The following is a 288,358-nucleotide window of genomic DNA, read 5'->3' as shown; positions in this document are numbered from 1 at the left end:
TGGGAAAGTTACATCAAACAACAAGTGAAGGTAAAGAGAAATCATAGAATCTGGGTCTGGTCCTAGACACAGAACAGGAATGTGACCTCTGTTATATTTGTGTAATCTTTAATTACACCACAAATTATGCTAAGGAAATAAATATTTACCTGCAGTCGTGCACCTATTTAATTCAAGTGCAGGATGTTTTGGAATGCATTAGTTAATGCTGTAGGCCACTGTGAAGATGTAAAATGTCTCTGCTAAATAGTAGTAGTAGTAGTAGCAGTAGTAGTAGTAGTAGTAGTATTAAAGTTGAGTTGAATAATAAAGATGCTGCAGGACAATTAAAAGTAAACAATTTCTTCTAGTTGTTTGGGAGAATAAGCACAGAATGATTAATGCCTCCTATAACGAATTAGCAAACCGTTAACTGCTGTAGGGAGATAAGTATTTATTTCTTGGCAAAAAAACCCTTTTATAGATAGACCCGTCCATTAGATACTTCCAATTGAACAACTTTTTTTTTACAGACTCTTTACTGCCTGTTACTGATGCTAACAATTTCTATGAAAAGAATTGTCAATCCTAAGCACCTGAAAGTAGGGCCACTATAAAGGAAGGTATTTGTCTATAAAGCCTGGTAAGGCCTTGAACAGAAAGATCAGGAGATATTTGCAACTACACTTCCAATGTAAGAAAGTGCACTTGGATCAATTTATACCACCACTTGTCTATCTTTACAGTCAGTTCTGCCTTGTCACCCTGGCTTCTTGGGAAGTAATACAGGACTTGGTGACGATCCCGTGTATGATCCAATGTATCACAAATGAAAAGCTTCCATAGGCACCAGATGTATATACAGCGTGGGGATGGGGTGGGAGAGGTGAACACAAGACACAAGGAAAGTTTAGTCTGTGTAGCCAGTACTTCATACCAGCAATGACACATTCTTCAGAGGAAGGTGCAAAGGACTGTACAGTGGGTGTTTAAAACAGAGTGGCTGAAGAGACAGGCCTCTAGTTTGGATTTTTAGATGCTCCTTGGCGCATAACTCCACTGAGTGCAGCAAGTGATGAGAAGTTAACAGCACAATTAACAAATGCTTTTGATCACCCAAGTATAAAAAGAGCCAAAAAACCTTAGAGTGCCTTATTTAGAGTAAAACATGGATGGACTGTTACACACTATTTTATCTATAATAGAAATCCTGTTTAGGAACACGTGCTTTTGTGTATATGACCATTTGCTAAGAGAAAGCATATAGCATATAGAGTAAGAATTTTCCTTAGGTTTCTCTGATATGTAGATGCCTGCTTAGTGGCAACATACACTGTTTGTAAGGTGGCCAAATCCCCAGGTGATTCAAATTTGAAGGATGCAACTGAGCTGACTGATGTGTGTAAGAGTGCATCTGAGATCAAATAGTTCATCCTGATGAGCTTTGCCAAGTATTCCTTTCAGGGAAGGCAGGGAGGAACCCGCATTATTCTCTGGGAGTGCACAGCAAGCTCTCCAAAATTGAATTAAACCTCTGAAAGCCATCTTTAGCCTGTTATAACTAAGTGGCTGAACCTTGTGTGAGGTTACATACAGAAAGAAGTTATTTTGCATTAGCAAAGGAGATCAGATTTTCATATTTTACTCTTTGTTGTGACCTCGGCTATGCATAAAATCACAGCAGGTGAGAACTCATTGGAGATGGTTCCTTAGGGAGAAATGAAAGGATGTGTGTGATAAAACTCTTGATTCTGCCATTATGTTGGAGAAGACCCTCACAGCCTGCACTCCATTCCTGCACATTGTGGCTGTGGGCCAAAGCTCTTTTAACCCCTTCCTTTGCTTAGGTCCCTTTTAAAACCAAATTGCTCAAGATATTTTCAGAGCAGATTTGAGCCTTAATGTTGGTTCAGGGTCCTTGATAAAATGAGGTCTTGTTATTTGCTACTGAACTGGCTTGATGAAATAAATAACAGGACTTTATCCTAGAATAGGGTATAGTCTGGAAACTCTGCTCAGGACTTGTCTACATTAGTGTGCTAGCATTTCAGTCCCAGGAGGTGGATCTGCAGTCCTTCATGGAGCTGGTGACCTGAAGAAGTCAGGATAAAGCAGAGCAGCCCCAAAGAACAAAGACAGATAGAGTGGCATTGAATTATTAGTACATATATTCTTCAGAGTGGGAATCCTTAAAATCAGAGAGTTTGGGGAAAGCCGCAAAAAGCAGGCCTCAGAGACAGCAGAACTGTGGTTAGAGCTAAGCAGTAGCCATAAGATTTGTCAGCAGAAAAATTATATAAGTAGAAAATTAAGGACAAATAGAACAATAGTCTGTGTATTAATGCCTGTCTGGAATAACTCCCTAAGCTACAGAAAAGTTTATCTCGCAAGATATTAGGAAGTTCTAAGCTTAATAATGGAGTTTTGTGTATTGTGTTTTAAGGTTTGTAAGTAAGTATTGTATTTAAAATAACGAAGTATTATTTTAATGAAAAGTATGTGTGTTTATAGTGGTTGGATAAATTTATTGTTAATATGTTTTTGTTTTGTGTGATTGGTTAAAAATTTTTAAAGTGAATTGTAACATTAAGTTCTTTGTCTGCTGCTGAGGATGTGAGCTGCTGGCATCTTCTCATTGTCATAACCATGTAATGGAACGATGCTGGAAAGTAAAACAGCTCAAGGTGTGCTCCACAGCAGTCCTATCCTGTTTGTGATTTATACACAGACCGCCAACCAGCAATACCTCAGCATCAGCATTCACTAAGGCTCTTATTACCAAACTTCTCTCAGAGAATTTTGCCCCTCTGCCAGACCCAGCCGTTCCCTGCATAACTCAGGCCTGCTAAGAGGACCCTGGCAGCCAGTTCAGGCACCAGGTTTGTGGCGGGACTCCATTCCACACTGAACCACTGACAATTGCTTATTTTCATATATCTTCATGTCAGAAGTACTCTGCATCTGATCTTGTACCAGCAATTAAGCCAAACTTGTCACTGACAGCAGAAATCATTTTGCTTCAGCATGAATACGTGTAGTATTTCTATGTAAGAGTATTCCTTAAATGCATTCTTACTTGGCTCCATACAATTAAACCTGGTTAATAAAAACTGACTGCCCCAAACCTTATACTTCCTTAGCGTTCTGTTGTCTTTAGGCGGTGGGGGGCTTGGCTGACATCCAGTATCTCACATTTTGGATGGACTTTTATAAAACACACTATATAAACTGAAGCTGACTGAGCTGCAAAAGGAAAAAAAAGAAGGGAAAATAAAGGCGTCACAAACAAATCACTTTCTTTTCCCCAAAGAAATAAATTCACACTAGGAATTATTCCAGCAAAACTAAATCAGTTTGAATTCATACCTTTGTTTATGCCGCTGTAAATTTTCCATGTAGACAACCCCATATAGGGAAGTTACATTTTACATTATAATGAGGTTGAAATGTGCTAATCCCTTTGGACTGAAGCAATTATCACCTGACTGCTAGGTGTTAAATGCTGCATTACAAGGGGATTATTCTCTCTTTTGTTCTGACTGAGGCCTGGTCTACCCACAAATTCACACTGGTTAAACTGATTCAGGAGGGAGTTTGCATTTTGCTGCATCTGAATCAGTTATGTATTACATTAATAAAACTGGACTCAATGACAATTCCCTTGATATGCTGTAATTCAATGTGGTAAAATGATTATTTCTCTGCTACCTGGCCATTTACCATTATTCTCTGGGGTCTGTTATTTCATTTTATTCACAGCACCTTTCATTTCATAGTTGGACATTTTCTCTTCCACAGCCTAATTTGGAACCATGCATTGTAACACAACTAAATAGTATAAATAAGGCGAGTTTGGGAATTTTCAGTCCCTGAAATGACATACAGCAAGTGTTGGTGCCACAAAAAGTAGGTCAACAATTGGCTTTTTTTCCCCTTTATCACTCAGTGCAATCAAATAGTGCCAGGGGACAGATGGCTGTCAAAGGTGCAGTCTTCTGAGCAAGCCACAAATATCTAGGTCCCCTGTCAATCTTCACAGCAGAAATGAAAGGTTGTTGCCTTGAGTGTCCTGGGTGAGTTCCAGTTATATTATTACAGTTTACACGTCTCAGGTTCCTTATAACTTACTTGTACGAAGCACTGATCACAAACTTTCTGTGCAGACATGCATCCAGTTTAGAGGCATCCCTCTACCACTTCAGAGCAGATTGTTATTCAGTGCTGGTGAGTGAGCTGTACCTGTGCACACACAGCACACCAACACACATCACTCCTCCCCTGCAGTCCCACTGAGCACAGAAGAGCAGAGGAACACCCACTCCAGTGTGTGCTTCAGATCTTGTGTCCTGAGCTGGCCCTTTGCTGTTCACTTCAAAGCTGAAAGACGTGTCTTGGCATGAGCCTTTGCTCCCCATTGTGCTGGGTATGTTCATAATGCTGCTGGGCACAGCCCAGACCCACGGCTCTGCAGTGCATCTCCTCCTACCTTTCTCTGCACACTTCCTCAGGGCTGCATGGCAGGCGTTCCGTCTGCAGCCAGGCAATTCATGACTATATACAGTTGCATTGGACTTGCCCAACATTTTGGGAACATAATCTTATTTGGATGAAAGACACCATATACCATCAATGTTCCCATCATTTGTTAGTTGTAATGTATCCAAAGACTCCTTGAAGGCCAATTATACTATGCTTATTGTTCCAAGGACTTGGGAAAATTTATGTGAAGTATCTCAAATAAAAATAGAATTTTTGTGGCTGTGCAAATGCTCTTCATGAGTCTAAGTCCTGCAGACACTGTCAAGAAGAAAGTTAATACCAGAAATTGTGGTAAAGCAATCTTGAAACCCACTCTTTTTCTTACTGGTAAGCTTAGAGTCATGCTTAGTGCAATCAGTGTGAGACCAGCATTTTAAAAACAATGTCTGACTCCAAATAAGTTGGAAATAATAATAATAATAAGTCAGTGTTGACCTGATGGATTCCTACTGGTTTCCTGGTGTTTACAACCCAGGGATACTACAAGTGCTGTTTTTTCCTGTTGGATAACCAAAATAGCAAGATTCACCAAGACATTCTGATAGTGCTGTTTTATGTGGTGACACAAATCAAAGCCCAGCCCAATTTAGGCAGCAATTAAGATGCATTTGCAGTTATTTTGTACCACAGGAGTACAGGGAGCTTCTGGCACTGGCTTGTCTATCATCCTGAGCCATGGCACTACAAAATCAGGCATATGTGATCCCCAAAGAAGCCCCAGTATGTCACAATAAGTGTTTATCCCTGGTGGGTGTCTGTGAGCCTGTGGCAGCAAGATGGCCTTGGCCACTGGCAGAGTCCCCTGCTGCTGCTTCAGTGGAGAAGGTGGGAAGGAATGAACAAAAGAAGTTGACAGCACTGAAAAGAGAATGGTTGCTCAGTTGTCTTTGTAAACTCCCCCCTCCAATTCTTGTGATGAAAGTCCTTCAGTCTCTCCTTTGGAGGACACTCGTTTTCCCTATTCTGCCCCTAGGAAGAAGCCTGAGCCACCTCTGGCACAGGGAGAAAAGCAAAGGGAAACAGCATATCTGAAGTAGCTGAAGTCAGTGAAGGCTTGTGGCAACATAAAACCAAAATCCAGCAATCCATCTGGATATTTCCTTCACCTGCACATTTTACTACTGCTATTATTTAATTAGAAGCTGACTCTCTGCAGGTTTCTCACTTACAAAATAAGAACTATTACTATTATGACTATAGGAACTATTACTATTTCTATTTTTTCTACAAATGCTTCATTACTTGAGTTTCATCTGGTCTAAATCTAGTAGGAAACCAAAACTGGAAGTGTCAGCACTGCTGAAAGATTTTTTCATCTGCTGATTAATGAGGGCAAAGAAACCCTGATGATGTCCCAGTCTTTCATCTCACAATAAATCCCAGAGTCCTATACATCATGTGTGGATTCCCTGAACTGCTGCCCACTTGTGCCACTTTAATGAGGAATGCATGGTCATCTTTGGCGACCAAGCACTTACCAAAATAACTACAACAGATAGGGAAGAAGTAAGAGGATGGAGTGGAAAAGTCATTGAACCAGCTGTGATGGAGGCAGGAGGGAGCAGCATCTCTAAGTGATTCATACCCCACTGGTTCAGGTCCCCCCTGGTTTCCCTTCTGGCTGCTCTGCCTGCGCCACCACCCTGGGAAGCCAGGCTGCTGCTGGTGCTCCTGCCAGCTGGAGAAAGTAAGAGTGTATGAGGCAGTGACTATTGTTGGGGCAGGACTTTTAACAATGGCAGTCATTGTTCTCATCTTGCCTATTTCTCCAGTGGCAGAAGGAGTAATAAGACTGGTTTTGTAGATCCCTACTTGTCTGGGAAACCTTTGGCCAGACTTTGCTCCCTCCCTATGTTCCCTGCTTCCCTCATACCTGAAAGCTGCTCCTCCACTGACTGGTGAACATTTCCAGAGCCATTTGTGCTGACTGTGGGCTAGAATAAGAGCTTTTTCCTCTGGTTAAGAGCAGGCCAGATCATTAGCATACTCCTTAGCTAGCAGTCCTTTTAGCTGGCTGGAATTCCTGGTCAAAGATTGATAGATTCATGGCAGTTTGTACGTGTCATCCTTTTCAAGATGGTTTTGTATGTCTGGGATGTGGCAGTCATACTCTGATTTCCAGGGAAAGTCTTTTAACTTCAGTCCTTGTAAACTTCATGCAGACCTGTGAGCCTCTGACGCTACTCAGAGACAGATCATCATGTCTGAAATTGGGACTGAACAGCTGACAGCACCCCAAAGGAAGGAATAGCCATTCATGGAAATGTGGCTCTAAGTGTGCAGTGTGTGTTATTCCAGGCATGTGAGAGCATTGCTGCAGAAATCCTTGAATTCACAGGTTCTGTCTCTGCAATGGAGCCTCAGAAACTAAGGAGTAGGAGTAGGAGCTATCATCACTTCACACTGAAAGGTATTTGAACTTCCTGAGTTCATTTATTGCTCAGGGAAACCTTGTCCTTGCCCTTGCCCTTTTTCCTTCAAAACTTGTAACTATTAAGTGTTCTGTGACTGTGAACTTTCATGTTCCCAGGGTCATACACTCCCTGTGCTGTTGCAACATTATTGAAAGAAGCAGTTTTCCTTGCTCATATCACCTCTCTTGCACTTAGGTCTGGGTGAGGTGGCTCATAGTTGGACAGCAAATAAATGATAGAGCACTGAAAGGAGATCACATTTAACTACTGAGGTAGAAAATGATCTGTTTTCAGACTGACAATCCTTTTTCCCCCTCAATATTGACTGTTACAGAACAAGGCATGCTGTGGGAGATACCATAATTGCAATTCATATAAATGTCTCATCATAGTGATTAAATTTCCTTCAGTCAGACAGCAAAGAAGGAAGAGATCCTTGGCTGCAGGTGCCCCAAATGTAAGTTGAATGAACCCATTAAATTTCAAAGGCCCATCACATCACCTGGATAGTAGGCCCGAATTCAGATTTTTTTTCTCATTATTATTCATCCTGAAGTATTACCCAGATGCCTACATCTAGAGCCCTTTTGCATAAGACAGCTGCCGGTCGGAAGAATATAGGTGTTCTCTAAGGATCCCATTTCTCAGGGATATCAACTCTTCTACAGCTCTCACAGGAGCCACTGACTTCCCAATTTCTGCCAGAGGAACCAGGAGCTCTGTTGTGGCAATCAGTCCTTATCATAGGCTCTGGTTGAATAGTGCCTGTTCTGCACCACTGGACAGCCAGTGGCTCTGCTCTAGATTAAAAGCAGAAAAGCCCAGAGAATGAATGGGAAAATAAAAAGTGTTATGGCATTGTTATAACCTCCTCTGGAACTCACTGGGTTCAGCTGTGCTCTCCTTCAGACGTGCCTGTAGATTTGCTTTTGTGCCTGTCTCCCAAGAGGTCTTTCTTTCCTGGTAAGCTCTGAGAAAGCAACTCCTGGAGGGGGCCAGTACAGCTTCTGTGATCCTGATCTACCTTGCCTGCCAGAAAACACGGTGTTGGGAAGAAGGATACCCATACCAGGACTCTTGTTCTTTAGGTCATAAAACTTTGGTTGGGGAACATGTGTCACATGTCACTTGATTCTGGGTAAATTCAACTATCAGATGAAATTTAAGGGAAGAATATTTGCAACAATACAATAGAACACAAACAGATAAAGTAATAAGGATCCTGTTGTTTAAGTAACACTTAAGGCTAAAAATCCTTTGTGGATCTCAGCCATTTTTCATTTTTATTTTTTCTTATGTTAGGTGCCAGCATCTCCTTTTACTGACATAAGGTGGAGTTTCTTTGTCAGAGAGAGCTGTCACCATCACTGTCTCCCCTGTCACTCCCTATTCACCCAAGGGAGGGAAGGGTAGAGGGCAAAAGCTAAAACTGTTTTGCTATCCCACCCCAAGCTCAGATACCCCAGTTTTCACACGGCTTACTTATGAAACTGAGTTCTAAACATCTGTGATTAGTTTCTGGACTCTACATGGCATCATATAAAATGAGTTACCTGACCCCTGTCTTCCCTCTTTCTCAAGATACTCTCATTAATATTTTTGATCTACACCTTAATTAACAAAATCCTAGCTCTGTAATACTTGTCTTTGTCACTGTCTTCTGCAGACAAACAAACCACTGTGCCTGTGTAATTCTTCTCACTAGACTTATAGCCACTGGTTTTTTGGTGACTATCTTATTAAAAAAAATGCAGATCATGTTGAGCAACACCAAACACTACTCTACATTTTTCAGAGACACTTTTGATAGATGCTATCACATGAAAAGCCATCTCAACTTATGCCACACGCTGGAAAAAAGCAGCCAACTCATTGTCTGCAAATGGATTTTTAAACAAGATGTTACATCTGACATTGCATAAATGCAAGAACTGATTAGTATGTGAATAAGAGTTACCAACAAAATGGCAGAAATTAAAATATATTCATACTTTTGAAAGAGTGAGATGTGTAGGCACTGCACTCCTCCATTCTGTGCTCTGACACCTTCTCTCTTTCTCTTGAATAATCTAATAATAGCTGAAATTTCCACTCCAAAAAGCCCTCTGCATTAATCATTCGGTCTGTCAAGATCTCAGCTCAATTATTGTCAGTCTGCATCTCTGCAACTAGGAAATTACATTAAAAGTTACTTCAAAGTGATGTCAGAGTGCAGGAGTTGAATGGGGAAGGGGAAGCTGGGCTTCAGTCTGTATCAGCAAAGCATCCTCTCCAGGACACTGCTGAGCTGGGATGCAGAACTCTTTCCAAGGGGAAAAAAATTAATGCAATCAATTTGCTTCACGTTTTGCCTTGTCTCAAAAATTATTGAGTCATTAATCTTAGCAATGTCATGGTGTTGTCATTCACTGAATTCAATTAACCAGGAGCTCACCATTAGAAATCAGTGTATTCTTCACATGAAGTAATGGCCTTCTTGACCATAATGAGTGGAGCTCCCTGTGTTGAATTAGGGGAAATTTAAAGGAAAGGAGCTAATGAAGATGAATAGGATAAACTGCTTCAGAATACTGCATCTTGTACACACCTAATCCTGACAGTACTGGGACAAATTCTTCTTGTATAAGCAGAGGCATTAAATGGAAATTCAAGTTCGTAAGCTTTCTTTCAGGCCCCCTAGCTCTTGTGCTCTTCCATTCTCTAATTCCTTTTCTGGACCAAGAGTTCAGGGGCTTTCATGCTCCAGGGTATCCTGCTGCCTTCCTCAGAAAGCTGTGCTGTGACATGACTTTGTGCCCTTGTGTCACAACCACCACTGCTGAAACAGCACAGTGTTGCAATGCAGACAAGTGTTCACCAAAGGAGCTGAGCGTTGATGCTCTGAAGGAAAACTAGAAAGCCTGAGGAGAAATTGGAAAAAACAACATATGTCAAGAGGTTAATTGAGCTGAAGCTAATTTACACTGCATGAGCAAGCAGGAGTTTCTGTGATGCCAGACAAGAGTCAGATTAACATGGGAATATCAATAAAACTGCAGTACATTAGATCAATAGATTATCAGGGGGGAAAAAATTCTGATCATGTCTAAGGGAACTGCCAGAACAAAAAGAAGGAATAGGAAACTTGGTTTTGTCCAGCAGGCTGAAATTATGTCACTGGGAATACTACAAAAAGTGGCATGAAGACTCTGATGAAGGAAAAGCACTGCTGCTGACCATTAGGGAATGCTTGGGGGCAATCTTTGTGTTACCTCTAGTTCACACAAGAGCAGGTGCCAGGAATCCCAGGCTACCACTGACGGATCCTGGGCCACCTTGTGGCATGGGCTGCAGGTTATTAGTGATAACAAATGTTAGTTTGACTCCCTAAGGACGTACAGGTAGAAGATAACAGGGTTGTATGTGAGGTAATTAGTCTTGCCTGTCAGCAGAACTAATCAGCTACAGCAATGGTGATAACATAATGACAATAGGGCTTCTGGCTTTGGTGCTGGCAGGGATGGGTGTCTGCGATCTCCCTGCCATTCTGCAGCATTCGTGTTATCTCATGCACCAAACTCAGCCTTAAATCCACCCTTAGGCTTGGATGTGCTCTATGTGTCCTGCCTACCACGTGAGGCACTTTCTCAGTGTCAGTGTCTCAGCTGTTTCTAAAGTTACCAATAGGAACCAGGATCACCACATGTATTGACTGCACTTCTGTAGGGTCGTGGGTTTGTGTAGTCACTGGTAGGCTGTGTAGATGCCCATGCTGAAAGAGGGTTCTGACACTGAAGACTTTCCTTCAAAAGAAGCAGAAGTGGAGGAAGAGACAGAGTGAAGAGATTCACACAGCATACCACCAGCATGTATACATGGGACCCAGTCAATTACTGCAAAGCCATTCAACTCAAGCTGTGATGTTAATGCACCTAAACTACAGCATGTAGAGTGTGTTAAATCCTCAGGTGAGTAGACTCTTCCAGATGTGTGGTATGTTTTCAGTGCAGCATTCTATTTAGAGAATGACTATATTCCCAGAGGAGGACATCTGCATAGGAGCTGAATGCAGAAGTTTGAGTGCTTATTCACTTCTGCTTATTAACTTTGTGCCATTAACTGACTTGTTTTCACTCTCCTGAATGAACCTGTGAAGGACCAAAGGTTGTATCAGAGCACCTCTAATCTTCACAAATATGACCCACCTGCCTTTGATGTTATGGTGATGCCTTGAGTTTTTAGCTTTTATATTTTTTAGATCCTGTACTACATTAGTGTATAACTCTGAAGTCCATATAGAGTATCAGTAAGCTCTCTTCACATTTTGGTCAGACAAAACAATCCTTCCAGGCCTGAGAACCAAGGTCACCCTCACAGCCTCAGGCCCCAAAAAGTATAAACAAAAGTGAACTGGGGAGGAGCAAACTGGGGGAAATACAACTTCATTACCTGAAACTGTAATTGGACAATTAACCCCTGATATGCAAACAGATCAAACCTATACCTGTCTGAGAAACTCATGACCATCGTCCATCTTGGGTGTAGCCTCTGCCAGGCTTTTGCACTGCCCAAGGTGTATCTATTCAAGACCCTTAATGAATATCCACTTAATTCTCTAACTCTGTCTAGCCTCTGTTCTAGGTAGCCATCCCAAGGCATCAATGGTCCAAAGAGATGAGGGCAAGTTATTTCTCACACTTGTGAGCAAGAGTTATGACTTCAGAGTTGCAGAGGCAGTGGTGATGTTGTCACTGAAGCTGCTCTGGTCATGTGTTGGAAGAGGAATACCAAGACTTGTGGAGCTTTGCTGTATCCCTGATCAGGTATAGTCACTGGAGGGGTACTCAGAAATCAAAACATCCATCTTCATCTCAGGTCATTTCCTGTCCTCACAGGCCAGACACAGCTTCTTTCAGAGCCAGTCCAGGGATTAGGTTCTGGTCTAGCCTGGTGCAGTAACTCAGTTCATGCTTTTCATATTCTCAGTGTTTCAACAGGTTTTTAATGACTTTGGGCACTGATTATTGTTCACACAGTAAACAGCTGAAGTGGGTTAACACCTTACAATTCCCCATCATTTGATTAATGGCCCTTTTTAAGAGATAATTCCTTCATCAGAAGAGAATAACTCACAATAGAAGATAATAATTCACAATGCAAAATGTAGGGACATTAAAATAGGTGATGGCAATTGATGACAATCTGGTGAGGATAAAAATGATCTTTATTCACGTAGTTGTGTCATAATTTTGAGTAGATTTTTCAAGTATTTGGGCATACTATGCCTGTGTATTTGTGGTTTTATCACTTACACAGTTTTTCTGCATTCTGCTTTTGTTCTGTCATTGATAAAAGGACTCTAACTAGAACAACTAGAAGAAAAAAGCAACAAATGGCCATACCTTAAAAATGAACATTTTTAGTTTACATATTTGCACCTTCCCTTGCACTTCTGATAGGTTCTCAGTTTGCAGCACATTTTTGCTATTTTGTAAAATTTTTGACAGTGTTTGCTATTATTGAAGTAGCCTTTGAGTTCTCACAGTGTACAGCAGGAAACAGCTTTTATCTGTGTGTGTGTAACCATTTTAGTTTGTCAGCTAGTGTCATTTGACTATTAAGGTGCTTAATTTGACTATTAAGGCGTCAACACAGTGAGGAGCTGCCTCCTCACTGTCCACCCTGGGCTCCCTGTGGTCTTTCAGATGAGGAAACCATTGGTCTGTTCAGCAGAAGGTGTCATCCCAGCCCAGTGTGCCACAACCAGGCTCATCCCACACTGCCCTTGTCACAGGAGGTGGCTGGTGTGATGGTGTGATGCCTGCTGCCACCATCTCCCTGCAGGATCCCGTGTGAGGTGAGGAGAAGGGAGATGGAGTGGGCAAGCTGGCGTGGGGAGGAGGTGGAAGGGAAAGCGGGCAGCAAGCGGGGGGGGCAGGCAAGGAGAACTGGAACATGGCAGGAAAGGGGAGGCATGGTCTTGAAGATGAGGTGGGGGCACTGGGAAGGACAGAGATTTGTCAGGAGCTGGGGAGAGGGGAGATTGGGACTGTAGAAAGGGAGCAGCCAGGGCAAAGGTACCAGCACAGGAGAAGCCCAGGGAGAAGAAGTTGGTATGAATGGGATGGGATGGGATGGGATGGGATGGGATGGGATGGGATGGGATGGGATGGGATGGGATGGGATGGGATGGGATGGGGGGTGGGATGGGATGGGAGGGAAAGTGGATTTGGTAGATGTGGCAAGACTGAGGAAGAGAAAGAAGCCTCATCTGCTGCAGAAATCAGAAGCTGCAGGGTGAACTAGGTGTTAAACCAGAAACGAAAAGCTTATCACAAGGTTAAAGCAACTGATCATTGTTCTAAAAGATCAATTTCTGTCCTTACAATCATCAAAGAGATCCTGTGCCATGTTTGACATGTTACTTCAACCAAACCCAGTATTAGTGAATCACTGATCCTGTGTTTCTTTTCCTATTTTTCTGCCTGACTTGAGATGCTATAGCTCTCTCAGCTGCAGAGGATGACAATGGACAATGCTAGTGGGTGTGTTTCATGCTCTGAGTTGTCAAATATGCCCAGATCATCACACCCTCATTGCTTCCAGGAGGTGCTGAAATCAGTGCTGCCTTTTGACCTTATCCTTTCTATGCCTCAGCTGGGAAACAGGATCAGGCAACTTCCAGCCCTGGTAGCACGGCTGTGGTGCAGAGTCACGCATCAATCCAGGTGTGAATGAGCCTGCAGGGAGGCCAGTGGCCCGTGGGTCACAGCACAGGGCAGGCTGGAAGCAGTGTCAGAGGAGGCTGCATTGTCTCGGCCACAGAGCAAAGGAAGAGGGATGTTACAGGGCTCTCCAGGAAGGCTGTAATGGGAAAAGCAGCTTGGGATTGTTGGACTAACATTCAAGAAGGGTTCAAAGACTGAAGTGCTTATCTGGCAGGCAGTCAGACCAGAAACACACAGCTCTCTGAGAAGGTTCTGTACCTTGAGCAGAAGAGTAGATTTCATTTGCAGAAGGCTGCACTGGAAACAGAAGCTATTGAATATCTGCCCATCAAGGGAGCACAGTTCACTATGTACAGCCACTGCAATGGGCTCTAAGATAAGAGATGTGGGCAAGGTGATCTCAGACATGATGCATTCCCAATTACCTACATTTTGAGCATATAATTTGATAACTTTAATATCACTTTTCAGTGCTGCTTTTCCTGTAATGACTAGCATCTGGGAAACTTTTAGCACCCGACTTAGACAAAAGCAGAATATATTCAGCCTGACTCTGCAGGACTCTTGAAAATACAAAGACTTCAAACAAACAATGCCTGTATTGAACTCAGTCATTTATCACCTTTGGGATGCAATGAGATTAGAAGTAGCACTATTGCTGAATTCCATGTTAAATGATCTAATCTCCTAAATAAATTCTTCTTATTGATGACACTGCAACAGACTTTAAGGTGGAAAAAGTGCTGATGGAAAATGAAATCTAAAGCTGACATCTTGGGGACAAAGCAAAAACCAATCTGAAGCACTGTCTTACAGAAAAGCAGACATTTCTCTGCAGATCCTTTTCTCCTGTGACCTTTGGCATCTGGTATTAGAGATGAAATTTCTTCAGAAAGTTGCAACTGTCTTACAGTAGAAAGAAAGGGACGGGTAGGTGGGAAACTGCTGCTATGTTACTAAGGTAACACTGTAAATCAGGATAATTTCAGAGAAAAAAAGAAAGTGATTAGGTCAAAAGAATTTGGGATCTTTGTTTCTGTGTCACAGGATGGCCAGCTAACTTGTCTTTGTGGCATCTGTATGCATGGTTCCTACTAAGTGCAGAAAAAGGAAAAGAGAAGACTAGCCAATGAGGCAGCACTATGACTGTCTTTCAACATTTTTATTGTAGGCAACAAAGACTGAAAATCCACCATAAAAAAAAAAAGTCAAGTTAGAGAAAAATTGCCCTTTGTGCTCAGGCCACATGAGCACAAAATTGCCCTTTAGCTCAGGCTAAAGTGATGATATTACAATCAGAAAGTAAGCAAAAAAAAAGTCTGGAAGTGAGGTAAAGAAGCCAGTCATCTTACCCTGGTATATGGACAGAGAGAGAAAAACAGTCTGCCACTCTACATCCTGCAATAGGGGTGCCACACCTCTATCAAATAACTTCCCAGGAGCCAGGGGGGAACACTGCAAGGGATGTATAAAACACCCCCAGACTTGTAGGTGAGTGTGGTTATTGCTGATGGCCTCTCTGGAACATTTAGCTGCTGCAGTTGGGCATTTGCCACCATGTTCCGTTCCTCCCATTCTATGGGCTTCACTTTCAGCCAGTCATAAAAGGAGAACAATCCAGCATCACTAGTTATTTTTTTGGCACCATTGTCCTGGGTTCAGCTGAGATAGTTTTCCTCCAGTAGCTGGTACATTGCTGCATTTTGTATTCAGTATGGGAATAAGGTTGACAACACATGGATGATTTAGCGGTAGCTCTGCAGTGCTTACCCGAGTTAAGGACTTTTCAGATTCCCATGCTATGCCAGCCAGCAGGTGTGCGAGGAGCTGGGAGGAAGCACAGCCAGGACAGCTGACCCAAACTGACCAAAGGGATATTCCATGGCCAAAGGGAGCATCATGCTCAGTAAATAAACTGTGTGGGAGTTGGCCAGGAGGAGCTTATCACTGCTTTGGGGTCAGGCTGGGCATCAGTCTGTGGGTAGTGAGCAATTGTATTGGACATCACTTGCCTCTCTTGGGTTTCATTCCTCTCTTTGTTGTCTACCTCTAAATTGCTATTATTATTATGGATCTAATTTAATTTCATTTTATTTCCTTTGATTTCAATTATTAAACTCTTCTTATCTCATTGATCCTTTTCTTCCTGGTTCTTCCCCCCCATCCCACCAGGGTGGGGGTAGGGCAGTGAGCAGACAGCTGCAGGGTACTTAGTTGCCAGCTGGGGTCAAATCGCATAACCATTTATATCTATAGTTTGTGAATAACAGGGAACACCAGGGATGCCACCACGTAAAACAAAGCAGTCAAAACACTCTGCTCATCCTTCCAGCTTTGGAAAAAAGCTAAATATCATGGCATTTAGTGAAGAGGCAACACAGGCACAATAATTAAGTACCTCTTTTTTAAGTAAGTCATTGAAAATAATCAGTTCACAAGTGAAATAGGTGGGACCAAACACATTAGGCACACAAAGCTAGTAACACTAATTAAGCTTCTGTTCTTAGGAGGAAGAATGTTACTAACAGATGACAAGAAATTTTTTCCAAACAATAGCAAATTGGTAGAAGACCTTTAAGTGGAGTAATGCAACACATGAGTGATCCCATCTCTTCCTTATTTCCTGGCAGACTGAATTAAGTTTAATAGATACAAAAGGCTGCAAGCAGATACATGATCTTCCTCTACGGTTATGTAAGCAGATTTTGACTTTACAGTAACCTGTGCACTTTGGCAGGGAGTAAGCAAAACTCAGCTCTGATTCCAGTTCCAAAAAAAAAAAAAGTGGAAAAAATGCAAATTTGATGTGGAATTATTGAATGGTTTGGGTTAGAAGACTTAAAGGTGTCTAGTTCCAAACTCCCTGCAATGGGCAGGGACACCTTCCACTAGACCGGGTTGCTCAGAGACCTATCCAGCCTGGTCTTGGATATTTCCAGGGATGGGGCAGCCTGTTCCTGTGCCTCACCAGCCTCACAGTAGAGGATTTCTTCCTAATATCCAATTTAAACCTACTCCCTTTCAGTTTAAAGCCATTCCTCTTGTCCTGTCACTACATGCCCTTGTAAAAAGTCCCTCTCTGTCCTTCTTGTAAGCCCAGTTGAGGTACTGTGAGGCCACAGTGAGGTCATTCCAGACACTTCTCTTCTTCAGGTCGAACAACTCCAAACTCAAAATTGGAGAGGTGTTCCAGCCCTCTGATCCTCTTCCTGGCACTCCTCTGAGTGACTCCAACAGATCAATATCCTTTTCGTTGGGGGAATCAGAGCTGGACACAGTATTCCAAGTGGGGTCCCACAAGAGCAGAGTAGAGAGGGAAAATCACCTTCTCTGATCTGCTGATCATGCTGCTTTTGATGCAGCTCAGCTTTCTGGGCCACAAGTGTGATTTTGTTGGGTTACATTGAGCTTCTCATCTATCAACATCCCCAAGTTGTTCTCACGAGGTCTGCTCTCTACCCATTCTCCATCCAGCCTATATTTGTGCTTGGGATTGCCCTGGCCCAGGTAGAGAACCTTGTACTTGGCCTTGTTAAACTCTTACGAGGTTTTCACAGGTCCACATCTCAAGCCTGTCATGGTGCCTCTGGATGGATCCCTTCCCTCCACCATGTTGACCCCACCACACAGCCTGGTGTCATCAACAAACTCCTGATGGAGCACTCTATCCCATCTGCTCCATGATCTTGCCAGGCACAGAGGTGAGACTGACCTGCCTGTAGTTCCCTGAGTCTTCCTTTTATCCCTTTTTAAATGGGTTATATCTCTCCTTTTCCAGGGGAAATGTTTTCCTTATTAGCCCCCTTTGAAACACAGGAGCCTGGGGCTCTGTGCTCTACCAAACTAGATGGCTCCAAAGAAGATGGCTCCAGATTCTACCAAAGATGGCTCCAGCTCCCTGGCTCCAGCTGAACTCCCAGTTTTCTAAAGGCTGCAGATCTGGCTGGGAGTTTTGCAGCCCACGTATTTCTTCCAAACCGTCATTGAAGCTCCAAATAAAAACAAAAGCAGCAGCTTTAGAGCTCTTCCCCTGCCTTTGTATTAGTACGTGCAAAGTACAAATGCTGGAAATCAAAGAAATTAATTTAGTTTTTCAAAAGTCAGTGGAAATCTGCTGGTGGCCCGTGTGAGGTCTCATGTCCAGAAGTTTCACCATCTCCAAAGCTGGGGCACAGGGGATTATTTTCTTTTTGAGGGGAATATTTTAGTGAGGCTGAGTCAGCATGTGACCTGCTCTAGAAAAAAAAATGAGAAGGAAAAATGGAATGATACTCCTGTATTAGTTGCTAACACCTTTGGTTCCCCTGTTAAAGATGTATGACTGCTCAGACTGGCACTTGCACATAAACAGTACCTGCAAGGTTCATCCAGGAGCAGAAGTTGGCCTTCTGGAGATCAGGCCATCATCAGTGTCCCAGTCTCCCACCACCTTTCAATAAACTGCCAGAAAAGTTCTGTGTGTCCTGAGGGTAAATTTTCCCTCTGCAGATTCTTCAGGAAAACTTCTCCTGTTCATGCTGTCATTCAAAGGCATCAAGCTAGAAAGACCTAGGCTTCCTCCATAAATTATCAGCACAATTTAAATTTCTTTCTTAGGGAAACAAAACCAAGAGTCTGTTTCAATCTTAAGTGCTCCTGACTCTCATATCTGTATTCAGTGCACTGGCTCTGAACTTGTAAACAGCTATTCCACAGAGTCATATCAGAGAGAGATTTGAATGTTTCCATTTTTTTTCCCCTCAGCTAACTTCTAATAAAATGTCCTAAAGTTACGGGCCATAGAACTTCTGATTAATGTGTACAGAATAGGTTGACCTAGTGCCATAAAGAAACCAAAATCAATTACTGAGCAACTAAATTAACACTTTAGCTCTTAGATAAATATGTAAATGCAGTTCTTGATTAAAACGGCAACTTCAGCATCTTTCCCCAGCGGCCATTACAATCCCCAGCACCTGCAATGCCGCTGTGCCTCGCTTCTGTAGTGACCATCTGTGACCTGGCTGGGGCAAGATTCACAGCAGAAAAGTCACAACTGACAAATAAACAAAAGCTTTCTCCCTCCTTAACAGCCTTGGAGAGGAGAAGGAAAGCTGGTGACAGGCTTGGTGCTGTCATGAGTGAGCATAATGTAAATACCTTGACAGGCAAAATCTGAGATTTTGACAGATGTAATACAGCTGCAAAGCCAGTAATAACTGAGTGTTAAACCCCTGTGGAGAGGGCACAGCCCATCTCTGCTGGCATTCTCCTTATCCTCTCTCCCCCACCCTTCCTTTGTAAGATCTTCTTTGTGGTTTTTAGCTTTTTCTTCCACCTCCTTTCCCCTTTCTTCCTTGTGTACTTTCCCCCCATCCCCCTCTCCCTCTTGGGAGCTGGCAGTTTGGGCCCTGTAATTCTTCACGGTTCATTGGGTCTGCTTTGCAAGGCTTCATTCCTCCACATCAAACAAAGATTGCGAGGAGGAGAGCAGAGGCTATAGAAAGGAGGTTACATCAGGCACGTTGTAGACAGCACCGAAATGGGTTTGTAACATTGCCAGATGGATGGACAGCCCCTGCACAGCAGGGACTCTTGAAAGCAGATTCAAGTCATACATACCAGAGGGTGGGGAGGGGGACAGAGGAGTGGGATGTCAAATTTCCATATATTTCCATGAGCTTGCTGTCATTTCTGCCTAGCATGTCACTAGCAGCATGTTACAAGGCTTTCCTGCAATAGTCCTGCCTATTAAGAGAGTATCCTGACCTAGTTGCTTCATTTCCCCCCGCCCAAAAATCAAACACATGCTGTAGAAAGATTGTAGATGCTGCCTGGAGCTGGTGAGAAGCGCTCCCTGTCATGGTTTGCTTGCTTGTGCTTGTTGCAGTTGCTGTTGTAAGCCATGCAAAACAATTAAACAACTACAAACAGGGGTATCCCCATCACTCTTTGAGCTTATCGAGGGCTTAATTCAACACCATCCAGATACAAAGGAATATGTTATAAACAGGCAGCTGCTTCTCACAATGGTAAGTTATGCAGGTGCTCAAGTCCAGATTGCTCCAGTGCCTGTGGCCACAGCCCTGGCTGGATACCCACAGGGCCAAACACTGTTGAGAGGTCCATGAGGAAGAGCATGGACCAGGAAGATCCTATTGTAAGCACATCTGAGCAAGTGGCATAATTACAAATAGCAAATAAGAGCATTCAGCATTGGTTATAAAAGGGGCTTTCAGAAATGGCCACTCCTTGGTACTTCTCTTCTGTCTGAGTTCCAGGGAAGAAGCAGCCTCACAGATACCTCCTCCCAAATTTGGTCTGCCTTGGACATGGTGGGCAACACAAGCCCAGCCCTCCATCCCACCACCCCCACACCACCACCATCAGCTTTGCCCTATTGGAAACCAAAGGGATACCTCTGCCCAGGGAGCCTTGAGGATGGGGGTTTCAAAGTGGGGTTTACTCTAAGCATGCATTTTTCAGTGTTTTAAAGTGTGCAGTAGTGACTGAGTCCCAAATGGACAGATGGACTACTTTGCAGTCTGCACTGAAGGCTGAGCAATGCCCTGCCTGCCCCAGCAGCTGAGGCTTGTAAGGGACAATCAGAAATCTCCTCTCCCTTCTGCTGATTCCATGATACCGACCCCCATGGAGGAGACTACTCTCCTCTGCCCTGAGAAGCCAATGTCAGCAGCACTTCCTCACACCATGGCAACTCACAACTCCTTCACTGGCCTTTCAGGATGATGGTTAGGGAACAAGTTTTTCTAATTCACATTCACCAGAATTTTTCTAATTCACAAATCCCCAGATTTGTGTCCTAAATCATATCTGCCAACCTCAGACTCTACCAGTTCTTATGTCAACTGAGCCTTCCTGAGTTGCAGCGCCAAGAGGTGGGAGATGGTTTAGCTGGTTAGTTGAAGTGCTCCCAGTTCTCAGAAAAGCTCAGACAGATTCTCAGCCACTAAATGCTGCTCTTAACTGGAGAGATACATTGGGAGAATTCATTTTCTCAATGTTTGTGCCCAAGAAGGGCAAGATATTTTTTGAGGAATTCCTGTCCTAGAAAGTTTGACCACTTTTGTAGTGCCCAAAAATAGTATGTCTATCTGGTATTCACTTTAAAATATAGTTCAATGTACTTAATTTATCTGCTTACAAAATTGTGCTGGTTTTCGCTGGGATAGAGTTAATTTTCTTCCCAGTGGCAAGTCTGGGCTGTTTTGGATTTGTGCTGAACAAAGGCTTGATATTACTGTGATATTTTTGTTATTGCTGAGCAGGGCTTGCACAGAGCCAAGGCCTTTTCTGCTTTTTGTATGGCCACATTGGTGAGGAAGTTTGGGGTGCATGGGAGTCTGGGAGGGGACACAGCCAAGGGCAGGTGACCCAAAATGACCAAAGGGATGGTCCAGACCATATGACATCGTGCACAGTATATAAAGTGGGGGAAGAATGAAAAAGGGGTGGACATTTGGAGTGATGGTGTTTGTCTCCCCAAGTAACCATTGCATATGATGAGGCCCAGCTCTCCTGGAGATGGCTGTACACCTCCCTGCTTATGGGAAGCAGTAAATTAATTCCTTGTTTTGCTTTTCTTATGTGCATGGCTTTTGCTTTTCCTATTCAGCTGTCCTTATCTCAACCCATGAGTATTTTAGCTTTTACCCTTTCTGTTCTCTCCCTTATCTCACAGGTGAAGGAGTGAGCGAGAGGCTGTGTGGGGCTTGATGGCTGGCTGGGATTAAGCCACAGCAGAAAGCTAACCTACTTTTGAGATAACATTTCCTGTATTTTGTCTTATGACAGTGACAACTATGAGTGCATGTGTGGGTTTGAGTTTAGCCAAAGTCAGCCAGTTCTTTTAGTGGGAAAAAAATAATCTCGTTCCTTCTTATTCCACTGTCCACCTCCCTGCTCCTACTGCCACTTCCTGCCCCAGCAGCTGAAGGCCATACACTTTTCACAGAATTCACAGAATCCTCAAAAATTTACAAGATGGGCCTGAAGACAACAGGTCCTGTGGCTTGAGAGGGGTCAGCTGTGTCTCTGCCCATTTTTCTGCCCCACAGACTCCCAGGTGCTCTGGCACGTAGCAAGCTGGTTAGCTGCTCCTGCACCACTTCAAGGAGCTTAAAATAGGACCTTCCCTCAGAAGCAAAGGCAGGGCTGAGAATGAGCAACAGCATCAGAATGAGCCTGGTTTTGCTTTTACACAAACTGGCTTTCCATTGCTTTTCTAAAGGCATTTCTTGTCTCTGTGGCACTCTTTAAAACAAGGAGTATCGGGCCCCTCAGTGACTTCAGATGCTGCTGAAACATTTGTCACCGAATGTTAAAGCTGTTGTTTAATCACTTTACTCACAGCCAGATTCCTCTTTTTGCTTACAGAAATTTCTGCAGTCTGGTATGTGTTTTCAGGCAAGATCAAGCTGTTTTCCAGCAAAAAGGTCTTTTCAAATCTGCAGTCATGTCTTACTTGAACTCCAGCTGGGCTCCTTTCTGAGTGCAACTTGTCATGGTCTGCAACGCGTCTCTTTCTGTAGCTTTTGTCTTACTGTTCTCATTTGAAGCTGACTCTGAACTCCTCCCATTCTGTACCCACATCACCTCCTGGTAGGAAGTGCTGGGAAATGGGGGCCACCAGCACCATGGCATGCTTGGTTTGTTGTAAGAGAGCAGAGAACACGTCAGGGCGCCCTGTTACATTACACTGGGTTGTGTTATGCTCTGCTGTGCTGTGTTGTGTTACGTTGTGTTACAAGCAGAACGCTGCAGCCATCTGTGCGGAGCAGCAGCCAGAAATTGTATGATACATGCACGATAGACAGCTGCTTTGCCCAAATATCTGGTGAATACTTGACAGTCTGCTATGACTAGTTACTGTCTAACCACGGTTTCCTACCTTCATTCGCTGGTTAAATGCCAGTAAAAAATCAAGTTAACATTTCTGGGAATTACAGTTTTTGAGACTTTTTTATTTCACAGCTCCACATCGTCTGATTTTGCAAGCTAAATTACCAGTCCAGCATCTCTCTTAACCTACTGTCATGCATGGGACATGCCTAATCTTTTTTTTCTGGGCTGTATGTAAGTTTGATTTTTGTTGGGGCTTTTGTTTGGTTTTTTTCCCCCTTGTCACTTAAAACAAGAAAATTAAATGAAAAAACCTGCCTAGTAAATGTTAAGAATCTCTCAGTGATTGTTTCAATAATCTTTTTTCTTCTTCCTATCTTCTAAATAATTTTTAAAAACCCCTTCCCTTTATCCCAGTGGGTACCAAGTATAGAAGTAAATTTTCATTGATGCTTACAATAAATGCTTTCTAGAAGATGTAATTTCTTTCTGACTAGGAAATGCCAGTTCTTCCCAGGATGTCTTTAGAGTGCTCAGAGTAAGAAAAAGCAGACAGGGAAGCCCAGGTACATTCTAAAATTTGATGCAGCATTGCCAACAGACAATCTAGTGTTTGGGGGCTGTGCACAACCCATTTTCATTGCCTGCAGACATAGTTTGCAGAAAACTGTTTGGCCATTTATCCATTATTGCCCTTTTGGCCTGTATTCACAAAGGAAATAAAACAGAAAAAAATCTGCATACAAACAAGTTACTGATGCAATATCAGGATGTGTAAGATGACTGCTAACAGTAGGTAATTTCAGAGCTCACTGATAGAAAAATCTGTTAATTTACATATGGTTACTACCCAGCAGTAGTGGTAAATGTGGATGGATAGAAAATGTATGAAAGAAAAAAAAACCAAAAAAAAACCCCAAACCAAACGAAAAAAACCCAACCAACCAACCAACCAACCAAACAAAAAAAAAAAAATAACAAAACAAAATAACCTGCAAAGTTTACATTAAGTTTGACCCTGTCAGCCAACCAAAGAGACCCATCAGAGTAAGTCACAGTCAGGTCAGGCAGCAGAAGGGGCTGCCCAGCACCCAGCCACTGCTGTCTGCCACTGCCTGCCCTCGTCTCTTCAGCCAGGAGTAACCATGCAGGGAAAAACATTTCTTTCCATCCAGTAGCAGATCCACACCTCATAGGAGATCCTTTTCCCCCACAAATTTCAGTTAATCCTGCTTGGAAAAAAATCACGGAGTCTACCAATTTATTTGGATTAGTTATGTGTACAGACAAACCAGTCATGGGAGAGGGAATGATAGATGGATCATAGATGGGTTCCAGGGCCCTGGATTTGGAAGATCTCAGCTCCTGCTGAAATCACTGAGATTTAGGTATCTATTTCTTCTTGGAGGTGATGAATCGAAGCATGTCCCGCATCTCCCACAGTTAAAAGAATTCCAAAACAGGAGCAGGACTGTAAAGCTTAATTTCTAAAAGCAGCAGTGTACCCTGTCAAAAGACTCGTGTTGTATTTCATTTGGTGGCTGCTCCAGAAATACTCTCAGCAGCTGTTGCAGCATCTTGGTTGGGATTCCTCTCACCTAACTTTAGTCTTCCCAAGTGAGGCCTCCAATCTGAATTTGATCCCTTGGCCTCCCCCACAGCCAGGCAGCTCCTCCAGATGGTGACTCAGAACTCAAAAAATTTGGTGAGGGGAATTTCTGTGGCTTTGTAGTTCAATTTGTTTCAAACAACTGGTTTATAAAACCCTGCTCTGAGAAAACACCCTTTACCCCATTAAATATCACTGCATTTTGTTACATGGAGCATGACACACACAGCAACCTTAATATAAAATAAAACAATTGTGTTTACTCTTTTTGATTTAAACTGCTAAGGAGCAGTGAACCAGCAGGGAGCTGGCTGGGGATGGCCCCTAAGAGCAGGCTGCTGAGCTCCTAGGGATTCCCAGGGACCCAAGAACAGAAAATAGCTAATGTTGTGTCCTCATTTCTGTCTCCCAGAATTAGGAGGAGCAGGCCAGAATGCTTTTATTTCAACAGCATTATTATTTTTAAATTGAGGGTAAAAAACCTGTAGTATCACACTAGCTGGAGATGGAGTCTTTGGCATTACAGTGAAAAGGCCTTTCCTGGGCACAGGGGAGAAAAGGAGGAGGGAAGCAATTGCTCTCTGGAGCCCATGGCACTCTCCCAGCACTGCAGAAGCCCATCTGGGGCAGCCCATGAGGGCCAAGACGGCTCCAGGGAAAAACTAAAGAAATGCAGCCACTTCCTCCAGGAGCACTGGTGAAGTCCTCCACGCCACAGCTTTGTCACATTAGCAAGCTCTGCTTAAAAGCAGCTTATCCCTCCAGGTAAAATATAGACCTCCCAAAACATTGAGCTCCTTCGACTCTGAGTAAAAAATCATGTCTAAAACATGCAAAATTGAATTCTTTATTGTGCAGAGACATTGGAGAAAAAAATATTAAGACAAGCACCAAGACTTTTAGTAGTGTGGTAGGCTGAGCTATTAACCTGGGCTGCTGCTATTGTAAATGTGTATGAGGATGGGATATTTCTGCTCATTCAGGCCACCTGAAGGAGGTAATTCAATTTACCAGTGTGGTAGTCAAAGCTGTAATTAATCCTCTGCCTTGCAACTGTGGTGAATGCTCCTCAGCTGTCTCTAGTGATAAGGTGCTTCTGCACGGGGCTGAGGAATAAGGTCAGTCCTGCTGAGAAGTGAGGAGGGTCTTGACTGACTTTTGGTGCCTGCTGTAGATGCTGAGAGGTGCAAGTGCAGCTTTCTCGATTCAGCTTCATAGATCTCTGCAAAAAAATTACTGGTAAGAGTTTATTTCTACCTGCTAAACCCTTGTGCAGCAGCTTGGCTACAACTGCAGAACAGAGCATGGTAAAAGCTGGCTGCTGAAAGTGGTTTTGTCCTTTCTAATTGTATCTGAGCATTTCTTTAGCTGTCTGATTGGTAAAGTCCTTTGAAAAGTGGTGTTTTCAGAAAAGGCAGTTGTATTTTTGCATGTTGAAACTCTGGTGCTCTGATAGTTAAGTTTGCAGTAAAGTTAAATTTGAGAGTAGTCTTTTCTAGCCAGACTTTTCTTGACTGGTGAGGTCTGGGCACCTATCCCTTTTGCTTGGAGGGACTGGTCCTAGCTGTGCTGAAATAAGTCTGCTGGAAGAGCTGTTCTTGCTCTGGCCTGAGGTGACTCCTCATTTCCCCTCTGAAAAGGGAATTGCTCCTTTTGAACTGTTTTTTAATTTCAGCTTTTTGATCTCTTTCATGTGCAAACGCTGTGTCCTCCTGGGACATGGTATTTCCCTTTCCTCAAACCCCAGCTCCTACAACCTCTCCAGATGGTGCTGCCTCCAGAAACCAGCTTTTTCTCTGTGGGGGAAGAGGGATCTCAATCTGTTTCTCAATGAAAATGCCCCCTCATTCTTGGAGGTCTGCCCGTGTAAATGGTGTGAGCCCCTGTGTATTGGCCCAGGGCTACGCAGCAGAGGGGCATTTCCAAAAAGACTTTAAACTGGGGAAGGAGAGGCAGAGAGCTGCTGAGGTGTGACCACTATCACAGCTGTGCTGTGCAGATCTCAGCTTTGTGCTGTGGCTTCTACTCTGTTGGCAATTGAATTGAAATCAAAACATAACTCTATTGCTCTGATGCTCTGGCTGCTAAATAGCAGCATTGTGAATAAATCAGTGTTATTTCACAGAATCGCTTTAATGTGGCAGAATTGCAGCAATCAAGGTTTAAAGTTAGATTTAAGAGTATCTGGTAAAGAATCTGATTGGCATTGAAAGGAAAAGTGCTTTTGTTCACCCTTTCTGCAAGAGGGGGTAAGCACCATCCAGAGGAATTAGCAGTGCTTCATGGCCAGGGTAACTCCTCATTCCTGCTCTGCCCCTGATTTTCACCCTGTAGCCTTTATCTAGACTATTTTACTTCATGCCATTTTTTCCCTAGTTTTAAGAGCACTTATTTCTTTGGTTCTCTAGTTCTGTGTGAGTCTGCTCATTTCACTGTATAAAGAGCTACATGGGCAGTAAAGCACCTTGCCCTGCTCAATGCCAAACTAGCCATGTGGGAGGAAAGGAAGTGGAATTGCTCCATAGCCAAAACTGCAGGGGGCTAGTTGGAAGGATACAGAGGGATTTAAACAGTCCCTCAAGGTAACCATGTCTTGTCTTTTACAGTGATAAATGATGCCCCATTCAGTACTGCTGCTATTGATGTCTGCTCTGTGTTGATCTTGGGTACATCTCATCCTATCTGTGTTTGCTACTGTTCCCATAAGGCATCTCCACCATCTGCTGCAGCCTTTAACCAGCCCATGCTCTACGAGCCTTGAACAAAATAATTACCCTACCCAGACCCTGCCCCCCTTTGCCAGAGAGGGGGTAAGGAGAGAATGAGATTGGTCTCTCTTAAAAAATAAAAACCCCCCAAGAGGTTGCTGTTGCTGGTTGGCTTGTGAGGGAAATGTGTACTCCAGGTGTGTCAGGTTGGGGTGGGCAGGGAGGGATGCTGACTCTCCTGGCTTATAGAAGTGCTAAAGTGAGCATTTGGTGATGAAGCCTGATCCTCAAGCAGCTGCACAGCAAAATTTTTGGCTTCAAACTACTCCAGCAATGCAAATGGTGACCAGGAAGGTTGATCGGGGGCTACCTGGATTTGGTTATCTTCCAGGTATTCTGTTTAAAACATTAGTTTTTCAGGCAGGTTGAGTGTCTATGATATTAAGGTTATTGAAGTTGCCAGGTTTTGGAACCTCTGGAAACTTTCACCATGAGGCCCTGGATCCAGGATTTTTTTTCTCCTCTCCCTTTGTTAAACCCATAATTTTTTTCTTTCCATGGTTTAAAATGGGTACAGAGACTTTCCATGTAGGAGCAACAGGCAGAGTGAAAGAAGTCAAGGCTCAGTCATGGTATTTTGGGCATTCATATTTTAATGAACTCTAGTAATGGTCCTGTGAACAAATAACAAAAATACAATTTGTTTTTCAACCTCTGTAAAGATGGTAAGAAAAAAACCAACCTCAACTTGCCCATTTGAAAATATTTTTTCTCTGCTAGGCATATGCTAATTAGGATTTTGCAGATTCTATCAAGAGTTATTCTAGTTTCATGCAGAACTGCCTTTAACTTCTCTAAAGTCACATTAGTATTGCCAGTCAAAAATGAGGTCTGTGGCTAGATATGTCCTCTCAAAAATCATAAAATGTAACATTTTTATTGTTTTAAGGTAGAGTTAATAGGTATCTGTGACAACTTGATTTATACATTCATTAGCAGACATGAATGACCTAATGTTTGGTTTAATTTTTGGCGTTTCTTAGTTGCATCTATGGAAGTTGTATAAAAGAACCTTTCTGTGTCAGCATGTGCAAATTTATTTTGGTTTTTGTAATGGAAAGGATAGTCTGTAGTTTGAGATCTGGCTGTGGTATTTTGGCACTAATCTGCTTCAATCTAGATCAGGTAAAATGAATTTCTTGTTTCTGATCCTTGGGACAAGTCTGTTGCCACTTATAACTGCCAGTGTAAAAGGCCTTTATGCTTCACAGCCTGGTTAAAGACACTGAGAACAGGGGTTTGGGGTCTTTTTTCCATCCTTGAACTAAGGAATTAAATCTGTTATTGGGATCTGGATACCCATTACACTAAGATATTTCTTTCTCTGTCTAAAGTTAACCTGTTTGTACTGGAACGCTGCATGCTTTGAAATATGCACTGTTATCTTCAGTGCTATTCCCAAGGAAAAAAAGAAAGTGTAAGGCAAAAGTGGCAATTACTGGAGTACTATACTGGACCACGTACAGAATTTCTTGCAGCAGATATTCCTGACATTCCCCTCATGTGAGTAAAGAAGGGGAGTGGAGAGAGCACACAGGGAAGTAAAGTTCTGCCTTATCAGACTTCCTGTACAACTTCAAAGCAGTATGACAAATAGTTTCCAGAGATCTTCTAGGTCAGCAGTTTTGGGAGTCTTTCTGAAATACCTTGCCTATAATAGCTGTATAACTTGGGTGTCTGCCTTTGCTGGTTCAAAAGCTCCTGCCTATCAGTACAAGCATTTCCCTATGCAAAGCTGCCAAACTGGTTTTATCCTGCCTGTGGAGTTCACCTATCCCAGCTTACAAGGCCAGGCATGAGCTGGAAGAACCCCTGAATTTGTATGGTGTGAAACTCCCTCTCAAGTTTCATAAGCAAGATGAATACATTTGACTGAAATATGGTGGGAATAACAGGCTGGGGCACTTTTCTTACCTGACTCTGATAAGTTTTTTCCTTGGAAGTTGCAATGTATTTTGCATATGTCTGGTGATCTCTCATGCTTTGCTCGTAAACAGTGTCCTGGATAACAATCTGGAGTTGTCTGTCAACACCATTGAAAGCTCTTTGGGTTTTGTTTTGGCAGTTTCCATGGCTCTGGGTTACTTGCAAGAAGTACTCTGTGAACTTCCCTATCCCAACTCCATAGCAGAGGTCAGGCTCCAGGCAGGTTGCCATCCTGCAAAGAATTTCACGTCATCCAAAACTCCTGAAAATATCATTAGTGAGGCATCAGCAGCCTGGAGACCCAGGCAATTATTAGGGGTGCAAAACAAGATTAAAGCCTCTCTGACCTGGGGAGATCGAGAGTTTGAGCTTGATCTCCAAGCAAGGTGTGACACTTGGGATTGTCCTGTGCAGGACAAGGGGTTGAACTCAGCGATCTTTGTGGGTCTCTTCTAACTCTGCATATTCTGTAGGTGCTTGGTAAAAAACACAGGTGGTTTCTTAATTGATGGGGTTTTTTGTTACTTTGTTTTGCTTTCCTTTCCTTGTGTAAGAAGACTAACAAAGCATGATTTCCTCACTAGGGGTACAGAAGGAAGGTTTCTTTTAATAGGATAGGAAGTATATTTCCTGCACAGCTCTAATGACAATATTCTGTAAGTTCTGACACTAGTTCAGGTCAGGAGTCTCTGGGAAGATAGGAAACTTCCAGGAAAAAAATATTCCCCTAAAAACATCTGTTTCCAGTATTTTCTGGCTTTTGTTCAAGCACAGAATTAGTCAAAGATGGTCCCACATTTACATCCACCCTCTCCTTTTGCATGATCCAAGGGGAGGCAGAAGGTGCACAGGAAGGGAAGGCTTTGTCGTTCATATTTGTGGTTAGTCAGGCTTGAAAGGCAGCTCAGCCTTGATCCAAGCTGAACTTTGTTTTGGCTGATGGCACTTATTCTGTCAACACCAATTCCCCCATCCAAGCTCATCAAAGCCATTTGTAGGAGCCTGCACCTAGGTGCTCTTGTCAGTGGGGAAGGGAAATGCCATCCTTAGCTCAAACCTAAGAATTTTGCTCTCTCTGCTGGGTGAGAGCAGTGAGTGCCAGCAGGGCAGAAAGCTTCATGGAAGGGCAGTGAGTAACAGGGAGCAGCAGGGCTGACTTGGCACTTGGAGCATATCCCCGCTGGTGTCCCAGCCTCTCCTGTAGCTTCTCAACGTGGTGCTTGCTGCTCCTGCGCTTCCTGGGGCAGCTGGAGCAGCACAGGCTGGGGCAGGGAGTCATCTGGCTCCTGCTGAGTTGCTGCAGTCAGGAAGGGAACAGTCCTGGAGAAGTCTGTGCATACAGGCTGGCTCCAGCAGGCACTGGGATTCAATGAACCTGCAATCAGACCCTGTGCCTCAGTGCTTAGTTACTCCATAGAAAGCCCTGTTGCTTACAGCATTACTCCAAGGAAATGTTGAGTTTGGCTTTTCCCCTCCCTTGGAGTTTAGCTTTTTTAGCTACCCCACACACAGCAATTCCTAGTGCCTAGCAAAGTTGGCAGAATACAAAAGTGCATGGCAAAGTTGGTACAGAATACAACATTTGTAATTTGTTTGTTGTGGCCTTTGCTGAACCAAGCTGAAGCCTTAGATAACAGGTAAAGGTCATTAAAACTGGGCCAATTCATATCTGTACTACCAATTCATATCTGTACTACCAGTGAAATTCAAAATGCTGTCTGCTGCCTCCTTGTACAAATTGTCAGATGCACACACCTTGTAAATGGTAGTACTACTGGTGATTTACCTTTTAGTCTTGATTCTTGGTGTTGTGTGTTTATTCTTGCTCACCGTGAGCTGCTCTGCAGTCATAAGAGCACAAACATCTGCAGAGGATCACCTCTTGGCCTGCTAGTTCTGTCAAAGGAGCATGAAGCCTCTCTCCTCCTTACCTCTCAGAGTTTTCTACCTTCTACTGTGAAATACTGGGTCAGAATGAAACCCCAAGTTGTGTTAGGTTGTGCTGGAAAAACAGCCAGGAAGGGCAAGTGTGTGGAGGAAGCATTTCGAGAGCAGAGAGGTTTTTAACTGTGGGAACTGAGATGCTTCACGTGCTAAAGGGGCAGTACAATTCTCTATATATAATAGAGGGATTCCATGTCTATAATAGAGGAAAACCCATGAGAGCTATCCCAGACCCTTTGCTTAATGTTTGGGATTTCCTGTCCAGGATTGTTCATTTATTTCAGGCTTAAGTAAATGAAAAAAACATAAGTTCTGCTGGGATCCTGTAACCACAGCCTTGAGCAAATTGTGGTGCTCCACAGCAGCAATTCATATTGGTGAAAACTGAACCTTGGACAAAAGCAGAGGGAAGAGCATGTCCTGCCTCACAGCCAGGGGTGGCATGCTGAGAATGGGACCACAAAAAAGGGATTCTAGCAGTGGGTTATCAAGGTGAGCTAGTTAATTGCCCAGAGCATCAGTGGGTTTGGTGTGAGGTGAGGTTTTGGAGGCAACTCTTCCTGCCCATGGGTTTGGCCTCGTAGCCCTGGTCTCCAGAGGGCTGCTGCATGCCACCACAGCCTTTTGGCAAGTGAGCACTCCAGTTTTGGTTTTTTGCTCCTTTTCCCCCACCCTTCACTAGTTACTTTCCTGCCTTCAAGGCTCCTCAGCCACTTCCCAGTGAGGATGGCACATCAATCCACAGAACAGTGTCCCCCATCCTGGAAAGAGAAATCTCCTCTCTCTGGCACACAGTGCTGGATGAGTTAATTCCCAGCTGAAGTATGTTTGCAGGGTGTGCTTGGGTGTTCCTTTGAGCTGGTGGCAAAGGAAACTGAACAGGAGGTGCTAACAAAGGAGGAAGGGCCTGTCTGCAGCAGGAAGCTTTGAGAAGTAGGAATTTAAGGGATGAAAAGTTGTTGACTTGCTGTAGCTCACGTCAATCTCTGGCAGTTCTGTGTTTATAGACCTTGCATCCTCTTCCTGTTTACATCACGTTCTTCTGAGCTTTGCACCTTGCATGAGAAAGGGTGTCAACTTCTGAAGATGCTTTCTGAAATAGATGCTTTAAGCTATGAATTCTTTTAAGAAAAAAAAAATTCCTTACATAGTACTACTCTTGGTGGGTTTCTGGTGAGCAATTTCAAAACAATTGTTCCTCCATAACTTACAGCCGCTGCTCAGTGGCACTAAAAATGTGTAGAACAGTGAAATTGTTTAAATGCTACCTTGGGTTTGGAATGGTAGGGAAAAGTATAAATGTTCAAAATAACAGCATTCCAAAGTAGGGACTTGCCCATCCAATCTCCTTTGGAAGATGTAAAGTTATGGCCTGTGAAAGGACGTGGGTCCTTTGAAGTTCTGTACCTAGCTTTCCTTGTAGGAAGGGCCAAGTTCAATTTCTCATCTGGACAGTGTATGAAATTTACCAAAAAGGTCTTGTCTCAGCTTTGAGATTGAAGATCCATCTTGTACACAGTTGTGAAAGACTTTGAAGGCCTGCAGTGATAGGTGCTGTGACAACTGGCAGAAAGAACACCATGAACTTGTGAGGAAAGGCAGCAGATGCTGAGCACACGGTCTGCGTGCAGCAAGGGGGCTGCAGCACACCAAGGGAAATTAATTTGTTGCAGATGTTCTGTGACTGAGCCAAAATGAAGGAGGGCCAAGAGGGCCATATTGCCTCTGACCTGCATGCTACAAATGCTCATTTTTCCCCCCTCACCAGCTGCATTTATGGCGTCTGTTTGGGACAGATGAGAGCTCTCACTTGAAACCTACTACTGTTCTGTATGGTAAAGAATTGGGTATCCCCTGCATCCTTTCTGTTCTCCCTTCTCTATCTGCTCCTGATGTCTGTAAGAGTAAGACAGAGTGTGCAGTGTTAGAGAGCTGAATATAGCAGCTGAATAAGGGAGAAACTTGCTGGAGTCCTTAAAGCTGTATAGCAAGCGTGTACTTTGCTAATCTTAGATGGGCTTTTATGTCAGCATTTCAAAAATAGCTCTGAAAGATTCCTTTTCACCATAGCTACAATAAAAGAGAAAATACAGAAGACTGCTCTTGAGCTGACTTTTGAGAGGCAACAAAAGTCTGTAATTGAAGTTCTTCTCCAGGCACTTCAAGGAAGTGCAACAATACCTGGCAAATCAAACTGAAAGGACTCAAAGTCAGATTAAAAGGTTGAAGGCACTTAGGCACTTCCAGGATTTTGCCATCACTAATACATTGAGCATCTTCTATGAAATAGTTCTTTAAAATGAAGCTGTTTCCAGTGTAACACTGATGGTCAAAAGCACAACCTTGCAATACTCTTGATTCTGCTTGTTCCCAGGACTTCTGGGGCTTGGCTCTTCCTGGGACTGCCAAGCTTTTTTCTGCTTTGCAGTCATTTTGTTCAATCCTTCATGGCTGACCTCCTGAGCCTCAATCCAAGCTGTTGCTAAATGGAACAAACTCAAATTATGCATGTAAGCACCTGACCTGAAGGATCCTCATCCTCGCAGGTCATAGCACCTGCAGCTTCCTTAGAAACCAGTGAGAAGTCTGAGCATTCCTCTCCTTGGAAAACCACTAGAGCCTCTTCAGCTCCTTTAAGGCAACAAAAGGAGATAATATAGGAGAAACATGGCTTTTGTATTCCTATTGGGATAGAATCTCAAATGCTAGTGAGATGCAGCTCTTCAGAGAACTCTAATCACAGGGTTTTGCTGTTTTTTTTGGGAGGGGAGCAGTGTTTTTTCTCTTCTGTTTTATCTGTGGAGTCTCACAAATAAAAGATAAAGTCTTTGCTTCAGTGCCCTGGTTATGCCATTACATTTGGCAGCCAGGGGTGCAGACAGTAAGGAGCTGCCATGGAGGACAAGGGCATTCCTGTTTATTCACTTGAAATGCTATTATGTGAGTAACTTCTGATCTGTGGGTTTCTGCTGCCCATGCACAATTTGGGAGGTGGTAGCAGCCCAGAGTGGCAGTGTATGCTCTGGCCTTCTGGCTCTGTAAATGCTGCCTGCTTCACTGGGCTGTCAGGCACAAATGTTAAGCTCATTACCATGGGAAACCACACCCTTTTATCTTAAACTGAGCTATGTGGTGGTCCTAACCTAGCTACCCAGAGAGAGAAAACACTTTTCAGATGCTAGAAGACAGCAAATGGAGGCGAGCCTTGAATTTGGAAAGGAGCAACTCTTCAGAGACCATGAGCATTTTCTGTTCATTTTGCTCTAAGTGGCCAGAGGAGAGACAACTAATGAGCCTTTACTCAGCTGTGGTCCTTGCTGATAATGCAGCATCAGCTGTTTGGGACCTGGCTGTTCAGTGAAGTCAGGCAGGCTGCTTGGTTTGTGTCCCAAATGCTTGCGTTCTCATCAGGAAGAAAAATCAGAACTGATACTAATTGGCATGGCAGAGGCCACCTGCATGTGAGGGGAGGGTGAGCAGGCCCTGAGCACATGGGCTGGGAGAGGATGGCCCTGAGCAGGGAATGCTGTCTCTGTTGCTGACTGGGCTGAGAGCAGAAGACAAGTCAGACTGGCACTGATTTTGCTGTAATGGCCATTGAGGCTTGTTCTGAGATATGGTTAATCACGTGAGAGGTGAAACTCTGACTCTAGACTCCAGATGTTAGCAGAGAATGGGAAGGGATAAGCTCTAACCAGCTGGGAGCATATAATAGAATCATGAAATGCCCTGAATTGGAAGGGATCCACAAATACAACTCTTGGCCCTGAACAGGACAACCATGACATGGTTGTTGAAGTTAAGACCTTTCTGCCTGCAGAAAATGTTATCTGTTCAGAAAAAGTATTGTTCTTCTCCAGCATGCCTAGAGCCCTGTTCTGAGCTGAGGCTTTAGGGCTACTGGCATCTGTGCAGCAGGGCTGTTGCTCTGGGTCAGATGCCAGCACAGCTCTCACCTCTGAGCTGGGAGCCTGTGCTAAAGGAACACACTGCATCTGATACCCTGGCAGATAATAAGGCCAGCTGTTACTGGCTCCCTACTTGTTTTCCAGGTGAAATGCACTGAAAGTGAGGTCTCCATTGCCTGGAGAGAAAGGTGGGAATGATACCTGCATTTACATCTGTTGGAGTATGGGAAGAGCTTTAAAGCTGAGCAGTTTGCCCATAACGAGTGAATGGCAGGGCATTTCTTCTGCACGGCCAACTGTGCCTCTTCTCTTAAAATACACCTGGGAAAATAAGTGAATCGTTTCTCATCAGGCTACAAGAATTTTGAAACTCCTCTCCAGGGTTCCTTCTGCACTCTTCTGTGTGCATCTTAATTTCCTGTAACAGTCCTGATCCACTTCCCATAGGTACCCATGGGAGCCTTGTTATCGATCTCAACTGGAAAAAGAATTGTTTCTCTCCCTCATTACAGCTGCTATTAACTGGCATAGCTCTTGTCTGTCTCCATCACAGGGGCTATTAACATAATAGGTCAGAGAAGGTGAGCTCTGCCTCTGCCCCTCAGAGGTGTCCCAGCAGTGTGGGGATGGAGCATGTTGTCTGTGTGAGAGGGAGCTGCTCTAGCTGCCCATCCACTGTGGAGGGCTCAGACCTGGGGCTGTCAGAAAGGGCATTCACACCCCCACATGACATCTGGGAGAGTGATACGAGTGACAGGCTGCCCTGATGGCTGCTTTTTAATTGCCTGTTCCTGGAGCAGCCTCTGGGCTGAGCTGGCACTCGATAGCTTGTTACCTGCCTGGCCTCCATTGGCTTCCTGCAGAGCCGCTGGGTGAGAGAGATGCTCAACTGGCCTTGGAGCTTGCCTTCCTCCTCTGCACTCCCAGAGTAACTTAGGCACCAGAGCTGGGGTGAGCTGCCAATTTAATCAGTGCTCTTCTCTCACAGTAGCATCACAGAGCACTGTGATCTTCCTCTACAGCCCTGGGAATACCCAAATACAGGGCCAGGCCTCAAGTGGAGGAACTGGAAGCAGATTTGGTGGAGAAAATACAAGGATAGTGGAACCCCATGAGTGTTCTAGGGGCAGGTCACAGGTCCAACAAGAAAGCTTCTGGGTTAGCTGAGGCACCCAAAACCCCTACCTAAAACCCTGCCTAAATTAGCTACCTGAACTAGTTGCATGGGAGGTCAGAAGCAGGTGTAGAATAGGCTTGTCCTGGTCTTGGGCTGGCCACTGGAATGTGTCTCAGATCATGATGCCTTCTGGGGAAATCCCTTCCTTCTTGAAAAGCAGCCCCTTTCTTCCCTGCCTGCAGCAGAGCAGGGTGGTGCCCATTCCTCTGTGTGTGTGCTCCCACGCCTGCAGTGCCTTGGGCCAGCCCCTGCACCAGGCATTTGAGGCAGGAGGGCAGGGCAAAGAGTTGGTCCTTCTGCCCTGCACAGCTGGCATGGCCAGCTCCAAACACCTGTGTTACCGCAGCAATCCCAATGTCCAGGTCTTGCCAGGTATGTCCACACATGGCACTCAGCCTGAGACCAGCACAGTGTCTGTGCTAAGTCTGCTCTCTGCAGTTAAAATCTGACTGATGTCACAGATCTCGTTGCCTGATGTCTGTCCTGAATGTTTTCTTCTGCCCATACAGACTAAAAGGGATATGGAGGAAGAGATAAGAAAAATAAGCTTCTGCGGTAGTCTTCAATCCTGGGAGATCAAAGCATCAAACTTCAGTCTGGAAAAAGGAAGGCTTGGTGATGTGCTTTTGGGGAGGAAAGAAAATCAGAAAATGAGATTAGACAAGTACTCATAGTTCTGCACACAGCCAGTATGCAGAGCTTGCTAAGAGCCATAGAGATCTGTAATTACATTTGTATGGATTATACTAATCCATGAATTTGTAGCCCATGGGACCTGGCCATCCTGGGCTAGAGAAATACAGAATTATCAGGTAGTGCTTCATGATGTGCTACTACATGTCTTGTGGCTTTCTTTCTTAACCCCAGGTGGACCTTTCTAGTCAGGAGCTGCTGCCCTTCTACAGTCTGTGCTCTGGTTGATAGTGATAATTTGTCTTTTAGGGAGTGGAGCTTCAATTGTACATTTAGGAGGCAGGAAAACTTTACCACTCTTTGAACTTGCTTTAAGGCACAGCATAATCAGAGATTTATTTAAATATAGTCCAGGAAATTATGTGTTCTTATTTTCTTACTGTGGTGTTAGTCATGCAAATGCAAGAAATCTTAACAAAAATCACTGATAATGCTTTACGTTGTTCACCTTTGGGATTAAACTCAGTCCAGCTTCATCTGTTTGACTTCTAACATTCCTGATTCTCAGTCTTAGCACTGTGATTTCAGGGTCTCAGTCCCCACAGGAGATGGCTCAGCTCAGGCTGCTCACTGGCAGTTCACTGCTTGAATCCCAACTATCCCTCTTGACTTTGGTAATTTCTCGGATATCTCTGACAGTAACAATTTATTTCAGAATTTTTTTAACTTGCTAATGTCTCTGCTGGGACAGAGGGAACACTTTAATAGGCTCACAGAAGAGTAATATTCTCTAAAGAAGCTGTTGAGGAGTGTGACTACTTACATATCCACCTGCAATAAGAGGTTGTGGCTAAGTTGTAACACCTTACACATTATTAAATGGACTAAAAGATAAATTTGAAAATCATCAACATCAAAGGATCATGGCACGGGTTAAAGTAACTGACCCTTTCACTAAGATGTTGAGCACCCTTCATGCCTCCTGAAACTGAGGATGCTGCATGGGTTTATGAAGTGACCGTCTAACATATCTGGTACTGAACATTTCAGGCTTAATGGAGAATAGCAATGGGACAGCTTCAGCTGATAACACCAGCTCAATGTTTCACTGGACTCTGTTTTGTGTTACTGAGTTGGCATTACTAATGTTGTCAGCAGCCCGCTAGCGAAGGTCATGCTTCTGTGGGTTCTGCAACCATTATTTGTTGGACCTTGGATCTAGTCAAAGTGTTTTCTTTAAAGACGTACAAAACCAGGCAAGGCAGATGAGTTGTGTTAGGGAGTAACCCTGAAGAATCTTTCTGAACAATCCTGTGTTTCTTGGAATTCACACTGGGGGGAAAACCACATAAAATGCATCTTCCATTTACTGGGGGCAGGGAAATAGCAATATAGCAATGGAGGGGCAGCAGGGCTCACAAGTGCCATTTGGGAAGATTTAGAACAGCAGGAAATGAATTTCTGAACTTCAGTGTGCTTGTGAACTGCTAACCTGATGTGGCTGCTTCCTGGCATATAAAGCGCTATAAAAGTGCTGCAGCATGTGATGCTGCCATCTGCTATGAGATGGTGGCATCTTCATCGTGGCCTATAACAACAGGCCAGACTTGCAGTAGAATTCATGCATTTCTCTGGGAAACATGGATGATTTCAGTGCCCCTCTCAGTACCCTGCCCAGACTTACTTCAGGCCAAAATCCAGGAGCTGAGCCAGAGCATGGCCAGCCTTTGTCCCAGACACTAGTGGCTGTAAAGTGCCATTAATTTTGGTGGCACTGGAATTCAGTACCTATAGCAAGAGGTGTAGGAGGAGGAAAGAGAGAGATGTACCTAGACTGGTTCACCTGTCGGACACCCAGCAGAGGGGTGCAGACAGACAGCTCTGACCTTCTCAACCACAGCTGGACCTAGTGCAGAGCGTGGGACTGATGGGTGTTAGAGAGGGATATCTGTCTTAGGCTTGCTCCAAGAAAGTCAGTGTTCCTTGTCCTGACAAAGTTTAGAAATAAAAATAGATGGAATATTCTCTTTGTCTCAAATAGTGCATCTGCTCAGGGCTGAAGATAGTGTTTGTTCCTCAGTATTACTCACCTGCTGCTCATGAGAGAGTCAAGAGAGTTACAAAAACTTCATTAGAAGTCTCCAAGCTGGAAATAGAGAGGAGGGAAATATGGCCTTGAGGGTGAGGAATGGAGGGGGAAGGTGAGGAGAAATATCATGTTGTGTAGAGCATTTGAGATTTAAAACTCAGTCACATTTGCAGAGTAAGCTGATACGTGTGGTTCAAAATGGCATGTGAAATGCTGCCTTGCCAGCACTCCTGGGGATGTGCATCCTGTTCCCTGGTTCAGTGGGGCTCAATAGAGCTGTTATTCCTTCTCTGCAGACTATTTGGCACCACCTGCTGTGACATGGCTGTGGTCAAAACAGGCTCCTAGAATCACAGAGCTACTTAAAAACTGGCTAAGCATCATCTGACACAGATATGGATGTGACAGATCTCTCATACAAAACACGTCTGATGTGTTGAAGTAGGACTTGGCTCAACAAGGTATTAGAGATTCACTGGTGGAGCGAGTTCTGAGGCAGGTGTGGACTTTTCCCTAGTCCTACTGTGTCCCTCTGCATCTGCTGATGCAGAGCATCCTGTCACTTTGTGCACAGCCAGACTTTGGCATCGTGGAGAGTGCAGTGCAGCGAGGCCGCCCAGCCACACTCAGAAGATCCCCTGGCACAGAGTGAGAACTACAGCATTTATGTTAAGTAAGAAAATGTAGACCTACTTTTACCAGCTAATTACTGTGTCAGAATCAGTTAATTAGCCCGTGTCATGATGAAAACAGAGTCTTTTATATGCAGATAGGAATTAGTAGTATCGAAGGGCTGCAAGGTAGGGAAGGAGGAAATGGCCCTGTGGATTGGATATTGTGCCCTACAAGGAGGGAATTGCAGTCTGTCAACCAGTCCTGATTACCTTGCCCTTATCTGGACAATCTCTTCCCGGACTGCTGCATGAAGTGTGGTATATCTGCCAATGAACTGAGGTTTACTAATCACTGCGTTCCCTTCTCTTGGTTTTGGTGGGTCATTGGTGAGACAGTCCCTCCCTCCCCCTCTCAGTGCCAAGTTCATGAGACACAGTGTTGGGAATGAAAAACTCCTTACTCCTGCCCCTGAGTGGGTGGCATGGCGGGTTTCTCTGCTGCCTTGGACTGGGCTGCCTCATTTTGTCAACTAGTAGAGAGGATAAGAAGGCAGTGAAAAAGGGGCCTCCAATGTGGGGTGCAGAATAGAAATGTGCAGTAGGAGGTGGAGGAAACTCTTTGAGCAGAATGTCCCTGTGCAGAGCAGGCAAATGGTGGGAAGCCATTGTTTTTTGGATTATCTCCATGCTTGGACGCAGGTTTTTACCTTGGTCAATGAACCTGCGAGGTTTCATCTGGGAGGGAAATGTTCACAACTTTGTTTTAGATTAAATATTCAATTAAAAAAACCCAAAAAAACTAAGATAGAATTATTTTAGTGAATCCAATTATGTCATTGCTGCTGCCTTGAAATGCTGAAGTCCCTGAGCAGAAGGAGCCAGGCTTTTACTTTACTGCTGTAATGCCTACCTTCTGGTGCAGAGTTTCTGCGTCAAATGTCATCATTCCTGTTGTTTCATGAGCACCAAAGAGATGAACTTAGAGGACCATCATATACCAGCTTCAAAGGATAAAGGCACATGAGGAGCCTAAGCAGAGCTCAGGTGCTGTAGGGATGAGGATGCAGACACTGGAACTCCAACTTCTTGTTGCCTTAAGTCAAGCTTCCCTTAAGAAGCTCAGCTGTTACTCCAAAAGTAAATTGTAAATTGTTACTTAGACTTAAACCTTATATTTGGGTCAGTGCCACTCATAAAGATGCAATTCAGAAGTGAAATGCACTTACTGGTTGCTGTTACAAGAAACCTGTGTCAGTGTCTGTCGAATCTCAGGTTTCTCTAGCATTTTAATAGTTGGAGCCGTGTCAGTGGTATGCCTCTTGTCTGCATTTTTCTCCTGGTATCACTTTGTGGCTCTCCTTGGAGAACTCCACATGATCCTGCACACTTTAATGCTCCCTCAAGCAAAACCTCTTAAAGGATTACTTTGACTTGTGATTAGACGTGGCAGGGAACACTTGGCAGATCTGATACTCAACAAAGAAGTGCAGTTTGCTTTCTGGGATTTCCCCCCCTCCCCTTATCACAGAATGGTTGTGGTTGAAAGGGACCTCTGGAGATATTCTAGTCATCTCCCTCCCCCCAATTCCTCAGATTCAGCTTTTGCTTATGTTTCAAAGTTGTCAGATTGCAAATGATGCCTGGAAGGGGAGGTGGGGCTTGGTTCAAGACCCATTGTTTAGCCTTTAGAGATGGAGGGAATTCTTATTTTTAAGTGCAGGAGAAGCTCTCCTTTTGACAGCTGTTCATGTAAGTTTTTATACATTGTTCTTTGCTAGAGAAGGTCTTACCCCTGCAAGGGGAAACCTGAAGAAGGAGGCAAGGTGTTCAGAAGGCATCAGAAGGTGGAAAGAGCAGCTGAAAATCAGTATCAGGCCCTTAGGGGAGTAGTTGAGGCTGGGGGAAGGGGATGCTTGCTGTATGCATCCGTGTTAGGGGCTCCTATGGAAACTCATTCCCTCCCAGATGCAGAACAACACTGTTCTTCCATGTGGGGCATAGTAAAAGTTGCCAAGTCCTACTTTTACCCCCCCCAAATTGCACAGGAGAAGTTGTTTCACCTCTTGGTGACTCTTGATATAACTTCTTGGCCACTGGCTGGGAGTTGCTGGGGCAATTTATTCAATCTGGGAGAGAATTAAGCAGCACTCAGTGGTCCAAGGCATATTTACAAGGGCGTATGGCTGAAATGCTGTCACCAAGTCACAAGGGAAGGCTTATCTTCTAGCGGGTGCTGACTTTTGCTGTCTGTGTAGTCACACAGATTCTGCCATTTCCCATGTCAAATGCTTCCTGGAGGATGTCTCACAACTTTGATTTCCTCTACATCAATCCAGGGTTATGCAAAGCCCTGCCTAACTGCAGAGCCTTTAATGATGCCTTTTTAATTACCCCCAGCCTCACTGAAGCACTGTAGGTGTTTTCAAAACCAGCCTGGTATCCAAAGTCAGAAACATACACGAAAGAAAGGTCTGAACATCCTGTGCCTGATGCACGGTGCATCCTTGCCTAGAGGATCCCCACAGACTGATCAAGAGACCTCACTCTTGACCGGTGACTGGTGAGTTCACAGAAATTAGACAGGCACGTGGATTTCATCCTAGGATTAGTGAAGCAAGAATCACCAGAAAGTTCACCTGGCACAGCCTTGACAGCATACAATGTTTTTATTTTAAAGGCATTGGTAAAATTTACTGGAGACTCAGACATTCTCAAAATCACTGATGTGCTTAAAAGCCCTAAGGGACCAGGACCTCTGCCCTTTCATCTACCTTCAGCACTGGGCAGCACTTCTAATTGCTAATTTGGGGATAGTTTGGAGTCACCTATAAGGCATGAGAGGTTCATCCCTCCTCTTTCTCTAAAGCCTTTAATGATCGCTAACTGAGCTGCACAGTAATCACCCAGGACTGATGTGTTAACTCCAGCTGAGGCTGGTGCAGTGCTGAAAGCCCGTGCTCACACAGCCCAGATTTGATAGGGTCAGATGGAGACCCAGGCTATCCTTGACTTTTGAATTTGCTTTTGTTGTATCTCCAGGCAGATGAGTTTGCTCTCCCCCTGCAAAGATGGGAAGGAAGGTGTGTGAATGTACTGCTGGAGCTGATAATCCCCTGTGAGATCCTGGGCTCTCTAGTTCAGGCATGTGTGGTGCTGACAGGGTCCTGTAGCTCTTCCTGAGATTCTGTGATGAGATTAACTCCTCTGGGGGAGCTGCTGGGGCAGGCCCCTGCCTGCCCAAAATGTACCTTCTGCCTCCTACCAGTGGAACTAAACTTTCTTGCCTGTCTAGTGGTGTTCTGCCAGTGCTTTTTGCAGTGATAGGGAGAAGATTTAGTAGACACTTTAGGTGTGGGGGTTAGAGACAAATGGCTCTGCTCTCTGCCTGGCTGGTCTCAGCCTCTCAAGAAGCAGATGTGTGCGAGGCTTGGATGAAAACAGCTCTCTTTGACCCAAGCCCTGGGGATCCTCACTCCCGGGTGAGCATGCCTGCCTCCCCTGAGCACCAGGCTTTTGGCAGGCTTTGACCCAAAGGAGTGAGGGAAAAGCATCTGGGCTCTGTTTATCCTCTGGGATGGAGGATGTGTGCGAGGAGGGGGCTGTGCCCGTGCACATGTGCTGAGTGCAGGGGTGAGCACTGCCACCACCACCCGTGTCCCAGAGCTGGTGTGCCAGCCCCTGGCAGAGGCAGGATGCTGTGCAGGGAGATCAAAGAGGAAAGCTGAAATGAAAAGATGACTACCAGCAGTGGGGAAAAAGCCTTGAATTCCAGCATGAAGTTTGCTCCTTTCTTTCCAATCAGTGCACCACTAAGGGCATGCATAAACCATATGTTAAAGGTGTTAGAGGGCTGAATGTGGAGCACATGTGTTTGCCTCAGCCTTTACCTCGGGGTGGACTGACTGGAGAAAAGCACTCTGGGAGATCCTGGCCATAAGACATCAGACATTTTGGTAAGTTTGGTCAATTTAGACTGTCTGTGCACAGGAATTGGAATATTTTCTTCTAATGATTCAACCCCTAGAGCTAAATTACATCTCCCATAACCCAGTGACCATTAACAGTTTGAGGTAAAACTTGAAGCTTACTAATATGTCCTGCAAAAGACAAGCAGGCTCTGTTACCAATTTATGGGGGAAGTTAATAAATAAATCCCTGAATGATTGTTTTGCTGACCTCAATATATCTTGTGGGAAGAACTTCCTAAAGCCCGAGAACTGAGGCTGCAGAACAGGAGACATTAACCAGGTGATTTACTTCTCCTTCAGAACACAACACTGCTCATTGGGTTTTTGTTTGTTTTATTTCCCCTCTTTTCCCCACTATAGTAAACCCAATCAATATTACATTTCTAATTCAGGATAATAAAAAACCCCACACATAGAAGGAAATAAGGCTGGTGATGCTTTATTGTTCCCATGTCATAACCAGGGAGTGTTACTGTGCTGGAAGAGCTGCTCTGCGCTGCTGCCTTCAGTTCATGAGACTAGAGAGGAGTTCCAAGGGGCAGTTGGGTGTTTGGCACAGCTATAGCTTGTATTCATTCAAGGAATTTGGGGTACTTGATGAGAAGACAGAGAAGAAACATTTCCCATCAGGATTAATGGAGACAGACTGGTTTCACTTGCTACAGTTCATTATAGAAAATTAGCGATGACAAATCACGTATGGCTGTGAGAGGCGGGGTGCTCTTTTCACCTTTTCCTTCTCATTTAACAAAAGCAAGCAGCACTACATTGATCAGCACAAACAGCCAAGACAAGCAGTGCCTGATGGCTTGGTGTTGGTTGAGTTTCTTTGGTTTTCCTCTGTTGCAGAGGACGATGAGCAATGTTGCAGGTGGCTGTGCTGCCTCTCAGGCTGGATCGCTGTCCAGGTGCTCTGGCACTGCCTCTGCTCCTGGGCCACCATGTCTGGTGGCCTGTCCTCCCTGGTACTGCACCATGGCATGTGTACCTAGCTCCTGAGCCCATTTAACCTGCCTGCACGTGGGAGGGAAGAAATTTGGCTCATAAGCCTCGGCTTCTCCCTAGCCAGGCTGTGAAGCATTTTGTAATAGCTTCAGTCTTTGCTTCCTGGGGAAGATTTACAGGAAGGCCTTCCCTAGCATTTGGTTTCACTTGCCCTTTTGAGCTAAGGTCAAGATCAGAGAATGGGTAAATAGGCTTTCCCAACTTGCTGACATCCAGTTGTTCTGTCCTCCAACTCTGCTCTGAGCTAAGCACCATTTTATGAAAGCATTTCTTTTTCTGTGCCTCTATTTAATTTTTTTAAGCTAGTAAGGAAAATGCAGATATTTAAGGTAAAGCGCTGTGACTATTCTTCAGTTCTAGAGGTACCATACAGGCTGTATGAAACTGAATTGTGGTGTTTTCTGTGTCAAGTGCATTACATCTGGGATGCAGAAGGGCTTTATTCAGTTTCTGGGGGAAAAAAATCAGTGGATAATTACTCTCCCTGCTAAACATCTTTTTTTGTTTCCTTTTTTGTTTTGTGATTTCTGCTAGATGAAACAACCAGTAGGCAAATCTTTCTCCATGTAAAAACTAAAGGACATGAGTGGGTCACATTTTGGGCTTTAGTTGGCAAGCTATCTGTGCTGAATTTTGCTGGCCTTATAACTTACATTATTTTGTCCTAATCTCCAAAGAGGTTCTTGTACCTCTTTTTCTGAAATCTCACTTGCTTTTACCTTGTGGGGGCACAGCAGAGTTGTCAGTGCTTGTCTGTACTGTGTACAGATGCAATGCCGTGTTCTTGCTCTTCGGAGCTGCCCATCTAAGTGAGGAAAATAGCTGGGTCAACCAGTCAGCTGCTGCTCCAGGAGCTCATGTGATTGAAATTAAAGGAGTACACTGTGATACAGGCCTGAAGTTCTACCTGTAGAACTGTGCCTGGCTCCCTGCTGCTGCTCCTGAGCATTGCCCTGCAACTGCTACTACAGGGAAATATGAGAGCGAGCACAAATCTCTAGGTTTTGGCATTGAGCTGATAGACAAAATCTTAAGCCTACTTTGACAAGAAAACAGAGAGGTCTTTTCTTTGGAGTTTCAAAGTCTCAGTGTCAGAGAAGTAATAAATTCAAGGTAATTTTCTTCTTGTAAATTGGATGGTCACTGTGAAAAGGTCTCTTTTGCATTTCTCCAGTGAGATCTATCATGTGTCTCCTATCTGTGCCTGACTAGTTAAATATTCTCTCTTTCTTGACACTTTGTATTCCTGTATGGTTGGATTTATTTTAAACAATTTATTCAACTTTGCAGGCGATTACAAGAACAAATAGTCTAGTGTTGCATTGGCATCATGTATCTTTGACAATACCCCAACAACCCCTTCCCAAAGACACTGCTCTTCCAGATAAGGAAACAGGGAAAGTGTGACTGAATACCATGCATGTGCAGAATTCAAACATTTCCTTACTCACTCAATCCCAGATGTTCTTTTCCCAGGCTTCATATCCAAGTCTTCATTAGAAATTTGAGATAAATGCTTTACAGTGGCTGCTGGCTTGGCTGCTTTTCAGATTCAGGCAGAATCTCCTTTATTCACAGGCCCTTTCTTCTTATTATTTTTAATGCTTCTCCAGAAACTTGTATTATCATCTTTAGCAGTGCAGAAAAATATTCAATATTTTAGAGCTTCTTTGTAGCATGGTAATCTCTGAGACTAAAAAAAAAATCTCTTGGTCCCAGCCTCATTTTTAATAGGATAGTAAACTAAGAGGATACATGAGGATTATTCTAATCTCACCCTGGAGCTCTCTCCAGCACTACTGCCTATCTGGGACCCATTATTGAACTGCCTTCTCCAATGCTCTAGAAAACAGGCACTTATCTTGATTTAACAAGTGATGATAGCAAAAGCCTGAGCTGTCATGCTTTAGAAATAATGGATTAGCTAATTGATTGTGAAAAGCAATATTAGGCTGGAGCTGAACACCCTTTGGAGTGCTCTCTTCTCCTTGCTTTAGTCTTTCGTCCCTTGAGAGCATGAGAGTCCCTTGAGAGTTTGTACACTGATGGCGGGTCCCTTGAGAGTTTGTACACTGATGGCGGGTATATTCAACACAATCAACTACTCCTCCCACAAAGCACATGAAAGGAACTGCTAAAGGTGAGCTACTTTTCCTCACATTGCAGCTCTCCTGGCACAGTCCACTGTGTATGCTCTGGAAGAGCAAGAGAGCTGGTGAAGGGTCTGGAACACAAATTTGATGAGGAGCAGCTGAGGGAGCTGGGGCTGTTCAGCCTGGAGGAAAGGAGGCTCAGGAGGGACCATATCACGCTCTACAACTGCCTGGAGGCTGTAGCCAGGTGGGGTTGGCCTCTTCTCCCAGGTAACAAGTAACAGGATCAAGAGGGAATGCCCTCAATATGTACTCTAAGTGCCAGGGGAGGTTACTGTTAGATATCAAGAAAATATTCTTCACTGAAAGGGCTGTCAAGCATTGGATCAGGCTGCTCAAGGAGGGGGTGGTGTCACCAGTGCTGGAGGTATTTAAAAGATGTGTTGATGTGGCACTTCTGGATGCATTTTAGTGGTGCACTCGCTTGGCAGTGTGTTGGGTGAATGGTTGGGCTCAGACTTAAGGTCTTAATCTAAATTATTTTCTTACTCTGTTGCTGTGGCAGAAGAAAACACACAAAGCCTTATTTGCCTATGTAGTCTTTAAACCTTTTGGGTCTGGGCTTTAAACCTCTTGGGTCTAGGGACAGCACATGATCTGGGCAGGAAAGGAACTTCTTTCTGGAGATTTTCATTGTTTGCAGGTGGTGGGAGACCAGTCTGCCCAGAAGAAAGAATTCTAGCAACAGTGTATGAAAGTGGTCCTTAGGACACCATACACACTCTCCTACCTCTCATTGTGGCAATGCATGTGTCTAAGAGCATAACTTTGGCCTCAGATATTGCTGTAGCCAAGGCACAGTCATGCTGCTCTTCCTTCAGCCTTTATCCATGGGTGAGGAACTGAGGCAGGGCAGGCAGGACTCAGTTGCACACCATGACTGAGTCAAGCTGGGACCCAAATGCAGGTTTTACCTGTCTGTATAGCTCACTGTGTGATACTTATTTCTCCCTCTCATACTGAAAAGAACTACATGTTGCTGTCAGGTTTTAGTCTTGAATATGTCTTTAGACTGTTTTCAAAAGACATAACAGGCTAGCCCAAGCAGACGAATTACTGCTGTCAGCAGCACAATTATAGTCACACACATGGTTTCTTTCTCCTTTTCTTTCCTCCACTCCCTGTGATGTAACTTCTAAAATGCTGTACACTGCACAGAATGCAAAGAGACATTGGGTTAGTTAAAAACATACTTCTCTTTATTTGAAAGTTTTCTATTCACAGATAAAAGGCAGCTGATACATGGCATAGTATACCTTTTTTTTAAAGTATGCTTATTATCACATGTGTCTCAGAAAAGGGATGGTTACTGGCTCTAACTTCCCACAACAAACAACGAAGTTAATGGAACAATAAATTAAAGGAGTAGTAGTAGTCTGTGTTACATATAAAATAGATGTTAACAGATACAAACATAACATCAACGATGACTGATTCAGTTTCCCTTCTCCTTAGAAATGCAGTGTCTTATTAGAGTGGTTGTGTAAATTGAGTTTTTATTAAGATGAGTAGTGCTCTGAAGCTTTGAAACACAAAAGCCATACAATTTTTTTAATTGAATGGGAATGTTTTCAAGAAACCTTGCTTGAGGATGCTGTACTTCTGCCCCTGTGATGGTCAGGTCCTATTCCTGTTGTTGAGCCCTTGCTGCTGCAAGGAGACAGACCTGATGCTTCAGCTGTAGCTGATCCTGGCTCTAAGGCACTTCTAGGGCCTAACAACTTTACGTTGCAGGCATTAAATATTCAAAGGACAAAACCGTGCAGGGTGGGAGAGTGGGGTGTCATGAAACCTTAGTATAGTGTACTGGCCATCATCTCTGGGACTGTTGTCATAGTTCCATATAAATGCTCCTTGCTGGAAATGCAGTACCTGGGCCCACTGTGGTATTGAACCCCAGGCAGCTTCTATGGGTGTTAAAGAAACAGTTTTAAGAGCTGTATCTTGTCAGAGTGCTCTCTTTCCTCTTTACTTGAACTCATGTGGGTTTCCATGAGTGCTTTCTGGCAGGCAGATTTTGCTCTGGAGCTGCTCCTACGCGTTGGCTGAATGTCAGGGTGCCACCTGCACTTGTCTCCTGCCCTGAGCTGGAGGCAAACACCTTGTTCATCTGTTCAGGGGAGCTTTAGAAAGTGCCAGAGCTGTGGTGGGGAGGTAGGTATTGAACAGGGATGTGGAGAGATAAACTTGTCAAGCAGAATAGCAAGAGCTCTCCATTAGGGAACAGAGTAGCAGAGTCCAGGCAAGCTGGAGCTCCAAGAGTCTTTACCACAACATAAAAGGATGCTGGCCCATATATTACTCAGTGAGAAAAGTCAACCATGTTCTGAATTACGGGGCTGTAATGCAACCCTGAGGATCTGATGACTATAGAAACCACCTGAGCTCTCTGCCCTGCTTTGACAACCATATGCTCCTGGAGGCAATTATAATCCTGTTGTATGTCTCAGCTGCCTGGCACTTTTTTTCCCTCCCTCCTTCTGTACTTAACACTGAGGTAGAAGTTTCAACTAGCATTAAAACACACCAAAAATGAACAGGATCTTAGTGGGAAAGTAGTCCAGTGACCTTCAAAATTTGCAAAAACACAATGTTGCTATAAAATGTAACCGAAGTAGAAGAGTAATTCTAAAAATGACAGAAAAACAGTATCAAAAAAGTACTGTATCAGTTGCAAGACATTTTCTATTGTATTTTTAAAAATTAAGGTTTTTTTAAAAAATTCTCCCTCTGCAACAGAATTTTTATGGTATCAGAGATATACTGGTATCAAAGTAGAAGTACACATGAATTTTTGGAAGACATTAACTCTTTTGAACAATTATCCAGTTGGCTTCAGTTCAGTATTGTTTTTATTCCCTATAAAAATACATGTTTAACTATACATGTGTATATATTGACATACATGTCTTGCAAAAAAAATCTGCATTCCTTCTGAAGCTTACACGGAAGATCAAAGTAATGGTAGTAATCTTTACAACAAGATTTAAATGACTTCTTGTTCATACAATATTTAAATATAAGCAACACAAATCACCAACATACGATTTTTTTTTTTGCTTTACAACCCCTGTAATACTAAAGAAATTTTACATTAATACCTAAATAAATTGAGTTAAACTACTCCTATAGGGGCTGCTGTTAGTTACCTCCACTGTACTTAATACCACAGAGCAAATGAGATCCAAATTTCAGTTGAAAGAACACGGTTAGCTTGAATTTCACCCTATTGATTTAATTATTGGCAGGAATGCAAAAATACATTCAGTGTAAGAAAGCTGTTAAAGCCAAAGAGGGAAAAAAAAGTTCTTATTATTCTTAGAGCTATTTTCCAAGAAATACTAGATGTTCCAGCTTTAATGTTGCATTTTAAATCAGGGGAAAAAATCCATGAGTAGAGGAAGACAGTGTTTATGAGCCTTCAAGGAGAACACTTCACTGACATTAAAGGCAACTTTGCAGACTCACTTGAAATGTATCAATTTGTAATCTACACATTTACAGGAGCTGCTCTGCTCTGAAAGCTGTTTCCCAATCTGTGCCAAAACATATGAGGCTGCGTAGCGTACTTCTGATGATAGACCTCCAGGCTCTGTTTCTCCATAATTGATTTAGTTATTAGTTATGCAGGGGAGAGAAGAGATCCCTGAGGCTTAGTAAAACAGTATTCAGTTACTAAAAGCAGCCCTTTGTGAATTAATGTCATCCTACCAGCTCTTTCTGCTCATTATTCCTTCAAGTCTTGTTTTCCTGGACACCAGCTGTCACAGAGGAAGTCTCCAGCCTTTTCTTCTCCTGCCTCCTTGGCTGACTGAAGTTGCACCAGCACGGTCTGGAGTGTCTCCTTCACCACCTGGATCTCCCTCTGCAGAGACTGTGCAAGCTTTATTAAGGAATATTCTATAGGTGATTGGCAGTCCCTTTTCTCTTTCCAAGTTATTAAGTACATTCTTGTTCTGCTGTTCACAACAGATGGCCATAGCTATCTAATTGTAGCTTCAACTTCTTCCAAATTGTTTGGATTAAATATTAATACATTTCTCACACTTGCTAGCAAAAGAAAAATGCAGGCAAACTCAAGTTCTCAAGTAGCATTATTTAGCAGTTTAAAAAAGGGAGGGGATGGGGGATACAGCTTGGATACTGCTCTCATGGGAAAAAAGGAAGGAAGAAGACAAAAAATGTTGTGTGCCATGGAGGCAGCAGCACTAGGTGTGAGTTCCCTGATGGATAGAGGGTGGAATTTTATGCCAGAGACACAGCCCAGGTGAAGGCAACAGGAGTAGTCTGAAACAAATGCCAGGTGACCACAGCTTGTGTGGCATTAGTGAGCTCAACAACGTGTGCTATGCAAGGTGGGGTGGGAATCTAGGTAAGGAACAAAATTAGCTTACAGCAGAGAAAGTGTTTCTGCTACACTTACCTCCAGAAAGCTTTCATGTTAGCTGAATTATCATTATAATTATAGTGCAGAACACACAAACATAAATCTATACAAGACTCCACAGGGAATGCTTTGAACAATTTGAAAAGCAAAGAGGGCAGTAATGAGGTTGTACTGTTGTGCATTAAAGGGAAGAAGGCCACCTGAAAAGTATCCAATAATTAGTATAAAATGCTTCATTTGGTTAAGAAAGAGTTTTCCACATTTCATTGCAGGGTCCCTGCAATGAATTCAGGAAGAAACTGATGGTGAACAGCTCAGCCTCTGAAAGAGACCTTCCACTTCCCTCTTTCCCAGCTCCACAGTGATGAGAGGGAGGGTGTCACGTGGTGGCAACAAGGGGTGCAGACGAAGGCAGGACGTTCACAGAGACAGTAGCAACTACTGACATGTGCACAAGCCACTTAAAGTGGCTAGGCTTCCCTGGCAGTACAGCTTTTTGTACTATGACTGGGAACAAGTTTGTACTACCAATATACTGGGCTTTCTGCTGATAATCTTAAATCAGCAACACTATCTATTGTTGGAAGAAGTCCAAGTTCAATGAGACAACCAATTTTATCCTCTATTCTATAGCTTACTTTGTGTGGAGAAGAAAGCAAGCAGAGGCAAGTCAGAGCCTGCTGAAATGGTAAACCAATGATCAAGTCTATGACAAACCCTAGGGCCCATCCTATCCCACTGAGGCCTACTGGACAGGTATGGATGAAGGGAAAAGGCACTAAAAGACACAAACTGGTTCATTTCTAGCAGTATGTTATCAAATTATGCCAGAATCTCACTTCAAGGGAAGTGAAACAGGATGACACTGAAACAACTCAGTTTCAAAAGTACAACACACAGAAATAATAATGCACAAGGACAGTTTGTCCTTTGCAGAGCTCATACATTAGGAAATGTTGTTTTACTTGACCACAATGTTAATGCAATGTCAAGAAAAAACGAAGGGCTCAGGTTATGTGACTGTAACAACTAAGCTGCTACTTTTGAAAAATTGTGACTGGACCATGGTAAAGCTATACTAACCACACCTCTTTCAGGCAACCATTACTATGTCTTGAAAAGTCTTGGCTGCTTTTGATTCTGTTATCAATTCCCCAAAACTTCATCATTGTGTATTTACATGCATTTGCTATGATATTTTGCTCTTAATATGTTCATGCATATTTCTAATTTCTGGACAGCTCTGTTAATCTAAAGGGCTTCTGTCTCTGATTATGAGTAGTAGTAGTACACACAAAGCGTCTCCTATCCCAGGATCACAAAGCACTGTACAAGGACAAATTAATTATGCTTTGCATCTTCTCTGAAGTAAGACATATTATCATCCTCTTCTAAGTCCTGGATTCTCCACCCCTCTGCAACTTAATCATAAGGCTCAGCTGAAAACCTAACTGTTAAACTGTTAATTCTGATGTATAGTCTCTGACTACATGCTGTTACTTGTAATATCCCAGGCAACTACGAAATTCTTTTCAGGTAGAGAGAAAAAGCAAAACTGAAATGTTTCAGTGACAGTGGATGAGAAATCTTAAAAGGATGGAAGAAAATGAGGAAGACAGGAAAAAACCTGTCAACCAACAAAAAGATGGAGCAACAAAAAGAGATGACTGCATAGTCTAAGTACAGCAAGTACCAATAACCTCATAAATAACACCATAATCATGTGTAGACAAGTAACTGTCAAATGGGCCTTTATGGCTAAGACAAATATATGGTATATAGATGAGCATGGCATCTCTATCCACACACAGGTTATATCTGGAGAAAAAGCTCCACCAATTTTAAAACTGCAAATGAACAGTTTTGCATGGCTCCACATGCATATGTGTCCTTCATGCTCAAATTTTCTATCCAGTGCTGCAAATATTAAGCCAGTATCCAAGGCAGGAGTGAAAACAAGTTCCAACTAGGAATATTTTCTGGTTCTGCTATCTTCCTCTAAAAACTGAAAAAAACTCCACAATGTCAAATAAGCAGTAAATTAAAGTACTTGGGAACAAGTACAACCCATATTCAATAATGCTGCAGATCTAACATTGTCTTGCTTTAAGCTTTTCACCTATTTAACTTTGTCTCTTTGAAAAACTTGAGCATCATCTCAGAGCCCATAATTTGCAAGCAGATAAAAAGCAGATCAAATTACTGTAGAGACTTATTTAAGTTTTGAAAAAAATGGGATCATTTTGCTCAAATGCAGCTTCTGATCTCTCAGCCCAGATGTTCAGGGAAAAGAGACAAAAAGTAGATGTTATGGATCAGTTGCCTTCCTATAGGAAAGGTTAGAAACTGAGAGTACATATTATAAGATAAAAGACATTGGAAGGACAATGAAGGACTACAACTCCTCTGAGATAAAGGCCAATGGGACATTGGAAAGTAACTGCATTTTTTGGACATCTGAAGAAGAAATTAGTTCTTGAAGAACAGAAATAATCAAAACGAGGTTTTTGGTCGTTCTTGTTTCTAACCTGGTTAACTATTCTGCTTGTTTCCGAAAGCCAAACTCTACAGTGCCTGCAGACAGAAGCTCAGCTCAATGTGCCACCACCTAACTGCAAGTGTCACTTCTAACCCCAGGCACCAGCACCCTTGGAGAGGCTAAGCCAGACGGAAAACAGCTCTGTAGAAAAGGACCTTGAGGTCATGGTGGACAGGAGACTGTACACCAGCAACACGTCATGAGGCAAAGGTGCCTCCCAGGCTGGATTAACAAAAACACAGCCAGCAGGCAGAGGGAGATGATCCTTCCACCCTAATCAGCACTGCTAAGGTCCCATCTGGATGTTGTGAGTTCCACAATAAGAGACAAGGACTTACTGGAATGACTCCAGCATGGGACCAGTTTAATGGACTTGAGTATCCATCACATAAGGAGATGCTGAGAGAGCTGGGACTCTTCAACCTGAAGAAAAGAAGGCTTACAGGATACTACCACTGTGTATAGCTGAAAGGCAGGAATGAAGAAGAGGGAGCCAGACTCTTCTGACTTTTTTTGTCCACTGACAGAACAAGAAGCAACAGGGGAAAATTCCAAAATAGGAAATTGAATCTGAATACGTGAAGATTTTTTTTTTTGCTTGAAGGTGGTCAAACACTGGACTGTGTTGCACAATCAGGTTGTGGAGTGTTAATCCTTGGGGATATTCAAAATGTGACTGGACAACATCCTGGACAACCTCCTCTAGGTGACCCTGCTTGAGCAAGGAGCTGGACCAGGTGATGTCAAAAGGTCATTTCCAGCTAAACCATTCTTTGATTGTGTGTGCTACATACCAAAGGACCAGTGAAGAGCCAAGACAACTCAGTAAGTCTTTTGAATGACCTGGGTTTTGGCCTTTTTGAAGAGCATTCTTGGGAGCAAGGGAAAGACACTAAGCAAGTCCCTGCTGTTTCTGTACAGTGTCACAGCAAGAGAGTAAAATGACCTTTGGAAATCCATCAATTCTCCTTACAAAATTCAGGGGTATTTGCAGTAGTGCAACCAATTAGAATTTTCTCAATTACCCCCTTGATTACTGTCACCCTCCTTGACATCCATGAATGTTATTTCTATAAACTAAGATAATACCCCTCCATGCAAAACCCAAAATACTCCCCCAAAAACTGCAACAGAATGATTGCTACATATTGAAAAATGGAGCCCTTTAGTGGTCTGAATATCAGCTACTTTCAAATTGCTTGCTCCAACAGAAAATGGAAGGCGAAGAAATTGCAGGACCTGGGTGGAAATACACAGGCCTACCTCTATGAGAGCATAAAGTATACAAGTGGAACAAGTGTTCTCCGTGTGACACACAGTGGGAAGAGCTCACCCTCCTGTCATCTAAAATAAAATCAAAGAGTGTGCCATTGCCACCTCTAACTCTTGGAGGATCCCAAAATCTCTTACAGGTTCACCCAGAGTGAGATTCCTCACTGAGCTACAGACAAGGCTAAAGTTTACATGATTCTGTTGAAAATCTGCTCTGGTATAAAGTAAGACTGGTGTGGGAGCCTGCTGCAGGATAAAGATGAAAGATTAGCAAAATGACCTGAGAAGTTTAATCAATGTTTAGGCACAAAATTCTGCTTTCAGAATAACTGATTAAAATATCCATTTTAGGGCAAGGAAAGAACATTGTTTTTGTAATAATACTACAGCTAGGTTTTCTTCTAATAAAGCATTTCCACCAAGAGGAACTATTACATGCATTCAAATTGTCTATCAAAATGTAACTACTTATTAAGAACAAAAAATGACTGTGAAATTGCAATATAGGCTCCATTTAATTTTAGTGGGATTTCCAGGACTTTACTGTTAGGAAAGTAACACCTCTCATCAGCTCAGCAGACACCATAATGAGTCACCTCTCATCCTTTGGTTTTTCCAATTAATGATGTGGACTGTTTTCATACACTCATTAATGATCAACCATAACTGAATATTTTGCAGGTTTATTTGGTTATACTACATAGAATTTAGCAAATATGTCATAGTGCTACAGAGAACTTTAACATCCAGTCCTATGCCCCTGTTATTTGATGCTTTTTATACAGAATGGCAGTTTAGTGATTTTATGAAAGATTTCAACAATAAATTAGAATTGCAAGTGGGTCTGTGCCTATACTCAGGGCCAAGAAATATCACTGGATTTCTCCTTTGTTCAGGTCATGCTGGCACTTATGATGAGCAGCATGGTTGATTTAAGTGTGCTATGCCATCAAAACAGAGAATGAAAAACAATGACATCTGGGTTTTTTCTTCCAATACAAACTTAATTATTAATCAAAGCTATGACACACACACTAAACACTGGAAAATGGCTCAAGAGCATTAGGAATTTATTTTTCTCAGTGGAGTCCTTGGAAGTCTTTTAATAATCACACCACAGGACTGATTTACATCTGTGCAGCTCCCAGTTAGATTTTTGACCTAATACATTCTGTAACATTTATGTGTAAGGCAGTTTTTTGGGAGATCTATGGAGATGGTGAAAATAACCTGTGAATGGACTTGGAAAAAGTTATTCTGCTTTCATTACTATTTCAGGTCTTTAAGCTCCTGCTCTCAAAGTTCTCCAGATTTTAATGAAAACTGCATGATTGTCCAGTATATGTGATAGGAAATTGCTTTATCTAAAATCAAATAGATTACCATGCAAACAACAGATTCATCTATTAAATAAATTCCTCTACTGAGGCTAATTGTTGTCTCTTAGCTTAGTGCTAGTTCCTGCAATACAGGCAAGTTACCAATGAGTGAAAACTAATTTTATAGGCACTGAGCAGTCTTTATATAAAAAAACCCCAGTCTACAGGTCTGTAGCATTATGGTAGCTATTTTTCTCATTCCTTTTTAAAGTACAGCACAGTGATTATATGTACCAGATGGTAACATTTTATGCACATTGACCTGGACTACTCTGAAATAGCAACTTAATGTTAATGAGGGGTAGCTGAATTGCTGAACTACTTCTTTGTAATCTCTGTGTCTTAAACATAATTTCTTATTTTGTGACTGATGGTCTTGCTAGGACCAGGATATCACACACTGTGCATTTCTGTATTTAGATAACATCAGCTGAATTTCACTGATAGAGGAAGTCAGACCTCTATCAGAAAAATGTGCCTTAAAATGAGACTAATCCACAACTCTCCTGAAATTTACAATTACTAATTTTATTTTTAACTAACTCTTGCAGTGTCAACAGCTGTGAAGAAATAGGCACACTCCATAGAACATAAGAAACACTACTATTTCACATATATGTAGTGTACTATCTTCTGGAGCCAAAAATGCAGTTTTCTAGCTTATTTCACATTACCTAGTAAAGTTTAACTATGATCAGATGTGACTGTTCAGTTTGAATATTAACTTAAGTCCCCTACAAAGCACCTATAACTCCAATCCTCAGGGTTCTGTAAGGGCCACTGAGAAAGCTCATTTGAGAGTAAATACATACAAGGGAGAAAGGAATTGGATGCTCTGCACACACACACAAGCCACACCCATACAGCTCTGAGAAGAGTGCACTGGGGAAACAAAACTGCAACCGAGCATGCACACTGCAAGTATAATGAAAAGAATGTTGAATAATCTTTCTGTATATTGTGTGTATATGGAAATGCTTAGAAAAGAAACATTTATAGTGACAAATTACTGACTGGATTTCTCTCCTCCAACCCAAATCCCCTTCCCCCAGCACCATTCCTCCTTCTCTCTGCCCCTTGCACTCTACCCTTCTGCCTTTAAAGAAACCAAGTTTCTAGAATAGGAATTCTGCAACAACTTGTAATAGATGCCCAATTACTTAAAACACAGAGATATTTCCACACACTATTTATTCTCCTTTCTCTAAACTATCCTCTGTAGGACTGTCCACCTTCTCTTAGCAGGAACTGAATCCTTTCTAGCATCATCATCACCCCTACTCACATTCAGATGTCTCCAAGGGCTCGTCTGCTAATCTCTGCACTTTGAACATATCTCTCTTTCTTCTGCCACCTCTTCTCTGCTAAAACCTAACCAGCCACCTCTTCTCTGCTAAAACCTAACCAGCTCAGTACTCTCATCTTCCTCAGCTTCACTCGTTCTTACTTTCTTTGCCCTTTCTTAGAAGAACAAAATCCCTTTTATGAAAGTTTTTCCTATGAAAGTTATAAATGAAACAAAACTTCATGTTCTTAAATTTTGAAAAAATGGCCAAGGAATTTCTCATAAAGGTTAAGCAATCTTCAGAAAAACAGACCGATAAAGCACAGAAAGAGATAAGTGGGCATAAGACAATATCTCATCTGGTTACTTGCACTGGATTGTTAGAGGCAGATTATAATGTGTAGGATGCCACATGATGCATCTGTTGCCCATTTTTTTAAAAAAGAAAAAACCCCAAACTACAAGTGACAATATACACAGTCTGAGTCAATAATGTAGCATCTAATTCAGCTAAATCATGTTGGGAAATGCAGGTGCATGGACACTCATATCCATGCAGCTTTTGGTGTGCTATGCATTTAATTATATGAGCATTACCAACAAAAGGATTTTAACAGTAAAATAAAGGCTTTTCAGTACCCAATCCTAATTTACAAAGAACTAACTTCTGTTTAAATCATTTTTTTAAAAAATATGCATTATAGGAAAACTTACTACACAAAAATGCCCATTTCAGCAAGACAATAATTCCTCACATTCTTAATGCATCTAACCTACACTTAGAACTAGCACTCCATGCCAATCTGACAGGCAAGTACGTCATGTGCATACTTACAGAGATTGATACATATCCATAGCTGGAGCGAAAAGGATATGAATAACTCCTTCATCAACTCTGCAGGCGGAACTTTGCAATTGATCTTCCAGATGCACCAATTTCTCACTTATTGCTTCACATTTTTCTCCCAACTCTGCAGAAAATATGAAGAACTCCTACAGAAAGTTGAAAAATAAAAGAAAGCACGTTTGCTGCTGACTGCACTTTTCTACTTCAAATTTGCATCAAATTAAAGGGAAAATAAAATACTAGTAAGGGAATATGATACTTTGCAGAGAAAAGACATTGCCTGAAAGCAAATTCCCATTAGAGGGACGGAAAACTGTTTCTATACAATAAATTGGTGATTAATCTGAAATGGAATGAGCCTGTGGTCTCAGTCTTCTTCCCAGCAGAAAAAAAAGCCACAACCTCACTTTCAGCAGATGATTAGGGGTGTGAAGACAACTACTCTGAACTTTTTCCCCCATTGTCTCATCACAGCAGGGGAGGGAAGTCTCATGCTTACCACTCATTGAGGTACCCAAACTTCAAGTTGTTCGTGTAAATATGATTTACACTTTTAGGTCATGTAAATATTTCAAGCAGCAACATTTTGGTAACTCTTATACACATAAAATGTACTTATATTTTTGAAGAAAAATCTGGCTAGAGTACTTGGGGACTTTGCTCAAGCAGTAAAAGAAAATGCAAAAGAAAAGAAAAATCAAAGTCTTTGAGATTACAAGATGAAACTGTACTTTTTTTACTGAGTTATCATTAAACAAGACTAAATTTTCAAAAATAACATTTCTCTACTTAGAACTTACAGATGGCAAATACTTTTTCTATTTTAAACTGAGTATTTTAAACCGATTTCAAAGTCCTTCTCATAAGTTTTTCAGATACATTGCACAAGGGTAATTGCTATTTTTTATATTTTGCATTAAGTAGTATTTTGAGAAATGACCCAAATAAGCAGAAAATATGAGAAGAGAGGAAAAAAATCAATCCATTTGCACAGCTCTGAGACAAGCCTTTCCTCTCCCTCCCATGGCACCATAGTGCTGTCTACAGTAATGACAGGGGTTATTTGTAAAAAAATATTATGGTGCCAAGATGAACTTCTGCTAGAACCATGTTAAAAAAATGAGTAATTCATCAGCTGGAATCCAGAACGCTGGATTGTTGCTAGACCTAGTCTGTGCACTCATTAATAAAGCCAGCTTCTAATGTGGCCATATACTATCTGCAGAAAATTTTTCTCTTCAAAGAAAAAAGTACTTGGGGTTCTTTGCACTTACCAGTTGCTATAAGACACCAGTGGTTGTTTAAGAGAAATGAAACCTTCAGTCAAAGGCCTTCCAAAGAAATCACACTAATACATTTTGGAATGCTGCCCACTGTGAAACAATTTGAGTTTTGGTGAACACATTTACCAGATCTCAGTTGTGCGCTATCCTTTCACTTTGCATCTCACAGTACATTGCATACATGGGGTTGAATGCCAGAAGAGCTCTTCTTGCTGGCACATTCTCTGTTGTGGCACTGAGCTTTACCCTTCTGCTTTCCTTGGGCCTTTCCCAGACATGGCTATGCAGTAGATCCCAGTGGGACCAGCCACAGCTCAGGCCCTGGACAGGAAGGCTGATTAAGAGGTTATGTTACAAGCTCCTGCAGCTCAGACACAGAGGAGCACAGAGTCCCTGGCTCTGTGCACAGGACTGGAGCTGCCACTTCCAGGCATTACCAAACCTGAGAACCTACAGCAGCACCCCACAGAATGTATGGATGTGAAAAAAAAACCATTGTTTTTAAACCGAGAGCATGGGAGGGGAAAATAAACACTCTCCTTACAGCAACTAGGAATGTCTTTTTCTGAAGACCAGTGACGGAAGATGAGGAAAAAGTCTTCCATCCAGCTACTAAATTATTATTCAGCATACCAGCAGGACTCCATGTGCGGTTACAGAGTGGGATAACCCAGGCCCTTTGTATCAGTAGAAAGCTCTTAGGGAATCATTCTGGGACACGCATGCAAGAACAGATGACTGTTGTCCAAGAGAACCTAGGGTTCAGGCTAAACAAATCAGTAAACTGGAAAAAACCAAACAGGTACTCTGAAAGCACATCTAAAATTATGACCACGTAGAGAAAGCTCTGTATATGAAAAAATGCAGGGTATTCCTCCTGAATGATCACATTTTGGGTACAAAAGGCATGGCCTAAAAATGTAACAAAATCCCATTTACTTTGGAAATTAAGGTAAAAGAACAATAAATATTAGGCAAATGTGAGCAATTGTAACAACAATATGGGAAGGCAGTCAAATCTGAGAGTGTAAAAGTCAAATCAAACTTGTTTAGGTCTTTAAACACTTGAAACCAATTTAATCGTAACTAAATGGCCATGGCTGCACTTCAGAGCAACCAAAATAGCTCTGTAAGATTGAAGTTATATTTAATTAGTTTTTAAATCCTAATAATGCAGCTTAATTTCTATTGATTACAGCCATAATTGTGTATGAATTAACTATTTCTGTACCTACATAACCCAGCTGCCTTTTTAGTTGAAATGAGAAGTTCCTCCAACACCTTAGACAAGCATCACCTCCCAGGAATTTACTTGCAGGTGTCATGTGAAAAATGCAAGGGAACCATTATCTAAATTATGATTTTCCAGAATTTAAATAAATAAATAAATAAATGTAAGAACAGAAATGGAAGAAACATACAGTGCTTTCAAAAATACACAACAATTATTCTAAGTATTCAACCAATTCCATAGCTTCTGCCTCCAGGCCCTCATTTTAAAAAGGTTTGATAGCCCAGAGAAGTAGATAGAAAAGATTTCTCTTAGTGCCTTTCATGCCTGGTGACATCACTGGTAGCATTTTTATTTGACATTTGTCTATGTAGGCAGGAAAACCCCTGTCAGTGATACACAAACTATTCAGAACAGCTCCTGGCTGGAAAGTGGCACTTTACACTGATCAACAATATCTCTGAGAGGAAAGTGGACTCTGCCTCAAGCTCAACTTATTCATAAGTACAACTCATCCAAGCTTGTAGGTTATGTCAATGCTACAAGATGCTGTAAGTCTGAAGAGTTTGGTTATTTTTGCTCTAACGGCACTTTTAGGAAGCAGCTGGGAGAGATTGCAGGAGTCAGGAGAGAGCTGAGAGGCAATATTGTTTTATGGATTTTTCTCTGAACAGGGAACATAGCTGGATTGGATTTTTTTTTTCCCTCTAAACCCTTAAGCAGGTGAAAACAGCACAAATATGGGTGTAATTTACTTTTTAAGGTGCAATTCTTCTGGCTTCTCAAACAAAGTAGAAATTCTCATTCTTTCCCAAAGATACGAAAGTCTGATGCAAGAAATGGTAAAAAGAGACAACGTTCCAGCTGATGCACTGCTGTAACATTAGCATATTGCACCAAGAACAGAGGGAATGGTTTCCACTTTCATCCTCTGTGTTTTGTTTTACCCTTTTACAAGACATTACAGCCACCTATGAGCAACAGCTCCTTGACAGCATTACTTGAGGAAAATGTTTGATCAGCTTTTCCAGTGCAAACATCTCCCATGCTCTTCCATCTAGTTTAGCAATTTATATAGAATTTATTTATTTATATAGAAGAATTGGCATTGTAGTAGCTAGATCAATTTAATTCTATTTGGGATTAGAGTCTCTATTAGAGTCTTTGGTGGTTGTGCTGAGAAGGAGGATTCCCAGATATATCCTTAAAATTCATTCTTCCTACAGAGGTACTTTTGTAAAAGGGCATTGTCTTACTTCCAAGCAGCAGTATCATAATCTAAATAAAATAGAAGCTTTAGAACACCTTCTGCAGAGTCAAAGCCAGATATCTTTCACCTGCACTAAACATCCTCAGCCATATATTACTTAAAATAACTCCAAGTAACGTAAATAACAACTACAAAAAGTTGTCCTTGCAGGCAGATACTTCCCATTAGGGCACAAGGTTTAGAATGGTGATCTACAGTTGACAGAAGTGCTGCATGTTTTCCCTTGACCCTTGCAGAAGTTAATGGCAATTGTCAGCACTTGAAACTCCAGAATGTTAGACCACGACATATCTTAAATAATTACTAGAAACAAAATGCAACCATTCATATTTGTCCTGCTTGAGCAGATCCTTCAGCCACATGCAGGCTAAGTGCACATGCCCTGAGATAAACCAGCTGCAGGGCCATGAGGCGATCACAGTGCAGGGGAGGAACAAACAAAAGAATTTGTTCCTCCTCTGCATGCCAGTTTTAATGACCCATATGCATTGTCCTGGGCAGTTGTTGTAGATGAGGAAGGCCACTGAGAACAATGCACGTTACTCATGACCAGCACCAGCATGGCAAGGCTGTCCAGAAAGCAGCCAGGGACCACCAGAGCTTGCTCTGTGACTTGCAGTGTGACCAAGCCTGCTGTGACTGTGCTCAGCTGGTGTCTGCATGCATGGCTCTTAGCAGCTGACAGGGATCTGGTGGTTCTGGTTGCAGGGTACAGACTGCTCCAGAGCTGAAGTACCCTTGCAGTGAGCAGGTTTTCCTCCTGCTACAAACCAAGATGCTTACATTCCATTTTACCCTTACATAGCACACAACAATAACTAATAGCTTTCCTATGTATCATTATGTTTTATGTGGTTGAAGACTTTGACTTTCAACCAGACTAGGATTTCTAAACCTTTTATTTCTATTCCTTTCTTTCTTTTCTTCACCATGTTCCTGTCTTCTATAGAGGGAGGTGTCCAGACTAGAGCCATAGTCCTCTGGAGGCTTTGGCATTCTCAGCTAAGCACAGTAATTATTTCTGTCTTACAACTGACATTCCCAGTAATAAGGCTGCAAGTGACATTTGCCCTTGCTTCCAACACAATGAAGATAATGCATCCCACTATATTTGCAGTCCACTATAAACCTAGATTCTTTTTCTGCAGTATTGTCAATTTAGCTGCTATTTACCATCTGTATACATAAATCCGACTCTTTTTCTCCCTCAAATGTAATTTGCACCTGTCTTTCAATATATCCCTTCTTATTGATTTCAGACTATTCTTTCAATCTATCAAGACCATTTGGAACTCTAATCCTAATTGAAATTATGTTGACTGGCACATAAACTCCTGGCCTACCTCCTTTTTAAAGGCAAACACAAAGTCTGCCTTTACTGATCCCTTGGGACTTCAAGCTTCCTCTAGGAGTTTTCAAAGGAGCTTGTTAATTGTTTGGAAATTGTTTTTCTTGGCTCCTATGTGCTCAGGAGAAATTGCATCAGTCTAGTCTCACTTGAGTACATCTCATTTGCCTTTGGATCTTTTACTCTTGCTACCTTGTAGTGAATACTAGGAGCACTACATAATTGGACATAGCTTATAATCTTTAGAAAGACCAAAAGCACAGAGAATAAGGAAGAAAAAAATTTTCTGATTCCATTTATTTTCTCATTCACCTTGCCTATTAGAAAGGTGCTTCACCTTTCACCTTCCATGCTTTCTTTCACCTTTCCCTTGCCTCTAACTTATCCCTGAACTCCCTTGCCATTTCGGATGTCTTCTGTTTAATGTAGCTTAGTGTGCTCAGGGGTCTTGCTGCTTCACACTTACACTGAGCAGTATGCTTCTAGACTCATTCTTACAAACACTTTTGTCCTTTCCTTATCAGAACTTTTGAGCCACTGAAAAACTGCTGATATAGTCTGTGACGGTGCACTTTTCTGCACCAAAACAAGATGGTGCTGCACTATAAACCTGGTGTCTTCTGGACAGTACCAAAGAATATCTGCTGATTCCTCCTCCTACAGAGGAATCTTTGTCCCACAGAAACTCCCCTGTTGCTTCCCTGATTTTGTTTAGATGAGCTTTTCTTTCATGAAGGCAGCTATCTAACTTCTCTCAGAATCAGGATCAAGGTTGTTTCCCAATTACTTTTGCTCTTCTCACCTTCCACTTAGAGACTGCTCCCTTGTTCCATCAGTGTGGTTTTATATATATATATATATATATATATTTAGGAGACTTCAGCACTATGACACACATATGACATACTTTGTCATATGCAACATTTTAGGCATAAAGCCTTCCAGCCAGCTGTGACCTACCTCTTTCCCACCATAGCATGCTTTTCCCACACTCCCTTTGCTTGCACTGATCCCTAACCCTTCTCCACATGGGAGTGTTAAATGACTCATCAGAATTACAGTGGGACGTTGGCAATTCTTCCCTTTGTGTATGTCCCATTACAGCTACAGAGGAGTGTCCCTGGAAAAGCATTTCTGCAGGAATAGAGTTTTTCACTGCCTTCCAGCACCCTGCTGGGGTCTGACAGCAGTCTTCCTATTCTCATCCCTACTAGACTGAAGATATTCCCTATTTGCAGACTTTCTAAAATGAGGGCACACACTGCACTGGCTCATTTAATTACACTGGGACAATTCCAGCTCCTGCTGCGGGAGGATGAGGCTATTTACTGACTTACCAATAAAAATTCACAGTGGGTCAGGACTTGGAAAAAGAAACAGAAGTACCAAACTGTTTTCCTGTGTCCACACCCTGCTGTTCAAGGAGTCAGTAGAGCTGGGTTTCATTTATAGGTGGCTCCTAGTGTCGTTCATTCCCATCTCTGCTCCCAAGTCACTAAGATGCCAGAATGACTAACTGGGTGCTCTCCTGCAAGGAGTGAGGAGACTGACCAGAGTGAATTAGGGGACCAGAGCTCCAAAGGCACATTTAGGTAAAACCTTGACATGGTACAGGCTGCTGACACTTCCACAGAGCTTTGTGGAGAGCTCTCTACAAGTCACCATCAGTCCAGCTGTGGCAGTGTGGTAGAGCCTGGCTTTCTACCATATTTCCTTTCCTTTTATTTCTATTGCTGCTTTATATTCTCTTTATGCACTTTTGTCCCCCTCTGCCAAAACCTTGAAAGTCTCTCTGCTTCTGAGGACTCTAAGACCTAAAGCTCTTGGTGCACATTTCTACAGTGGCAGCCCTGTATACCTGTGACCTCTGATGCCCTCAGTATTTTGCCCTGATGGCAGTAGGGATTTGTGCTGTCTTTATCCCACGGGCTTACCTGTCCCTATTTCATGTCATGCATGGACACAAGCAGCTAGACAGTTTATCTACAATTCACAGCAAAGTTCACTGATCAGAAAGGCCATTTGCATTTTCTGCAAGGTTCACCTTCATTCTCAAGGCTTCCTGTTTTTATTTATGCTGAACTCACACACAGCCAAGCAATCTATCCTAGGTGTGCCCTCATGTCACAGTCTCCTTGAACACAAAGTCAACAATCTGAGTTTGGTGTTGCAGTTAGATTATCTCTCCTGGATCATTCCAGCTGCTCCACAGTCTTTGGATTCACTGGTGGGAACCTAAAGAAATGCCTCATCTGAACAGTTTTCCTAAATTTAATATTTATTTTTTTAATATTTGCCTGGTTTGGAGCACTTGTCAGTTGTACTTGACAGGAGGTATGTATGCTGTTGTGGAAGGTGAACTGGGGGTTACTTGTCCATGTAATTTATTTGCTGGGTGGACACAATGCTTGGATACTAAATTTCCTTATACTATGTAAGTTGCAACCCAAGGCACACTGATATACAAATGGACCAGACTGGAACAGTACAGCTCTTAGACCCAGGGTAACCCTCCTTACACATGTATTACCTAAACTCTTAGTTTGTAGGTAGACAGATTTTTGTATGTTGGCAGGTTTTTCTCATAGGCCATGCATCTCATGTTCCTCAATTATCCTAGTTTTCTTAAATACATGCACTAAGTTCTCAGATCTTGTTATTTGTGAAAATGGTGTAAAATTACAAATATCCAGTATTTTTGTTAGATGAAATTCCTATTACTGTGTATTCTGCTGCAGTATGCTTGTATACTTCAAAAATAAACACAAAGGTATTTTTAGTGGCACACAAGAAAACAGGCTAAGCATCATGATTTTGTTCCATTCCTAAGCATCATGACAGCGCTACAGTGGGGCTGGCTAAATATTTACTGGTTCTTATTTTCCCCAGCATGTTCATCCTGTTGTTGGTATGTGTTGAAAATATGAGCAGAGGTTTTAACTATAAACTTCCTGAAATACTCAGCAATTATACCATTATCTTCAACAGAAAAAAAAAGAAAAAAAGGAATGGGCCCACTCTAGTTGTGACTGTGTTGCTTTTCCAAGTGCTCACACAAGTGCAATTTCTAAGCAAAGGTAACACCATAAAAACAAGTGTCATTTATTCTAATTGAGACGAAGAGAATTCTGTACAATAACACCACTTTATACTGCCTAGGAAACACTTACCTCAGCTAAATGACCCTCTGTTCCAAATGAAATGTCTTCCATAACCTGTTAGAGATAAATTATTAAGTATATAGTAGATACATGCTATATAAACAGTATGATTGTAATGGAACTTATAAAAACCATATAGCACAATAAAAAGTTATGTAAGCTGAAAAATTGCATCAATTTTCTTCACATGCATGAAAGACTTAAATTGCATTTATAATGGAGCAGTGGCAGCCACCCAATATTTAAAACTATATTTGAATACATTTTATTAAGGCCTGCTTTGGCTTCTCACTTAAAACCCACAAGGAATACTGTCTCTAAAACTGAAGGACTAACTATAGATTGAAACAAACTTTTCTATCAAGCTCTTGCAGATCTGTACACCATTCAAGAGTCTAAAGGCTTTTTTTTTTTTTTTTTGGTACAAACCCTGCAAATTATCTTGGGAAGGAGAATGAGAGGCCCAATCAAGGTTTCCTACTTGAAACAAATGCTATAGTCAGTTCTTCCTTCAAAATTTCCTTCATATGTGAAGTCTATACGAAATTAGTCAATGTTTCATTGACTGGCTGAGGAGCAAAGAAATTTGATGTTAGCATCATTGAGAAATCATTAATACTAATCACACATAACAGTGTTGTTGATAATAAACTGAGATAGGGATACTGCACTGGTATCCACACACACACATATATATATATATATAGATACACATAATAAAAGTGCAAAATCATTAATCTGCCACAAAATCACAATTGTTACTGGATACTATTTTCAGTAATCAATCTGAAAAAATGGTTTAAATTTCTCTTGCCTGTAATATTAATTTTCTGATGGTATTTTTACTGCAAAATTACACATAAGCATTAAGCTTCCTGAGGTGCTACAATCCCTTCCTAAAGAGCCAGCATTTTTACCAGCAGAACCCCACCCCAGTCTCAGATGCAGCTGAGGGACACTGTGATGCACAGCTCCACACGTGGCTGTGCAGTGAGTATCTGACCATTGTGTACAAGGCAGCTGCCTCCTGCCACTGACGTCCTTTTTTAGCTGGGATCAATACAAGAAACATACAAACGCTGACTTTCACTAATGCTTCATGCTGACATTTAAAAATAAGATTAAAATTTAAATTTCTAAATTATTCTCTAAGCTCCACAAATACAGCATTTAATTAAAGCTCAGATGAATGCAGAGTTTATTTAGCTTTCAAAAGGCTTTGTCCTTTACACATTACAAATTTGCCTCCTGGACCACAGGCCATCCCAATGCACTGTAATCAGTTACAGTCTGCTCACAAAGGCTTTCTTGGTGCTTGCTATCACTAAATTCTGAAAAATGTTGTATCACATTCTGTGATAACTTCTTTTTAATGGCAGACACTCCATTAAATATTATTTTTTGTGATGGTCCATTTGGTATCACTTAGACATCAGTAGCTTTTCAAAATTTAATCTCATGAAGGCTTTACAATTATAGAACATTTTCCAAACACCAGAGTGATCTTCAACCAACCCCAGAACATCACCCCAGATGGCTAAACTGAAGTATGCAGAGAAGAGGAAAAAGACAGCTGACCTTATCCTTATCCCTGTTCTCTACTTTCTTTGTGATGAAAAAGTGAGAAATCAACTACAAACAATTCTGATGGGACAACTACAAAAAAATGCTGACTTACAGAAGGAAAAACTACTGAATTTTGGATTTTACCTTGTAACTTTAATCACCTCAATTTTCTTGAAATCTAGTAGGTGTTTCTTTCCTTCATAGTGATTAAGAGGGAGCACTGCACAGCATGCCAGAGAGCAGAAGAAGAAAAAAGGATAGGTCAGGAACTCAAGCCTGCAGGTGCACACATAGCCATGTTCATCAGGTTACTTGCTGTTAGGGAGGTTCCAGCACACACAAAAATCTCAGTTTATTAGTGATCACTGGTGGTTTTGCTGTTTTTAAAAGCTTTTTATGAAAGTGTTTGCTTACACATATATTATCAAGAAGCAAAAAAATTAAGCAAGATATTACAAGGAGTGGAAGAAGCAGGCATTAATATCTGAAGAGAAATGAAATGGTGTTGTATATTTTAGAAATCACCCAGATTGCATCTAACCATGATTTATGTTATGATCACTGCAAATTCCACCTCACTCAGTTTAAAAGCATGAAACATGTGGGATGAAAACTAAAACCCACCTTAAATTCTTCAGAGGCTTAGAAGAAAATCAAGCCAAACAGCCACAAAAAGTCAAACTACAACTGAAATGATGGGGCACCTTAATTTCACCAACACAGCTACCAGTTGGAAAGTACACACTTAAATGAGAATTCAAGAATCTACATCAAATACATTCCACATGACTGAGGGTAGCAATATTGTCTGCAACTTTGCTCCAGTCTTTTTCTAATGCTAGCCTAATGAGCCTGATGAGTTACCTTCAACTGAGAGAAGCACATCTTATTTAAGTAACTCAGAGTGGTTCACAGGATGATTTTTGCTGGCCTCATTTTATTTAGCTTTTACCGAAACATCATTAATGATGTTTCAACAAGCTGAGCTGCCAATGCATCTGATTTTCATCCCTAGTTAACAGTCAGGGTTATAAAGGAAGCCTGACTTACTGAATTATTTTGGGATGCCAGTCTACCACATAAAAACTGTAGAAAAAAAATCAGCACTGTCTTAAAACACACAGTTATGAAAACTATAAAATAACTGTTGACAGTTAATAAACCTGTGCTCACATGACAGTAAAATAACAAACTTCCAAAGAATTTATACCTTACATATTTTACACCAGAACATGTCATATTTTATGATTTAGTGAGGCTATTTAATTTAAAATGATAAATGGCCCCTCTGAAAAGCAGTATCTGAGGATCTACAAGAAGAGTTCTTTCATCTGTTTTGCTTTTATTATTATTGTTATGTTTCTTACTTAGTTTTTCTTGCTTTCAAAGTAAACCTACAGAGTAAGATACAGTAATATGCAAGAAAACTATTTATAGTACACATCAACAAAACCAATATTCACCTGGCACTAGTGCTTAGTTCTATATGACACAAGAAATAACTGGAGAACTTAATTTATAGAATTCCACTGTAAAGTAAATAAATCACCTGGGCTTGTAATGTACTTTCCAAGACATATATGCACATATGTTATTATCAACCTTTCCTATATTGTCTTGAAGTAATTAATTCAGTAACCTCTAAATACAAGGAACACCACTCTTTCCTTCTGCTTCAGTGGCCAAGGGTGCTCTCTAGGAATTCCCTGAGGCGGAACAGAGGTTGTGCCACAGTTGAACAGAAGAGTCATTCCAGAAAAATGGCAACCACTGCAAGCTACCCCTCTAACAGGGGCACCACAGCTTTGTTAAATAATGTGAAACCACATATTTTGACAAATACACGTTTTTCTATTAGGTATCCTCACTTGCTGATAAATGGCTATGAAAAGGTCCCCTGCTAATGGCAAGGAATAAGTTTTTCTATGGAAGTCATAAAAATGGCTGAATTGAGAGACTACACACCACATCACTATTTTTTTGCCACAAATATTGAATTATTTTAAAATAAAAAGTCACTACCATATAACAGAGCATATAAATGCTTCGGAAGTGGTTTGTTTTTCAAGTCCATTTACAAATCAAGACAAATTTTTTCCTTGCACTTCAACATATTCAAAACCAGAAGTTAGCATGATTTGTGTCAGGTTTTTTAATTTGCTTTTATATTCCGTCTTGTGATGAACTACTAAGAGATGTCAGGGAATAATTTGTTATGGCTCTTCTCTAAAAGTTTAGATACTGCCTGTCACTGCAAATACAGTTTCCTCTTCCATTCAAGATGTGGGGAATCATCTCTCAAGTCCCACAGATCTCTCCACAACCAGAAGTCATCTCACTTCAGCTGCCCAGCTGCCATTCTTGGATAGCAAGGTTGATTTCAGGGAAACAATCTGGGCTTGCAGGGGTGAAAGAGGTGATAATCTATAACACAAATATCAGGAGTGCTACAGAAACAGTCACAAAATCCCAAACACTCCAGAGCCTCTAAGCACTTTTGAAAGAGGAGCACAGCTTTCCATAACCAACGGAACTCCTCATATTATTTCAGTAGACTCATAAAAAATATGGTAAGGCAGTGATGGGGTGGAATCAAAGCCAAGCTGACTATTTCTAATAAAAATGTTCTCTCTGTGAAGCCAGTCTGTAAACCATTTGCTCTGAGAAAAGACTGCAAGAACTACTGAAGCCCAATATAAAACCAGAATTTTACTAACAAGAGGAGATTTTACGGTCAGGTATGGGTCTGCTTCTCACTAAAACTCAGCCAGTATAAATGCAAAATTAGGCATCAGATTTCAGAGCAATGCACAGTTCAATGGCTCTTAACATCATATGCAATTAAGCATAATTCAATTTTTTTCAACTTAATTCCATGATAATAAAACTAACAACTGCTGTTGGAGGGGCTTTTTGTCTCAGTGGTGCTGTTGGGTGATGAAGCTTTTTTTAACAGCTTGTTGACATAGGCAGTACAGTTAAAAGACTATTAGATAATGGTTCATTTTTCAAGCAGGGATAGCGTTCCAGATCAAAACATGAAAACATAAAAGAAATTTGTCAAACCTTCTAAGCTTCATTATTTTTTCATCCTTTTAATAATCATTGGATGCTGTAAGCCTATTAGCATCTATTAGCTCAGAAGCCTTTGACCATTTCACTAAGGGAGGAAAAGTAACTCTCTCTCAATGTCAGCTACCAATGACCCAGGCTAACAAGTCAGCAGGACCAACTCAGAATGAAACTCATTGGTGAGATGAGGAACAACTGATAATTTCTCCTAAATACTTAATAGCTTTTCCTTTAAATCCTGATGTACATTCTGTATTTATTGCCTGAATAATTTCTGCATTTTAAAAAGATTGATGTTAAAAGGGAAAGGCTTGAGGGACTTCTGAGAAGCTAATAAGCTATTTTATTTATGTTCCAGATTGAAAGCCAGATGTTAAGTTCATACTTAACCTGCCCTGCTGACCCATCACAAAGATTCACCTCCTCCCCTCAACAGGAAAACCAGCAGTATCCCTTGAAATGCAGCTGCAGAGTATTTCAGATACCTCTTTCAGCTCCCTGTGTTTGGGGCAGGAAACAGCACCCCACTCTGTGCCCTTTAGAAAGTGACCTTCTTTTCTTTTTTCAGAATCAGGTGGGGCATCAGCAGTCATCTCCATCTCATCCATTTGGTTCTCTTCTTCCTCAAAACCACAGCAACTGGTTTCTTTCAGCTGAAACCCTCGGATCAACAGCTGACAGGCCTCCAAGTCAGCTTCCCACACTCTTTGGAGCAGCTGGCTCCCGCAGCTGAAATAAAAGCCAAAAGAAAATAAAACTGCAGCTCAGGGAGAATAGTTGCTATTTCAAGTAACACTTGCAGTAATTGCTTATTATAGACAGAAAAGTAAAAACAACCAAAAAACCCAACAGCACCTCAAATACTCCCACAGAGATAACATTGCTGTATCAAACTGAAAAGCAGCAAAATTATTGCCCTATTATGAAGTGGATGATAGAAAAACCTCCTTGGGTTAAGATGTTGCTTCCAACTGTACAGCAAACACTGGCTACATGAGACTTCCTTCTGTTCTTCAGACACAAGTTCAGGGGCCTTGCCATCATAGCCAGTGCCTCCTTCACAATATCAGACACACAGGCCTGTCATCCTGCACCTATGTGGCTTTCCTGAATTTGATGTAAAAGATCATGTGTGAACAATCACACTACTTACTGCATGAAATCAGGTCTAATTTTTGGAAAATAAGTACACTACATTTCTTATTAGACTAAAATGTGCTTACTTCAGCACTGGTGAATCAGATTTGACTAAACCATAACAGTTTCCCTTGTTTCAGTCATGCTTTTGAGTGTTGTATTATCTCTTACTAATGTGCTTTGGTTTCCTTCTGCTTTGTTACACCACCAAAACAAAACCAGAATTCAAAATACAAAACCTCTATAAACTTTTCATCCATTAGTCATCTCTCAAACATGTACATTACAAATAATGCTCCTGAGATCCAACCAAAAGTTATTCCCACCTGAAATAAATGGGAATTCTGAGTGTAGATAGATTTTGAGAACTGAATACTAACATCACACTGTTTGTAAGCGATGTGGCCACATCTCCATTTTATACATGTTGTCTCAAAGGAACCAAATGAGTAGGTTGCTTGCTAAAATATAGTGGATCAGTGGCAGAGCCTGGGATGGGACTGAGAAGTGACTATTCCCACGGCAATACACACTTCCAGACAGATTTCACTGCAAACAACTGCAATATTTTTTTCACTCTTCTTTTTCAAATTATATAATTTACTATACAAATACTATATTGTGAGAAATTTTAAGTGACTTAAAAGAAGAAAAGTAACTATTTGATTTTAACTTTTCTGACTAAATTAGGTACCAACTTATCTTTTATCCCAAACAAAGGAAAAGAAGCTGCACTTCTCACAATGAGTTCATTAAACTAACACAAGTATGTTTTTAACTCCACAAATTCTACAAGATGCCAAGCTGTAAAAATCACACAGCAATATACTGAGACTGAAAGCAAAATCAGGCTTCAGAAGCTGAGCTATTTGATTTGCTTAAGAGTCAATATATGTGTTTATTGAAGGCATAATGCAGCAAGGGGTCCACAAATTGGTCTCCCCCAAGGAGTTCAAAGTATCACTAATTAGAAAGGGAAAAATGGATTACACATCTGTGTTCCATCCAGGTAGCATTTCACTTACCAAGCCAGAAAAATAAAATAACCCCTGCTGTTTCCCTACTTGTCAATCACATTATCATAGTTACACAGTCAAAACATTTTCCTGCAGACATACATAAGCCCATTTACTTGCTTTTTGAAAATGTTTGTTTGCATCTATATATAGCTTATTATTAAAGGCTAAAAAAAACCAAAAACACTCTAGAGAGCTAAATCATAATTTCTAAAGGATAACTTGTTTTGGCTATTTAATTTAATGAAGAGCTTTATTGACAAAATTAGGGCAGAGATGGTGATGTATGCAGGATTTCGCAGTGGGGAGGATGAGCAGCATGTATAACAGTACAGCTCAATGGTGCCTGGGCTGCTGTTATTTGGCCCTGACTCAGCACATTGGTCAATGTGGTTTTGTCTGTGTCTAAGTTTTAAATGCATTTTAGTAATCAGCAGTTACTGAATCTACTGCTAACAGATGGTTTTTATTTGAAGGCCATCATTGTTTTATCGTGGTATTTGTAAAACTCTGATACAACTTGAACTAAGATGCTAAGACATTATGCTGAATTTTTCAACCAAAATCAGTGAATGCACGTATGTTTGGATACTCTGAACAGATCTAAGCCAAACATATCAAGGCTCCACCTTTTAGTCTGTATTTTGGAATTCAGTGCCTTGAAGCATTTTTCAAACACACTTTTGGAATGAAAATTACTTTAAAGCTGCAAATAGCTAACACAGAGACACATTTCAAATGATTATTACCAATTATGTTGTCCCCAGCATGCAAAAATCTTTAGCTTTTACATCAGGTGTTAAAAATTAAACTAAACTGAATTTCAGAGTTTGGTTTATTAATTTTCAATCCACACTAAAAGTGCATTTGCAGTCTCCATGAAGCCTCCATGGGTGGCTGTACAGAACACTGTGAGATTTTTCAGGTATGAAACGTTCCAAAATGATGGATCGAGTCTGGATGAGATTTTACATTATTCCTATACTTATAAATATTTCATGATGCATCAACACCTCTAGGTGTCATATGCCTGCCTGTATATTACTATCAAAGTGGCATATGTGGCAAGTTCAATGAAGGTGTCTGGAACAATCTGCTGGAATCCACAACAAATCACAATCCATCAACCATTTACATAGACCCAGTGACACAAAGCATACCTTAATCACCTGCTGATTCTGAGCTGCCAAGAGCCAGAGGGCCAGGCTTTGTACAAACACCAAACACATTAGAATGATGGCCTTTTCCTCAAAGCAACTTTTCTCTTTCAAACAATCAGCAACAGCTAGGATACAGATGAGGATGTTCAAAGAAACACAGTGGACTGGACATGGCATGTTAGTTACAGTACTACAGTTTAATTAGTTACACAAGTAACTAATTAATTTAAGTGGTGCCAAGAACACTGAGGCATCATAGTAAATTAGCAGTTTAAGGATTTGTGGGAGGGCAATGAAACATGCCATTAGATACCCAAGATCTCCATCCCTTGGAGGAGAAAACAGGTAAGGTAAGAGATGCCAGTATAAGAATACAACAGGCAAGTGATTGACACCAATGTGGTTTAACATCTACAGAGAAAGTCTGTCTTCTCATATTAAAAAAAAAGACAAATACTGAGTAGAGAGTTAAAGACTCTGAGTAGCCCTGACACTGGAAGCTAGTAGTTAGTCTTGATGAGACAGAAAAGAAGGAGGAATGAAGGAATGAAGGAAAACAAAGTGAAATGGAAAAAAATACAGAAGTGTTCATTTTGAATGAATGAGAGTAGGACAAGACTGCTTTTGTCAAGTCATGGCCAAGGAAATTGATGGTGAAGTAAGTGAGATGCAAGACTCCACATGAGTAATTTTTCAGCTGCATGGATAGCTGGGACAGGTTTTACCTCAAGGATACTGTGCAGAAACAATCTACAAGAGCAGGCCTAGCTGACTTGAAGAATGGCTGAGACATCCACAGCAACACAAAAGGACGCAGCAGACAGAATTCTGCATTAGGTCAAGTTGATGATGATGAAAGAGCTGTCAGAGAAACAGGGCTGTTTATGGGCAGGAGGAAATGGATGTGGAATACAGAGGCTTATCCTTGAGTTCTCTTCATAAAGTGGCAATTGACACTGTAATTGTAGTTGCCTTTACTAAGGCTCAAGCAGTTTTATAGGAAACATGATCAGGGTAAAAGGGTAAAAGGAAACTAGAGATATCTCCCCTCTACTTGTGATATTGAGTGAAATTCATGTCAAGAGACATAACCAGCAAGGGTTCTTTCTCTTTTGAGCTCCAAAGAACATTGCTCTTCTGTCTTTTGACAAGATTCTGGGAGGTATCTATGGGGGCTCTCTATGGCTCTCAGCACAACATTATTCTAAAGCTATTTATAGTACTAACTGGAACTACAAGAACATGACTTTTCTTTATTGAGGGCTCTGCATACATAAAAAAGGCACATTCAGTTCCTGAACATTGTAGTCTAAATGAAAACATGCCTGTGTAAAAATAGTAAAAAGATTTTATATTAAACTCTATTAAAAAAAAACCTAAAACAACCAAACCACAAAACCAAACCAAAACAAAGTTCTGCAAAACCCCTCAAAAGCATATTGGAATCAACACAGGAAGATGTCACCGCTTATATGCTTCCTGAAAACTATCTATAGCTTTCAGGAATGCCCCTTGGTGAGTGAATTGTTACTAGTGGTTTATAACACCCTGAGGTCAACACCATGATGTTCCTTATTTGAAGGGAAATACCTGCAAGAACCCTCACAGTGAAAGCCAAGAGAATGAGACTGAAGCTAAAAAGTTACACAGTAAGACAACTATTGAGAAATGGCATAATCAAAATGAATGTAACTTAGGAGGGAAGGTCAACTATCACTAAGAACAGATATTCTAGATGACTTCCTTTTAATAGGTGAGCCACATTAGGGTACATTTTCAGGAAACCGTGTACTTACCTTCTCCCAGTACCTGACACATATTTTCATTCTGCATTCACTGACCCTAAAAGCAGTTTTCTTTGACCCAAAAAAAAAAAAAAAAAAAAGCAAACAAAATGCAACAAAAATAGTCTGGCAGAAACAGGGATTTTCATTATGACAATTAAAATTATTGGAAACTTTTGAGGCTTGCATAAAATGACACTGTGCATCAAAAGACTTTGTTCAATATCCCCATTCTTTATTGAACTATTGTACAAACTAGGGAAAGTTTTTCTATATTTTGGTCACTTGCTTCTATTTATATTTTGCACCACAGGCGAGGAATGAGCTCTTCTCACTCAACATTTAGCTATGACTTTTTTCCCTTTTCTGAAGGCAATAGCTGTGCAGTGAACAAAGGAGGCAAGCAAAAGGAAGTATCTTTTAATGATACTTTGAGGATAAAAAGCAATGTTATTGTTTCACTCTTAGCAGAGCCTCACCTTTTTATTTGATTCATCATATTAATTCACAGTCATGCATTAATACCACTTCTTATATTTAAGAATATCACTTAGATATTCTTAAGAATATCTAAGATTTAAGAATCTACTCCAGCTTTACTTCTCTTTTTCATGAAAAAAAAATTTTAAAAGAAGTTTCCAGCCTGATCAGTTCTTGTTCTTTAACCTTGGTTGTTGTATTTTAAGACACCGACAGCCAACCTGTGGAACAAACCAAGGACTACAATGTGCCAATCAGTGACTCACATGAGGCTCCAGGGGGAAGGAGGCACATAATCCTGTTTTCCCCACCTGACTGGTGTGCAGCAGCAGACTGATAAGGGAGAAACTACAAAGAAAATGTGGACTAAAACTTTTGTTTCCCCTTGGCCTGCACACCAGAAAGTCACCTTCCCTAGACATCTGAAATCAAAACTCTTTTATCCTCATCTTCTTGCAAGTCTCCCTAATCCTATAAATACCTTCAACATAACCTCAATTTCACAATTCAATTCCTTGCATTGCGTCTCTTCCCCATTCTCCTCAGGAGCCAAAAATCTCATGAAATAACTTCATATGGTTCCAATCATGTGGTTGTGTCCCAGTGTGGGAGACATCATTTCTACTCCCTTATTTTAAAGCTCATTGATAACACTTGTTTGCTGCTCAGAACTATTGCCACATTTTTACATGTGAAAACAAGACTCACTCCCAGAAGGAGACTCCACATATTCCCTTGTCAGATAACAGCCTTCTCTACCTTGGAGACTAGCTAAAACTCCCAGGCAAAGTTTGAAGCTGGTAGTACTTTTCCCTGGCACAAACAACAGCAACTTGCTTCTCCAACCTTGCCCTCTCCTTTATAAAAAATAAAATAATATCTATGACCCACCAATTAGCTCTCCCTCTTTAAATGTGATGTTTCACCCACTAGAGAATATTCTGGACCAGAACCACAGAAGCCCAAGAAAGCAATCCTCACAATCTCCATCTAACTTTCAGACTTTTACATCTTCAACACCTTAAAAACTTGCTCTGGGCTGACATTTCTAGTATCTACACTTTATAGCCACAGTCAGGTTCTGTGCACATCAGTCCTATTCAAAAGATATTCAGTGCACCCAGACAGGACTTGACAGTGCAGCACAGAGGTGTGGACATCACTTTCATGCAGCTCAAGAATGGGTGTTGGCAGTGGCTCTCCTTTCTACAGCATCCCAGGAGCTAGGCAAATATGCAGGAAGGGACAGATTTGAGGGAAAAGGTGAGCAGAGCCTCCAAACAGCCCTTAATGGGGTGGCTATGGCACCCACATCTCCTCAAGACAGAGCAAATCTGCAAGTGCAGTAGACAGAGTACCTGGAGCCAGATATCCTGTGTATTTGTTGAGTGATCTAACCTCTACAGTTAGATCACTATGGAACACTCAACACAGTCTTAAATTGTGTTCAGATTAGGAGCTCTCACTTGGCTTGGTGAGCGAAAAGAAGAGCAACAGTTCAATTCCCTCCTTGTTCACAAATTTCAGATGAGTCCTGGTGGAGAACCCCAAATTCGGACACCTTCTCATCTGAGATATTTAACACTGGAGACGCCCCATGGCGAGTACAAAAAACACTCAGAGAATGGAACTGAAATGTAACACTGTGTTGGAAGGAAAAATGCCATGCTGAAAGACAACCACTCAAACACTGCATAGCCTTCGTCAGACAGCTGCTGCCTGTTGCATGTTCCTTGCTTCTTTCACATCTCTGCTTGCCCATATCTGAACTTCCACTCCGGGAACACTGCATTTCTGCGGGTCTGGGAGCAGGGACAACAGGCCTTTTACTCCTTTCACTTAAAAAACTTAACCCTGTTCTTCACTGTCTCTACTTTCTCCCTCTCTTTGTCCTATTACCTAGAAGGTAACGCTGCCACTCTATTACTTGGGGGAGCTCCAGGTAGTGTCTTTAGACAAAGATATTTTGTTTATATTCATAACGAGGCTATACCACCAATTCTATAAATTGCATAATTAAGGAAAAAGGATAAATATACTACTATAATGGGTTCTAAGATTTCTAAGGAATTTTCTCAGATCTCACAAAAGCTATAAACTTGAACTGCCTTCATATTGCTTTAAAAATTCCTTTCCATGCAGACTTTTTCATAGAAAGAAGGTAATAGCAACAAATAAGAATAACATTCATGTAAAAATACATGGCCCCCCACAATAATCTCAGTAAACAAAAAAATAAAAGAATAAATAAATATCTGCCACTGTTTTCTGCCAATTGTGTTTTAAAAAATTAGGCTTATCAACTACACTCATTATCTATAATTTTTTCCACTCAGTAAAATTACCACATCGAGAATACTGAAAGATTAACACTGAAATCTAAAACCAGTCTGCTAAGAACTGACATATTTTCTAAAAAAACCCTATCCTGATACAGCAACTTCAGGACAGAACTACCACCTTGTATTTTATGTGAAATGTATGTACTATGCGTCTGGTTTTTCCTTCCCAAAAGGCCTGTTAAAAACAATACATCTAGTGCTTAAAACCATCAATAGACATTTGATTAGTGTTATTAAAAAACAAGATACCACACAATATCAAACAATACTTCCATCATTTTGTCTTCAATTCTCCAGCCATTTATTTTACCTGGTACAGAACTTTAATCACGGGCTGTCATCTTTTTACCAATATTCAATGTCACTGTGTTATACTTAAATTATCTCCACTGGAAACACAAAATGATAGACTGCTGCAGCTGATGGTTTTCACTTTGATTCTTAACACAGGGTGGATGCAGGAATGGGACGAACATGCTGAATGCAGGAAATTCAGTAATTTACAAGGGAAGAAGGAAGGTATCTTGTTGAGAGCATTTATAATTCAATTGTGTCCCTATATTTACTTTGCAGTTTATTTTTACTATATTACCCAATCTATAATGTAAAAAATTTACTACCTGCTTTCAGGGCTATTTATTTCTCTTTAAGAAAAGAAATGGTTCTCTGCCTTTACCTCCACTGAAACATCTATTACAAATAATCTATTCTAAGACTATAAAACTTAACTTTGATAGATGAGGAGAAAGCTACCAGGGAATTCTTCTTATTCAGCAGTTGACATGAAGTCAGCTTCTCAACCCTAGTTTATCATTCACCTTATTCATAATCTGGTAAAACACCCTTGAGTTTGGTAGTAACTCTGATAATTCCCTCTATATCCTGCTTGCCTTTGGCTCTGGCAATAACAGTAAAGCCCCACAATGTCATTCATTTTGGCTGGATAGGAATTGCTGGAATGAGATTTTTTTTCTGCACTATTTAATATTTGATCCCAAAACAGATTTAAAGGAGAGGTGTGAATTAGGCCCCAGTTCTGAAATACATGCATCTCAGTACCTATGTATCCATCTAAGCTCTGTTCAGCTCAGCTCCTACAAAGGCCTCAATACTTTCTTGAGCTTGAACCTCACAAAGCATCTGACTTCTAGTGACCTCCTCTAAAACGGAAGTCATTCGAGTCACAACCAGTTCTAATCCTAGAGAATACATTTGTTTCTAAAGTATGCCATGGGAAGAAAGCACAGCATTTGCATTGAGGCCACATTCTCAGCTGCCACAAATCCACACTGCTGCAATAGCAGCAATGGCTATTTATACTAAGAGAAGAATCTGTTCTTATTTCAAAGCAATTAGAATAATGAGCCTCATCTCTTATTGCTTATTACATTCTCTGACCACAGAGAAAGAATTCACAATTCTCCTATCAGTTTTATTCACCTCTGTTCTCTGATATAAAACAGTTTAAAATATAATTCTCTCTCTGAAAGCATGAGAGATTTAGACTTTCATTGTCAAGGGAATTTGGGGATGTGAATCATCCTGTGTACCACTGACCAAATAGGAATTAAGCATACATAATGATCAGAAAACAGGGCAAAGAAATAACCTTTTAGAAGAGGTACAACTGGGAGAGGTGATATATTGTCATCATGTAGGAATGTACCTCGAAATTCAGCTTGTGTCACCAGGAAGACACACCTGGAAAAAAGAGAGTGTTGGCCAAATCCCGATGTCAATAGCCATGTGCTTACGGAGTTCCTCTGAAACATCCAAGGGCACCATATGACCTGCTGCACTTGCAGAGTCATACAGGTTCAAGAGCCAAATCCTGTTCTGGATCAAAAAGAGCAAGAGAGAACGGGCAAGGTCTGCAGATCCTCCCTGGCTGGACCCTGCTGGGTACAAAAGCCCTGCACTGCTGCTGACAGAATACTCAATTGCTGGGCTGTGTGTTGTCTCCCCAGACTAGCACAGTACACTCCCAGTAGCAAGTGCATTGACTAATGAAAACTTCCAAATGCTAGTAGGAAAGACTGTCCCAGCTGCATGCAAAATAGAGTTATCCTGCATCTTCATATTCCTGCTATGCAGATGGCAATGCTTTATTTTCTACTGGTTTAATTACCATTGTTTCTATATAACTGGCCAGCCAGGGCTTTGTGTTAAGTATCATCCAAAGACAGAGCAGGAGGATTTAGCAGTGCTGCTGGACAGCAGGCAGGTGGTGTCAGGCATCCGTCCTCATCTTCCTTGACTGCTCTACACCCATAACTACTGTTGATGACAATCCTACTCAGGACAGATGACAAAGCCTCTGTCATTGCACAAACTGGTTTCAAATCTTGTCTTCAGGGATGCATTGGAAAACAGTAGCAGTAGGAAAAGACATATCCACCTCGCAACACTTTTCTTGCCAAGTTCAGAAGGGAGCAGCTGTTTTTCACTACATGTATTCACTTACATGCAGCCACCAAGAGCACCTGGTAAGAGAGCAAAAGCTCAATGCCACGGACCCAGAAGTGACAAAAAGCTTTGCTATCCCTCCCTCCCCTCACAGTCATATCGTCACAGCTAAGATGGGTTGAGGTTTGCATGAAATCAGCTCACAGAGAAGTCAGCAGCAGGGCAGAGCTGGGCAAGGCCCAGGTGATGCTGAAGGGCAAAGAGAAGCACTTTGAAGACTTTACAGTTATTTTTCTCAGTAAGACTGGGAAAAATCCCATAAAATTACTGGAAACAGTCCTCTGTGTAAAGGGATATTTTTTATCAATGTCTCAAACTCAGTCCCTAGTTTTCAAATTGCCTCTCACCTAACACTACTATATCCTGCTGCATGTTTTCGTTATATATGAAGGGAATGATGAAACCACTGTCCTTTAGGTTGACAGAGTGCCCAAATTTAACTCCTCAACAGCCACAGCACACTGCAAATACATCCTCATATTGTTGATCTTGGACCTTATTTTCAAACTCCCTCTGAAAATTCTAGGATGAGGTCAGTGGCTGAACAATCTTTGTGAAGCACAGTGGAGCTGTTATAAAAAATATTATGTCATAGCCAAAGCATTTTTGCATAGGAAATGGAAAAATATTAAAAACAAACCATGAAAGCTCATTGTATCAATCTTCTCTTCATTAATGCAAACATACATTAGGATCAGTATCTTCAAGAGAAATTGTATAGGCTTCCAGGTCAAAAAGCCAAGAACCTACTCTTGGGGAAGAGGAAGGACCTATGACTGCTGTCAGTCATGGTAGACATTCACCACTCACACAATGGGATCCTCTCCACATTGAAAAGTATCACTAATTAACAAACAAAAAAAATTATTAATATGAATTTTAAACTCTTCATAAAATTCACATAATTCAAGCAAGAAGAGCACAGGAGATTAGGGAAAAAGATATGAAAAAATTTACTTTTGCTCCAAAACAGGGAAATCTCAGCACACCAAAGCAGCAAAATGATATAGAAATACTTACTCTTAATGAAGCAGGAGTTTGCAACAGCGAGGACTACTATGTGTGCTGGTTTTAGCTGAGGTAGTTTTCTTCACAGTGGCTGGTATGGGGCTGTGTTTTGGGTTTGTGCTGAACACAGGGCTGATGATACAGAGATGTTTTTGTTATTGCTGAGCAAGGCTTACACAGAGCCAAGCCCTTTTCTGCTTTTGGTACTGCCACACTGGCAAAGAAGTTAGGGGTGCAGCAAAGGTGGGAGAAGACACAGCTGGGGCAAATGACCCAGGCTGACAAAAGGAATATTCCAGACCACATAACATCATGCTGTATATGTAAGTGGGGGAAGAAGGAGGCAGTGGGGCATGTTTGGATTGGTGGCATTTCCCTTCCCAAGTAACTGCTCTGTATGATGGGGCCCTGCTCTGCTGGGAGTGGCTGAACACCTGCCTGCCCATGGAAAATGGTGAATTAATTCCTTGTTTTGCTTTACTTGTGGGTGCAGCCTTCACTTTCCCCATTAAACTGTCTTTATCTCAGCCTATGAGTTTTCTCACTTCTACCTTTCCTGTTCTCTCCCTGATCCCACTGCTGGGGGAGTGAGCGAGGGGCCGGGCAGGGCTTGGCTGCTGCCTGGGGTTAAACTAAGAGACTGTGACACTAATGAATTTCAGCAAAGTGGTGAACTGCAGCTCTGCAGGCACCACTGACCAGCACCAGAACAATGCAGCATAAGAAAAAGGCATACAGAATAAAACAAAATCCTAACAAAATACACAATCGCAAATCAGCTCAAGAGGCTGTGAACTGTCATCATATTTCCTTTTCAAGCAAGGGCAATACTTTGTGTTTTCAGAAGGGGAGATGCCTTGCCCTCTGACAATTTTTGCTATGCTAAGAATAAAATGAATGGAAGACAAAGAGCCTAGAGGAAAGAAGGGCAAGATTTTCCATGAATAAGCAGCAAAATCCCCCGTCACCTTGTCTTTGACAATGCTGCACACTAACTACTGATGTTAATTCAGTAACTTGGATAAAGCCCTGGATGAAACCTGAATTAATATGGACAGGGAGTCAGTAAAGGCTGTTCAACCATGTGCTTTGCTTTTTCTAAAGCTCTGAGGTGCTAGAAACTGGCCTCAAATCTGACCTTTTATTTTTTTTTTCCTAAAAGGATCTAGTTTCAATGCTGAGAATAGCTAAAAAGAACAGAGCTTTCTGCTACTCCTTATCAAACAGTATGGTCATGTGCCACAGTTCCCCCGCCTCTCAATTAAAAATCAGTATTTGTGACCCAGCATCGCTGAACAGGCAAAATACAAAAAAAAAAAAAAAACAATAACAATTTCTGAGTTCTTAATTCTTGTGCCCTTCTTCACTTCTTATCATCTCATATAGAAGCAAGTCTTTAAAAAATGTTATATGAAACACATATACATCGGTGCAATGATAATTGTCTGCTAGGACTTAAAGTGAAAAGGTAAGTTTTGTGTTATGTCCTCTTCCCCCAGAGTACTCTGGGGTCCAAAAGCCTACCTAGCTCATCCATCCCTTTCTGCAAAAATCTCCCTGCACACCTTAAACCAGTAGATGGTTCCTTAGGATATAAAACAACATTCTCCTCCCCTTGAAGCAAAAAAATGAATTTTATCACTGCAAATTCAGAAGATTCCTGCTACTGACACAAAAGGCATGGTGGGTTCCATCAATGCAATTACCTCCTCTCTTGCAGTTGCCATAGACAGAAATGGTAGTGGAGATGTTTCTCACTTTGGCTTTTGCTTTGTTTGTTTGGTTTTTTTTAAGTATCTTTTCTTACTTGGTGCAGGAAGCAGATTGCATTCTTTGCCTTCCATTCATACTGCTTCTGCAATGTGCATTTCATCTGTAGATGGGTATTAGTTCTGCCAGAGCTGAGAGACAAATTCAAGGCTGGGAACAGAGTTCCATCCTGGCACAGACATGAGCTTATCAAAGGATCCCCACTAGCACATGGCACCAGATAACACTGATGATAAAACACACACTATGCTGCAGAAACATGATTAGAAACTCTTATCTGCTGCACTTCTATAGCGACGATTTCCTTTTCCATACCCTGGGGGCGTTAGTTACACTTACCACAAGCAGAAATGAAAGGCATAGTGAAGATTCCCCCCTTTCCTCCAGACCCAGTTAATCTAGGCTAATCCACTTCTGTGAAGCAGTACCATCAAATTTCTTCTGACATTATTTAAATTTACTAAGAGCTTCCAAGATGCTATACTTTGTCAGGAAACTGCAAACATTTTCAAACATATTGCAAGTGATTGTGAAGAGAATAAGGATATTTGGTGAGAACCTGCACTGAGGTCATGTACAGTAAGACAGATTGAAAAGTAATTGAATGTGTTTTAAAGTTGAAAACAGGGTTTCTGTGAAGAAAGTGCTTTATTATATTCTTACTATCCAACTTTCCCCTGCTCCATGAAACACAAAAGAGATACGCAAAAATAGGTGTCCTAAGGGAAAAAGTTGGAAATAAAACAAAGGTAAGAATAAAATGCACAAAGTGGAAATGAGACAAGTCCAAGGAAGGAAGAGAGAGAAGCCACAATAAAGGGAAGAGCAGGGGGAGAATCAGAAAGTCCCCTTTCTAAGATTGCTAACATCAAGACAGAGCAATTAAAGAACAGCCAAAAAGAAAGAGCCCAATGCTTAAAGCAGAGGGGAAAATAAAACAAGAAAGAATACTTAAATTTTTCTTCTTTGTTAATTGGATTCACCACTGTGAAACATTCCTAAACTATTAAAAAAACAGGATATATCTCTCAAATAAGACTGAGTCAATATAGGAACCAAAAAATCACCTGTAAATTATTAACTAACACACTCAGAAATTTGCTTTTCAATATTCACACTTCCTTTTATTTGTGAGTGTTTTGGGCAAGTAAACTTCCCTCACTACAACAGTACCAAGAAATCAGTGAGATCTTGCCAAATTTCCCCTCCCCTACAGAAACACCTTTAAAATGTTATTTTTATTCACAAATTCCTATGTTCCTGTTACCAGTTACATGGCTGAAAGTCATAATCCTTCAATTTGTAATATCATAACATTTCTCCAGCAAAGTAAGTAGTATGATGTTTCCAGACTGGAAAAAAGTATCAGGAAAACATGAGCCTTTAAGAAACAATAGCCCTGTTTTCATGACAGCCTCTATTATGTAGACAGAAAAATAAGGTAACTGAAACAAAGCAGCTGTATTGTTCACAACAAGGAGAAGGGATTGTCCAAAGTAAAGTGTTTGATTGTTCCCATGAGGGTTTGGTGACTCTGCAAAGTGTTCTTCACATTACTGAAACATGAGAAATTATTTGGTAGTGGTTGAAGGCTTTTTGTGTACCCACCAGTACGATAAAAGTACACAGTATGGTCGAGAGAAAACTGTTTTACTCTAAAGAACAGCCAACCACAATTAGGCAGAATACCTTCAAACGTCACTGGAGAGTGCAAAGATTTCTTCCAAATGTATGGATCTGGCAAGTTATGTACATATTCACTTCATGCAGCATCAATTTCTAAACATGTTCCAAATTTTCAGTACTTAAGTAAATCACACTGAGCCTAGTCCTGCAGTCCTTTGTTGCAACAGACGGCAACACAATTGATTCCACTGCCATCCAAGGGCATTTTTTCATGAAGAAAAGGACCTCTCATAAACAACAGCCTGAAGTCATAAGCAAACAACACAGCTGGGAAAATTACTCCTATATAATCAATGTTAAATTAAACCACGAATTATTCCATACATACAGGAACAACAGAGAAAGAGAGTTACAAATCTGCAAGGATACACAGTCCTTTTGATGTGAGACTACTTTTAAGACCATCAGCAGTGTGAAACACTGTCCTTTTAGTGTGCTGTGCTACTGAGAGCATTCATACCCAGCTCTGCTCCCAAAACCATTTCTGGAACTTAGTATTTTATAGAGGACACCTGAAGCATGTGGTACGTAAGCTAACAGTGAATAATAAGGAAAGACAGTAACTTCTGAGACTGTTCATTTTCATGTAAACTGGAAGGTGATGTGGCGGCATTTAATCCTGACCTGTCCTCTTATGGTATGGAACCCTCAGAACGTCTTATGTCTTGCCTGAAGGGGCAGGATCTCAGTGAAGATGACATCCTCAAATGCATTAAAAGCACTGCCTGTATGAGAAACCTTGTTTCTGATAGAGAATACGTGCATGCACTAGCAGTCTGAGCAACCAGGCTGCAGCCACATTTGTTCTGAACTAGGCAAGTGACATTTGATTGAAACTCCTAAAAGAAAAACCACATATGAGATCAGGTAAAACAGACCTTGGGCTCAACTTCTGCTGCTTCAATAAATGCAAGGTGCCTTTATCACACCAACTATCTTAACACCTCAGTGAATGAGGAGCCATGCAGATAAGCACAAGTTACATCAGACTCCACATCTTCCTTACTGTGTATCCATGAGTAAAAAAAAGGCACCATTAATATGAAAACAAACATTATTGAACAGAAAATGAACCCAAGACAAACAGCAAAAGAGAGTTAGTTAAAGAAGAAAGGTTTTGCATACATTTGCAAAGTTACCTGGTGCTGTATCATTCAACAATGGTGCGTGCAGTCACTGCAATATTGCGTCTTGTTATATTTATGCATTTCCCCTTTCTTGCAGGATAGCACAGAAAATAGCTCAATAAAACACCTTTGTGTAATTGTCACCAGTTATTCTTGAACAATATTACTTCCCAAAAATAATTCTACGATTTCTATCTGGGAATTAGGAAAAGCCCCTTAAAAGCCCTGTGATGAATGGAAGTCACAGCATAATCTTTTGAGGTCTGGAGAACAGTACAATCACATTAAATTCCCTCAGCTCAAGAAATGTCATCTTTACATCAGCTGGTACAAAAAAATTGTTTCCAGCCTGAGGCAGCTATGATAAGGGATTTAGAATTCATCACCATGTGGGCCAAGACATATAAAGGAATGCATCACCACATATAAAGTGTCTGCTTCTCAGAATTTTGGAGCTAATGTTCTCACAGCTGTATATGACTTAGACCAGCTGGGAAGAAGAAAGGAACTAAATTAGTCACTAGAAGGATCTAGTATTTTGTCTAACCTGCATTTTAACACTCCACCAACAGAACTGTTGGTAAGCAAAATAAGATCAGATCATTATCCAGCAAGGGATAGGGCTGTGAAGTCTCTTAGAAGCATGGGGGCAGGCAGGAAGTCCTGGGGGCAGGCAGGCAGGCAAAGATGACATTTCAGTCCTATCTGTGCACTGCTAAGATACTAGCAGCAGCTGGAACAGCCCCAGCACAACTGAGGGGGGTCATGGGTTACACAAAATTACCACAGACCATCTGGCACTCCCAAGCATGCCTGTGCTGCTCCACAGGCAAGAGAGAAAACCTTTTGGAAAGACTTATTCAGTAGCCTTAGCACAGCAGTTTCCCTATAGCAGACATCAGTTTCTGTAACATGACACACAGGCACTAACAGCTCAAGCTGAAATCTTTAATGGCATTTTGACTAGGATCAGTTTGTGACCCTCACCCATTTACATGACTAAAGCTCACTTATGGCAGAACTTGGTAGTTTTTGAAAGAGTTGGATGTCCACTTTATTTACGGTAATGATATAAAGTGCTAGCAAAGCCTTCACTTGGTGTAGAAATAAGTGAAATGAAAGAAAAACCCACTTTCTGTGGCAGAACAAGGGTCCCATGAGAAGATGCTCATCTGAATTTCAATGAGCTAGAGCAATTATTGTAAACTTCTCCTGTACAATCCCTCCTAAATGGATCAAGTGATGAGCTGAAGTTACCAACACAAAACTTCTTGTGCTTCAGATATTCACACAGAGGTCTCTGCTGAACTCACTTTTATTATCCTAACTTTCACCACTTTTGCACACCTCCTTTTTACTAACAGAAGGTAAGCAATGGTATTTACACTCTCAAGAGAGCAGCCAATGATTTAATGTATAAACCTGAAGAATGGCTTGATGTATGCTGGTGACTAGGAAAGAGACAGCCAGCAGCATTATTAAACACGTTATTTGTTCATTCTTTTATTGGAGGATACTGTCTTCAACTACTGTCAGTCCACTGTCAGAATATAGCCTATATTTTAAATCAGGAAAAAACAACGTCAAGTAATCTGTATACTTAGTGGGTGTTTTGCCTTCCTTGGAGTGAAACTACCAGCTACTGAACATATTTCCATTTTTTGACAATGCATGTTTTCCCATTTTTTCTTTAGATACAAGGCTATCAAAAGAGCAGCATTCCTAATGAAACATACTCTATCAAGCTACCTGACAATGGATGCATCCTTTAGGTTGCAGTGAAAAGTATTGCATTTGTTTTAAAAACCAACCAACCAATAAACAAAAAACCCAAAACCCCCACCTCCCCAACAAGTATTCCAGCAAATAAGCTAGGCTACCCCCCCCATTAAAAAAAAAGTTCAAGAGGAATATATTCCAAACTTTTCTTAAGAAAATAAAAGAGAAAAGGGAAGGGGGGGGAGGGAAATTAACTAACAAAATTGATTTTTTGAAACTTGAATCTTCATTAAAGCTGTTTTGTTAAGAGATTTCTGCATTAACTTCCTTTCCCTTCTGTTACAAAGTGGTCAAAAATGACATTTCTAAGAGTTCTGCTTTACTTTGAAGCTGTATCCTAAATTGAAATGTTCTCAATCTAGGCTATTTCTATTCGAAACACTACCTGGCAAAATTATAGGTTTCATCTGGAGAAAAGCTTTAGAGGCTTATTTGAATTCCCAGATTTGATCCTCTTTTGGTTTCAAGGATCTCCCCAAAAGTGCATCCACGAGCCAGATGCAAATTCTATCTCTGTCTTAAATGTAATCTTAAAACTTACTATTTAAACTTTCCTTAGAGACTCTTTCTTTCGGTTCTTATGATATATAGAAATGAGTAATCTGAGCATTTATATGAAGACCAAAAAAGAGAAACTCTCTCAAGTTACTGCTCTAAGCAGGGGCAGGGTTTGGGGAAGCCTCTTGGGCTCTTCCTTGCTTTTCTATTTTATTGCTCAAGCTGTAAAGCAGGTATAGCTAGGTACTTAAAGAAACTAAAAAGAACCCATAAAAAACCAAATATCTATAAGCACCTAAAATTAAAATAGCATAAAAATAAAAAATTTTTGAAGACATAGTGTCTTGGAAACCTCTTTCTCATAAAAACATGAAAGATTTTCTCCTTCCATCAGTATTCAAATTCTTAGCTCTTAATTACTTGAACTATTTTTAGACTAATACCATTTGCACATCTTGGAAAACAAGTTCAGGACTGAATCTTCACCATCTGGGCCTGCAAATTCTACCTGATAAACCTCTGGAAGGAGAAACAAACACAGCATCTCTAAGTATTTAACACTTAAAGAGAAATTTACAGCCTTTTGGGAGCCTGATATGTCAATTAAATCCATACACTCTAGAAGCATCAAAACATGTTGCTATACTTTATTTTTTAATAAAGAGTATGGTTCTCAAAAATATAGTACACAAAGTCCTTAAGGCTTGTCTTAAACTCATGGACTGAAGTATATAGAGTAAAAGTGTTATTAAGAGAGGGTTAAGCAGCACACAGAAACAAAGCTTGATCTTCAGGTCTGTTTCCATAATTTTTTTATTCAGATTGATATATCTTTTAAATTTACGATTTGAGTAAAATAAATATTTCTATATTCAAAAGTATGAGTGAGCAAAATATATAAAACCTTATCTTTATCAAAAGAACAAAAAATAGCAAGGGCAACAATTTATTAATTATACCCGCTTAGTAATGGAAATGGAAGTGGTGCTTATTTGGTGGATTGCATTTTATTGAGACACAAACTCCAATTACAACCCAGGAAAGCCTTTTTCAATACAAATATACTCATTCAGGGCAAAGTTCACTCACTAGAAGATTCCATTACAACAGCACTGTAATATTTGCTAACCATATTTGAAGGAGGATCTTAAAGACAGAGGGGTCACCTAGAACCCTCTTCACACAGCAAGAGAAGAAAATAGAAACATTAGTGTTTGTTTTGAAAAAACAGGCATAAAAATATGTAAATTCTGCATTCGGATTCAGTTCTTAAAATATCTCTATTGTTCTCTCAGTTTGTATTTGCTCTCTCCAATACCCCAAACGGGCATTTTCTCAAAACTGTTATATGGACTGTCATTATTTGCTAAAGATGTCCAGAACTCTGCTAAGGGATTCTTTTGGCCCTGCTCAGTGTTGGTTTTTGCATAGGAGCAGAAGGATGATTTTTCACCCAGCTGTCATACTTGAGGCTGGACCACTGCTGCTCCACAGCAGCCCTTTGCACTGGAGAACACAGTGATTCTTTCTTTTACCTGCACCCATTATCAGGCTGCTGAATGCAGCCATGAACAGAGCTCTTAACACAAACGGTATTTCCTACTTTGAACTATTTTTGGTATTATTCTAATGCAAGTTCCTAACACTTTTATGCATATCAATGCTGCATGTACAAGCATTTTTAAGATTTCAAAGGTTTTCATGATACCACCCTTACCTATGTAGTTTATCCTCCAGAATCTCCATGTACTTCTCGGCATTTTCTTTTACACTGGTCACTGTAAAATAAAGGCCAAAGTTAGGTAATGATTTAACTTTAGAGTTCTATGGGGGTTTTCTTTTTTTAAACCAACTCATCTCTTACCCACATATTTTACACATGTCAGTTAGGAATAAGAATTTCATTAATCTTTTTCACATTCAAATTGCAGTGTGGGTGTCTTCTCCCTTTTTTCTTGAAAGTCTATTGTATCTATATTATAATAATAGATCAATAACAAATGCATTAACCTCTTGGCTGGGCCAGAAAAATGTTGAGACTAACAAACACACAGTATATAGAAGCTTCCTCTTGACAAAATAAAAAAACTAACAAAGGCAACAATGACAGCTAAAAAAAATCATCCCTACAAAAAAAGAAATATTACCCATGCAGTACCCATTACTCCTCTTTACCTTTAGGAGAAGTAAGCCAGCCTAACAAATGCATCAGTCCATGCACAATAGTCCTTTAAATTGTTATCAATCTTGTATCAAACTTTTCTGATAAAACCAAAACACTACAGAATGAAAAGAAATACCACTCAAGATTGATATGAAATTTAGGTTAGGGTATTTTGTGGTTTGTTGTCTGAGGGATAGTCGTGTGTGTGTTTGTTTGTTTTTAAAGCTCAGATCTAGACATTGTCTTAGCCCCTACAACTTGTTCACCCAGAAGACATTCCACAAGACTACTTACCATAACACACAACAACAAAGCTGTTCTTTTGAATGACCATTGGTACTCCATCAATGGTAGAAAGTAAACCTCTTCCAGGAAAATGGAGCCTTTTAGACAATAAACATTCCCACAATATGACAACTTTTCTTCCCTCCTCCCTATAAGCTGCTCGCAAAGTCTCCTAGGACTGTAAATCACTTGGTCTCTTTTAAAGTTTTAATTCATTGTACATCAAATATATATTTTACATGAAGAGGCATCCTACAGAGCATCACTGTTTTTATGTGGAAAACATGCTGCATGGGTCAGGTACCCTGTGAGTTTACCCACTCATCTCTCCCACCTTCCTTACAACACGATGGCTCCAAGCACAGCTTGCACACAAGTGCTTTCTGCGTTCTGTGTTTTTTGGGTTTTTTTCCCCTCAGAAAGTCGAATCACCCACTAAAGCCTGACCTGAAAGCTCAGCATTAGCCAAATCAGCTGTGCTAAAGTTTACACACGGAGGAGTTCACTGAGGTAATCCCATTAGCAGCAAGCATCAGGGTCAGTGTAACACTGACTGTCTGCAGAAGGTGGTGCGCACCAGGTCACACAGCAGTCACACATCACTGAAGCTGTCTGCAATGCAATGGCAGGTATAGAACACATGCTGCAAGGCTGATTTACTTGTTCGTTGTTTGGTTTGTTTCATTTTGCTTGATATATGAGTTTATTAGATTAGGAAACAAGCAAACTAACCAAACAACAAAAAAATCTGAAACAATCAAAAACTCCAAACCCACCACAGCCCCAGTAATCTGGAAGCAGGATTCTGCAATATTGTATTGTACATAGACAACTACATTAGTTTATACATTCACAGGCCCAATTATTCATTAAAAAAGTGCTGATGGATGTTATGCAAAAGGGTTTATAAGGATTTCTGCAGTGGCACAGGAGACTAAATAACTTCGCCTAGCATGTAGCGGTTCTGTAACAACTACAGGGCTTAGTAAAAACTCACAGTTTCCTTACTATGCTTTTATTCCTACACTTCCTGTAGAACTGTGGAGAGCCTGCAAGCTGGTAAGTCTTTCTTTAATGACACACTACAGCTTTATAAAAACGGCCAGCACGTCTTGCAAACTCCCTATCCATCAATCCCCAAATGTGCTGACCTGAAGCCCAGTGCACACTTTGATAGCAAATAGCTTCAAGGTGTTCGGGTGCTGTACTTCCCCTTCTCTTGCCATTGTCACAGTGTCCTTCAACGTGAGCTGTTACAACTCAGGGGCTTATTCTTTTGGATAATAAAGTCAGCAGATATTATTAATTTTTGGAGAGGGATGAGAAAAGGTGGAGAATCTGTTTCACACGCACTTTGTTTCTAACCGATATAGTGACTTACGTTACATGAAAGATAAACCTTGCTTTCAATTTCTCCTGCTGTGCTTGTCACTTTTTAATTGGGCTTGATCTGATAGAGTAATTCGCACTTTCACAGTTCAGTCCTGCCCCTACATGCAATTTTACAATGCCCTTGAAGCACACAGCTTAATATATCAGCATTATTCAATGACAAAAAGTAATGGGCAAGAATACACCACTAGTCAAAAGTAGGTCAGCAAAAAGCTAACACTCATTTGGAAATCACCTCACATCACTAAACCCTACTCTCTCCTGTCAAACGTTTTAACTACATTAAAAGAAATGCAAACTTCGCTGCTGAAAGAGAAAGCTCCCCAGACTAGCTTTGTCTCCTTGCCTTCTTCTCTGTGTAATTGGAAAAGCTGTGACCTGGAGATTTTGCTGGAAGGAAAACATATCTTAAAAATCTGATTAAGGTTACTTCCCTTGCAACAAACTGTAGACAGCACGTCAACAAACACTTTCAGCCTTTTAGATCATCCATTGAAATAGAAGACAAGCAAAAGATTAGCAGATTTTTTGTTCTAATTTAATGAATCTATTCACCACCACTTCAAAGCAAAAAAAATGCAAACAGGAAACTGTATGTGCTTTCAATCTGGCCAAGAAGGTACTAGATGACAGAGAAAGAAAAGAAATAATAATTTATGAGATTCTTCTCTGCATGCCAAATGGTTTATTTTTACATTTCAGTGAATGGGGTTGCCTTTTTCCATCAGTTCTCCGGGGATTTACATGCTTAGCTTATATTGGCCTTGAGGGGAGTTATTAAAATAAAGAAGTATAAATTCTCTATTAAAATAAAGAAGCATAAATACTCACAGAAGATCAGAACACCAGGTTATTTGCTAAGACTAAAAATAAACTTCTCTTGTGAAGTCTTAATTGAAGAAAAGTGAGTCAGCATTTCTTTCCCTTATTTTATCTTAAATTTTTCTTCCTTCTTACAGCAGCAAAGTCCAGTCTTGGAATCAGTTCTGGTCAGACAGGTCTGAGAAGCAGCAGTGAGCTCCTGTGGTGGCCTTTTAATTGCTACAGAATGTAAATCTGCCATTTTAGAAGCTGCATAGATACCATTCAATAATTAACCTACATAGCATTCCTTTAAAATATCATTAGATGTCATTTCTCATCTGAAAGCAGCCCCAGTGGGGTAATGCTATTTCTGTTACTTACAGAGATTATTCAAGTCCGCACATGAAAGCGTAACATTACTTTTATTCTTCGGTCTCTTATTCTTTGGGCCTCAAAAATTGAACTTAAAAAGACCTATGGACATGAGATATGCTTTGGATTCTATGATAAATATTTTCTAAAACTTTATAAAACCCAAGTATTTGACTGGAGATACCTCAAACCCAGTGTTCATATGGATGCTCCAGATGTAAATGGTTGGCAACTCAGAAGAATAAATCTTTAAAATTGAATAAGGGTCTTAAAAAATAGTAGTCAATATCACAGTAGTATTCACAGATCAGTAGTTCTTTACCAGACAAGTCATTCACCGAGTCCAAGAGATACAAAGTCTGAAGTAAAGTTTTTGCCTTCCATCCTAGAAAGTATTATTTCTTTTTTTTTCTTCTTTTTCTTGTTCTTTTTTATGGATAGACAGTGTGGATGAATAATGACACATAGTTTTACACAAAATTAAAGGTTGGAAGAGATGCAATAGCTCCTACACCAACACCCAGCATAAAAAGAACTGCCAGACATTACCTGCCTGCATGACAAGCCTGATACCTACAAAATTAGCCTTTCTGATCCACAAGTATAATGTTCCTTCTCAAATATTATATTATGTAGAGTAAACTCCCACTGGCTTCAATGACATTTTTGCCTGACTTAAGGATCTAGGAATAAAAATTTAAAAAACTGCATAGACATGTATTGATCTGAGGACAGAATTAGGTGTGAACAAGGCTGACGTTGCTTCTCCCATCACTATACTTTTTTTAATGTAAAAATTGTTATTTATACTAAGATAAAATGAAGCAGAAAATTATTCTATGCAAATCTGCCTGATCTTTTCTGTCATGAAAGATGTACTACATTAATGTGTGAAGTTGGGGTCTGAAAAACTGGAGAACGGCTTTGATATATTAAAGGTTCACTTGAAAAGAGTGACACTTGAGATGATATCTTAGCTGCCCAACTACATGTCACGATGATTTATCAAGCCCCAGTAACAAGATTTTGGATTACAGAATGGTAAGGAATTTTGCATCCTGCAGACAGACAGGGGAAAACCCCAAAGAACAAGCTCTGTGAAGAACAATGGCCACTCTCCTATGCATTGTTCTCAAGGAACCAAAGTAGAAAGAACAGAAAAGGTCAGGATTAAAGGCACAAAAATAAATGTCTTATTTAAGAAGTGTAAATACTTTTAAAAGGCAAATGAAATTCTATGCTGGTTCCCTGTCATCCAGTAATGAAGTAAATACCAAGATACGTAGTTATTATCTGTCTTTTCCAGTAATTGTGGTTTGTTCTAAGAAATGTACTAACCCTCTGAATAACATTGCCACACAGCACAAAATAACTGAGGGAACTACTACCACCAGGCATGAGGTGGCAAAAATTTGGGAGGTCAAATGGACTGGCTATTCTGCAATTAAAAACACTCCATAAAGGTGAACTGGAAACACAAACATCTGTACTGAACATCTAAGAAATGAAAGCCAGACATTTAAAGACACAACCCAATCTTACTTGACAGAGTTGAAAATATTCTCTGCCTAATTGGAGATGATTCCATAGCTCAATCACAAGGTTTTTCCCTCCTCTGTAAGCAGCTGGCCTGGAGGAATAGGATACTGTCCTGCCACAGAAATGGAAAGCTGTGCTTTGCAGCGGCACAGCACTGGCAGGCAGCTCAGGAGTAGCAGCTCTGATGGGTCTGAGATCTGTGAATGCAGCAGGGCTGTACCCTGCAGGGCTGCTAGACTGCCTCAGTCCCTCTGGATTGAGAAGAGTCTGCAACAACAGCTGGGTGATTCAGTAATGTTGATCTTATCATAAACCCATCCCAGAGGAGAAGAGGGGGCTTTCAGGGATCCACTGTCAAATGACACTCCACTGCTTTCAGAGCTCTCAGAGGGATGGAGTATGTAGTATCTTGTCCATGCGAAGATTTTCATCAAGATCACTTTCCTCTCCAGCACTAGACAGTCAACTCTTCAGATACCATAGGGCAGCACTTGTCTTATATAGAAGCAAACAACTAAAGGTTCAATCTGGAGCACCACTGTCTTAAAACACTCTGCTCACTCTCACATTTAAAATCTTGTAGGATATTTCCACTTTATACTCTCTAACTCTGGAAAAATATGGGAAGCAATAAAAATCTATGAAAAGTAATAGAGAAATACAAAATTGGCAGAACACAGGTCAGCATAGCAATTTGGCCCTGATACTGCACTGAAACAGGAAAAGACTGAAACAGTGCGAACAACTTGCCTTCCTCAGGAAGTTCCCCTTGGAGCTGTGGATACAGAATGTCTACTGTTCCATTTCTCCCTAGCACCTTGGTACATCCTGAACAGGAGGAAGCCTAGTCTAACCTCCAGACATGCGGGGAATGGGTGGCACTGCAAGCCCAGGAGAAACAGCTTCCTCTCTTTAGGAGATCACATGAAGTCCAAGTCTGGCCAAGTTTTTCCAGGTCATTTGGAAAGATGGCAGTATTTTACACATTGTAGAAGCAGGCAAAGAAAATGCTCCTTCTGCTTGTGTCAAAGTTCTCAGCATATTTACAGATGGCTTAATTTGTAGACCGTGGTGCAACAATGATTTTGAGCATGCAATAAGACAAATGGCACCTTGCCTTTGATGCAAAAAATTACAACTAAACATAGATAGCATACAGAAGATACTGATTTTAACAGAGAAGCCACATTCTGCTCTCAATTTAGATGTCAGAGCAGATATAAGTTATGGAAAATCTCAGAATGAACAGAAGTTTGACAAAGAAGTAAAAAACAGAAAATAGATCTTACAAAGAGAAATGACAGGAGGTGCCAGCAGCGCTGCCTATAACAACTGACAATTCTGTCTTTGAGCAAGGCATAAAAGGTTTGCAGAGGCGACAAAGGAGCAGGGGAAAACCGCCCTGCATAAAAAGGTACATTTGAGAAACAGACATTCCCAGAATCTGCCTCCTGAACCTTCTTTGTTGCATGCAGTACTTTTCATCCAAAGAGACAGGTGACCCTTCAAGTTCTGTGATGATTAAATTGCCTACATTCAAGAGAATTACCATATTTTCACATGGTTTCTGAGTTTCGAGTTTCTTTCAAATTTCTGAAAAATCTGTCAAACCTGACACAGGGATTCCTTCCATGCTACATGTGGGAGACAGCAGGCAGAAGGAGGCAAATTACTTTTAGTAAATAATTTACCTTTAAAAAAAAACAGTTGAAATTTTACACATTGTTTTATTACACAGTATCAAGCAAGCATACTGGTTCTAAACTGAAGGGGCAGTAGGCCCAGCAGTCACCAGAGCTCATAATAACATGAAAGAAGATTGGCCTTGATATTTTAGGAGACTATATAAAGAGTAGGGAGAGTCACAAAGCACATAGCACCAGACCACCCACCTGTGCAACCCCAGGTCTGGAAGCAGCCTCCTGGCCTTCCAACTTCTGCCCTGCATGTACGAGCTCTGTAGTAACCACAGGCTAGGTGCAGATCTCCTATTACATGTTTGGTTACTTTTCCACAAATTATTCACAAGCTACAAATGATTGGAGTGCACTAAATGGAATTTTAAATTGGCTGCAGAAAACCAGAGAGAAAACCATTCCTACATTCTCACTTCAGGGAAATCTGTGCTCAAACAAACCTTTCTCTCTGCTTCACACTGCTGACATAAATAAGCCAACTTGCCCCAGAAAGGTTTTCTTCATTGCAGACAGTTAACTTTATTTTTTTATTTTATTTAAAATTAGATAGGACATGGATTCATGCACAGTTCCTAGCTCCAGAGTGACTGTGTAGTACCACTTCTGGAAGAATGCTGGAGATCTTCACCGATAACATCCTCAGGGGATGAAGGCTCCTGAACTCTCTTATGGGAAAGTGAAGGTTGAGTTTTCCTCTCCCATTCCATCACATGGATAGGACCATCCTGTTTTCCTTGCTTCTGTGCAGCTGCCAGAATCATTGTTTACACTTTGTTAGACAACTTACTAACTACTTTAGTATTGAAAGTGTCATCTCTTTTCCAAAACCCATGAGAAAAGTTTCCTTTCACTTTCTAGTCTTATCTCTCTTGCATTCTTTACTAAGCAACTGGGGAGGAATGAAGGGGAAGGCAGAGGTATCAGAGAGCAATCTGCTTACATTTTCTCCTACCTGGTTCTCCTCTCTGCCTGTTTACCACCTATTACTTCAATCCTCTGCTGACCATCTGTTCAACCTCCCTGCTCCAACAACAAAAAAAAATTCCTTTTTTTCTTTCTCCTCACAAAGCAAAGCCTGAACATCAAGGAGAGCCATGTGTCCAGCTTGTCCTCTGTAGATTGTCAGCAGTCACAAGACATCATCTGGAAATCATTACTCACCCGAGCAAGGCAACCAGACTCAACATGTGCAAAGGCACCAGAAGAGTTCAAACTCGTTACTTGAATTGCCACAAGTTTTTCCTGGAAGTAAGATTTATTTTAACACTGTTAGATAAGATAAAAAGACCCAGAATGAGCCCTTTATACAGCTATCCAAGACAAACAACAGAGAACAATTAAGGCTTTATGCACAGGCTAAGCTCCATGACAATTACTGACAACACCTAATGCCTATGTTATGAAAGGCAGGAACAGGTCAAACATTTTTGTCTGACAGACAAACTATAAAAAAAGTGAAATCACAATCCAATTTTTGACTTAAGAGGATACTTTACAGCTAATATGGATGATCCATAGGCCACAGGACATGTCACAGCCATACAATGACATCAAGGCTTCTAAAAGACACAGGAGCTGGTTTCAGGTGGCTGTTCTGCTGAACTTCCACCTATGCAGTCTTACACCTAGTGATTTAGTACCTAAATTGCAACTAAAAATTAAATTACTCACCCTCTTTGGCTTTTTAATTTAGTCACAAAGGAAAGATGACCAAAGATTTTTCTCAATCACTCTAACCCCTCCAGAAATTTTTTCTAAAAGGACTGTGCAAAATTTCACGCTACTTTTCCTATCTCAACATGCTCGCTAGTCAGGCCATACAAATTAGCAAGAACCCAGGCACCTACAGAGAGACAGCCCTAAGTCAGAGGATAAAATATGTTTTTACCTAAACAAATACAATTAATTATTGCAGAAATTGTGTTCCAAACTTCTTTCTCGAACAAAACCACAGAACATTGCAACACAGGAAAAAAACTTAGAAAAATGGAATTTGCCTCCACATGCTGCTGTAGAATCTGGTTACTAAAAGAGATTAAAGAGAGAGCAGCATACAAACATAAGAGCTCTGAAAAGCAACAAAAAAAGTGAAAAAAAAGTGGCAAAAAAAGTGAAAAGCCAATGCTCTTACTGACAAAGGAAAATCACAAACACCTTCACAGTAGAACAAATTCCTACTAAGACATCAGTCCTTCAGATAATTTTAAAGAAAGCAAAGTGGAGCTTAAAGGTATACACTGAAGGTTAGAAGTAATAAAACTTGCAACGGTGATGACAAAAAATATTCAGAATTCCAAGCTATTTTTTAACAACCTTGAAATGACATCAAATAAAGCAGGGACTTCCTGCACCAAGGCTTACAAACGATACCTGCAAATAGCTCTAGCTTACATTTTTTGTGCTGCTGTTCTCTCCAAGGATCTAGAACAGGTCTTGAAACTTCAGAGAAGCAGCAATTTCTTTTTTAAAAATTAGCTGACAATGAGACCATGATACAGAGAACCAGTGTCCCACATAAACAGAAGTTTTCAGAAACTCAATGTAAACTATTTGACCACTGTTGGCTGTACCAGTCACCCTTTCTGCAATGCAATTACAGGTCTTCCAAACAAGAAAAAATGTGAAGCTGCTCAGCAGAGAGGTTGAGCAGAGCCTGTTCTGCAGCCATTTCAGGGACAAGAGAGCTTTAATATATCACTTTCCTTAATCCCTAATAATCTTTGCCCAAGCTGCTTCCTCCTGACATTATGCAATCTGTACATAACCGCATATGAGTTTCATTTAGTGCACAAGAAATGTTTGGCCGTGCCTGACATATCAATGTAAACATGATGCTTTTGACCATGAACATTCAGTGATGCCTTAAAAGCCTCTCTGCTCCTTACACACAAAGCTAGGGCAGAGATTTACACAATGTAAGTGGGAGAATTAACTGCAGCTGAGCAAAACAGATGTACCTACAAGAATGTATGTGCGCTAAGTGCTTCTGTTAATCCTGAGCGCCCAAAAGGGCAGAGTCACAGACACAAGGGCACACTGTTGAGTGGACAGATGTTTTTTTGAACTGCTTTCAAGACAGGATCATTAATTTAATTGGCTGACTTCAAAATGTTGTTTACACTGTAAATTCTTTGCTAGTTTTCTTAAAACTTCCTAGTGCAAAACTCTACTGCAGCAGAGCTCTTGAAAACAACAGGTTTAATATCTCTAACCTAACGTGGTCACAACGAAGACATAAGATTTCACATAAGGTGATAAAGTGTACTTTATGAATTAGTTGTACACAAATGACATTCCAGTGGAAGACAAACACCAGCATATTTCAGATTACCACATAATCTTCACTGATCTAACCTCTCTTTCTTATCCTTTTTTTCCTCAATACCCTCTTTGGTCACCAGAGCCAGGCATAAATCTACATCTTCCCCTTATCTAGATAAACTATAAAATATTTGAGGTCCCTGTAGCCTTTTGGTTTTGTTTTTTAAGAGAGAATTCATATTTAGTTTAGAAAGATGATGAAAAAAGCAACCTTATTGTATTCAAAATCTCCTTCTAGATTGAAGCAGACAGTTTCAGGATCAATAGAAAATATTTTGTTTGAATTAAACCCTAAGACCTCTGTTTCTGTAATGTCCATAAAGGAAAGAAATTAAAGGTCCTGCCCTTCATATTGAGTCTCAGCATTGCTATATTGTAAGTAGGATGAGAGAACTCATTCTTCAAAGCAGCAGAATGCCCTAATGCAGTGGCCTTTTTAAAAAATTCCCTGGTAATAGCAATTTCTGTAGAAACTGAAACTCTTTCTTGGCTTTTGACTATGATTTTCTTTCTCATACATTTTATTTGCCATTTGACCCAAGCTGTCTCCCTCCCTGACTCCTAAGCCGATGCTGTTTGTGTAATTTTCTCCTCCATTCTTTTGGTTTCTACTCTGCCTTTCAAATTCCTCTTTTTCAAATTTTGTCAGCTTTGCTCTTTCACTTAAGCTGTAAATCATTCAATACCACAGGGAATTTTACTTCTGGTTTTGCTCTCTGTACCAAACTTGCAGTGTTTAAGCCATTTCTAGAAAAGAAAACTTTTAAGTACGAGCTAGTAAGGATTCTGGAGACAGAAGTTTGCGGACACTTTAATGGTCATTCTGGTGATGCTGAAACAACTTCCCAATAGCTGATGTAGACTCTTCTATAATAGCTAAATTGAACTTTTTTTGTTCAATGTTCTTTTGGTATGATTTCACATGCTTAGATGATTTAATCTTCATGACCTAAATTATTTTTCAAGTGTCACCTTGAAAAGGAAAATTTTAATTTCCTAAGTTTTGAAGACATGGGGCAGAAATCCAATTCTGGCAAAAATCAAGGTCCATATCTTCAGAATATCCCAAGACCTGCAGCAAGAACAGCATTATGAGGCTATTCCAAAATGTCCAACATTAGGATTAGAATTATGCCTCCTCTCTTAACCTTCTCACTAAGGTGCAAGTGCAGCAGTAACTTCTTCTGGACACTCTCACGACAAACTAATCAGCTCTACAGAAAACACCCATCCATTCTTCATCACTCCTTCATGGAAAAGGTGGACAGGTAGATGGATTGTCCACTGGCTGGACCACAACAAACCTGGGCTGCATCACCTAAGGAATGAAATTTTCTATGAGTCTCACAGCCTGAAAATAGAGAAGATGACTCAGGTTTCCTGCTCAGGTATCCAGTCTAATTATTGGACAGTTAACAGCTTAAGAGAGACAGTCTGCCCAGAAACCACTGGAGAAAAGAGAAGTGGAGGGAGTCAAATAGGGAAAAAAAGTCATGATGTAGAGCAGGTTGAAAGGTGCTGCTGAAGAACTGAGCCCAAGGGAAACTCCACTGGTCTGCAGCAGATGAGCAGATTACAGACAACTTTCTAGGGCACTCTGTTCAAGTGTGAGTAGAGCCAAGTGGTACAGTTCACCACACTGGAGAATAATTTTTCAATTGAGCTGCTGCCTCTTTGCCTGGCTGACTGACTAATATGTCAGTTGAACAATTAGAGTGGGCTTTCCGTCATCTTCCCTCAAAATTCAATTTTAAACGTTGGGACAAATTGCCCACCATCTAACAGAAATGGACTTGTACCAGCCTGGATGTTTAGGCAAAATTGAGGAACATTCAACATTTTCCCACCTTTAAGGTCCCCCACAGATTTTACTGCTAACACCAGGTCAAGTTGTAGAAATGAGAAATGCCCACACAGCAAATGCTTCCACAGTGTTGGATTGCAAGAGGCTTTTTCAAAGCGCTGTTTGTGCATTTTAGCCGTGAAACTTCCAGGGATATCAGCAGGAGTCACACAGCTAAATCCCTGAGCAACACTTTTGGAAGATGACTTATATTTAAAGCAGGATTAGAAGAAAATACTTCTTAAGCCATTTTCCATGTAACATTATCAGTCTAAAATTTGGAGAAATACAGAATCATTTGGGGAAAATACATTATTCACTGGGTATCAATTTTTCCATCCAATTAGGCTGGGAAGCTACGCTGAGTATTTAACACACACTCTTGCTTCCCCCTTCCTTTCCACAGAGTGTATATATTAAACACAAGTTAAGACTTCTGGGTTTTCAACTTTGTTGATTTTACATTCCTTCTGGGATTTAAAGTACGACTTTGTTTAATTATTTTTCCTCTACTCATCCACACTATTGAATGACAGTAATAATGAACTCAGAATCATTGTACAAATCCCAGTAGGAACCATTCACAGTTTGCTAATAGGACATTATATTTGCATTACCAAGTTCAGTTCAAAGCACGTTGTGTAAATTAGCTCTGAGGGTTACTACCATGAATCTAAAACCAGAACATCAGGTCAATTAGCACAGCTCCAAAGTACAGTATTTTGGGTGAAAACAGAAGGGGTATGATTAAAATTCTAGGAAATCCTCTTTTCAGCTAAGTGCTTCTGAAAAGATGTCTGGTTTCACTTCTGGGAGAAACCAGAAGACCTCAGCTCACAGCAGTGTAGCCTGATGCCAGCGACCCTGATGCCTGATAAGCACTATTGACCTGTTCTAAAGAGGGGACAAAATTAACTCCCAGGAGGTGTGGAAATCCTCAGAATCCCACAGAGAAACTTCCTTTCCCATCCAAATTAAAAGAATAGGTGAGTATGAGGAAGATGTGTGAATTTAACTTAGAATATATTGCTTACATAAAAATGCAACTAATGCACAAAAGATACTCAGTTTCCTCCAGAAAAACAAACCCAGCATGTACCAACCCACAACCAGAGACTAAAAAAATCACAGCTTAATAATGAAAAGAGGCCCACAACAAATTAAGGCAAGGCATCCTCAGCAACAACTTGTAGGACTGTTTACTTTTAGGGCAGACAAACATACATGTATGCACACACAGACAAATATGGAAGCAGTTAATGAACTTAATGAACTTCAGAGCCCACACAGCATCTTTGGACAAACTACTGGAACAGGAGAATGCAGACACAACAGGAAAAGAGGTATCCCAATGAAGCTCTACCTGATGAGCTAGATTAAGTCAGAAGGTGCCACCTAAAAAACGAATGGAAGGGTTAATGGATATTATTCTGGTCAAGTCTGTTAATTGGTCTAGATCCTACAGTCAGTTCAGGTCAGTCTCATCAAGCCATCAAGTCAACACAGTATATACCTCTGCCTGGTTATACCTCTGCCTGGCCAAAGATGATCTTAAGATTCATTCCTTGGAACATTTTGTGGTTAAGCTTCTAAAATTTTAGTGCAACTGCCTTGAAAGGCTGCTTATTCTGTAAATGCTAAAAAAAACCCCACATCATTATTCTCTGCAGAAAGACATTTGAAATAACTGTTAGCCAACTTCAAAATTATTTTACCTTCAAACAAATAATGGGATTTCAGATTACACAACAGAAGTCATTCAATGGACAGGCTTTATAGTCAACTGTATAAAAATGGTCATTCCTCACAGAAGAAGATGGCTAGAGCTGAGACACAGAGGGGTATCTCATCATTAATATTTATAATTCTTCAATTCACTAGGTGCAGCCTAATGGATCTATAGGGGCTGAACCAAGCAAAACTCCTCACAAGGCCTGAAGAAATTGCTGGGTTATGTACAGGACCAGTTAGAAAGGTATGAAAGAAGAGATATCGGGAAACAAATCTGGATGTTTTGAGTTGAGTACCTCCACAAAATACTTTTGTGTCCATGTGCATGACCAGCTAAATAGCTATAACTTCCTGGTGGAAGTGGTGAGAATGAAAGGATTTGCTTAAGTGAGAAAACAGGACACAAATACATAACAGATTCCACCCTAGCTGCAATGCAAACTGATGTGTGAAACAGAAAATGGGCTTTTAGTGACTTATAAATAGCTGGCAAGGACTGAATACTCAGCTGGCTGAAAAATGCTTTATACGGAAGACAGTAACACATGAAAGATCAGAAAGCATACGTAAATTGAAATAAAATGAATATGTTGTCAGAATACAAACAAATGAAAGTCGTATTTTGGAGAGTAAGCACTATAAGATGCTTACTACTGCATGACAACTCAGCAACAAAGAGAGATGAGCTAGAGTGCTCAGAAAAGTAAAAGATATTTAGTATAATAAGTGCTTCTGAAAAAGGTAGAATACCTCAAATCAATTGACTGCTTATTGTATACCTACTCAGTAGCACAGGAAAGCTTAGATTAGCCTTAGGAGCCTTAGATTACAAGCACAAATGAATTTGCAGAGGCAATGAAGCAATGTGTTACTGCAAGATTCAATAGAATCTGCTATGAAAAAAATTCTCTCTTTTAAAGGACTATTCAGCTGAATTTGAATTCTCCAAATTTTTTTAAATCAGCTTATGAGTTGTTTTCTTTCCTGATTTCAATTACAACTGTTCTTTTCAGTTTGCTGTTCTTTTCTATTGGATTCTTCATGGTTAATGTTTCTTCCACCACTTTTTATAACCATTAAAGAGGCAGATAAACTCTCAAATATTTTGTCCTGAAGAAGAAAAAAAAAGCACAATATTTTTCTGTCATCCTGCCTTTCTATATCCACACTGAAATATCAATTACAACTTTTCTTTTAACATACACAGATCCACAAATGTACCTGAATTTGTGTCAGACTTCTAGGTGCATCCACAAAGGGTCAGGGCAAACAAGAGTGGGGGAAAAAAGCTTATCTCTGCTTCCTCTGTGTTTAACATGATTTTTAGTCCATCATCTCCCTAATGAGTGGTGCAACTCTTATTCTCAATTGTGAATTATTCCCATTTTCAGCACTTTTAAAACTAAATTATCTAAGAGAAAAGATGTCCAAAGGGGAATCATACCCTAAGAAAATGCATTTGAATAGCAGCAATTAAATACTCACTTTCTAAAAAGTTGTGAGGCACAATTGCTTAATAATGATTCATTTCAAATGAACCCAGAGAAACGCAGATTTTTAATAACTTCATTCTCCTCGGTCTTCCCCAGAAGATATTTAAACAGGGCACACGACTGCAATCAGCAGCAGGAAGCCACTCTTGCTTCACTAAAGCAAAATGGAGCATGTCAGCATAGGAAAATACAGCTGCCTACTTTGATTTCTGGCATTGCATCTTTGGTCAAAATATTTTTTTGTGAGAAGTTCTGTGACATTTGGATAGCTACAATTCTTTGAAAAGCACTAACATATTTATGTTTTCATAATTATTTTTTATCAAAATTTTGAGCACTTGTTCTCCCACCAAATCAGATGATCTAGAAGAGGTATTGGCCAGCTGAACTGGTCAAACTGACAACTAGGGGCCAAGTATGGTCATTTCACAAAACTCTGATTCACAACTCCTGCCGTATGAGGTTGTCACCTCTTCCTGCTGGGTTTCTTCACAATTTACTAAAACCCATTCTCTGTGCTTTAAGGAGCTCTCCTCAACTTTTTCTGTCATGCCTTTCTTGAAAAACAGGAATCTCTGGTTCATGGAGGTTCTGGACCAGAGGCACACTGGAGGCCAGCAGAGAGGGAACAGTGCCACCTCCTGCCCCACTGCCCTGAGCTCATGGCCATGCCAGCCCTCTGCTGCAGCCAGCCAGGCATGCAATGGCTCACCAGGTTCAGATGGCACAACAGACCTGCCGAGCTTGCACAGTGCAAGGAGGCGTGGGGAGACACACAAAATGAAGGGGAATGAAAAGAAACCCTCGTGTCACTGCTTCTGTCACCCTGCCATAAAAATCACCATGTAGTCTAGTAAGAATCACCCTTGATTAACCTTTTATCTTCCACCCTCATTAGTTAGGGAATTAGCAATAAAAGCACTAAATCACACTGGATTTCCTCTATTTGATGTGCACGGTCTTAAGACTTCATCAGTTCTGAGAGGTGTTAGTGTAATCTGCTTTCTACTCGCTATGGGCAAGGCCACACAGATAAACCACATCCCACTTGTAACAAAAATAAAAGTAATTAACATGCTTTATCAATTATTTAAAGAATATTTATTCTTTTGCTCTAAACTGCCCAAGAAATGGACTCTGCAGCTTCACTATTTACCTATAGTACTTCTTGTATTTACAGTGATTTCTAGGAAAACAATGCTACTCTCAAGTACATTTTTGTGATGGATTTTAATTTTCCTTGATGGCAATTTCATTCTTAGAAATGACACAATACTGTAAATGTTCTTTAGACAGAGAAAAAATATACAGGCACCCCAATAAGCTATAAATCCTTTCCACAAGCTTCTGCTGTCTTTTTAAGACTTAAATTATCTTTGTTGCTGTGGATTGGGTAATCATAGCATTCCAGATGTGGATGAAGGAACCAGATGGACAATGGAGAAAATAAAATCCTTCACTGTCCAAAAAAGTCTATTTCAGGAAAAAACTTACAAAAAGCACAGAGGCAACAATGTACTCGGGGTATCCTGATGGGAATTCAAGCTGGCAACCACAACTATTTCAGATCAAGCAGCTCCAGACCAAAGTGACAGCTTGTATGGCTGAACTGTATTTAAGGGCAAATCTCAGCCTCTTGTAAGTGTACTTTGTTCACTGCAATGGCTGAAATGAAATGAAGATTCTCATTTTTTCCTAAAATACTGAGCAGATTAAATGTCCTCTGGCCTTGCCAGGATAGTTAATAGAAGACCCCTTTGGGATCTTTTTGGCAAAGAGAGAGCAGCTCTCAGGCTACTTGGGCTTCTGCCCAAGATTGGACGTTCTGTACCCAGCAGCCTGCAGATGACAGCTGCATGCACCCTCCTCCATGAGGAATTCAGAGTGGGTCCCTTGGGGTCACTACTGGGGCTGGCACTGTTCAGCATCTCTGTCAGCAATGCTGATGGTGGGATGGAGTGCTCCCTCACCAAGTTCACTGAAGACACCAAGCCTTGTGGCACAATCAATGCACTGGAGGGCTGGGATGGCATCCAGAGGGACCTGGACAGGCTGGAGAGGTGGGCCCATGCAAACCTATTTAGTTCAACCAAGCACAGTGCAAGGTCCCACACGTGGGTTGGGGCAATCCCAGGCACACCTACAGGCTGGGCAGGGAAGGCACTGAGAACAGCCCTTCCAGTAAAGATTTTGGGGTCATGGTTGATGAACAACTCAACATGAGCTGGCAATGTGCGCTCACAGCTCAGAAAACCAAGGAAATCCTGGTCTGCATCCAAAGGAACGTGGCCAGCAGGTCAAGGAAGGTGATCCCACCACTGTACTCTGCACTTGTGAAACCCCCACCTGAAGTCCTCCATCCAGCACCGGTGCCCCCAACATAAGACAAAATGTAACTGCTGGAGCAAGTCCAGAGGAGGCCGCAACATTGCTAAGAGGAAGGGAGCACCTCCCCTATGAACACAGGCTGAAGGAGTTTTGTCTCTTCAGCCTGCAGAAGAAAAGGTTGTACAGAGACCTCATTGCAACCTTCCAGTATCCAAAGGGGGATACAGGAAAGCCAAAGAGGGACTCTTTGTCAGGAATGCAGTGATAGAACAAGGGGGAATGGGTACAAACTGAAAGAGGGTAGGTGTAGATTAGATATTAGGAAGAAATTCTTTACTGTGAGGGTGGTGAGACACTGCAACAGGTTGCCCAGAGAGGCTGTGGACGCCTCAACCCTGGCAGTGTTCAAGGTCAGGTTGGACAAGGCCTTAAGCAGCCTGGTCTAGTGGGAGGTGGGACTTTAAAGTCCCTTCCAACCCTTAACATTCTGAAGTTCTATAAACCACTCATCATCCTGCCTTTAAATGAGTACCATTTGCTGTTAGATCTCCAAAACTAAGCGATGCTCCTCACAGAGAGAGGAACTGTTTCACCACTTCGGTTACATGAACAGAGACTCAGAAAGACATGGGTACTGTACCAACATCAGCTGAGAGTACAGAGCTCAGAGACAGGACCGAAATCCAAGTGTCCAACTGCTCAGTTTATTGCTCCAAACTGCACACTGCTTCAACAGATCCATTAAATAAGACTATTAAATACAACCAAAGGTAAGACTATTTTTAAAAGCACTGTCGAGGTGAAAGCAAGTCCCATCCTCAGCTGGGAAAGAGGATACACTGCATGTTTCACCCCAGGTGATGGGCTGGATCACTGTGTTACCTGAAGGACCAGAAAGCTTCCTAAGTTCACTGGGGATATCCCTGCTATCAGAAATAGCCAGCGTTCAGGGAGATGGCTTTCCAGCCTCCAGCACTGGGACGCACCACCCCTCACACCAAAGGACAGCTGGGACATGCCAACAGTTTGTGGAGGCTGAGGCACCCCAGGTGACAGATTTTATGACTTACTGTGATTGACAGTGCCTAGCAAGGGAGCCCTCAAACTCTCCTCAAAGGGAGACTGTAACTTGCAAAAGTCAAAGCAAAAAGTTAATCAGCTGGTACATACCACAGAAACAAACTCTAACTCCTTTCATCCTCTCAGCGAGGCTCTGCTTTTGACCTGCTTTTTTCCTCTTTTTTTTTTCCTACTTCCATTTACCTTTCTTCAAAAAGATTATCAACAAAGGTATTTCATCTATCTGCAGGCACAGCTTCAGTATCTGCACCAACTGTCTCTGTTGCTATAGAGCCAGTGTCAGCATGCAGCTTAACACCAAAACCACAGGCAGAACATTTGCAGCTCAGGTGGGCTGGTGGGGAAGGCAGCCTTTGGGAAAGTGGACACGTTAAGGTGCGTCATAAGCACAAAAAGTGCTGCAGGGAGAGGGGTTAGAGGGTACCACAGTGCTTCATTCTGAATCCAATAGGTTCAAAGGATGGGAAGAGACTGGGGAAGACAATAAAACAGTAATGGGAAGATCCCATGCCACAAAACAATTTCCCTCTGTTCGGCATGGACATTTAGGGCTCTGCATCTTTGAAAGACTGGCTGGTAAAAGTGATGTCAGCAAAATCCTGTTTTAGCTGCATTACTTAATATGCTTCCAGCTCAGCACTACCATCCCCTCACACACTGAAATGGCCAACACACACAAAGATCGACCTCAGTGTGAACAGCTGTCTCTAGTGCTGCATCAGCACAAACCATCACAGGCAAGTTACTTGCCATGGGGCATAACAGGGAACACCCAGTCCAAGCACAAGTCAAATTGTATTTCAATTCAAATATTATGACTATCTTTCTTCCTCTTGTTATCATTTTTTCACATTTCCCTTTATAATTTTGATGAAAATTCATCTGCCTACAAGCCAAATACTTTCAGCGTTTCCAGTAAAAACACAAAAAAATATTAAGAGATCCCTCAAAAAGCCCCTTGGAAAACTTACCTCTGTTCTGAGCAGCTTCAGCTAAATTGAAATATTTATAAATGAAACAGAAGAATGAAAAGAAAACCAGAGCATCCTCAAGAATCAACACAACACAAAATACAAGGAGCAGGAAGGTTACACAAGGTTAGCAAGAAGCTAACCCACATTAGCAGAAACATCTTCACAACTGACACCTTCAAATTACCAAAATCCCCCAAAAACTCACAAACCAAGCTTCATATTCGAGCATTTCTGTGTCATCTAAGTGGGATATTCCTCATAAGAGACAGAAAGTGCCCTCCTGCCAGAGAAAACATGTAAACAATTGGAGAAATTTTTAAAAAATCATTTATCCCATTACTCAAAATTAACTTCATTTTTAGTAAGTTCAGTTGTTAATTGTCTCATTGACAGCTTTGTATCCTTTTTCCTGGTCATGTCCTGAGATCAGCACCTGTCAGTAGTTCTGGCTCTTGGGGAACAAAACTACAACTCTGAGACCTTCCTTTAATTGCTCTTTCTGCAAAATTAAACTTTTTATCTAATAATAATGGATTTTGAGTTCAACTTCCCACAGCATTCAGTGATGTTACTAAAGCTCTGCATCAAAACAGCCCCAAATCAGCATATTGCATAAAAAAATAATGGTAATTGAATACAGCATCATTTTAAACGGTGGTCAGGAACAAGGAGCAAAACTCTGAATTTAGAAAGAAAAAAAAAATTCATTCCAGGACTTATAAGGATTCTCTTCTCTTTTCCATGAAGACTGTATCAGATTTGACCAAGAATGACAGAACAAATTATTGATGGGGTGAGGCATTGCAGATTGAATCAAACAGTTCAAATAGACAGTGCTCACAGTACTACCACTGGAAAAAAGGAAGTGAAAATCTCTTTGCCTCAATCACAGCTCCTTTGTCCACCTGCAAAAAACTCCCAGACAGAGTCTGGAAGCCTACTGCTTCAAGTCCTGATGAGCATTCACAGTTCACAGTAGGAAACTGGCACAAGAAGATGTAACAAGGATAGAGCAAGGGGTCATAGGACTGAGCTCCTCTAATGACAGCCTGTGTGGAAGGGGAAGTCAAACACAAAATGTGGTTGTTCTGGGGCTCACCTGGGATACACAGAATTGCCTCAAATGAGATAGCAAAGCTGTGGCAAGAAGATTTTGTGTAACATCCTTCATGCTACTCTAATACAAGTAGTCACAGATGGATTTATGTTTATAATAACTTCAGAAAACAGCAAGTCTTCATTTTCTTTACTGAGTAACTCATTTCTGATGATACTTAAAGATGTATGAGTCTCAGTAGCTTATTTTGAAAAAACTGTACTATTTTATTAATAGTCTCTTTACTTCTTACAGATTAGTTTTAAATTAAACAATAAAACACAAAACAGGAAGATAAAATTGTGCTAGTGTGGTTCAAATATAAATTATTTTTTTCATTTAAATGTTTTAGAAGTATCCAGAAAATGCACAAAGCAAAGAAAAAATTTCAGGTCAAGTGAGGATAACTTTATTCGACTTGCTAATAAACAAGCCTTTGCACATTTGCCTCAGAATGTATTTTATCTTGTTAACACAAACAGCTTTGATATGAGAATTAAGAACAAAAATCATTACTTGCTAATCTCTTGATTGTTTTCAACTGAGATAAACTAAAAACTGTGACGGGCATTTTCAAACACTACTATTTCTCATAGAAAATGTGTCAATTTCAAATCTCAAAATGTTCCTAAAGTTGCACTGAAGCAAGGAATATTTGATAAAGCTTGTTAGAGATCACATTTTGAAGAAAAAAAATTGTTTTGGAGTACAGTTGCACGCAGAAATAATGTCACAATAATGACTCAAAAGCAAGGCTACTTCAAAGAAGCCAAATTATTCTTCAAGAAAATAAGAAGTTTATCAATCAGATTTTCTCTTCCTAATCAAGTCATTTGCTGTTCTCGATGCCATTAACAGATCAATTTAGTTCAGCAGCAGAGCTAAGTAAGTCTGAATTAAATATTTTTGTGAGTTCAAATCAACTTGAATGCTTGTTCTACTCCAGACTTGGAACATGGCAAAGAGCTTAAAAAAGAGAAACTTCATTAGTGCCAAGAAAGCATGTCAAGGGCTTCAGGTTTTATGGAAATGACACCACCCTCTGCTATAGTCCAAGAGCTATAGGAGTGGTAAAAATGTGATGCTAACCACATGTGTAATGTTGACCTGTTGCAACCTCAAGGCTTCTGGCTGGAGATGGGGGTCAGGAAATGAGAATTTCTTTGTAACAGACTGCCCACGACAACAAGACAGTGTGAAGCCCAGGTTCCATGTCTCATTGAGACAAACCAATTCATCAGCCTGCAGCTGGAGACCCTGGTGAGCTGGTTGCTGTTGCTGACCTCAGACACACAAATTGCCCTGAGTACCATCAGCAGCAGCTGTGCTCAATCCTTCATCAGTGGGGGCCACCATGGCACATTCATACCCCGGGCACAGGAAAAAGAAAAGGAGAGGTCTGACTTGTGTACCTCTGGAAGGCAAAGAACATGAATGAAATGTCATGATACCTGCTAACCTGGTAAGGAACCACTTGACTTTGCACAAACTTTTGTAACATGGTTTGCCCCTGCACTCTTGAACCATATCCACCATCCAAAGAGCTGAATCTCTCTGGATTTTTTCCTCCATTGTCTTTTTCCAGAACTTGACTGTACTGTCAGAGCAACTCACATCCAACAACATCAGACAGGGTCAGACCATAAAAATGCAGACAAGTGGTGCAACATCAGGAGGCAGAGAGCAGCTGAAATTTCTCTAGGGAGCACTTTCTGGAGAAATATGTGATCAGTGAAACCATAGAAAACAAAAGCAGAAAGGATCCTGGCAGAATGAGAACCAATCTGGCTCTGAGAAGAGGCCAAGCAGCACGAACTGACCACCTGATGGAGCAGAAAGAAACCCGAAGAGAGGAATAGCAAGAGCTTTATTTTTTGCAGTCACAGTGGTGACTGTGGCCAGCACAGTGCCTCAAATCACAAGCACAGCATTATGTACCACTCTCCTCCTATCACACCATGTAGACACGAGATGGGGTTCATTTTAATGCTGCCCTTTGATACCAATAAGAAAATTCAACACTTCTACAAAGTGAAAAACAGTTCCTGACAGAATAAATGGTTGAATAAACCAAGACAGGCAGCATATAGATAAAGTAATTTTATTGTAGAACATTGTCTGACTGGAAAACTGTGCAACTGGAATTTTTAATTATAAATTCAATGTCAATACAGAAAAAAATAAAAATGTGAATTTCCAGTTCACTGTTTTAGAGCCCTCACAATCCTCTCATTTTAGTCATCATAGAAAGTGCAAGCTCTTTCTTGCTGTGTTACAGGAAATCAATGAATGGAGTTTTGAACCCTTTACTGTATACTGTGAGAACCTAAGTAGAAAGTAAAACTAAACAGAAAAAAAGTCAAATAAGCAACCACACCAATGATAGCCTGCAACAACTCTGGGCTAAGCAAAGATCTTCTTCCTGCAATGGAAACTGAATAATCTTTTTCCTTTATTAGTAGTCTTCTTATTAAAAAAGAATTGTCTTCGTCTATTAGTGAGTAAGGATGCTGGGGAAGCCTTTACCTACTTTTTTACCTACATTCTATATTTCTCAGATATTCACTTCTGAATCCTAATATTGGCTGAAGAAGACCCAATTAGTAAAAAATTCAAATTTATTTCTTTGTAATTACACAGGCTATAAAATCCATTGCTTTCAGGCACACTTTTTACATATGCACAAGTGAAGTGTCATCACTGAATTTCTTTACAGTTTTTTTTTTTTCTTAGTTACAGTTGTGGTATTGCTGGATAAGCTAGAAAAGCTGAATTCTTCACTAAATAGTGCAACAATTCTCATTTCTTCTGGAAAAAAGGCTCTATAGTTTTAGTGCAGCTATAACAATTATTATGCAAATCCCTCAACTCTGCATGGTTACCCAGCCCTAGAACTCATTACAGATTCATTAGAAGCACAGTTGCTCCATCTTCTCTTTAGATACTTTGAAATTTAATCATTACCATGAACTGAAGGATAATGCTCCAATATGAACATTATATTCATCACAAAGCATTTGTACTGGTGCACATGATTCTTTCATGCTTTATTTGTTATTAATCACAGTTTAGATTATAGTCACTGTTGTGGGCAGTTTTTAAAATGACAAAAAAAAACTTATTTAAAAAAAACCAGCCTGCATCATCTTCAAACCAATTCCCACTCTCCTCCCAGATTTTACCAAAAATATTAAGAGAGACAAGCAGAAGTTAACTATTCTTCACAGAGACTGGAGTGTCAGACTATTTTTTAGTGGGACATGGAAAAGTTTAGAAGAGAGTAAGGCAACTGAGACAAAGGACAAGAGGTCAGGGAACTTGAAATAGAAGCAGCTGTAGCAGTTGCTTCTCTGAGGGCCAGAGATGTTCTAGGGAGGGAAGCAACCAGGATGCAGGACTGACAGGATGAAATGCAATACTAGAATACCACGCCTTGATTTAGAGGCAAGATGTACCAGTCTGAAAAAAAAAGAAGTAACTCCAAGATATTTAAGCACCAAAGTAAGCTGCAAAGACATCTAAAATTACAAAAAGTTATTACTTGGCTGCTTTCATGCTGTTTACACCTGGAGAAGTTCCAGGTTTCATTATTTTTTAGGTTATTACTGACTATTAGATTATTTCACACAGCAATAATTAAAAGGTAAATAAGGAATGGGAAATACAAACAAATGTTCACAGTAAAATTGGTGACTTGAGAGAGTCTAAAAATGGAGAGGACTCTAGCTAGGCAGAATTTGCAGTGATGAACAAAAAATACGAACAACAGATTACTGCTGTGGACATGAAGTCTGCTGAACTAATAATAAATATAATCAAATGCATATAAAGTCTTCACATTGTAGCTGCAAAACAAAACAAAGCAAAAAACCAAACCAAAACAAACAACAACAACAAAAAAAAGGCAGCATGTTACTATTCTTCTCTTCATTGTTACCCAAACAGATAAACACAATGTGGACTCCACCTACTACACATTTGAAATCTTCATAACATCTCCATCTGTTATTGCCCCTTTTGTTGTTCCAGATAAATGAAGATGATATCACAAAAGGTACCAAAAACCACTGTCCCAAGAAACTGAGGAAGAATAAAGCAACCAATGCATGTTCACTGCAGAACACTGATAGCAACCCAAGCTTGGGGTTTATATAATGAACTTCTGCTAAATTTCACAGCAAGGCTGGTTTTCAGGTAACACAAATATGCTAAAGCCTGGGGAGAAAAGGAAGAGGGAGGAAAGAAGGAAAAATTATTCAGTGCTTCTTGGGAGAAAGAAGTGGTCTGTACTTGCTCACTGCAGGATAACTCAAAACACTTTTGCACTAAGCTGTGCAATGAGGGGGGTGAATGCAAAAAAAAAAAAACAACTTTACCACTTCAAGAGGGAGAGAATTAAGGCTGAAAACAAGTTATTCAAGAAGAATGACAATTTATAGATACACACAAATAGACAGTACTCTTTTTTTCTTTAGCAGAAAAAATGTGGGCAGTCTGCAAAAAATTGCTTGATACATGATCAATACATTCATATCCATACATGCTGCAGCAAGAAGCATCTCAAAAGTAGTTCCCTCAGCAGCTCAGTGAAGCATGTTTTTGTATTAACAATTCCATTCTAATCTTCTCCTCCTCTAATTTCGCCTAAGAGATTCAATAAAGAGACTTCATTGGAAATATACCATCCAGAACAACGACTAAAAAGGGTACAGTAAAAACAAACTAAAATTGCAGTGCAGAGGCTGATCTGACCATTAAATGTACAGCACAAGAAGATAATTGACACATCCATTTTGAAGCGATAGCAAAGCAGTCACCAGCATATTAGAAGCCACTTGATTGCCTGCCTACTATAAAAATTAAAGATCTATCAGATGTGAAACAAACATTTCATTGAGCTTTCCCTGACATTCTCTTCAGAAGTGATTGATCTGAACAGAGTTTCCTAAGCCATATACTGAGTAGCTGAAACAAGTGGCACAAGCCTTCAAGTTATAGTTAGGGGGTAAAATCACGGTGAGGAAAAAAAAATCATGTGTGAATTCCTCTTCTGTAAACACTGAAGTCTAATGTTAGATGTTAAAAGGAAGCTTGATCTGTTTAGAAACAGACTCCTGCAGATCACAACAGCAATGTTATAAGATGTTATTTTGCAAGTCCTGAATTTAAATTCCTTACAGAATTAACTACAATTGGTTATTTCCTTTCTAAAGTCGCCATTCTTCACTTATAATGGTATTGATACTTACACCACACCACTCTTCAAAGACTGGAATTCACCAAGGGAATAAGTGGTAGGGACCTGTAAACTTCAATAGAATCTTAAGATTCAGTTTGCCACAGATCTCATTTAAGTCCTCAAAAATACAACAATTGAACACTTTGCCTCTTCTGGAACACTACAAAATCATTATGTGACAATTAGAATGGTAAAATAATAAGGAAAAAAGGGTAAAAAAAACAATTAGATGCTGATTTCTAATACAATGCTAACAAACTTTCCAACTTGGAAAGTTTCTGAAGTATTAGTTCCCATTATCCAGAAAAGTGATGCTGTAATTATTCTGTATAATTTGTTTGTTGTCTCAACCACTCAATATGCCTCTGAGTTTACGAATCTTCAAGTTCCACCAGCTGCAAAAACCTCATAAGTTTAGTATCCCTGCTTTGGCAAGAACACAATCCTCAACATCTGTCTCAGGTATCAGTGTAGTTAAAATATTCCATTGCTCATTAGGGAGGAAGATGAGATCACCAGGAAATACTATTCTCTATCCTCTTGGTTAGAGACAAAGACAACTGACAGTAAACCTAACCTCTCTTTCTTTCCCTGGCAGTCTGGATATTCTCCAACAAAGCAAAATTTGTCAGTTTCTATTCCTCCAGGTGATAAAAGAAATTAAATACTGCCTACACTTTGTCCTGTGTTCAGGAGAGGGCAACAGTCTATGAACTCAAATGGAAAGAAGCACTTCCCTGAAAGTCTGAGCAAAACACCTAAGCTCTGTAGAAACTCAAGGCTGAGGACTCCTCTCTCTCCTTAGCCTTTCTGCTGGCTAGCTCTAAGCAGGGGCTGCAGATCCCACCCAAGGCACTAATTCCCACTAAGCTCTATACAGGACACCCATACACATGACAGACACTGTGCTGTACCATGCACAGCAAGGTTTAGCACCTCGGAGCCAGACACCTGCCTTGCAGCACCCAGTTCTTTCAGCTCAAGACCTCAATAACTTACTAAGCACCAGTAGGAAAAGCCACATTAGGTTGTCTGTGAGAGGCATTAAGAAAGCATTTGCCTGGCATACATGAAGGGCAAAGTCAGACTAAATAATGGAACAGTCTCTCCTGGCCTCAACCCTGTGTAAAAGGAGCTTTATCTCAGAGGGGCTGGGAGACTAATTAATTTGTGCTTTTAAAAGCCCTTCAGAAACTTGGAGGAATAATGCTGGTCTGCTTGCAAAGTATTCATTCTTGTTCGGTTAATTTAATTTAGATTCCTTTTCCCTTAGCATGTATCAGCGCATCCCCCAGTAAAATACACTGAATAAAGTCCACAAGGTGCTTTGCAGTGCAAGGCTGATGTTTGCATCTGTGGCCTCAACTTGTTGCTTTTGTATTCTGTATGTGTAAGGCTGACTGAAAATTAAGGAATAAATTAAAATATATGACTCTAATGAGGCATGTGAGTTTGCCCTTTGTTCCTCTCTATTGCCCTCAGCATGCCAGAAGGTTGGGAACAATACATGCCTACTCATTGGTGATCACCTACAGGAAGAAGGAGAACTAGGTACATCTGGGAGGGTTAATTCCCTTTTATATTATCAGGATATCAGGCTTGCTCTAAATTACGGTAAAAATAAAACAATGGGAGCATCACACCATGTCTCCTGCACAAAACCAGGGTCTGCCTCCAACTAGCTACTTGAGGGAGAGCAATAAACACTGAAGAAGGCCATCCTGGACACTGGGATACTAACCCAGACACCGGGAACAAATTTCCCAGAGCAATGCTAACAAGAACTATAGCTTGCCAGTTCAGGGAACATGCAACACTGATTTGCTGAAGTGAACAGAACAAGAAAAATTTATCCTGAAATAACTGCAAGCCTTGCACAGGAATGCAAGAGCCAAAGATACAAAAGTGGGGAGCACGCAAAGTTGTCATTTTGTTCTCTGGAACAGAATTGTATTTTAAACACAGCCTGAGCTTAAATGGCTCTTAATCCACATTTCTACTTTTGAGCTCATCCTCAAAAGATGTGGTTCTCTTTGTACAGCAATCATCAAAACAGGTTCATTCACAAACAAATGATGCTGTATGTCAGAATATACACTATATATTCTACGAGTACAACAAAAAATGCTATTTTAACAGTTATAACCTACCAGAGTTGTACCTTTGTATTACCTTCATACTTGTTTTATTAAAAAATAGTAAGCTGTGTTTCTATATTGAGAAACCTTAGCTTACACCAAGTTCAGCTTGAATGACAGTGGGATCTTCTTAAAATGCACACAAAGAACACCAAAAAATAGTATCAAATTCACTAACTAAATTATTTTTTCATGACTTGTGTACATATTAAGGAACTTAAGTTTATCCAAATTTGTATTTTAAATTGATCAAGAGGAAACATTGCCTCAAAGGAAGTGGACACAATTAGTTCTAGGTCCCAAATCACACTAAGATTATAACCGTGACAGATGTATTTGTTGAAACACAGTTTTTATTTGCAGATTGGAAGAGGAGAAACAGGTATTCCTCTCAGTATTTTAACTCAGTTTTTCAGTACACAATAAACCAGTCACTAAACTGAATCAGAAACTGAAACAGAAAAGGACCTCACAGCTCCTGCAGCAGTGACAAGAATGACACTGTGATGTCAAAACCTCAGTTTCAAACTGGGATCCCAGTTGCTCGGAGTACAAGCAACAGGGATCCCTTCAGACCAGTGGCTGCAATTTCCTGTTAAAATTTTAACTGCACATAGCTCCATTTTGTACACAAGCAACTGGAGATGAAAAATGTATATAACACATCACAAGCAAGCTTAGCTCTTTGCTGTTTCATAATAGTATCAAAGCCAGTTTCAGAGCATTTGGTTCTAAACCCATGCCAGTGTATTTGCTGGGTCTGTACCTGGACACTGGGATCTGCAGACGGATGTTGCGCTGTGCTGCGTGGGGCACTGGCCCTGAGCACACCACCAGGACAGGCTTCACTTCCCTGGCTTCTTCTCCCTGCCCCCATCATTCTTTGGTCTTGTATCTTCTGCTACACTGAGGATATGAATCACAGCTGAAATTCCCTCAATGCACCTCAAAATAATGAGGGTTTACTGCAGGAGCACTCTTCCTTTATCATTCACATCCTGATTCTGGCCTCCTACCCTTCCCAGTGTGAGGATTTATTTTTGAATCACAGGCAAATAAAGCACATCTACAGAATACTACAGCTTCTAGCTGTTCCTCAGGGACACCTACACTGCCAATATATTCAATTTGGTGTTAATAAACCATAATGAGTCAGCAGAAATCACTCCTATCCCAACCATACTCCCCTGAGGGTGCCAGCAGATGTTCAAAGGAGAGATCAGCAGCAGGGCACCGCCAATTGCCTCCGTGTTATTTTAACCTCACTTGTCTGTTCTGCTTTTAATTGCCTACGTTATTAAGAGGGGATAAAAGAAACAAATCTTTTTGATGAATATAGTTCACTCCTGCAGAGATGAAAATCTAGAAATTCCCATTCACACTCACATGGAAATAGAATATAATATTGCTTTATCATGTGGAATGATACAAAGCCATTGTCATCTGAATCAATCGGTCTCCTGTTTGCTACATGACATAGTGCAATAAAGCCCAAGTGGTTTTGTCCATGTTTGCAGATGCACATGGTTTAGTGCTGGCCTTACCAGTGCTAAGCTAGTGGCTGAATCCTAAAGTTTTTTCTAACCTAAACAGTTCTGTGACTTCCTGCAGAAAAGAGCTGCAAGTCCCCCACGGCAGAGCTCTTGCAGAAGCACGTACAGATTATTACATTCGGCTCCGGACACCTCATTACCAGAAAGATAACACATTAGACAGAGTTATTAGAGAAGCAACAAAAATGATAATTGAAGATTGAAGAGCGTTATTACATCAAGACATTAAAAGTTAACTGCATAAAGGTTGACTAGGGAACAGCTTTCTGGGGGACACAGTTACAACCTGTAAATATTTGAAGGAAGGATATGAAGGATATGTACGGCAATAAGGAAAATGAATTACTGAGGATGGAAAAAACAGATACAATTATGAATAAAAAGATGAAATTAAGAAACATCTGACTCTCAAGAAAAAAAGGAAGGGTAATAGAAGGCAGGCTTTGAGAAGCCTATTGCTTGGATGACTTAATAGGTCTTTTATATCTCTACCTCCTGTAACTCCATGATAATAAGGATGGAGCAAAAGAAAGGACTCAAAGTATGAAATCCAATTAATTCTTTGCCAGTAGGCAAACCATCTTTATCAGATATGTTGGCTTAGCAATAAGCTTAAGCTTGGCATGATAGATCCTACCTGTCAGTTATTCAGATGTAGCTTTTTGTAAAGTCTTCAGGGAAGACAAGAGTATTTTTATACTTTCATTAAAACACAGACTACATCCATCAAAGGAGGAAGTTATATTAAAAAGATCTGTGGCATTTTCAGACTAATCTGTGCATCTGACCGGTGCCATATTTAGCATTATCTAATCTGTTTGTGTATCGTACAGACTGCAAACCCTTTGGGGCAGAAATCCCATCCTCCTCTTCCTTTTTATCACACAGCGTCGAGTGTGTTGACAGCACTCAACAAATAATAGCCACTTTCAAGGGAGGGAAGAAGTCAGAGCTAACACACAGTGTGTAGTATTATTTTCAAGGGATGAACCATTACACTAGTAGCAGGAGTCTTCGTGTACATTCCAGCAGTATAACTCCTACTTCGCTCAGGAAAAACAACTTTACAAACACAGAAAATGCCTCAGAACACTCAGGAAAAAAAAAAGATCATTTGAACAAGTACAGAAAATGGCAGGAAGAACTGACAAAGAAGACACAAATTGTTGAGAAGTGGAAGAAAATAAATACTGAGACTAAAATTTAGTCTAAAGTTTAGACTAAAATGAGGAGCATTTTAAAGACATACACAATTTGTATGCATGATACCTTCTTTAAAAGGATAGTCAGGCATCACTTCTCAAATAACAATTCATCACTAGGGGTATATTTCAAAGAACCCATATCTACTTCTCTGTTTCCATGCAAATGTTTCATCCACAGCTCATACTATTTATTGACACTATTTTGGCTCATACAAAACTCTTGTAGAAGCCCATGTGAGGAGCCAACAAGTCTGCGCACCATTTTAGAATCTGCCAAAGTTAATTTTTGAAAGAGCATACAGGGACATACATGGTTACATAATGACACACTGCCCTTTAAGGTGTTCTGAATTAAAACATAACAAGCCACAGATTATTTATAAGATCAGTGGGAGAAAGTTACTGCTGGCAGCCTGCGTGGCACACCTGGACACTCCTCTGACAAACTCCTCCTTTTAATATCTGATATTTCACACACATACTAAGATATTACAGACTCGTGGTAATAAACTCAGACTTGGAATCATGTACCCCTAAGGACTTTACCTCCACGACCTTGAATGTTTGCTTTTATGCAGAGATGCTGCCTGTGTTGCTCTTAGATGAACTTTCTTCTAAGAAGTAATGCCAGCACTGAATGAAATACTGATATCCAAGGATGAGACAGGTTTTACAGAGATGCTTTGTTTTACAAATGCTCTCAGTTAAGCATATGAAGCATCTGTTGTGTACTGCTCCTCGTACACCAAATGGATATTCAGGAAAGTAATGTACATTAAGTAGTACAGTGAGGGAGATGAACACTCCCACCTCATTTGCTACAGCCTTCAAATGCTGTGTGCATTTACAGAGTTGCTAGTTTAGAAACAGTTGCAATGTAGCTTCTCTTCCCAAGGATAAATTAGCTAGAGGATTTTAAAATACATGTTCAGAAAACTAATTTCTCTGGCTCAGTTTTCCAATCTTTAATAATCAAATCAAATTACTCCCAGGTTCAGATAAATAACTTAGGAGAAATGCTTTTTCTGTTCATAGAAATTTATTTTTCTGGACAAATTTTCATGTAGTATAAGAAGTACACTTTCTAAAAAAAATTATTGCAAGACTTGACTGAGATACAAAAATGCTATTTTACTCACATTTTGTTAAACAATTAATGATCCAATATTTTTTAAAAACTGTCCAGAAAGATATAGTTTTTATACCATTAAACAGCCTAAATTCCAGTCAGTCAGTAGGACTTGAATACTTACTCCACTGGAAAAGCTAAGTGAAGAGAGATACTCAAGACACACAGCTGCACCCCAAGTTAGGTTGCTTCCAGCTTCACCCCCTCAGCTGTCAAGTAGCACTTGCAGGCAGATATGTTTTTTGCAACTCCTAAAACTTAGGGGCAAAACCAAACACAATGACAGATTTTCTAAGAGTAGTGAGAAAAAAAGCTCTGAATAAAGGAGACGTTTTATCACCTCAAGTGAGTTTGTATTTGTCCACATGATTTCCACCATACTACAGCAACAAGTAAGGGCATAGCTCAACAAATCTCAAGCAAATCCAAAGTTTGGATTACATTGGAAAGCCTATCCTTTTAAAGTCTCATAATTTTTTTCTTTCTTTCTTGCACGTGGGTGTATTCGGTGATGATTCCACGATGATGTAAGCTTCCCAGTAGCCACACATGGTAACACAAATTTGGTTTCACACTCCTACCCTTGTCCAGTCTCAGTGTAAGCTGGAGACACTGAGGCAAGGTAGGGTAGGCCTTTTGGACACGCTGGATTAATTGTGTGCCTGCATGCACAAATGAGCACACCTACAGCAGCTTTTTATGGAAAAACGCTTAAATAAATTTCTTCCCACCCAAGGAACTTTTCTAGATGGAAGGCAAAAATGTGTCTGAGCATGCATAAACCAGATAAACTGTACTGAGCAAAACAGAGCCGTACTCAAAACTCAACAGGAAAAATGCTTTTTATATGAGAGGTTCTTTAATGAAGGACTTAACTCGTGACATGTCACACAAACCCAAAGGAAGATAAACTGCTGACTGCAAGGCCTTGGGATCTAGAGCACACAGGGTCTAGATCCTGCCCTTCATTTTAAAATTCTCTTACACAATAACTAAAAGTTGGGTGATGATGACCTGACTTTGGTGAATTATTCTCATTCTTTCCTTAGTTGTCACTTTAATTGCTCATAAAAGGGTTTCAGAAACCTGCGTTAATTAGAATTGCCCATTTTTAATCTTATACCAGGTATTCTCTAAACAAAAGCAAGAGAGAAGTCCAGAGAGCAATGTAATCCAGCTGCAAGTCCAAGAGCAGGTTTTTCCATCTTCCATGCAATAGAACTAGTAAAGTGAACTCACAAAAACACTAAGAAAAAAAGTCAAAAGAACACTTCAGTATCATTCATTATGAAAAAAAATGGCTCAACACTAGCACTAAAAGGAAAATGGGTACATACCTCAATATAACAAATCATATTCTGAAAGAATAATTGACCTATAACATTTGTATTGATTTTTACAGATAATAATATCTCCCCCTAAAACGTATTTCACATTGTCTTCACTCCATTGATCAGAGGCGTTATATAAATGTTTCGATCAATCTGATAACACTTTCATCTACACATGCATATCCTGAAACTTTGCTGAGCTCCAAAACATGCAGGTAGTGCATGCTAGGTAAAAAAAAAATCTGGATTTTTTTAATAGGCTGTTTCCTTCTATATACGGACTACCTTGCTAAGATCACACTACACTGGATTTACCAGCAACCATCAGTTGTTTACATTTTCTACAAGAAAGTAACTGCATCAAAAAGGAAGGTTTTATCCAAGACATTTTATGTGTTTGGCAAATTACGGATATTCTCAGGTTCCCTGTTGATACAGATCCAGATTTTTTGTTCATCCTAGCACACTCCCACTGAGTTCTAGTTCAAACTGGTGAATAATACATTAACTCTTACTAACACAGTAAGTCTGACACTGTATCAGCATGGCATGTTGATATCAGATACAGGTGAGCAATAACATTAATGAAAACTGAAACTGCATTTATAATACAGTTGCTGAAATCAAAAACTTGTATTAAGGTAAGTAGTCAAGAGACAGACACTTTGAGGGGCTATTAAAATCATTAACAACATACATCACCTTAATGGATTATAAAAATGTTATACATAACATTAAAATGTTATACAGGACTATAAATTTAGTCAGCATACATACATTACAGCATGCTCCCAACTTCATTTCACTATTCCAACAAACCTAAATCCTGGCTTTCATGTAACAAGCCTAAGGGATGATCCAAGTGCCATGCTTATAATGCAGAGCTAACTCTCACGCGCAATTCCCACCAATGTATAAAATACCTCTGCAGGTTAAGCTGTAGCAAAGGAGAGCAACCACCATTCATTTTATCTAGACTACCAATACCTCAGAAATCTGACATAAGCAAATCCATCCTGAATATGGGAATCAAGACACAGAAGGGCCTGCTTTTCATCAGTGATTACCTGAAGCATTTGGCTGTCATTCTGAAACTAAGCTCAGTCTTTATGAACCAAATAAAGGCTCCTAGCTCCAATCTCACAAGCAACAAAGAAAAATGGTACTTCCACCTCTGTCAGTAAAAATTCTCACAACAGAAGACTAATTCTGTGCACACAGTGGCTACACTGAAACAAATCTACAGCAGTGTCAATGCACCCACTTTTATTCCCACTGTACTGACATTTGAGGAAATGTGTTCTCTATTAAAAAGCATTTTATGCAGCTCAATCACTCATTACTCTGCAGGCATTTCGAGATTTGGCTTCATTACACATTGCAGCACCACCAGCAGTGATCAAGGACAATAATTCTGTGTCAAAGCACCATTCTGATGTTTTGAACTTAAGTCAGACAACACCCAGACTTGTCTGGTCACTATCTCAAGAAACACTAGTCCTCTCAAAGTGTCCGTTTACAAGTGAGAAGGTGAATTCGCCCATCCCAGGACATCTGGTGCTAGCACAAGGAGCGCTAGAGGCCCAGTGTGACCTCTCTACTTCTCTACCACTTCATTCTGAAGAAACCAATATCCAATACCACTCTGAATCAAGCCACACATGGACTTGCACATGGATACCCAGTTTCCCAGACCACTGCATTTATTACCTGTTTTGCATCCTTTGCTTGAAGAAGTTTTAGCCAGAAGTCTCAGCAAAATGTGTCCTCTAACTCTGTGTGCTTTTGCTCAGTGATGCTCTAACAAGTTCAAAGACTTAGCAGAATGTCTTACAGAAGTCTTCTCACCAATGGTACTTACTGAATAGTCTGCCTGTTTGCAACACTTCCCCACCCCATTATATAAGTTGGCCTTTTTTGGCATGAATTCTTAGCCTGTAAATGCAACTCAAACTAAATTTTGTGTTTGTGAAGCTTCCTCTTCCTCCTTCATGTGCAACAGCTCCAGCTCTTCCATACTGCACTACTGCTTGAAAAAATTACCATCAGTAAAGGTGTCAATATAATATCCTAATTTAAATGGTTATTTTTCCCCTTGTTAAATCCTCAAGTGTTTTGAATACCGCACCAGGGTATAATAGAATGTGAATAAGTAATGAAAGATAAAGATGTGGATTTAAATAAAATATCCCCTATTACCATCCTTAATTCTTATCTATTGTTAAGACGACAGCCATCTGGAACATTACAGTAAGGTGTGCATTCAAGAAGCGCCCAGACAGAACAAAGTGCAATTCAAACCCCTCAATAACAGCCCTACATCAAGTTCTAAGAGGACACCTGGCTACCAAGAAATGCCGCAACCGCGCCGCTTTATCTGATTCCGAGCGTGCCTTTTGCCGCAGGACGCGAGGCCGGTGACGCGAAGGCAGCTGCGGGATGGCTGGGGCGGGCTGCAGCTGCGGGGGTGCCCGGGAAGAGGGGCTCGCTCCGTCCCTCTGTCGGTCTGACCCTCTGTCCTAGCGGCGGGCGCGCCTCTCCCGCGGCAATGCCGCCCCCTCGCGCCGCCGGCCCGGCAGAGGCGCCCCCGGCTCCCAAAGGCCGCCGCCGCTTTAATTGCTGATTAATTACAGCCTCTCACCAAGGTCAAAAGGAACGTTCCGAGGCAGTATAAATGCTACCATGTGGAAAATACATCATATTAAAAAAGCTTTTTTTTTTTTCCAGTAAAATCTGATATTTGCTGCCCTAATATGTGCAGAGCTTGCCTCTCACAGTGCAAACCCCGCAGTAAGGCACCTCTCTTGGGTATGAAAATAGTGACACAACCCACACACTAAACAAAACTTAGCAAACATGAGGGTTTTCTCCACATTAAATCATTCTAGAATATACTTTCTCTTGAAACGAATTCTTTCCCAAACAAGACTGGCCAATAATACAATACCTGTAATTATCCTGAAGTGATATTTGTAAAAACATCAAACTTTTAAATTTATCCAATTCAGAAATAATGGAAACAACAGTGCAGAGTGGCTGTTGAGTGCAAGCAATAAATCATACAAATTGCATAATTATAACTTCCATGACTCCAGAGACAGTTTGCACTAGGAAAGGCAATGCATGGTAAAGCAGGATGAGTTTTATAACCCCTGAAAGGAGAATGCTCCAGTCTGCTAGTCAGGACACACACGCAACAGCACACTGTCTCAACAGCACACCTGACTACTGGGGACCCATAACCCCCCCTTCAGTGGGTCAGAGGTGCTGGAGAGGTGGCTTCAAGTCCTACACACAGAAGAAAATCCATCCTGATATTGCACACTGTCATAGTGATGGGCCACTGATGTCCTATTTGTTTTTTAAGGGGAGAGGCAGGGGAAGAGGAAATTCAATTAACCTGATTCCAGAGGTTTGCAAGGGGAGGAGACAAGATTCGCTTTTGGCTGCAGGAAATATTTCATACATTACCAAATCAAAGCTGCTTTCAATCTTCAACACCTTTTCTTCAAATACGTCCTTGGGTTTTGTGCCTCCTTCCTGCCACCACTTAAATTCTTCCATTGAAGTTTTTGGGGTTTTTTTCACCCTCTCTCCCAATTCTCTAGTTCATCAGATGAAATAAAAATAAATTATTTGCAGTATCCAAATCATAGCTGCTCCCTCAGGACAAGGGAGGTATCCAAATCATAGCTGCTCCCTCAGGACAAGGGAGGAAGAGCCCCTTTCCTTTTTTCTTCATTGCAGCTGATTTACTACCAGTCACAAGTGGGCTGAGCCAGTGCCATACCCTGCCAGGCAAGGTGTTCTCCACTAATGACAGTACAAAGTGGCAAAGAATGACCTGGCATAAGGCTTCTCATAGTCCTTAGTTAAGCTGTTTGAGCTGATGGTACAAGACCCCAGTGAATGTTTCAACAGTTTAACTTAATCTTACTTTCTCACTCTAGCAAATTGCTCCCATTTTCCAACCGATTTACAGCCTACATTCCTACGCTGCTGTTAGAACTGTTTACAGTAAATCAGATTTGCTGGTGATTGTTGAAGCAATAACTCTCAACAAAGAGGGCAGCAGGAACATATTTCAGTCTAATAAAATAAAAGATGGCAGATTAAGTTCTGTTTTTAAAGAATGTCTTATCAAAACTTACAGAGAGATTGTCATTTCACAGAGGCAAGAGTATGGTTGCCAAAGCTGGGAAGAGTTAAAGATCCTGCTGTCACTCACACGTAGTGTGCCAAAATAACAAAAATAACGTGTGAAGAAAGCAATCACCTACAGCAGGAATGGGGAACAAAAGCTAAATGAGTTTTTCCTGTGCTAGTGACCTTTGACTGCAAGACAGTCAGGTAACTTTTCTTACCTAACCTCTGATTACAGAGTTACTCTTGGGCAGCAACTCTTCTATTACTATGCCTCTTACCTATTTTATAGCTTTGAAGGTGCACAGTACTCAGTCTGAAACTATTCACTGAAGTATAGCCTTTGTACTGACAGAGAATTCTTCATCAAACAATCATTTCAGGTAGGCTATTTCCCGAAATCCATCTTCTGTCTTTTTAAACTTCATAGCTTATGTAATTTCTACACACATCTTAGGTATACAAGTTTATCACCAGTGCTACTGTTCAGCAGCAAAACACCATGGAAGAAACAAAGACAGACAGAGATAATAATTCCAGTGCCAAGTCATCTTGGGCTCTCTGCTGCTAATACAGGAAAAATACTTCTCTGTGGGATCATCATACTCTGCCTTGAGAGCTTAGTACCTCATCATAGCTCAACGTGGACCTTTTTCCTAACAGGGAACTGAAAGAACAGATGGGAACCTGGAAAACACTGCTGAAGGAAACACACACTTACAATGTGTGATGGCACAACAAAGCCAGGATTACCCCACCACAAACCCTTTAAGCACCACACTGAACAGGCAAAATAGGCAGGGTAAGAAAATTATTGGGTCTGTGATAAGAAAACTGTCCCACAGTGCAGGTCCACCAGAGAGTGCACAGAGTGTGTTTTCCAGCCTTGTTAATACTAATGAGAGCAGAGCACCTCATAGCAAGGGGGAGCAGGATTTTGATTGAAGGCACTTCTCAGAGCATCTGCACGTTCTGGGACAGGAAAAGGACCTGGCACTGTAGAGCACCACACAGAGATGGGTCTCCTGCTTGAGGATTTCAGATACATTGCCTCTGGGACTGTGAAGTGAAACATCCTCTGTTTACAGTGCTCAAATACAAAATAAAGCCTAAAGCAATTTCTTGGGACAGTGAAAAGGTATATACACAAAGAAGAAAGAAGCATAAATGGCTGCCCATTTGGGTTATTCTCTTAATAAATATGTAGGCTGGAAAAAAAAACCTACTTGTCAGCAAGTATGGGCAATTTTAAGAGCAACCATGGAACTACCAAGTCACAAATCATGCAAGTGGAAAGGAAAATCTGTAACTCAGGTGTGCTATACATGGGTTGAAACAAGGAAGAGGGTCAATATTTTTTAAAATGAAGTAACATTAAGCATCAAATTTGGAAAGCTCAGTTAAATTGGGGAAAAACAAAGGTAATAAAAATAACTTAGAGAACAGAAAATTGATTTAACATTGAAGTGGGCCCATGCGAGTTACTTCAAGAACCTTTTGCATTAGAGAAACTATCAGAAATAAGAGAACAGCATATTAAACTAAATTAAATTACTTTACACATAAACAGATACAAATAAAAATACAAAAAAGTGAACATAAAAGAAGTGAAATGAGGGGGGAAAATGAAATGTTGTCAACAAATTAATGCTCAGAATTTAGAGGTTACTTTTTTTTTTTTTTACTGCAGAGATGCCTGCCATTTATCAGAGATGTACAAGTATTAAAATACAAGCTCTGTAGAATGCCTAATGGTAGAAAGAGAATATAAAATAAACATAGAGATAAACATAGAGAAGAACAAAGGTGATGGACTCTGGGCATTCAGAACTTTTAAAACAACTCCCAAAACCCCAGAGAATTCTAGAAGATAGAGGTTTTCTTACTTCTTTATATTTCTTTGAAAGGTGCGAGAGGATGCCTGGAACACTACAGAGGGATGCTACAGAAGCAGAACTAAACTAATAAATGTATACTCTGATGGTTCTGAGCTACAGTTCAGCATTTTAGCCCCGTGACAAAGTATTCTAACATAGGAAAAGATCCTGCTGCCCTGGTCCTTTATCCTGCAAAATTGTGAATATGTCTTCCACGTAGACCAGTGAATACTGGTTTTCAAGGTCAGGCAGACAGCTTGCAAAATACCCCGTGCTTTTAGAGTTCTGTGTTTTCCTGTGGTCTCCATTTCCCCAATCAATCCATTCTTATGCCACATAAGTAACCTCAGCAGGGGTCACCAGGAGAGGCAAAATGCAAGCAGCATAAGAATAAGGAAACACCTACATCCTGGGCCTCGGAGGAATGGAGTCAGAGAAGGCTTCTGTATGGCATCTTAAGAATAAATAAATCAGGTAGGGAGTGTGGTCTTGGTGAACTGTACACTGTCCTGGAAAAGGTGTGAAATTGTGCTCCATATGATTAGGAGCTCAGACAAGCAGGACTTCACTGAATTACTGAATTGTAAGAAAACAATTTCACATAGCGTAAGATGGAGACAAAAATAAACCATGCAGAGATTGAAAAGTATTGTGAGCTAGTAAATTAAAAATTATAGAAAAAAAGTGGGAAGGAAGAGAAGCAGGCACTACTGCACAACCCATTTTAACACTAACAGAAAATGTTGCCATTTTGCATTGGTGAATAAAAAATTGGTGAATGCAATTTTGAATTTTTAGGTGAATAAAAAATTTGCCATTTTTTATTCATCTAAAAAAATACCAAAACAGGACTAGCTTCTCTAGTTATCATTCTATTTATAAAACAACAGATCCAGAACACAAGTCTAAAAGGGGTTATTGCTTTTGATGATCCTGCTCATCTGCAAAACACAAAAAGATCTCTCTGAACTGATTCCAGCTGCAGCTACATATCACAAACCCCAGTTATTGGTCATTTCCAATAAAATCTTTGCTGAACTCTGACTAAAGACAATTATCCTGTCAGTTTAAAAGCTTTTTTTTTTTTTTAATCTAAGGTTGTCAGCTTCAATTATCAGCCATTAGAAATGATCACTTCTGCTTTTGTCTATCACTATAAATATGTTTCCACTATCAAGTTCTGGTCTCTGAGCAGGTAGTTGCAGGTTATAACCAAAGGATCTCAGACTTCTGTTCTTTAAACTGAACAAAGATGGCTCATATCTACAACTGGTTTTACCCAGCCTCATTGGCAAAAACAGTTAGGACACATGGGCTTTATTTATCATTCTCCTCTGGTATATAATCCATACCACAGACAGGTTGCAGGCAAAATCTTTTTGAGTATTGGCCAATTTGCTCTTGAAGCATCCTTGGACTACAATACTGACACACCATCCATGCTTTTTTGGGCTAGCAAAAGACTAAGCCAAGTACTTGCCAAAAGCTGTCAAAAACTCAGTTCAGCAAAGCTGAGAGAATTGTACAAAGCTGGAATAATTGTTGTGTCCCTGTCTAGAATTTTGTTATTTTCAGGTTTTCCCCAGATTGTCATTACTTACCACATAAGAAAGGATATGGAGAAAAAAAGAGCTAATCTAATAAATACCCATATCTATGTTTTTGCATTGCAATCTAAGGTACTGAAAAGGACAACAACATCATTTTTGATGCTTCAGCCAGTGTCTACAGCTTATTTAGAGGGCATGTCTCCTACTGCAATTATATCCTTCCACCTAAGGATGTGGCTGACCACTTCATGAGCTAATAAACAATGAAATGTTACACCAATACTCACACAGGTTTTTTTCAGAGGTACTGAATAGAAGTGAATAAACTCCCCATTTCTAACATTTTTCTGCTGGCACAAGAAAATTTTTATTTTGATCACTAGACCAAGGAACATTTAAACAGATTAAGAACTAGATCAAGAACATATATATATACCTAGAAGAATGCGCAATGGAAACCTGAAAATACAAGAACAACACATTTCATTTGGGTCATTTTTTACTGCAGTAACAAGAACAAATGCTACAGGTGATTCTGTTGGAAATTCCACATTGCAAAATATTTTTCTCCTAACTACAGAGAAACAATATCCTACAATAATAATTTAACTGTAAAAGGCAAAGGGCTGTTAAGTTCACTGAACTAAAATCAACAGCAATTAGCTTTTAGCTTAAACATGCAAAATAAAACATCTGGATTCTTCTTTAGTAGACAAGGACTACTAACCTCAAAATTTGTCATTTTGTCATAAAGCTGAAGGATTTCCTAGTTAAAAGAATTTCTGACCAAGTCCCGCTCTTTCTTATGTGGACTGCACTTTCATCAAAGCAAGATGATCTGCATCCAAACAGCTCAGCTCAGAAACAGATGCTGCAGCTTCAGTGTGGAGAATGCCAGAGGTGAAACCCTGAACTCTGCTGAAACTGGAGGCAAAACTCTTACTGGTATCGATGGATCAGAATCCCTGCCCCCATGTATTTTCAAAATTCTCTCTCCAACAAAACATTCAAAATGAAGATTATGAAAAATCTAAAACAGCCACTGTTTTCTGCAGGATTCAACATTTTCCAAAGGTTCTTAAAGTCAATTCTACAAGGAGATGTGGCTGGTGCCTATTTGCTCTTCTCTGGCACAGAGCACAGATTATTTTTCTCTGTACAATATTTTAGAACACAGGAAGTGGTAAAAAATTAGTAGATAAAATGTTTCTATGACTTTTGATCCAGATACAGAATTGTTTATCTGCACAAAAATACACATAGTTTCAGCCTGTCATTTCCAGTTCACATTGTTAATTATATTTCAATGCACCTCACTAGATAAGAGGTATAATCCAGCCAAAAGCATATAAAGGTTGTAGTCCAAATTATGCAAGGTGTCTTGCAGCTGATAATTCCAACAGGTAATGAACTGTTTAATCTTATGCAGCTTGGCAAACATGCCTGTTTATCTTTACCCAAGCCTTCAACATGCACATCAAACCAAAGATATCATCCACAAATTTGATGAGTGAATCTCCTTTTCAGTTAGCATCAAAGTTTTAATTATATTCTACTATGATATTTTTGCATAAAGAAGGTAACCAGGTTCAAACGCAACAACAAAAAAAGCAGTGTTTGAAATACCCAGTTCTGTGAATTTCTTACATGATCTCAGCCTATCAGTAGAAATCTGGCAGATCAGAAATACTGATCACAAGCACCTGCTGCACATGGGCCACAGATTCTTTGCAATTATAGATGACAAAATCCCTGGGCCTTATACTGTCACCTGCTGCTATTGTGTCCTGAGCCCAAACACTGAATGTGTGGAGCTCACAGCTCACAACAGGACTGTAACAGAAGCAGGGGTTACATCCCACCTTGTACAAGGAAACCACAGCCCAAATCAACTGAAACATCAGCAAACTGCCTCTGTTCCTGCTCAAGTAAGACCAGAAATCAAACTGAAGGACATGGAGCTCCAGCTCCTAACTGTAGGCATTAGCGATCCCTCGGTTTTCTGCCTTTCACTCCTGTTTATGTCTCCAAGGACAGAGAAAGAAAATTCTTGGGTGAAAACTTTCAGTTCCTGAACTGGAGATGGAAGGTACTTAACTCTGCTCTAAATAATAAGATTTCCATTGCCTCAGAGTAATCAGTTAGGATTTAATGGAAGTACAGAAAAAGACTAAAAGCTTAGAGAAGATGTAAATACATTTTCTTTGAGGAATCAAAGTCAGAAAAAACCTCTTTTTCTTCCATTTAAATTCTCAGTATTTCTACTTGTCTATATTGGTAAAAGGTGTAAATTGGAAGAGATTTTCTATTGTAAAGCCTTCTTTACCATAATACATGTAGCATTAAAATAATTTTAGAGAAAAAAACCCAGCTCTTCTAGAAAGGATTAGAATTTTCAGTAGGTTTTTTCTGGATTTATCATCAGGTATTATACCTCCCCCACCTTTTGATAAATATTATCCATTACTCCAGATTTAGTTATACTTCTGCATATCTGTGGGTATTAAGCCTGCAAGCATGAATGGATTGCTATCACCCTGTGGTGACTGAAGGAACAAACTACACAGCAGACAGTAATTTCATTCACTTTAAAACAGTTAATTAAGTGAATACTCAGTCAAGGCTGGTAATGTCCGTATTTTACAAAATCTTCTATAGAAACTTTCATTTAGGTTGTATCTTTACTACTGTATACCTCAAAGAAAACCTTAAACCAAAAAAGCAAAAAAGAATGAGGCAGAAATGACATCTGACAATCTGAAGGAACAAAAACTGGAGGAAAAAACCCTGTATTCCATGAGGGACACCTTGTATTCCAAATGGAATTGTATCCCAGGGGTTTATTTTGCTTAGATGTACACAATTTTAGATGCTATATCTGAATATTGCCAGTCAAAATCAAAGTAAAGATGAAAGGCAATGTCTGAGAAAAATAAGTATCTGACTTCAGTCCATAAGGTAGATTTACCAACAACGCAAAGAGGTGTAATTCTTTATAAATTGCACATATTTATGCAAGCACAGAATTAGATTTGTACACTGTAACTTGAGAACACTGTAAAAACTCTCGAATGAAAACTTTTGTGTGGAAATGTACTAAAGTGATAAAATTTTGAACCAAAATGCACACATCTGAAAAAATCTGCAATTGAAAGGTTAAACAGTATCTTCACTCTGCTTCTGCTGCAGTATACTCTTCATCTAGCACATTAATTTTATGTCAGTGATCCCCAATGACCCAAACCAACATTTTCTTGCTTACAGCTAGAAAATTAAATAAAATCAAAACCATTAACTGAATATAAAATGCTGTACTAATTTTATCTTCAATTTGCAGAAAGACTGAATATTTGAAAGGCTAACTGCCTGAGATTGCTTTCACTGAGTACTACTTGAAAACAAATTAACACTATTTCTTAAATATTCTATCCATCTCTATACTCATCCTCAGAAGAAACTAAATGAGGCAAAGTATCCTAATGAGCCCTTTGCACATTTCTGGGACCTGAAAATATCTTGACATGTTGATATAACTTGAACAACATTAAAAAAAAAAACAACAAACCAAAACAACAACATACAAAATCCCCCACCTAATTAAAAAAAAAAGCAAAGCAAAACCATGCTGTATGACACAGAGAACAAAAACCAAAATAAACACAACTTAAACTTGTGAATGGCAGATCAAATGTTCATTGACTTTTCCAATAAAACTTGAGGTTTTTAAGTTTTCGTACTTCCAACCCAATAATGGTTTGGGATCAAGCTGTCAAGTACATGCTGTAATCCCATTCAAAAGTCCAAATATATACAGACAGTACCTGTATGTAATGGCAAAATGAACAGAAACACAAAATCAATTCCCCATGTGCCTCCTTGTGAGACAAGGAAAGCAGTATTTACCTTTCTTTGAAAAATAATTTGATCCTATCTGCTAAGTGTCACTCCATGTTACCACTTTTCTTGGTCCTCTTCTGAGCACTCCATCACAAGGCCCACAAACCTTTCTGCCTGCCTCTAAGCAGCTCATCAGACACAACATCTTTCTGACAAAATAGGAACAGCAGCTATATACTATTAGGAAGAGAGTTACAAATTTCTTAGCATGATATATTCATACTCCAGAAGTGGCAAACTAAAGAATGTTTGCTGGTTGTCACCAGGGCTAGCGTCACGCTAAAGGAGTTTGAATTACATTTGGAAACCTGCTCTATCTGGCCAATGAACAGAAGACACTATTTTTTCTCTCTTTTTTAATCCCAGCTTTCTGGCATCTTAGCATCTCATTCTTTTTCAAACCAGCTATAGCCATTATGAAAAAACCCCGTGAACTTTCAATCTGAACCCAGCACCTCAGAAGATGCAGCTGCAGAACCAGAATCGAATGAAGAATGATTAAAATTTGTGGTATGCATTTCCACATTTATTCCAAATTTCACTCATCTGTGTTGCTTCTTCCTACTTATTCTGTTGCATCGCTGTCAGCTGAAGAAGCTGAACTAAAAAGCAGAGCAGTGCAGAAACCTGGAGCAGAGACAGCAAACCAGAATAATTTGATATGACGCCCACTTCAAAAGTCTAATGCACCATGTATATAGCCGGCAGCAGTATTGCAGATGTAAAGGAATAAGTTGCCTGGAATACTATCAGAACTTTCCGCTTGCTTGTTTGCCTGCACACCAGCACAATAAAGTGTCCACACTGCATTACAGGCAGGAGGTTGCCCTTCTCCCTTCGCAGTAGGAAGCTGTTCAGTGACACTATTCACCACTAGATTGAACTTCCATGATTACAACAGAACCAGTCTGTATTTCTGTGGCCTTAAATTTACAAAACTTTGATGTCTTTATGCTTATCCTAGTTGAAGATAACATCATATTCCCTGAAGAGATCCAGCATAAAACTTCAGCCCAAGCTTTATTCCTTGCACCTGGTAGATAACCACCTCTATGACTGCAGCATCAGCACTGGGTCATTTTGGGAGTAACTGTTCTGTGTGTAATCACCTCATACTGCTGTCCTAAAAGTATTACAGGTACCTAAAACATTTCAATAAGGTTATTGCCATCAGATCTTGGAAGAAAGAGATAGAAGAGAAGCTCACCTTTGAGCATCAACAGAAAAATGCCCTGATCAAAAGATCTCTACAGATATTGGCAGGCTTTGAACCAAGCTGCTTTCTCAGTTCAAGTTGCCTGAATATTTCATATTTTCTGCATTACACAGATTTGCATCTAATTACACAGAAAGGCCAGATTAAATTTAATACCTCCATTGCATTTATATAGACTAAACCTCTATGCTCTAAGTGAAAATCAAAGTATTTTACATTCTTAAATGAACAACACCAGACTAGATGACCTTTAAAATCACCACTATAAGAAACACAATTACAAGTGACTTAAGACATATGGCAAACTTAATTATGCTTAAACATACTGGCTTCCAATCTTTTCAATCATGACAAAAATTGATGTCCAAAATTAAAATGCATTTGAGATTTTAGTTACAGGAGATGCCTAGCAGAATTTACTCTTTTTATGTTACTAAATTCTCTTGATAGTGTTTATAAAAAAAAATAAACAACATAACACAAAAAACCGTTTCACTACTTATAGTTAAATATTACTTAACAAAGATGATGAGGATGATTTTGTGGAAGCATGACATGGAATGAAAATCATAAGTCTGAATTTGATCCTCAAAGCTGGGTAGCAACTTGATACACAGTTACTACCATTACAGAATTATAAGATCAAAATATGTATATGTGTATACTTTAATTGTAAGACCCCAGGTGCTTTAAAATGAGCCAAGAAAATGAGACCAATGCTCACAATCAGTGAAACACAAATAAGCACCAAGTAAGCATAAGAGTGCAAGTCCCTGCAAATGCAGGAACACCAATTTTTCAAATGAAACAGCAGAGAGAATACTAATGAGCAGAGAGGGTAACTGCTCATGCTGTATTTCCCCAAGACAACACAAAAGGAGCTCTGCAAGACTGGGTTTCTTGAGGGTTTTGTTGCTGCTGTTGTTTTATCCTTTTGGTCTTCTATGGGGACATGACTATTCCATGCTGCCCAACAGAAGGTTGCCAAGTGCTACTCTGGAGCATCAACTGAATGTCAGCTCAGAGAAAAGGATGCTACCAGCTGCACTGCCAGTCCATCCCTGCATCACCACCAAAGGTTTTACACCTTCTGTGAAATCTAAACAGAGGAACCACTGGCTAAATCCTGCAGGACCACTGTCTGAGTAGAGATGGCCACAGACATAAGCAATAAGCAATTCAATTGCACCACTCACTTTAATGACAACAAGCATTCCATAAAGGTGTGACAAGCAGAACTTAATGACCTTGCCCAGATTAGAAGTAGAGATACAAAGAGACTCAGAGCAGCTTCTTCTTCCTCATGGAAGCCCATCTGTTACACACTATGTGGGCTCTCCTTTAATGATTTATTTAAACAGAAGCAATCAAAAGGTTCAGCTCTTCAGTTTAGAATCACATAATTGCTCAGACAGAGGATGAACTATAGAAACAATATGGAAAGTCTATTTGGTGAAGAAAAACTATCACTGAGGAAGAACATTGAAACCACCACCTGAAAAATCAGTAAACAAAACACAGAATCATTCTGATTACATCAAAGGCACATGGGTTTATACCATACCTAGCTGGTATTTTTGCAACACTTAAAATGGTGTAAAATAATCTTTAGACATCTTCAAATAGTATTCCAAAGACCAGTTAGGAAGAAAAATAGGAGAAGCTTTTGTACTAAAGCTATCATTAAAAACGAATATTTAAACAAACAAAAAAAAGTAGGCTTCCCAGTGCAAAGTACACTGCATGTGTTTGTATTGTAAGACTTTCTGTGTTGCATCTATCAGAATAAAAATGTCTTTGAAATAGAATAAAACTGCTTTGTAGCAAATGGTCATTAACACTTTGATAAATCACATCCTACACAATTGTATATGAAGCACAGAACCTTCTTTTCATAAATATTTCAGTATACAATACATTACATTAAGCAGCACCACTAGTGGTTTCTGCTGAGCACACAATATTAAGTTTCAGATTAATTAATTGCATCCTTCACAACAGTCAAATGTTCAGCTCTTGGAACAATGACTATAAAAATAGCAGAATTTTTATTATTCTTTGAAGTACATTCTGAACATATTTATTCCTAATTAGAATTCTAAAGCCAAAACATTGGGGTTTATTTTATTTTTTAAAAGCAGATTAAAAAAAAAAGAACTCCAATAGGTTTTTCTTCTGTTAAAAGGACAAAACACTGTGAGATATTCTGTGCAAGCATGCAGAGTGTGTGTATTAAACAAAAGAAAGTAAAACTGAGTGCAATAGAAATTTCCAGCTTCCCAAGAAACCCCTCTGTTACATCTAGTTTCTTGTTTAATAAACATATCTGTTCAATTCCAGAAAGCTTTACTGTACAAGCAGACTGGTAAGAGCTTTAGGACTTACACAAGCAATTGCTAAGACAATAAAAGTCAAGGATGGAAGCAAGAGTTGAGCAGAGAGACTGAAATATCAGCCTTCAAACAGTAGTTTGGATTTTGGTGTTTTTTAAAGGGTAAAAAAGCTATTTTCATGTGCATGAAAGCCTTTATTTTATATTTCCTCTAGAAATTAATGCAGTATAGAAATTCTACTTAACATGACTTGGCAAGCACAACCCAGCAATTAGCTCGGGAAGCACGGTGTCCCCTAGCTGTGTGTGTACACACATCACTTGCAGGAGGTGCTTTCCCAGAAGTGTAATAGGGGCAGAAAAAGGCTGAGAGCAGCCAGGAAAAGAACTCAGCAGACGAGACAGGAAAACTTGCCCATCAGTACTGGTGATGAGGAAACCGCAACAAGAGGGTAGGTTTCATTTCCAGCCCTGGGTTGCAAATCCCAATCAACCCAAGCCAGGATTTATAAGCACAATCCAACAGTTTGGCAGACAGGCAAGCAATTAAGCTTCACTTGTCTGGAACACAAGTTTGGTTGTTTTGGGCTGTAAAAGCAATTCTCTTCTTTGCCATAACAGAACCTTCTGACTTTATGAGACAGGTCTGCTCAATGATCAAGCACAAGACCTTCAGTGATTTCCCCAGAACCGCCACATCTTCAGCCGCTGTCCAGAAGAATATAAAGCTCACACAGAATCAACAGCACCACTTGGTTTCACATGTTTGTTGCAAGGATTGATTCAATCAGGATTGATGCTAGACCATCAGCTGGGAAACTGCTTCACCACCATTCCAGGTAAAATTACATGACCTCTAAGTCTCTGGATTTCCTATCTGTAAAATGGCAATAAAAGTTGATCGATTTTATAGCAGCATTTTGACAGCCTCAGAAGAAAGTGAATGCCTAAAGGGCAAGTTAGTACTATTCATCCTAAAATGCTAATATGCAGTGTTGCTTGTCAATGCCTCTATTATCCAACATGAAAAGCATATTTTTTAGCATCTCTAAAAATACGAAAGGATTTTTTTGTCAAATTTCCTTCATAGAGAGCACTGACAGCTCTCAGTGCAGTAAGCCAAGCCTGATTTTTGCACTACATCTGCAATATCTTTTATACTTGGGCAGCTGGCACAGAGTGAGAAAATTCATTAACATGCTAATGATGTGTCCTATTTAAAATTCCAGCTCTGATTATTGTGTGATTAAGTCTCTTCCCTTGACGTCTGCTCCCTTATATCTGCATTACTGTGAGAAATCAACAATTATTAATGAAATAAAAAATAGGTGACCAATTTATACACAAGATAAAGCCAAACATACACACATATTTTAGCATTTAAATTTTTTGTCTAATATTTTCCATACAAAAGAATATTATGTTCAGTTAAAAAAAAAATTAAAAATCAAAGTTTTCAAGAAGCTCACAGGCACAAAACAACAATTCAAGTGCCAGATGACACAGAAATAGACAAGTATAGGACCTAACCCTAACCTAGTGCACGAGTTGGGCAGGAACACAGAACAAAAGGCAGAACTGCCTTTCTCTGCAGCAACACAGATTTTATTGGCATAAATGAAACACTAGGCCTAGGGCTGTGATGCAAGTCAGGTCAGCTACTCCAATTCAAATCACACCTTTCACAGTGCAGACAAAGCCAACACAATTACCTCCAGTTCTTTCAAACAACAGCAAAAACAAATGGCAAAAAATTGTATTCCAATTCTTTATGCTTTTATTCTCTAAACATATAAGTGGTGTGCAAAATAACACTGTTCTATAAAGGTGGCCGTTTTTCCTCAAGACACCATCTGCATACTGCTTTCCAGAGAGTATCTGAAAGCTTGCATTCAGTTAAATGTGTTGGTATCAAACCCATGCCAGTGTTCTCAAATATTTTCATTTTTAAAGGAGAAAATAGGGTTGATCACATGTAAAGGAGGCAGGAAGGATGAAAAGGGAAGATGTCAGGTTTCAATTTATGTTTCTCTGACTAGCATCTGCTTGATGGAATTTTATTTTAACACAAGGATAAATTTCTCCTTATGCCTACAGAATCACAGTAAATTAAAAAAAAATCTACAGAGTAAACACCCAGTATTTTGAAATTTATTGTCACAAATTGTGGGATACCAGAGGTCAGGTAAAGAAGGTATCTCCTTTCAGCTGTATAAATGCAAAGGGGAAAAAAAGAGTCTATGAACTTATACCATTTCTGTTGCTTCAGCAAGCATCTTGCATAGGCTTGATTTAACACCCTGCTAAATTAAAACACAAATGAAAATGTACATGCATATTATAGGAAGTTTAATTGTCCTAAAATAAAAGAGAAACAAAATGGGCTGATTAGGAGGTCAGAATCCTTTCAACTCTCTTGAAAATCCAAGGAAAGAAGAAGCATTGCCTGATGTGCATTTCTGGGTTTGTATCACAATGCACTAAATTTGAGGAATCATTTTTTAAAATTTTATCTAGATTCTAGAAAAGCAAGTTCTTATCTAGAAGTGTGTGTGTATATATATTATTCTTTGCATTTTTAAAATATTGTCTTAGATTTATCCAGCTGCTTACAAATCTTTTTGTTTCTAAGATAGCTCTGCATATCCACTTGCCTATGAAGAAGCTTCATATGCTTCTAAAACAGAGGCACCTTCCTGTCTCCACCCAGCCTACTGCTCATAAGATCCTGAAAAAGGAAAGACATTTCAAAATCCTAAAGCTTTAAAGTAGGTCTCAGGATTGTATTTAGTTTAGAGATAATTACAGTAACTGTACATTTGTAGTCAATCAAATGCTACTGCGCCTTTTCATTTAAGCAAGCAGCAAGGCCATTTTATCTGCTTCAACTTCAGGAATGAGTACAGCAAGTAAGAGAGTTGGTCAAGTCTAGGAATGACTTTGCTGTTTGATAATTTGTCAGTAGCTTTCCCAGTAATCACAGACAACCTCCCCAATTCCACCATGACACTACAACCCAAGCACACTGCTCATAGCTGTGTGAGAGCAGCACTTGGCAAGTTGTTTAAACTCCCCCTCAAACACAAGTTTACTATGAGAAAACTTGCTTTCAGAACCAAGAATCTCTTGCACCTCATACGTTCAGACCCACCACCAAATGTGTTATAGATGTATGTACTAAATATTTGGTTTTATATGCTAAACATGTTCCTATTGTCACAGCCAGACACATCTACTGCTTCTGCATAAAGACTTCATGTTCCTCTGTATGGGAACATAAGCACAGTACCATCATCACTCTGATAAAAATGGGCTTAGAAAAGAAAGGCTTTGAGAACTGGGCTGAGACAGATTTCTTAGAGCGGTATATTGCTGGGGTAGCCCTTGTTCCTCATGACCTCCCCCAACTCCAGGGGGAGGATGAGAGGATATTGAACATATTGCTTCTCTAGGTCATTGCCAGGCTTTCCTCAGGACAATCAGTATGTTTTGTGAAATGCAGAATGATTCATCAAACCCAGCACATCCTCAGGAGTTCAGGTCTGAGCAAAAAGCTGTAACAATCTGTAAACTACTCACCAAAGGCAGTCTCTCCTTGTTCAAGTTCTTGTTTCAGTCTGGTGTAATCATCTTTAATTCTCTCTAATTTTCGCGTATTTCTGGCACTCAGAACCAACAGTTCATTGAGAAGTCCTTCCAGTCCCTCTTTCTCAGATGTTAATGATCTTATTTCTTCTGCAAGATCCTTTGCAGTGCTAAAATTACTTCCTGCATGTTTTGTGGGGGCAGTGGAAGAAAGAGGAAAAAGAGAATGAGACAGACGCTTGCAACATCGGTAGCTTACATAGCAGTCCTGGGAAATTAGGCAATTATACTTCCCAACAGCAAGTGAAAAGAAAAACTGCTTTGCAAGCATGCATATCATTAATATTACAATAATAATAATTGTAGCTGATTTAACCTTACACACACAGAAATGGTATTTTCTTTAATTATTGATACTATTTACTGTTTTTCAGGAAACCTGTTCCTAAGGGCTCACACTTCAAATAATGTCACACTGCAATTCAATGACTGTTGCAGTGTGATTTATCAGACCATTTTCTTCTTTTGGAGGATTCCTCAATGCACAGTACATTTGAAATAGAGGCCATCAACCTGCTGGACCCTGAAGTATTTCCTTCCTGAACAAAGCAGCTCTGTGCTGGTTTTAGTAACAAGCACCAAAGGTTGTTTATGACACATTGCATTTCTTAAACGGCCTGCACCTCAAGCAAAGACCATGGGGAGATGTTCTTCTCAGAGAACCCATTCAGAAGTCACAACCCTCCACTTCTGGCTCTCCCTGAAGAATGAAATGTCACAGACAGGTAGAATGCCTTGGCAGCACCAGCTTACAGTATTCTGGAGTTTTTAAAAATGTCTGCTTCATTTGGACAGGGATACAGAGTAAAAAGTTCAACTCCCAAGTGGTTTAGAGCGTAGTCTAGTAACATTTATCCACTTAACTGTTCTGAAAACCACTTTTATAAGCAGCTGGAGAGGAATGTTTCCTTACTTTGCAAAGAAGTCTTTTGTAATAAATAGAAAAAGACAGTGAGATACTCAGCCATTAAATTATTTTAAACAGCAGTATAGTAACAATGCTACATTTACATAACTGTACCAGAATCATTTTAATGATTGAGATACTCGGCTGGGGGGGAAAAAAACCAAACCAAAATATACACACAAAAAACGAAACCCCACCACCACACTTCAGTCTAAAGAATTCTTGATAAAAATAATTTTCATATAGAATTGCCCAATAAAAGAAAGAAAATCTTTCGCATAGGGCTTAAGCTGTGATATCATCCTAAATAAGCATAATTTGGTGATATGATCTAATAAGTAAAGGTATTTAGTAAGTAAAGGCACTTAGAAGATTTAGCCTTGAAGCAAATATTAACATAAAACCAATCGAGTCACACAAATGTCTCATCAGCTTCTGAGGTATGTGTAATGACTTTAGACTCCTGAAATCACTTTATAATACCACCACCATTATTCAGATGTAAGGGTTTCTTTTTGGTTTTGTTTATACAATATGATACACTGTTGCTTAGACACAACAGATCAATTGAAAAGTTTATTTTCAAATATTAACATACAATCCAAACAATCAAATCCACATCAGAATAACCTGAATTATGGCATTACATCTTTTTGACCTGGAGTCGAAGTGTTGGTCACAAAGCCTTAAAAGGGAACAGTTTGGCTGCTGTTCAGTTTCTTCAAGACAAGGAAGCAAGAACAGGATGCAAGTGTTTACAATGGTCAGAAGATGGCAAACCACCACCAGCAGCTGCCAGGAGAGGTTCCATTCCTCCAGAACGCCAGAGAGAACAGGAGCACTTCCACCAAACATTCACAGCCATTCTCCTGGAGCAAAGGCACTGTTGCAAACTCAAGTGGCTCTATGAGGGCAGGTATGCCAAAGGGAGGCTTGCACTCACCAAAATTCTGGAAAATACTTTATCAAATAAGTCAGCTTTGAAGACTGAACATTGCTAAGCATGGTAGTCTTGCTTTGTATTTCGTTTTTTGGTGGTTTCTTTAGTCCTAAGGCTATGATAGTTTCATCCAACCTGTTCCTCCTTTAAAGGTGACATTTTCTTGTTTCTTTTTAACACACTGAAAGTCCTTCATTTCTAAAGTCCCAGCTAAAACCCTATTTTCCACTTCTGTCTTACAATTAAATAACTATAAACATGCTTTACAAATTGTAGGATCACATGGCTTACCAGAACTTTACTGGGAAACAACAGCACAAATTTCATTACCCTAATTTGTCATGTTTCCAAATGGGCAAAACAAAGCAGGAAAATAAGCAAGACAAAATCTCTTGGAAAACTGGCAAATATTCAGATGATTCTAAGGCATCAAGACTTGAGTCCACCTTTATCCACCTGAACTCAACCAAGCATCAAAGCACAGGAGCCTTAATAAAACATGAAGGTGAGAAAATCTTCATTAGAATCTGGAGCCTGCTGTTACATTTCGGAGGGCAGCAAGGAAAAAGGTATGATATTGCATATGAAAGTTTTATACATACTGAATGGATCTGAATTCCCAGAGGAGAAGTTTATATCGAAATTGAGGCTATAAGGAAATGGCACCAGATACAAACCCAAAAGCAAAAGACACCCTACATGCTGCAGCTTCCCAAGACAGCAAAAATGTCTAAGTCTGCAGTGAAAATTCAGAAGAGCCTAGAAAAACACAGGCATTACAAGTACCATTATCAGTGAGCTCTAATCTCAGTCCCAGTAACAAAAGTAACTGCCTTCTACATGCCATAAAAAGGTTGATTAAAAAATTAATATATAATCCATAGCTGCAAGCATTGAAAAACATGCCCTCCTGGGCTGTTTTTTTTGTTGTTGTTTTGTTGTGGTTTGTTTTTCTTCTTGTTGAGATGTCACACTGGATGCCATACAAACATTCTGAAGACATATGTCAAGATATTTTATTCTGCTAATGCTCTCAAAATGTTAAAATTCCTCTTTTTGATAATTTAATAATTAGTTTGCCTAAGTGAACACAGTAACTGTTACTTTGTTAACCACTGGGAGCTATGTTTTACACAGCCATACCAGTGAGAGAGTTCTGGTTGGCTGATATTACTTAAGTCAGTCTAACTCTTTCCAGGAAACTCAAAAATCATGCAGCCAGTAGGACTGCTCACTCAGAAAATATGTACAGAGAAAATAAAGCTAAGGAATCAACAGTCTAAGACCCAAGCTGAGATTCTGGTCTAAACCAGGACATGGGACAGAAATTCTGTGAAGGTGACTGAAGAGCAAGATGCCCCTTTTCCCATCTTTCCTTCTGTCTCACAGTGATGCTTGCTACAGATGTGCAATTTTAGCCCTCCATCCATGTCCATATAAACACACTGGGTGAAAACTAGGGCAGGAAACTTGCAGTAGCCAGTGCTCTGAACAGGTCATGTGCTTGCAGTGCACTGTCATAAGGAACTGAGCATGTACACTTCACTTTGAGGCACTGAACAGTACCATTACCTTGAAAGACAGCAACAAAAAAAGTTAAATCTTCCTTCTTGATCTTGCCCTCTGGGGCTCTCTCCTTCTATGCATCCTTCATCCTCTACAGAAAGTGACATCAGGTAAGCACCAGCAGCTTGATGTGAATGCCAAAATTACCAGCCAAATCAAGCAAAACAACCCACACAGGAAAAATAGTAAATTTTTTTTTTAAATCTCCAGGCAGAAGGTAGCTACAGAATTGCTTTTACTTAGTGAAAACATTAGTACATTTCCCTTATTTCCTCTATTCTTACAATTTTACTTGTATGGTTACAGCTAAATAGTACTCTGCACATCAAATATATTTTCAATAGATTTAGCCACAAACTCAGGCCCATTATAATACCTCATTGTCAGATTTTGCTGTATTGGGCAGATTGTTGCCCATTTAGTAGTCTTGAAGTAAAGTATCATCATTTTGATACCATTTGCCAGCAACAAATTCATTAAAAATACAGCTTGAAATCTGTGTGATTTTACCAAAAAACAAGGAATATGTTATTAATTAAACTTTATTAAATATTTCCCCCTTCAAAATATACGACAAAGTTAAGGGTCTACAAATTTTTTACTCACAATTTTCCTCAAACTTATGGCAGAAGTTATATACATTCATAGCTAGCATTATTTATACTTGAAGCAGAGAGAGAAGTCTAAGTCCCAGTGAAAATATATTCATTGTAGTACAAACAAAGGAGTAATTTTTTTCATTAATAATAAAGCATATCTATTTGACACTAGCCTAAATGTAACAAGGAATAGGCTGATCATTATTTATCATTATCTATAAATTAATTCTTCATATACTTACAGTACTACCTTTAATAATTCATAAGTGAAAATTTGCATTTTAGCTTAAGGCATTTACCACCATATTATTTATCAATGGTACTGGAATTCAAGGCTGAAAATCTTCCACCCTGTGATTAATGAGGATACAAAGTGATTTCAACACCACAAAAGAAATTGAAGAAAATAAATATCATTCACCTACACACAAAGGAAAGGGAAAAAGCTAAAGACATGACAGAAATGTAAGATTCTGGAAGGACTGCCAGTGTGTTTGCACCTCTGAAAAAATAAACTGCAAATGAGGGGCAGTCTACCATCTCCTCAAACATTTTACAGAAATACAGCACATTTGAATTGCAATTATTGTTTTTAAGCAATAACACATGTCAATGCTTTTATGAAGCATAACACAACTACATGATTGATATGATTCTGAAAGGTATATGTCAGCTAGAAGAAGGTGAGAGACCCCACAGACGGACATTTGGAGGAGCAATTCTCAGTCACAGAGTGCCTCTTGTATCTGGACTGAATCAGTCACCATGGAACAACTCAGGAATAATTTTAAAAAAAGGGGTGGTGGGGAGCCCAAATAAATAAACCCAAAGTAATAACATTTCAAATCACTAGTAAAAATGGAGAGAGAGACATCACTGTCCCCTTCCACAAGTGTTTTCTCTCATGCACTCCAGACCACAGCACAACCTTTCTGCAGGGTGACAGCACCTTCTCTTCACAGCTCTCCCATGCAACATGTCTCCTTTGAGCACAAAACCACAGAAAAGAAGCTGCCAAAGAGATAACTTGAGCATCTCTCCTGCTCCAGGGATAGCTGCTTAGGTAAGAGGAGTGAAAGAGAGTAAGTTGTTTCATGACTGACTTCTCCAACAGAACATTTTCTGCTGTCTGGTCACATATCATGCTGGAGCTTCAGCTACAATGAATTACCCTTGAAGTTCACTGAAAGCCAGTAACATCCAGCAGTCTGACTTGAAAATGAGATTAAAAAGACAAAAAGCATAATGTCCTGGCTTCAGCTGGGATAGAGTTAATTTTCTTCTTAGTGGCTGGTACAGTGCTGTGTTTTGGATTTAGGCAGAGAATAATGCTGATAACACATTGATGGTTTTAGTTGTTGCTGAGTGGTTGTTAGCCTAAAATCAAGGACATCTCAGTTTCCCACGCTCCACAAGCAAGTACACCAGGAGCTGGGAGGGAGCACAGCCAGGACAGCTGATCCCAACTGGACAAAGGGATATTCCATACCACAGAACATCATACTCAGCAAATAAACTGGGGGAGTTGGCTGGGAGGGACCAATAGCTGCCTGGAAATGGGCTGGGCACTGGTCTGTGGGTGGTAAGTATCACTTCATAGGTATTGTGCATCACTTGCCTGTCTTGGGCTTTACGCCTCTCTCACTCTCCTTTTCATTACCATTATTATTGCTGTTATTTTTATCATTAGTATTATCATATTTTATTTTTCTTCAGTTATTAAACTGTTCTTATCTCAACCCTCAAGTTTTACTTTTTTTTTTCCAATTCTCCTCCCCCACTGTGAGCAGAGAGAATGTCCACATTTGCTTCTGGCTAGGGACAAACCATAACACAGAGCTGTTTGAAGTCTGAGGGACCATGTGAGTGTTGGTTTGGGGGACTCACTAGCATTATTTTTCGAATGAGTTAACAGGCATGCCAAAAAGTACACTGCTTGCACCAATACATGGTGGCAAATTTTATTTCATGGAGTATAAAGTGAGTGTTGTGGGAAGACATGACCATACACAGCACTGAATGCTGGAACCAGACACTGCAGTCATGAAGTAGAATTAATCTGAATATGCCTCTGCTCCATCAACCCGGGCTGCTGCTGGAATCAGGAATAGGAAAGTGTGGAACCAGCTGTATCATCTGACAAGATGCAGCCCTCTATTGGACTCCAATTCATCAAAAAACTGAGCCTTCATGAGAAGGCACAAAGGAGCATTGCTATTTTTGTCTCTACCTCAACCATTACCTCAATTCTCAGAAACAGAAAAGCTGAAGAAACCAGGAACACCACTACCTTCCAGAGAAATACAAATTAAGAGCTGTATGCAGCACATCTGGAGAAGAACTCTACATCATACCAAGAGCTATGTGTCCATTCATATTTCTGAATGAAATGACAGACTATAGCAGGAGCATGAAAACCAGGCATCCACATTATCATAAACCACAGATGGATGGCTGAAAATGTCCTTCTGCCTGCACTGGCATCTTTCAGCCTGATGGCTCTGTCCCCTCTGTAACACACTCATTCCCAACAGGAATACTTAGCACCAAATCTGGAAAGCTGGGGGCTCTTTTTGTTACAGTTGGATCCATGCAGCATTTGTCCTAAATGAGCATCAAACAGCAGCCAAAGAGGCAACAGTCCTAAAATTAAGCTTTGTGAAATATGCTATCTTGTATTTATGTCATGTTATTTATAAAACTATGCTTTTACATTGACATAAGGAATTATATTATTATATATAATTATTGTACTGCTGGAAATCATCCCACAACATCATTTCCAAGCAGCTCCCACTTGCCCGTACTTAATGAAATAGAGGTAATGGTAGTTATAAGACCATGACACATGGTCTCTGACTGGTATAGACAATTTAAAGATTTTCAAACTTCAAGTCACCTCACTCTAACTTCTGTGTTTGGATCTAATCTGTGTTTTCAAAACAGAAAGTTAACAACATGCATCTCATGGATAACTACATAATAAACACAGTATTTCATTCATGCCTCCTTAGCTTCCCATTAATTCAATTTCTGGCTATCTAGTCCCATGTTAATATGCACTCTCAAGAGGAAAAATAGTTCCAAAAGAGTCTATGAAAACATTGTAAAAGGTACCTCCATAAACCTCTTTTATTCAAATATAGGAAAGAGATGAAACAGGACTAAAAATTCATTTTAGTTTGCATCTTCCCTCCTATTCCCAAATTATTTCCTCACTAAGGAAACAACAGAAACACACCATTTCTTATTATTTCCTCTTGTATAAAACAGATCAAAGTATGAAAATAAGTTTCAACAGTATTTCTACAGTTATGTTCACACTTGATTAAAACATCATCTTATTTGAATTTTCTTACCAGCTTCAAATTATTTAATCTGAAATTTATTCCCTATAAAAGTTTCATGCTAAATAGTAACACAATACTGAAAGAAAGAAGAGACTATCAGTTACTGACACGTTCTTCCTATAACTGACTACAAAATTTTATGAGCATGTTAAGAGCCACTGTAAAAAGCAGCTGTTGGAAAAATCACATGCAGGTTTCTAAGCACTGACATTAAAGTGGCTTTTTAATAATTAAAGAAGAACCTACTAGATGTTAAACTATAATAGTTCATCAATGAGAATTTACTAATGTGCATATCAACAGTAACATTTCATGACATCAGGAGTACTCGTTACCTACAATTACCTTAAGCTACTGACTTAATAACTGGAACAATATAGGATCCTTCTAATTATCTCTGGAGGAAAATTCTAGACTAGCATCTCCAGAGCATTAACCATTAGTTATTTGTCCCAACAGGCCAATCAGATGTAAGTGAGCTGTTGATATAAAGATTCTAAATTGTAACTGTTGATAGAAATACTTCTTGAACATGTAAGTATGGGCTTATTTTCTTTTTCCCATATGAAAGCTCACTGGATTTTAATTTAATTTATTTTATGGCCTTCAATAGTCCAAATATTCACAAACTTTCTTTTTTCTTTTGCAAATTTAATTTTATACTTCTTCCCAGGATGAAATAATAGGAGGGAGAGGCATTTATATGCATAGTATTGTCTCTTATGTCTTTACAGTATCATTTATCATATAGCCATAAATTCCATGGTGTTGCATTGATAAGACTAATAGAATTGCTGCTTGCATTGCATTTATCATGGTATTTTCCTCCAAAAATAAGATCAACTATATTCTTACATTTTTGGTGCAAATACATCAATATTTTAAATCAATGTATTTGTATTAGAAAGTACAGTCCATGTAGCAAATGAATGTTGTCTGAAGCTGTCAAGATAGCCATTAAAGGCTGAGGTATATATCATGCTTTCCAAGTCATCACATCATTAAGCCACCACATATAAGCTCTGAAAGCTAATTTTCACTTAATAACTCTATTTTTTAGCTCATCTAATCAAACTTTTGGGGTAAAGTCACCTTTTTGCTTTGACACTGTTGCACAGTCACTTCAGTCTTACTGCTTCCTCAAGAAAAATGCTACTTTAATCAAAAATGATGTGACAACTGTATAGAGAAAAACAGTTGTTCTCGTATCCATTAGAATTCCATTGAAGAAACTGTCTGAATGAATTATCTAACTGCTACATAAGAAGTAACAGACATTTAACCCTGCCTGATATTCCCAAACTAAACAAAAATACGTAAATATGACCACGAAACTATATTATTACTGAATATTTACATATGAACACTATAATTCTTTCTGAACTTCATGCTGTTCCAAGAGTGTCCTTAACATTGCATATTACCCAACTCAACATTCTCGCAACTTCTAACAATTGAGTATACCCAGGCTGTTCATTAACCTTGTTGGCTGAGAGACCAGGGAATATGCACATAAAGTACCTTGCTTAAATCTTAGCCAGTATTTAGAAGGTTAAGACCTGCTTCTTAACTATGCCTTCCTTAAGAGGCGTCATTCATTTACTCCTAACACATGAATACCAGAAACTAAAGCAATTTATCCTTCTCCATTATCCACTGGTTTTGCCTTATAAAGTTAAAAAAAAACAAAAAACAACAAAAGACAACAACATAACCCCACTATTTTCATCTCTTCTTTCCTCTTTCTTCTTCTGCATTTAACAAATGATTAGCTTCTCTGCTAGCTAGCTCCAACTCACTCTGCATCTTGGCTTTTCTGATTTTATTCACCTCATGCTCTAAGACTATTTCTGGTGTTTTCAGATTTTTTTTTTTTTTTTACTTTCAGGTCTTCAGAGAAAAAAAAAATTATTCTTGTATCTCCCCTGTGTCCTCTGTATACAACTTTGCATTTTACATAAACAAGTACTACCACATTGACTAAATGTATCTGTATCTTACAATGAGGTAAAGAAATTACAGTGTCCACTGTCACCAAATTACCCTTCATCCTTGATTTTTAACCATGACATCCAGAATTTTGCCTTAGTAACAAATTAGGATTGTACCATTCACAGTCATTATAATTCCCTGAAGCAAAAGAAACAGTGCTTTTATCAGTGCAAAGAAATTGCACTGATACTTCTTAAAAAGCATAGAAAGGCAGTCAAACAATTCTAAAAAACAGTTTATAGAAAGAGCAGCATTAAACTGACTTTGGAATTCTTTCCTGAAACAACCAACCTCTTTTAAGAGCTAACAAGTATAAAATGCTGTTATGAATGTTTTGGAAATGATCCTCAAGCTGTCATTCACTCTCTCCAAGTGTCAGACTGAGATACAGCTTTTCTGGCCAACTGCTTCCCACATGTAGTCTGCAGTTCCTACTGCATGTCCAGTTTATGGGCTGTTTTGTTCCCAAGCCATAAAACCCCTTTTCTGAAAGTGACAAAGTCACCTACATTTAAACAGTCTAAGGGTAGAGAAGGACAATTGCCTGATTTACCTCTTACAGGCTGAGAGAAAAATAAAGAGGATTTCCATTTTAAAAAGATATTATGAGAAGAAAAGAAACTGAGCATGCTCAGCACCAATACAGGATCTGGGCTTTAATTTCCTTTAAGACTTTGCTCAAGGCTGACATTATCCACTTCTGGCAAACAAAACATGTGACATTGCCCAAGGTTTCATTTTAAAATCATTTGTGTGTGCAATATAGATTCTTATATATAATTGAAAAGATAAATAACATATGGAGACCTAAATCTTGTCTTGACATGTATCAAAAACCCTTTAGCCTTTCTTTACTTGGTGTAACACTGGAAAACTCCTTGCACTCAAATCCACATTCCCTTCTACTCAGCTTCCTCTCTGAGGCAGGTGTTTAGCAGAGAGACACCTACTGAAACATTTGCTGAATTAGAAAACCCACCTCTTCCAACTTAAGAGAAGGGATTGTGATTTGCCTTTTTTTTCTTGGTGAAGAGTGCAGCCATCCCAAGCAAGTGGCATGTAAGGCTGTTATGTATCATACTCTGTAATCACATTTCAGCGGTTTACTGGTTGTAAATAATATGCATGAGTGCTCCAAGGATGAAAATGCTCTTTTGCTGCCAACATTAGTTGTTTAATGATCTGAACAGCAGAAGCTGCCAATTATTGTATTCCGTTTTAAAGTGCCATTTAAAGCCAGACTTGTAATTATGATACCTTAGGTATACATTTACAATTTAGCTAGAGAGCTCCAAGAATGTAACTCGAGGAGTCCTGGAACAGTTACTGATGATTATACATCAATTTCACCTACGGAAAAATACCATATGTTTTGCATGTTAATGGTCTACCTCACAGCATCAGCTTTGCCAGTAGCTCCAAACTGTGGAGAGAGACCTGAATTACCTTACACAAGGCATGGCATAGCCATAGTTTAGTTCTGCCAGGCTGGTCACAACTTCAAGGGATCTACTCAAGCACATGAACAACTTTCCCTAACAAGTGCGTTATGAAGAGGTCAATAACTCTAATACACTCCTTAACACTGTTAATCCTTCTCATCACTTAAAACTTACCTGAAACAGCCAGCATTTTGGCTTCAAGTAGAGCTGGTAGTTGAGTCTCAATATCACTCACTTTCCTCCTCAAAGTACTGCAGAGTTTCTGACTCGTGCAAACCTAAATTGAGGCAGACAGCCATGATATAGAATTCATTCATGTAAAAGTATAAGGCAGTTGAAATGGGGCTTCAAATGTTCTTGGTTAACAGACATGACATAACATCCTGCAGCAAGGTAAAAAAGCTTAATAAAAAGTGATGTCTTTACAGAAACACCCAACATTGAATCAAAATGTCCAGGCTGTGCTGCACATTCTACTATTAAAACAGGGAATGGTATTAGCATTAGCTACCTGCATGAGAGAGGACATGTTCCACTACTACATACTGAGGCTGCATACAGAAGAACGGCCATTGTACAAATTCTGCACAATTTCAGTACTAATAATCATGCTTGAAGTGGAGCACAACTAAACCAGTATTTGGAGATTAAAATTCCTTAATATAAAATGTGCACTGATTTTTATACAAAGTATACCGTGCTCTGCATTTTAACTGAAAAAAGGCAAAGCAGCCTTATTTTTCACACAGACAACAAACAAGGCTTTATCAGCTTGATACTGTACTTTGTTTAACATCAGGACATACACATGACTAGGGTTCAGGTTTCTGACATTCCCTTGCTCTCTATCTTTTTAACTGGAGGAGGTCCTTCAACAATCAAAAGGGTCTGGTATTGAAAACATGGAGATAGGAAAAATAGAGAAAAAAATATAAAGAAAGTTCACCTGTTTCTTTACTTTACATTTCAGCGTACATTGCCACCTCAGAAGGAGCTTATGCAGCATGCAAAATTTATACAAGTCCCACATATGCAAAAATGTTGGGGTTTACTCCATATTGCATCATTTTGCAAGGAAAGCAAAATGAACAAACAAAAATCCTTCAATGAACTAAGGCAAATCCCTTGTTTTGGAGGCAGATGCCAAACACTTTCTTAAAATAGTAGCTGACACTTAAGAAAACATTGCATTCATTGGAACCAAAACTAAAGAAATAGTCAAGACAGGCACAGGCAGTTCTGAAATAATTTCATGTGAAAGGAAATCCCCAGAGAGAAGTTTCCCTGCCTTCCTTCACTTTTATTTTTCCTTCCTCAAAAGCAGGTGCCATGCTTATTAACAGAGGCACAGTTATCACTTCACTTTTTAAAGAGCAAAATTTTATAGTTCTAATGGTTTACCTGTTTGTACAATTAAATTATAATAATTTGTACATAACACTAGCTTTAAATCCTTTTAAATTAATAACACCCTCTTACTTTGCTGAGATTATCTGTTACCTATAAATGGGTCAATATTTTTTGAGTCAACAGAACCATCCTCCAAGCAGTAACTGTTACTTATAAAGACTTCAGAATCATCCTATTAATTTAAAAACACATATGGCTTCTGCACCTACAATAATTTTTTAATTCCCAGATATTTCAGTTTGTTTCAGCCCCCCCTTCTAAGTGACTCACCAGCTAATTCAGTTAAAATGTTTTTAACACCCCAAACCTGTCAGAGGTGAATAAACGTGCCTAAAAAACCCAAAGGCCATTTCTGTCTCCCATCTCCAAAATAAATCTGAAAGTTTTTAATGACTTCTTTCCAAGCAGTACTCTCTCTTTAGGGGCACTGAATGGCTCAGTGAATTGCAATTAGATAGGGAATCTTTCAGCTCCAGGAAAACTGCACGAATATATCCCATGCTGGTAATAAGTTAAAGTCATTATCACTAGACAGCTGTTTGGCAATTATGCAAAATAAGGTGGGATGTTTAATCAGTTTCTAGTGAGCACTGTCCACTTTGTAAGCCCCACTGTCAGAACAAAGCTTGCTGGCACTCTTTATTAATGGACCAAAATGCAGGGACCAGAGGCAGAAAGGCAGCCCCTCCAACTCAGAGACGATTCTTCTGGAACATGAGATAAGTAGGGATGCTGGGCCCCTGATTGTATCAATGTCACATGTATTCTGTAGATAAATGAATAACATTAATCTTCAGACCTATCATATGGCATAGTTCAACAAAACTAAATGAGCAAGTGGGAAAGACAAAGCAATATCCCCTAAACTAATGGCAATGTTCTGAGTTACATCAGGGCTACTCTATAAGCTCCAATCCTTTTCATTTTTTATAATTATTGTATCTTCATAACAGATCCCATTATTCATTACAGTAGCTTATTCAGCCACTAAGGAAAGGTTATTTCTTAGCTAACAAAGATGGTGAACATTCACAAAGCCAGTGTCCTGGGCTCCCAGTGAACACCATCCTTCTCTAACCAGCCTGACTGCTCTCAGTGACCAGCTCTGCTGTGACCCATAGATCAGCAAGCTCAAAGTCTAAATGTCTAGAAGTCTAAAAAATCTCTTTCAGTTTCAGCAAAGTGTTTTTGCAGACAAGTATTACTCTATTTATTTTAAAATACTCTTGAGTGGTTTCTGAGGTTTTTTTAAAGCAGGCTTTTTTTTTAAAAAGGGCTCTTGTTTAGGAATATACCTTACAAATCTGCATTCAGACTGAAATGTTACTCAAAAAAGCAGTCTATCTGAAACCAGTAGGAAGCTGGTCAGCAAAGATATGTGGAATCAAGATGAAAAACAGCAAAATATCAAAGGCAAGTTTGCCCATCGTCATCCTCTTCCATCTTTCCAGCTTATGATCTTAATCTAAAGCAGCAAAAACAGGGACAAGGACAGCAAGTAAAGCACTGGATTGACTCTCCAATCACCTCAAGAAAAAATAAGTTTTGAGTAACCTTCACATTTCTTTAAAACAGCAGCTTGGAAAAGATAAACAAATTCTGCTAACACTGCCTAAAGGAAGAAACAGTCTACCTGGTCTCCCACACAGCACAATCTTGCCATTAGTGAAAGCAGATATTAATTTCTGAAGGAAGGTGGTGAACAAGGGGCAGCACACCTTCATTAGCAGGCAGAAGCTGGCTTTTGCAGCCACAGCTGAAAACAAGAGAGATGAGGCAGAAAAGGCCATAGAAATGCCAGTGGCACAGGGGAAAAGGACAGACCTTTGACAAAGAAATGTTTTCCCCATACAATAAAAAGGTTTAAAAAACCAGCTCTATTTATTTTGAGATGAAAATAATAGGATGAGATTATATGAATAAACTAAATAGGAAATTATTTGGAGAAGTCTCACTACATGCTTCCTATTTATCGTCTATAACAAATAAAAATCATCACATAGGAATGGAATAAAATTAAAATAGCATTTTATCTATTGAAAATTTAAAGAGAAAAAAACAAGCTGTGAAATCCTACCTCACAGACTTCTCTACTGTTACCTAATGCTTCAGCTGTTATTGAAAAAGTGCCTAGATACTATGGTGATAAAATAAAACCTCATGAGACATTTTCTGGGAAAAAGGTAAATTCCATACCTTATGCTTTAGCTTGCAAATGGCTTGAAACAATACTTGAAACAGCATTTTGAGCTACTTAATGTCTCATTCATTTTAGTAGATGAGCTGTAGGTCAGTCACAATAATTTCCTTGACACTTTATTCATAGCCATTTAAAAAATACAGGGGTAATCATTGTTATAGTCTATATTAATTTTCCCAAGATGTGGATATAAGCAAGGAATAGAGAAAATGAGCTCAAAATAAAGTGGAAGAGAAGGAAGGAGTGGTTATGAGACGCAGTCTTCAAATTATCTTTTTAACAGTGCACAGTCAAAGTGCTGGCCAAGATGATTAGGAAGAACAGATGATAAAGGATAAAATTTTTACTTAAGTAACTGGTACTAGAGAAAACATGAAAAACAAATGTATTTCAGAGTATAAATTCATTATTAATCAAAACCCAGAAATATTTTTCACTTCCTGTTTCATACAGATCTATGTGAATTAGCTAGAGTAAATGGATCTTTTTTCCTAGAGCATTCATGGAGCAACTGGGCCATTCTGAAATAAAACTTTAGTGTTCTATTTCTTGAAAGGAGTCCATGAAATAAGAAAGATAAAGGAAAAGAATTAACATTTCTAGTTAGAAACAAAAATTGTGCTAAATAAGCTGTATCACTTTTCCTTGTATTTTTAAAGGGTATGAAAATAAGATTGCTAGCTAGATTATTAGTGAAATGGTGGGGGAAAGAGGTACTTCATTTATGTTCTTCCCTTCATACCAACAAAACCAGTTAGACAAGAAAGTAAGAGATTCTATATTAAGAGCCAAAGCATTCAGCTATGACCATGATTTCATGAAGCTGAGGAGTGTGTTCCTAAATAGAGATCTCAGCAAGAGCATGGATTGCTAGTAAAAAAGCTGAGAAAGAAGAGATTACTCTATCTGCTTCCTGAAGTATTTTAATCCCTGTGGCCTGTTCAAACAAAAAGCTGGGGAGGCCTTTTCAGTGAATGTTTAAAAATATTTACATGCAAAATCTTCTTAGAAGGAGGACCACAAAACCAGCTTCCTAAAGCAAAGACAATATGTATGCTATGATCTGCTTCTGTAAATATTCTGAAGAACTGAAAACATGTACTTACTTTGGCAGTAGTTTCTTTAATGGACATGCTGTACAACTGTTCCTTTTCCTGAAGGCTAGAAGGAATTAAAATAAAATAAAATAAAATAATAAATAAAATTTTAAAAGTTAACCTCTGCTCAACATGACCTGCTACACAAGACACATTTTCATGTGGAAATAAAGTGTTAAGCTGACTCATACCAACACAACAAAGTTAATATCAAGACAAAAACTATGCTTCATTTCAGGGTTGCTAATGACTAACCAACATCACCTTTACAGTTCTTTATTAACAAGTATACAGATTTTACTTACCCTTTGAAACACAGTTATGATTATTTGTGTAATCATAATACCTAAAGCAAACTTAGTAGTTCCCACCAATGTCCAGGACTGGTGTTTTGCTAGACCATCATCCAAAAACCTAACACAAAGGCATTTCTGACACAAAGAACTGGCAGTTTACAACCCAGTTTTCAACTCTACCAGAAAAAGTTCAACTACAGTCACTTGTTCTCACAGTAACTTCACATGAAATACCAATACTCGGTTTCTTTAGATCCATAAAAACCTACCAAATATTTGTACCAAATTGATGCAACACTGGGCTGAAATTGAGGCATCACTCATTCTTACATGAACAAAATGAACGGTTTTCTTCCATATATTATAAGCATGTAGGATTCCTACTTTTCTATTACCAAATCTAAAGTAAACTTGTTCTTTTGGCTCTTGTAAATAAATCCACCATTTACATTTTAACAAGAAGTTCAAAACTGCAGGCAAATCAAACATCAGGAGTTAGGAGAGAGGTTATTTTTGCAACTTCAATACTCCTCTCTCTCTCTGACTTAGGAGGTGTACATTTTTTATACAGTGTTCAATTACTTTATCACACACTATTTTCTTTTCTGTCAAACACCTCAGTTCTGTGTATGTGACAGTCAGCACACCCCATTAGCAGCATCTCAATTTTTCCTCATGCCTGTGTTATAAAAACAATAAATAAAAAAATAATAAATATAAAAACAATAAATATAAAAAAATTTCTTTCATGACCTACCATTACTATTTTTCCCAAACAAGAACTAATGATACATTTCTGAGCTTTTCTCTAGTGTTAGGCATTGAAACATCCAAACATATCAGAGACATCACTGGATTTATTTCAGTGATACTCCTGCATGACAAGGCAGTGTTGTATTAATTTTTCAGGTGGAAGAAACAAAAGCCACAGTTATTCAGAAAGCACACTACAACTGAGCACCTGTTTTGACATGCACACAGCTCCTGCTGCCTATGCATTCCTCTTCTGTATGCATTTCAGTTTTCTTTTGAGAACCTGCCCTGATTTTCCAAGCACAGTACTTCCTGAGCCCTAGTTCAAGAGTCAGCATTTTCACAAGCATGACTCCCAAAGCAGGTGAAGCTGGAGTTGCAAACAGCTATTGATCACCTACAGAGAGGCTGGTTGGACCATCTTGGCTAACTGCACACCGGAGTGAAATAGCCTCTGAGGCAGAATTCAGAGTATCATTTAATCACATTAATGAGGCACCTATTTGCATTGCTGTCCCTAATACCCTGCTTCAAGGAGCACACATCTTTCCTATCTACAGCCCAGCCAGGCCTGTCACCTCATTACCACCCCAGCACCTGTGCAATGAAACAATCAGAAATGCAGCTGCCTACCTATGTAAAAGTGTTTAATGACATTTCTCACAGTATCTCAAATGTCTCCCTTTTCTACAGCAATATATGTGCAAAACACAAAGTATTGCTGGTGTAATGATGCCATTATCAGCTCCCTGCTTGCCTCTGGGCATGCCAGACAGAATGAACTATTTAGCCACTTCTTTTCTTATGCTTTGGAGCTCCCAGTGACTTTCAGCATCTCCCACAATTGGCATCTGAGCTGGTCAGGTTATGTAAAAAAAAGATGGGCTTTGTGTACAGATGTCAAGGGGCAGCAGCAAGGCTGCAGTGTGTAATTGAATGAATACTGGGTGACTGACCCAATTGTACTGAAAATGCCTCATAAAATTCAACTCTAAAGACCCAGGCCATAATAAAATATAAAGTGCAGTTTTAGCCAGAAGAACAACAGTATATAGATGGCAACTCTAACAAATATCTTCTGTGTGCTCTTCCTCTCATCTGTTTCCTTTCCTCACAGAAAGCTCCCCCCAGGTTCATACTTTTCACTGCTCTGCATAAATCACACAGCTAACAGGAAGAGAAATCAATTTTTAACCTCTTTTGAAGCAATGCATTCAAAACAGCATGGCAAACTAGGACCAAGTTGTCAAATCTGCATTGCTAACAAGGATGCACAAACCCATGAAAACTTTCAGGACCAGGTGCTGAGTGGGAAAAAACATTCTCTCTATACCCAGATTTCTTTTCCATGAGTCTCTAACAAGTCACTAAAAAATAAACAAGGAATCAAATGCTGCCACTACGATAACAGCAAAACTACAGCTTCAATATAATTTTGTGGAACTATAGTTTTAATGGAATTTTATATTAATCTGACCTATATCAATAAAGGATATCATTAGTAAGTCATTAATTTGACTGAAGCTAGTGATAGCTGGATTAACCAGAGACTCAAATCTAAAGATCCTTCACACAGACTCTTACAAGTGTATTTGTTTTATTTATGGCACGAATTTCACAGTAATATTCTGTTTCAAATCCTTGTTAGCCTTCAGAGTGATACCAGAGGAATCCCTTACCCCTCGCAGAGATTAGCCCATCATACAATGCACACACAGCAATCAAAACCATGTTAGGAACCAGCCATCATTACCAACTACAAACTGCTTTTAACTACATTTATTCCCAGGTTGTTTTCTTCCACCACAAAACACTGTCACAGAGAAGCCCCTCACAAGCTTTCCAATTAACTGACAAGGTAATGACCCACAAGAGTAACCAGGCAGTCAATACTGATTCATTCTACCAACAAAGAGCTTTAACCGCCATGATCTATTACATGTGACTTGAACCAGAAACAGCATTTTCTTTTACAACCACCCTGGAGCATCATATTTCATTTTAAGAGGGGTATTCTGTCTGCTTAAAAGCTGCTTTAGGTATTACTACAAGGGTAAATGACTTTAGAAAGAGCTCTTTGGAATAACACAAAATTCTTGCCTGGGAAGGCATCCATAAGTTTTGACTCATTGCTATTCTTCTCTGACAGAATAGCTAATCAAGAGTTTGACAGCTTCTCCTCACAGTCTTAGCAATCCATTATGAGGACCATTTAGAACTTACTTCTCAAATTCATTATAAGCTAACTCTATCACAGAGAAAGCAAAATTCTTGACCCAGTTGATGAAAGGACTAGAGCAAGACAGGAATTCAATTAACACGAACTTAACTGACTAAATAAGAAGGAAAAGAAAGGTTTTTAACACTTGCAGAATCTACAGCAATCTATACCTCATGCGCAGTATATCTTCATTCATGTAGATGGCCACACAGGCCTTTCATTTGAATGACATGCCATGGACTTACAGACATTGGGATCCATTAGGAGGAAAGAAGAACAGGAATGTTCACATGCTACATCCCAGAGTATCACTGCATACAGGCTAGATTAGAACAGGAAAGCAGGAGCTGAGAGATTATGTAATTTCTGGATCACACATGAAGCAATACTTTGGCAAAACACAGACTTTGGCTGGAGAGCTGCAGGAGGGTGTGGGAATGCTGCATGCTCAGAAACTGAAGTTGATCTGGCACGTAACAACAGACTATGGGAAAAATGTTAAGATCCAAACACTTCAGGCAGTATCCTTTAAGTACCTCATTTTACTGATATTAAAGAGTAGCTACTAAGTATATTTAATTGTAATGACACAGTTGGATCCTGCTAAGATGATGATATTCATAATTGGGAATGGTGTGCAGGCAAAATAAAGGAAAACATTTCAATGCAATAGGGGACAGAGGGAAGAATAAGAATCAAGTGGTCTGGTTGCCATATCCCTCACTCTATCACACCTTCCCACATTACCACAGAGGACATTTTCTGTTATATCATGACACTTAATGTTTAAAATGCCTTTTAAAGAATCTTCTGAGAAGTTTAAATTTGCATGCAGGAATTACAGATACTGTGGAAGTGGCTTTGTTCAAAGGAAGGCTAACTAGCACAATACTGGGAAGAATGGCTTTTTCCAAAAGGAAGGCATGTTTCTGAGTGTCTTTCCTTCCACTATGCTAGTATACTTCCCTTTGCATACCAAGCTATTATGTATTTACATTTTGCTTCCTAAGAAAAAATTCAAAGAATGCAAATGGGCAAAAGGCAATTCATGCTGTTCTCCATATTCAATATATATAAATATACACACTGCTTAAACAGAAACAGTTCCTGTATTAATAATAAAATTTTTATACAGCAACAAAGAGTGCAGTCAGAATTTAGTTTTGTATCCACACAACAGAACATACCACACACAGGGTACCAATATAAAACAAATAAATCCTGTACTAAAAGTTCTTATTTTTCATAGAGAAAATAAGCTGCCATCTCTGATCCCTGCCTGAACACACTGAAAGACAAGTAAAAAGTCCTTTAACAGCAAGTATTCTCCTTTACATTACTGTCACCTAAAAAATTATTATAGATCTTGTCATTACACTCCCAATCTCCACACCACAATACAGTGCTTAAGCAAAAAGCACTTTAATTTCTTTAAAACTAAGCACAAGTCAGAACAATTTAAAATTACCCATATTTGAATTTCTAATTCAAGAACAACAGCCTAGAAGCCCACGCTCAGATTGTATGCAAAAAGCATGATGGGCTGAACCCACAATTCACATGAATATGTATTTCCTTCTAGATAAAAATCAGCAAATTTAAACAGTTTACAGTTTGAATTTGGCCCAGAGTAATGAGATTGCCTGCAAACAATAAGGTTATTGTGATCATTCTCATGATCACAACTGCAGGGATCATGGTTTTTACAGCTTCATGTCTTCTAACATGATTCTTGCTCCAATTCTGAAGTCACAAGAAGCTATACTCTCTTAGAAGATAAAAATATATAAACCAAGGCCTACACTTGTAATCTTGCTTTTAACAACAAACAGAAGCTGACCTTCAAAAAAAAAAAAAAGCTTTTGTCCAGTCCCTTGCAAAAAAAAAACAATCACAAGTGCTACTTGGGGAACCTTTGGTGTAAATGTCTGCTACAGTCTACATCAAGGCAAAAAACCACCAAAAGTCTTCAGTATATGGACTTCACTGTGCCTTTAGGGAATAAATCCACAGAATAAAACCAAATCAATCAATAACTTCCTTGTGATTTTATAGTTCCCTCAATGGGCATATCTCAGAAAGTTTTGAAAACAACTCATAAAAAAAGAGCTTTGAACAAAACTCTATTTAACAAGAGACATCTTTAAGCTAGACACGTACAACTAGGACTAAAGAAAACAAAAAAGAAGAAAAAATGAAGAAAAACATACTTGTTTCCAAAGTTTTCTTGAAGAAAACCAACAGATTATTATTTACAGATACCATGGGCAGATTTTAGCAGGGTAAGACCTACAGGGCACTGCTGACCCTACACTTCTGCTCAATTAGGGACATTCAGGGCTAGAATGCATTAAATGCACAAATGTAAACCACCACTTTTTGTTCTCTTTTGAAACTCTTTAACACAAAGCTTGATTCTACCTAATCAAGAAAGAAATGGGATAACAAGATTTTCATTCCATGTGGTTGTCTCATAAGCCTGTCTGGGCTACACATCTGAGTATTACCATACCGAGAAAGCAATTTTTCAGCCAAGCACATAAATTCCTTTTCATCCTTGTGCAATGATCCATGGGACTTAAAACAATGGTATTTTCACAGCAGCATATCTTTTTAATGGGAAGTAAAACCACCCTTTAAACCTAAGTCAAGGTTTTCCAAATAAACTCTGATTTTTTTCTTCAATAATGCAGCCCAGAAAAAACTTCTATAATATGACAGACCTAGTTAAAAAATTATAAAAATAGAAAATTTCTGCTCAGCTGATGTGGTAAAAATCCAATTTCTTTATCTAAACCTGAAAGTGCTCTTGAGGAAAGGACTTGGACATTAAATACAAGGAAAGAAAAGTTGTGTTTAACTCATAATAAAATGAAAATTCTGGCAGCTGCAAGGACTAGTCACCTGAATTAGAAGTAAAATGCAAAGTCTCACCTTGGAAAACTTCAAACCTCAAAAATTAATCTGATCTGAGACAACAACTATCAAGAGATGTACTTTAAGGCACAGGAGCATCACACTTTCTGCACATTTCAATCTACAAAGTTCTTGAAGGAATATGAATGAGAACCAGAAATTATGCACCTACCTCTGAGTGATCTGAGAGCTGATTTTTCTCCAGCAACTTGCTCTTTTTCAAGCTATCATTTGCAGAGCAGTATTTCTTCACTGTTGCTATACATCAAGGACTGCTTGCATACATATGCTTCCCCACTCAGAATTTTTCAAGAGTCAGAACTGGAAATACACTTTCTCAATGTTTGTATAACCTCAGCTTACCATAGGGTTTCTCACTGACTCAGTGACTGTACTTGCCTTTGTCAACTCTCAAAGACTTACACCTATAGGAAGTGTACTTTAAAAACTCATCATCCTGCCCAGCTCTTGCATACATAAAAACTCTAAACAGAGTCAACTCTTATTTGCTGAGTGCTGCCAGACAGTAGCCCCAGTTAGGAGACCTGAAGAAAAATCAGGGCATTGGATGACACTTCACAATTTTTTATAAGAATGATTAATAAAGTGGTTTCTTAAATGCCAGCAATACAAGAACAGAGGCAGAATCTCAGTATGGTTTTGGGGTTTTTACATAAAATCACTCCAGCAGAAACTATCAGTTCACAGACACCTGAAGATGCTGCTGGCATCTTTAATCATCACAACAAGCTCAGTTTTTATTGCCATGCATTGAGAAATCTTCTGGTCCTATAAATCACCATTCAGACAGCCAAACCAGCTGGGTGTTTCAACCAGCCAAACCATTCATATGGTGCTGGGTTTCCCACCACTCTTCTGCCAGCTGATGCTGCAGGGCAGTTGAAGCAGTTGTTGCTTCAGCTGCTATCAGGAACAGGAGCATCAGAATGAGAACAAAGGGACAATCAAACAGCTATCTGCAGGAGCAGTTCATCACATCCTAACTAATACTTTCCCCAGATTTTCTGACATATCAATATATCCCCATTCTTCTGCTACATCTGTCTGGACTGCACAAAAACTAGAGCTTGCCCACAGCAGCTGCAATTATTCTCCTAAGAATAACATCCATTTTACCTCACTGACTGAAAGGGTCTGTCCCTGGATATAGTTGCTAGCTGTTTCTCTTCATTATATACAAACTAATTTAGTATCACACATTGATTGAGACAGCTGGTCATTTTTCCCTGAAGAGAAGTAAATCTCATTGTGCACATACCCAGAGGAATCAGCACATATGTGGCCTGAGCTTTATAGGCTGCTACGTCCCACTGGATGCTGTTCAAGCAAGCAGGGGGAACCAGATGCTCAGCAGGGAAAACCAGATTCCTTATTACATCATACACGTGAGCACTCAAGCAAGTGTTACTTATCCTTCTGCTGTGACTTTTTCCTTCTATAACACTGCTTGGAAGGACAAAAAACTGCCTTTAAGATTGCTCCAAAACAATTCAGGTTGACAGCAATGCCTCTGTCCTCCATGTTGGAAGACTGGCTCTTTCCTTTCCCTGCTCTGTGTTTTAATCCTCCCTGTTCTTCCCAAGGAAGGCCAGTGCCTACGGTGTGGGAGTAGACTTTGCAAAGCCCATTTTCCTCCCTCCAACTGGGGTCCCTTCTCCTCCTCCAGTGGGATCAGAGTCATTATGAACTTCTGAGCCACGTTTGCACCTTCACAGAAAGCAAATTCACTTCATGTGCCTAAGCACAGACATTTTATGGCACACAAGGCTTTCAATACATAGTTTGTCCTAGAGTTGCTGCCACAAGAAAGGAAACAAAGCAACTTGCCCATGAACTCTACCCTTCTATCCTAGGCAGAGAACAAAGGAATGAAATTAATCCTAAGCAGACAAAATGGAGAAGGAAACACCTATCTATTTATCTATCTATAAGAAAGATGAACTTCCTAATCAGTCAGCTCACAAAAGATGAGGCAGATCTCTTCTTTCACCTATGACTTGTCTTAGCCTCTCACAAGAGACTGTAGCCAAATACTTCAAGAAAGCCAAGATGATAGCCTTGTCAAAGACAAACCCAGGTATGGGACTAGCTGAAAATGAGACAATCTTATTATCAAGGCTCAAGCTGGATTATGACATTTGATAAGAAATTGGGAGTTCCTCTGGAATGGCTATTACAAAGACCCAAAGAGACTCAAGTGGGCGTTTGGGATAGTGGCTTTAGAGGCAGAGGACATCAAGCAGTCGAACACCTTGCCTGTACTCTCAGAAAGCCCATCTCCAGTAGGACGCCTGAAGGTGGAAGAGCAACGAGTGCCAATTGCCACCTCGACGGTGCACCACCGGCAGTATCAGACAAATTGAGATGCTGTGATCCCCATCCACAAAATGATCCGTGAGCTGGAGAGCCAAGGGGTGGTCAGCAAGACTCACTCACCCTTCAACAGTCCCATCTGGCCTGTGCGCAAGTCTGACAGAGAATGGAGATTTACTGTGGATTGTCGTGCCTTGAATGAAGTGACTCCACTGCTGAGCGCTGCCATGCTGGACATATTAGAGCTCCAGTACGAGCTTGAGTCCAAGGCAGCTAAATGGTATGCCACTGTTGACGTTGCCAATGTGTTCTTCTCCATTCTTCTGGCAGCAGAAGCAGGCCTCAGTTTGCTTTCACCTGGAGAGGCGTGCAGTACGCTTGGAATCGACTGCCCCAGGGGCGGAAGCACAGCCCTACCATCTGCCATGGACTGATCCAGACTGCACTGGAAAAGGGTGAGGCTCCAGAGCACTTGCAGTACATCGATGACATCATTGTGTGGGGAAACACGGCAATAGAAGTATTTGAGAAAGGAGAGAGGATCATCAGGATTCTGCTAGAAGCCGGCTTTGCCATCAAGAAGAGCAAAGTCAAGGGACCTGCCTGAGAAATCCAGTTTCTAGGAGTAAAGTGGCAAGACAGATGGCATCAGATTCCAACTGATGTCATCAACGAGATCACCACGATGTCTTCACCAACGAGCAAGAAGGAAACACAGGCTTTCCTAGGCACCATAGGTTTTTGGAGAATGCACATTCCTGAGTACAGCCAGATTGAGAGCCCTTTCTACCTAGTTACCCACAAGAAGAACACTTTCCAGTGGGGCCCTGAACAGCAGCAAGCAGTCTCTCCCAATGACAAAACATGACAGCCCATTCTAAATCCTACTTTCCTGAGTTAGTATGTGAAACGATGTTGAAGTCTTTTCTCCAACTTTACTCGAGTAAACCAAGTTCTCGGAAAAAAAAAAAACAGCTCTTTTGTCTTTATCAGGTTTTGTCCTTAACTGAAGTTGCTGAATACTTTGAGTATACTCCAACAAATGGGATTTACACCCCCCTGAGTACTTGTACTTCATTTTGAATTGATCTTTCTCAAATGAACTCCAGGCGTCACAAAAGCAGAGTGAACTGGCTGCATAAATGTTCAAGTTCAGTTCCTTGCACCACTGGCCACCCTCTAATAACTAATACACATAACAGAGAATTTCCTTATCTTCAGAGGGTCCCACAAACCCACCATAGAACAAACGCCTACTAATCAAAAACTGTTCCATGTGAAGAAGAGATAGAGCATTCTAATATTTTGAAAGGTATATAATTGAATTTCTTTCGACCAGCAATCAGTGCCCAGACAATAGTCCAGATGGAACAGTGCAATTTATTTTAAGAATGGCATGCTGTAAGAACACATGCATCTGCCGATATGGATAAAACAAAGAAACTACAAAATGAAACTAAAAATGAAGCAAAACAGATTTCCTTAGTCTGTGTTGTGAAATGGAAAGAAACAAATAAAGGAACTAACAGATATTGAAGTGAATAGGTCAAATAATTAATATGGTCTTCTTTTATAATTAGAAAATGCAAGTTACACCAGTTAAAAACATGTATTTCTGAAACGGCGTCCAGTAGCAAATATGAAAATTATATATTTGGATACTTTTTGCAATCTCCAGAAGAAAGTACTTCATGCTGAAACATCCAGACCCATTTTCCTCTGATTTCAGTGTGTTGTCTTCAGTTAAAACACTGGCATGTGTCACAGTGCACACAACACCAGTTGCTCCCACCTTTTAAACACATCTCCACGCAACCTCATACAAGTGAACTGAGCTTTTGCCCTGCAATTTCCCATTTTAAAATAATGATTACACCCTTTAGCTTACCAAGAGCAATTAAGCCTATCTGGATGAGCAAAACAACCACATTTTGCAGTCTCAACCTCAGTGAGAATTCCCTGTCAAAACATTTTTCTTTGCCCATTAACCAGCAGGTTTTAACTGTGTCTTCCAACAGCCCTCAAGTAAGGTCCCAGGGTAATGCACCTAACATTTCTTAATTCTTCAAACTCAAATCATGCTTTAGGTATTGACAAAGGCTCTTTGTATTTAAAAAGTTCAGCACATACCAAAGATAAGGCAAAACAAAGAACACTCCTGAAAAAATAAAAACACTAGACAAGAAAAATAAGCTTAGAACCAATGCTCATCCCAGTGTTGTTTTTGACTTGCTCTTTTCCTCCTTACACAGAAGGGCAAGTACTTGAGCAAGTATTCTTTGTTTAATATATCCTCTCATGTTCCTGGAAGTTTGCTTCAATATATTTAATAATTTTTTATTTTTTAGTGAGCTGCAAACCACCAAATACAATTCATTACAGCACAGACTGTCTTAAGAGATGTTTCACACTAGCCCTGCCCGTGTTACTCCAGCGCTGAATGCAATCCATGTAGTCAACGAATCATTATGCAAAAGCACATTATAGCAGTACTTCACTGACAAAGACAATGTTGCTAGAATAAATACAGAGTATCTTGCAGCCCAACAGTGAGGAGCGAGTAATTCACTGTCCTTAGATATTGAACTTTCTACATAATCACTGATCTCTAGCACATGTGCACGAGTAATAGCTTTATTTCTCACACAGATAGCTCTAAATTTAGAAAACTTTTTTTCTCCTCTGCAACTACTCCTAAAATCAAATGCACATTTCCAGAAAAACCTCTTTCAGATTAACTATGCCAAGACTTTGGAATTTAAAACTAATATGTTGAACTAGCATCAATAAAGTATGTAAACCTGTCACCTAATAAACAATACTTCTTCCACAAGTACTGATTTAGAATAAGCCAATGCAAGCTGCAACCATGGAAATTCTGGCAAGACAAAGGAAAAAGAGTTTACAGCAAGGGTGGTGAAATGCAGGATGCAAAATCTCCGTCTTTGAAGATATACAAAACTCAGACAGATAGGGCACTGAGCAACCTGATCTCACTTGGAAATTGTAGCCTCATTTGGAGCAGAAGTTTAAACAAGATAATCTCCTAAATTATTGTCTAACTGTATGACAATCTAGGGGATGCCCATAGGCACATAGGAATTATACCCACACCAAATGTCTTACTATGTGCGTGATGCTCTTTCATCTTACAGAAGAAGAACAGGCCGGGATTCAGACATAAAATCTCTGTAGTTGAGGTACGATAGACTGCACAGCTTGAAAAGGAAGCCACCCATCAGTTAAGCTCACCGTTAATCTGAATAAATTCTCACTGTTAAATAACTGCATTTATGTGTCCTGTATTTGGTTTAGCTGAGATGGAGTTCACTTTCCCCACAGCAGCCCCCACAGTGCTGTGCTTTGCATTGGCGGCTGGAAAGGCATTGGTAACACACCAGTGTGGGCTTGCACAGCATCAGCACCCTCTCTCCAACATTCTGCCCTCCCACACCAGCAGTAGGCTGAGGTTAGGCAAAATCCTGGGAAAGGAGATACCCAGGACATCTGACTCCCACTGACCAAAGGGATATTCCATACTACAGGATGTTTGGGATGTCTGCTGATATAAAAGCTAACAAAAGGAAGAGGAAGCAGGGGCATTCATTATTTACAGTGCTTGTCTTCCAGAGCAACCACTACATGTGCTGAAGCTCTGCTTCCTGGGAAGTGTCTGGACATCACCTGATGATGGAAAGTAGAGAATAAAACCTTTGTTTGCATACATGCAACATTTCGCTTTTGCTTTAGTAAACTGCCTTATCTCAAATTTGAAATGGATTGTTTTCCATCTTGTTTTCTCTCCCCAGGCCAGCTGAAAAGAGGGAGTGATAGAGTGGCTTGGTGAGCATCTGGTGTGCAGCCAAGGTCAACACACCAGAGTCCCAACAGCAGAACTTCAGCTATGGGAATGAGAGCAGAAGCATCTAACCACTGGTGACAAAGTCAACCAACAAGAAAAAAAAAAAAGATGTTTCATTCATTGCATTTTTAAAAATTAACAGAAAGAAAAGAAATTATTTTAAAATTTTCATTCCAGTTATGAACTCATTTTGAATAATGAATGCCTGTTTTCTCTCAAGTGATTGTGCTATTCATGGTGCTAGTAAGCAAACAACTCAGAGAAAATTCCTCCTGAACCCATACTATTTAACTCACTTTTAAATAACTTCCCAGCGAGGTAAGTGCAACCCAAATATTATGGCAGCAATGAGAAAAAAAAAATCTGAATATTCTTTCATAAGCAAATCCAAAACTAAGAAAACTCAAATCAGTTTCTCAGACTGCTTAAGATCTTTTATTCCTCAATCTCAGAAACACAGTTATAAGATATTACTAAAACAAGCTAAACTTAATGCAAGAAACTATTTCTTGTAACCTAATTTAAACTTTTAAACACATGTCAAAAGAGAAGAATATCTCCTCTATAAAATGTCCTGCTGACTCAAAAAAAATCTGTATAAATTAGCACACATGAGCAGCAATTTCTCATGAATGTTAATACAACCAAACTAAATCCAATAAACATGATGGGAGATAAAAAATTGCAAGCAACATGGTTATTGCTTTTCTGGAAGAAAAGTACATTAGGATAAACAGGAATTTTATTTTCTCTTGGTGACACAGCAGCAGTACCACTTTCAAAGTCCCATCACCAATGTCCAGTACAGTTTCATCACTTCAATTGCTTTTTTAAATAAAGATGAGGTTATTTCCAAAATACTGCCAAGAGTAGCTACTTTTTCATTTGAAGGATGCATCTACTGTTCATTTAACTGTGAGCGTCCCAAAATTATTCATGCTGCATCCTCTTCCCCACTGCCTCCCCACTGTCTTGAGGAGCCTAGCACTCCTCATCACATCGGACTTTACTGCAATTACAAGTTCAAGGAAGCAAGAAGCATCTCTAATATTTACTTGAATGGTGCCTAGTACACACTTTCAGGCTGTAAGAAACATGTTTGAATTACTGCATTACCAAACTGGGAAAAGAATTCCACCAGCTAACAATAGTATAAGCTGATTGCAGGAATTAACAGTGGATGGACACACATGCTTTCTGCAGGTGGATCTCCACCATAAGAGAACATTAAGTGCAAGACATTCAAATAACTACAAACTCCTCTGAGGAAGTACATCAATATTAGAACTCCAACATCTCTTCTCAGAAAGTTTTAAAGTGTCCAAATCCAGATAATTAGCTGGCACAATGATGAAGAAAACAACTGACAGCCAATTCAGCAGAACATACAGGAAGATATAAGACTCTACAACTAAATTGGAATTTAAATACCTCTTTATTGCTCCTGGAAGATCTAAACTGAATGGAATTCGATAGGAGGATGCTAAAGTGTCGTCCACAGCCTTGCTTATTTCCTGCAGCTCTCTCAAAGAAATGCAGCCAAGTAAAGCAGCCAGTTCACAGTCCTGTGACTGAATAAGCCTATCTTGTTCTTCAATTTCTCTTCTCAGCTGTTGATCCTTTCCTTCTAATATGGCCAGTCTTGTTCGCAGATCTTCAATTTCTTTCTGCATAGAACAGAAACCAAAGTTTACTATGAATCTTATAAAAGAAACCCATTTGCCCCTAAGAAAAAACAGTACAGGTGTCAGAAGTAGCATGAATTAAATTTGTCCAATTTAGCAAACATTAAATGAGACATCCTCTTGCTAAAACACAAAAATTCTTATTTCAGTTGTACTCAGAAACTCTAGTGCTTCCAGCAGTCTGAAACTCACCACCTCCAACACCACACTTCACGTTCCTCTTTCAACACCTACTGTCAGTCCTCTTTCACTTTTAAAATACATAGGTATTTCACAAGTTCACAAGCTAAGAACTTCCACCAAAGAAACAAATGCCAGATCACCTTTGGCAACAGAATCTTGTTCTACAGACTGGCAGCTAAACTGATCAAACATCTATCCTGCAGAATATCCCTGCAATGGTTGTCTGACAGTTCCAATTTGACATGAAGCACAGGATGCAAGCAGAGAATCACTATCTAATCAGCCCTTCTGATAATTAACGTTTCATTTTAAGTAAAAGCACAAAACCCTTCCCTTGACTTAAAATGCACAGAACTTCAATGTCAGTTACACTCATTTTTCTAGAAGTGCAAATTGTGCATTGTGATATTGATGTTTCTTGCAAGAGCAAAGTATAATTTTTAGAACCATAAAATTGTAGAATCATTAATGCTGAAAAAGAGCTCCAAGATAATTATGTCCAACCTTTGACTGAACAGCAACTTGTCAACTAAACCAGAGCACTAAGTGCTATGTCAAGCCATTTCTTGACCATTTCCAGGGATGGTGACTCTACCACCTCCCTGGGCGGCCTACTCCAAAGCCTGACCAGCCTTTCAGTGAAGAAATTCTTCCTCATGTCCAATCTTATTCTCCCCTGGTACAGCTTGAGGCCATTTCCTCTTTTCCTGTCAATTGTTACTTGGGAGAAGAGAACAACCTGGCTACAACCTTCTTTCAGGTAGAGAATTATAAGGTCCCCACTGAGACTCCTTTTCTCCAGCCTAAACACTCCCAGCCCCCTCAGCTGCTCTTCATCAGATTTGTGCTCCAGACCCTTCACCAGCTTCATTGCCCTTTTCTGGATGTGCTCAAGCACCTCTATGTCCTTCCTGAAGTGAGAGGCCAAAAGTAAAAAAAAAAAATCTTCATTAAATTGTAAATCATCCTTGCACAGGTTTTTCCCTGAAAACCCAACAGATAGCTTGCATCCAAGGAAGCAGCACTTGTTGAAGGAAATTGGGTTGCTGAGTTAAAGTTGTCATCAAACTAGCTGAACACCATACCGGAGAATGTGATTCTATTCCTATGCTTCTTACTGTCTCTGTGAAACTCTGAAAGCCATTTAAACTATTAAGTCCACACATAGCCACAGATTGTACGCTCATAATTTTCTATACAACCTGCAAGAGATCTCTGACATGCTATCTATAGGCTCTAAACAGAAATCAAAGCTCAATTTCAAACTCTGATCACATTCAGTTGTTGAAGATTGCAACGCAAGATGTTTTCAATTACCATCTGTACGGCAGATTATCTTTCGTCAAGTGAGCAGTTTGCCTTATCTTTCTCTTTGAGTGACCACAATCACACCTCCCGCGGGAGGAGACCTCTGCTGATAACAGACTATTGAATATTGGTGCATGACCGATAAGAACTATAACATCCCATTGTGAGATGCTCTGCCCAGAGGGAGGAGCCAAGCATTGCTACCCAGATATAATCCAGAGGTTTTTTGAGACACTAGCACGGCTTTCTCCACTGGATTCCCCAGAGGAACAGCATCTGCCTTTTCCTTCACTGGATCTCCAGAGGAAGACTACATCCTTCTCTACAGGACCCCCTTGCTCCAACAGAACCACACCTGATACTTCAGAGGACTGCAGCCACATTTCCAATTGGACTGCCACCAACACCCTGACCAACAGGGTGTCAGGTTGGGTTCTGACTCTGTCAGTGTTGTTCTAGTGTACTGCATTGTTTATTTTATCCTTTTTTTTCCCTTCCCTATTAAAGAACTGTTATTTCCTGCTCCCATATTTTTGCCTGAGAGCCCCTTAATTTAAAATTATAGCAATTTGGAGGGGTGGGGAGAGTTTACATTCTCCATTTCAGGAGAGGCTCCTGCCTCCCTTAGCAAACTCCTGTCTTTCCAAACCAAGACATCAGTCCAACTAAAAATAAAAATGAAAAACAAAAAACCAAATCTTTAATAAGTAAAAAACTAGGCATTACAAAACTGATGATAGAAGCTACCATATGGCTTTTTATGGCAATTCATTTCTCCATTCTGCATGTGAGCAAATAGCAGTAACACCCAAAATGGTGTTGCAGAGATAAAATTAAGTGGGTTTGAATCACTAAGATGCCATGTTGATTAATACTATAAAAGGAGCCCACTCACAAATTAATAAACTTCTATTCAAAAGACGGTTTGAGTGGCACACAGTAAAAGGGTTCTGGGGTCAAATACTGAGTAATTAAGATAAAATAGTATTCTGAATATCTGAACAGACACTTCAGTTATGTATGAGGCAGGGATCTGGGAGGGGGGGGTGAAGGCATAATTCAATATTACAGACTCTAATAAAACATATGTACTATACACAGATAACAGACTTTGGCATTTCTTTGCTTTTTAGAGTTTCACTTGATAACTTTAACATTATTTTAATGTTTTCAGTGCAATTTGCATGAAGTTTAGTTCACAAATTTTGTTAACAAACATACTTTCAGCTTTGCTGCACTGTAACTAGTTTTCTCAAGTATCACTTAGAACAAGAAATGGTCCTTGTACATTCAAAGGTTGACTAGCTCCAAAATTTCAACTTCTAATAGTCCTGCACACTAGGTTTCTCAATTATTTTCCTCCTTCTATGGTTTTAGACATAGCAAGAAGAGAATGGTGTGGCTCATGTTTCAACCCACAGGCATTTGTCAAGGACAGAAAGGTCAGCAGACCAAAAACATCAGTTTTGTTTCTTTCAGTCTCAAATTAGGCTTTTAATGTGCACAAAGGACAATTCTGTCTCTGTTTTACTGGCTTGGGAATACTGCCAAAATCTTAATAGGCCCTACTTAATACAGAGACCTCCATACTCTGTGAAAACGTAGTAATTGCAATCACTGCAATAAGCAACCTACATGGGAAAAGAAAGTAAGATGAACAGAATCTGGTCTTATAATCACACTTTTAGTATTGAAATGTACAACATAAATAGATACTAGAAGCACACAATCTGCATTCACAGAAAGAAAGCTGCTCTGCTCAGGAATAGTTCACAGGCATTCTCGGGAGCATGGAAATTTTAATCAGTAAACTCGAATACTCCCGCATTCTTTTCCAGAAATGCAAAGAAGCCTTTAGCACGCTCTTGGTCAGCCTCCAGGGACAGATAAAAAGGGCCTAAAGTCTCAGCATGGAGCAGCAGATGATATTCATATGACTAAACATAAGCTGGAGTTCTATTTTGCAGATTTGAGTTAAACTGGGATTTCCAACACAACAGCTAATCAGAACTGACTGTACATCTCCAGCCTCATTTATGGACTGATGGTCTCCATGAAGTAGAGATTGCAAAAGAAATATTAATACATAAATTATAGATACTGCCGTAGGTTTCCAAATCCCTGAAGACAAATGCAGAACCAACAGAAGAGAGCAGAAGTAAAAAAAAGTGGGGCTGAGGAAAATTAAAAAAAAACTACTTCTGATCATGCAAGATTTTGGGCAGGAGCAATCTTTAGGGATTCCTGGATGCAAACAATCACCACAGATCAGCCTTCCCCAGAACTTTGAATTCCCAGTAATTTTGATAAAATGCTAATAAAATAGCATGCCTGTATAATGGTGTGGTTAATTTTCCCCTTGTATAACTACAGAAGGATAAAGATTCAGCTTGAGCAAGTGTAAAAATTAGCTGTTGTAGAGTCTTAAGTACAGTAGCTTATTACAGCAATATCTTGAGGTGGCTCTTGGATGCCTATATTAAAAAATTTTCTATATACTGATAATGCTGAACTACACTATGTCTCCTCTTGTTGATGAAATGAACCTTAAAAATGCAAAGGTGATTAATAGGATAAAAAAAAAGACATTTCTTCACCTATGTACAATTTTGCAATGACCACATAAGATGTTTTTCTCTATTTCTTTGCAGGTTTTTTTATATCTATAAATTTATGTGTGCACACACACAGAGACTACTATACTATTGGATCCACCAAAGGAATGAAAATATCACAAAAAATATTTCAAGACAAGACCACAGAAAAAAAGAAAAATTAGCTCTCTAAGGTGCCACATCACTGAGTGTGATCACCAAAGTTTAAAAGACACACAACTAGACAGTACATTGAGATTTTTGAAGGATGGTGAAAAGAAAAAGCTAAATTTTGCTTAGAAGGCTTGCAGACTTAAAATTGGACTAATGCCATCTTGAAACATTCCATTTGCCAAACTATCACGTTGTGACATCATGTGTCATTGTAATGCTATTGTTAGCAAATGCTAACTGCTCCGTGATGATTCCTTCATCCTTATGAAAACCATCAATCATCTTTCAGGAATAAAAGCTGGTAAATCATGTATTTATAGTAAATTCTAACCAGAAACGGATGAAAACTTTTTGTCTTCAAATAAAAACTTTGGAAGATCAGTGTCATATTATAACATCAAATTATAACACAGAGCATGCTTAAAAAGATAATGAGGAAAGTTTAAGCATGCACACAAGCCACCAAACCTTCCAGCTCTGCATTTCTGTAATGAGATTAACACAACTCCTGTGGCTGCCATCTCCAATCATCACTTAGATTATCGACTGGACTCCAGCCAAGGCTCTAATTACTACACAGAAGCAAAGTCACTATTACAATAAATTTATTTAATTCTGTGTGACAGCTTACAAGGTTTTCCCCACACTGCACTGGCTCCTATGCACAACTTTGCAGTCCTGTTACCTGTAGTCGCTTCTTTTCTTGAAAAAGCTGGTTTCGTTTTGTGGCCGAAACCTGCATCCTCTCCTGGGAAGTTGATCTCAAAAGTCTGAGCTCTTTTTCATGACAAAGACCATCTTCCTCATATCTAACCCTTTGAAAAAAAAACATGACAAAATCTAAAAATTAGCGTGTTTCATGAGTTTCAGCGTATCAAACTGATCAGAATGCTTACATGTTACCTTTAGAGTCATAACACTCCACCACCAGAATGATTACATTTCAAACAGATACAGTTAGAGAACAAGAGATTTTTTTTCCTTGGCATATCTTCCTTTATTATCTCAAACATTTGCACTGTTTTTACAACATGATGAAGAAAGAAAATGGAAAGCTTGTATAGCTTCAGGCTTCCCCCAGCTTTATCATACTTCAGAAATTTATCCATCACTGCCTTGAAAGAGACAAAACTAAGGCATGTAGTTTCTATCAATACAGAGAAAAATCTCTTAGACAGAAGTTTAGAAACTTGCCAAAGCCATTTTTGCAGCTTCTGTCAGCTTTTGGAGACTACATTAGAGATCATCTGGAGTGTTTGCTCCACAATGCCAAATTGTACTTCTTTCTTGCACAGCGAGTTCTTTCAAAATTACAATCAGTGGGCTCCCTCCCAGTCATCTGTACAACCCTCAGTTGTAAATCTTTGCATGACTGGACTCCAAGGTAATCAGCACATTATGTCAAGTATCAATTCCATAATCTGCCTCTCAAAATGCACCTGCAAACAATGCAAACTCATTTTCATTTCCATGTTCTCTCCTAAGGGCACGTGCACTTGCAAAGAGTAATTGTGTTCGTGTCCATCTTTAGAGACAAGTGCATGCATCTCCACATAAAGAGTACGGATTCATTTCAGTATCTTCTTTAAAAAATACTGCATCTCAAACAAAATGTTTTGAAGCATGATTTACCACTGTAATCTTGCAAAGCAAATCCATCCATGCCACATATAAAACATGCATCATAAGTCTGGTTTAAGCATGATTAATCACACAATTATGATCTCCATGCACAGGTGTTTAACAAGTGTGTAGAACAAGAGGTTTTCATCTATTCTGCAGGACCATCAAAAGACACATTTGCTTCACTCCCTCTCTGTGGGCTGCAGAATGTACTGAAAAAGCAAAATAAAGCTTCAGCACTAACACAGGTATAATTAAGCAATATAGACATAATGACAGTGTAACTGCATTTCTGTATTAACAGCATGCACCAAAGAGACGTCCCTGTTAAGAGGTGCTGGGCCATCCCTGTGCCTTACAGACAATACAGGTTCCTGTGGCTCCAACCAACCATACTTCCCAGGAGCTCTGAAGGCACCTTCTTCAAGCTGGAGCTGCATCATTCCTAGAGATGCACATAATAAATTTCCTAGTGGCTGGTCAAAATTTTAAAAAAATCCATTATAAACATAGTTTATTTCAGAACCTTCTTGGAAATTCCACATGTATCTGTCTACTTGGTATTGCTGGAAGACAAACAAGATCTCTCTGATCTCACCAAACCTGACCGATTGCACAACCACAGTATTTGCTGTTCCTAAGCTAAACATAACCAGATCTGGCTCCCACCACATGCCCCCAATATCAAATTCTGTGTCAATACCAAATGCATTCACTTAAAAACTCATTTCACAATTTAATCAAGTAAAACAAAATTAAGGCATGAATTTCAGCTTCATATCTTAAATAAGCTGCCATACACACTTTTCTTGCAAAAAGATGAGATTGCCTTGACTACAGTAAAATTGCCATGATCTAGTCTTCTGAGACTAGTCTGATCATCTTTTTCATTTTCCAGGCAAAAAAAAAAGTCTTCTTGGGTATACTGGTCTTGTTCCAATTAAAAATGAAAACAAAAACTGAAGCCTACAAATTTTCCTTGAGGAAGAAGTTGTATTTTCCACTGTAGTATCTAAAAATATTGTTGGAACAGAAAGGACTTAAACTCCCGTACAGAAGACAAAGGGTACTCTTGCTGTATCAATGAGTCAGGCCACAGACAAAACAAAGTAAAAGGCTACAAGAATCAAGCAAGCAAATAAAAGGGTGTCACAACAACAGCAGTTGAACTTAAGCTCAAAGAAAGGAGTGTGCACAAGACAGAAAAGGGAAGAGGATATTCATCTGACCCTGAAGAATGGCACTGCTCAGACCTGGGCAAAGAGAAGAGTTACAGATGTAATCATCCAAAGAACAGGAACACTTTTATAAATATAACATCTATTTTATATATAAAAGCATTATATATATATTTTACAGGATAAAAATAAGCAAACTGTATCTGAGGAATGCTTTAGTGACTCAATTTCATGACAAAGAAGACAACTCTACTTCTAATGTCAAAATCATTATTACAAATTAATGCATAGACCAAACACATATTAATGAAAAAATAGAGAATGGTGTATCCTAATCTTTAAGGAATGCTAAAACAGCCTCTTAGAGCCTCAGATGGTAGAAGGAAACAGCTCTGAAGGAATGCAGCTTCTATAAACCTCCCTTATTACTAGATGCTATAAACAGAGACTAAAAATACCTTCAAATTCTCCAATTTCACAAAAAAAAATCATATTATCTGTACTGATTTTATCTAATTTTCAAGTCTGTCAAAAATTACACATGAAGGTATTGACTAGCACACTGCAGCCTTTATATTAACAAGCTGCCAGAAAACAAAAGGCTTCTCTTCTTTCATTTGTGTGATTGCATTTGAGAATAGCTTTCAATTCCTATGAAGTATCCTCTTCTAACAACAGTAACTAGGAGCACAGATTAAGACAGAACAAAAAAAAGAGACTATTTTTTCCCCTAACCTATTCCTCTTGGGCCATCTGACACATCTCACTTTCCTCCCATCTTTGAAGTTATCCCTTCAAGATGAGGTTTAGAATTTATTTTTGTGACTTTGTACAGTGCTGAGCTCAATACTGCTATCTAAGAAGTGCCACACAAAAGGAAGCTCCCAAAGATATATTCATATCAAAAACTAATCTGTTTTTTACTTTATATTTAAATATCCTTTCATTGCCTGAAAGGGAGCATCAGAATTAACTCCACAGGGAAGCGTTGCTCAAGCTGCGTTGCTGTTGTATGCTCAAGCTGCCATGCCAAGGATTCAATCCCATTCCCACTCAACATCAATGAGAAACATTCCATTTAATTTGCCAGTTCATCATGATCAATGTTTCTGAGGGGAATTCTGAAAAATTGTAGAAAGAAAAAAAAAAAGAAATGGGGGGGGCAGGGTGGGATTTTCATAAACAAGCTCCATATGGACACGTTAGACGGTCATTAAAACTCTTTATTATAGTTATTCGTAAGTGTATTCTGCATTTTGAGAAAAATAGAAGCACCATTTTACACAATAATGAATCAACAAACTTACCAATTATCAGCAGCCCAGTGCAATGTTGCCTGAACTTGGGTCATGAACCTATCCAAAAAACTGCTAACAGAGGGATGCCTTGAAGGAAGCTGAAATTTTAAAGAATTTTTCTCCTTCTCCAGTTCTTCCAGTTTCCGTCTAAACTTATCAGCTAGAAATTAAATAAAAAATAATAATTAAAAAAAGTTAAACAGTGATGAAAGGGTCCTGTTTTACTTGGGGGGAGGGAAATAGTCTCTCAACAAAAAGTAAAATCCACCTCTCTGATGGTTCTTCTTCTTCCTCTTTTCATTAAATATATCAGTCTGTTCTGCTCAAGGACAAATCAACAAGACTACAATGTAAAACAGCAGATAACCAAGACACCAAGCTACTTTTTTTCTATGACAAGGACAAAACTGCAGGCTTCCCAGCACTTTTTTAATTTCATAGGGCTCCAAAGAATTGGCTCAAAGTTCACATCCATGCTCTTCCTAGAGTAACAGATGAGAATTAAACTCTAGGAAAAGTGCTACTTTTCACTGCTTCAGTTTGTCTTAAAACCTAGACAGCAGTTACATATTTAAGTTTCCACCTTATTAAAAATTTGTATTGTTATTAGATCAAGAACTGAAGAATCACATATGATAAAAAAGTGTACTTCAGCAGAAAATGCATGTGCAATTATAGCAATTAAACAATTATCACATTCCAGGCTCTCCTGAATTATGCTCAGTTTATCATCCAAAAATAAAAAGATTTACCTCCAACTTTAAATAAAAATAACAGTAGTCCCCAAGAGACTGCTTTGATTCTACCATAACCCTACGCATTTCTTAGAGTAACCACTTCTGTTATATAAGTTACTTATTTGTTTTCTGTCCCTGTGTAGAAAACAAAGGAACATCATTCTAACTACTAATTCTTAATACAGTACATGTATCTTCTGTTGTGCCACTATACCAACAAAATCACATATATGACAGATAACAAGCCTGCCATCCAAGACAGAACACCTTTGATGATACATTAGTCAAATTAGAGAGTTTTGAGCTAACCCACAAATGGAAAACCTTTACAGTTCAGTACTCTGCTCGTGACCTCACTGCATACAATTCTGTGCGATTAGCAATCCTTTTAACATTTTCAATATGTGAGTATCAGAATAGCATCCATCTGTGCATGCTTTTTATTGCTTGTTTTCTTTCTTTATCCTCTGAAGGGATTTAACACGAGAAGTTGCTTACATTTGCTGGTTTAGAGAAATGATGCATTTTTACAATAATTTATCATTAGTATTGATCTCCATTCTGCTTCTGCGCCAACAGGGTAGAATAAAGACAGAGACCTTTCTAATAAGACTAGATCGTTTCCCTGTCCCAGCACATTGCTCTCCAGGATGAACTCACTTTTGTGTTGTCATCCACGTGCAAAATGTCAGAAGGCCCTTGCTGAAATGAGCACCCTACCCTTCATGTACTCATGTGCATACTATCCCTGCAAAGTAGTGGAGGTGAACCACACCTGTGACGCATTTCTCAGGGGCCACAGCTAAGCAGATTCACCCTATCCCTATCACCACACTGAAACTGAAATGTGAGCTGAGATCAGATTCCCAACCCCATATTTTGACCAGAAAAACGTATCAGCACTTGCATGCTAATATGCCACTTGGCATTTCAAACTCAGCCATCAAAAACACGACTGTTATAAACAGAATAGTGAGGGCTGAGAGGGTTGGCTAGTGACCAATGACCACTGAATGCCAAACCACATGGAAAAACTTCCTTTTACTCACACCATTCGCCACTGGGCTTCATGGGAGTTGTAGCAACCCTCTATAGCCATTTAACAACGTCATCATTGTTCTTCAACATAATTATGCTGAACTGTGTTTGTGTGTCCAGTTGTTCCATCGTTCTACTCCTACCCCTCCTGGCCCTAGAAACACGCTATTTTGGGAAGGAAACAGATGAGGGAATCCACATGCCAATTCCTTCTCTCTCTCATTAAGTCTTGGCTGCATCCCACTTCATATATTCCAATCTACAAAGTATTCAATTAATTTCTACTAACAGACATTTCTAAATAATATGTTCCACTGGCATCTTATGAGTAATATGGCTGCTCATATCCACTTAGCTCTCTGCACTAAATGATTTTTTTACCCTTTTTCACCCTCACACTTAAGGGTTATGACTTAAGAGACTCCAGCACCAGTGAGCTGAACACTGCAGCACTCAGCTTTTAGAATCCCCTCCTGGAAAGGAGATCCATGCCATTTGACCTTGGTGATATCTTTAGTGTATGGAGAGACCCAAGAGTCTCAGTGCAAGCTGCAGAGCAGGGAACCATGCAAATAAGGTTCATCTCAATCCAGCTTTTAGTGCTGCAGAGATCTGGATCAAGCACAAGTAATGGAAATTATCAGAAGTCTAGCCAACAGGATGTGAAAGAGGGAAATAAGCAGGATTCCTCAGACTAGCAGAGATAAAGACTGAGGTAACTTCCAGTACTTACTACAAGCCAGCAAGCTGCAAAGAAAGTAGTAATAGAATGTTCTCTTAGAACTGGAGTCCTCAGCAACAAACCTGAGTTGCAGCAAATTATATGTGAAAAAAACATTGCATATAGTGAAGCACTAAATCTAACTGCCAGGGTTAGACAGGGAATCTCCTCCAGTGTTGGTTTTCAGGTCAGAGAAACATCTCTCAGGAATACCTCTGGCAGAGTTTAAGGGTTGAGGCCAGAAAAACCAAATGTATTCCCTTGTTTGAACAAGGGAAAGTGCCAGACTCTGCATCTGGGATGGGGCAACCCCGGATGTATGGACAGACTGGGGAATGAGATGCTGGAAAGCAGCACCATGGAAAAGGACCTGGGGACCCTGGTTGATGGCAAGTTGAACATGAGCCAGCAGTGCCCTGGCAGCCAGGAGGGCCAACCCTGTCCTGGGGACATCAGGCACAGCATCAGCAGCCAGGCAAGAGAGGGGATTGTCCTGCTCTGCTCTGAGGCAGCCTCACCTCGAGTGCTGGGGGCAGTTTCAATATAAGAAAGACATTGAACTGTTAGAGGGTGTCCAAAGGAGGGCAATGAAGATGGTGAAGGGCCTTGAGGGGAAGGCATTTGAGGAGTAGCTGAGGTCACTTGGTCTGTTCAGCCTGGAGGAGACTGAGGGAAGATTTCATTGTAATTACAGCTTCCTCAGGAGAGGAAGAGGAGGGACAGACACTGATCTCCTCTCTGTGGTGATCAGGGACAGGACATGAGGGTATGGCCTGAAGCTGCATCAGGGGAGGTTTAGGCTGAATATGAGGAAAAGGTTCTTCACCCAGAGGGTGGCTGGGCACTGGAACAGGCTCCCTAGGGAATCTGTCACGGTGCCAAGTCTGACAGAGTTCAAGAAGTGTTTGGACAACGCACTCAGGCACATAATGTGATTCTTTATCTCCTGTCCGCTGCAGGGCCAGGAGTTGGACTTTGATGATTCTTATTCCAGCTCAGAATATTCTGTGTGATCTCTTCCACCATATTTTCTAGGATTTTTCAGCCAAGAAGCAGACACAGAAGGCCTTTGCTATTGCTAAGTCATCAGACTCACAGACACAACGTTCTTTTACTTTCATTTTAGTGTTTTAACAAGTTATTCCAACGGAGAAAAGAATCCAAGAACTCGCTGATAGACTGACACATCAAAAGAAACCACGTGCACTCATTACTCATTACAAAGAAAGGCTTAGAACTTTCTCTATCCCATTCCTCACCTCAAAATAAGTTACTTAGTGGACAGCTTACATGCCAAAAGCAATCCCCCCACCCCATTTGATGAAGTTCTTAAATGAACAAACTTTCAGGTAATCAATACATACTGTTTTACAGAAGCATTTAAAATTAGGCCTAGTTCTCTTTATCCCTTTTCTTTCACTACATTCTGGTGCCAGCTTGCTGCCTTGAAGAGTCCTACAGATACCCTAGACAAGGCTCCTACTTCAGACCAAAGAGTAAAATTTAACTCTTAAATTACCCTCCACTGCAAGCCATTTCTGTGCAATCCACTACTGCCAGTGTACCTCAGACATCCCACTCACTTTAAAGCCAACCATAGTACAGACCTGGAAGATGCTGACTAATTGCTGTTATCAATTAAACAAGCAGCAGTCTGAGAACAGTAGTGTCTCCAAAGATCATGCTTTGTAATAGCTTTGAGTAAAGGAAGCAATTTCCATAACTTCTAATTGACCATGTGAGAACATCTGGCTACCTCTCTACTTTTTAAGTACTCTAACATTGGTTTTATTCCTCCAAGGAAAAGGTTCACTTTATCAGAACTATTTATCATCATTTAAAAAACATTTAAGAAAATTATCTCAGTAAGGACAGAACCTAATTTGCTATGTACCGCATATATTTATGTTTATTTATGTCTACACTAATAAGTGGGAAGATAATCAATCATGCTATTCTACAAATTGCTGGGCATTAAAAAAGTGTTCCTTCAGCTAGTTCAACCAAGGAAGGTCTTGCTTTGATCTTCCTCCACAGTTCAGCTAATAACCTCTTCCCCTTTGCCCTTGCATCCCCATAAAATCTGAAGGCCCTAAAACAGGGTTTAGGTAGGATTTATAACCATAACTCACACACTGCAGCTCTAAAATATTTTTTCTTGCCTGCTAGAAAACTTCTGGAAACACAATCTCCCCACTGCTCACTTTCTTAAAAACTGTAAGAGTCCAATGTCACTACATGACACGAAAGAACACAAGCACACTACCTTCTCAAGGTGAAGGAAGAAAGAGAGCATTTATTTTCCTGACTCCAACATTTATAGTTTTCCAAAAGTGACAGCGGATTGGAGGGTGATAGTGACACCTCTCCAATGACACTGGTCAAACCAACAGTCCATCAACTTTCTCCTCCTCCATAAAAGAAGACAAAACAATCAGTTATTTACAGAAAGTGTCTGAGAAAGTTCACCACAAGAATGTCAATGTCAGAAGGCCTAGAAAATCTTAAAAAACCAGGGTGGCAGTCCAAGATGATGGAATTGTCCTGTATGCTCAGCACCAGAGATAGTTATGTATTTTGTAAAGAACAAAAGAAGTCCCAGGTTCAGAACCAAAGACCCCTCTTGCAGCCTGTATCCAGAAGCACACACAGTAAAAGGACTTTAGAGGGGAGACTAAGAACCAGGGTGCAAAGTGCCCCCTTGCTGTTTCTGAATCTCTAATGTCTGTCAGCTAAAAGACTTCCCTTCTATCTACCAGAAGCTACTCTCTTTTCAGGGTATCTATGCTTTTGGTCTCCAAGGTACATTATAACAGAATATAAAAATTGAATAATGGATTATTTAAACATATACCCCATATGGTAACTTGAGGAGCCTAATGTGAAGCTTGAATATGTGACTGAAACACATCTGGAGAGCTGACTAGTAAGCAAGGTGTCTACAGCCCAGTTACGAGCATTGGCCTCCTGCAAAATAACTTGCAGGGAAAACACAGATCAATTCATATCCAAATATGACACATAAAGACACATAATATACTGTGATAAGAACTGAAGGCATTACAAGCACCTGGAACACCTATCTGCTCTTAAGGAGAAAATAATTAACCATTTGCCAAACATACACACAGTTGAAAGTTTTACTTGATATGTATAAAATGCGGCTTCAGATTACTCTCAGGCAGTCGAACAGCTGGCCCTTACCATGTGCTGTCTGATCATCAGTATAGAGCAAACCTTTCCTACCTTCCATTCAGCCTTGCATGTGGAAAACAGCAAAATAAAGCCACTGCCAAGTCAAACTGCACACCTGGGCAGGGCTGACTCCAAGAAGTCATAGGGCTGGGACACACACGATTGAAGCGAAAGGAGAAGCTGAGTTATGCCTACCCTGCTGACTGTGTGGATTAAAAGGAGAATATCTGCAGAGGAAAACAGTTCAGTATTGAGGCCCCAACATTTGCACTTTGGAAGGTCCTACTTCAAACTAGGTTTAGTGCAATGCCATGGATCAAGAACACATAGTTGAACCCCTCTGGTAGCTTTACAGCACATCTTCTGACTTTGTCTCACTTGAAAGAAAACTAACCCATTGTACTACAAGACTGCTCTACAGTGCAAAGCAAAGCATAGCAAATGGGACAATTGAGAGATTCCTTCCAAAGGCTCATACACCTAATCTGAACTAAAATTATATTTGGGCAAGGGTCCATTAAATACATCCAGCAGTCAGTGGAAAAAGCAGTTCCTGGAAAGGCCAGTAAGCAGAGGCTAAAGCTTTCCAGCCAAGGCTATAACCCCCTGGGTACCACAGCCAAACATTCGTGTTCAACTCATAAAAAGGTAGAGCAAAATGCAAATTTGATTCTCCCCCTCACCCACCACTTAACTTTTTCAATTCCAGTCAAAAAGGCAACTTGTGCAATTTCACACTCCAGCTCTGCTCCTGAACTATCAAGACTACCTTGAGGAACAGAAGAACAAACCAAACTCCTGGCTGCTGAACACCCTTTGGAGTCAGAAGCTACTGCCACAAAATTCACCCTAAAGCAGGAGGGCCAAAATCTGCAGGAGCTACAACTCCATAATTCCTTGGTTTGTGTATATCCCTCAGTTCTCTCTCAGTCTTAGTACAGATGACAAACCTTTCTAATTCCTGCTGAGATTCTCCATTGATGGTTAGTTACCTCCAATGATGGTGCTGTTTAAAGTTAAAATACTGCAATGAGAAGTGTACAAGAGAGTAAGTCTCCTGCATTCCCTGGCAGACTCAAGGTACCAGAAATACCCAGCAATGACCTGATGTAGCATTTGATGCCACAAGCTCCCCCTGCTGCAGTCAGCATCAGCTGCCTATCCTCAGATTCCTTCTCCTTTCCTAGCAATGAGACATAAATCAGGTGGGGGAGGAATGGGAAGGAAACCTGGTACTCAAAACAGCCCCTTCAAGAGAAGCAATGGAGAAAACTGTCTACAGGATTTCTTAAGAGTGAGGACAGCTCAAGCATGCTCTCTGCCTCCCTGCAAGCTCTGCATTTTCCACCCATCAGTTCACACCAATTACAACCCAGGAAATTGCTGCCTCCTTAAAATATATAACATTTCAGAATTTAGTGCACTGAACATCTGTGTTGCAGCAGAGTTGGGAAGTCTGAAAGCTTTAAAATATACAAGAACAGACACTTTTTAGCTGTTATTACAAAAGGAAGCATGACACATTGGCAGATATTTCCCTCCTCTAATTTATATTGAATTTAAGAGCATTCAATTAGCATTGAACAAAAAGGTACACTCTTAGACATTTTAACAGATGCTTCCTCAAAAGCACACCACCAAGATTTCCACCTACAGTTAGATTTTCCAGTGCTAAGTGGAGGTGTAATCTCCTCAGAAAGAAATTTCTCCCTGGAAAGTCACTACTGCAAAGCTTGGGGCAGATTTTTATGATAAATTTTGACCAGTGCTCCACAGCAGCAGCGTGACTGACAGACTGTCACTCAGATCTGTGCTGTGTTCTCTGGCTCTCAATAACAACACTTAACAGGATTTAGGGGCACAAGCCACAGAACTCCATGGGTTTTGTGAGAGCGTAGGTGCAGTTACTTTCAACGTCAGCAGGAACATAAGCAAGAAGCCACAAAGCCAGAAGGGCTTTGTCCAGCACACCTCTGGGAAATTTGGGGGTTGAGAGGAAAATATCCTAGTCCTGACTTGGACAATTAATCTCTCTAGTTACTTGGCCAGCATTAGAAAACTTTTGCTTTCTCATGCTACTTTCTCCTCACCTGGCGATGTAGGGTGAACTATCCTCACAGCTGTTATTTCTGGCCTGAGCAGGACTATTTGGATAAACTTACATTTTCCTGTAACATGACTATCTTGAAAGGGAAGTAGTTATTATTTGCCACCAGCATCTCACAGAGGAGCATCCAATGGAGGTTCCAACTGCACTAGGCTCAGACAAGGGGGGGTAGGGGGGAAGAAACCCTACTCCAATAAATTTACAATCCACTAAATAAATGACAGCCAAAGGGACAAATGGAGAGAACAGTGCATCAGACCCACACTCCGGGTGAAAATTAGGGGCAATAATTTCAGCATACTAGAAGCAGCTTAATCTCCATTGCTCTTCATCTGAAATTTCTGAAAAACACTGAGGTTTTATAGTATCTTTAATAGCAACATTTTTAATATTAGGACCTTCATAAATATTTCACATTAGATCATAAACTAACTACTTCTATAATTTTCTAAATGCAGGAGTAATCACATTTTTAATGTGCCTGACATGCATAACAGTTAGTGAAATAGTGGGCAGTTTTCTGTATGTGACAACCTTAGTAATTAATCTTTGTAACTGCATGAGAAGTACAATTCCATACAGTTTCTATCCCCTACAGTCCTTCCCTTCAGATTTGCTGCATTTGTAAATTCCTTCAAACATAACAAGAATTCAAAGATAGGCATGTGAACGTTGGAGACATCATTTCTCCTTTAGCCAGCTCACAATACAAATTACACAGTGCCCCACTGACTGCTTTCCACAATCTTTCACAAAGTTTCCAACGAAACCACCAAGATCCTTACATTTCCAATATGACTTTACAATAAAAATAACTTACAGTAACATCAAAAGATACACTAAAAGGGGAAAAAAGCTGATTGCTTGTGCCCTTTATTTGATAGCAACATTATTCTGCAAGCAGTGCTGACAGTACTGTCACTACATATGAGATTTTAGAGAAACGAGAAAAAACACGTACCGCTGACTCCAGGTCAAATCTGTATCTTTAAAAATGTCAGGCTATGCAGCACAACGGCACAGACAACTATTGTGAATAAAATTGTACTCTGAAAGAGATCTCACAAGGCAAGGAAGCTCACAGAGATCCATGCAAAGCTCCTTGGCTGGCAATACAGCTTATTCTTTTATTGGAGTTGGTAGAAGAAAAGGCTTGGTGGATGCTTCAAATCAGTGCGGTTCATATACAAGAACTGTCAGCTGTGTATCAGTGTCAACTGCAGGGGATTCAGTCCCAATTCACCATGTCCCTTTCCTTGCTCCAGGAAGCTCTAAGCCAACATCCATCCATCTTCACTGCCTCTGAATAAATGCCATGGATTGATTAGAAAACAGGTGATTCAATTAACAGTAAACCATGAAGTGCTCTGCAACTAATTGCATTATATTGTGAGATACTTGTCATTTTTTTGAAGTTCTAAAAGCTCCTGAAAGAAATTTTGATATGGGATTGTCTATATCTGGGGTTTTATATCAAGGATTTTGTAACTAGAGACAGACAGATTTTGTTGGGACTTTTTTGCACCAGGCTCTGTTTAAGCACATATTGTGAATGTAAAGAAGTGCTTTGATCCAGCTGTCAAACAAAGAAAAGGATCCTTTATTATTGCCTAACCTGAATATATTGAGAACACCATCCTAAAGCATACTGTTTAAAAGATTTTTTTTTTTTGGTGGGAGAAGCCACAAAGTAGTGGTGATAACATAGATAACATAAGCAGTGTTTCACAAAGGCTTATCTTCATACTTTTAAAAGCCATGTTGCAAAAATGCAGAACAAAGCACCAAAAAGTCTAGGCTAAGGAACACCAATGAGCAGATGTAGAGTTGCTTTCAGTTGAAGTTTGAAAGAAAACAGCACAGATTTTGAAGTGTGACATATATTAAATTGTGCTATGTTTCCCAAGGACTACAATAGGGGAAGAAATCAGCTTGCAGTTCTGCTTAAGCCACCAGCTACAGATCAACACCATCAAAACAAAATGCAATTAGGCAACGTTATCTCCCTTCTGTGGCAAGGCATGCTGATGAAAAGGTATAAAATACTATTTCTTATTGATTGAATATTACACACAGAGAACTATAAAGAGAATAAAAACGTATGCATGCAGCCCCAAAGCAATTGCTCTGAAAACTGCAGTGGGGAACTCTACAAGGAAACTTGAAGCTTCTAGAAACAAAAGGAGAGAGAGAAAATAAAGTAAGTCTTTGTGTGGTACCAAAGCTAAAACAGTACATCCATTCATTATGGAGGAGTACCTGGATGCCAGAATTTATTTTAGGTTAAAGCAATCTTTTTTCTGCCTCTCTTGTTCCCGGTATTCTCTTTCCTGAGCTCCCACAATACTGCTCAATGTTTGCTTGTATTCCAGGTCCCCACTCTCACATTTAATACTCTACATAATCTCAAATATATAAATCTAATTTCATTGTTTCTTCCTTATTCCCAGTGCTCTTCAAGAATTAAAACTTTATCATCAAATTGAGCTTATAGCCTTCCCCAAGCACTCTGCACCAGTAGATGCAAAACCAAAAATTGTTTTAAAACTTTATTTCAAAAAATAAAGGCAAATTTTAATATAGCAAATAAAAGATGCTAACTTAGTTCGGCCTAGTCACTTTTCCAATTTCTGCCATCCATCGCTATTCTAGCACACAGCAGTTACACTGTTCTGCTTTACACAGTAAAGGCCATATCCTAAGAAATCAAGCAATCAGAGAGAATGGTTGACAACATTTGTCATTTGTTCTCAGACTATTCTGACTGTCAAAACAAAAAATGGATTATTAAGGTCATCTAGTCCAACCCAACTGCAATAATCAGGGATATCTTCAACTAGATCAGGCTGCTCAGAGCCCCATCCAGACTGACCTTCAGTGTTGCTGGAGATGGGGCACAAATCCATCCATCACCTCTCTGCACAACCTGTTCCAGTGTTTCAAGTACACTCATTGTAAAACATTTCTGCCTTGTATCTAGTCAGATCCAATAATTTCTACCAGGAAATTATTGCTCCAGGAATCAGGATCTAATGGTAAAGAAAATCATTCAAACACAGAATAGCTGCTGACTTAATACCTGGTGATTGGTTTCCTGCCCTTCCATTTGAACTTCGCCTTACTAATAAATTCCCTCTCAGCAATTCACAGGTACCCTTACACCCCAGCTTCTCTCCTCATTGTTTCTGCCCCTTGATCCTCTTCCTGTCCCACATCTTCCAGCTAGCATCTGCTTCTCTAATCTTTTCTAAAAAAAATAACCTACAATTTTTTAGCTGACTTGCACCTACAGTTTATTTAGCTTACACATACAAGTACTAAGCTTTTGTCTATTTCCAACCTACTATCTTCATCATTGCTTTCCCAAGTCTGTCTGTGGTACCAAAGCATAAACACGAAACAATTCAAATAATTTGGGGCAGTGGAACTGTAGTTGGATCCTGCAACTTCCTTTGGAAGGCCAAAAATAATATAATATATCAAATGTAAAAGCTGCATAAACTTTTTTATTTTTTCCCCTCTGGAAATTAATCTCAAGCACACTTTGTCCTATTGATCCTGAATTCAAAAACATCCTGCATTCCTGACATTCCCCAAAATGTCACCAAATCCTGTAAAAAAACAGAAAGTTTGTGGGGCTCAGAGCACTGCACAAAGTGAACTTCTCTGAAGAAACAGAGTCTCAGGCTGAACTGGATCAAATCCACATCCCACTGCAAGAACCTCAGAGGAGACATCTCCTCAGCTATCAAGCTATACCTCGTGTTGGCAGCTTCTTATTAGCTTAAGCAGGGTCTCACTGTAAAAATTGCTTGTGTTTTGTTGAGCTGATGAGACATCACCTCCCTGAAACAGATCTCTACCAACATCATGGCATTGGGACACTCAATGCCACCACCACATTCAGCCTGTCACAGAGGCTTCCACAAACAACAAAGGCAGTAATTTTGTCAAGCTTGGTCTTGGAGCTGCCCAAATTCCACCACCAGGGAAAAAGAATAGAACAACTAAATACAAGGTAGGCAACCACCCCACACTATATCAGGTCGGGTCAGAAGATGACAAAAGGCTTAGATGATTTCCTTAGGAAAATCAACATACAAACAAAGCAGTGTAAGAATATCTCAAAATTCTCTGTTTACCCATCCTCATCCATCCACCAGTAGTTTTCCAGAATTCTTTTGTGGAATTATCAACAGCTCAAGAGTATTACAGGAAGCAAAACAACAATTAGGAGCTGTGTGATTTCCCTATGGGAAGCTGACAAAACAATGCGTCTGCTCAGCATTGAAAAGATTTACACAAAGACATGAAAGGAATTAGCATACAAAACCTCAGCAGCATAGGTATATTTTCCTTGTTGCTGGCTCCCATAAGCCTCACAAAACACTGGATGCTAACCAAAGTATCACAGGAACCTGCAAATTACAAGAATAGCATACCAAAAAAAAAAAAAAAAAAGGAAAACCCAGGAGTAGTTACAGGCATAATAAAGATGGCCCATCTAGAAGTAGTCATTTTTCTTAGTCCACAGTTTCTTTTTATGCATCTACAGATACCTACATTTTAAGGCAAAGAGAAAACATTTGGGATATACCATTGGCATGGTTTCATGGAATGGGTTGGTTCTGCCATGCCTGTGCCAGGTGGCTTCAAGTCACACTGGGTATTCTCCCATGAACACCAATTCTACAGTGCTGCATTACCAATAACCTTATTTCTAGGTCCTCTGTATGTAAAACCACAGATAGCAACAATTGCTCCATGGGGGCCTCATCAGGCTTAATTAACACCTGTGTGAGATCTTCAGATAAAAGGATAGGTGTAATTACACAACCTAAACTGCTCCTTGCATAAGAAACCTTGTATTAACCCTTTCATAATTTGGGCTTTGCAGACTTTTCCATATGAAAGACTCTCACTCACTGGAGTCACCTCTTAATCTTCTCATTTCAAAAGCAGATAAAGCCCATCATCTTTCCTGTTACAACAAATGGGATCCTGGAGGTTTTGGGGTTTTTTAATCATTATTCCCCACCCTACTTCCTTTCTCATATGCACTTTAACTTTTTTACCCCTTTCATCCCAGCTCTGAGCTCCTGGAAGTGTTTTAGGTGTAAGAACTACTCCTCAAGCATGCTGGACAGAGGGTAGAGCTGTGCAGGAGGAGGTCAGCAGAGGTCAACAGGGGGAAGAACAAAGGCTCTCTAAGGAAGTTCCACAGCTGCTTAATTCTATTTTGCTGCTTTTCAGCAAGGCAGTTATGAATGAGACAACAGCAGTGACCACCTAATGACAGCCACTGCAAGAAGTCCAACCTCCTCCAGCATGCAGATCCACAGAAGAGCCTCTCAAATGCCCAACCTGAGTGGAATGCAGCAGTGCCAAGCAACCTTCACTGGTCCTCACACTTCAAGCTACAAGACTTGAAAATTTTACACACAGGCTCACTGCCTTACCCACCCTGAGCTCATGAAGTGTCACTGCCCCCAGCAGCATCTCCCCCTGTTCAGCAGAGCCTCCAGAGGCTGGAAATGAAAGCTGCCAGACCACTGTCTGTGTTGACAGTCAGGTGGGAAGGGGAAAGAGGAGCAAAGTGGGAGTCTGATGGATGCACAGCTAGAAATGGAGCTCGGGGAGAGGGATTTGGATATTGCCATGCTCTCCACAAGGGGTTCAGAAAAGCAGGTGCTCCAGAAAGGATGAGATATCTGTCATTTTTATAGGAACCCACATATAAAAGACAAGACATATTTCAAGTGTGATCCTGTTGTAGACCCCAGAATTGCAGCTCACGAGATGCAGGTTCTGCTTCCAGCCCCTGCAGCACATCTCCTCCAAGCATCTCCTGCTATCTTTTGTGGCATGCATTAGCTACAAATGAAAACTTCACAAGCAAATAGTTTTCATACAGCTTCACATTAACTAATCTCTACCTTCTTTGTGAGTTACAATCAAAAAACATTGCTACACTAGTGAATCTTGCCATGAATTTCCCTCTGTGCCAGTACACCCACACAACCTGTTTTACCACAGCAAAATAAACATTTCTATCCAGCCTTCCACCTTGACTCTGTCCAGCAGCATCCCCTGCTACTGAAATTGTTTGAACAGATTGTCTTTGAAGTAACAAATAATATGTTAATGTGTCTGTTGTTAACAGCAACCTAATTTTTTTCCCTTCCAAATATCTCCTGCAAATCCAACAGAAGAGACCTGAGCTGCTTTCCCCTCCCACGCCCATTCAGATCCTTTTTACTTTACCTCGACAGCTTAAGAAGAACTGTGGTAAAATATGTAGATCAGACAGATGGCATTTGTTGCTCTTTTCTCAGTCCTGCTGCTCAATGGTTTCAAAAAGCCACAATAATTCATTACTTAGGTAGTCTCAGGTAGATCCTGACTTCACTACAACTTTTTCTTATCCATTTTGGAGGTGGAATTATTTTATTTAGAAGAAGTATAAGAGCCTTCCACCAGAGCAGAAAGAGATACTGGATTAGAACAAGACACCTGAAATAACTGACTTTCAGTCTTTGCTTTTAAGTTTCTCCTCAACAAACACAATCCTCTCCCTATTTTATTTTAACAGATGTGAAGAGCAGCTGACATTTGCACTTCCTAGCTGGAGCACTGGGACAGGATGGTTTGGTTCTCCTTTTATGGTTCCCTTTATGCTATCCACCACCTCTGACAGCGGTCACTGGGGTTGTCAGGTGAGGTGAGAGACGAGAACGTTGACTCCATGATCAGAAGGCTTGATTTATTATTTTATGATACATATATATTACATTATACTACAAAGAAATAGAAGGAAAGGTTTCCAGAAGCTAGCTAGGCTAAGAATAGAAAAGAATAATAACAAAGGAGCTGGCTCCGACAGAGAGCAAGAGCCAGCTCTGCTGTGACTGGTCACTGAACCAAAACATCCACACCAGACCAATCACGGGTCCACCTGTTGCATTCCACAGCAGCAAACAATCATTGTTTACATCTGGTTGCTGAAACTTCTCAGCTTCAGCAGGAAGAAATGTCTGTGACAACCACCCTCACTCTAAAATGTGCTTATAACTCCCTGCTCCTCCCCAGAACCAGAACTTCTCTCTTCCCAAATCATATCTGGCCATTATTTCTGTAACATATTAATAAATAACCAAGAAAGCTATTATACACATACACACACAAACACACATGGCCAGCCTCTTGAAAGACATGGCTTCCTTGTCACACACTGAAAACTGTTTATCTTTTATTCCTCTTTTCTTTTTATAAAACAAGTAGCAAGAATAAAGTACAGAAAACCATTGTTATTTGGTTACAAAGCAACACAGAAATAAAAAGATAAGCCAATAGATTTTACTCTGAAATATCACTGTTTGCTAAGGTTTACTGGAATCTCAGCTAACCAGCATTCAAATTGCAATTTAGGCAGCGGTCATTTCTAAGCAGTTGTTCCTTAGTGATAAAAGACATGCAAATGACTTTTATCACGTTATTTACTAGTGGCTCCACATTTCCACACATAACTGCTTCCAAACAATAAGCTCCCATCAAGTTAGTGTTCCATCAAATCTGTCAATTGCAACTCATTTGGCACTACAGGAAAAACTGACACATTGCATAAAGGTCAAGTGGAAAAATGTCCCTTCCACTACATCAGTGTCTAGATTGGAAAAGGTCACTCCATCCAATAATTGCTACTACAGAAAATAACTTCGTTGTAATCTACATCATAGAAAAAAGAAGGAAAAAAAAAGAGTTCAAGTGCTTCATTTTTTTCCCAAGACATGACAAACTAACATTACTGTCATTTCACGACTGGAGGTCAGTGGGCTTTGGAGTATTTAATTAGAACTCAAAGGACTGTAGTATGGCAAGTGATGATACACCCATTTTATGGACAGCTCACCTGAAGCAGACTGAAATAGCTTGCCTAAAGTTAAAATAGCAAAAAGCAGATATGATTATGCAGACTACAACAAAACAAAGCAAAAAAAGGAAATCTGTTGTGGGTTTGGTTTTTTTCTTTCTTTTAGCTCATTATTCCTGTCTTATCAAAACCTTTTTCTTCTTAAAAAAGCAGCACTTAATCATTTGTAACATCACAGTATGTTGTAAAATATAAAATTAAAATATACAAATACAGAAATTAGCATCAAGCCACTTTAATGCTGGAGCTGAAATCCTAAGGCTAAGTGATCAAAAACCCAGCCTACACTGACACATGACCCTTGTCACCCAGGGAAGCCTGAAGAAATACTGTGGAATTCTGGAAGAGAAGGGAAAGGAAGATGTTCGGGTTCTCCTCATCTCACTACATCCCTCCACCACTCAATTAATACACAACTCCATTTATTCTCAGCTTCCATTACTAACAAAAGATTAAAAATTCAGCACTATTGCTTAAGATGCAGATCCTGTACCAAGACAAGTTTGGAAGAAATTTAGCAGTTACTGGGAAGAGTGGTAGAAATATTTTAGACTCAACTCTAAAACAAGCAAAAATAAAATAATCATGCAATCAATGCTGTGATTGTAAGCACAGGGTTTCTAGATTTACTGCAATGCAGGTTAGGTCTTATTAGACTTCCCAGATACCAGTTGAAAAGAACTAAAATTTGCCTCCACCCTAAGCAAGCTTTAGATTGAAACAAAAAGAAACAACATTCTGATGAAGAAACAGAAAGTTAACTAGAGACAGCTGCAACTCTGTCTGTAAGACAAAATAAACATTAACTACCTGAATGTTTCCAGAATGAGATAAGGGAAATTAAATCACCAGCAAGAACAGAATCTGGCCATCTTGTCACTAAGTACCCCAAGGGATACAGTAACAGGTATCTGAAGCCACACACCCCTTGTTCAAAGCATTATTATCTCTCCATTGAAAAGAAAATATCCAGTATAGCACAGTAACACGTATCTCCTTTCATAGGTTCTCACTTCCACAGGGAAGAGAAGGCTGGAAGCTGGCAAACGATAGGGTGGTATTCTTCACACCTCTTCACTGCCACTTCAGCCGCGACATGCAAGAATGGGAGTGATGTTTGTTTTACCCTCTGGTAGGTTTCCTGACTGTGTCAAATTCAAGTAGTTATTCAAATATACTCAATAACAACACTATCAAGACCTTAGAAAGCCACAATGGTTTCTTCAGTGACAAGCACAATGAATGAGGGCAGCGTCAGAATGTTAGGCTGTAAGCAGCTGCAGTAAAGAAAACCCAAAAGAAAACGGCTTCTCAGTAAGAGACAGAAAATATAATTTTTAAGTTTTTTATGCTAACGAAGCACTGTTTGATTAATGTCCCTCAATGTGTAGATGCTTTACCTGTAACTGCATTGACACAAAAAGATATTCTGGAGAATACCACCCAGCACCCCCATTCTGGAAGAAGTTATTTGTTTAGTTGGAGGTTTCGTCAAATAGATGCATAGTGTGTAAATGAAATTTTCCCCCAGGCCAGCTGTCTCCTGTCTGAAGAGGTGAAAGCTTATAGATCCATAACCTAAATATAAAGAATCTGATATCCACTGAAGCCAGTGGGATTCTCAGATGCACAGGCTGAAGTGGTTACATGAGTTTAAGTTGCAGGGGAAAAAAATTATTTTGTTTTATAAAGGGCTAAAAAGAAAAGTTTACAGATGTTACCTTATACCTTTGCCAGCACAATAAGTACATACAACAAAACATGGGCATATTACACCTGCAGAAGAAACCAAAACAATCTTGAAGTGACAAGAGTTGCCAAACTAGATCAGACCAGGGTCCATCCAGCACAGGCTCCTGCCTGCAGCAGTGACAACTGTTTCAACCCTTCAAAGGATGGAGAGAAAAGCCTACAGGGCAGCCTGTCAGCCTCTGCAGGGCAGCCTGCACCCATCTCTGGTGCGGGGAAATCCTACAGACCTCTTTTAGCAAGCTCCAGGAATTACCAGGCTGCTGTTATCCAATGCAATTATCCAATGATGAACATTTAGGAATAAACCCTCAGACAAAATCCCTTCATGCCAACTTTCAAAAAAAAACTTTCCAGAAATAACTTTTTTAACACATTTAGGCAGAAGGTAAAATCAGGCAACATGTCGAATACACAAAAGGGTATAATAAAAAATGCAACAAAGTATTTCCATAAAGTTTCAAAGAATGTTATTCTTCTAAAAAACTCCTATTGCATACTCCCCTCTGTACAACTGCCTTATCTCCTACATTATATCCCAGTTACTGAGCTTCCCCAATGATCAAAAGTCTTTGTTTCTAAAACAAAAACTCTACAGAAGTTCTCCCAGATGCCACATCATTTGCGCTGCCATCATATTCACCTTCTTCCTCCACTGTTATTAAACAAGACAATTAGCATAAAGGTTTTAAAAAGTCAGAAATTAATTCTGTTATAAAAAGTAAAAATATCCCTTGTTCAGTTCAGGTATTCCTTGTCACTCCACCCAGTTTCCCAAATTTTCCATTGGAAGCTAAAGAAGCCATTATTGGTTCTTGTACTTCACATGACTCTTTAAATTGCTCATTGTCTAAACAAAGGGTTAAGACACTCAGATATTAAGATATCCTCTACTCTGTGATTTCTTCTCCTGTCTTAGTTTGGTTTTATTTCTAAAACGCCATCTGCTGGGGCTGAATTTGCACAGTAGGAGCCCTGGCAACTCCTCAGGGCCAAGGTTAAGGCAGTAAGCAAATGGACAGCCCTTCTGCCAGGAGGGGACCCCAAGCAGAGTATTTCTAAATGAACAAGTACGAAACACCAGAGGACAAAATCCACCCAGAAACAGCAGTTCTGACAGATCCACATTTCCCACTGGTGTCACCCTGGTAATTAGCACTTCCTTGTCCACTATGGTCATCCCCAGAGATTGCAGTAAGAAGCAGCTGCTTATGCTCGGAAGCAGCTGAGCAATAAAGGAAGAGCCATTTAAATACTCATCGAAACCCAAGCACAGCAAGAGCGCCACCTGCACGAAGACTGTGCACAGGCAGTTCGGCACTCACCACATCATAATGCTGCTAAACATACACCAAATCTACTGGATGTTTCTCAAACAGATATTTGAGGCCAAATTAGGCTCCTCACCAATAGAAGGAATCAGTGATAGAATACTAGGCTGGAAAATACCTCAGGGATCACCTGGTCCAACCTCTCTCAGAGATGCACAGTCTAGACAAGACAGCCCAGGACCCTGCCCAGCTGCACCTTAAAGGTGTCCAACATTGGGAAATGCCCCACTTCCCTAAGGAGATTATCCCAATGACTGATTGGTTTCATTGTGAAAAATCTTCCTTGCACCCAACTGGTATCTCTCTAAAAGTAATTAGTGCCCATTACTCCTTGTCTTTTCATGTGATTCCTTGCAAAAAGGGACTCTCCATCTTCTTTGTAGCCACCTTTTAAATATGGGAACATGGTGACAAGGTCTCTCCCTAAGCTTTTTTCCCTAAGGGCTGAACAAACCCAGTTTTCTCAGCCTTTCCTCACACTGAAGGCTCCCAGTCCTCTGACCATCTTTATGGTCCTTCTCTGGACCCTCTCCAGCCTGTCCACACCTTTTTTTGTGTAGTAGGGACCAAAACTGAACTCGGTATTCTAGGTGTGGCCTGACAAGTCCTGAGTAAAGTGGGAAAAAGCTGTAAAGCAGGACAGTCATGAACTTCATGAGAGCTGGCAGCGATGAAACATTCATTCAACTTTTTGACCTTACCCCGAGCTCTCAAGAACATTCTTTGATTGGGAATAAGCATAGCACCAGCTTCATCCTAACCTTCAAAAGAAGTCTGCAGCACTTAGTTAATCTTGGCTGAGCAGAATATTAACATCAAGGAAGTCTCTCTATCTCTCTATTGCAAGTAGGTTTGGGTTGTTACTTTAAACCCCTTTGCATAGAAGGGACAACCGGTACTTTTTGCAACTTTTAACTGACCCCAGTGTCATTTGTCTACTTGCTTGGAAGCCAAGATGATAGGTTTGTGTGCTACACACTGCTTCAAAAAAAGACCTCCATCAAGAGTTAATTGGCCTGCAGATGAGAACTGAGGAAAAAAAATCTAGTATTTCATACTGTTTTCTTCATTCTTTCAAAGGTTATCCAGTCTACTTTGGTAAAGGGAGCCTTTTTGGTTGCCTAACAGGGCTGTAAAAAGGCTTTCTTTGCTTTCCCAAGGGTGCTTAAAAAGTTCTGCATCCCAGCAATATTTTTTTTAGGTAGGCATTGGAGATATTAGGAATACTGTGTGCTATTGCATTACAAGACACCTTCATCTTGGATATTAAAAGGGGACTTTGACAATTCTGGGCAGATATGAAGTATAATTTTGCAATGGATAGGGGAGAAGAAATTAAGGTTGTGTAAAAAAAGCATGAGAAAGAAGACACTCCTTAGGTGTAACAGGCACCAACTATACATACCTGAACAACCAACCACCCAAACAACTCTTCAGATCTTCCTACAGACAAAGAAATGTGAACCCTAAAGGCATCTGCCTTACATGAAAAAAATTCAAAAACCCCTCATCATTCTTGGCCAAGAGGACAACAGCTTCTAGGATCCTGCTCCAGCAGTGGGGAAGAAACACACACACCTGCCCACCTCTGTTAGAGAAAGAATAGATTTGGGGAAGTGTAGAGAAGGGCAGGCAGCACACTGGACTCCAGAGCAGGGAAGTGGAGCCCAGAAGTTCCCTTTTCTAATAGAAATAGAGGAAAGGTTGCCTCTTAGGAAAGAGAAAGCCAGTAGTGTTTAGAATCAAGGAGGGTACACTTCCCCAAAGAGCTAATTTTCCATCCCTCCTAACTTCAGAAATCAAAATTGATTTTGTAAGCAAACATTCAGTTCACTATTAGTTGCTCTTATCAGCATTCACTCTGAACAAATAGAGGCATTGGCAAGGAGGTTTCTATTAAGGAATTGTACATTATAAAATAAAAGCAGGTAAAAAAGGGCTTCTAGACAAATTAAAAGCAGTCACAGCATGCAAGGCAAACTTGGCCACTGACTGCAGAGAGAGAGGAGAAACAATGCTGTTTGCTTGCACCGATGGGAGGCCAGGAAATGTGGCAAACATCACTAATGGCACAGTCCGTACAGGAGCACACATGGAGGTACAAGAAACCTCTCAGAAGAGGTTTGTTAAAGTCAAACTTCACGTTTGCTTCCTTCAAGCTGCAGCCCAGAAGATGCTTGTCCAGCAGAACCAGCTACATTATCCCCCCAAAGGATTCCAGCCCCCACATGACCTACACCTCTTGCAGTCAGCCCAGAACTGAGCACTGGCTTAAACAGGAGCTAAATTCATTGGTTTTTTCCTCATCTGAGCAAAAGCAGCATTTTCCAGGACACTTTGGGAAACCAAAAAAGCTTAGTTTCACTTTTTTTGACATAACGAATATTTTTTTTCCTACGTTCAAGAAACAAGTGTGTCACAAGTAAAGAAAGTAAGTCAAATACAGCTCAGCTGCTTTGCTGCCCACACTGTTCCCAAGTAACTCCCATCTGTTTGCACTGGTGAGGCATTAGCCATTCACACACAGACAGGCAGCCTCGCCTTCTCCTTTCTTGACTGAAAAGGAAAGGACTTCTTGTCTTTTTTTATTTTTTTTGTCACTCTGAGAGAAGCAATAACAATGGAATAATTTCAGCATGTAAGGCTGCCCCTATATATTCAGCCTGAGTGGGTCAGTCAGTACAACACCTACAGGTAGAACGAGCCTAAATATTTTGAAAGCGGGAGCAGGGCAGAGAGAAACACCTCTTGTTTAAAGTAAATGGTAAGTTCACTCAACAAGCAAAGTGGCAACAGTGCATGACATGGGGAATAAAGATTATTTGTTTCTCTGCCAGATTTCTCTCTTCCTTCTTACCTTGAACATCATGATTGTTTTCAAAAATGTTTAAAAAAAAAAAAAAAGTAAGAGCCATTTAAATGAAATAACAGCATCCTATGCATTCCCCATAGTAAGTCCTGGGAGTTACAGGAGGGGAAATAAGCACCTGAGACAGGAAATATAAAACTGCACAAAACTCAGACTTCTCTCTACACACAGACATTAACAGATTTGTGATGGCAGAATAATTATATCAGAAAACCAATCTAGCAGCAGTGCTTCTGCAGGCACATTGCTCTGAAACAGAATTAAATTTTAATTCTGAAGTAATTCTACTTTGGATTTTTTTTCCTCCAAATAATTCTTGCTTTTATCCTCCTCAGTATCTTCAGCACTTCTTTCCCTGGAAGAGCTTGTCATTTTAAACGACATTATGAATTGTTTTGGGTTTTTTACACACGCATGTTGAATCTTCTTACCCTACATTCTGCAAGGCAATTGACACAGCCTGACCAGAACCTCTTTGTTCAGAATTCCTCACTATTTTCATTATTATTAGACAGCACCAGAATAACCAGCTGTTAAAGCCTACCTATGAATGGGGCTACTTCAGCTCTTGCTCAAAAGTGTTTTCTCCACCACATAAAGGTAGTAATTTAAATATTTAATTTAAAATAAACCAACACCTCTGCACTTCAATATGAATTTGAGTTTGATTTTAATTCTAGCTGTGTACTTAAAAGAGCTGAGCTTTTTGATTTATTCCTTTTGTTTGTTCTTGGAAAGGCCAGGACAGCAGATTCTCTATGAACATGGACAACAAAGCGGGGCATTTGGCCTGTGAATACACAGCAGCAGATAACTACTTGTACACATTTGAAGGAGGTCAGAGTCAGTGTAGCTTCTTAAGTCACCAGAGCCACTTTCTCAAACCTGTAAACATAAGAACTCAGCAGAACTACCAGTGGGCTACTGAGTTTTCTGCTTCCAGTTCATCAGTTTGACTCCTGCTCAGATTAAGGATTGAGAAATCAGTTCCCCTTGACTGATATTTGAAAGATGAGGACTTTTCAGCAATAACCCTACTAGTAGGCTTTGCACTGTGTTATGGGGTACAGCAGTAACCTTTTCTCTCTACATTCCTACATGCTCATGATTAAGAAAACCATTTAATTTCAAATTACTCCCATTGAGAAAGTTCTTGCTGTCACTCAGGATTCAGACTGAAAGAGCCCAGCTTCAGCCCAGTGCAGAGGTGCAGCCAAAAGTCATCCCATTACATCATCTGCTTTATTTAAAAAAATCGAAGAATACATGAGGTCATTTCATACTCATTTGATAACACAAGAAAAATTCACTTACAGGTTGTATTGCTGAGGGAGTTTTAAACATACATTCCACTTTAAAACTATAAAACTCTTAGGACTAAAAATAATTTGCTTCAAAAACAGATAAAGTAGAATTAAGTTCCAGAGTTGGGCTGATAGTCACAACCCTATTTATATGTGGGGTTTTTTTGATGCCATTATTCAACTCAAATTATGCACAACTCTAGAAGCCACAGATCACTGATGTGACTGCATGGCTGATCTTCACCTCTATAAGGAAAACTGAAGCTGAAAAAGGAAAAAAATCACACCATTTAGTGACACCAGCTTTTTCACCTGTGCTTTCAGAAGACCTTTTATTAGCCAAGTTCCTCCAGAAGTTTATAAAAATTCTTTTAATTTCAGCAACATTTGTTTTACTGCTATTGGTATGCACAATGGGAGATTCCAAACTACTTGCTTTTGAATTTCCAATTTTCTAATAAGTGATCAGTATTTATTTCTCATAAAAAGAAATCCTTCCTAGACAGTAATTTTAGTTATCTACATGTTCTCTTGGTTATTCAGATTTAATGATGCAGGTAAAACTGGTAACATATTTGACATTATCAATTACCAGCAGCTACAACATACCAAACTGACAGTTTTAGAGAAGCAAATATCATATTCTCACTGTGAAGTTTCAAAGGCAAACATGGAGTCTACTGATTTGTAAAGCAAATCTAGAACTGTCTCTTCCCCTCACACACACCACAGCACCACACTACTGCCTATAACACATTTATCAGAGCACCACAAAACAGGCAGCACAAGGCTTGTTTTGCTAACTAGTCAGCCAGGGCAACTAGTTAGGTTAGAACAGTAATACAAACTTTCAGGCATGAAAACTCTTCCAGACCTGTGTGTCTAAAAGCTTGTCTGATTATGATTATGATTAGACTCCTAAAGGTATTTCCCTGAGACAAACCTGGTCTGGAATTCATGGCCCTGCAAAATCTTGCACTGAGAATGAGTATTTAACCCCAGAAGGCCAACACCTGTACCCATACCTAATGACTAATCTCATTTGCCCCACATATTCTGCACAACCGAAATCCTAGTTAGACAAAAATCTTTAAAAAAAATTTGTTCAGGAGTGCTTCAGTAGTGAAGTGATATTGCTACTCCTGTTCAATTTGAGATGTCTCCTGTGTGTTCTCACTCAGTATAACTCAAGTACAGGAGCTTTGCAGAACACATCAGTTGGTACCTCTCTGCACCATGCCCCTTGAAAGCTTCTTCAGGCAAGAGGCAGAAACTGAAATGTCTGAAATTTAGATATTGCAATTCCTGATCTTAGAACAACCAATTCCAAGTTTAGGGCTGGATATTAGGACAGCATAGAAACATTTTAAGTACAGTACATCATGAAAAAAATAAATCAGATAAAAAACCCACTCATTTCTAAGCAGGTCTTATTCTTGAGACCAGTATCCCAAATGCTTCAATATTTAACACCCTCCCTAACACTGCTACAAAGCAACAGCACATATAAACCCAAATGGGTTTTGTTCTGTACTTCCCCTGAGTTTCTCAAGAAGCTGAATGGCCTCTGGGGAGCTTCTAGCAACTCCAGGATTAAAGCCTTTTCTCCAAGATGTTATTTCTCCAGGGAGGCATACAGGGGCACATGGCAGTGCCAGAGGCACACCCAAATGAATACCCACAAATAAATCAGACAAATGGCACACTCTGCTGTGATCTAAGCAAAGAAGGCTCTACACCTTTATTTGTATGTGGCTCCAACATCATATTAGAATTATACCTCCAAATCACAGCACCTTATCTTGCTTTGTTTCCAACTTTGCCAAGCATCAAACCAATTCAACGCATTAATTTCATCCACTTTTTTCACACTTTACAAAAATCTCAGTGAGCACAAAGATGTCCCAGTCATAGGAATCCTGACTGATATTAAACTGGTAAGGAAGTTTAAAACCCACATTACCTGACATCAGTTTGGATGCTCCCACAGTCAGCCTTTCCTATGGCCTCACTGTCTTTGTCCAACACATGCCATTGTATAAGAATGCTAGGAATTTGACATTTCCCCACTTGATTGTTTTCATTAACACTTACTGCCACAAACTTATCACTGTCCTAAGAGCACTAAAGATCTCCATGAAACACCATATTTGCTACTTTCACCTTCCACAGGTTAATGATAAGAAAGAAACACACAGAAGCTTGCATATGCCAAAGGCAGGGCAGTGAAGCATCAGAGAGCACAGACACATCCGCAGAACAATGAACACACCCCATACGGGCAGTTTGGCCTGGAGAGGTGGACACAGAGGAGAGGAGGGAACTCTGAAGATAAAGCAGAAGTTAATTGACTTGAGGCAATCCCACTTTGCAGGGGAGTTTGGAAAGCAATGGAAGGGCTGCAGAGATCTCCAATAAAAACATCCTATTAAGGAATTTGGCCAGACACGATTCAAGAATCGGCAAGGAACATTATCGTTTCCTCACAAAAGACTCACATTGAAAGATTTTCATGTTTGTGTTCAAATGGTAGTCATGTTCATTCAGCATCCTTTGAATCCAAATTCACAAAGAAATTGCATTATCACGACATCTAGACGTTTCTGCCCATGTTCAGTCATTTATTAAGCAGATAACAATTGAAAAGAGCAGGTGTCCCCCTTCCTTTAGAATTTTTATATCCAAAGTGTAAGAAAAGGGCAACAAAATCAATTTCTAGTTGTTGGTTGAATTAATAGCCAGGCTGTCTCCAGTGGTCATATTGCAAATGAAACACAGTTTTCTTATCTGGAGCTAATATTTCTAAAGAGATAGGAAAAGATAAGTCTGTCCTGAATATAAAATTTGTTTTCAAGTGCAAAGTAAGCAGATGGGCTGGCTGGGTATCAGGAGAGTCATGTCATTCACTCAGTGGGTACTGTCCAGATAGCACATCAACACTTCTCCCAAGCTACACCCATCAGAGTCCAATGCTTCAAACAGCCATTCAGCAAGTAAGATCTTAAATTACCCAAAACTGCTTATTTTGTTCGTATTTTTGTCATTGCTTGTTTGTTTGTGAAAGACTGGCCAGGCTGTCTGGGAACAGCTTGGCTACATCATGGACTGAGAAACAGAGCCCGAGCACCCTAGGAGGGTGGCCAGCAGTGTCAGTTTTAGACAGCAGATGGCCAGGAGCAGAGAAAGCTTCCAAGCACTCGCTATGCCAAAACTCCAGCAATTCCCCTCTTGTCAAGCAGCTTCCAGAAACACAAGACATAGCTGAACCTCTTCACTCTGGCCAAGATTAAAATACAAGAGCACACAGAATCCCATAAAATACAACCACTTCCTAAAAACATTTAGGCTGCATGGTTTAAGCACAATACTGCATGACTACAGCAGTTTCTCCTCCAATATTGGCTAAGGAATTAGAGATACAGAAAACACAACTGCATTTTCAATGTGGAGGATAACTAGACCAACACCAAGAGTTGGTTCTACTTCCAAGACACTCATTGATGTGAAACAGAACAACTGGTCTAAAATAAGAATTCGCATCAAAAGAATTTCAAGAACCTGCTGAAGATGCATGTGTTTCTCATGTAATGATTAAAAACAAGAAGTCAAAGGACCCAGAAATGCATAGCAGACCTCCCTCCCATAAGTACTGGTCACTACTATTTTAGTATTAAGAAAAGTTTTCCCAGTTGTCTACCTGACAACGAGATAAGAAATTCATACCTTAAAATTGTGACTCCTGCTCAGTTTTGCAATTAAATAAAAGAAAACCAAGCACAATAGAAACAGGATAGGCCTAACACAGATTGCATAAAAATCATCAGTAATGTTATTACTGCTGCTTATGGACAGCAACCAAGATGAAGCACTTGAACAACAGCATTTCAGTTTCAGCAACAGTTTCAACTAGCACCAAACAAAAAATGAGTATGTGCAAAAAGACTTCTGTTTTTCATTTCAGTCCACTATCTTAGAGGAACATGGACAAGATGGTAGAGGTGCAAGACTGTTTTGTTGTAAGGTAATTTAATGTATACTTCACACATGCATTTACAATCCTTAACCTTCCAAACTCTTTTGGGGAGCTTATTTGAATTTATCAGAGTAAGACAAGATAAGCAAGATCCACATAACAAAGGTTTGGGTTTGAGAATTTACACAAGTTCTTCTTCCCCCCATCCTCTTAATAGCTTTACAAGAAAGCTATAAAAATGAAAAATGAAACCTAGAAGGCTTACCCACAGATTTCAGGAAGCTTCCACAAGCTTGTGACGAAACAAGGCTCTGACAGGATGGCACAACAGAAAGCCCTATTTGTTCCATCCACCCCAAACCCAGTGACAAGTCAGTGGCCTGCAACTGCAAGTTAGAAGCTTGCAGCAAGTCTCCTGTGTCACAGCAGCTCTGCTCCTCCAGCATTCACCACTTTTTATTTAGTCAGCAGCCTCAGCTAGAGAGCTTCACTAAACATACAGCTGGGTTTGAAGATTCAACTCCCAAAGGTACATGCCACACTGAAACAAGTCCAGTCCAAAGTAACGTGTTCTTCAAGAGTTATTTCCAGATATAGCTTCTCTCAAATTTCCTGTCCTTCCTCAGAAAGAAGCCAAGTTGCCTTCATTTCTGTGTCCTGTTATAGCAGCCATCTGTCAAGCAAGCAGTTTAGTTCAAAATAATAGAAGCACAGTAAAGCAGGGATTCTATCCAACCCTCATCTACAAACAGCTCTTCCAAGAAAAAAAGAAATTAAAAAACAAACAAACAAAAAAGACGACAAAAAGAACAACACACCACCCACCTGCTTCAAATATCAAATTAGTTCAAATGTTTAAGAGCTATGATTAGAAATAGTACCTCAAATTGGGAAAAAAATACTGCTCCAGTTTAAAATGCAAAAAGAAACTTGTAAAGACCAAACAGCTACACATCTGGCCAGGTGTTCAGAGTTTTTGCAAAAAATTCAGTATTTGCAAGTACCAGTGTAAGAAGTGGCAAAGGCCTTCCTCTGAGTGCCATTTAACATTTTCAACCCAAGCATTACTGAACATGATTCTCCCTCATTTACTTTCTCTGCAGTTGCCTTAAAACAAATAGTTGGTTCAAGTGAGCAACAGCACCTCTTATAATGTAAACCTACAGGAGACTAAGAGCTACGAAGTCTTTCTTTTCCCTTCCTAGTCTTGTGATTAAGGGAAAATGTGCAAAATGAGAGTCAAACTCCTACACACACCATAGGGTGTCCTTGATGCCCTGCAGATCCTGAGATATGGAAAAGACAATTGGTATTAAGAGGTCTTAAAAAACACAAGCAAAGAGCAAAAAAATAAAAAGAAAAAACATGCAGACATTATTTTTCTGCAGAGCACACAGTGCACAAGTCCATGGCAGTTCACCAATTTACATAGCTCATCCTTTGCAAGCTCACCTAAAATAACTGAAGGCTTGCATGACATTAAATGTATCTACAGCATGAATCCTTCTTGCTGAGATAGGATAGATTTTGCCACCACAGGCATAAATGTTTCTGTGTTCTTTCTGTCATATTGGGCTGATGAGGAGCTGCTCTGATCTGCTCAATGACCTTCCCTGAAGAACCCTAACTCTGAATTGCATGGGTCAGCATTCCCAATCAGTTGCAAGCAATGCATCTACAAAGAAAAAATTGCTTTAAAAAATAATTATCATAATTTAAAAGAATCATTAGTTCTGCAGAAACTTTTTACTCAGAAGCAAGATGGCACGTGAGCCAGTAGTGGAGTCCAGCAGCAAGACTCAGTCCTGACAGTTACCACTCCACTTGCCTCTTGCACCAGGCAAGGTTGAGAAGTACAAGCAGCAAAGAACAAGAAGAAGATTTTCAAATGTTTGAGCAATAGATTTGTACTGAGCTCCTCGCAAAATGCACTCGCTCCTACTGCAAGCACAACTCCCACGGACGCAAAATACACAGTCTTTTTTTTTTCCTCCTGTACTCAGCAGTGTGTTTAACCTTGGAGCTGTCAAGCTCCATCATGAATAATGAGCCATGACAACACTCCAAGTGATCCTTGGAGAACAGACCAATTTTTCCTATATGCTATGCAAGGCAAAATGCTTATATTCCCATGGTACACCACCTGCTTTGAAAATATACAGTAATGTGGCCATCAAGAGGAGACCACAAGTAAATACAGGAAAAAAAAATTTATTTCCCAATATTTCAGCACCTAAAAAGAAGCAAGAGCAATAAAACACATATCATCCCAAGGGTTCCTCTTTAAAATTATACTGGGACTGAGGATATTTGTCTCACTGAATATGCATTTCACACAACCATTTCACAGCCGAAGAATAGCTGCATTTGAAACAACCCCTGACAGCTACAGCACAAAGAGAGAACACCCTGCAGGTTTCACAGCACTGTGACCTCTAGAAAATGAGCACCAATGAGGGACATGGCCTCCACCCCGAGCAGCCCCCAACGCTCTTGGAACAAACACATCCCCCATCCTGCACACTCAGCACTGCCAGAAAGAGTAGGAAAAAATGCACTTCTCTGAATGCCTGACTGAAGCTCTTCCACACCAACACCCTAACCATGCCAAGGCAGGTCTTGCAGAGGCACAGCAAAGGTAACCAAGCTATAGCGAGAGTCATTTCTGCTGTGAACCTCTCAAGCTCAAGGGGAAGAGGAAGACAAAGATTCAGATAAATCTTTAGATTTACCTAAAGAAAGGAAAAACTAGAAAGAAACAAGCTGAAGACCTAAACAGTCATTCTCTTGCCTCTCAAACAACAATGGAAGGTTGTGGTTGCCCTTAAAACATCTTCCCTCATTCTGTAAATAAATGCTAATGCATTAACATTAACCTGGAAAACACCATGCTCTCTAACAGCTCAAGCAGCATGCATTTCTCCTGTGTTTCTGCAAGGTGGAAAAACAAATATATCTTTATTCCTGAGCTGCTTGCAACAAGGTATTTGTCCATGGCTTTGTAGGGGGATAAGCTTGCCTTCATTTCTGTGTCATTTCCTAGTCTTGTTGCCACAACTGAAAACACGGTGCATCCCTTTTCCCTCCTTGTAGGGACACTACTTTACTTATAATTCAGTTTCAATGATTACCTTAAACTACAGGAGCTTTCAAAAAGCTCTGTAGAGCAGGAAAGCAACGATGTCAAACCTGTGATGCTTGTCTTTCCTTAAGCTGCGAAGTTTGCAGTGTCAGACAGCAGAAAACACTTCTGAGCACTTAGAGTTTTAAGTGCTAACACATCTCCCTCCCACCAAAAGGCCTTCCCTCAAGACTAGATGATTCTTAAAGAGCTGGAGTCAGAAAACCTCTGGAGTTAAGATCTTGATAATAGCTGAAGCTGGAGAGAAGAGTCTAGCACCAGTGCAGTAGTTACACATGATAATGTATTTATTGGCAATTTAATTTTTCCCCTGGGAGTCTAGCCACACATACCCCTCCTCCATCCGCTCTCCCTCTTCTCTATTCACCTCTTCCATGTCCAGGGCATTTCACAGCTATTCCCATCTATCCCTCCCCTGCAGCACTTCCAAATGAGCAAGACCTGTGTTGGCACCACACACAACACTACCACCATCTCTGATTCAAAACAGTCCTGCTCTTAGCAGAGGACTCACTCTATACTTGGAGACACTCCCCAAATTACAGGATCAGTAATTTTCTCTCTAGCATTACAGTTAAAATGTCCTCAGCCCTCCCATGCACCAGGTTCATTGCTCCCACTCCCTGATAATACACCACCATGTATGCCCCACATCACAGCTCTGCACATTTAGCAATTCCATTCCTTGCTAGCAATATTTGGCAATAAGATCCCTTTAAAGAAGGCTAATTACAGATTTCACTTGAACAGAAATTGGTACTGGGCCAATCTGTGAACTATTTAACAAGCTCTCAAACTTCAGCCAGGGAAGCCTTTGTTCTCCACCAGGAGCAGCAGCATGGCTCTAAAAGCAAAGGTGGAAAGCTTTGCCACTGCAAGGTGAGGAAGGAAGGTCACAGCTCAAATTCTCCTTGCAACACTGCACCTTCTCCATGCAAGTCTTATCTTGAAGATATACTTCCTTTTGTGAAACACAGGCAGTCTAAGGGAGCCAGTTCAGCTCCCATGAAAATAATGAAAAGTAGTCACCCAAAAAAAAAAAAAACCCAACAAAAAAAACCAGTTGATATTTGTATCAGAAATGGAACAAAGACCAGTATGACAGAAAACAGGTCAAGGACTCAAAAGCTAGGAACTGATAAAGTCCAGGATGCCTGGTTGCATGCATGCATGAAGCATGTAATTTTCTGAGAACAACAGTATCTAGTTTTCAAAGAGATGGAAGAACTCAAGTTAAAGTCTCTCAAGCGCCACAGTATCCAGTCCCATACCAGAACAAATGTTTTCTGCCTGTTTATGCCAGACTTAGCACAGAAAACAGCAATCCCACCTGTAGACTCTCCTTATCACTTTTTCTCTCTGTGCCCACAACACCTGGTGAAATAACATTTCAGCCAGACCACTTACCCGAAGGGAATTAATGCAATATTCTGCAAACCACCCTCTACGCTAATGAGGTGTGATAACCCTGCTTGATAACTAGGGTGGAACTGAAAAGGATAAAAGGAGGAAGCTATGGACAACAGACAACTGGTCCTGTTTTAAGGATACAAGACTAGTGCCCAGGAAAACTACACAAGAGCTTTCTGTGTGAGATTCAACACAAGTCATCATTTTTCCCTGTGGTCAACAACTTTAGAGCATTACATGGAGATGTCACACCTGATACACTGAAACACTGCTGTCAGACTGGCTGACTGCCTAGAGAATCCCAATCTGTGGTAACCATGAACACCGAGTACACAGCTGTTGGGAAGTCTCCAACTGTGAGCTCAACCCACAGGCACTTAAAAAGGAAGAGTTATGAGTGTTACACATGTAAAGCACACACATTAATAATGTCTATTTCACAGAGACTAAACCCATAAATATCTACTACATCCTCAGATTTTAACACACCTAAGAGTTTTCTCCATTAGGAATGTCACACTAGAAGAATGACTTGTAGCAGTAGCAGACTCTTCTCCTACACACAGGCAGGCCTTTAAGAGGCCCACAGAACCACTCTTGCAAAAGTGCTACACAACTACCCCCTAGACACTAGGTTTTCATCTTGGGGATATCTTTGGGGGCAGGAAAACAGTCATGGTACAACTGCAAAGCATCACACAGTAATTTGGAGAGGCAAACCACAAGTCTGACCCCTGCCCAATTCCTAAAAGCCAAGAATATTAAAGTGGGAGGAAAGGAGCTGTCTTCTTCCACACTTATTCTCTGAAGGAACCATGCAGATTTCAGTGAAATGCTTGCAGTCTCTTCCAGCTGAAGACAGACCTAGCAGGAAGAATTTACCTTAGAACGTCAAGATTATCAAAATGTCAGTACCTGAACACAGACTACCACAACAGGGAACAATAAAAAACCCAACGTGTGTTAACAGATGCTCAAATCATTAGTGTGCACACACATTAAACTTATCAGAAGTGCCAAGGCATTTGAAAGAAAAAGCATTAATCAAAGATAGATATTTACCAGCAGTTGTATCACCACCATATTGTCTAGCTGAATTTGATTGAACTCAGTGGACATCAACTTAATCCCACAGGACAGTATCATTCACTTCTGTAATAGCTACTGACCTTATTTCTACGAGCCCTGCTGTAGTGTCATGACTAAATGTGGCAAGCAGCAAATCTCACTCTGTCAGCAGCCAGTGTCTGCCCTTTATCCTTTTGAAGCTTCCACCCATTTCTGCATTTTTTTCAGTCATGCTGCTTCAAAACAGCTGATCCAGATGGTGCGTATTTGGATTTCAACCTTGCCACATGGTGATGTGGCTCAAGAAAATAAAAACTGTTGCTACCTGCTGCTGACCTACTTTAATTTCTTTCCTGCCATATGACAGAATAAACAATACAGTTCTTTGAACTCGTTTTCCACACCTAGTCACTGCTATGTAGGAAATATAAAATAAAACTAATAGAGGAAGAGGGAAAGAAAAAAAAAAGGCAGCATGATCCAGTGGGGAGTAGGGAGGAGCAATTCTCACCTCTATCATAGTCGTCTTCCTCTATTGCTTTTTCCTGAAGCCTCTGAAGCCGTAAGATCAAGGATTTTAACTATGCAAAGAAAAAAAGTTAGTTAAGAAGAAGATGCATTTAAAAATACATAGACTATTAACTTCTACACAATATAAATTTAATGGATTACTACATCACTACAATGGCCAAATGTTGATAGTTAAGCCCAGCATTTGTTAAATAGACAGACCTATTTGGAAGTCAGCTGAACTGCAGCTACTTGAGCCAAGCATGGCTTTAGTCCAAACACACACAGAGAATAACAAATTATATTTCTTGAAAAGTAAAGGAGATCATGCGATCGTAGGATATTTTTCACCCTTTGAATAAATGAAAGTATGATTATTAGAGAATTCTGTCAGCATGACATCTACTTCTGATCACATTGTACTCAACAGTGTGTTCCCAAGCTTATTCTGACAATTTTTAGCCTGAGTTTTGCAGAGAACAAATATAAAATTTCCATATGCAAACCACATTTTATTCTGTAAACAGAAATGCAGTGTTAGTACTTTGGAACAGGTATATCGATGTTATGGGTCAGAAAAGAATGTTAATTTGCAGCCAAAAAAAGTTTCCTAAAACACAATTTAGGCTTATCTACATAATGTTGATATTTGCATTTTCACAATGCAAATGCTAGATGAGGAAAAAAGCAGACGCCAAGAATACCCAAACCACATACAAATACTCTCTCACATTCCAAAAGAAACTTACCATATTAAAGTCTTATTTCAGAAGTTAATGTTTCTCTTTGTTAACATCAAGAGTCTGGATCAAAGTTCTAAATTTACTAAAAATTCGTAAGGCCTTTACAAGTTTTTGCTGTTAAAAGAAATTGGTTAGAAGGTAGGTTTAGTCCTCTCCTCACTGCCATGACAGCCACAGCTGCAGGTACAAGACTCAAATGTGTTTCTTATTAAATTTATGCACGATCTGTACCAAACAAACCACTATCAGCCCTGAAAAAGGTGAGCCTGGAGAAAGAAGCAGTGTATATTCTCAAAGTCCAAAGCCTGAAAGTGCTTGGGAGAACACAAAAATCCATAATTTAGATATCCTTAAGAAATCTTAAAAAATATTTCCCTTCTCCCTGAAGCTCTTTCATATTTAATCCTCATATAGAAAAACAGGTACAACCAGTCAACAAGTCAATAGAAGCACTCAGTTATCAAGACTACACATCAACACATAAATTAGACAATCAACACACAAACCTTTAAATTCAAGATTTCCCTCTAAGTATGGTATGTGAAAGTGGACTGGTAAGAAACAAACTATAAAATATAAAGTCAGGAGAGTATCCAAAAATGTTTGATTAATAATACGCTACAGGATGCTCCAGAAGTAAAACAAATAAAAAACATTGCACACATTCCCATTTCTTCTGTGCTTTACTTTATTTCAGTTTACACTTCCCAAAACTCCAATCTTTATTCTCTGAGGCTAGCGAGAAAGGCAAATGGTACTGAAGAGAGGCGCTCCGAACCCTCACCATAAATTATTTTCTGTGTTTTATGCCCGACTTTTTATAGAGGTTTAAAGAAGCTTGCAGTAGGAATGATTCAAGTGACACTTTTTTCATATCCATGATGTATAACAACGACTTATACTGACAGTACAGCTTTGCTGCTGCTGGTAGTGTTTATTCCATCATGCCCTACAGTGGCAGGTCATTTAAAGTCTGCCTGGGTACCACAGCCCAGGCACGCCCACAGCAAACTGACTGATGCTGCACTGTAAAGTGCTTTCTATCTGCAGGCTGGGAGACGTTGGGAGCTCAGCTAATCAAACACCTGCTTGTGCTTCAGAGTGGCATGTCCTATATGTGTACCAGATGAAGATCACTTTTTAAGTACAGAGAAAGCATAATTTTAACAACTTTGGTATTGTCTCCTTTTCTTGACTACCGTTGCCTTTGTTCCTTTCTGAAAACTTTGAGGCTCTACTCATTATCATTACAATAGGAAGGTGCTTCAAATTCAACGAACACTACTGGATAACCAAGGGCAAAGACATCTGAGGCCACAAATCCCCAGTTCTCCATTCAACGTATTAATGAATACAGAAATTAAAGATAGCAATGTTTCTTTTGTGCCTGTCAAATAAGCAATACTGAAAAGAAAGGAAAATAATTTCCTATTTTGATTGCATTATACATTCCCAAATTTGCAGTGAAATAATTTCCCAAACCATCTCAGACTATAGGCACATTGCAATTCCAGGCATGAAACCAAAGAAACTGCTCCATCTAAATGTGTGTGAAGTCTGTAAATAAGAGAACCTAGTTTGAGTTCTACACATATCATCTATGAAAATAAAGTATTATGGAGCACTGTAAGCTCAGGTCAGATGTCATGGTAAGCAAAGAAAGAATAAATGTTTCTCAGCTTTCTGTCTTGCCCAGAGAGGAGGTTTGTGCAAAGTCTCCCCAGAGCAGGCTGTTTCATTAGGCCTAAAGACAATACAGCACATCTCACCAAGCAGGTGTCTGAGCTGAGAAGTTACAAAGATCTGAGCTTCTGAAACGCAACCAAGAAACTTGAGCACTACTGAGACAATTAAAATAAAATTTAAAAAAAACAGCAACAAAACAAAAACCAACCCAAACAACTAAACAAAAAAAAAAATCTCCACTATCCACTCAGTGCACCATGAACAAATTAGTGCAATCCATTGTGTCCATAATAGTTTCTACATTAATGTTTCCTTTGTGCACAGTAAAGCCAACACTTGGCTCCTTTAACTGGGTAAGCTCAGAATGCCGACCCTACCATCATAAAAATATAACACAGCTGATCCTTCCTAAAGTTTCCCCACCCCTGTCCTATAAAGAGCACAGTGAATAACATTGCCTGTATACATTCTAGGTATAAATGTGGGAACACACATATATGCAAAAAGACTCCTGACTCACCAGCCCACTACTCCCCTAGGGTAGAAGGGGAAAAGAAAAAAAGGTTCAGCTCCCAGCTGGAGACAGACAGGGACTTGACTCCCATTTTTCTTCACGTGGGGAGAGCACCTATTAGATTACACACTACTTTCACAAAGTTACCTAATTCTTAGAAGTCTTTGGCTCAACTTCAACATTTCCAATTAAAAAGTTTGGTGTTGTTAAATCATGATATGTCAAGAAAAGAGTTCTTACCACCTCCTAATTTTATACTACATATAACCCAAACTGCAGACAAAACAGCCACCTGTGAAAAGAAATGGTACTTACTGAAGTCAGACACTGATGTGTGATGTTAGAAATGAGAGGATTAAAGTTTCACTAGAACACAGAATAGGTTACTGCAAAAATATCACCTATTTTTAAAGAACCAAACAAATCCTGTTATCTCATTTTTATCATGCAGAGGTCTACTGCAAAGCTCTGAACAAAGGCCATAAAAGCCAGTAGTATCTGAACTCCTAAATAAAGTTTGATTTGGGCACTACAAATAAAATGTTTTAAGGAAAAGGTATCAAAAACAAAGTGAGATTACTGACCTTTAACATACTGCGGTTGCCAAGCAAGCAATCCTGTAGCACTGGTTCATATTTTTTCATCAAAGTATCCCAGTTATGGTCACTGACAGTAAAGCTACTTTCATAGCCTGAGGTGACAGAAGAGCCAGCAGATGCTGCATCCGAGGAATCTGTAGAATATGAAAATGTTGTGTCTATATCCAAGAGAGAGACAGTCTCACAGTCCTGTAATTTATCATTTACTGGGCTCTCACGTTCATGCTGCAAATCTTCACCGGAACTGGAGGAGCAGCACAAATCTCCCAAGTGCTCATGAGTTTGTGCCATCTCTTCTAGCTTCTGCAGATTGCCTGTGGTTTTGGGATGCAGAACAATCTCAGTTTCCTCAACAGATTTGCCTTCCACATCATTTACTCCAGAGGCTGAGTTCAGGGAGAGCTGTATAAAACTGAAACTTGATCTAAAGCTATCCTGTGCACCAGCAGAATGAGAAATACCATCTCTGTTTTGATATTCACAGTTGTTATTCACTTCTGACTGATCCAAAGCATACATGTTTGGGGGCTTGCTCACTTTGGTGCTGCAGCTTTTCTGCCACATACAGCACACAGCAGAAACATCTCCTTTGCCTGGTGTGGCAGCAGGGCAGTTCCCTATCCCTGTGCTATCCGATCGTGGACTATTGCAACAGGAAAGACTTTCACAGCATCCTGGAGTGTTTCCAGTAGCAGCCAAGGTTGTCGCCCCATTAGCAGGAGCTACAGCACAATTCAGTGCACTACAGTTCAGGAATTCCAGGTCATTTTGGCACTGTCTGAGCAGAGCACAGCCCTCAGAGCCTCCAGAGCGCTGCCTGCCGTGCTGGAGCTCTGCTGGGCTGGACCCTGCACAGGCACCCGGGGACTGGAACTCGATCTGCCGCTGAGCCTCTGGCCTCATGTAGCCAGGTCTTTTGGCCAGCTTCTTTCTACGGAGAGAGCCCGCCGGCATTAATTGCTGGAGATCACCTGGGAGAGGAGAAAATGACAGTCAGTGTTTCTGCAGATTTTCAGGCTTAACATACTGTGGCATCTGGAAATAGCTGTTTCTGGAACTTCAAGCAGCGTATTGTTTTCCATTTCAACAAAACACAGACCCAGACCATACTGCAGATAGAGAACACTGTGTGTATTCATTCACCTTCTAAAGAGTTGGCACCTGTTTTTAGGCGAGCTCACTAACAAGCTCCTCCATCAGGACACAAACCTGGGTACAATGTATCACACCATCTTCCCTATTCACAATATCATTTTGCTTTCTCAACTTGCTTAACAACACGCTGAAGCAAAAACTTGGTTTAAGTTTCTCTGATCCAAACTGATTTCAGGCTTACAAGCACATCTCAGATAGGACTGAATCTGCACCCGAAATGTGAGAACCATGATCACAAAGAGATTTTGTTCAGTTTCTTGTGTTCATACCCATGTTTCAACACTATGAGTAGCAAATGGCTCAGGCTCTGCTGCCAGAACAGATACAACTGTAACACCCTGTGGTTGCAGATGCCGGTCTAATGGGATACTGTACAAGCTGTCATTTAGATTTATGATACTACCTATTGTCCAAAATGTAAAGTTAAAAGAAAAGCTTTGCATGAAGAATCACCAATCCTAGAAAACTATTAGTTTGTAGCATTACTAAAGTATTACTATCATTGAGAAGCAGCCTCTGCTCAGTAACTTGATTTCCTAACACATACCTTACTTAAACAGATGAAAAGATATATTTGCTGTTTGCAGAAATAGGAAAACAAACAAAAAAACCCCACCCAAACAAGATAAAAATACCACAGTAAACATTAAAAGTGGGAGATCAGAATTGACTGTCTGTGTTTTCTGTATATTTTATATATGCATTATTGGTAAAAGATTACATGATGACTACTTTCATTCTCTCATGGATTTACTGCTAGTTAAAAGGTATTTCATTTTTCTGTCCTGCACGATGGGAATCAATGGGAATACAAGCTCTGCACCATCACCCATTTCGTAACATAAAAAGATATTGACTGCACCTATTTACCAGAATCAGTCTTCAAGGGGATCTGATGCCTAGCTGAATTATGCTCTCTATTAGCTGCCCTCTACTCACAGAAACAGAATCAGTTGGGTGTTAGAAATATTCATGTCACCCACACACAGCCCTTACAAAAACGTAAGTTTCTGATTTTTTTCTTTACATTTAACATTCCATCCTAATCACAATCCTTTGTCAACTTTTACATTGATGGATATGCACATAATCTAAACTCCTCAGCAGCTCCTAACAAAAGCCTCATACACACCTCACTATGATGACATCCTATACAAGAATTTAAGCATTAGAACTGAAACTTCCCAGGAGAATTTTCCCAACATTCATTACATTCTCTCCAAATAACCTCCAACAAAAGCAATTTATACATTTTCCATATACTAGAATAGTGGCACACCTCACCATGGGACTGCAGTTAAGCCTCTGTATTCTGCTTCCTATCACCATAAATTAGAATATCCCAGCAGTCTCTTATATTCTCTTTTGTCTGAGGAAAAAAAGCATCACAGAAGTCAGAAGTAAAAAAGGTCATGGAGTCCATCAGCCTGTCTACTATAAAAAGACAGCGAAATGCTGTTCTGGGAGTAATTTAATAGAAGTCTTAACAAACAGGAATCACCCTCACAGCAAGGGAACAAAAACTGAACAGAATGTTCTTTACTATTTAATTCTTTTGGTTTATATACAAAACAATAGCCTAAATTTGACTTCAGCAGAAGAAATCAGTCATGCATAAGAGTCATTCTAAGGCTGCATATACTCCATGGCCGTTTAAAAAGGCCTGTCACAGGCCTCATCTGTAAAAACACAAAAGGTTCTCTGGTTTAATTAAAATTGGTTTAAAATTGATCTCACTAGGTCACTATAAATTTTCTATAAAGTGGACAGACAATTACAGCTCTTTGAACACCAAATTTAAACTCAGCTAATGTAAATAAGGTTTAAATTGGCCAAAGCATTAGATATTCACACCAAGTGAACTGGATGCAATTCTAAAAATTATTGGAGCCAAAAGGGGTACAATTCCAATGTCCCGAATGAGATCACACACAGCCCAAGCATCTCTGTGCTCCTCACAAGGTTCACAGGTAGCCCTCCAGACAGGTTTGGCATTCTGTTCCTTCATGGACCCCAGGTCTCTATCTCCTGGTGAGTCCATCCAGCAGCACAAACCCCTCACCTGGATACCAGAGCAGAGTTAACACTGCCCAAGTTCTACTCAGGATTAGAGCTAGGCCAAGCCACAAGCCATCCAGAGGATGCTAGAGGGCGAGAGCCGCAGGTCCTTCACCCCTGAGTGCAAAGCAGAGTGGACAGAGCTGGGACTGACATGAACATGGACACTCACACCCTCCGCAAAGGATAAGGGGAAGTCTGATCTCCAGGTCCAGCTAGAGAGCATCCACGGTGCCCTCAGCCACCACAAAACCCAGCCAGGAAGGTTCTACTGCCTTGGGTGTACTGTTTGGGTACTGTTTACCTTGTGCCATGTCCCTGTTCTCAAGATTAGAATAATTTCAGTTGTTTACTATTACATATCTGAAATACAGTTCTATAAACTTTTCTGCATAGCCTTCCAACCATAGCTTGCCTTGTCTGCATGTCAGAGAAATTACACTGAACCAATTCAGTTGGCTTGTTAAAAAATTAAAAGACAGGCCTTAAATTCTTCTCATCTTACCTCAGTTTGAAGAACATCAAAAAACCGTTTGCAATTAACTACAAAATTATCAGAATGAAAAAAACCGAAGGCAATTTTAAAACCCTACACTACAATGTGTCATGCATTGTGTGAGACACACACTTAGAAAGAGAGAAAAGCCACAAATGGAAGAGCCTTTCAATAGTAATATTAAAAATCTATTTTTTAAAATATATATTTTACAATCTCGGAAGACGGTGTAACATATATTTAATGGCAGATATGTGCAAATTACTTCAAATTCAATTAATGAAAGCTCAGAAATATTCTTAACAGCTCTTTCACCATAGCAATCTTTCCTGATGATCAACATTTCACGTACAGTAGCAGTTCAGATCTAAAGTAGAGGGAAAAAGAAAATAGCCTATTGCTGTAAAGCAACGTTGTTCACATCTTAATCACACCAAGTGAGATGAAGGAGGGAGAGGTGAAGCCCAAGAGCATTTCCCACCAATGGAAAGAGCACATTCTCTTGTACTCAACCTGACACCAAAGGAGAGAAAAAACAGTCATCTAATTTATTTTAGATGATCAGTCTTTGTTTTCAGCCACAAATGACCAAATGTTCTAATAGAATCTGTGGATGAAAAGAGGTAAATACCTTATTTATTTGTTATTCCAATAGAATTTTATAGATCAGTACAGAAACTCTGACATAATCACCTCCTCACTGCTGCTTTAAGCATGTGATGCAGAATGCTTGCAAGATCATTTAAGCTTTCCCTGAAAGTGAGAAATTATAGATGAAGTTTTAAAGGTAGCTCAGCTATCTGAATATACCTATATTATACACAGTTCATTTTTATTAGAATAACAAATTCATCTTCAGAGCACTTGTGGGTGGTAACTGTGATGTGGAAGAAAAGGTATTTGGTCATATTCAAAAGCAACTATCAAAGCACTGCTCCAAGCAGTTTCTGTAGTGCTGCTTCTCTTAAAGAAGCCCATAACACCTGCATCAAACAATACACAAACAAAGTAAGTGAGTTCCAAATATTTATTATTTACAAACATATACACATGAATGTTTAACCTATCAGAAACAAAAATAAACCATTTTTGGAGATTAATCTGACATGACAATAACCATTACTGTTCAGCTCCTATGTCACTGAAATATGTAAAATGTTGCAAGTTCCTGATCAGTTACAGTTTGACTTATTTACTGAATTTCAAAGACACCACTAAATATGCAAAATAAGATGGCACTGATCTCAACACAGCCTATGTTGAAACAAACAAGTATCACCTCTTTGCACAAATAAGCTTTCAAAGAAAGTCCCTTTCAAATAAAGATTTTCATAACTCCTAAAAGCAAAGGTCTCACTTAGCTTTTTCATCTCACCTACTGACTGTTAACTGCAACTGTGGTTTACCTAAAATTTTATAAAGTGTATCTACAGAGGGAAGCATTGCTGAGTTACATTGTATTGGATATAGTAATAATTATTTCTTCACCAAGGCTTCCTGTGATTTCTAAGGTCACAGACTGGGTTCAGTTACTCAACTGTTAGATTTCCAAGACGTGGCAAATAACATATCCTCTGAGGTCATTAAATGCACATCAGTTTCCATTCTCCACTAAAAAGCACTTCAAAGAGTAGAGCACTGTAAAAGTCAGAATGCTCTTCTTTAGCCAGGGTTTAAATAATTGTGTTTTTATTGACACATTCCCATAATACATGTCATTGAGTTGTCACAATCAAGCCACTTACCTCCTTAATGCAACAACTCATCTTAAGCCATTTGATAAAATTACAGCACCTCTCTAGAATTAGAATCACATCAGTTGATATTAAATTTTTCACACCTCAAGAAATAAAAAAAAAAACAGTTTAAACCTGGTCTAGCCTTAACACTAAGAAAGAAAAAAAAAGGTCTACCAAAAAGTAAGTTGGTAAATAACACTTCCCATGTCAGTAACAATCACCTATTTAGTCAGGGGAATAAGAGAAATCACCTTTCCTTAACTACATATTTGTTACTAGAACTGATTTTCCAAATTCATCTCTGGTTGATCAGCCTCAATCCAATCATTCTCCAAACCTCCTTACACAATTCACGGATGTATTTCACCTAACAAGACACTGATACCTGCCTTGGTCAGCTAGAACCAAACTCACACCACCAGCTGCCTAACAGAACAGCTCCCAGGCTCCCCAGTCATCACTAACCCTACACCCAGCACAGGGATCCTCCTGTCAGCCCATCTGATGAACAACAAAACATCCCAAGTATGAACACAAGCAGGTCTGGAAAAACAAGCCAGTACCAGCACCGGGTGCCTTCAGCATAACGAATAACAGAAGACACTTCTTCAAAAATATCCAGTCCAATTTTTTCCAACCTGTGGGCAAATCTCTTTTTAACTTACAGTTAAGTCATTGAGAATAATTTACCCACTTTCCAAAGAGGCAGATGGACACACAAGTTCCAAGCCTACAGAGAATATTCACAACAGCTTATTGCAGGAGGTGGGGTGTGGGTGTAAGTTTTGTTGTTCTTCTTCCCAAGGAAAAACACTTTTGTTCCCACTTTCAATACAAAAGTCTGTAGAGGCAGTCCATGCAAATGTCTTAAGTGGTGAGAACACTCTGGATTCTTTCAGTCAAGATCTGACAATAGCTTTAAATATTTCACAGAAATAGGGGAGCAAGGATGTTGCATAGTAGCTGTGTAGTTTTTCTTTGGTCATAAATTAATTTGCAAACAACACTTTATGGGTTTGCAGTCATATCCCGTAAAATCATTTCACCAAACACTCCTGAAACTATGAAATCAGTACACAGCAGTCCTTTTCACAAAATGGTCTACTTAACACACCACACTTCTCTTTCATCACTCTGTCTACAGAGTGACAGTGTGGATTCCCACTACTTCTGCTCAGTCAGATCATCTACAGCAAGACTCTAATATAAAACTCATCGGGGGGAGGGGAGAAAGGAATTTTTTAAAAAAGTGAAGTGTGAGAGCACATTGACAGCAGTCAATTTCTAATTCAAGCACAGTTTGAATGCTCCAGCTTGGAGATTTGAATTTTTAATTTCACCAAGAGAGTGGGTTCCAAATTAAGCATCTGATGCACAGTCAGTCTGAAACCAGAATTGAGCTTACTGAAATAGAAAGTAATTTTCTCTTAACAGCTCAGTAGTGATCACATATAATGAAAATAAAACAACGTGGCAGCTCCTATATTGCCAAGGGTGAGGAGTCAGAAGGCGTTTAGCTTTATAATTTAATATCGAAGTCCCAGGACAAATGCTCCTCCTGCCTGCTGAAGGAAGTTCACCTTGTAGCCCCAGTGAGGCTGTCAGATGCAATGTCCATCCTGTCTAGGCAAGAATAGAGATGGAATGGAGCTCCAGACATCAGGAAAGCTGAGCACCAAATTCCCACAGAGAGCACAGCACCTCAGGATGCAGATTAAATACAAGACAGTGCAAAAGCCAGGCACGAACACAAACTGCAGTTACAGAATGCACAGGATACGAGGCCAATCCGTAGCTAGGAGAAAGGCAAAGAAGTGGCGCTGCTCCCTCTCCCTGCTTCCCTGAAAACAAAGTCTCTGGGTTTTACATAAAGCCCTGCACATCTTTAAGCTCTAACAGAATTTCTGCATTTGGGTGTTCTTTGCTCTTTGCAGCAGCAGTTGTGTGAGCCATACCTTTGGTAGCTGACAATAAACTGCTGCTCCGAGTGGCAAGGTGAAGATGCTCCAGTGGCCCCACGAGGCACAGCCTGCAGCACCACCCTCCTGTCCTCAATGCCTGCATAAGCAGCTTCAGTCAGTGCTCACCAAATGCCAGCAGATTACTCAGCAGCATCAGCCTGCAGATGTTACAGCCTGGGAGGGGTGAAACTGTGCTCCAGCAAGCAGAGTGCAGCTCCCTCGGAGACCTTCACTGGCAAGTGGGAAAGACACACATGATACCCCTTTTGAGATCTTCACTGAGAATATGGCTTGACCTTTACAACCCTTACCCAAGGCTGTAGACAGACAAAACAGAAGCTGGAAGTTTGTTTAACTGGGCCCCAGAACACAAAAGTGAAGACGTCAGCTATATCCTTTTCCTCTAGCATAGAGGAGAAAAGTGGGTTGTTCAGATGAAATTCTGAGATTATCTATGAAAAGGCTATGGAAGAAATACTATAGCAGAGATTGCTGAAACAGCAGCAGAATACTAACCACAGGCAAGAGCACTTCTAGCAGAAATCAGAGCTCCTTCTAAATAGAGTGGGTCAGAAGTCACTCTGCCTAGAGCAAGTCAGATCTCTTTTAAATTTTTTTTTTTTAATTAACATTCCAGGAAAGAACAGCATTTCTCTCTAGAAGGTAATTGCATAGAACTACAGAATTTAGTAGATGTGGCAGCACAGAGGGACAACAGAGCACTCAAAGGAGGCACCCACCAGCACCAGACAGCTAGTTCTCCATACTTCTCCATGTAGGAGCCCTGGCATCAGAGGCCAAACTTCCCACATCACCAGATATGGCAGGAACATGGAGATGTGTCCTGCTCAGCTTCAGGCAGGAGCTGAGAGTAACCCGTGTACCTCACACCAGCACTGCAGACCAAAGACTCCATGGGACCAAAGCCCGTTCACACACCTTCAAAAGCCATGGCTACCAGAAGCAGACAAGGATCAAGGAATACAGTCAAGCAGCAGCCATTCAGACCCTAGACTGAGGGAGCACATCACCAACACTAACAAATCTACTTTGAGTGTTATTCACTCATTTTTGTCTCCATCCTAACTCTGCTAGTACCAACACTGCACATGCTTTCCACCATTCCCATCAAACCCTGCCTGCTTTTACACCCACTGTCACTGTATTTCAATCATCACTCCCCAGTTACTCCTTCCAAACCAAGGGCTCATTTCTCCTCAAGTGAAAAAGAGAGTTGATCCAGAATCTTTCCAATTGTTGCTCTGGAGCTTTGACAACTCTGGACAGGTCACACTTCACAGTCTAGAACAATAACCATCCACAAAGCTCCCGAACAGTATTCCAAGCCAAAGAGAGACACTCTCTTTCCCAATACCAATTTCTGCAATTCTCCCTCTCTGTTCCTTTCCAATCTTTCCTTTTGGTCATAACCCCAACACGCACAAGCCTCCCTCAAGCCCCCTTAACGGCATTTCTCTCACAACAGCAAACAAACATGTCTCAACTTACCCCCAGAAACCCTTCTCATATAAGCTTCCAGGCCCTCCACCTCCTCAGCCCACCCCATCCCTTCCCAGGTGGAGAGCCTTCCTGCTTCACACTGCCCATCAGCAGGGCTCAGAATTTCCTGGGCTTCCCCAGGTTTTCTTTTACATCTTTCACAGCACACAGAGCTTGTATGACAATCTAAACCAAACCTCACTCTAAAGGCACACTGATCATCTTAGAGATCATTTCAAGGAAAACGCTCTTGTGAGAGCTTCTTTCCCCCGACTGTAAATCACTGCTATTCATGTCTAGGAAATCAAGACAATTACCTGTCACAATTTACTCTGACATTCTCCCTGGGCTAACATACATTAGCTAATAATACAGGCTACTCTTACTAACACATGTCTATGCTGCTTAACAAAAGCACAGACTTCTGCCAGAAGTTTAACATATTCTGTCACATGCTGTTTGTGATTCACATAAGTACTACTACCTAAGTACAAACACAGTATCTGCCACCTTTCACTGAACCTTACCCATCTGCTTTTATTACCAAAGTAAATGAAAGCACAGCATTAATCCTCAAAGAAATTGTACTCCTATATGACACAGCTTGTTTCTTGGGACTTCGCAGGATACTGCACTGAAAAAAAGTCTTCAGCAAATTACTTCAAGTTTAAAAAAAAAGAAGTCAACACAAAAATCATACCTCTCAAAAATATTCTCTGTATTAAAAGAATAAGCCAGTGAACAGTTTTTCAGGTCAATATATTCCAGATCCATCTTAGCATTTTAAGTGGATAAAGAAGGTGCAGAATGTACCATATGGCATTAAACACACACACACCTGAACAGATCTGCTTCAGCAACAAAAAGCTTGGCAGAGGAAAACTTTGAGTGTCATTCAGATAATTTTCCAGAATAAATACAGATTGTTAACTCATTACTTCCAATTCTAAAGCAGTATTATTTGCTTTAGAAAACTGGAATTCATAATCCAGGATCAGCAGGGTCCTGTATGGGGTAGCTCATGTTTGCATATCCCTTTCAGGTATTTGGGATAGGTCCCTGTGTAATTAGGAATTTCTTCTGCTTCTTTCAGGTTTACACACAGTACTCCTGACAAGTATTATTATTAAGAAGCAGCAGGCAGAGCTGCTGTAGCTTCCTTTCAAGGAAAGCAAAGCAATTTCAGAGACATTTGATCTCATGAGTTCTGAGGTACAGCAGTAATCTGATGCATTTGTTTTGTGGTTGAAGCAGAGAAACTACACAACTTTATCCCAGCCACAAAGCATGGCCAAGACAGAACAAAGGACTAACACAGGACTCCTGAAAGACAGCTAAGTATTTTCATTATCAGAATACACCTAAAGCTTTGTACCTTTAGAACTCCTGTCTTCATGGAAAGGTTGGACATTTAAAAGCAGCACTCAAATAGAATTTTATCTTTATATTATCTAAGCTCTCAAACCTTAGAGTTGCAGGTCCCCTTGAGGCAGATCTTGCAATAATGCTATTCTGTCTGGTGAATTTTTATTGGAAACTTCAGGTTTAACTTGCATTTTTCACCAGAAACATGAAGTAAATACAAACATCATATTTAGAGGACTCTATGTCTATACTGACTTACATCTGTCTATGTTTTTGTATTCTAAATCTAAAAAAGTCTGAGGTCTGAGACTGGAAAATAGATTTATAAAATATCTGTGTCAAGCAAATCCACTAAGACAGTCTATAGACACAGACAGTTAATTGACAGGCTCCTTTAACTACCCAGTGAAACAGTGCTACCTTTTTATGTTGGAAACCTTTTAAATCTCCTCCTGACTAGGCAGAAAGGAAAACAGTATTTTCACAGTATTTTGGATGTACTTGCCACAGCTGCTCAACCTAGAAAGCATCCTCTCTCTCCAGCCCTCTGTGAGCAGGCACACCTTGCATGACTAGCCTTACAAAAACAAAGAGGTGACAACAAAATCATGAGAGATACTGAGAAGACTGGGATTTTCATTTCTGAGCAATAAAAGTGTCATAGTGCTTCACTGAACAAAAACATATGAAATGTCTTAAATTACCTGAAAGTCTGAGTCATAAGCAAGGACTGTACCAGAGAAAGCCAGCAAGGCAGAACTAAGGACATCTTTAAGGTTAGAATGCCCTCTTTGGGTATAAAGACACATTTGCAGCAACAGTAAATCTCAATAAGTACAGTGCTATTTTATGCTGTAGGAAGGAAAGCAAACCAAAGAATGCAAGTGTGCTATTCCAAGACTTCTAAAATGTTAGAAACTACTCCAATTACCTTCTACCAGTAGCAATGCTCTGAAGAGGCCACATAACAATAGCGAGGATGACAACAATCCATACACTGCAGTGCAGAGAGGCAGGACAAGGAAGAGATAGGCATAACTAAAAATAGGAAACTGGATACAAAGAAAAACTTTTTCACCCTGAGGGCAGCCAAGAAGTGAAGCAGAGAGGCTGTAATATCCTTGGACATTTTCAAGGCCCAACAAGATAAAAGCTCTGAGCAATTTGACACAACCCCAGAGTCAGTCCTGCTTTCAGCAGGGAATTGGACCAGAGATTGTCTGTGGTTCCCTATCCTAACATACTTCTAAGATTTAAATACATGTCGCAGGATTTGCAGTATTTCACTAGTTAACTATACCCACAACAGAAGTTCAAGAGTTTCATCTGTGGAGATGCATCCAACCTTGCAAGAAAGCAAATTCTCTGATTTATAACTCCACAAAGGAGTCACTAGAAGTTAGCAAACAATAGTTCCATCACATCCTGGAAGCTGAAAACAGCTCACTTTCTATAAATAAAATTCAGAATAAAGTTCAATACTAGAAATAAATAAGTTCTCAAACAGCATTTAAGCATCCATCGCTCACAGAGAGAGAGAGAAGCTTCAGTGATGGTCAGGGCCTTCAGCAAGACAGATACAGTAAAGCATAACAGCACAGGAACTCCAATTGTTCCACAGCAGCAGGCCTTTAGCAGTTAGCTGGCGATTAAATGATGCTCATGAGCATCACTTAAATGTCACTTTGATCTACTGCAGTTATTTCACAAAATCTTTATTACCGAGGCTTTTTATTGGCTGTACAAACATTGGCAAGCCTTTCTCTTTGCTGTATTAAAAATTATTTTGATACTTATTCCTAGGCTGCTTGCCAAGTGGAAGACAAGATGGAGCCATCTGTGAGACTACAACTCTCTGAAGACACTTGCCTTTCAAAAACATAATCCCTTAAATGGTGCCAAGGGCATTACACACAAAAAAACTAACATCACATCTGAACAGCTGCAGCAAAACCTGCCTGTCTCACAAATTTCCCAGCAAAGGAAGGGGGAAGACCACTTCTGCCCAGGGAATACTGCCTCTACCCTATCGAGTCCGTGAAGTCTGATTATGACATGAGCATGTAAAAAGTCATGCCTGAATACTCTGCCACACAGATGTATCAGGCAGCCAAAACTGTGCCAGAGATCTATATGTTATCTATAACTGAATTAGGTAGCAAACACAGCTATTTCTAATCTTCTCTTTCTTGGTTTGGTACAAATTTGAGGGGGCCGGTCTCTTTCTTCTTCCACTTTTTAGCAATGCTGGTGCTCAAAATATGTACACAGGCTGCTACCCAGAATTCCTTATATCCACAGCATTGTCTTCACCTGGTCTGCTTGATTTTGTTAATTATTACTCCTGGTATTATTTCCTCCTTGCCCCCTGCCTTGTAATCCTCCTTTTAAAAACCCCTCTCGTATTTTATATCACAATTTCCAAGCCATTAGAGATCACTTTTAGCCAACTAACACCTAGAACAATTACTCCTAAGAGAAGACCTGCAGGAAAGACAGCAACCGCATCTATTTCTCATGGCTTGCACTGAAGAGTCATATTGGCCTCTCAGCATTAAAACCACAGCCAATCTAAACTTGCAAGGGTCACACTTAATGCCCAGACTTCCAACTGTGCTATGCCTAGGCAAAGCACTAAAGTTTCACTAGGGCATGGCAGCACACGAAGCAGTAACTCAAGAAGTGCATGTACATCCAGATCCAGGAGAAAAGTCTGGACTCTCACATCAAGAAATTCAGTGCCACGCCAAGCTCACCAGAAACACAGCAAAACAGCTGCTACACACCATGCTCATTACTTGTAACAAAGATAAGTGATTTAAAAATAATATGAAATTAACTCAGAACGTGAATGACACGAATATACACTGCCTGCTTAACCCAAAGGTGGAAAACCTTACTAACCTCACTCTAAAAGGTAAACACGGGGCCATGAAGTACAAAAGGGCAAGCCAGTCAGTTTCACAATGGGCAATCAGAAGTTTTATGGATTACTCTTCCCAAAACAGCAATGCTAGTTTTTACCTGCCAGTCCTACCTCACACAGGAAAAGACAGTAACCAATCTACCCCTGAAAATCTCCATCATAGCTATACTCAAGGTGGGCAGAAAGCAACTCCTTGGCTAACATGAAATGGACCCTAACTTGACCCTGGAACATATTATCCCATGGAAAATTCTGTCATTGGCAAAAGCTGGCACCATAGTAGGAAAATTCTCAAGTAGCTAAAAGAACAAATACCCTACTGCTAGTGCTGACTGCATACAAAAAAAAGAGAAGTTGAAGCTGATCTTTTCTTAGCTTACAGCAACTCGAGACCCCCTGTCAAAACCGGATTTTCCCCCAGCCTCCATTACCAGAGGAAGCAGACTTCCAGTTCTGACAGACTGCTCAGAGGAAACCATTAACTGGAGCAGCTCTTCTCTCCCAGCCAAGTCTGTACAAGTCCCCAGCAGGCCACAAGTGTGGGAACACCGCAGCAGCTCTCTCACCATGACCATGTTCAGGCTCTCCAGGGGAAAGGGAAACAAAATACCTGTTGATTATTAACTGCTTTGGGAGCAAAACCACACAGAGGATCAGCTGCTCTGGTTCTGCACCCCAGGCAACAGTAATCAGATCCTTCTTACACAATTTCAGTGAGGGTCTCCTCAAGTTTTTCACTGCTCTGGGCAAATTAAAATGTCCTGCTCTCCTAAACAAGGATTCTGGCAGGACAGGAGCAAAGTTTCAGCATGGTGCCCTGCTAAAACAGTGCTGTCCCACTGCAGGGGCAGCACAGCCTGGGACCATCCAAGGCATCCAAGAGCACCTCATGCCCCTGAGACCCCACATCACTGCTGAAGCACAGATACCAGCACCCTACCCACATTGCTCCCACCATAGACGCCACAAAGATGTTAACAGCAAGGAAATTCTACTACAGCAATGTAAAATATCACCAAATCCAGCAGCTGTGTGTCACACCCTCCTGAGACTGGTGTGCCTATGGCTCTCCAGGAGCAGAGCCAGGAATGCAACACAGCCACAGCTCAGCCTGAGCTACTAATGCAAATACTGGGTTAATGCACTACTCATTAAATGGGAAAAGCCAAGCCCCAGCAAACAGCTGTGCTGCCCATTTCCTTCCATCACCACGATCTCCACTCTCCATGGGCCATCAGCAACAGGAAGCACCTGAAACTTAGACCAGCGCCATGAAATTCAATCTCATTCCCGCCTCAGTAACCACCTTTGTCCAAAATCCTAACAGAGAATGGAAAGCTCTTGTCCCCAAAGACATACTCTCTAACAACTGGGAGAAATTAAGTTTATATGATCAGCCTAGCTCTCGCAACAAAAAGTTAGATATTTCATCGAGCTGAGGCTACCTCAGTTTACCACCCTGAACAGGCTCAGAGATATTCCTTCCTTTAAACCTCACGGTGTTTGCCTGAAGTAGAACATTTTTGTGTGGAGGAAGGGCAACAACCAACCACAAGAATTATATAACCATAACATAAAGGAAAAGCCTGTGGCTATAAACATTTGGCCTTGCAAGTAGCCTCCTCCAGCACCACTGCAAGCGCCTGCATATCTGCAATAATGATAACCCATAAGACTAAGCTGCTATGTCAGTGGGAAGAATGCTTACCACTGTAACAGAAACAAAATACTTGAAGTATCCCACTAAAACAGCAAGAAAGCAGTTTATTGTCATGAAAAAACTATTCTTCCCCTTCCCACGCTCTCTGGAGAGTTGATGGCTTCCCAAAAACAAAACAAAAAGATGTTAAAAATTGTATCCTTTATTGCTTAAAGCATATTTTTCCAACCAGTCTGATGATTTTCACCATCATCAGACTGGTGATTTAAACTCAAGTTGCTGTCAGATGAACTGAGCTAGGGACTGTGGTGCTCACCCCATTAATCAGTAAAGTTGTGAAGCCATTGACAAACTTCATTATCTACAGACACATTCAAAGCATCATTATTATCTGATTTTAATTTTCCATTAGTATTATTATTCACCATTAAGCAAGGTCTTGAAAAGCTACACCAGTGCCACATGCCTCACCTTACACAGATCTGGAGACTTGCAAAATGATTCAGAAAATGGTACCTAACAGTATCAACTCCCTCTAATGGTATCTGCCTCTCTCACAGATACTAACCCTTTCATTTTATTTAGTTTTACAATACTCACTATCAACCTCTTGACTTTTCACTCCACAGGTTGCCTCAAAGTCTCCCTACTAAGAGATTTTCCTCTGTAATGGTTTCCTGCCCCACTGACCTCTCAGCCCAGCAAAGGAAAACTTTCAACAAGAGCACGTTAAACCCCTCCAAACAACCAACTCTTCAGCCATTGCAGAGAACAGAGAAAGGTCACATGTGCCACATCCATTCTGCTCTTAATTTCAAGGAGCCGCTTTTCCTACACAGCTCCTTCCCAAGGAAATCTTATAATCTAAGCATACAGTGTGTTTAACAAATTTTTGTCCAGTTGTAGCTCTGACTTAGTTGCTCTTTCATTCAATCCATAAACACAGGTAGTGCATACAACTTTAAAGGAGCTAACTAAGCAGTACTAAGAAAACATATTTTCCACTTTCCATCCCTTATTCTGAGTACACAACTGTTTATGCAGTAAATATTTACTATTCAAGGTAAAGTCTAATTTAGTTGGGGTTTTTTTACACTTGTCAGTGTTACAAATACACTGAGTGACAGAGGGCAAAAAGAGCAGAGTAACAAGACAATTTACCCTGACACGGGCATGACACAACTAAGAGACCTATTTGTAAGGCAGCAAGAGAGGAAAGGAGGAGATGGTGAGAAAGATCAGAAAGCACCATTGATCATACTCATTAGACAGCTGAGTCGCAATTAGAAATATATCACACAGAGATAATAAGAGGTGTTCTGGAAGGAAGCTTGGCTGTGAGATGAAGGAGGGTCTGAAACACAGCGAGCAGCATTTTACAGTATGTACAAAGGGGAGGCAGAATCCAAATTCTGCAAGTCCCAAAGGAATCACACCGAACAAAGAAACCCTACTTCAGGCAAGCACATGATCTCACCCCTCTGCCTGCAGACTTCAGATTACTGATTAAGCCACTTCACATTATCAGCATCAATAAATAGGGAAGTAACTCCATGTCAATAGCTAAGTCAATTTCCATACAGAAAACTCATGTTTAGCAAACAAAGTATATCCAGAGTGGATCCTAGCTTCCACAGCATCAGTAGCTTGCAGGCTTGATATTTCTCCCTGAAAGCATTTTTCAGGTGAGCTCTTAATGGAATCCACACCTATATGGTAAAGGAGAAGAAAAAAGGAAGTTACATGGTGTGTTAAATAGTTAACACTACACAGAATTAAGGAAACACCTTCAAAAAAGGATACTACCATGCTTAAAATAGGAACAGCAGCCTTTGTTCAGTGCCAGAGGGCCAAGTTTTCCCTCGTGTGACTGCTGGTTTACAAAGGGCGCATTCATTCTGAATACATAAGGATTTTGCAGCAGTTTTCCTTCAAGAATATTGAATAGTATTACAACAGACCCTGGGTTCAATCCTAATCTAAGTGACATGGCATGAAAGGGCTGCTTTCTGGAAAGAGACACAAGATGCTAAGGATGAACTTGGAAATCACTATGGCAACTCTGCAGGTCCCTCCCCATTCACCTTGGAGGCCAATACTCCAAAGGAGGTAAGAAAACCTCTTACCACAGGAATCATTCATATGCAATATGGCCAAAACCAGAAAAGGTCACAGCCTGTCTCTGCTCAATTAGAAAGAGGGGTTTTCTCAAAGAAACACAAGGCTAAAATGGGAAAAGAAAAAATCATAACTCCGGAGGAGCACCCGTGAGGCGTCCTACACTCGAGTAAATCACACTTGAAAGGTCAGCTGGTTCAGTAGCTGTCAAAGGCCCCAGCCACAGCAAGCAAAAAAAGCCTAACCAAGTGTGCCTAATTTGGGAACAAAGTCAGAATTAACCTTTAGGGGTTTCGTTTTTGTCAGTACAAAACATTGTTTGCAGTGCTTTCTGTCCTCCTGTTCATCACAATTAATTTATCCTGATGCTAATAAATCCCCTTTTCTTACACAAACCCACTACAATTCCACAAGAAGCAGCTTAGATCCAAAGTTTTGACTTCACTTTAATAAAGACAACAAAGGATGATTTATCTAAATTTAAAGAGGGAGGAAGCCAGTGGCAATACAATACTTGCCTCTGACTGTTTCTTAGAGTGCTGCTGCACTGTAATCTTCAATGTCATGTATGAGAACATGCCATTTTTGGTGCCCAATCTCAAAGAGAGCTATAAAGAAAATTGATAACTCTGATAGTATCAAGCACTGGGAAGAAAAAAAAGACATATTGGATATGGTCCTAATCTTGAGTATACAAAATACTGCACATAAACATTTGGTGGTTGTTGTACATTTCCTTCAATTTCCCATGATCCCAATATTTTAAGTAACCACAAATCTCTAAACTCAGCCTTTTTTTCTTTTAAATCAAATATTTATTTTAAACACCCCTACTTTGCAGTTTCATAAGGGCCTAGAAGCCCCATGAATAGGGCTTCAACTGGAAAACCACTGTCAATGCCTTCCCAGAATGAACCACAACAATTTCAACTTCAGCAATGAGATGGGGGAACATACAAAATCATTAAAGGGACTTTAGTATTTAAACACTAAGAAAAGTTTTAATAAGTAGAAATTTTCTCATTTTCAGGAATTACTGTAAGGCCAATACCAAATTAGCAAGTAAATGAACCAACAGGAAAGGACAAAACAAGAGATAACGCATCCCAGGGGACTTCACCCATTTCTTTTAAAACCTTCATTACTTCTAATTAGTAGCAGCACTTGCTGCTATACCTTCTGCAGCAAATTTTGTGCCTTTATTATAAAAGTGCCTTTATTATAAAAGCACTTCACTGCAGAACTCTTAAAATGCTAGCATAATTAATTCAAAAGCATAGCAAGAAGTTACTCAAGCAGTGTACACAAAGATTAATAAGGATTACCAAAACAGGAATGAGCCGTTTTCTATTAAACTGTTGGCAAGGATGACTGAAGTGTTTGCAGAAAGTCTTGGTGGACTCATGGAGCTGGGAGAACCACGTATCCCAAACAACCCAAAAGACAGCAGACACACCTAGTGAGAAATACATCTTTCTTTCCCAGTTGTCCTGGGAAAGGTGAAGTGGTTTTTTCCAGAATTTCCCCATAGCTCCAGCCTTTTGCCAGCACCAATGCTGATAAGGAGAACAGCACTAGCTCGGACCAGCTGATTGCCACTGCTCTCAGAGAAAAGGAGAGCAGTTCATCCACATTAGAGGTCATGGTCTTGTAAGATTCGTTTATTTATAAAAGCATATACACACAGAGTGTCCGCTGAGAAGGCAAGTTTCTTTTTCTTCCTTAAGCCAGGACGGGAGCGATAACATAGGTGACTTCTCTAAGAGCACCATTACTTCCCTCTTTGCAGTTGGTTATTTAAAAAATAAATAAACAAACCATACTAAATAAACCATTAATGGCTTTGTATCACTGTAACTGTGCTCACACGCGCTGAAGTGAAATCTTCTTTTTTGAATTAAAAAATTATAGCTATGTTATCTCAAAGTTGCAGGACCCTTTCTTATACCCTTTCTTAGACTGCATTAACTGTGAAATGTCAACATCACCTGGGGCTTAAAAAATTTAAAAAAAAAAAAAATTAAAACTTTCGGACTGTGAAATGAAAGATCCGGGGGGTGTTTCTTCACAGAAGAGAAAAGGGAAAAAAAAAACACCACAACTACATGCTCCCCATACTCAAAGCGACTCCCAAGAGCGGCCGCTGCTCCCAGCCCGAGGGCAGCATCCAGCCGAGTGGAGCCGCCCGGCCCCTCCAGCGGGGAGCAGCGCTGTCGGTCCCGGCAAGCCCCCTGCGCGTTCAGGGGCTCCTGCGGAGCTCCCCGGCCTGGCACCCCCCGCCTCCTCCTTTCCTCCCCGCCGTTCCACCCGCGGCGCCCCGGCCCCTCTCACCTGGGCCCGCCGTGTCCCCGCTGCGGCGCCGCCTGTCGGTACCGCCCGGCCGGGGCTGGGGCTGGGGCTGAGGCTGGGGCTGGGGCTGGGGCTGGGGCTGGGGCTGGGGCTGGGGCTGGGGCTGGGGCTGCGGCCGCCACATCCCGCCCGACCCCGGTCCCGGCCCGCGGCCGGCGGAAAGCGGCCCTGGCCCGGCCACTCCCCGCCAGGGGCGGGCTCCAGGCAGCTCCGCCGCCTCGAGGAAAGAGAAGGCGGCGTGCGGGACCGGCCCTGGCCCCGGCCCTGGCTCCGGCTCCGGCTGCGGAGGGTGGTGTGGTGCGGTGCGGCCGGCCCAGCCCCAGGGAACCCGGGCCCGCCGGGCTCCCGGCCGCGCAGCGGCCCCAGGCTGTGCGGGCTCTGTTCCCGAAGGTCTGCAGCGTTAAGTTGGGCGGGAGAGGAAACAGGGAATCGCAGAATCGGTCAGATTGGAAGGGACCGCAGCGGTCCGAGCTCTCTGTTCAAGCCGGGTCATATTAGAGCACATGGCACGGAATTGTGTCCAGATGCTTCTCGAGTATCTCAGTGAGGGAGACTCCACAACGTCTCCGCACAATCTGTTCCCGTATTCACAGGGTGAAGAAGTTCTTCCTCATATTCAGGTGGAATTTCCTGTTCACTGGTTTCTGCCCATTGCCTCTTGTCCTCTTGGCACCCTTCTTTCAGATACTTAAAAACATGGATAATGTTCTCTCTCAGTTGTCTCTCCTGAGGCTGAACAGGTCCATCTCCCTCAGCCTCTCCTCACATGGGAGATGCTCCAGTCCTTTAATCATCTCCGTATCCCTCCACTGGACCTGCTCCAGGAGCTCCGTGTTTCTCTTGTACTGAGGAGCCCAGAACTGGACATAACACTCCAGATGTGCCTCACCAGGCTTCCTTAGGGGGGAAGGATACCCCCCTAAGGGTATTGCCAGCAGGTAATGCTCAGAGCATTACCTGCTGGCAATGCTCTTCCTAATGCATCCCAGGATTCTATCAGTCTTCTTGTCCCCGTGAGTGTGGGCATGGCTCACGGACAGCTTTCTGTCCACCAGGACCTTCAGGTCCTTCTCCAGTGAGTTGCTTTCCATCAGCGCAGCCCCTAACCCATACCTTGGGTTGTTCACCCCTGGTGAAGGACATAACCTATGCTACATATATAGATATATGGCTTCCACCTCACAGGTCCCAGCACAATAACAAATATATATACCAAACATACTCTTGGAAAGCAATTTATTTTCAGGTTTAGCCATACAGGGCATTGCTTGGTCTCAGAGCCATCATGTGACTGTGAGCCCTACTCTGGCACTGCTTTGCGTGTCAGATACTCACTGAATTTAGCAAGACATGTACAGCTATTATGGTATTCATTGGCTTCAAGTAGCCATAAATATCTTGGAAGCAGGTCTTAAAGGGATACTTAGAAAGTTTGCAGATGATACAAAATTGGGAGGAGCTGTCAATTTCCTGGAAGGCCAGGAAGCCCTGCAGAGAGACCTTGACAAATCAGAGAGCTGGGCAATCATCAGCCATATGAAGTTCAACCAGGGAAAATGCTGGACTCTGCACCTGGGATGGGACTTGGGCATCCTGGTTGATGACAAGTTGAACATGAGCCAGCAGTGCTCTGGCAGCCAGCAGGGCCAACGCTGTCCTGGGGGCATCAGGCACAGCATCAGCAGCCAGGCAAGGGAGGGAATTGTCCTGCTCTGCTCTGCACTGGGGCAGCCTCACCTCGAGTCTTGTGTGAGTGCTGGGCACTACAATAAAAGAATGATATAAAGCACTTAGAGAGTGTCCAGAGGAGGGCAATGAAGATGATGAAGGTCCTTGAAGAGAAGGTGTTGAGGAGTGGCTGAGGACACTCGGTTCAGCCTGGAGAAGAGGAGACTGAGAGGAGACCTCACTGCAGTTACAGCTTCCTTATGAGGGGAAGAGGAGGGCCAGGCACTGATCTTTTCTCTATAGTGACCAGTGACCAGGACCTGAGGGAATGGCCTGAAGTTGTGTCAGGGGAGGTTTAGGCTGAAAATCAGGAAAAGATTCTTCACTGAGAGGGCACTGGAACAGGCTCGCCAGGAAAGTGGTCACAGCACCAGCCTGACAGAGTTCAAGAAGCATTTGGACAACACTCTGAGGCACATGGTGTGATCCTCAGGACTGTCCTGTGCAGGGCCAGGAGCTGGACTTGATGATCTTTGTGGGTCCCTTCCAACTCAGAATATTCTGTGATACTGTGAATTTTATGTATGTATTTTCATTGCTTTTGTATGGCTCTGGATATCTTTATGCCACAGAGTTTTTGAATTTTGTTGAAAGATACCGTCTTTAATATACATATGGGGTTTTGTTGGTATAGAGGCAATTTTCTTCATACTAGCTTATTTAGGACTTTATTTTGGGTTTGTGACCAGAATCAGGGATGCTTTAGCTGGGCAGTGCTTACACTGCTTCTTGAACTGCCCTGCCAGTGAGCAGACTGGGGTATACACGAAGCTGGGAAGGGACACAGCTGGGACAGCCTGACCTAAACAACCCAAGGGATATTCCAGACCATATGTCCACATGATGTCATGCCCAACAGTAACGGTTGGAGGAAGGAGGAGGAAGAGAGGGCGTTCAAATGTATGGCATTTTTCTTCCAAATTCACTGTTATGCATGATGGATCCTTGCTTTCCTGGGGATGACTGAATGCCTGCCTGCCCATGGGAAGTGGTGAACGAGTTCCTTGTCACATATCATTGGAAAAACATGAATTTCTGCTGAAATCCCCTTTCCTGTTTTTAGGTCATTTTAGTCCTCCACCATTTCCAGTGTGTCTTCTCCTCCCCAGTTAACACATACATCATTTTTGCTATCTCTAGTATTTCTCTAGTGACAGTTCTATTTCTATTGTTATTCATAATTACGGGCATAATATAAGCTTATGAGTGCCCATTGACTACAGCTTTTATTAACTTTGCTAAAGTTAAACCTGCTTCACTCATAGATCATCATATCCACTATATTAATCATGTACACGAAATCAGTGTTTTCCAGATGGCCTCCATCCATCCTAGTCTTCAAGAATGCTCCTTCCTTCTCAAATGCAGGAAATGCAATTGTAAGTTAAATACACCATCCTGTGCACAAGGAAGTTTTCACAACATTCAGAAAAGTTGCTAAAAAAAGCCTGGGTTTATCTAACAACTGTCATTTTACTGATTTTCTCTGGTTTCAGTCCATTTACTAAGAAATACAGGACATGCTAAGAGAGTTTTGACCTCCTGCTCCAGTCTGTGCCCTTCCTGACTTGAGAGAGAAGACAGCAAGCAGTTGTGCCTCACATGCCAAAAATAGCCACACATCCTTCTTCTTCCTTCAGCCTTGCTGCAGTGCATCTGATTCAAGTGATGTCAGTGCTGGCTCCCATCAATCAGAAAGAGATTGGTTCTAAAAGGACAGCTCTATGGGTGCAGACAAAAGGCCCATCTAGCACAACCTTGCCCCCAGCTCAAAGCCAGGGCAGCTCTCTCAGCAAGAGCAGGAACAAGGCAGAAGCCACAACACTTCCCCTTTGGAGTGTGCCACCCCCCTCTGCCCATGTGTGCTCAAGGGGTTTCTCAGCTCAGTGAGGTTTGGTGAGTCAGTAGCCTGACATGGTTCTCAGGCTCTCCAAGGGCTTGCCTGCCCCACCTTGAGCCTGCTTCAGCTTTTGGCCCACACAGCATCCACAGGTGAGGGGCTGCCCGGGTCTCACCTGCTGCACAAGGCACCATCTCTGGGCCTGGCTATGGCTCCATGCCTTTGTGAGCTCCTGGATTTTTGTGCTTGAAAAAACATAATTTTCCCAATGTGTCTGTGCCTGTGATGATTTCGTGTGTTAACTCATAATGTAGTCCATTTTCCAAACTATGCAGTGCTAAATTAATCAAAGTGACCTAGTACACAGCCCCTCTCTAATTTTTTTCTGTTTCTGCTTTCTGGGATGAGGGGACTAAGTGTTCAGGTTTGCTATGGATTCCTGCAGTGGCATCTTCATGTTTCCTGTGTTCCTTTGCAAATGGTCTGTAACATTTGATCAAGTGCAGCCACGCACTTAACTGATGTTTTCTGATATGTAACTCGTGCCACAGTTTCCTTCTCAGTGGCTGTGATCATTTCGGAGCTTTTCATCTTACATGAGAGGCTAGGAATTTTTTTTCCTGGTAGGTGCTGATTCAATTCACACAGTGAATTTCATCTGTGGTTTGATAGCCCAGTTATTCAACCTCACAAGGTCCTTCTGCAGTTCTTTGCAGCCAGCTCTTTTTCATGGTACCTCAAGTAACTCAGTATCAGCAGCAGACTTGTTTCGGCTGATTCTATGGTGAACAGGAGAGGTTCAAGAGACACTGGTCAATACGAAGCTACCAAAAGGTACATAAGTCTCAAAACAAATATTTAAAAGAAGCAGGGCATGAGATGTACTCAGGAAAAAAAAACTCTGCTAGTGAGTTCTTTGCATTTGTTCTGAATCTACTGGGAGATTTTAAAGTTTAAAGTTAATTCCAAAAGTTTTAAAGTTAAACTTTATTCCAAACCTCACCCCTTCTGCTTTAGATAAGCTTGCCTTACCTCACGTATATCACATCAGTGTGTATATTTAACAAAAAAGTCCCACCACGACAGAATACTCAGCAGACTGTAATTCATTACCTCAGATGACAAGCAGGAGTATGTGTGAATATGTGTGTGTACACAGAACATGACATTCTGTTCCTTTATCCAGAAAGGAGTTGCTTTTTGACAGCCATGATCATTCAATTGCCAGGCCATTGGAAAAGAGTTGCAGGGGGATGGCAGATAGTTTTTACTGAAGACTTTCAGCATAACTGGAGAAAAAGGTGCAGAAACTCTTCTGAAGCAAATGCTAGTAGAGGAGAATACTATCCTTGGGTTTTAATGCTGTTTCAGTTGTGCCCTAACCTAATTATAACCATAACCCTAAGCCTGATTCAAATGACATAGTGAGACATCCAGAGATGTAGAGAAATCTACCCTGCTCCAGTTTGCCCTAATGCACTTTAGAGCTGTAGTTAAGTGTTTAGATTGAGATGGATGGTGTAAGAAATGACACAGTAGAGCATACCTAACAGTGGATACTGTAATGCTGTCTTCTAGTTTAAATTAGTCAGGAGGGAGCTGGAGAATTTTGCTATTTCTTAATTTCCATTTTTCATTATAATGGCACATACAGGCACAGCCACCAAAAGAAATTGTCCTGCCTGCTCCCTCTACTACTTCTCCAGTTGTGCCTGCCTTCCCTTTCCCCATGCTACTGCCTGCTTTGTGCTGGCAGGAGAGTTTCATTGGCTCAGCAATGGACTAGGAACTTTTTTTCCCCACTAAAAACTTTTCTCCACTTAAAAGTAACTGTCAAGCTACAGCATTACATGCTGCATCAAAAATCACACCAAATTTTAACAAACCCTCTCTGCACTGAAGGCAGAGCTTCTGCCTCTTTCCTTCTCAATCAGCTTCCAGAGCCCTCGTGCAAGCTCCAAACTGACCCGTTTTCCACCTCTTGTCTTGGCCTCTCAGCTTCTCATTATCTACACATAGCTGCTGCTTTGTGTGGTACCTTCGCTTCCAATTGACATCAGGCTATGAGAGCTCCCCCTGCACCTGCTGCCATAAAGAGCAGATTTCCTGTAGCTCTGTCCCTTGCGACCTCTGCTTCGTCTCACAGCTCAGCTGCAAACTCTGCCTTTCTTCTTCTTCTTGCATTCATCTTTGTTTTTCCCTCTCTGCCCCATCACTGCTTCACCAGAGATCTTTTCTGTTTCAGTAGTAAATAATGTATTCATCAAAACATGCCACTGAAGGGAAGCCAGTTCTACTTGCAAATTCAAATCAAATTTAAAAAAAAAAGGTTTTGCCTGGCATAAAAATGAGGAAATCCCAGACATGTTGTACTTGTTTATTTTTATCTCTTCAGCATCAAGACATCTTGATCTTTTTAAGCTAGGCTCACATGTGGCACTGTGGCATCTATCATAGATCAGAAGAGTAAAAAAACATCATGCTCGTGTTCTAAACCGGATTTCTTTTCCAGCTATTCTTCTCATCCTCTCCCCTTCCCTTTAAGAACCATTTGCAGGGCACCTTTTGAAGAATGGCTGCAGCATGGACTGGGACAGCTGCAGTGAGGTGGGAGGGTGGGAAGGAGTGGTGGTGTGGAGCAGCAGCATGGGCTGGCAGAGCGCAGTGAGGCGAAGCACCCAATTGTCCAAAACCAGAAGAACTCCTTTCACTTTCAGTGATAAGTTCATCAGCAAATGATTGTTTTCCATCAAAAACCAGTAAAAGCCATGGTATTTTGGGTTAATATGCAAAGAACTTTTAAATATATGTATTTTTAGTCACCCACAGAACTGAAGCAAATTTTTTTTTGCATGGCTTTAATCAGTGTTTTGTTTAGATGTACCATCATACCCTATCCAAAATGAATTGTTCTAAATTTGTGCTTTAGTTAATTCTGTGGGTACTTACAATACCTCTGGAATATGCTTTGTGATGTGATTAGCATAAAGGTAATCTTCCTAATAGACAGAGCAATAAAATAAATATAGGTGCCTAATGTGAAAGGTAAAAGTCCCAAACTCAGTTATTAAACCACAGAACTCCTAGAAATTTCAGCTAAGCCAGGATTTTGTAAAAAAAACCCAAAAAAATCCCAGCTTTTTAAAACAAACTCATGTCAATCTGAAAGAAAAAGATGAGGCTTTATTGTGATTCTTGTTACAGGAGAATACATTTCACTTTCCAGAATCACCTGTTTCATTATTCATATACAACTGTGGCAGAGCAGCTCTTTGGCTTTCCTGGCATCATTTTCTGATCTTGTTCCAAAGACAGTGTCAACTGGTGTCAGGGTAGGCTTCAAAACAAGAGTAAAGCTGATAGCTCATTATCACTCAATTAAAAATATTATGGAATTAATAATCACATATTATGGATAACTCAAAATTTTTGAAGTCCTAATCCAGTGGTATACAATTCAAAAGAGTTAAGCCTTTCAATGTTTATTTTGACTGAATGACTTCCTATAAATTTAAATTAGTTGAAGAAAAGAACTAAGTTTCCCTAGAGACACCTGATCACTAGTAGATGAGACAAGGATTCATACTGCTGTTCTGCAGGCTTTAATAATGAATTTTACTCACAGTAGCGTGAACCAGCCATAATTCTATGTCAGTAGATCAACTAAGAACAAAACTGTGAGAAACAAAAGCAGGAACACTAGTGATTTAAAAAGCAGAATAAACATATTTTTCTCATCAACTGTCCTTTTTACTGAATTAATCACCCCAAATCCCAAATTTCCTCAAATTTATTTCTCACACTGTTCAGTATCTACTGCTTGTCACAAACTGGGATTTAAACACTACACTACAACCACTAAGTAAACAAACATTCCTGCATTATTTTTTTTTACATCTGGATATGGAATTACTTTCTATTGAGCTGTCATTATTATAGTGGAAGTTTTTTCACAGCACATGTGTATTTGGATTTGAAGTTGTCATTTGGCTGTAGCATTCATTTTAAATAAACCTTACTTCTATAACATGTCATCTTAGGATGGCCATTGTATACATCTGTTCTCATGTGTGGATTGAGTAGGTCCCTATGAGGCGAAGGCCATTTTCTCCCATTTCCATACCAACATGCCTTGTAAGTGAAGTATCACTTAAATAATGTATTAAACAGAAATTCACGGCATTGAAATTTCTAGTATGTAAAACATGTTCCCTTGCATGCCAGAAATCCAAGGGACACTAAAGCAGGATTGCCATCTGGGGATTGAAAGCCCACATCCTCACTTCTGTAGGGTTTGCCTGAGAATGTGCAGATGGGCAATGTAGCAGGCATCCAGGCATTTCTGAGGAAATGGGGAAAAACCTACTCTCTTCTGTGACCTTCACAGGCTTAGCCTGTTCACAGGTATTTTCCTGACTGCTAAGCCAGCAGCCAATCCTGCTGGTGGTACTGTTGTCTGCCTGATCAGAATTGCAAAAGGAAATATTTCTCTGGTTGGTGATACAAACCACACATAACAATTCTAGGAAATTCTGGTTGTCTACTTTTTAAGAAGTAAACCAGACGAATTAAAAAGTCATCCCCATTTTATTCTCCAGTTCAGGAAATGCCATGAGGTGACACAAATATTTCAGTTATTAATGCCTGAAAAGAGGAAAGCTGATTCCATTTCAGACACCATCAGATAATACTTTTGCCAGAGGATGTTATTACAGTTTTATGCTAAATATAAATATAAATAATCTGTCTTCTGCTACAGAAAAAATCACTACTGGCTGGAAACAATTATTGTGAGATAATACAGGGAAGTTTGCCAGCCAGGCTTGTTACATTTTCTAGCTCTACATTTATAATTTACATTACTGCACAGCACTATCTCTGAGCACAGCCAAGGCTCTGCTGCTCTATTTATGAACTCACTTTACGTATCAGTGGCAAAATTATAAGGCTGAAGTAAACCATGCAGTGAAGTAATCTAAACCAAATCCTTAGAAGATATTAATTTCCATTCAGGAAATAAGCACCACCTTTAAATGGACCACATTCAATATGAGTGAATTATTATTCCAATTTTTCAGCCAGCTTTACAACTTGCCTGTGGCTCAATGCCAGCGTTTTGCTTAGCAGACTAATGAAAATTTGATTATCAAAGGCACCAGGTCAGCTGCACACACAGTGGGCAGGGAGTGAGCTGTAGCAGCCACCTTGGTCAGACACCAGGCCAAGGAATTGTCCATCACCTCATTTTATTATGTCAGCAATAAAAAAAACAAGGCATGCTCCAAACAGCTGTCCGGGCCTAAGAACAGGCTGGTGTGGACCCAATTTTCCCTGTCCCAGTGATCTGTGGAGAAGGATAAAGTGTGGGAAAGAGTGTCCTGCTGAGTCTGCCCTGGGAAAAGGGACGTTCATGAAGGAAGCAGTCATCCCTCCTGGGCCCACAGGTGTTTATAAGGGAAGGCAGGGCAGACATGCACAGGGAAGGGGAGGGAGAAAACCACTTCAACAATTTTTTTTTTCATTCTTGGATCAGCAAGTTGCAATTGCACTGGAAGTGAAATCCTAGGGAAGCCAGTGAAAAAAATCTCACAGGCAGATCATAGGACCAGACTTCCACAGAGAAAACCAACCCTTACCATTTAACAGCTTATCAGCAAACTCAGAATTCAACAGAGCATGCTCTGGGAGAGTTGTTACAATGTCACTCGTATTATCTTGGTCTGATCACAGGAAACTGGAAAATTCTCTTTGGGAACAAATGTCTGGATGGAGATAAGGCTGCATTTGCAGTTCATGGCTCCTGTGTGATTTGCGGTGGAGAAGGCTAAATGTGGCTCCATTCAAAATGTTGAAGTTAGCTCCTGGGAAACATTGTCCTGGTGAAATGAAAGTCATGGAAACTGTGTGGATGTCTGCTTTTAAATGGCTGTGTGAGAATGGAACTTTTGTTTCCCCTTTCACTTTTATTTCCTTATTCCTTGCATGGTACTTATTTTAGAGCAAAAAAAGGAACAGGAGCAAAAGTGCTTGCTCAGCTTTTTGAAGTTGGAGCAAATGCTTTGTCTATAGCAGAGATGGGACTCTGGGGTGGGGGAAGGTTGTTGCAAGGCTCTGTCAGCTGCTGTGCTGCAGATGCCACTTGTCCTAACTGCCAGGCTGTGGGCAGGAGTCTGGCACCTGGAAGGGCAATGCTGGTTAGAGGGAAGATCCCCTGGTTTGTCCTTCTTATCCATCTGACATGTGCCAAAACTCTGCAAAAGCAGGATTTGTACTAAATAAAATTGGGTCCCCAGTTCAAAGCCTGGAAGTTAGGATATTCGTCTGTCTTATTGGTGGCTGATGAGAGGACATCAGCTTTCACAAGGTCTTATGACAGCCTCAAAACCCGAGTCACCTTCTGGAGGTTCCCATGTCTTCCAGCTGACTGCAGAGGGAACCAAGGAAGGTCACCTTCCTCAGCTTGGCACCCCACACACTAGGAGATGACTCTGGGCTATATAAATGGGCGCTCAAACAGAAGGCTGTGATTCAGCCCTTGGGAAAAATAACCAGAAAAGGAGAGAGTGGTGCATATGGTTTGGCAGAAAGCAAGAGGGAAAAGCTAGAGGAATAGGGAAGGCAAAAGGAAAAAAAAAGGGAAGAAATAGAAAGGAATGAGCATGAGCTGTAAGATGGAAAGCAACTGCCAAAGGGAAATAACAAAGAGACCACAGGACTAAAAGTGTCTGAGAGGTCAAGCAGAGGGAAGTCAAAAGCACATGAGTGACAAGCCTGAGCATCCTGTGGAGAAGCATCCCTGTGCCTTGGCAGAGGAGCAGCAATTGCCCAAGGCCACCAGAGTGACTGGCTCAGCCACCTTCAGGGCCTGGAGGGAGCCCTGCATGAAGGACACTGCAGTTTGCTCTGTCAGGGTCACTCTGTGATGACCCCTTCCGCCATTTCTGGTTACAGCCGAAATTTAGCACCTGGGAGTCAGCAGCCAGAGAACACAATTGTCTTTTCCTCATGACAAACATTCATCACTGTTCAGCAGACACAGGGCAGAGTTTCTGACGTGTGGTACCAGCAGGAGGAATTTTTCAGCTTTCTGGTTTCAATTTCTCTTTTAGATGTGAAATGGCGGCAAATTATTCAGTGCTTTTTCCTTGCTCTGCTTTCCAAATTATCTCAGCACGACCAAGGTAACATAAGCACAGAGAAGCCTTCAAATATATTCAGTGTGTACTGGAAATCTCTGGAAACACTTTTGGTTTAATTGTTAAATGTCTTTCATACTTACAATATACTTGGAAAGTTACGCAAATCTGCATATTATACAAATCCAGTGATTAAAAGTCACTTACTGGTTCATAACAGTAAATGTGCTGCTGAGTGGCAAAGTTAAGGATGGTTAATAGAAAAGAATGTGGGAGACATTAGCCAGTGAAATTGCTTTGATAGAGTCCATTATCTTTAATGGAGTTTTTACAGTTGTGCATACACGTGTACCTGCTGTGAAGACACCAAATTACAAATAAAACTCTGGTAGAGCCAAGCCACAACTTAACTGTTTAGACCATTGATAATAGGACCACCCTTGCAGCTGGATTAAGTACTGTAAAACACAATGAGATGTGTTTACTCTTTGAGAAACCTTCCTGTTCACCACTTGGTGCTGTGAGGAAGCATTCCTTAGGGGCAGCCTGCACATCTGGAAAGGGGGCATCCAGGCTCCAATGTGCCCAGAGCTGCAGTGAGAGGCCCAGGGAGGCACAGAGGAAATTCTCACAACTGCCTGTTTCCCCACCACAAATTAAGTGACTGAGTGATCACAGGCCACAACTGAATTACAGGAGTGAGTCACAGAGTTCAAAACAAGAGCATCCACTAATTGTTTCATGGAAGAGGCTCAGGGAAGTCAGAAGAAGGATTTTGTAGGATTTTCTTTTACTCATTGTGAGCTTTGTAGTCTTTTGTAGCAAAGCCAGCCCTTGTGATCTGAGAGTTTATTTTACGACTCATAGCCCAGGGAGGGCTGTGTTCCAGGGCTGGGCATAAATCCCTCATGGGCAGCTTTTTCTGCTGTGAGTCTGGAACAGCTTTGGAGCTGCCTTCTGGAGCTCTCAGACACCACCAGATGGCAAATGGGAGGAGGGGATAAATGGCCCTGTTCTCAGTCTAGCTGTCCCATCAGCTGTGTGCAAATGTTTTGGTCAGTTTGATTAAGATTTGTTCACCTGCATTTCAGGTGTTCAAGGGAAGAAGACGACCTGTAATTTTTATTTGACAAATATCTCTACCCTAAGCCTCTAGAAGCGGATGTCTCAATTATCATCCCCTGAGCCTTGCTCAGCGAGGCTTAGAGCCCCAAAGGACAAAGGACATTCATCCACTGGCAGATTGCTCTGGTGAGGTGGTCACTGAGGATGCAGATGGCTTCCACAGCTTATTACCACAGGCTTACAAGCACACTGCAAATTTATGGCTTGGGCCTCCCTCGTGGCTGTGCTTTGGCCCTTCCCTGCCCCTTCCTGACCACCACCCCCAGCAAGATGCTGCAGTTGAGACACACACAGCCCGCTCACTTTTACAGTGCTGATTCCCCTGATCTCTTTGGCCTTTTTCTTGGAAAAACAATCTGTTACCCTTTCTGGGTAACTCAGCTCCTCCGTAAGTGCTCTCAGCCCTGATTTGCCCAATTTGTGTCGTGTTCCTCTCCCACAGCTTCACCTCTATTGTGCTCCAAGTTTCAGAATCCAGGAATCCAGAAAATAGTCCAGGATCCAATGTGCACTAGTGGTATAGAAACATCTGCCAAAAACGTCTTAGTGCACGCTGGGTTTCCATGTACCCATTTCTCGGGATAATTCAGATTTGTGGTCTCCAGCTGCTCTCCAGTTGGTAACACTGAGCTTTTCCTTTTCGCTGCTCTCTCTCTGCTTTGAGACATGAAGTCTCCTCTCATTCTTGCCATTTCTGATCCCACATACCCACCTAAGACAGGAAAGGATCACAGCCTACCTGTTGGACTGTTTTTTTCTGAGCTAAAGCTTATTCAGTATCTCAGAACTCTTTACAGTACTTCCTTCCAGATCAGAGCTAACCAAGGCTCAGTGACTCATTTGTCTGGAGTCGTGTTCTTTTTGAATTTCAGTCCAACCTGAAGATAAAAAAATCAACAGAGGAAGCAGATGAATCAAAATGGGATTTGCAGTTTGGTGGAGAAAAGACCCGTGAAGGCAGATTCACTTGGCAGAAGCTCAGCTGGGGGGGGGATTCAGAGGCAGGCAGAAAAGACTTTATGCAAATATAGTGATTTTTCCCATTGAGATTATATGGGCACAAAATACGTAATGTCCAAGAGCTAAGGTCCCTTCCAACCCAAACTCTTCTATGATTTTATTATGATCTCACCCTTGTACTTTTCTGAATGAAGAAATTGAGCAGTGGATACTTCTGGACCTGTCCTCCACTAAGAGCTCTCTGGTGGAGAAAGGTCCCTGCTGTTGGCAGGAGCTAGGCTCCTTTGCATTTTTCTTCTGCCTGATTTTTTTTTAAAAAAGACGACAATTTTTTTTCCATTGACAAAAAATTTAAAAACTGCAAAAATAAGCAGGCTTGGAAAGTGAGCAGAAATTAGAAACTTTTGCCAAAAATTGGAAATTTTCAATGTTTTGCACTTGGATTTAATGCAAAGTCCATTTGGAATAAAGGTACTTGTTAAATTATTATCAGGAAAGGGAGAGTTAGCAAAGATATCAGCCAGGATTAAGAAGGAACCTAAATTAGTGGAAAACTATCACATTTGGGGACCATTTACTAGAATAGTAACACTTATGTTCTTGTATTTAAAAAAACAGCTTGGTCTCAGCTGTCTAAAAAACCCCATTGCATTACTGCCAAGTCATTAGCTTACAAAGTTCCAGGCCCTGTCTACACACAAGCCTGCCATCAGTTTAACTAAAATCACTATTTAATCCATTTAGAGCAATCAGCACAACCCTTTTTTTTTTTGGGTAACCAAATTAACCTAAATCAATACAAGCCTGTTGCAAAGAGAGACAAACAATTTAAGGACCTTGACATCAAAACCTCCATTAGCTCAGGCAGTGTAAGATTTTTGGTGAGGCAGGAGCTCAGGTCAAGCCAGGGAGATGCTGCCATGATTCTTTTTGCACCATAGAGCTGTGCCAGAAGCACATCCAGTAGCAGCTTTGAATTGAGGTGCCCAAATTTGAGGTGCCCAAGTGGTCTCTCCCATTTTACACGCACAGCCAGGATCCCCACTACTTCTCTGGGCCATGCCCTGCTGTGTTTGGAAGCTGTGGCCACCCTCGCGCTGTCCTCTTCCCAGCCCTTAACCCTGCATTACCATCACAACCAGACCCCTGGAGGAGCTTTAGGGGGAAGGTTTACATGGCTTGCTCCTGTAGAAGTCATTTAACTTCAATGGCCCAGCAAACCTTGTTTAAATTCTATTCTCCAATGCTGAAAAACATGAGAGTGTAAGCACAGCAACCCCTCAGGTAGAAACAACAACATCCTTTTCAACAACATCCTCCTTCCCAGTGTTCACAGCTGCCTGGGCAGGAGACCAGGTCTCCTCTCCAGAGACCTCTTGCACCCTTCTGCTGGGAGACAAGGAGGAAAACAGCAGCAGGGGGTTCCTCAGCTCAGTTTGGTTTGTTGAGTCAGCAGCCTGCAGTGGCTCTCACTCTCTAAGGGCTTGCCCAGCCCCACTTTGTGACCACTCCAGTTTTTGGCCCACACAGCATCCGCAAGGGCGGGGTTCCCCGGGTCTCCATCCACTGTGCAAGGCACAGCTCCTGGTGCTTGCTCTGAGTCAGGCTATGGCCAGCTCCAGTTGATCATGTCTCACTCTTCTTTTGGCAGAGACAGTGAGTGGTTACTCCATATCAATCTTTATGGCACACGTAACTCTGTAGGCCTCTATTAACCCCTCCAGCCCGCTGGACTTGCAGCTTCCTTCCACACAGAAAATATTCCCTACCTTTAGTCATCCATTCTACCTTTCTCTGGACCTTTTTCAGTTCTGCTATATCCTTTCTGAGATAAAGGATCAGAGTCACACTCAAAAGCAGGTGACCCAGGATTTCATACAGTTACATTTTAACAGCATACCCTTGCTTTTATTCCTAGTCCTCAAAATCCCTAACATAACACTGGGGTTATTTTTGCTTATTGACAATCATTGAATAGATATTTTCTTGGAAAAAAAATCCCGATATTTTGAAGGGGATACATGGGGATTATTTTTCCCTGTGTATTGCTTCACATCTACCTACACTCAGTCTGTTTCCCTACCCTGTCACTCTGCAGATCCATATTGCTCTTCTGCACATTTTTAGTCACCCATTGTCTTTACTACAGTGGATATCTCAACGTGAGCAAATTTTTCACCTCACAGCTCACCTGCTTTTCCATGTCTCTATGTGTATGCGCCGTATGTGTGCACAGGGCAGTGGGAGGGAAGTGCACAGGAAATAAGGCAAAAATCCAAGTACATACTCATGTATCAGTTATCCCATTTTCAGGTCCTGCATCAGCAAACATCCATGGTAATACCCTACAGTAAAATGTGACTTCCAAAAGCAAAAGAGACCAGAACCAGAAAAGCAGGGCCACAGGCAGGCCAGGGAAGGGCTGCCAGGTTTCAGAGGCACCTTCATAGCTGCCTGTCTCTGAGTTTTCCTGCTGCCCAGAGGGAGCATCAAGCTCAACTCCAAGAGCTCCTGATGACCTCAGGGAGAACTTTGAGCTCTGCCCCAGGTCAAAGCTGCAGGATGTAGCTGCTGAGTTTCGTCAGCTTAGGGACGCCACTACCTTCCCTGCTGAAGCTGGGGGTTTCAAACTCTTTACTGAAGACACCAGCTGGAATCTCACTGGAGTTTATTGTAAAGACTGAGAGGACCCAAACTGCCTCTGACCTTTATATATGTGCATGTTGAGTCCCAAGCATTCAGAGGTTCACAAACGAAATCTGTCTTTGTTAAGCTGTGGCAGAAAAAGACGGAAATCCCTCTGAAACTTGTGATCTTCCAGAGGCAAAGGAACTGCTCTAAAACAAACCAGCATCTCCTTCCTCCCCTGGCTCTACTCCAGAAAGCAGTTTACATTAATGAGGTATCTGGCCCCCAGCTAAGTTACAAAAAGCCAAAGATGCTCAGATATGACTGTGACAATATAACATAAAACAGGGCTAATTTGGTACTGCAGAATGCCTGGGTAGCAACAGATGTCTACAGCCATGTGTCCAGACACACCAGCCTCACCTGATCTTTTCCAGTGTGCCAGCCCTCCACCCTGGAGCTGGGTACAGGACAGGCAGGAACTGTGGGTGTAAGAAGAGATCTATGCTGTTCTCTGGCTTTCAGTCCCAGAGTAGGTATCCTGTGGAGATCATACCCTGCAGGAGACAGACCTAAAATTGCCCTTGAATGACCTTTAGAAGAAGAATCTCTAGGGTGACAGTGCCACCATTTCTGAGTCTATTGATGTAATTTTGTAAGTAATTGTTATTAATGCCTTTCCACTGGGAAAATCCAAGTGATGACTGTATTATCCCCTTTAAAAGCCTAATGCTTCATCATCCCTCTGCTGTGGTGCATGCCTGGTCTCTCCTGGCCTGGGACACCCCTGAGCAAGGGAGACACAAAGGCCCAGGACAACACAAGGGACCAAATCGCCTTTAAAACTGGGCAATGTCCCAGGACTTAAGCACCAACCCCAGCCCCCTTCTGTTCAGCCACTTCTTTTATCCTGCAGACACACAGTGGGCTTGGAGCCTCCCGTGTTTCTACTTGAGGGGTTGCTGTGACAACAACAGTCAGGGCAGGGAAGCACACAGGCACATTCGCACATGCAGGAGCATTTGATTTTATACCAGGAGTTCAACAGCTAAACAAGGCTTGCATTTTCTTGTATAGGTAGCATGATCAGAACATAAAGGTATTTAGGACTCGAGTCTATAAATCCTTACAGACTCCTTCAATGTACTAGTTCAAATAAGAACATTTGTATAATTCTCAAATCTGCAAGAACATGCCTGGTCAAAGTTTCTCATGGCTTTTTATTTATCTGTCTTCAAAACACCATATGCATATATGATGAGATATAAAATAAAAATATGCTATTCTCTGGTATTCCCCAGATTTCCAAATAGTAGAGTATGCAGAGAGCAAAAATTATTACTATCAGAAACTTACCTCTAAAAATTAAATTTACACCACATCACTAATTGTGTTTATAAGCGCTTAAAGAGAAAACAATAATTAACTTGTAACTCACAGCCAAAAGCTTGAGCACTCCAAAGGCTGGACACTAGGTGGCAGAAAAATTATATGTTCTCCAGTACCTTGCAAATACTCATCCTTCTAGTAAAAAGGCAGGCCCAGGGTGTTGTAGGATGTATCTCAAATAAATTGAAGGTTTATAGCTGCCCTGCTTTTCCTGATCCGTTCAAATGAGCACAGATTCTGTTAAGGTTGGGCTTTTTTGGTCCTGCAAAGCAACATTTCTCCAACAGCCCATCAACCAGGAGCCATCACAGGCAGAGGCTATGCTGAAAAAGCTGGAAAAAGGGCTTGGGAAGGAGGCAAAGGAAACAGGTGTTAGTACACATCCTACCCATGCCCTGCCCTACTCTTCGTGCCCTCCAGCAAAGATATAGAAACCATAAATAAAATAATTAATAAATATAAAATAACAGGCATCAGGACCTTATGAGGGCAAGCAGGAAGTTCTACATCAGTGTTTCAAACATCATCCCCTGCTCACTGGGCACATGTAAATGCAGGCCTGTGGCAGGTCACAGACATGCCCATGTGAGTGACCATGGCATTTTGGTGGCGCAGCTTCTGGCCTTGGCTGGCTCTTGGGAGCAGAAGGAGCTCAAGCTTGCTCAGGTGGGAGCAAGGCTGGAGGTTAACTAGTCACACCTTATTGCAGGCTCCTGGCTGATTTACTGATTTATGGCTTCATCTTACTCATCTTCTCGCACAGGCCTGGCATCTGCTGCCTGTCACTTCTACTTCCAGGTATGAGGTGCAAAGTAAAACACACCTGCCAATTGCCCCTGCTGCAAGGAGAGAAACAACCCCACTCCCTCCTAAAAGGAGACTCCTGGGACTTAATGTTCCCATGACACCCAAACTCCCAGAACTGACGATTCAAGCACATCCTTCACCACCCTGGGGCCTGTCCCTGAGCACAAAAGGGTCATTTTAACAAAAACCTGGACAACTTCCAGACCAGTATTTTCAGCTTCTCTTGCAGGGGTCATTTGAAGAGAGGACCTTAAGGATGAATTTAATGGAACTAGTAGGACCCTTCTGGATTAAAAGGGACTTGCAAACCTGCAGGAAAGCTCAAGGCTTTGGGAGAAGTGCCCAAAGCTAGATGTACCCCAAAACCTACACTGCATCTGTAGCCAAGAAACAGTTTATGATGGGCTCCAGAAGTCATCTGACCTTTTGTGGCAGTGCAGGAGTAGAGCACACACAATAGAGTCTTTCTTTAGGAGGAATGAACATCTGCATGACATGAAAACAACAACACTAGGGAAAGAAAAAAAAGAGGATAAACCCACATGTCACTGGTCTGCAAGATCCAATAGTGGAGGCTCAGAGTTCAGCCCCCCAGGGTGGCTGAAGGGACACCAGAGCCAGCCTGCCTGGCCTGTGGGAGGAGCTGAGAAAGGAACCATCACATCACTTTTGGCCAGCATTCAGGGAGGCACCGACTGGCTCCAGAAGTAGTCATGAGCAAGTCTCTTCTGCTGCATTCTGCAAATAGGCCTTTCAAAGGGATGATGGGTGAGGTAAAAAGAGGTAGAATTTGTGGGAAATCATACTCCTCAAAGACAACCTTCCACAGAACTGGAGAAGAAACTTCTTTAACGTTTGTAGGCAATTTTCCTTGGCTCGTGATGATTGCAAACCTCAGAATAACCGAGGTTTGCTCACCTGCAAAAGCAACATGAGATCTGCCCACCCACCACCCATCCTGACACACGACACCATGGCTGCCATAGGACATATGCACCAGGCCTTATCCGAATGCAGGAATACCAGACCTCTCCCCTCAGAGTCACAGCACTACTCCCACATTTGGAGGTGCGAGCAGACAACCCTACCTAAGAAACCCATCGATTCCTCTTCCTGCATGGACACATTTTACCCCAGGATTCCAGCTAAACACGGAAAGAACTGAACCATGGGATGGACATGGGCCATGGCTCAAAAGAACAGTACAGCCTGAGAAAGGATAAGTAAAGAAAGGGAAGAAACAGAGAGGGGTTTGAAGCAGCAATGCCAGCGAAATGGACACGTAAACAGCACACAAGGGGGAACTGTGGTCACCGTAAGCATTTCTTTATGTTAAAAACTGTATCTAACCATGTCTCTAACAGCTGCAGATGATGGCAATTCAAACATCAAGGTTTGTGGCTACCAGTGTGGGAGTGAAGGTAATATAACTGGGAAGTTGGGTCATATGGGAACTGAGAGCTTGTTGATTAGTGAGAGCACAACTGGAAGCCTGCAAACCCTGCTCAGTCCAGGACCTGCAGGTTCTCAGCTGCTCAGGAAATCAAGTTCCCCTTATTTATGGCCCAAGGCTAGATCAATGCATTGGGGACCTTGTGGTAATTTTAAATTCAGTTCCTTTGGTCAACTCCAAGTCTCTCTTATAGCTGAGTCACTTGGTTTCAAAGTGTTGTTTCCAACTTCTTGCAGGGCTGTCTTCCTGTCCCACGTCCTCCCCAGTCCCACCCTCCTTGCATGTGCTCCCGCTGTCCTGTGGCTCAGCCTGCTCTTCCTCCATGCTGTCCCACTCCTTGCCACTCTTCCCCCCTTTGTCTCTACCTCACTTCCTTCCATTTTGCCTCTCCACTGCCTTCACCCTTCCCAACTAACCCTTTACTGTCACACTGCAGACTTCCATAAGTTTGGACAAGTTTCTTTTCCAAAATGGGAAGTGGTAAACCAACCTACTACTACACACCGTCTTCTGGTAAAAATCCTGTCACTTTATCCCCTTCCCTTTCTACCATCTTCCTTTTGTTTGTCTTGGCTGACCTTTTGCCTACTCTCAAACTGCAAACTCTTTGAGGGCAGTGCCAGAATCTGGATTCTATAAAGCACCTAAAATGCTAAATAATATAAAAGGTGCGGTTTATTTTCTTCTTCTTTCGATTTTCAATAAACTCACTGAACATCCAAGTAAGCAGGAGTTTAAGTAGACAGACATATGTGTCTTATCAACAGGAAGTTTCTCTTGCATAACTTCTCTGGCAGTTCTGGAAAGCTAAATGCGGGTGCGTTTTTCCTCACTGAAAATTAACACTCAGGGAAAAAAGTGAACCCGTAAAGAAAAATCATTTCTGAGAAAGGAGATTCCAGAAAAAGAGATGATTTTTAGCACGCAGAGCTGTCCTTGTGAAACATCTGCTATGACGTAGTCCTGTTCTGGCTGCAGACCAAGCGTATCAATAGCTCCATAGAGTAATGGGATAAGAAATGGGAAAATTGCCATTGCTTGTTTAGCAGCTTGTTTTGCTGATAAATGTCTGTCACTTTTCAAATAGCTACAGTGCAATTGTTTTTTGGGGAAAATATTTCCTTGAGCAGGAGGTTTTCAGGCCATTAGCTACTTCCCATCTGTGCTGGTGTTTTAATACACTGCACATACACTTTGCTCCTTATTAGAAATTATTCACAGCTTTTGATTATGGCCAGGCAGCCTGAAGTTTAGAAATCATGTCTGCCATTAAAAAAATTTATATTGCCTTACCAAAAATTTAAATCTCAAAATCATTAGAACCAGTACGTACTTGTTGGAAGAGCATCTACTTCTAAACATTGCTGGCAGGGGGAAAGTACTCTTTTAAGACATCTGTAGTTTTAAAATAATGAATGACTGTATAAAAGCAGGAGCTGACTAAAGTGGTGGCCACTGTGTGCTCATTCCATGGCTAGAGGCAGAATGTCACTGAGCCAAGCAGTGCAATGTGCTGAAATCCATCTCATCTGTTTCAAACTGTGCCATGAACATTTTTTAATTCCCCCTGATAGCTGCTAGGACAGACACGAGACAGATCTCTGTTTAATATCACACACTATGTCTAACAGTATCTGCTTTCACTTCACACACTTACACTAAACAAGCAATGACTTGCAGTATATTTAGTGTGCCAAAAGAGGCACAACTGCACTGTAGCTGCATCAACTGAAATCCTAGATGTATGCATCTCAGGGAGAGGGTGACACCCCAAAACTATTCCTTTTCAGCAAAAAGCCTTCTTTCTTTCCCCTCCTCTCATCAGGAAAAAAAAAGCAGCAAACAAAGGAGAGATGTAGAAACATGGGTACTGTTGCAGATTTGTTCCAGGGATATACTTGCTTTGTCATCTGAATCCTTTGCATTTTCTTCATTCAAAAGTTTCACATGAAGTTTCTATACTAACAAGTTATTAGACATCACAGAATAAAGTTAAGGGAGAAGAAAAACATTCAGCATTAGAAAGTGCTCATGGAAGTATGAATATAGGAATGCATCAAAACTTCCAAGTGAAGTCCTTCACAGTGGAAACTTGCACTGTAATTTACCACTTGGACTGACAGGCAAAAGGACCAACATAGAGACAGTGACTACTTTTCAGAATTTATTGTAAAAAATAGTATTAAACAATAGGAAAAATACCACTCCTTGTTCAATCCACCCCATACTACTTTATGGTAGAAACAATGAAAAAATTTGACAGAAATGTATTTACCATTCCTATCCATATATCCAATGATTCCAGCTACTCAGGACATGCTCATGGGAAAAGTATTGGCAGTATCACAGCATATGGAAGTGGAAATAAAAAACATGCAGTATTTTCAATTGCAGTTGGGAGGCCTATTTCCTGGAGTCTAGAGATCATGTTGTTTTATCTGTTTTCCTTTAGCATTATGTACATTATCAGACTTTCATAACTTCAGACACCAGCATAAAGCCCTGATTTTTTGCCAACAGTGACATACCCCCCTCAAAGATAAATGTGGAAACCAGAATGCCTGCCTTACTTCTGTTTGCAATTTCCTTTCCACAGGAACATGCACATGATATAGTTCCTGCTAACATATATTTAAAGCTTGGCTAGCCCTTTTCCACTTATACCAGTTCAATCCCACTGGAGGTCCTCAGGGCAGCACAAACAATGGAGAACAGACTTCCAGCACTGCAACACATTTGTTCTGACCAAAAACTGCTTGTCCTAACACCAAATTACATACTTTGTATGACAACTTCTTTTGTCCACAAAAAATGTGTCAGATTCTGCATTAAACTGTATTACAAAAAATGTAGAACAATACTTTCCACAATTATTTTCTGTGGATTTCCTAGCTCATCTCAAAACTGTGAAGTACCAGTTTGAGCTCAAACGGAGCCAATTAACAGAGACCCAAAATAACAGGTGACAGTAGTATTTACCTGGTGCAATCAGCTTCATTATCAATTGGCAAAAAGTTGACTTAGTTTCATAGTTTAAAGCACTAATCAGAGAAAACTTGAATTACATGGCACTGTTGAGACCACCCCAGTCTCAAGTCAATGGCTGCACTTATGCACAGGTGCATTGTTGTAGGTGTGACATGAGTAAAGAACCCAAATACTCAAAAAATTATTCAGAAGAAATGTATGGATAATGCTAAATAAGAGTACCTAACCATTTTTTCCATTGCTGTGCTTGATGAAAACTTAGTTTGAGGTAAGTCACACAAATGACAGTCACTGGAGTAGAGTGCAGTGGAAATTGTGGTCATTCTGAAAGAAGATACAATGGAGCAATACAGGAAATTCCATACCAAGAGGCCAAAGTCGAACATTTCTTCTCTTGCACATCATAAAAAGTATTTTTGGTTACAAATTACCACTGCAAACAGCCTTCTCATTGATAAAACTAAAAATGTCTCTACCTAAAAAGCTTTGAGAAGGTCATAACCCTCCAAACCATAACTAGAGAGCTTTCTCTATGTCCTCTTCTCTTCTGAGTAGCAAGAGCTTCCTGATCTTAAGGAAGCCCCTCCTCTTGGTCAATCAATTCCGTTTTGGTGGAGAAGACATCAGCCAACATGTGCTTTGGGATTTCGGATCCCCGTACTTTTAACGTGTAGCAGGCATTCTCTACTTTTGCCAGACTCTGTTTCAAGGTGTAGAGCTTCTTGGAGACTTCGTAAGGTCCGGTGTTGCCAATGAAGGTGAAGCCATCGTAAATCTGGCGCAAGAACTGGCTCAGTTCAAAGGGCGTGTCGATGTCCCCGTTGCCAACGCTGCTGATGCACAGCCGCATCAGCTCTCCCGTCAGATCCGCCACTCCCAGCAGGTAATCCACAGGGGTTACCTTCAGGCTCCACCTATGGGGCTGTTTATCCTGGGAATTGGAGGTCTGGGGACAGAATGGAAGGAAGACCAGCACAGAAAAGTGTGAGAAAGCCATCTGTAATGGTTAAACTACACGCTAACTCATCTAACATAACTGGAAATTTAAAACATTCTGGAAAATTAAATTGCATGGCACTTCCACATGGTCTGATTTCAAAAGTACTAATCTCATTCCAGCATATAAAAAGGTAATTTCTACTTGAGATGTCATTTTTGTTCTAGCAAGTATGATAAACATACCCTAACTCTACCATCTCTATTGGCAAACAGAATTATCACATCTTTGCAACAACGTTTATTTGCAGTTGTTTGGGGTTTTCTCTCATCTGACAGATATCAGCCTGATAGATTTTTTTCCTAGTCAGTCCAAAGTTAGCAAATCAGTCAAAAATAGTCTGCATTATGAAAACAAATAATATAATTTCATAATGGTGTCTTTAATTTCAAAACATATTCACTACAAGTAGCCATCATATTCTCAGATCTGTTTTATATCAACTAAGCTTGTTAAAATAACAAACAAAAATCTTCACGAAGCAAACCCATTACAAAGTTACAAGTTTGCTCCAATATCCAAGTTTCCAATACTTTTTATTGCCAGAATATTGGTAACATGGGAGACAATGCAGGTTTCTTTCTGTTCACTTGTTCCCATAATATGCTGTCTACCCAAATTGACAGATCTGGTCAGAGGCATGCACGCTAGGGTTAACAACTTCATAGCTGGTACCTCTGGTAAAAACAAATTAATTTAAGCTAAAAATCAGGCTTCTCTGCAAATATCTTATCAAGAGAATAAAGAAAGAATGAGAAGTGCTTTACAGCACAATCTCTTCAGCAGAAGCAAACTCAGGAATTCATGTAAAGCAGCATTACTGTACACTGCACCTCAACTGCTCGTGCGCTTCTGTAGATTGCTACCAAATCACTGTTGTCCTCTGTCAGCAACCAAACTGCACCCAGTTTACTGTGTTTGGTGACAGTAGCTTGTCCCTATGAGCCATTTAGGGCAGGCTAGGAGTACAGGCAGGTCAAGAAACAGCAGATATGGCATTAGGGCTAAGGTATGACAGGACACCAGTCTGTCCTCTGAAAGGAATCAGCTCCAGGAGAGTTACAAATGATGCAGCTAAGGCATATGCACAAGGCAAATACAGTGCCTGCAGGGACTAGTTCAATACCAGCAATAAGATTTTAGTCATGGAGTTCATCCTGCCTTGGACTTGTTTGTGTCCTCCAACTTCTGCAACATCACTATACACCAGAAGGTCTTAGAAACGGCCCCAGGCACTAAAAATCCCTCTGCTACATTTGTTAGCTAGCATTTCACTGTCCGATCTTTTGCCATATCAGAAAGAGTTCAGTTTGCTCTGAATAAAAAGGATGTGAAATTTATAAACTTGTATCCCACCGATTTAGTTTACTACATATCAGAATTAAAGGCATGTTTTGAACAAGTGAGTCAAAGCCCACATGTCTATCTAATCCCATTCCACTAACTGGCCTTATTTAATCAGATGCCAAAAATGTGACTAAGCCTTCTTGCTGCATTTCCATCCCAGAAAGATGTTTGTCAATTGAGAAAAGAAAAACTTTTACCATGTTTGTTGTTTCTTCTCTGTCTTCTGTTGTAAATATTAGTTGTTTGTTGATCTCTTCAACGCTGATCAAAGATCGTGTTTTGATAAAATACTGAAATGAAACTGCCTCAACATATTCTTGAAGCCCTGCAAAACAGCAGAAACAAGCTCATGCTTCAAACTTTCCAGCACTGATCCATGCTCACAATTATTTAGTTTTTAAGAAATCTTTTAAGTGAGACTATTTGAAGGTTACCAGCAAAAAGTGAAAATTAACATAATCCAGAAATAACATTGAAGCATAATCTAACATAGCACATTTCTGAAGCATGAAAGTCAGACAAAGCACACAGACAAACATGTTCAAGTTTTTACTCCATCTGCATCTTTCATGCAGAACCTTCTGTAATCTCTATATAAAGCATCATGGTATTCTCAGAAACATACTGGAGATCAGCTTCCCACGATGTTTCCAAGGGCTCATACTCGGATCAGTATAGTTTAATATCTGCATCAATGTCACAGAGAGTGGGATCAAATACACCCTCAGCACATTTGCAGATGACACTGAGCAAAGTGGTGCAGTTGATGCACCTGAAGGATGGGATGCCATCCAGAGGGACTAGGACAAGCTTGAGAAGTTGGGTCCATGGGAATCCCATGCAGTTTAACATGATCAAGTGCAAGGTGCTGCACCTGGGTCAGGGGATCCCCAGTATCAGCACAGGCCGGGGGATGAACAGATGGAGAGCAACCCTACCCAGGAGGACTTGTAGTAGATATTTGTCTAAAACTGAGCTTCCCACTTCTCTATTTTGTGAGAATCAGGCTCCTTAAAATACGCAGGTTTGGTGAAATTCACATTCAAGGCAAAGCATCTGTTATTACAAATCACTCCAGACCAAATAAATAAACAAACTAGACATGACTGTGATGTCCAATAAGAAGACCAACAGGTGATCCTGCTTTGGCAGAAGGGTTGGACTAGGTAATTTCTAGAGGTCCCTTCCAACTCTAACTGTTCTGTGATTCTGTGAATGCATGAATAACTGCTCTGTCCAAAAGAACTTACACTCTAAAATTAAGGTGTGCAGGGGGACAACAGGAGTCGGTGTGTTGGAAAGGGAATAAAAGATGGGATAACAAATCTAAGTTGTACTAGATTTGTACACCATCTACAGCTGCCTGCCACCATTCTCTCTCACTACCTACTTAGCAGATGGCAGTTTTATTATGCATTACTGCGGATGTGATAGCCTGGAGAAAGAGAAAGCTACATAAGTTTTCCCAGAATTGGCCTGGGAAGCCTTAGGGAGCTGGAGATAAACAATGACAGCCAAATATTAAAACAACCTGCAGGTGGTGTTTTTCTAATAATCTGTTTTTCTGTTTTTCTCATAGGATTGTTTAACAAGACACAAATGGGTGTCTTTTTAATTAGCCAATCATGTGAAATGTATTGATTAAATGACCAATCAGGTCCACGTGTAGCAAACTAAGCTATAAAAGAAGAGAGGATGAACTAAATTATGCTTTTGCCACTTTGCCTCCTGATTGGACTATGTGTCATCTCTGACTCAAGAGTGACACGTTACAACAAAAGTGAGATCTAAAAAAAAGTTTGAATGTTCAGACACAGATTTTACAGGTTGTCAGTTTATCTTTATGTGCAGAGAGCAGATTTGGGGGAAGCATGTGAGAAAAGTTCCTAAGCAGAAAGCTGAAGCTGGCACTGCTGGTGGAAAAAAAGGCAGAAACAATGCTGGAACAAACAGCCACGGCAGTACTAAGCTAAAAAAAGTTGCAGAGACAAAGTCAATGCCTGTGTATATCTGACCCATGAACAGAGAATGCCCAAAGAGGACATTAAAGGAACAGGCACATGACAGAGATGGTTCTAGCAGAGCTATTCTGAGCCATTTTAAGGGGATGACTTCACTTCAAGAGACACTAACAGGTATCATGCTGCAAGAAGGCCAGGATTAGACAATAGTTTTGTCAGTGAGAAAATGAGGATGTAACCAAGGGTACCAGTAGTAGAAGCCTGTTTCCATTAAAATAATCTTAATACCCTCAACTGACCTGTACAGTGCCAGGACTTCAGCTTATGGAAGCATGCAGGAAGAAGCAAATTTAGGCTTCACCTGGATCAAAGAAATAGTCTAAATCAAAAAGAAGAGAACATAGATTTGAATAACACATGAGTGTGGAAATACCCCAAAAAAATCAAGGGGTGGGAGGCTTTCCACGTACCCACTACAAAAGCATGATAAGTGACCTGCATTTTTTTTCCTTTTAAATATGTATTTGAGCAGAAGCAACTCACAATGGCAACTCCTTTATAGTACTCTACAGCAGCACTGGGAAAAGCAGAATAAATATGAAGCAACCAAATTCACACTCAACAGTGCTGTTCACAAACCAGAACACAAACACAGAGCTGGCAAGGCCAATTAAACACCATAATTTAATCAAGAGACTTCAGGTAAAGCATTCTGGGCACAAGCAATAGAAAAACACACTAGATAAAAGCTACTCAGGATCTTTTAAGACAAATAACTTCACAGGCTGCAGAGAGGTAGATTTCATCACTCACTCTTTCCCTGACTTACCTTCTGATGTAACAGGACTAGTAATCTATTACGAAATTTTGGCTTTTTCTGTGGATAAGCTATAAGCTACCAGATACAGCAGCACTCAACATGACAACATCTGGGAGAATCTCCCTCTGCTATCTATGGAGAAGACTATCACATATGAAGAATCAACTTGGCATTTTCCACAGCTCTCAGAGAGATCAAATCAGCCCTCAAACTTTTTGGTAAACAGTCTTCTCAATCAGTCAGATCTCCCACTTTCAACTCACTCCACTTTACTATTTCATACATGTTTTGTCCTTTTCCATTGTAAGTGTTTGGCTCTTCTGTTCTTCTATCTTTACATACTTTTTAATGTGGGCATATTTATATGTATGTACACACATAGATCTTTGCTTCCTCCTGCCAGGCCACACTAACTGACATGTTCCAGCCTTGTGCTCCTTCCTTTTGTTTAACACCACCATGTGAATGTTGCACACAGTCTGTTTGCCATTTACTGTCACCTTCTCACAATTAGGGAATCTATCTCCCACTATTTAGTAAGCCTTACAAAACTCAATTAAAGTTACCATCACAAATAGACTGCTAACAAATCCTGTTCATGACTATTTTGCAAAAAATATTAGTATTTTACTTTTTCTTCTTTTTTTTTTGCTTTTAACAAGTCCTTCTGTCAGAAGTAGCTACAATATGGTATTTCAATGAGCCAAGACCTTGAAATAAGGTATTTCCATGTGCAGGTAGAAGGATGTTTAAACATGTTATGTTTTAGCTTAATGGTAGGACATCCGCTATTTTCAGCAAATAATTCCCAAGGTGAAAAACCCCATCCCATTTCACTACACCATCCAACAATACCTTTCCCCTTATGCTCTTGTTTTGGATTTATTCCAAAATTAGCTTATTTATGGATTGAGCTGCCAGTAATAGAATAGTTTTTAAGACTGCCTTTTATGGGTTTGGGTTTTTTTGTAGTACATGGAGAAAAATACCAATTAAAAACACTGTATTATTTTTACTAGCACCTCTTAAAATTACAGATGCAAGGTAAAAAATTAACTGCTTAATTATTTTGATATTTTATTACATTTATTCTGTAGAAATAGCTTATACTAGACAAGTGACAGTGACCCAGTATAGCAGCTCCCTTCTATGTTTTAAAAATTTATTTTGTGTACAAGAACTACAGAGTTACACTGAGATATCTTCTGAGCATGTATGTACAAATATAGATTTTTCTGCCTGAAAATTTTAGCACTTTTTGCCAACTGATATTCACGACCTTTTTCCTTAACTACATATGCAAGATCTGAGAAAGAAGAAAAAGCAGTTACCCTAAGAAACTTAGAAAGAAATTAGGTTTCTTAAATGAAAAAATAATTTAAAAAACATAATTGGAGCACTCAATCCAAGAGTCAAATGAATGCATAAGACAGAGGAAAAGCTAGTTCTATCTAAAGAATGAGTAAATAATTGAAAATACTTAATTGCAGGAGTCATATTAGGGTAAACAGAATCTAATTCCATCTGAGATATGCATGCATCCATGCATGCATCAAAGCTTCCACCCAGAATGACAGATCAAATAAGAAGTGAAAGTTTTCTTCTAAAATTTTGTTTACTTCATTTCCTGCTTTAAATCTCGGTTCAACAGTTACAAAACAGGTTCAAAAGGATTTCATGCTTCTCAGTTGTTAAGGTTAGCAATGCCAGTGCCACCTGCCATCTTCTCAAATAAGCTGCTTCTCTCCATATTTCTTCCCAAACTCATCTTCTTTCATCCTTTGTCCTGTTTCTCTCTATCTTTTTGTTTAGAGAGGAGCCTGTGCTGATGGTGTGGACACAAGCCTGTGCTCTCTCACCCAGCTCCTCCCCTAAGCCATGCAGCAGGAATCACAGGCAACGAGCAGCCACTAGAAAGATGGTAGGAAGATACACCCAGCAAGCTTCTTCCAGGATCGCTGCATGAAGGGTGGGGCACATTATTTTCAGGGCGAGTCATGTGAAACTACCCACTTGCTGATTCATTACAAAACCAAAACAGCACCAACAAGGTTCTATCTTATCCTCATGTTTAGGCTGGCAAGTTACACTGTCATTAAAAAAACCCCAAACAAACACAGAAAAAAAAACTTCCCTTCTTTCTCCTCCCCTCAAAAAAAAAAGAAAGCAACAACAAAAAAATACCCACCACCAAAACACAAAAATCCCTGCCATAATCCAGGAAAAAAAAAGTTATATTCTTCTGGAAAACCCAACCAGAGAAATAATTATACAGAATATGGGGAGCATGGTAAACTTAAAGAACTTGTTTCTAGAAGCATATGGATGAATAAAAGGGAGAAATAAGTGAAATAAGCAAACAAGTAACCATCAATTGAAACAAGTATATACAATAAGTTTAGAAGTATTAATACAAAACCTAAAGCCAGCATCCTAATAAGATGAAACTGGTAATTCACACCTTAATCTACTCCTTTTAAGTTCTCTGCATACTTGCCAATGATTCCTAAGATTCAGAGGTCTTTTTCTTGGCAGAAGGGGTAAAATCTTTAGTAATTAAAGTTAAACTGAGGCTATGAAACAATCAAAGCATTTTGTTGATTGTGAGCATAAAGTCAAAGGTTAATTTTGTAACACATACTGAAAGAGGATAAAGCCAGCATTCACAGACAGGAATGCTCTGGACATCCTGTTGTGAAAATGGCTTAAAAGAGTAATTCCAGTCAGGAATGGATTTTATAAAACAGTACTAACTAATAAATACAAATAAAAGTACTAGAACAAAAGTCTGTATGAGCTTACATATTTGGAAAAACACATGTTTCTATTCACTCAGTAATAATTCAAAAGCTGAGTAGGTTCACTATTATATCAATAATTAAAATAATGTAAATTTCTTCTGTAAAGCCCTGAATGCTTTGTTCATTAGTCAACTGCTACTTGACACACCCACATCTCTTCTAGAGGCATGTGTTGAAGTGATGTATTGCAGATACTGAAGTGTTAATATTGTTTGCACTTTGTTTAAAGTTGAATACACACTTCAGGGGAAAAGGTAACACCATTTCAGGGGAAAAGGCAATATCAAGATTAGTCAATTTTCTCAAAAGCCCCAGAAATAAATATTAGTTCCCTATCAGACAGGTGCCTGTGAGAGTTAAATTATTTCTCCAAACAGGCACAAAAACCCTTCAAAGAACTGGAAAGAATATTTTAACCTCTCACTGCAGAGAGCAGAGAATCGAGCCTTTTTTATACTGTTATTAAAAACACATGGACATATGACAAACAATAGGTCTTTTTGCAGATGAATAATTGTGGGTGAGAAATTCACAAACTTTTGTTTTGCTTCTATTTGGAGACCTAAGGGATGTACAATGCTTACTTTTGTAATCAAGGTTTTTGTTCTGAAGTTTGGGGTTTTACTCCAACTCATGAGCCCCAAATGTAGTAATTAAGGAGAGCACCCAATGTTTTACATGAGACCTTAAAAAAACTATTCCTGTGACAAGTAGTCTTCCTGACCTCTTTGACTACCCCCAATTTCCTTCATAATTAATACAGAGTTTTAAAAGTCATTCAGTCAGTCAGACACTGCTGGCAGCCTTGAGAACAAGTGTTCAAGATACCAAAGAAAGGAAGCTCTGACTCAGCCAGGATGTTCAATGATCAAAGAAGAAAGAGCACCTAACACAACACAGCTTCTGCAGTTCAAAACACAGTGAAAGTTCTTCTAGAGGTGATGTTGTTTCCACGCAAGAGACTCAACTCACAAGCACATCAGAAGAACCAATAGTGGCGATTTGTCCTCAAACACAGATCTGTGAGATAGCACAAAGCTACTCCACCACTTGCCAACCTCTATTTCTCCCCACGTGACTGCAAAACAAAAAACCAAACCATGATGTGCTATCCCCATTGCTTCTTGGAATGGAGTTCCTCTATGATACATTCTCCTGTGTGATTTTATATAAACAAACAAAAAAGCTTCACAGATATTTTTTTAACTTCTCTTATGTTCCAGCTGCACTTGGTTCCTGCAAAGGCTGGAGAGATCTGGGCTGTGAATCACTAATGTCAATAACTGCAGGGTTGAAAAAAATTCCTGAGCCAGAGAACGAGGTCTGCTCCATTTGCCAACTATGAGACTGAATTAAAACACAAACAACATCACTAATTTCAGGCTGTCATGTGAGTTACCGCAGTATTTGTCATTAATAATAGTACAGCAGGACTTTAGGACAGTTAGGTCTTAAGTGAGAAGCAGGAACAGAAAATCTCTGTGATCATGCTGACCCACAGCATGCATCTTTAAAAGACTCTACATAGCTTCTCTTATGGATTTCTGCTGCTCTGAATGGCTCCTGCTGAATTTACATCTCATTCAGGGATGAGCTGATAATCAATTTGCACATAGTGCAGGCCTAGTTTGTTCATGTCAGAATTTGCATTCATGTTTGCAGGTTTGTGTTAATTTTTGTGTATGGACATACAAAACCTGCAGCAGAAAATACAAAGTGAGGCTTTGCAGTCACTGTTTTTTCCTTTTCCTTAGAAGAACTTAGGAAAAAGGCATGAACCAAAAATAATAAAAGGGCGGCGAAATGCAACAAACTGAAGGTATCAAATTTCAAATAGGCAACTTGCAGAATGAAAAAAAAACCAAACCAGTTTGACCAAGTGGGGATATGAGTCAGAGAAACACAGAAAATAACAAAACAGAAAGAAAGAAATTAACAAAACTGTATCTGATAACCATAAGCTTATTCACTGCAAATTCTGTTAATTTTCCAGTATAATCAGGAAACTTTGTTTCCATTTCTGGCATTTTACCCCTCACCTACAACAGCAAGAGATTAATTCTTCAGTCACATCCTGTTCCTGTGTTACTGTATTTTCCCACCATCTTGCATAAACCTGATTGCTTCCTTCATGGTCAGCTTTCCTTTCAAGTTTTAGGTGTATTTAGGTCCCATCCTGGGTGAGACATTTACAATTCTTGATACCTTCTTCCTACAGTACAAAGCTTTTCCTTTCTCTTACCAACTTAAAATTAAATATACCATCTACTTTAATTACAGTTTTTAAGCTTTCTCAAGAAAAAAAAAAAAAAAAGGTGTTCTACTTATACTGTTCCTGATCTGCAGAACAGTACATTGATATTATATCCTTGATATTGTGCACCTTGATATTATTCCAGAAATACACGTGCGCTTACAAAGGTAGAACAATCTGAGCATGTTATTTCCATATTTTGAGTTAAAAGGCTAAGAAAAACCACTAAAACAAGCCAAGTAAACACAGAAGTCATCACACAGATAGTTCCTTTAGTTTGCATTCTAATTAAAATCCTTCATACAATACCCAAAAGGATGTTGTTACTTAAATCATCAGTAATCTAAAGCTGGCCTGCTTGGACAGACCCCACTCCTCTCCATAGCATTTCTTACAGCATCCTGTCTGGTGGTCCAATATCCTGCAGCTAGAAAGTGGCATCCTAGTGCAACTGAAGTATTTCCTTTCATCTACACAGATTTAACTGGCCTGGTCCAATCGAGCAGTGCAGTTTGTTGCTGTATCTTACATGCCTAAAGTGACTCTAAATGGCATAAGGCAGGAGACAGAAATAAGCTCCATTATATCAATCTGTCAGAATACAAATAGTGCCTGCACAAGATAAATGATGTGTTAGACTGCGTCAGTGCTGAACTTTTACACAGAATTTCCTGCATCATCATCAGCAGAAGCAGTCACAGAGCAATAGTTTTGACAAGGTGCTGACATTTTACAGCCCCATCATCTAATCCTATTGAGAGCAAGTGCAGACAAGATAAACAGCTAATGAGCTTCCCTGTGCACAGCACTCCACTTGCCACTGCTGCAAGCACAGGCACACAGCAAAGGTCAGCCAGCAGCGCTCCACCTGCATCTACCATCATCACCCCACTTAAGAAACTCCAGAAGAATTATGGGCTCCCCATTCAATATTTTGTCTTAAGGGGCAAAAAACTGAGTAAAGTCCTCAAATAGCTAGAGATTTCATTTAACACAGTCATGTTGAAAAGGTACTCCATTCAATCCCCACAGAGCCAACTTACTGAGCAGTCCTTAATTTTCCCTCTGCAGCACACAAGTTCTGCATTTATGCAGAGAAGATTCAGCACATGCTTTGAATAATTACATACATCCTAACATAGAATCATAGAATTTTTCAGGTTGGAAAAGACTTCTAGGATCAACTGAATCCAACCACTAACCCAACACTGCCAAGTCCACCACTAAACCATGTCTCTAAGCACCACATCTACATGTCTTTTAAATACCTCCAGGGATGGTGACTCCATCACTCTCCTGGGCAGCCTGTTCCAATGCTTGACAACCCTTCCCATGATTAAATTTTTCTTAATATACTATATAAACCTCCTCTAGAGTGACTTGAGGCCATTTCCTCATGTCCCATTTCTTGTTACATTGGAGAAGAGAGCACCCCCCCACCTGGTTACACTCTCCTTTCAGGCAGCTGTAAAATGCAATGAGATTCTTCCTGATTCTTCTCCAGGCTAAATCTTCAACTCCATCAGCCACCCCTTAGCAGATCTGTGCTCCAAACCCTTCACTTGTTCCATTGCCCTTCTCTGGACATGTTCCAGAACCTCAGCGTTCAAAGTTCTAGTCATGGGTCCAAAACTGGACACAGAACTTGAGGCGCAGCCAGTGCTGAATACAGGGGACAATCGCTGCTCTAGTCTGGCTGGCCACACTGTTGGTGATAGAGGCCAGGATGCCACCGGCTTTCCTGGTCACCTGGGCATGTACTGAAGGATCATGCTCAGCTGCTGTAGACCAGAAACCCCAGGTCCTTTTCTAGCGGGCAGTCTTCCAGTTTCTCTTCCCCCAGCCTGCAGCACTGCATGGGGTTGGTGTAGCCAAAGTATAGGACCCTACACATGCTGCAGAGCATTTCTTTCTTGTATCGTGAAGTTCTGTACACATCTTTTCTGTATACTGTTGATATTTCCCTCAGTAGTTAAGAGTTAAATATATATATAAAAATACTTAAACATGTATGTATATACAAATTAAAAAAATTTCTTCCTTTCATTCATAAATCCATACAATCTTTTCAGTCCTTTTCTTGCATAGTGTCTCTCAACAATTTTAAAGAAAGAGTACATATTTCCTCACAGGATATATAAGGTATACACTGCAAAGTGGGCCAAAGGAGCAGGAATGCTATATTACAAATAGTAAAGCTTTAAAAATATCAACAAAGCAGAACATTCTAACATAACAAATGAAGAGCTCCGCATTAAAAAAAGACTTCATTATTTCAGTATCTCTTTGTTTGCTTGTTTAATCATCCCCTGGGACAATCTGTACTGTTAAGAAACGTGTAGAAAACAGTCATCAGTTTTTGTTGTTGTTCAATTAGTGCTATACTCAGTGTTTGAGCTCATGCAAGTGTCCTTTGGGGAAACGTCCTGCGTGCCATTAGCACTATTCTTAATGAGGGAAAGCACGAAACTCCTTTAGTGCTCTGCCAGAATTGTTTTATCTTCGAGTCAAAAGAACAACTGCTTGGAGTAACCCCAAAAAAAGCATTTAACAATTACAAGTGGCAAACAATATTCCCAAGCATAATACTCATAGCATTCCTCTATTTATAGGCTAACAGTTATTATACTGAATAAAATATGTATTAGGCAGCTTTATTATGCAGACAATCATGATTCCCCAGTTAAGGCTGCTACAGCGGTTTCCATTATAAGCTCAATTTTGAACCCTTTTACTCCTTCTGTGAGAGGTAGGGTGGGGAACAGGAGGATGTTTCATGTTTGGTTTCAAGACAAAGGAGAATATTTTTAGGAAGTTTGAGGTTAATTAGACATGCTGCTTTTGAGATATGGGACATAAGCATTTCTTTATTATTTTTAGAAGAAAAAAACAGTTTAATGGCAATGTTTTTGTTCATAAAAAGCTTTTTAACTAGTTCTCCAGAATTTCTTTAAAATACAAAATCAGAGTTGAAAACTAGGTTAAAGGAAGGTCAAGATTTACCGCCTAAGGAAATATATAAAGACAAAGACCTAGCACTTTTCTTAGTTACTTTTATTTTCAAAAAGACATGCAAGATTTTTCCATTGAAGAAAAGCAAAGGAACAATTTAAGAACACTAGACTTAAAACCAAAACTAAAAGCAACATTCTTAACTCTAATCACTTTTCACCTCCCAATTACAGTTCTTCATAAACAGTGGTGGGCGGGTAGAATAAAGCATTCCCTCTCCCAGTTGCTCTTCATCCAACTGTCCCTTCATTCTTCCTGCTTCTAGGTTTTCTATCTCAGCTTCATAATCCTGACATCAAGCATCTTCCCATCTCTACACCTCCTTGAAGTCAGTTTCAGCACAACCAAGATCTACATGTCTTGAAGCCTGCATATTCCCTTTTTTGCCATCCCAATGACTAACTGGAGAGCAGAGGATTTAACAAAGGTAAGAGTAAAGGTCTGGCTGAAAGTTAGCATTTTATACTTGTTATGCACACAAGCTCATTTACACAATGCCTAAAAGCAATCCCTGTCTTCCCAGTGACACACAGGTATATTCTAACACTCCCTTATTACACATGCACTATGGGCAACAGCTGGCACAAACTTTCCTTGCAGAGAAGCATATGTAGAAGAGCTAAGGCAACTTATTTCAGTTGGATTTTATAAACAGTCTTCTTAATGAGGCACAGATACCTAATTACAGAAACAACAGGAAGATCTCGGGGCCAAGTGTTATACAACTGATTGGAGTGCACAGATTCACCATTTACCTCACCTAAAGAGAGGGAAAAAGTGAAAGTACAGCTATTTCCAGTTCTAACTTCAGAAATGCATTGGGAAGCTGTGTATTTCTACCCTTTAGTTCTGTCCAAAAAAACTGCGAAGTTCAGGTATTTGAGAGATTCCACACCTGACTGCTGGAAAGATAGACAGCCGAGTCTACTTCTTCTCTCCCTTATTTAGCACACTAATACCTTCTTGCCTTCCCTTCTTTTTATCTTGAGAGGTCAGTAAGATTCATTCTCTTAAGTTTCCTTAAGACTGTAGTAAGAAAAGTCTTTAATTCTATGACAATCTCACCCCAAGTCCCATGTAAGCACTACGTGCTACCATACATGCAACATACATGTGCGCAGTTCTGGGTGTCACTATTTAAAAAGGGTGTGAAGGTCCCTGAAGGCATCCAGAGGACAGCAACAAAGCTGGTGAAATCGTGGGAAGGAATGTCCTATAAGGAGCAGTTAAGGATTTTGGGCTTGTGTAGTTTGGAAAGGACAAGGCTGAGGAGCAACTTCATTGCTCCCTACAGGTTCCTGAGGAGAGGAAGTGGAGAAGGTGCTGCTGGTCTCCTGTCCCATCCAGTGACAGGATATGTGGGAATGGCTCTAAGCTGCACCAGGCAGGAGTATTCCTTTTGAAAAGGTGTCAAACACAGGAATAGGCTTCCTAGAGAGGTGGTTGACGCCCCAAGCCTGTCAGTGTTTAAAGGAAGTATTTGGACAATGCTTTTAACAACTTTTTTTGACTTTTGGTCAGCCCTGAAGTGGTCAGGCAGTGGTACTGGATGATCATTGTAGGTTCTTTCCATCTGAATTTGCCTATTCTGTTCTAAAAGTTTTGCAGCTGTGGTGGCATTGAGTCATCATACACATGCATCAGGTCTCTAACTTCCTCTGCTAACTACTTCTACTACTAACCTCCCCTAGAGTAACTCATCCCGCTCTAAAATGGACAAATACATCTTAGTCATTTTAAGAGGCTGAGATTTACAACACCAGAAAAAAACTATTAAAAATTCTGAATTACTCCTGACGGAATACTTGCAGTTGTTTTCTAAACAGTTTATTCAGGTCTATTCTGGTATTAATGAGTACCTTTATGCAAGTCAGAAATAAATTATGCAGGAAAATCAGTGTAGGTGACAGTGTGTATTTACCAAATACACAAAGCAAAGCTGAACAGTACTTTTTTTTTCATTAACTTCTTTATTTCCAGATTGCTGTGGCTAGCTTAAGTTTAGGTTTCTTTCATGTAAAAAAGAAATTTAACTTTTGATTTCTGAAAAGACTTTTTTTTTAAGAAACAAAACCAGTATTTTTTTTTACTAAGAGGAGAGACTCCGGATATAGAAAAATAGCATCAGGTTTGTTTACTTGTTTTATAAGAACATGGGTACACACAGAAGTTATTGTGCAGTAACTTTCCATATGTCTGCCATGTAGGAATACTCTTTTATGTGTGAGATGAGTGAATCAAATTCCAGGCCAACTGCTCCTCAGTAGAACTAGAGGCAGGTAAGCCTCTCTGAATTTACTGCCACAAAGACACATATCAAACAAACCAGAGTCAGTTCAGGTGAGGCAGCTAATGCAGAGTAAGTGGTTACCCTGTGAGAAACTGACTCACATGGCATGGCTGATGGCCTGCACCACGCAGTCTCACAAAGATCCATGAGGCAGCAGAGCTCAAACACTGCTGTTCTATATACAGCATTATATGACTCACACAGGACTACAAACTTCAGGGGTTATTCAAACAAACTTTACAGGTCACAATGAAGCTTTCAAAAAAAACCTGAAACGCAAGGATTCTCAGCTTTTATAAGCAGTACTTAAAATGAAAATCAAAAGACATTTTTAATGTGTTAAGATACTCATAATACACTTTGAATAGTATTGTTCACAGTTTAAGTTCATCTGTAGTGTCAGCATTTTGAATTATCTCTTTGCATTGTGTCACTACAGTACCTGGTTATAAATAGCAGCAAGACACATACAGATTAAATGTCCCTAAGAAAATTTGAGCAACCCAATGCATCACAGGTAAGAGGACTGTGGAATTAATCAGAGCTATTGAAGACTATCAGGGCAGGCTCCTTCCTATTCCAAATTGCTAAACTGAGACTCAAGACCTGTGTCACTCTTACACCAAAGTTTGTGTAAGACATGAGTACACGTTACCTTAACCATTGTTTGTCTTGTAAATTACAGACATGTATTTGCTGCTGGTTAATCAAATCAATCTTATGGACATTTTAAAACAATTAAATAATTCAGGGCAAATCTTCAGCTCTCATCAGCTGAAGAAGTTTTGCTAAACAAGGAAAGATACACATAATTCCAAATTGTTTAAAATGAGGTTGATAAACACAAGACACTTTTATACCATGACTAAGATGTCAAAGAAACAGTTACATATTTTACTCATGTGTTGCCACAACCAAGGCATACCAATTTTAGGTAATATTCAGATTGCCAGCAAGGAGTCAGCAAAGAAATATGGTTTGGCAGCAAGAGTCATGAACAAACTGAGATTTAATATCTCAAGAATGTTAATAAAGACTGCTGTTTACAGAGAGGAGCAGAAAAAGATGCAACGGAAACACACAAACTAGTTTAATGCTTGTAACAGAGAGGCAGAAGCACATTTTGAGCCTAGAAGAAAGAAAATGCTAAGAGCCTAGAAGAAAGAAAATGCTAAAATTTAAATTTATTCACTTTATCAACTCAAAATCACTTTATCACTCAAAATGGATTATTTCACAAGACAGTTGCTCCCACATTCCTCTTTGAAATTGCAACCCTTCAGGAGGGGCAAATGAGCGTGCTACATATATTCCTCTCAGTCAGAGAACAACAGCCAGAACATTTGTGAGAAATACTCCCAAATTCAGTTTAGAGCAGGGTCCAAATTGTTCCAGTTGTAGACTCCCATTTACATCTTCCTTTAAACTGCAATGAAACTGGAGAACAACAGCTTCTCTAATACCAGAGCTAACTTTGCTAGTAACAAAGATTAACCTGAGTCCTGATTTATAACCACAGAAATGTAACAAATTCAGACCTGCAGTATGAAGAGGAAGTATTGTTACACAAAGACAAAATAAGCTTAGTTCAAAACTGCACACCTTTCCTCATTTTAAATTATTTACCTGGAGATATAGCTCTGTGGAACTGATACATGTCTTCTCCAATCAGTTCTTGTGCAACCTGCTTGATCTTCTGTCGGACAGCATCTAGCTTGACTTCAGATTCACTTAGTATTTCTTCCCCACTGGGAGCACTGCAATCATAAAACAGAAACTGAAAGAGCAGTTTCCAGCATGAACAAACAGTTAAAAAAACATTACTTTTTTTCTTTTACTAATCAATACATTTTTACTGGCTTCAAGAAAAAGCAAAACTGATACTAGAATGAGAAACAGTTTAACTTTCACAGATACCTACTGCAGATATTGAAATTCTGTAGATTCTTACCAAGAAAATAATCAACCAGTCAGGGTTCCGGTAGCATGACGCTTGTTCCAGACTACGGTCATGATTATTGTTTAAGTAAGAAAAAGGAGAAATACAAAGGCTTCAAAAATATTCCAGGAAACTAGCAGTATTTACAGAAGTCCTTCAACTTGTTAAAAAAAAATAATATTTTGCAATACTTGACAGTATTGCAAAATACAATACATTATGTACTTCTACATGTGATTTTTTTTTTAAGGAAGTAGTTATGGATTGTGCTGTTCAGAAACTGAAATATCTGATTCACAACCATAACATATACTTAGTTTATCTAATTTCCTTTAAACTTTCTCCTCCCTTGAGCCCAAATAATCCACATGGTATATTAGTTTACAGTCTCTTTAAGAAACTACTGATTAATTAGTCTGGAGAAAACATTTAAAAGCAAACAGTAAAATTTACTGAAATTAAAGCCACAATAATTGCGAAAAGCAATGAAGAAGGAAATACAAAATACAGCATGGAAAATTTCCACTCTCACAAAACCAAGAATGCCTTATAAAACAGGAATCTAAATTCAGAGTAATGAGGAGTTTTTGTTGTTCTTCCCTCCACAAGTTCCCAGCTACCTAGCCCCTGCAGTGGGAGTAGTTATTTACAGTCAAGGCTGTAGAGGTTACTGGAACTATCACAGTACCTCTCTGCAGAAGAAAACCAGGTTAAAGAGCAGGCAACTTCATAATCTCCATTCATAACTGCAACTACAAATAGTTACTACTTCAACATAAATACATTGATAGGTAACAAAATGCAAATTAAGATAAATGAAATTACAAAGAAAAGTAACAGGGAGATCTGTTCTAACACCCAAGACCAGTGTTTGTCACGTACAGCAAACACTTTATACAGCAGGCTATGCAAAGCTTCAAATTTTCCTGTTGCTCTTCTAGTTTGTCTCTGGCTTCCAAAGATTGCTTGAAGGCTTATGAGAACACAAAACATATGGAAGCTCAAAACTTCACACAGAAGCCTATCCAGCAGTAGCATTTACATAAACAGACCCCAGGTCACCTCCTATTTGCATTGATAACCTCGGGTGGGGGTGAAACAACCAAAATGGTGGTGGAACTGCCTGGGCAAGTAACCTGAAGGAAGGGTGCATAACTCCTCTCTCACAGCTTGCTGAAAGCTAGGAAGGCTCTCATCTGCTGCTCACTCTACTGCTTTACACTGGTTTAGTAAACCAATAAAACCGACTCAGAAACCTGAAACAGCATCTTTTAACTCTCTAACTGGAGTATGCATTCATTAGCTCGCATCCACCTTAAAGGATGTTTATGGGAAGTTAATTAAACTCCTCTCAACAGAACACTGCAGCCATCACTGACTGGAGGTTTCTATGAACATTTTCACCCTCAATGTGACTCACCTGGTGAACCTGTGGAGCAGAAATATCGTTCTTTTGCTTTCGATCGTTATATCCCGACTGAGCTTCACGAGCCGCTCGTATTTATCGTGCCTGGTGTCAAGCTCCAGCTGGAATGCTGCAGAGTCAATCATTACAGCAAAACTCAATTGTCACACAAACACAGTGCAGGGGAAGAGAAAAGCACCTGTGCTGCACTAACTCCTGACAGACTCCACCAGCCTTGCCCCTGGGCAACTTTCCCCAAGGTGGGCTGTCCCTCCAGACACCATCACTGCCTGTCACCTGCCAGCTGCAAAATTCATCATTAACACTACCTTTGTTTAATAAATCAGGTTAAGTAAATATCAACCCTGATGATGCCTTAAAGCAGCCTAAGCAATTTTTAAGGGAAAATATTTGGTTTTGCTAATAAAATCTATTCCACAATACTGCTGTTCTGGAAACAGACTGAAAATTTCACCCCAATTCAGCAAGACAAATAAAAAAATAAAACCCTACAATCATTTGTTAATAAGATTCACCAGTGCCTAAACCAATCAAATAGAAAGCATCTGGCTAAGGCACATATACTGTTCAAAATGCACCATTTAGTTATAAGGAATGTTGCATTTCACATGCCAGCTAGACTTGGCCAAAAGTTGAGTATTTTAATATCCCTAAGGACTATAAGTAAAGAAAAGTGAGATCGATTACTAAAAATAAGATTTCTGACTTGCTGACTTTAGTTCTCTCTAACTACAACAAATCCAGAGAAGAGAGGGAGCATATCTGGTTTTGACAGTCAAACATTATGAATGTTTACAAAGAGTGGATCTTTGAAAAACTTTGAAGAAACCATGTCCCTTAAATTCTTTCTGAAATGAACCAAACACAGATGAATGGATCTCAGGAGAAGGGAGGGAAACAACTGTTTTGAAGTGGAAGTAGTACCAACTTTTGACAAACTGATATTCACAACAGTGAAAAATTAAAGTTGAAAGTACAGTTGCTCTACTCAACTCAAGAGCAAGTGTGTCTACAATACTCAATATAAATGATAGAGTGGTTTGGTTGAAAGAAGCCTTAAAGATCACCTAGTCCAAATGGACACTTTCCACTAGATCAGGTTGCTCAAAGCCCCCTCCAACCTGGCCTTGAACACTTCCAGAGATGGGGCAGCCACAGCTTCTCTAGGCGAAGTTCAGGGGTCATGGTTAATCATCTGCCAAGCTGATTTACACAGAAAAATATAAACACCCATTTTTTAAAAAGCCAGGAAGTTATATGACATTGAAGTACACATTAACCATCTAAAGCAGCCAGCCAGCTCATATTTTACCCTTCTTAGCTTCATAAGAAATATGTGGCATGGGGAAAATTTTACAACAAGAATTAAACTATTTCCCATCTCAAATCTCCTTCCTTCTTCAGTCAAGGCTTCTCATTTCTAAATGTCAGCTTTGGTTTGTTAGGGTTGTCTAATGAGAAATTTAAATTTACTAGAGTTTAAATCAGGTTTGGTGAAAAATCCTATAAAAACAATTTAGCTGAAGGGAAGTTTACACCTGCCTTTTTAAAGAACTTCAAATATATGTTAATATTTCAAAGGCATTCAAAGTGAAAAAAGTGACTACATGAAGGTCTATATTAGTTAGTTGAAGTCTTTTTTTAAAAAATGCAGGTATAAACAACTACCAACTCTTCAAATAATGCATCAGGATTTACATTTCAGTAGCTTAGTCATTTGTGAATCACAGCCAAGGTCAGAGCCTCCTCAGTTTCCCAAAGGTCACCGTCTCCTCCTATTGTCCCTGTGGCTCAGACTTTGTATTACATCTCTGCAGATCCTACAGTTTTCTGTCACCAAAGGGCCCAGTCACCTTTTGCCTGGCTGAACACTCGTGCAATTTGTGCAATTTGCTCAGCATCAAGTTAGCACAAGTAAGGAGGGCAGAGGGAACAGCAGGTGGGATGGAAACAGGAGCAAGTCATGAACCAGGCAGAGCTATGCAAAACCCCACTCCCAGGACTTCACTGCACAAAATGCAGAACACTAAGCTCTAAAGGTATGGAGTATGAGTCAAATTAGTTTCAAGTTTCTCCCTCTGGAGAGAGTTGGTTTATTTCACTAATAACTTCCTACCAATTTCTACACCACATTTTTAAAGTCTAGTTTTCTGAATGCTTACTTACATTTAAAAGACTTCATCAAAGCTGAAGGTGGATTAACATTCTCTTTTTCTTCTCTTCTTTGACCATGTGGAAAATTATCATGCTTTCGTTTTCTGAACCCACCTGATCCTATTAAATAGTAGACACACAAAAAAAAAATTAAAATAGTTTTGCCAGAGCATAAGGAGCACCAGAGTGCTGTCTTCAGAGCATTCCTGACAGCAATCATATTCTACAGGACAGAATAAGGTAACTGGATGAACCTTATTATCAACTGATGCCAGCTTCACAATATCATGTTACTCCTTCTACCACATTGCTAGTGAAAATTAGAAAAAATAAAATCCATTTCAATGGATGAGCATGGCAGGAACCTAATCCTTTTTTTTTTGTAAGGTCTTTGGGTCTTCACACCCTTTTATGTTTTCTTGCTGTAAGCAAATGGCTGCATGGAAATCTGTGATTTATGTCATGGGTATTCTCTAATGCAAATAAGAAGTAAGGCACAATTTAAGCAGACTACCCCTATTCAGGTATATAGGTTTAGCTCCTGCAATGTAGCTTCTTAGGCCCTTACACTCTGCCCATTAATCAGTTTCTTCTCTGAATGTAGCTGCTCACTTCAGCCGCTTCGTGTGCCTTTTCCTTAAGCCTCCTTTTCAGATCCACATCCAGAACTCATCACTTCTGGACTATGTTTTACTCCCAATTAACACCTTGCATTCTTTCTTCCTTTTATCCTTCCTTCACCTTGGACTAACTCATTGTGTCACTCACGTGTCAACCATTCCTCTCTCTCCTTCCTTTTGGTAACAGCTGGACACTGTTCCTCCTTTCCAGAGCCAAAAATCTGGCAAACTACAATACAGGCATACCTTTTGAACACGTGGAGTTCTCCCAATTTCCTTAAAAGAAGAACCAAGAGAACACTAGATTTTAAAATGTTTCCGCTTAATTGTTTATTATCCCAAGCCAAAACAAGAAGTGGGCGTAGCTACTTTCTTAAAGGGGAAAGTGAAAATAATTTTTTCTATTCTGTTGGACATGAGTTCAGGGGTTTGTTTTTCCTATAGCAATTGAAAACATTAAATGCATCCCCTGAAAGAGTGCTGAAGGGAGGTCTGTATGATTCTCAGTGGTGCCAGAACAAGAGGCAACAGGCAGATACCGATGCAGAGGAAGATCAGTCTTCCTGACTATGAGGGAGAACTTAACTGAGCAGGTGACCAGGCACTGGAGCAGATTGTCCTGAGAGGTTGTGGAGTCTCCCCCACTGGAAATGTTCAAGAATCATCTGGACCCAATCCTGTGCCACGTGCAACTAGGATGGCCCTGCCTGACCAGGGAGGCTGGACCAGATGACCCCGTGTGGTCCCTTCCAACCTGACCCATTCTGTGACTGATTCTGTGACTGACAGGCTAAACCAACACACAAGCAGCAGAGCAAGCTGGGAAAAATATGTATTTCACCCCTATATTATGCTATATACATAATATTTTATACAGATATATATATATACATATAGACACACGCGCACACACTATAGTGAACAGTTAGCACAAGTGCTTTACAGGCCTCACACACTCAGCTTCCCTCTGCGGCACCTGCTCTTCCACCCCCAGGGATACAGACAGACCCCTCTAGCTTAGGGGTTCTCTGGCGCACCCGCGCAGCCCCGGCGGGAAGGCCGGGCACGCACGAAGGAAAGGCCGGTGACTCCCGGAAGGAGCGGCCTCTCCCTGTGCGAGTTTCAGGGCACAGGGCACCGCTGGGCACGGCACAGGCCCCGCAACCCCGTCTCCTTCGAGCCGCGGGGCCTCCCACTGCTTCCGCCGGCTCCAGCTCCTCACGCCGCGGTCTCCTGAGGGTGAGGTGGGGAGGGAAGGGAAAGGGACATCACCTTCCTTGCCGCTCATCACGGTGCCGCCGCCGCCGCGCCGCGTCCCCCCGGCAACCCGCAGCCGCCCCGCGCGCCGCCAGGACCCTGCCGCGCCGCCCGCCACCCCCGCCCTGCCAGCGCCATGGACGGGCGTCCCGCAGGTGCCTGACGGCGAAACGCCGCATAGGCAGCAGGAGCCCGGCCCGCCGCCCGCGGCGCGGGAGGCGCGGTGCGGAGCGGTGGCGGCGCGGAGCGTGATCCGGACGTTGCTGCCCGCGAAGTCGGGGCAGCGCTGAGGCCGGGCCGTGCCTCCGAGAAGGCGACTCCGTGGGCAGCTAGTGTGCGACCCCGTCGTAGGGCCTCAGCGCCCGCAGCATGACGGGACATGTAGTGCCGGGCGGGGCGGCGGCGCGGTCGGAGTGCAGCCGTGGAGCTCCGGGGTTGTGTGCCCGCCGTCCCGCTGGTGGCCGGCGTGTCCCGCCACCGGGGCAACGGTGGTCCACGGCTTGGACCCGCAGAAATCCAGCGACATTCGTCAGCCCAGGCCCGCAGAAAGCGGCTGTCATGTCGCCCTCCCCTCACCCCCCGACTGACTCCTTACTGCCCCTTTCATCCCCGGCACATCGGGACTACGGTGCTTCCACGGAATCACAGAATCACTTGGGTTAAAAAGGACCTCTGACATCATCGAGTCCAACCTATGGCTGGACACCACCGCCACGTGAACCAGACCATGGCACTGAGTGCCACGTCTAGGGACACGTAAAACACTGAAGCACTTCCAGGGATGGTGACTCCACCACCTTCCCGGGGAGCCCATCCCAATGTCCAACTGTGACATTCTTTCTGTGAAGAAATTCCTCCTCACGTCCAACCTAACCCTTCCCTGGCACAGCTTGAGACTGTGTCTTCTGCTTACTGCCTGTCCACTCCTGTGTGCTTAGTGGCCCTTTCCTCCCCGGCAGGTCAGGATCCAGGTGCTCTCCTTCCAGGCAAGGTGACAGCGCAGCACCAGGGGCCGCCTTGCTCCTCTTAGTGCCTGTCCACGTGGTGTGCCAGGGCAAGGAGGCCAGGGAGGATGGCAAACTGACACTGAAGCAGGGTCTGGAAACTGGAGACACTAACTATACACCGAAAAGATCTGATAGTGAAGCCACCTGATGCCAGGAAAAGAAATCTGAGAAGCAGCAGATGTAGCTGCTGGTACAGAGGAGACAAATGCCCAAACTCAGGTTATTTGCATCCTATGTTTAGTCAGGCCTGGTAAAAATTCTGTTTCCTCTACTGGAGACTTAGTGTGAGTGTTCTCAGAACACTCTGCAGGACTGAGCACGAAGGAGATGGATGCATACTGTAAATATTTCCCAGCACAGAGGGCAGTTGATGATGCTTCACTTCTTATGATGATAAGCTACAAAAGGTCTGCCTGCCCACTAGATTCATACTTCCCTACACATGCACCCTGGTGGATTCCTCCGACGTGTTTAAAATAGGGATTTGTCTTGCAAATCCCCAAATCAAAAAGTTTGCAAGTCATCAGTCTTGCTGCTCTGCTTCTAGATCTCATTTCTTGTCACAGCTGTTGCCTGTTTTAGTAGCTGGATTCCCAAGGAAACAAAGCTCATATGAGCACAAAGGCGGAGTGCTTGCAGCCTTTGTGTGTGGGTGTGCGTGTGTGCCTGTCCTTCCTCCCCACCCTTAATAATTTTTTAATCTGTTGGTCAACTGGTCGATCTGATTTGACAGAGGGAAAGAGCCTCCAGGAGTGATTATAAACATCCTGAGTAAGGAAAAATTTTTGGGTGGAACTTGCACCTTACTAGAAATCAGATAAGCCCAGCTGTGAAATGCAAATGCTTCAGAGTGGAAAGTTAGCAGAGCCCAGCCTGTGGGAGTTCTGGAAGAGCAGGGACATCAGCCCAGTATCAGGTCTTTTGCGTTTAACAAATAAACAAAGACAGCTTCTGGCAAACTTGAATATCAGGTGAATCCATCAACAGATTCAGGAGGACAGTAAATCACTTTACTCAGATAGCAGAGGAGTAAAACTTTGACAGTGAGCTTTAAAGTCTCTGGGCAGCCAAGCAGGAGTTGCTCAAACCTGATATTTTCAACTGTTGAGAACACGTGCCTGCCATGCAGTGTTCAAAATTATTCAAAAGTGTAACATAAAACCTCTTTCCAATTTCCTAATCTGAGAAAACAGATTTCAATCACACTTGAAAAACAGAGGACAAAGAGGATCCCGGCAGAACTTCCTCAGGCCTGATCTGCATATTGAGTTCTGCAACAGCTTGATTGCTGCCCTACCAGCTGCACAGGAGATTTCTGCTTTCTATGGGGCAAAATCAGGACATGAAATGATTTGTGTCGGTGTTATCGCTGCACACATTCAGGCACAGCCTTTTGTTTTAGAAGATGTACTAAACTGCTTTTGGAAACACATACTTTTTTTTTTTTTTTAACTGTGCTATTTCCCTGTTCTTGGCAGCTCTTTGGACAAAAAGCAGAGTTGTTTTGGTTATATCGATGTCGCAGGAGAGTGGAAAGAGTGCCTGCTTTTGAATGCTTCCCAGCAGTGGAGAATTTTCAGCCAATTGTAGGGAGTGAAGGTCAGGTCTTCAGCTGATTTTTGTTGGATTTAGTGACACTTTGCACGTGCACTGAGATACTCAACTTGTTTGACTTCAGCAGGATGCTGTTATGAAAAAGAACTGGTTGGGGTTTTTTTTCTGAAACAATCCACTTAAATGTGGCAGTGTTAAACCACTTTGGTAACAGGTTAGTTGCAGTATTTTTCATTTTCTTCTAGCTGGTATTTAAACCTTTTCCCTTACAGTTTTGTGTTCTTTATGCCTGAAGAGAATGGCATCTGCACCTCCACAAGTGTGAAGGCGGAATAGCAACATTTTGAAGGAGGAATTGGTAGGAGAAAGGAGTTGTGAGGATTTAGGGTAGAGCAAAACCTTAAATCCCAAAACCCAACCAAGCTAACAACAAAGCAACAAGGTTTTCTCAGAGGCTTAAGGTCACACTAAGATGTTATATATGGGTTGCGCACGACTGTGCTCCAGATCCTAAGACAAGGTTGGTAACTCAGCTTTCACATGAGAAAGAAGTGTTTTCCAAGACTTGGGGCTGTGAGGACAGTGCACAAGTGCATAGACCAGACAGGATCTGTGCCTTTCTGAGTCGGGAAACCAACTGAAAACAACCACTCTAGGGGGCTGGAACTTCTCCATTCATTTTATCCCTGAAGCCTGCTGCTTTGAGCAATGACCTGCTTCAGCAACACTCCTACACAATGTCCTTCAGTGAGGCTTCTGGTCTTCTGCAGTACCATCAGCAGAGACCACCTCGACATGGCACTCAAACGAGCAGGAAAGGAATCCTTCCTTTTCTGCAGAAGCCCGAGTTTAACACTGACTCAGCTGAACTCCGTGGAGGGCAGAGGAGTGTGGTGGGTCCAGCTCAAAAACCACACTAGTGAGGCTGCTTCAACACCTACAGCTTCAAGTAATGGAGCTGCACAGAGGTAGGACAAATCACCCCCAGGTGATTTGTCAGACACATGAAATTACCATTTCTTTCTGCCCTCAGTCATTTTGATGTAGCTCTGTGGAAACTGTTTAAGATCCCCGGGATCCCTGGCAGAGCTCATGGTGTAGCTCTTCATGCCCCTGTATGGCTTGTATATCTTTAGAGACAAATGCTATCTTTGTGGTGCCCTCCCATGTTTAAATAACCAGCCTGGGAATGTTTCCTAAAGTTCCTGCTAAAGCAGAATAGCACTGTGGATAGTTAAAGCTGGAATTATCCCGGCGTATACTTTTGGGTTTCATTTTATCTCATGACATGGCGCAGTACTCTTCCAGCAAGGTTGTGAGGTTGCCTTGGAGATGGAGGGCTTAGCCACGGGGCAAGCTGTCACACTGAAACGCTCCCATTAGCCAGGGTAGCTGTGAAAGCTTTCCACAAACAATTGAGTGAAGTGAAGTGACAAAAAGCTTATGAAACGGTCACAGGGGAATTGCATAAACTGGGGTCAGATGTTCAATTTGAGACTGTTCCATGAGCGAGGATTTTCGCAGCTGGTTGACGAAAGGAAGGGGGAGGTCAGCCGGTCTCTAGCTGTTATAACAACAACCTGTTATGTTTCTCAGGCAACAGAGATGCCCACAGCAGTGGCAGGATGGATCAGGAGGATGATTTCCTCATTTCCTGGAATAAGGTTTGAAAGCTGTGAATATTTTACTGCTGGTAGAATTTGAGATTTCAGGATGCAAGTGTTAATACACCATGGTGCAGCCTTTGAGTGGATCAGCAGGAAGACTAGGAATGCACCATTGATTTAGCTGACTTGTAAACGAGTTAGTGGAAAAAAGGACAGAGAGAACCCACAGATTTGCAGCAACATCCATCTGGAAAAAAAAAAAAGAGCCCGAACTATGCATCGTCTTTACTCCTAATGTTTAGTTTATATCTTCCAAGGCAAAACTGGCAAATGACTGGCTGTGAATAATGTACCCATGGGGAAAGTTTGTTTCTAAACATGAACAGTTAGTGCCTGGCTTATGTCTGGGTGTGTGTGCTGGCTATTTCATAAAGATTTCATTCTACTGAGGCAACCACATAAAAGAATTGCTTTGGAGGAATTCAAGGTGAGAATATCTTTATTTTGCATCGACACCAACACCCTTAATGCAGTAGAAGTGAAATGCAGAAATTAACCTTTCTCCTTCATCTCTCCCATGCCCTGCTCTATGTCTGAGCCCCTTGCAAAGTCTAACCGAAATGATATGATCCTTTGTATTTCTACAAGGAAAATGTAGAAATGCTCCAGATTGGCTTGATTGATAAATGCTGGGCTTTTCTGCCACAGCATGGAGGCAGGACACAGAAAATGTAAGAGCTAAAGTAATAATGTGTTGTAGTTTTGGAAAAGATGTTAGTGGAGTAAGAGCTGCAAATGAAGACAACCCAAAATGTTTCCTCCAGCTTTGGGAGTCAGGAAAGTGAGGGAACCTGAGGGTATGGCTCTCATCAGAAAAGGTAAATCCAATTATATAACAGCAGAATTTGCTTGGGGTTTTTTTTTGTTTGTTTGTTTTTGGTATGCATGTCTAGGTCTCTCATCTGAACTATATATGAACCTTAAAGAATCTCAGATGCTTTTCAGTTCCTACAGCCCTCAGGACCCTCTGCTGCCCCTGCACTGCAGTGCCAAACACATATTCTCCCTCACCCTCTTGGTTCTCTCCAATGCTGCAGCTTGGAAGTAATGGCTCTTGGCAAAGGAGTTAATCTGATTCATCTGCACTTAACTCTCTATGAGAAGGAATCTGAGAATGGCCTTTGTCTCTACATCTGAGAAAGGCAATATATTATATTATATTATATATGGAAAGCCCTTATTCACGCCTATGTAAATCAGGAATAATTACCTTTAAATTGGGTGCCATTGAGATGACTATCAAGTCTTGAGAATTCCCAATGTACAGAATATTTTATGCTGCGGTTTAGGTAGGGCCAAAAAAACACAGCAAGGCTTAGGTAGTTAGAGAAATGCTTTCCTAACAATTCCCACCAAAAAGTTCTGTTAAAAAAGCAGTTAAAGTTGCTCCAGGGCAAAACACACCCACACAAGAAATGACAGGTTAGGGGAACCTTCCCTGCATAAGCTATCCTGCACACCTCACATTAACCACTCCCAGCAACAGACTCCAAACCCCAACAAGAAGCTCCCCTTGTTCTGCAGGATAAAGAAACAAACCAAACACCTCCTGCATGCTCCAGTGCAAAACCCTCCGGCTTTTGGAACACTAACATTAGCAGCTGGTGCATGTGGAGCTTCTATGGTGATTATAGGGGGAAATGGAGATTAAGTGCCCCCTGAGCATAGGCTCTGTTGGTACTGCTGGTCTCAGGGACCTTTTGTGACTTCATCAGACTGCTTTTTCTGTGGTTGGCCACTCCATTTAGTAGACCCCTTCCATAATGCAGCCATCTGTTGCTTTTTATTAGACTGGAGAATGAGCTATTTTATATACTTACACCAGAATAAATATTTTCTCTTGCTGAAAAAAATAGCTACATCTGCACCAGGTATTTGTATGCAGCTTCTTCTAAGTGCTTGACTCCCAGCTGGGCCAGAAAACATTTTACATGAAAGCTGTTTTGTCACCCAACACTATGGGGTGGAAGGATAATGACATGAAGTTGTAATTATAATTAAAGCTTTATTTTTTTAAAATAGAATTTTATGATTGGCATAGCATACAATTCTGTGACCAGAATCAAACATGATTTTTATAATTAGAATGAGCATATTATAATTTTCTAGGTAGCTTAGCTCAAAATTTGTATCACACGTTGGCTTACAGTTCCGAATCACCTGGATGTTCGGCAGAATGGGTCAAATCTTAAACTTGGCTTGCAGTATTAATATAATAATTATCATATAGAATAAAAACGTAGAAAAATATGAATCACTCAGAACTTTGGGGAAGCAGATGATGGCGAAAGTATCCCTGACCACTGGGAGATCATGGGTTCTGCTGTCCAGTGGCAACTGTGGTCCAAATCCCACTGTGGTCTCATAAGTGCTTGATTTTATGGACAGTGCTCTGTGTTCTGCCACACCTCCCTGTTTTGTGATGGTGTCATCACAGCCTGGGTGCCTGGGACCTTCAAGGCTGGTAAGGAAGGGAGCCCAGGGCCCAGGAACCTTAAGGCTGATAGGGAACGGGGAGAAGAATTCTGTCTGGTGCATGGGACCTTCCAGACCTGATGAGGAAGGGGAAGGAGACTAATACATGACCAGTTTCATCACAGAGAATGGCCATTTGCCTTTTGAACTGGCATTGGTTAAGCTAGCCATATTATGAGGGGTCAAGAATAGTAGGGGGTGCCAGTTAGAGATTTGTATTGAAGAAGCCTTTGCTTCAAAGTGTCTTGGTGGTTTTCCATCTACTTCCCTACATAGCTTTTTACCTCACCACACCTAGTGG

General features: G+C 40.5%; 2 protein-coding genes across 2 annotated transcripts; both read right to left on the bottom strand.

The window, feature by feature from the left end:
• Positions 1-47,451: 47,451 nt before the first annotated feature.
• Positions 47,452-236,780, bottom strand: DISC1 (DISC1 scaffold protein). Its single transcript, XM_030944434.1, has 14 exons — positions 236,405-236,780; positions 217,081-218,066; positions 213,555-213,624; positions 180,479-180,629; positions 177,056-177,185; positions 171,858-172,093; positions 158,054-158,108; positions 153,512-153,614; positions 142,476-142,664; positions 90,885-90,945; positions 71,400-71,643; positions 66,286-66,330; positions 58,012-58,129; positions 47,452-50,150 (listed from the first exon to the last, which is right to left on the bottom strand). The coding sequence occupies exons 1-14, from the start codon at positions 236,544-236,546 to the stop codon at positions 50,002-50,004; spliced, it is 2,679 nt and encodes an 892-aa protein (XP_030800294.1). The 5' UTR covers positions 236,547-236,780; the 3' UTR covers positions 47,452-50,001.
• A 20,916-nt stretch (positions 236,781-257,696) lies between these two features.
• Positions 257,697-281,442, bottom strand: TSNAX (translin associated factor X). The gene is made up of 6 exons (XM_030946163.1): positions 281,370-281,442; positions 279,490-279,597; positions 277,318-277,432; positions 275,585-275,715; positions 261,018-261,145; positions 257,697-259,422 (listed from the first exon to the last, which is right to left on the bottom strand). The coding sequence occupies exons 1-6, from the start codon at positions 281,383-281,385 to the stop codon at positions 259,048-259,050; spliced, it is 873 nt and encodes a 290-aa protein (XP_030802023.1). The 5' UTR covers positions 281,386-281,442; the 3' UTR covers positions 257,697-259,047.
• Positions 281,443-288,358: the final 6,916 nt, after the last annotated feature.

The sequence above is a fragment of the Camarhynchus parvulus genome, chromosome 3 (assembly GCF_901933205.1).
Source record: "Camarhynchus parvulus chromosome 3, STF_HiC, whole genome shotgun sequence".
In the NCBI taxonomy this organism is placed as follows: Eukaryota; Metazoa; Chordata; class Aves; order Passeriformes; family Thraupidae; genus Camarhynchus; species Camarhynchus parvulus.
Note: the sequence above shows the minus strand (reverse complement) of the source record. Positions and strands in the feature narration are given on the sequence as shown.

Bases quoted from the DNA above. Each gene is read 5' to 3' on its own strand.
- DISC1 (XM_030944434.1), bottom strand. From the start codon at position 236,546: ATGTGGCGGCCGCAGCCCCAGCCCCAGCCCCAGCCCCAGCCCCAGCCC. The intron at 213,625-217,080 runs GTCAGTAATCTC...TTCTTTGCATAG, and splicing joins GCAACCGCAGTATGTTAAAG to TTAAAATCCTTGATCTTACG. The intron at 66,331-71,399 runs GTATCTGAAATA...TATCTCTAACAG, and splicing joins AACACAGGGAGCTGAAAGAG to GTTATGGAAGACATTTCATT.
- TSNAX (XM_030946163.1), bottom strand. The intron at 277,433-279,489 runs GTAAGTAAGCAT...TTGACTCTGCAG, and splicing joins TTTGATGAAGTCTTTTAAAT to CATTCCAGCTGGAGCTTGAC. The intron at 261,146-275,584 runs GTAAATAATTTA...GCTGTTTTGCAG, and splicing joins CCACAGAGCTATATCTCCAG to GGCTTCAAGAATATGTTGAG.